This window comes from Strix uralensis, chromosome 3 (assembly GCF_047716275.1).
Source record: "Strix uralensis isolate ZFMK-TIS-50842 chromosome 3, bStrUra1, whole genome shotgun sequence".
NCBI lineage: Eukaryota > Metazoa > Chordata > Aves > Strigiformes > Strigidae > Strix > Strix uralensis.
This window is the reverse complement of record NC_133974.1, coordinates 45,205,564-45,493,921: the sequence shown is the minus strand read 5'-3', so window position 1 is coordinate 45,493,921 and position 288,358 is coordinate 45,205,564. Positions and strand designations below refer to the sequence as shown.

The following is a 288,358-nucleotide window of genomic DNA, read 5'->3' as shown; positions in this document are numbered from 1 at the left end:
ACACTTCCTTTCTATAGTGGAAAAAAAAAAAAAAGATTATCCAAGAGACTTGTTTGTTATATTTCTGTTGAAACTTCTATTAGAAAATTCCTTCAGAAATAGTCAATGTAATGCTGCTATCCTAGAGTAAGAGATACTTGCTTGACAGGGTGCCAATACAGCAAAGAGACTATAGACTTCTCTACATTGCCTTTTTCACCACTCTTTAGAAGTACATAATGCTACTACCTGACAGCATACACAGTCCATTCAATATTTTGAATGTGAGGAATAGAAAAGCTATGCAGCCCCAAAAGTGTGATTTAGTCATGCGATGCAGGGGTGTGTATTGAACTGGTAAGTGCTAATAAGAAGGTTTAAAGTCCTCCCTAGTCTCCCTTGTAATTTGTAAACACAGTAAGGATGTAGCAGAATTCTTTCCTTGACTGCTCATTTACAATTACAGCATTAATCACAGCACACCTAAAACTATAGGATTAGCTCTTTCATTTCCAAAAGTTTTGCATTTACAAATTTATTCTACGGCTAGGCTAAGAGGCCATATGAGAGATGCGTAAATCATCACTAAAAACATCTTGGTGCTCTTACTGGTTTGTATGTCAGCTGGGCACCAACAAAGAAGCCAACAATGAATTAAGTACTCACGCTTTTATTCATGGTAGAATATTTAATCATGGCGTGCTTAAAATATGTACAGCTGTATACCTCATTATTTAAATAGATTGCTTTTTCATAGGTATCACTGATTTTTTGAGACACTGAATATAAAGACAATAATGCAAAATTTTGGGTTCCCAAATATGTATTCCTTTTATCACATTAAAATATTATATATCTTAGACCATTTTTAAGATGAGGGAAAGCTATAGAAGTAACAATGATTTAACACGATCATGTGGTGACATCAGCTACACTGACTTATAGCAGTGGTTAAATATTCTTGTTGTTATGGAAAATATACATTGGAACTAAACTGCACACTTAATTTTTTCTAAAATAAATCTGACCAGAAGTATGAAGCATATTTACTGCTTCTACAAGAGTCTTTTCAAAGCAGATGTGAAGAACTCAATTCTCCTCTCAGCAATGCTCAGCTAAGATGGTAGGTAGAGAACAAACATACCTTAGAATACATTGCATCAAACTTTTGGTATGCATGACACTTGATCTAGTTTTCCTCTGCTTATTTACTCCAAAGGAAGTCATTAAAAGATATTTCTTCTATAACTTGAACAACATTACTTCGCTAGAAAAAACAAATTACAATGCCCTTTATTGCCAGTGCTGTTATCCAAAATTATTTAGAATATATAATCAGAAATAGTAAGTTTAGTGGGACATGTATTAAATTTAGCTGAATTTACAGGATCACAGAATGTTTGAGGTTGGAAGGCTCTCCTGGAGGTCATCTGGTCCAACCCACCAGCTCAAGCAGGGCCACCTAGAGCCAGTTACCCAGGACCATGTTCAGACAGCTTTTGAGTATCTCCAAGGATAAAGACTCCACAACTTCTCTGGGCAACCTGTGGCAGTGTTCAGTCACCCTCACAATGAAAAAAGTGTTTTCTGATGTTCAGGATGTTCAGAGGGACACTCCTGTGTTTCAGTTTGTGCCCACTGCCTCTGGTCCTGTCACTGGGCACCACTGAAAAGAGCCTGGCTCCCTCTTTTTCATTTCCTTACTTTGGATAATTGTACATGTTGATAAGATCCCGCTGAGCCTTCTCTTCTCCAGGCTAAGCAGTCCCAGCTCTCTCAGTCTTGCCTCGTAGGAGAAATGCTCCAGCCCTTTCATTATCTTAGTGATCCTTTACTGGACTTTCTCCAGTAGCTCCACATCTCTCTTGTACTGGGGAGTCCAGAACTGGACACAGCACTCCAGGTGTGGCCTCACCAGTGCTGAGTAGAGTGGAAAGATCACCTCCTTTGACCTGCTGGCAACACTCTCCTAATGCAGCCCAGGATACCACTAGATCTCTCTATGGCAAGGGCAGACTGCTAGCTCATGTTCAACTTGATTGCAGTCAGGACCCCCAGGTAACTTTCTGCAGACCTACTTCCCAGCCAATTGGCTCCCAGTATGTACTGGTGCATGGGGTTATTCAACCCCAGATGTAGGACATATCACTTTTCCTTGTTGAACTGCATGAGGTTTCTGTCAATCCATTTATCCAGCCTGTTGAGGTCCCTCTGGATGGCAGCACAGCCCTGTGGTATATCAGCCACTCCTCCCAGTTTTGTACCATTGGCAAACTTGCTAAGGAAATACTCTGCCCCATCATCCAGGTCATTAGTGAAGATGTTAAACAGGACTGGACCCAGTACTGACCCCTGAACTACACCACTAGTTACTGTCCTCCGACTAGACTTCACACTACCACTGATCAATCCCTCTGGGCCTGGTCATTCAGTTAGTTTTCAATCCACCTCACTGCTCAGCTAGCCCATACTTCAACAGCCTCTCTATGAGGATCTTATGGGAGACAATGTTAAAAGCCTTACTGAAGTCTAGGTAGACAATGTCCACTGCTCTCCCCTCATCTACCAAGCCTGTCATTTCATCATAAAAGGTTATCAGGTTGGTTAAGTATGACTTCCCCTTGGTGAAGCCATGCTGACCGCTCCTGATCACCTTCTGGTCCTTCATATGCCTGGAAATGATTTCCAGGATTAGCTTTTCCACCAGTTTACGAGAGGTTGAGGTCAGGCGGACTGATCTGTAGGCCCCTAGGCCCTCCTTGACCTTCTTGAAGATAGGAGTGGTGTTTGCTTTCCTCCAGTCCTTGAGCGCTTCTTCCAGCCACCATGATTGCTCAAAGACCATTAAGAGTGACCTCACAATGACATCTGCCAACTCCCTCAGTACTTGTGGATGTATCCCATCAGGGTCCATGGACTTGTGTATGTCCAATTTGTTTAAGTGATCCTGACCTGATCCTCTTCCATCAAGGGTAAGTCTTCCTTGCTCCAGACTTTCCCCCTGGTCTTTGGGGTCTGTCATTTCTGAAGGCCAGCCTTGCTAGTAAAAGACTGAGGCAAAGAAGGCATACAGTACCTATGCCCTTTGCATGTCCTGGGTCACAAGGGCCCCTGCCCCATTCAGCAGCAGGTCTGCATTTTTCTCAGTCTTACTTTTGCCATTTATGTACTTATAGAATCCCTTCTTGCTGCCTTGGTCTCCCTTGCCAGCTTCAGTTCCAGGTCAGCTTTAGCTTTCCTAACTGTGTCTCTGCATGATCAGACAGTGCCTCTTTATTCCTCGTAGGTTACCTGTTCCTCCTTCCACCTTCTGTATACTTCCTTTATAAGTCTGAATTTTGCCAGGAGCTCTTTGCTGCTCCATGCAGGCCTCCTGGCATTTTTGCTTGACTTCCTGCTCATTAGGATGGATTGCTCTTGAGTTTGGAGGATGTGTTCCTTGAATATTAACAAGTTTTCTTGGGCTCCTCTTCCCTCCAGAGCCTTATTTCACAGGACTCTTGCAAGAAGATCCTTGAAGAGGCTAAAGTCGACTCTCCTGAAGTCCAAGGTTGTGACCTTGCTTTTTGCCCCGCTCCCTCCTCTCAGGATCCTGAATTCCACCATCCCATGGTCACTGTAGCCAAGGATGTCCTCAGCCTTCACATCCCCAGTAAGCCTTTCCTTTTTTGCCAGTGTGAGGCCCAGCAGAGCACATCATCTTATTGGTTCCTCTATAGCACCTCTCCTCCTTGGCTCCTCTTTCACTTGGGTGAGGAAGTTGTCACTGATGCTCTGATGTCACTGAATCCAGGAACCTCCTGGATTGACTTATGTCCCACTGTGTTGTTCCTCCAGCAGATATCAGGGTAGTTGAAGTACCCCATGAGGACCAGGACCTGTGAATGTGAGGCTATTTCCAGCTGTTGTAGAAGGCCTCATCCACTTGTTCTTTCTGGTCAGGCAGCCTGTAGCAGACTTCCAGTACAGTGTCACCCATGCTGGTCTGCTCTTTAATCCTTACTGACAAGCTCTCAGTTGGCTCATCATTCATCCCTAGAAGAACTCCATTCATTTCAGCTGTTTTCTCACATAAAGCACACCTCCACCTCCTTATCTTCCCACCCTGCCTTTCCTAAAGAGCCTGTATCCTTCCATTGCAGTTATGCAAGCCATCCCACCACATCTCAATGATCCCAACAAGATCATAGCCCTGCAACTGTACAGAGATCTCTTACTTTCTCATGTTTATTCTCCACACTAGTGTACAGGCACATCAGAGAGGCACCCCAGCATGCTGATTTCTCAGAAAGGGCCTGGGTATTTTTTTTTCCATAACGGTGCCTTGTAAGCACTTCCTTGTTCACACACAAATGCTTGAGATGACTCCACTTAAGCCTTGTTTTTTTGATTTTGTGCTCCCTTTCATTCACATCACCCCAGGCTTTTTGCTGTCAACCCTGACCATCACTCTCTTACAGGGCTGCCAGTAACTTTTGCCCTCCCTGGCATGGCTAGTTGAAAGCCCTCCTTACCAGGTCAGACATCCTGATGGCAAAGATACTGTTGCCCTGCTTACTGGGGTGGATCCCCAGCTCTTCCAAGCAGATGCTAATCCTCAGGCAGGGTACCATGGCCATAGAAACCAAATCCGTGTTGCTGCCAGCAGCTCCACAACCAAGTGATGTGCAGTATCCTTACACCCCTTCCCCTTCCCTGCAAGATCTAGAACAACAGCTGGCCCCCCATATCTCTATCGCCTCCAGAGCTCTGTAGTCAGTTTTGATACTCATCAGGTTGCTCCTATCAGTATCACTGGTGCCCACATGGAAGAACAGCAGGATTTAAGAGTCATAGGTCTGGACAAGCTTTGGCAGTCTCTCCACAATGTCCTTGATCCAGATCCCAGGCAAGTAGAAAACTTCATTAGACAACAGGTCAGGTTGGCAGATGGTTACCTCCAACCCCCACTGCACGGAGTCACCTACTATTTTCACTCACCATTTCCTCCTGGTCGTCCTGCAAAGCTCAGGGTCAGCTGGCCCATACGCTTTGCTTGAAAGCACATCTGGCTCCTCCTCAGCTTTGAGGATTTATTTTTTTCTCCTGTCAATGTCCAAGTGTTTTCTGTTGCTGGGTATTCAGTGTGCAACCACATTCTTGACTCCAGAATTAATACATCTAACTTTCCAGATGCTAATTCATTAATCACATGGAATATATTTAATTTTTGAACATTATTGATTAACAAGGAGTTATTAGGACACTTCCTGTATTATACTGACACTTCAAGTTACATTTACGATGATTTATGATTTTTATGAAAGGGCTCAGACTACCAGACAAGCATTCATTATAAGGGTGTGAAAGTAACAGAAATAAACAAAATATTTTTTTAGACCCAGTATCACAAACTTTGTTTTGTACATTGAGTATTCTAAAGAATTAATGCTTGATATATGAGCCAATTAGACAAAAAGAACCATTCCATTCACTTTATAATAAATATATTTTACTCAAAAGTGCCCTTGAAAGCAACTATACACATCCTGAGTGTTCCTTCCTATGTATTCTCTAATCCTTGCCAATGAAATTAGTCTTTATTGATTTCATAGCTCACTAACAAAAATGTCAAAATAGAAGAGATAAATGAAAATAGTACTGACCTCAGTTTTGTACTTTCTGTTCCTCTTTACATATATGACAATTTTATTCATAAGGTAGTTTTTTCTGATTTTTTTTTTTCTTTTAAATGTTCCAGTCTGTCTAATGCAGTATTTAAAGCACATCAGGATCCCACTACAGTTTTTAGTATTACCTGCTGGTGTTTGTCTTTTCTTAATTTAATGCAAAGGTAGGTCACACAAAACTTTATCATACCCCACAGACCAGTGTGGAACCATGCTCAAAATTTTACGTTTCTTCATCACATGTACATTCCGCATCTCAAGCAGGCAATAGCAAATGTAATCTGTATGGTAGCCATCTCCCCACAAAGCCAGACAGAATAATTAATTATGATTTCAAGAAGTAGTATAGCTATAGAAATACTGAACTTTTTCCGATTTCCCTTGATAGAGGGATGTTAACAAAAGTTTTAAGTAGAGAAAGTCCTGGCATTGATTAAAATAATAAAGCTATAAGCAATAGAATCACACTGAATTCATTGTTCTTGTGTGAAAAGAGTATTTTGTGATGACCCAATTTTGGGACTCAAATTCTTCCACTTAGTGCCAACTCCATTTTTTAATTGCACAGCTGAAAAAAACAAACAATCAAACAGACCCCTCTTCATATTCTTATTTTCCTTAAGTTCTAAGAAAATCTGTCATTTGGTCCAGTTGCAGTGTTTTGTTTATGCACAATTTTGTGAATTTTAGAGATATACTTATAGATAAAATAGTGAAGTTTAGCAAATCTTTCAATTTAGCATCTTTGGAATACTCCCTCTTTTTTTTGTAATGTTTTAGCAAAAAGTAACAGGATTTGTTCTACACTTGTAGATCAGCTCTCTGATTTTTCTTTAATTAAGAAAATTCTCCATTGATCAAGAAACTCACGATATTATTTTAGATTTTACACACAAATGTTATTAAATATATGGGAAGAGGAAGTATCTATTAAAAAAAAAATCTTGAATTACTTCATTTTTATTAGAATTATTAATTCATGCCACAATTAGCTTAGAGTGCCTACCTTAAAACTTCCTAGAATTTCAGAATGTAGAAATATGTGCAGGTAACAACATGAAAAATATATGCGGTTATAATATGACTTATTATTCTGTCTTTGAAAATCCTTCTGATTTTTGGTCACCTGAACTCAGAAGTGACAAAGATAAAAGAATAGTAATTAACTGACGGGACATATGTGAAAAAAGTCTTAGTTACTCATCTATTATGCAACTGAAAAAGCTAGCATTACTTAGAATGAAACACCAGACACAAAAATAAGTAAAACAGTTATATACAATAATAGAATGAAAAACTAGATAATAAAAGGGACCTTGAAAGGTCTTTTAGTTCCTCTTCTTACCTGTCAAAACCAGAAATCAATCAGAAGTTAAACAGACTGATCACAATAATAAAATTAAAGAAAGCTGTAGTTTTCCTGGCTTAAACCAAGGCAAACTTTTAAGAAGTGAATCCAGAATAAGACCCATCAAATTTAATTATTCCGTGCTAACAAGAACCATATATTTATTATGATACCATTCTATTAAATATCTCCATATAATTTAAAGAACATTTATAAAGAAACTTTTATAAATGCACTTGCAAATGGAACACATTATTTGAGAAACCTGTTCCATTATTCCCAAGGATACAGGATGAAATCTACCGTTGCATAAGGAGATAATACTCTTCTGTAAATACATTTTCTGACTACTAAATGAAGCAAGTCTGACTGGTTGGTTGCAACAACTGACATATAAGGAGGGAGTTTCTAGCACAACAAACAAATTAATAAAAAAAAAGAATTTAAGGATACATACTGGAGCTATACCACCCAGTGTGTGATTATATATATATATAATACTTTCAGTCTGAATTTAAAATTAAATACTTTGCCAAAGAAAGTTGTAAGTTTTCATCTTTCAATTCCAGAACATCTATGGCACAGAGTATTTAGGAAAGAGAAAAGAAGATGCAACCTCACTGGCATCAAACCTGAAACTCAAAGACACTATTTTAACAGATCTGAAAACATGTGGAAAGGGACAGAGTGTGAACATCTACAAAACAGCTTCTAGGGGGAAAAAAAACCCTGTTGTGTATGTAAAATGGAAAGACAAAAAAAAGATAAAACTTGCAAATACTAAAACAAATGACAGTACCGAAACCTCCTAATGATATGCTAAAGAGAGACACCTGATGGATAAGGAAAAACCACCCAAACTCCTAAACTTGCTGGGAATTTTGACAAACTATTTAATATCAGAAAAGGGCATTTTAGATACGACAGATTTCTCAGCTCCTTAGAACTTCTGATCTGATAAAGGAAAGCCCCAAAACAGCCACCGAAGCAATCAATAAAAAATGCCCAGTACCCAGATTTTATACAGTAATTGTCTTGGGCACTACCCATCTTTCCCTCATGGATATATACATACCACTTTTACTTTTTAGTATTTGCACAGAAATTCTCATTCATGATCAGATAATAGACTACTACATCTGTTACATATACAGCAAGCAATATGCCTGAGAAATATTTAGTATGTAATTCATTTCTCCTAAAAGTTGAGGGCTTGAGAATGAACAGCAACATACGATCAACAAGTTTTTCTTGGTTCACAAGACCATAACTGGAGAATTTTATAAAGCATTGAAAATAATATAATCAAAGGGAAAAAATATAAACTTATTATGGCAGAAGTATTCTTATGACAAGGAAAGGGAATAAATACATAAGCACATATACAAAAAAATGTAAAGTTAACTTTAACTTAAGTATACAAGTATGTAAAAAGCTTCTGCATTTCCCTTTTGAAATAAAGGACTGAAAGACAATCTTATGGAAAAATGTTATCATTCAGACAAATGAATCAAGCAGAGGATGATACTGAAGGGAGGCAGCGCTCTCTAGAAAACAACAAGCCTAACCAACTATACAGAAACACACACACACACACACACACAAATATGTATACTTACCATATATTGCTGCATATACATACGCTTGGAAAAAATGAGGTCTTGCTACTTTTTTTCCAAGAACATAGTAATAACTCTGGGTCAGTCCCCAGAACTGCTACAACAAGCAACTTGCAAGTTTCTCTTTAAACAGTTTCTCCTTGTGCTCCAGTACTGGCTTTCTGCCAACACTGTACCAAATATAGAAACTTCGGTCTTAAGGTATCCATGTAAATTTCCCAGAAAAATAGCAAAGCACCTTCAAGAAGCAGCCCCAGGAACTCCTACATCAGGTCTCAAGTCTGTTCCAGCTGTTATGGTATTAAGACAACTGATAATTTAATAAGCTATGCTTCAATCAGAACCGTTTACTTTTCTGAAAAAGATTTCATTGTCTGGATTTACAGAACCATGTCACACATATGGGCTAATGATATTCAAGAATGAAAGCTCAAACTGGATTTAAATATTTTGCATTAGAACAAACTTTTTTTTTTTTTTACCCCCACTGTTCCTTCTGATTCAAAAAATACAGACTTTGATAGACTAAAGTGGTTATTTGTTTCTAAGTGTTGAAGCATCTGAAACAGGTAAAATCCCAATACAGATTAAAAGATTTATGGTTATCAGCTTCCAATAGATCTGAACTTCAAGCCCACAGCAAGAAGCCAGGCTGGAAAGGATAGGGAAAAATAAAAAAAACAAAACAAACACTCAAGAGAGTAAAAAGTGTAATTGTAGCAAGTATACAACCTTAAGATTTCTTAAGTCATAACATCAAAACTATTTCCAACAAACAACTGGGAAAGTTAAAAGACATAAGATGGAAAATAACAAACAGCTTAGATTTCATTAAGTAAAACAGACTCTCCATTAAAGTCTAAATGACACTTAGTTTTAAAAAAGTAGTGAAGTACTGTAAGTCCACTCAATGATTTCCAGAGAAGAAAACATTTATTAGTCAATCACTTTCACTGATAGAAGAGATGAGAAAGTGTCATTTTTCAAATGCACATTGGCCAAGAGCTTGAATCTAAATGATTTGGTTCTCCAACTAGAAAATTGACCTCCTTTTCTTCGTAGAATAAATGGAATTAGGGTAAAAGCTTCAGTCAAACACAACTGACAAGTCAGAAGAAAAGATATTGCACGAATAACCACAGAAAATGCACAAGTATGTAAGAGCGCTATTTTTTTCTTGGAAAATTAATTTCCATATATAACACATAAAATACTTCCCCAAAACAACTTATAACTGCTTGTGATACCATAAAAGAAACATTTGTTTAAGTGTTGGTTATATGAAAAATTCTAGAAAATGTGAAGTCTCTGGAATATGAAGAGGTCTTGCATGTAAAGTTTTATTGCACACTATGAAATTACACATGAACATATCAGTGAATCCAATTTTAAATAAACAAATTTTTCTGCCTATTTTTCTAGGGCTACAGGGTAGGCAGTGCCTGAATATTTACCTGTATAATCACAGTACTCTGCCTCTGAATCATTAACTTCTATGTAAAACATAACAGTAGATAATGCTCAACACTTAAAATCTGGTTCTGCATTTGGATCTACTGACATGTATTTCTGGATGTGTGGAGTCTCTGATGGATCAGGACTGGTATGGGAATTTCAGTTCTAGGTGACTGGTAAATTTCTCTGCAAGGTTATCAGACCGGGGTATTTAAATTCAGCCAAAGCAGCAGATGTTTTGTGTTAGTTCAGTGGCTATTCATGAGCACATATAACAGGTACCAAAGGAGTTGTTATCAAAGACGATTCTAATAAAATACTACTACCAACTGTCAACTTTTTGCTATTTATCACTTCATGTTCCTAGACATATTCCAATTTGTTTTCTTTTCCTAGATTAAGAAAATTGATGACACAGAGATAATGTGAAATGACATAATTTTAACTGAAAATTCTAATTATTTCTAAAGCAATAAGAAAGAAATCTGATGCTTTTGAAAAGCACACAAAATGTCTACCTGGCAATAATTTCTGATTTTTTTTGTCATTGATTATGAAATCATTGAGGGAAAGGAATGGATTTTTTGGAGCTAGAAAAGTGAATAATCCATTGTAAAACAGTCGTTTGAGAAAAGGATAAAACAGTGAATACTATAAACCATAAAATAATAGAGACATGAAGAGCAGAGGAGAGTAAGGAAATAGGAAGGCAGAGTGTGCGGTGCAGTTTTCTAGGGTAAGAGTAGAGAGAAGCAGCAGTAATAGCTTTCCATCAGAAGCTGTTACTCCTAGAAGCCTGGCACCTGACCTGGTTCTTCAGGATATGGATCAGATTTCTATGAATAAGAAATAATGAGTATATTTAAATGCGTTTAAATGAAAGAAACACCATATCTTTACTAAGACACCAAGCTTAGCAGCATTTTTTGTAGACTCTGAGAGAACAAAAAGCTCCTTGGACCAAAGACTATTGTTCCTTTTTACATGGTTTCCTGAAAAATGAGTACTGCTGCCTTGCTCAGCTCCTCTTGATCACTTCCAGTAACAAATTCCATCTAAGTCCAACACATGGGAAAAGGTCTCAAAGATTTAACATTCTGACAAACTTTGTGAAAGCAGGCAGCTGGATAGGGTGGCTGCTAGCTAAAAGAAAATGAAGTGAACACAACTTTTACTTAGCAGTGCAGAATCTACTTCTCGGTCAAGGCCTTTCTTTCAAATTGATTGTCTCTTGTCTAATAAAGGAGAGTTTAGACTGCAGCTTAAGTATTATTCAATTAAAATATCAATTCACAAATACAAACCCATAGGAAATAAGAATACATTTAGTCTTACAGAACTATTTCTTAAACCAGAACCCTCTAATTCAAAGTATACAAACAGACTAGCGTGCTGCTCCTTCTCCTTCCTCCATCTCTCCGGCATGCAGCCAGCCACTCTCTCATTCTCCCTTGCCCTGTGAATCTGGCATTCCTGCCTGCACAGTGGGTCAGTACCAAAAAGCCCAATATCCACCAGCTCCCCTTCCCCAATCATGCCCCCTCAGACTATTGAACAACCTGGTAGTTAAAACTGGCTGCAGGAAAACAGAGATGTGATCACACTTAGGGATTTATGCAGAACCTAGTGCTGCCCATCTTCACTGGGACTGTACTGAGTACCTCTCCCAAAATATAACAGACACCTCCAAAGATGAAGGCAGCATTTCAGTGCCACATTCTTTTATCTCTAGATTTTAACAGATATTAAGGAGAAGCAAGGATGCAGTGGTCACACCGGGTAACTACACGCAGGAATCTAAATTTAAGTGTACATAGAATTTAAGATCATAGCGACATATACGTGCTGAGTTTTAGGCACATGCAGATTTAGGCAGCTGTGAGAGCACCGATTTCCTGGGTTATTTTCTAGAATTTAGGCTCCAAACTTCCACAAGTCTCATTATAATCACTGAGACAGGCAATCTAGTTTTCACTGCTCTTGATTATCAGGAATCACGCACATAAGCAATATTCAAAAGACGGTATGGAATGGAAGTATTTTATCCATCTTCTATTCTTGCTAACATTCTGCCAAAAAGTGCTGCAATTAGCTAGAGAAATGTACAATGTGTAAGGAAATGTGCATTTTGCTACTATACCACACTGTTTTCTTTGTATTAGGAAGTTAATTATCCATCCTTTGGATCAGATTTTAGGTATAACAGACACTTGCTTTAAGAACATTTGAATTGGATCAGATCAGAAGTCCAACTGGTTCAATATCCTGCCTGTGACAGCATCTCTGAGAGCAGTCTAAGGGAAGGAAAAGAACATATCAAACATACCATAATTCTTTCCCTGGCATATTCTCCCAGCAGTCAGTATTTGTGTTTGTGCAAGACTGAGACTGTCTTCATCTCCTGAACTTGAAGTTGTCTTCATAATATTTTTCATAAGAGGGTTACACTGCTGATGGGTCCAGAAAGGTAGTAGACCTACACTTCTCCTTAAATAAGTGACCCCTCTGTACTATCCAAAGGAAAGAACAGATGAGCAGATGCACCAAAACGTGTTCATGAACAAAGCTTTGTTAAGATGGTAACCACCACAGCCTTGAAAGATGACACACAGAAATCCAAGCTCAGCTATTAGAAAAGAGGTCAGACATTTTTCAGTTCATTTCCCACTAAGTTACGGGGGGGGGGGGGGGGAGGTAAAAAAAGAAAATTCCTAGAATTAGACTTATCACTATCTACATTTTACTGGATCTCTCTGGAACACATTACAGAATCCTGTATATAGGTGGGAAGCTGCAGCTGGAGAACACTTATTAACAAGAGATGAATCATATCACTTCTGTTATTACTGCAACCTAATGATGTAAATTTAAATGGAAAAACTCTCCTATCAGACTATGGTATGATACTGAGCCTTGCATGACAATTTACTTAACTTTATTAACATTTGAGCTGGAATAACAGTGAGTTCATAAACAGTGTTAACTAGTGAAATAGAAGACTACTTTGCCTTCCCAATTAGTAATAGTTTGAGAAGCATTAACATTTTGAACCCTGAGTTTCCAAAATCTACTCTTCAAATCTAGTATGGTGAGAGACTGCAGTTCGTGTTTGCAGCAGACTGCTGGGAAGATATCCCACAAATTTGTTCAGATCATGGTACCTCCTGAAGCAGAAGTAGACAGCAGTATTGCATCAGCACAAAGCTGTGTCCAATTTAGCTGGTGTGTTAAGATGTACAATATATCAGCTTGGACAAAACAATATGCTAACTCAGTGATATTATTCTTTTAGACCATAGCCAGTGTCTTTGCACTTCAAATATGACATAATCAGCTTGATTGACCCTCGGTTTAGGGTCAGGAAAAATCTTGTGGGTTAATTATCATACTGTTTACTTATAAAGGATAGGTGGCTTTTGTGTAGCTATGATTATCTGGTATATCTAGCTGATTTCAGTGCTAATAATAGCTTGCTCTAAGAAGTATTAAGATACAGTATTGATTTAAAAAAGACTATCACTGCACTAATATACAAGAGATTCAATTAGGAAAGATAACTGGTAACATTGGTCTAAAGATGATCCCTGCTTTCCTGTGAATATCTAAAGTATGATTTAGCTAGATACTAAAAATCAAGATCAAAATACTCAAAATCAATCAGAAATGTGAATTCTAAAACTTTAGAAACAGGAAACAATTTCCTGAGAGTAGAGGTTTAGAAAGCCTAGTCACTTTAAGTATCTCAAACTGCATATTCATAACTTAAAGACAGACAAAAAAATAAATCAGCTATTATTTTTTAAAACCTCTAAAATAAATCTATTTTAAAATAATTTGCCAGGTTTTCAATATAAGTTCTCCTACTCACTCCATTCCATTAACCCAGCAAATTTTTGTACTGCAAGTCCTTTACTGAGCAGTATATTCTTAAATACCTAGGAAGTTGAATGACAGTTGAGCAGTGACATTTATTCTCTTTTCCAAGTCTCTCAATGAGTTTCCTGATAGCTTTTTTTTTTTAATTGTTTCTGTACACTTTATGATATCATACCTTCCATTAAAAAAATTAAAACTCAAATACGCTAACACCTCCTCCAGGTGAAGTCAAAACAATTTTCATCATTTCGACCAACAATATTGTCTCTGGTGTTCATTATGCTCAAACAAAAACAAGATCTCTTTTCTTTCCTTTAGTGTAGGAAGAATCTACTCTCAAATATCTGATTATTCAAATGTTTGCTCCAGTGAGCAGCTGTCCAGCACACCAGAATAATACTAAATTTTTGTCACGAATTTAAATGATAAGATCCCAGGGTTTGTTTGGGTTTTTTTGCTGAGAACCATATTTGTTCATACACCAGGACAAGGGACTATGCAAGAGCTTTTCCTATCGAAGTGCCAGGGTGAGCCCCACACACTCAGAGTTGCAAGGGCTACTTATAGTTTGTCCCTTGGTGAAACACAAATACCATTCATTCAATGCACCTTTGAAAATGCATTTTTTCCAAAAGGAATAGTGGTAAGAGAGGACCATTGCCTCAGTTCTTTCTCTAAGATGGGCTACCACAATCTCCTGGCACATTCGGTTTGTATTTGCACTCAGTATTGAACTGGGAGAGGTTATTTTTCTAATATAGTCCACAAAGGATAGCCATATACTGAGAACCACATCAATCTGAGCAGGGGATAGAGTATCTTTGGAGTGTTGTTTTACTGGATAAGGTTGACTAAAGGAGGTTAGCTCTAAACATAATTATAGAACAATGTTACAGCTTTTATCAACCTATTTGAAATTATTAGATCTAATCTGTTGTATAACACTGTTGTACAATTTTCATTTTTCAAAAATGGCAATTACCATATTTTGGTAAGTACTGTTAAATCTGTTAGAATATACAACATGCAATTAGGTATGATTCATTACTTATGGCCACTAGTTAATTTGAGACACATTTTTCAATACAGTTTTCATGATAATGTATTTTCATTTCTGTACATTAAGCTTGATGTGAGACAGCTGTCAGTTTATTCTCACTGCTCTCTACTTCCATTGTTCCAGGCTTAAACTTCACGTCAGACTGACAACAAGGAAAGTTTAATGTACTTCTAAGTCACATAAGCACACCTGGCAAATTACAGTACAAAATTCTCATCAGGAAACCTAAGAAATCTCTAAAACAAATTATAATTCCTTGCAGCTTCTGTGTGCGTGTGTTTACTAAAGATACTGTAGACAGAATGAAATATAAGGCATTTTACAAAGTGGAAAATTACTCCAGCAGCAGACAGACAAACTTCTTCTACTCTCTCGCCAGGAAGAAATTTGCCTCTGGAGACTTCAGATCTAGTCATCAGACACCATCATCACCCTCCTATGTCATAAAACCTTTCTCTGCAGAAAGGACAGTACAACCCATATTCAGGTGATAGTATGGACATCTAGAGATAGGATCATAACAGTAGCATTATTTTCAGATACCATACAGAACTATCCCTTTGAAGGTTAGATACCAGATAGCGGGGACAAAACTCTTCCTTTGTTCTCCATGATAGACACTTCAGAATAGGTCCTTTGTCAGTCATGTTAAAGTCTGCTATTACAAACTCTTCAGCCAGAATGTCTGTTCCAGCCATATTTATTTAAGTGGTTGCTGTCAAAACAAAGATTACATCATTTTACACCCATGTTTTACAAATTAGGTAGCCAGGGCATCTGGAAAATGAAGGTTAAGCTCATTTACTTTGGCAAAGGCTTTGAGATCAACTGATGAGAAGTGGTGTCTGTATACAGTTGTCTTAATGCGCTGGATAACAGCTCAACTTCAGACAACCTGTACTGATTTCTATATACATTTTTAAAAGAATTTGGTTTTACTGGTTTCTATTAGATTTTGGAATCCCTTTAAAGAGAAAGGTCTTCCTTTCTTCACTATTCACTTTTCCCTAGGGGAAAAAAACCCAAACAAAACAAACCCAACAAACCTAATAGGAAATAGCTTTATAAATATGTTTTTAGTATAGTTAGCTAAAAAGCAGCTCTATGACACACAGTTGGGACAATCTCATCCCACACATTAAAATAAGTATCATGGTTGATGAAAACTAAACGGATGAAGAAAAGCTTCAGGTCTATGTGACTGTGCTGTTACCAAGTTCTAAGAAACAGAGCAACGGGAAATCATAATAAAGGTGTGCAAAAGATGAACAGGGCAGTGATGACCTAAAATAAATAATAAATAAAAGGAAACTAAAGAACTCAATTCAAATTTGAAGATCTCCATGAAGAACTCCTTTTAAGAATGAGTATTTTGACAAATTTTCCTTGCAAATCTAGAAACACAATAGCTATAAAAAGTCATTTTGTGGAAAAGATGTTTCTTGGGCAGCATACTAAGTGACCCCTTCCACAGACTGTTCCTGTTTCATTTTAAAGATCAGCTCTTTCCCCACCTCCTTTCCTTGGGTCTTTTTGATGAAGTATTACACAGAAGAAGATAACAGAGAGCACTGAATGGAAATATTTTGAGGATAAGTTCTGCTTTTCTTGGATTCGGCCCCTCCCTTCCTCATTTTTCTACTGCCCTAACTTGTCAACTTCCTGGGATCCAGATGGAATTCTATCACAAAGAAGTTGTTAGGAGTTGAAAAGTCTGTCCGTGTTACTAGGAATTAAAAGGGTAGCAGTTAAAACTATTAACTGTACACATTGTTTGTATTACTACTGTTATGATTATACATTGAATTATGATAGAGCCTAAAAGCCCTCTGCTTTGCCCTCTCTACAAGCCCAGAATAAAATCCCCAGTGTTTTCACCAGAGATCTCGCAATCTAAACATAAAGAGACAAGAAATGGGATACTATGAGAAAACAGTGAAAAAAGATAGTGTGATAGGAGAGATTTCAAGGACATCAGCAGTCTAACTTGCCAACTCATGTAGCAATGTGACAAAAGAGTTTTAAGGAGGGATGCTTTGGGAATGCTAAAAGCCTCCTGAGTTTCAAACAAAGCATGGGGAAAAGTTTAAAAAGAATGGCTGAAAAATTAGCAAGTAAGCAATGAAAGCTGGAGTTTAATGAGGATACAGAGTAGCTCCTAGGATGAGAGTCATAGAAAGTATGTACAGATGATGAGATAGAAGAAAAGCCAGTTGGAAGCAGCGAGATGTTTTTGTGCGGCTTTAAGTATTCTTACTACTATTCTTTTCTGGTCTACTATGGATACAGATAAGAACTGCAAAATTTTATGGATTTACATTTTATAGAAGTTTGAGTATGTGAACTCATACAGTACATTATGCAGTTTCTAGTTTGACTTTGCAAAAAAGCCCAAACTGAGTTTATAGTATGAATATTTATCACTATTCTACTTTATATAATATATACATACATTTATATATAGGTTGGAATTCTTAATAGCAAGTCAGTTATATGGAATTTCACTGACTAGAATGCATATGATCTACTTGTGAAATATTTCCTGGAAAGCATTAGTGAATGCAAATTCATTTGATATTTCTATCAGATATTCTGATTACTGTCATTTCATTGGCATATATCTTTCAGAGAAGAAACTGAAGATAAATCTGGAATTCAGAACATTATCAGTAACTCTCTTTCCAGTCTCAATATTTGTTTCTTTTGGTTAACCTTATTCTTTGTCAATCAAGTTAAAACAATGACTCAAAAAGGAGACGTCTTGGCATATGTATCCATTATTCCTTCTACAATGTAGTACTCCTACTGGTTTTCATGGGAATTATGCATATGAAAGGACTGCATTATTAGGCTAGATTAAGAGAAGACATTTGAAAATACTTAACTCATCATACCACTTCAGAACCTAATATTTATAATAGTACTTGAGCCTGAAGTAATATAAATAAAAGCACAAAATACAACTCCTGGACATACATTATGGATGTTTTTTTCTTAACTTTTTATTAGAGATATGCTCAAAATTAGTTAAAACTATTTCCTTAGCTTTTTGATAGAAGAACAACTACAAAAATATGAATCAGATCACTCAAAAAACCTTGCAATATTCCTAAACATGGGATGTTACAAGCCAGCAAGAGGACTGTAAAGGTTTACATTCCAAATATATGAATTAGATGCTTGTCTAATCACATAAAGGTCCTTAACATTTTCTTTGGTAGCCACTATGTCTTCATGACCAGATTATATTAACCCCAATGCCCTGGAAACATCACAAGTCGTCTTTAATTCTTCGGACATGTGACTCTTCCATTTTGGCTTCAGAAGTGGTGTTCTCCTCCCATGCCATGACAACTCAAGGATAGTATGAACTGTCTTCCTCTGACCTAGGAATGATATTGGGCCCTTTCTTCGTCAAAGCTAAAAATGCATTGACCTCCACTTTAACATACTGGGTAGATAAAAATTTGCTCTTTCCCAGATATGTAGCTCAGATGTAGAATCAGTCTGCTAGGCTAGTTAGAATGGGCTAACTTTCTAATCTTTATTTTTTAAATTTAAAATATACTGTTCAACTTTGCTGCACAGTTAACCCTGGACCTTAATTTCTGGTTGCCACTAACACCTTTGCCACTTTCATAAAAAAGATTTCTTATCTGACTGTTGTAGTGCCTCAAACTTGGATTGTCCAATCTGGCTGGGTTTATGAGGAAAAATTCAGGTTTTAATTTATTCTGGCCACCCAAGATGCTTTACAACAGGAGCACAGGCTAAAATTTTGACTCTCCAATAGTGCTTCTACAGTCATCTGAGGACTGAACACTTCAGACATTCTTTTCAATATGATGGCTCACACCCAGACAGCACTAATCAGGTCAGTCACAAGTACTGTACCATAAGAGAAGAACACAGTGAAAACATGACTAAATCTCAAATACATAAAAGTCTGCTGCAAAGAGGAAAATAAATTCCCTGTAACCACTGTGCAAAAAGTGGTTCAAGTAATTTACTTTCAGCAAGTTTAAGATCAGAAAGCAGGAAAAACTTTCTAATGGGAAAACTAGTGAAATGCTGGGATAACTTGAGTAAGTAATCATAACAGATCTTTACAGGTAAGTGTGCATTTAAAAAGGCAGATTTTACTGATCCTGGCTTTCAAGGAAGAGTGAGGGGGTGGGCAGGATGCCTACTTTGACCAAAGAAATATAGCTATGTAGTGACAGTGATACCATGTTACAGTACCGCTTGATGTGGAATCTTGACTTGGAATGAAAGTCATATTCTGCAAGACTCAATCAATTTCTTCATGTAGACAATCACTTGGATTCTGATAGAATCTTCTAGCTATGGATCATCTATCTACATTGATCTAATCTGCATCTTCTTTATTCAATAGTTTAACAATAATTACTTTCAGGACTGGACTATACATAAACATAATGTCTAATCTGGTCACAGTATATGGCACTTCGTCTGCTAAGAGAAATGACTGTAAATTGCCCGACGGCCTTAAGGCCAGACAACACTAGCAACAGCTGCTAATAACACCAAATTCCAGATGTAGTCTTTGGTGAACTTTTTTTTTAAAGGGATTAGCTTTAAAATATTTTGCTTCAAAAATCTAGATGTACTCAAAATTCTTAATCCCATATCTGTACTTGATTATTAAGTTGGGAACTTTAGTGGGGTTTTTTTAAACTTAAGCCTAAAACTTTTCTTGGTATATCATCTTTAATAATTAGAATCACAATCCTGTAAACAGTGCACAAGACTATATTTATGTCAGAGTAGTCTTTGGAGAGTTAACACAAAATAAGTAAATAATCTTCTCTAGTCAGATATTTTGTTTCCAGTAGAAATTTATGATTGTTCTAATGTGAGAACACAGGACAAAGATACAGCTGCCAGTCTGACTAGCGACTAAGTATGGAAAAAGTAACATTTTCCAACTTAATTTCAATATTCTATACTAAGCAGCATATAGAAGAAGGAAAGTTACATAACCATGCACATTCCCTACAATTAAATCACTTGATGTAACACTAGGTAAATGATCCAAGAAGAAAAGAACAAACCTGCACTATGAGTCACCTTTTGGATGGTGAGAACTAAGCTGTTAGAAAAATAACATGTTTTCTAAAATGTGTATACAGTAAAGACCATGACAGCTGAAATAGATACAGCAATATAGCAAGCATCAGGTGTTCCCAAAGTTTCTACACACAACGAAGTAGATCCCATTTAAAACACCGTAATTTGACAGTGTTACAAATGCCTGTGTTTCAGATAAAATCTTTTAAAATGCATTTAATATCTCCTATAGGTGATTGCTCTTGGATGCTGTGACCATTATTGCCTTTTTCACAACCTTTAAAAAGAGGCACAACAGGCAACTCCACCTCCACCCTCCAATCAGCAAAGTCGTCAAAAACGCGGTTCCAAACTGAAATGAACCCCCCCTTTGCCCCCTTGGGCTGTCCGCAGCGTACTCACCATGGCGGGCTAGTTTTGAAGACTTTCTTCCCCTCCCCCTGCACCTACGCACAATGAGGGAGAATGGAGAGCAGTTTCAGCATTAAATTTGAACTTCCCTGCTTTTGTTAGCATGAGTCACCACCTCAACATTATCTCAACTGTAGACTTTTATCTGTGAATATCTAAGCCCTGTCTTGTGGAAAACTAATTACTGAGCCACTGAGAGGCTTCATAATGTCCTGCATTTAAGTCCTGAACATCATACATAATGCATAGGAAGCAGTCTCTGCACTCTGATTACAGAACACTGTCATTAAGAGAGCAAATTAAAGATGTGAATAATTCACTGGCTGAGCTTATTGTCAGTGCTGCATTGTGAAATTAGAATTTCTAATAAGTACTGCAATTTTTTTAACCCAATTAACACAGAGAACATCTTGAGTCTGATTAGTACAATAAAAATTATTACCTTATTCTTTTGCTTCACAACAGCCAAATTAAATACTGTACTTAATTATGCAGCATTCATCGCTTCTGTGCTAGAAATAATAATAATAAAAAAAATCTCACTATCGCTTTAATAAGACTTCCAATATTTAGAGTGTAACCGAAAAATAGAGCATATGAATCTCCAGCACAATTTCTTATCACAAAGTTACTGGCTTTTTTTTTTTTTTAAGACTTTGAAAATCGGTTTTAATATCAGCAGTCGACCATGATGTCACTGCTGAAGTCTTCTCTGGAAACAAAAACGTATTCAAAAAAAACCCCACAGAATGACCCTTACGAACAAGCTCTGAATATATATTGTGAATTAACTTTCTCTGCGTTGATGTGAAGGCAGGAAAAAAACCCCACATTACCACTTACTGACTTGAAACCGAATACACAAATATACAAACATAGAAATATATAAATATACATGTACATAGGTTGTTTCAGAAAAGATGCTTAGGAAATATACTATGAAAAAGCAGGAGCTGGATCAGCTCTCTTACCTCAGTTCCCTCTTGGCACGGGATAGATAACATCCTTCATCCTAGAAAGGAGAAAAGTCCAATTCAACATCCAGTGTGTTGATTTTCCCCCACACGGTGCCTGCTGCCATGTTAAATAAAGAAAATGATCACTGAGGATGCAGCTTTTGTCTCCAAATATTTTAATACTGCCTTTTAGTGTCAAGGACCCCAGGAACCTTAGCACATCTGGCAGCAGACACCACTGGCTGCAGCTGCAGCAGTGGGATTTTTCTTCAACCCTATTTCATCCCCAGCTTCGTTTTCTTCCCTATCCTGGGGAAGTTTAATCACCGAGCATGGGTGGGGAAAAAAAAAAAAAAAAGAAAAAAAAAAGGAAAGGTAGCATTGCAATCACGAGCTTTCTTGGTTTTGTCCTAGAGACAGGGACTGCAGCAACACCTTGCATCTTTGTCTCGTTATTTTAGCATGTGCGTGCAAGAGGGGAGGGAAAAAAAAAAAAAAAAAGCTGAAAATTATTCAGGCATAATGTACAATAGACATAAAGAGAGACAAAAAGACAGAGAGGAAGAGAAAGAGGGGAAGGGAAAGAGGGAGAGAGAGGGAGGGAGAGAGGAAACAGACTAAGAGAGGGAGAGGGGGCTGTCAGTGCAGATAAATCTGCATATGGAAATCAGGGTTATCCTGGGTACAGTTTTATTTAACCATGATGTACTGTTTTTTTAATTAGACGTGAATTTAAAGAAGGAAGTGAAGGATTCTTACAGTCACAGGAGCGAACGAAGCATTTTTAATCACAGGAGAGCTTTCACAGAAAGCTGTAGCAGCAAGAGCAAAAGTTTTTATAGCAACTTTCTTGTTAGAAACAAAAGTTTCATGCACTGCTGCTAATTTACACCCAAAACTCAGGCAAACCTGGAAGAGCATTCGTTCTGAAATGAAATCAAACCAAGGCAATCCAAAATAATACCATAATTTTTAAAAAGACCCAGAAGCCGCTAGGTGCAGAGTATGCATTTTAAACTATATTATGCCAAGCACAGGTTTTAGGACTTTCTCCCTGGTCCCTATTCTGTGGTGACTGCCATACCCAATGAAGGCGCTTCAGGAAATGAAAATAGTGACACCCAGCTTGAATTTCAAATGTACTGAACACCACTTGCCATGCTTGATGAGAACTGCTTGTGTCTCGACACAGGAGCAGTACCTGACAGACTTGGGAAGGTTGGATCAGGGTCTCTAAGGCATCCGAAAAGACCAGGACCTCTTGCCCATGGCTGTGAGGAAGCACAGGGTTGAGTGAACTGAGGATGCAGAAGAGAAGGAAAATGAGGTTCAGGCGAGAAGGAAACCAAAGGTAGGAAGTAGACCGTCGAAGTACAAGAAGATTAGGAAGCAGCAGTCTGGTCTGGGGCACTTATTAGCAGTGGCAAGATGGTGGCGTTCAGGTGAGAGGTGACCAGAAACCACTTCTGGTGGCTCCCCAGGCAAGGGACGCCTAGCAAAGCAGTGAAAGTGGGGGGCTTGGGGGCACTGAGTGGAGCTGCCAGAGTGCAAGGGGCTGGGGGCGGGAACAAGCGGCTGCCAGGAAATCCCACCTGAATTTCCAGAAGCGGGCAAGTAAGAAGCACGTTGGGAACTCACAGCGGCTGGGAAGCGTGGCCACAGCATAGGTGAGAGGCGGAAGGGGGTCGGGGAGCAAGGGACTGAGGCCGGGGGCGGGCAGGAGGGAAGGAGGCAGGAGTTCACGCCGGGGCGAGCGCGGCGGAGCCTGAGGGCGGGCGGGCCGCGCTGGGGATCGCGCCTGCCTGGAGAGGCCCTGCAGGCGGCGGGCAAAGGCCCGGCGGGGACACGCACTGGCAGGAGGGGGCCGGCAGCCGCCCCACAGCGGCGAGACCGACCGACCAACCGACCGACCGATCGCCGCGGGAAGCCGCCTCACGGGCGGCGGTTGGGGGCGCGCGCGGCGCTTCGCCCTGAGGCGGGCGGGCGGGGGATGGGGGAGGGGAGGAGCGGGGCGGAGCGGAGCGGGGCGGGTGGCGGCGTTGGAGGGAGAGAGCGAGCGAGAGGAAGGGGGCGGGCGGGCGCCGCCGCCCCGGCCGGCGGGGGGAGGCGGGGCGAGGCGGGGCGAGGCGGGGCGGGCGGCGGCGGCGGCCAATCGGCGCTGCGGCGTCTGCGCAGTGCGGGGCCGGCCGTGGCGCGCGGGACGTACGGAAAAGTGTCCGGGCGCGGAAGAGGAGCGGCGCCTCTGGCAGCGCGCAGGTATCCGTCCCCCTCCCCTCCCCTCCCCTCCCCTCCCCGGGCTACTCTGCCGCGGTCTATAGGGGTGTCGGCGCGTTCCCCCGGCCTGGCCTAGACCTAGCCCGGCGTGGGGGCGCCTGCGGGGAGTGGCGCTGGGCCGCAGGTGTTAGGGGTGGGGGTGCGCTGCACGGTGGCCGCTTCCCGGCGCCTCTGTCGCCGGTTTGCAGCTCCTGCCCGCGGACTGTAGCCGTCTGGGAAGTTCTCCAGCGTGGCTGGCCGAGGAGATGGCGGTGCTTGAAGTCAGTAGTTGGTTCCGTTGGATCAGGGATGGGGTAGAACAAGTACGGAACTGACGTGAGTCGCGACGATGAAGAGCTGCCCTTGTACTTTTTTCCTAGTGTTTTCTATCGTGTGGGGCGATTTTGATACCCTAAGTTGAACAGACTTTCCTTAGAAACTCCTCCGATTTAGGCATTCCCTTTAGCTACTTAATTCTGCTGTGCTAACACACCTGTACATAGTCTCCTGCTGTAAACTGAAACACTGAAGTAATTCTTTCACCGGAGAGTTGCACCGCTTCTGCACAGCCGACTGGACCGCGGGAATGTAAATGAATGGAATGTAGGACAGAAACTTTTCTCCTTGAGCTCATTTCTCAGTCAAGCCTCTGTATTACCAACCTCTAGCGACGGTGTAGCCTGGTTTTTGCAAGAACAGCATCAAAGACTGCCAGCAATGAAATTGAAAACTTAATTAGTTTTAATTATATTGTTTGCATATTACTGTAGAGCTCTGTGGCACCTGTTGCCTAGTTCTACTCTTTCAGTATGTTGTATAAAATATTAATTCACTAATGTTAAGTATACAGTGAACTTTTGGACATGATCTTCCTTCTTCTTTGCTTTTGTTTCTCTTTTTTCAGATTTCTGGGAAGTCAGACTTTTTTACTAGAAACTTCCAACTTCAGCTATGTCAGAATCAGCCATACAGTCATTTTCTGAGCTTTAAAACTTTAGCATTTCAGGGTTCCGTAGCTATCAGTTGGGGTGTATTTACTGCTTCTTAGAAGGAACTTGAGCTGTAATGTTGCCTTAAAGTCGTGGACAACTAGAAGCCTGTAATGCATGATGTATTTTTGTAGCATAGCTACTCTGGTTGCAAATTGAAGTGTTTGCTGAAAGTAGCTCACTCGTGCCTTGTAATGCATTCCTACCTCTTATTTTACCCTAGTGCTACTCTAACCTCATGACTAGACAATTTAGAAAGCTAAACCAGAAGGAAGTGAACCTATTTTTTGTAGTCACTGATGTGACTCCTTTAACAGGTTGTGATGGAGGAAGATGAAGTTGTACAAAACGACAGGGCATGAGACCATGATTGCCTTTTTTGGTGGTATCTCTCTGTTTGTTAGTTTGATGTTACAGTAAGTCAGAGCTGTGTTCTCACGTGAACTGAAGGATTATGGGGAGTTGTAACAAAGAAATTTATTTGAAGAAACATTGGCTTTTTTATCTATTTATTTTCTGGATCAGGTGGAAACAATGGACGATGACTTTGCGGCTTCTTCCCCACCCCCCTTTCTCACTGAAAGCTTGGAGATGGCAATGGAAGTGGAGAATGAGAACTCAAAGCCACCTTGTTTTTCCTGTGCTTTTGACAAACAAAATGGAGGGAGAAGTTTCTCTGCAGAGTCTTATTTAGCAAGTGGGTCTCTGAAGAGGTATGGGGGTTTTTTGAGTCACAAATATAATATACTTCTAAGATGTTCTTTCCACTGGTGTTTGGTGCCTCTAAATGCTGACAGGGTTTCCAAACCTGGAAGCCAAGGGCAGTTTGTTCTTCAGCCCTTATGATCCTGAGATCAACTTGGTGGTATACCAAATTGGAAAGGGCAATTGTGTTGATGCACTGCTTTGAACCATGTTCTAGGTCCAGTTCCGAGCTTTGTGAACTTACTTTCAGATACTGTAAAGGACCTGTTACAGGTCTGTTAGGATGCTTCAAAACTGGCCTGTTGGTCAACAGCATCCAAGACCCCTTAAATTTCTGAGGAGGCTGCAGCACTGCTTCTTCCAGTCATATGCTCTATTCAGTGCTGGCCCTTTCTCTCTTTTACACTTGATAGAAACAAACCTGTTCTGCCTAGCTTCCCCACATCACTGGGACTGTGCTTTGTAGCTTTAAGACCATCTTTCTCAAAGCTCTGCTTTTGCATGCATTCTGGATTTAAGGTTCAGAAGTCACACATATAACACGTAAGTATTTTCTGTGAGATTCTAAAATGTTATTTTGGTTTAGTTAGTATCTTCCTCACTGTCTGTGATCCAGCTTAGTTTTATGTGCCATTTACTGAACCTGCAGAGGTTGTCTTTGCGACAAAAGCATAATCTTTAAGTCTGTCCTCCTGCCAAGCCTCATATTTTGTTGTTACTTTGGGATATTTTAACCTTCATTTCCACAGCCTTTTCTGTAAAGCCTTAAAGGGGGTTCTGCTGCACCTCCCCCATTCCCTTATTTATCTTTTTCTGTTGTTGTTATTGGGTCACAGCACATTCATTCAAATTGCTTAAGTAGAGGATTAAGAGATCCTATATCTACATGAACATATCAGTAGTGGCTTCCAAGCTGTCAAAGAAGGATTTCATAACAGAAACGATTTCATGTGAAAACTCACTCAGGAGCTTGTATGTAAGCAGGTTTCCCAGATCACTACAGTCATACTGTTCTCCTGTCATTTATTCACCTTGTCTACTTGGATTGTAAATTCTTGGAAAAGCCTCTATGTGAAGGACTCCTCTGTCTTCATTATCTAGAACAAGAGTAACTGGATTTAATTGCTAAAGGCTTCAAAACACACCAATGTTTAGGCAGTTGCCAACTGAACTACAGGTGTTATGGGAGATTGAGCCGATTATTCAGCAGATGCTCTTTTTGCTTCTGAGAACTGAATTGTTAATAGTGCATAGTTCAAGAAGAATATGAAATTGGTGAGTAATATAATGAAAGCCAAGTGCTTGCCCAGTACATTTTTTTTTAAAATTTTTAAAAATAGAAATATTTCTTGGTGAATTCGGCTTCATCTACGGTGAAGCATTTTGACAGGCACTGGGAAAATTCTGAAATAATTTGCTTTGATACCTTTGTGGTGGTTGTTGTTATACAGCTTGCTGTGACTTTTTGGTTTTTTTGGAAGCACATTAACGAATAATTTTTATATTTGCACAGTTAGTGATGTTTTAACAATCGACACAGATGTCTGATTTTCTCTACTTTGAGTAAAATGGTAATTCTGATTCTATTTATTATTTAGCTGGAGTAAAGGGTAGTTACAGCCTAGTATTAAAGTTATAATAATGAAGTCACATTTTGTGACTCTCATCAGTTCACCTGCCTAAAAGTGTGCTTTTATGAATGTGCTTTTATCAGTGTTAATATATAAATATTATTAAATGGATATAAAGGAGCAAATGTATGTTCTAGCATTAGTTATTAGGTATGTAGTGTACATTGTGACAGATTCCAAACACACACTTACAGTGGAGCATGTTGTCTAATGGATCAGCCTCTTCTGTTAAGGGTAGTCTGTATGTTATGTCTCAGCCTCTTTTTAAGGATGAAGATGCTTCAAGGTGGTAGCTTGTTAATTTTTATTTGTTTCTAAAATATACTGTGCCCTGTGACTATATCATGTTTTTATGCTCTTGAAGCTAGGAGTTGTTATATTTTATGTGCTATATATTGCTATAGAAGGTATAACAGTCTGTCTTTTGAAAGCACTGCTACTCCTTTCTATCTACAGTACACATGTTGCTGATATATTGATATCAGTGGTACATAAGCCAGCTGTAGGTATTGTATTCTATAGGTTTATTACTGGGAAATGTGTGAATATTGTTGGCTCTGTTTTACAGGGTTTTGCTGACACTAGATCCTTCTCCAAATGACTATGATGAAGATGTAGTGGAAATGTTTGGCTTTCAGTGGGTTACTGAAATGGCATTAGTTGAATCCTGTGAACTTCTCTTTGGATTACTTAGGTATGATAATATTAGTGTATTTTATAATGAATCCACTTCTGTAATTATACCCACCTTAAGGATGTAGCAAACTTTTAAAGTTTTTGATGGTAAAATCATAAAAGACTGTGGGCTATGCAGTGCATCCAAAAAGATTATGCCATATACCTAACACTCCAGTAAGTGATAGATAAGACACAGGCGGAATTACAGGAAGAAGTAAATTTTGTCACAGACTTTTAATATTAAGTGACTTAATAATAACTTTCTAAGCAGTGTGGTGCATATTTTAGCCATCACCAGATAAAAATTGATAAGTATAGTTATTACAACAGTGTTGTGATTAATTTAGAAGGCTCTAGCTTCAGAATATATGAATAAACTATATAAGATTTCCTTGAATGAGATTGTGCTACCCATATAATTAAAGTTGTCTTTTGAAGATTATAAGTCCTTTTTTTTTGTGCATAAAGAAAAGTGGAGGTTAAAAATCAAATACTGTAAATGCTGGATGCAGCACTTTCTTCAATTGTTTGGATTAGGATAGCTTCAGCAATCTCTTCAGATACAGTTACTCAGTGTTTGACTAATTCAATGTAGATGTTTAATCTGGTCAATGCAAATACACAGATCACTGATAATCCTCTTTGCTACTGATAATCCTCAGGATGTACAGCACATACAGAGAGTAGATGGGAGAGGAGCTTTTGTATGATTCCACAAATATATGTGATATATTCCGTCATTCCTTTGATTGTAGTGGATTCTTCCATCCCTTTAGGGTATCACCAAGGGCGTGATATGAAACATTATTAATAGGGTCTGGCTTATTGAAACACAATGGCATAGATGACAGAAAGTATATTAAAACCAGTATTATTTAGGTTTGCTTGTTCGATGCAGACTTTGACTTCACTGTAATTAAAAAAAAAATTAAAAAACTGATAATGAAGGAGATGGGATGATAACTTAGGGATACAGTGTTTCTTTTAACTTTCAGCATTTAGTATGATCTGTTTAATAACTATTAACATAAAATCAGTGGGCAGTAAGAAAGCACTGTAGTTGTTCTGTTGAATTAAATTATTTTTTTCTTAAGTATAAAGTGCTCTGTAATTGTAATAGAGATGACCATAAGGCATAATATATTTTGTTGTAGTTTTTAAGTTATTCAAGCTATACATGTTTTAAAACCTGCAGAACTGGTAGGAATAATGGATTTCAGCTCTTGGCTATGAGAGGTTGGTTGCTAAACTGTCTTTTGGTGTGACAAGTCCCTCTGCAAAGATATTCTCTCTTTCAGTTCATTTGTTCAGTCATAAAATGGAACACTTTCATTTATAGACCAGTTGACAACTGAAAGTGGGAAAAGTCCTTTTTCCATTGTAGAAGTCATACATGTTAAGTACAAGTTGGCTGTAAATAGTTCAGTTTATGAAGTACAGATAATATCTATGTTTAAATATGTGCTTACAGAAACCTAGTCTTTTTTTAATGTGTCTGTAAATACTAAATATTGTTTAATATTTTAAAATATTGTAATCAATAATATACAGCAGAACTGGAAGTTAAAAACCTTAATTGCACGATAAAAAGAATTCTTACCCTTTTTTTATGTAATTGAAGATGTACGAGTCAGTGAGTAAGATGTAACCATTTAAGTGGGTATATTAAGCCAATATATCTTTGGCTGAATAATAAACAGAAGTACCAGTTTAACTGTCAGAATATTTATTTGCACATCAAATGATTTAATGATTAACAACCATGAGAATCAATCTTTGAGGTACAAATGCAAATTGAAATTAAAATTACTTATTTAACTGATATCTTTGTTATGCTTCTTATGACCAGTTTGTGCTTTTATTTTATCAGCCCACTGTATTCTGTGTTTTGTCAATTCACTAGAGAATGGTGTTTTGGTTTTGTTTTTTTTTTTTTTCCAGTGTGGCTCCCTTCTGACACTCTCTCTCTCTGTCAGCCTCAACCCTCTTTCATAAACTTCCCCTGCTTTAGGCTTCCTTCTTTTCTACATGGTTTAAATACTTAAAAAATTTACGCAGAAATTCAGCTTTGATTTAAAAATAAAACAAAAAAACCCCACAACCCACCTAAATGACTGAAGGTAATCTTGGGTAGCTGACACGATTTTATCCAAGGAAGGAAGAGCTAAGGGAGATAATTTTAATGTGTTCCTGCTCTTTAATATGCAGGTTACAACCTGGGTTTTTGGATTCTTGTGGGCACTTCTTAGTTTCCAGGTTTTTTTTTTTTTCCATAAGAACATTTGATCTGGGTCATTTCCAAGTATCCTGTTTTTGAATCCTTCAGTAGCTGCTGATCTCACTGTATAAGAAATCACGCAGAGAGCTCCTTACTCAACTTATGCAGCATTTTATTTCAAAATTCTTAGTTGCACTTTTAATGTATTCGATTTAGTACCATGTATCTGGATACTATTACTTGAAGACCACTTGAAAATAACAGTTGTTGCAGAATGCGGCTGAGTACTTACCTATGTTACAGCTTTTTAAAATTTTTGTTTGCAGTGGCAGTTAGCAGCTGCTTTAAAAATGTTCTCTCTCCCCTCCAAAACTGATCTAAGTTTTAACTTTTCTAGAGACACTTTCTCCTCTTACTCTACTATTTTGTTACTGTTTGTTTTTTGAGCTCAAGTTAAGCAGCAGACCACCCTAAGCAGGAAGTGGGAAAAGGTGCTGGCAGAATTCACTAGTGCTCGTTCACAAGTGAATTAGTGTATACTGATTGTATGCAATGAGGGTTAACTTTCATGTTTATTCTGTGGTCATATATAAAGTTGAGTTACACTTGTAGAAACATCACTTACAGGGAATGGCGCTTGGGATTTTTGTGTGTGTGGTGGGTTTTTTTCCTCCCCAGATATTTAGCTAATTTCGTATTTGTTATTGTGTTTAATGTTTTAAAAACAAGCAAAAATTCTGTCCATTGTCATCCTGTCACAGTTGGACGTGTCTGTTGTCTTCCGCTAATACTCTTTCCGAAGTTACATTTCTGTAAGCTTTTTCAGAAATACGAAGCGAGAAACACCTCTCACCTCTCTCTGTTCTGTTTAGACCTTACTAAAATGTAGTTAAACAACTTTTACCTATATAAATACGATAAACCTCTGTATTCCTTTAATTAGGCAACAGATACACAGACTGGAAGACCTAGTACAAATGAGCTCATCTGATTTTGGTAAGTTTAACACGTTTAATTTGACATTGGGATAGGTATCTGACTACCTTTTCATTATAGAAGTGTATTATCACAGATCACACTTGTGCTTTGACTCTTGACCCAAATGCTCATGGAGCAAGCAGCAAAACAGCGTATCACTGGCATAAACCTGCAGTAAGGTTACAAATATAGGCAACCAAGTGATGTATGGTAGTGTGAAAATAGAGAGTGGAAATGTGAGTCAGTTTGGAACGAGAGCTGTCTGTATAGTAGGTGCACAGGGCAATCCTGACTTTATAACCTTAGTGGTGAATTTCACATTAATTTGACTTGAGCTAAGATGTCACCCCTCAGGTAGAATTTGGCAAAACTATTAACTCCTTTAATTAAAAATGAAAAGTTGCATCAAAACTCCCAATAACTATTTTAGCTACAAAGATAGTGGGTTGGGACTTTTTTTGGCATTCTCTTGGCTTACATTTAAACAAGTTAGTTATATTTGCTTAGTTTAGAGTTATTTACAAACTTAATTTATCTTTGCAGCAGGATCAATAAAATGGGATCACCACAAAACACTTTGTTTCAATTAAATACTAAGGCATGAGAAGCAGTATGTATCTGAAGGATTATTACAGCCTTGGGCTTGTTGTAAGTTTGAAGGCTGAATCACTTAGCAAGTTGAGAAGTTCAGTAATTACTTAGAAATAAACTGTCTGTAGTATCTTCTCATTACAGATAAATTGCTAGTGTTCCAAGAGTATGAGTGAATATTTTTACACATTATTATTATTTTCATTTGGTATTGTCATGTTCTGCCATTTAAGTCACTGGTATGAATTTATCATCAAGCTTCTTTCATATGCTTTTGTTGATTGTATCTGAAAAGTCTAATTTTGCTGACATTTAATATGTAAGTAGAAATAGCCTTATTTTAAGTTGCATTTGAACATTTGTATGGTAGCTAGACACCAAGAAACTGTTCTGTAGTTCTTTTCCCTTCAATTTAAGCATCTGCTTTGCTCTCTTCTCTGTATCCTGTTCTTGTTGACAGGTCAGTTAATTAAGTAACTGTTGAATTTTATGCTTTGCACCAGACTCTTTGTGACTTAGACCAAGTCACCAATCCACCCGTGACTCAATTCCCCTTTTATACAAGCAGACTATTAGTAGAGGGGTGTCATGAGGATTAAAATATTTGAAATGATCAGGCAATGTGATGTTAGGTATTATTGATGGCTTAGCTAAATGTGCTGTTGACACTGTTTAAAACCCCAGTTTAGAGTTTTAGCTCAGTAAATCTTTGTTGTGCATATATGTTTATACAGATATCAATATTATACATTTAATTTAATTTCCTGTCAGTTTTAATGAGCTTTGGAGACTTGGTACTGAGAACTGTGTAATACAGAAGCCATATAAAATCTTTTCTTATGTTCTGTGTTGTTCTGAAAATACGTGGTCTGCTCTTAACACTCTACTGTTTTGTTCCACTTATTTCATTGCTCAATGATATATGACACTATGCAAAAGATTTTCTAGTGAAATACTGTAATATTAAAAATTTTGCTTAAACAGAACTTACAAGAACTTGGGATAAAATATTTGTTATTGCTACAAAGCAGCAGTAATAGCTAGAAATAATTCCTTTAGAACAAGTGATTTGAACCTCTAAGCCTACAGTTCATTACTGTGGCAGATCCTATGGCTTCTTATGTGGTGGGGGTGGGCTGTACACTGGAATATTGTGGTACTTGTTGATTTGCTTCATTCAGTGAGTGTTGTGGCTCAAAATATGTTGAGATAAATAAAACTATTTGTGGGGTCTGTAACAAGTGGCATGTGTGAACTTCAAGGTTGCCTGGAGGGGATGGGGGAAACAAAGCTGGGAGAGAGCAAGAAAAGGAAAGGGAAGACTCCCCAGTGGCCAGCTGGGAGAGGAGCAAAGGGGAGTGCCCTTCCCTGGGCATGCAGTCCAGTGCAGCAGGTGTCAAAGACTCTTTGCCATGCATCTCCTCTAGCACAATATACTTTCATTGGGGCTTGCTCGAACTCCTAATTTACTGTTCCCATTTATGATGCTCTTAACAACGATTGGCACGCGCTTAATCAGCTACAAGTGTTGCAAGCTGACTGGTTGCTAAGGATTTGTGCATATATATTATTGGGTAGTAGTTATTGGGTATTTAAATGACTATATCTGCTTTGTTATGCACTAAGTTTCAGATTTCAGCTTATATTAGAGAAAGATACAAGGCAAGGTGTGTGGGAATAAATAGGGAGTGATTCTCACATCAATGGCATGAGCTTCCAGTGAATCCCTGCTGTAATGATGGTGTTTGAGCTTTCAGATGCAAGATAAGGAGGGTAACACCACAAGAACAACAGCTTCAGGGAGCAAAGGAATGGAGACGGGTAGCTGCAATAAATGGCTGAAAGAATACAGAGCTGCAGGTGAAAGGCATGCTACTGGATTGTGAGTGGACGGCTCTTAGCATTACACATCTTAAGGCACTATGCAACGTGATGCTTCATAGAAAGAGAAGTTAATAAAGTGTGTTTCCAAATAAGTCCACCTGCTTAAGTCCCCCAAGAGAAAAGGATACTGAGAAATTGTTTCACACATGTCTTTTCTGAAGGTGTCTTGGAAGCAGACAGGGAGCAGGGCAGTAGGGCTGAATTTCTTCTAGCACTGATTGCTTGCCTCTGCCACCTTTCCTGAGGGACTGGCTGCCTTCTTTTCCCTCTGTATCTAGATATGCACCTGAGATAAGATAAAGAATGGATCCCTCTGGCAAGATGACATTTAGAAGTGGATGTTTGCTACCAGCCACCTCCCAAGTTGTCCTCAGAAAAGAGGGTGGCTTTCCAGTGGTCTGGTTTAATTACTGTGGAGAATGCATGTTACATGAATCATAGTGTGGGCACCTTTGCTTTCAGCTACTTATTTCTTCTACTGCAGGTCAAGCTGCAAGCTTGCACTCTGAAGCAGAGAGCATCAGGCATCAATGTATTGAGTTTTTGCATTATGTGAAAGTTTTCATCTTCAGGTGAGATTTGCACACAATTTACCGACTTATGTACTCAGCTTTGTGTAGCTGCTTCTTATCCGTTTTCTGATTGTGTGTCTGTGTATGTGTGCTCAGGTACCTGGAACCCCCTAAAGTGGAAAATGATGGAATGCTCCATACATATGAAGATTTAGAAGCACAGTTACCATCACTGTTGGTGGAAGAGCTTCATGCTTTGACCATGCACATTGGTCACCTTTGCGAACTCCCTAGTAGTGTCCTGGCAGCATTTACAATTCAACATCAGGCAAAGGTCTCTTATAATTTTTATTTTTTTTGTGTAACAGTACATATTCAACTTGATAAACTCTGTCTGAATAAGAATTAACTTTCTTCAGGATGAAATTGAAGTTACACTTTATATTTTGGGTTTTTTTCCCTTTCTTAACTAAGTGCCATCCCATGCTTGGCAAATGCAAATACCGAGCTCTGGATTTTCTGTTGTTGTTTCTATATTTTAATTTTTTATAGCTTTTAGAATTCTTCCTGCACTATAGAAATGATAATAACAATTACAGGTAGAGAAGTAGACTTGAATTACCATAGCATATTTTAAAAATTCCTTGGTGTTTGTCCTTATTAACGGTTAGAATTTCTGAGCTTCCCAGTAGGAGGGGCACTTTTTTAAAAATACATTCTGAAATCTGACTCAATAGAGGAGAAAAGGTCATGAATATAAAGAAGAAATGTGCAGACATGGAAGCAGGCACTACAACATTAAACCGTTGTGAAGTATACACTGTTAAAATTTGTGCATACTTATAATAATTAATGCTTTCAAATCTTTTAGAAAGAAAAAAGGAATTTCAGTCTTAGGTTGTATAAACTAGTATCTGGAGAGGAATGATCCACTGAGAAGCATTTTGAATCTTTCTGTTCATTTAGTTTGTCAGTAGGGCCACTGCTGAGCTGATGAAAGAAACGGTAATTTCAAGTAAACTTTAAGGAAGAGACTATTGAAATTTTGGAATTACTTTAAGAGCACACAGCAGTTTGCTGCCTAATACTTTTCTGGAAGGGAAAGGATAACTAAGGGTGTTGTAATTTGTCAATCTTGAATCAAGACATTGTGTTTAAATTGTAGTTTAGATCAGATTAAAGACTTCACAAAAATTCTCTACAGACAGAATTAATTGTCATGAAGGTTTTCTGCTTTTCTTTTTTACTTTAACTGAATGGCATGTCTGTATGTTACAGTGTATTTGATCATAGAGATCCGTAATATTCACTCCAGGCAAAATGTATGCCCATGTTCGTGTGGCTTAGTACAGCATCCAGAATTTGCTAAAGAAATGTCAAAAATAAAGAAATGTGTGTATTTCTAATCACAGGTGTTTCCCCCATCATGGCATTTACTACACCTCCACTTGGATATTAATTGGGTAGTGTTGGAAGTTCTTCATGTACTAGGTGAAAAAATGATGAGTAAGTATGCAGGTTTTTTCTTGAACTTATTCTTGTACATATGACTCACCTAGATTTCTTATCTTGATTTGTCCAGAATCATTTACTACCTTTGGTAGTTTTTAAACATAGTTATATTTAATGGGGTAAACTCAAATATGGTGAAGGCAGGTTCTTTGTGAATCTTCATGTAGCTCAAATTAAATGAAATAACATCAGGAATTTGTTCTGTCAAAACTTGACCAAGGTTACAAAGTTTGTTCTTAACTGATGCTTGCAACATACTAAATACTTAATAATAATACACTTTTTGACATTGCAAATAAAAATGCATTTGCAGAGATCCAGAATGCATAACAGTGAACAGCAATTTGATGAAAACCATGTAGAAAGAGGGTCCAAGGATGGACCAGAACAAAGAATCTCAGAACAGAGAATTTGTATTATTAACCGTATGTGACATGAAAATCCTGGACAAAAGAAGAAAGCCTCAGTCAGAGGAGCTTATAAAAGTACAGCAAGAAAAGGGCAAGGCAGTACCTTTTTTTTTTTTAAAGAAAGGCTTTAAAAGGGCAAAAAGTAGATTGATAAGAGTAAACTGTTTATAGAAGCTAGATAAAAAAGGTCATAGAATGCATTTGAAGAACCGAACTTCAGAGTAGTTCAGTTTGCTGAAGAATTGTTAAAATACAGAAGAGAACGTTATTTGCTTTGTGAGAATATCGTTCATGTCCATGCTAGCAAAATAAATCACAAAAATGTATTTTCTTCAATAATCATTGTCACTATAACCAAAACTCCCCCCCCCCCCCCATTATTATGTGGAACTTAGATTAATAATTTATAGGAATTACAACAGTTGGAGTAACATTGAGGTCTTGGATGAATGCACTGTATGTTTAGCCTGGGTAACTGGTACTGAATCTGAACTCTTGGATAAGCTTTCACCTGCTCTGTGTGCTGTCACAACACAGCCTTGCTTGGATTAATGCATCTTCACTGTTTCTGCATGTCAGTGTTACTGGATAATGTGTGGGTTGGCTGTTTGTTCTATAATTGTAACTTTCTTTTATGAACTGTTGTGATGTAACCTGTTTTCTTTTTTGGGGGCCTTTTGGAGAAATGATGAGGAAACTGTTGGAGGCAATTTATTGTCCAGAATCCTATATTTATTTCTAGATAAAGTTCTGAGTAATAATGCAGTAATCCATTTTCATAAGAGAAAGCTTGTGCTTTTTAGCAATGAAATTTACTAGTCAAGACAGTAGTATCTCTGCATATATTATCTTGTCTTTCATTCTTATGTGCCTTATAGAATTTCTTAGGTTCTCATCTCATTCTGTAAAGTGTGCTGAGTAGAAACTTCATGCTGCTGAGACCAGTGGCAGGATAGGGGGTTCAGGGCTTCACCCTGCATTTCCAGGAATAAAATACAGGCTCGTTCTACATAACTTCTTCTGTTCCACTGATGTCAAGGGATGTTGAAAAGCTTGTGGGATAAGATTTTGCAGCCTTGTAACTTTACCATTTTATCTGTGTTAATGTCTACAAATGCTCAAGTTGGAATATGATCATGCCAGCTTTTTACATCAACACATCCAAAGGAAAGTGTTAGACCTCTCCAGAATTGTTTGTCATCATCTTGCATATCTGCAAAACATGTCATGATTTCAGAACATGCGCACTGGCATGTGACAAAGAGGAACTTGCAGATAAATAAATCTTTATTCCACTGCAAAAACTGTGCCAAGAAAAGGCTGTAAAGTGCCAAACTATTTTACTGTCAACCAGAATAATACCAGACTTCAGTGTAATAACGAAAGGACTAGCTCGAACTTAGAATGGATGAACTTTCCCAAATGAGTTTGTAAATTAAAATTACTTGCAGCTCAACAAACCAATTCTAAAATATATAGAATAGAAAAAAAAATTCCTGTCTGTCTGGTATTCCTAAACCCAAACCCAGGACTAAATAGGTCTCATTTTCTTTTGTGTTTTAGGACAAGTTGTATATGCTAACCATTTCAGAAATCTAACTGGAGAGAATTTAACCAGTATCAGTTTATTTGAAACACACTGTGGAAATCTCATATCTGATTTAATAAGCTTGTCCATCAACAAGTACATAAAGGTAACTTTTTTCTTTATATAGATGGGCAGTTAGATGCTTGTATTGAGAGCCATATGAATTAGATACTGCACCAATGCATAGATGACTTCTTACTGCTAAGTTTTAAATGTTATGTATGGATTTATATCTCCATGTTTTAAAGAGTGTTATTTGTTAGGAGCTCAAATTGTGTTATATTTATTCATGACCATCTGGCAGTTGAATGAGAGAGTAATATTGAAATGCGCTGTGTACAGAGCAGAAGTGAGTGCCACATTTCCTAAGTTCAGTGTTCCAGGTTTAATGCCAAACATGGCACAGTCTAAAAGGTTTAGAGCTATAGATGGAAGAAAAAGATCTTTTCAAACTCTCTCAACAGGAACAAAAAGAGAATAACTGTAATCCTGGCAGTAAGCTAACTGGACAGTTAGAGAATGTCATATTAGAGTTTATTGTTGCACAGCTCCTGTTTCTACAACCTCATCTTTCTGTTACAGCACTTTTACGTTTGTCAAGAGATAACTTGTCCTTCTCTTTTCTTTTTCTCTCCTTCTATAGCTGCAGTGTTTTTCTCACTTGTTTTGAGCACTCCAAAGCTAGAAAGTCATAATAGCTCCGTATAGCAGCTAGCAAAAGAGCTCTGTAATCTTGACTGTGTCATTGTGAAACCTGCTTTAGATGGGCATGCGTGATCCATGAGCGCAGGACGGAACTTTGAGAATAAGTAGTAGTGACCACTGTATAATTTATGTTTTCCTGGTACAGAGACATGAAAAATGGAGTCCCCTTCTTTCATATTACTGTTTGGGGGGGGGGGGCGGGGCAGCTGTGCTAGCATTTGATAACTGTTCTTTTAAACTATCTTTCTATAGAGAACTCCCGTTACCTTTTAAAATTAGTTTTATCTATTATCAGATAATACTGCAACGTCCTCCCCCATGAAAAGGCAAATAGGTGAGAGTAATTTTTTTAAAGGAAGATTCAAATAGTATCTGTTGACCATTGTGCTTGTTGGTAGACTTTGAAATGTCAGATGTTAAAGTGACAATTCGTCCTACTTCTATAGAGCCACATTACAAAGAGAGAAGATGGGTTTGCCTCTGCTTTTTTCTTCAGCTCCCCCTAGGCTTGGGCTCCACAGCTTGAACTAGTTCTATCTGAGATTCATTTCTGAAGCGGAGCTTGCATTTGAGCTGGATAACATCTCTCTAGCTGGTGCTTCGTTGCTATTATCCAGTAAATAAGGCCCTTCAAAATTGTTGGAAACACAACTGATGCTCATTGTCAGCTCATCACTAAAACATGTCATTAAGCTTTTGGCTGAGAATATTTGAAATTGCAGCTCTTAACATTTGTGGGTGTCCTTGGAAGGAGGGACATAAACTAATCCTCCAGACTCATATTTTCAGATCTGTTTCTTGGGCAGCTCTGGTATCAAGACACTTGACTTGGATCATGTACTGAGCCCATTGTGCTCAGAGATACATTTGGCAGAGAAATACATATCCTTGGATATCTTCTTCCTGTTTTCAGCAGCACATCTCTGGCACCAGAGCTCTGTTGTCCCAACAGTACCACAATTTGAGGTTATAACCATTCTTACCAAGATACTGAACTCAGGATGTTGCAAGAGAAAATCCGGACTATCTCTAAAGAAAACAATGTCTTGGTTATCCTTAGTCCAACCATTATCTGTATGGTATCTTGTTTTGATACTACTAGCCAAACTCTATCCTGGACAGATACTGCACCTCTCCTGCGGAAGAGATCCTGCTGTCTTGTAGAAAAGCACAGTAGTAGGTGCAAGTAGATGAAGAAACTTAGTTGCTGCAACAACTGGTATTCCATGTAAAAGTCCTGAAAATCTCACTTTGTGAGAGTCTGTGTACCTAATACTTCCATAAAATCCACCAGTGTTATAGTGCATCTGTAATAAGTAAACTGTTCCTTTCTGAGGGACCTGTTTTGCTCTTTAATGATGAATCATAACCATAATTTTGAGATGCTTCAGTTTTGGGGAGTTAGTAGTTAAATAATAAATTTTTCAACAGACTTTAATGGTCACACTGATGTTTATTCTCAATATAATATTTACATAAGATTAAATCAGGTTGTTGAGAGATGACCATAGCAGGTCTTTAACTAAAAGCATGAGGAGGCATAGGCACATGAAAACCTCTAAACAGCATATGCGGAATGTGAATAATAGAATTATTTTAAATATTTCAGTCTTGATCTCTTGATGTTCTTAAATCAATTGTCAGGGTACACACTGGCAATTTCATAAGGTAAGCAGGGCTCTTTAAAGAGAGAAAAAAACAAGTTATGTGTCATATTTTAAAAAAATTAATATTTATAATTAAGTGTTCAGTATTTAAACCTGATATGGAGCTGTATGAGAACAGTAGTTGTAAATGTATTATTCTAAAGGCAGATGATAAATAAAAAGTCTGTATCCTTATAGAATATTATACAGATTTGAAACTATTGGTGATATACTTGTTCTTCTGATTGTGAGAGTGTGGATTTTAGTTATTCACTCACACTTCTGTAACGTCCCTTTCACACAGCTACTGCCATCACTGCCATTGCATATTTTGATTTAATTTTTAATTTACACCATTAGGTTTCCAAATGCAGAAATGATTTTAAGTACCAGTGTGATTTGAGAATAGTTGTGCATGAATGGATAAGCAAGAGTATGAGGATATAAAAATTCAGGATTCATCTCATCAGATCTAGGTGTCTAGGAGTTAGTAGGCTAAACTAGTCACCCTAAGTTCTTTATATTGTCAGGGAAGGATAGCAACAGTTCTTTTTCCTGCAGTGAGTTAGATGGATTAGTCCCTCTAAGTGCCCATTCCCCTCTACTTGCTTTAGAGGGGTATAGGTTAATTATTCAAACTTGGAACTACTCACTGTTTAGAGATAAACTGAGTATGAGCTGCTTTCTTGCCTCTTTTCTTTTTACGTTTCTGCCATAGTGTCCTTGCTGAAGGTGAAATGTGCTGAATTACGCTATTTAAGCAAAGCTTTTTTTCACTGTTTTTACCACCTCTGCATACAGTTCAGTGGATTCGTAGGTCCTAAGAGAGAGTGAGTAAAGTTTTGATATACTACGATTATTTCAAATACAGTGCTGGTAGGTCTTAAAAACACTAAAGTGTACAGAGAATTTTTATGTATTTAGCACTTCCTTTTGCTGTTTTGCTTATTTTGTTTCACAATTCAGGGAATGTAAAACTGAAAGATGAATCACAAGAAGACTACTTTGCATTTGAAATGCATCAGTCTGAGTGAATTTTGTTAAATATGGAATAGTAATCAAATAACGTACATGACTTGAAATATGCTGTTTTCTGCATATTAAAATAATGCCTTGCAGTAAATTTACCGAAAAGCAGATTTTGTGAAATGTTGTGGGAACATTAACATCCTCATGCCAACAAAAACATATTCTACTAGCATTATGCCTAGTCATTAAGGATTTTTCAGTTAAAAATAACAACAATAATAGCTATTAAATCATTTGAAATCTTTTTCTTATCTTCCCAAGAACATCAAGAAAATCTAATCAATCATTTTTTTCTTTTCCCTACTGTCAGACAATGAATCAGTATCTATTGCAATTCCTTTTCATTTAGGCCTCAGAATCCCATTTTCATTTGATTAAATAATGTTTGAAGTGGCTTAGAAGAAGCTAAGAAATAGCACAACCTGTAACTTACGTAGAATTAGGAAACAATCTTGTTGTACGAGAGCTATATTTTGGATGTTAATGAAATAATGCACTTTCCAATATGTAATTGTACCTATATTATTTAACTGAAGAAAACCCCAAACAACCAAAACCAGGGGAGATATTGGTACATAAAATTCCAAAACCAATACTTTTCTGAATAATTGTATTGTATATTCTCTTTCAGGTGAGACCTTCTGAGGCTCTTGCTAGTCACCATTATCCCTGTACCTGCATTAAAGAATTATGGATTCTACTTATTCAGCTGCTGGACCACAGAAATAAAGGGTCTCACACGGAGGTAATGGAAGAATACAGTTACACATGCATGCACGTTACATATGCAATGCAGTTGCCAAATATTCCCAAATTGCCATGAATGCACTAGTTCACATATTTGGTGATAGAACTGAACTTCATATTTGCTTTGGGAGGACTGCGTGCCAACTGTGATGCTTTAGGCTGCTGTCTTGAATGTATGTCAAGTCCTGACTCTAGGTTTGCACTGTACTGTTTGGTTATGACCTAGGGCACTGATAAGGAGTGCTCCTTGTGCTAAAGAATGCAAAGCAAAGGAAAAGACTGTGAAAGTTGGGTGGTAGAACAAAAGAAAAGAAACCATCTTTACCCATTTTTTTAAAAAAAATTTTTATTATTTGCAATTTATGTGTTATGTGATGCAATGATTTATCTCCAGGCATTAGAAACACAGGGACAGTCAGACCAATGATCCATCTAGTCCATGTTTCTTTGATACCCATACCTATACAAGAACAACCTGGGTTTTGTTTTTGAATCTTGTAGTTGCTGAATTCTTTTGTTGCTCCCTTATACTTTTATTGGAAGAGCCAATCACTACCTGTTCTTCTTCCTTATACCAATATGACTTTATATGTCTCTTCAGGGTTTTTTTTCTGGTATCTCCTCCCTTCTGCCTTTTCTAGGCTAAAGAGTCTTACTGTATTCAGTCATTCTTTTTATGGGCACCATTCTCTACCTGTGATCATCTTTGTCGCCCTTCTCTGAACCTTTTTCCCGTAGTACTACATCCTATTTCTAATGGCAAAGTACCATGATTGCATGCAGTATTCCAAGTATGGGTTAGGTGGCCATATGATTTTATACAGGGGTTCTCAACCTGTGGGCTGTGGACCCCTGGGGGGCCATGATATCATCACAGAGAGGCCATGAAGACTTAAAGCAGGTGTGGGGAACGTCCAGCCCAGAAACATTTGGTCTGACCCGTGGCAAGCACTGTGCCTCCTTTCCCCACAGCCCCCTCCCCTCAATGCTCCTCTCATGTTCAAGCCCCCCGCCCACCTCCACACACACCTGCCCTGATGTACTAGTATATTTGGTGCTGGTATGGTTGGTGGCACCCACTTTTAACTAGGCGGTTTTTCTCTTAAAGAGGTTTTCTTAACCCAATGGCCCTTGTTAGGGCCACAACCAGGCTGAAGTCTGTTCCTCCAAGTGGTGGCCCTGGACCCGTAAGCAAAAATATATGGTGACTGAACACAGACAAATAAGGGGGGAGGTGAGAAGAATTGTAAAAACTTTTCATTAAATTTTAATGTAAAAATTGGCATCAGATTTGGAATTAGAATGTTAAAATACCATAAAATGGGCCATTTGAGCAAAAAGAGTTGATGCTGTTATTTTAAATTCATATGGAATCATTGCAATAAAAATACTATAATAGGAATGTGTGTATTAACATGTATTTCCCCTTCTCTCCAAATTTGAAGACCCTTCATGAGAAAATTGAAATAAATGTTTGATGCAGTCTAGTGCTTTAAATCTTGAATTAAGTCTTGGTGGTCCGCAGCCACAAAAGGTATTTAAAGGGGGTCCATGGTGAGGGAAAGGTTAAGAACCCCTGATTTTTATGCATTGCATAATGATGTTTTCTATTTTGTTCTTTTCCTTTGCTAATATTTTCTAGTGTTTGATTTATTTTTTTTTCTTTCTTGACTGCTGGTTAGAATTGAGCTGATGTTTCTCTGAATTAATATTAAGTGTCAAAATCCTTTGAAAGTTTTCTGAAATAATCTTTATAAATACCAAAGCTGCCATCTGTGCAATGAGTACCATTCACTTAGTATAGAATGAAGTACCTCACAGTAGAGTGTTTGTACTGATAGCTATTTACTTGATAATGACAACAGTTATAAAGATGGACAACACAAGTGAAACTTCCTTAGTGTTAAGTGTTTGCAGTAGCACTCTGAAGCATAAGTTGGCATCAGGACCCACCTAAGGTGGATAAAATACAGATGCAAAGAAGTTCCACAGAGTTTCTGTATAACTAGGGAAGAGAAGCACAGACTGTCAGAAGAAGTAATATTGTGGTATAGACGGGTATCTGAGCCAAAAAGAAATAATCAGTTTGCCAGCACTGGGGTGGACTTGGAACAAAACAGGGAATTTGAACCTGTTTGCTGTCTTTCAGACTGATTCTCTACCATCTATTACATTCATCTTGGTTAGGTTAGTCTAGCACTAAAAGTTTTTCAAAATTCTGTTATAAAAAGCCTTCATTAAAGAACTCTAATCTCTCTCATCTGAGTATTGGTGCACCTTCCCATTTGCATATCGTCATTCCATCAGCTTGTAATTTTGCCTGTGAAGTATCACACCATATTCTTCCTTGTGACCAAAGCTTGTCCCTTCATGTTGCTTCCTACTGGCATTAGACAGAGGACATTCTAAAGTGGCTCCAGGTTTTCTCTGGTAACACTGTACACTGTTTTTTGTTATTTTCTTTAAATGACTGTTATCTTGCTTGTTCTCTGTAAAAGCAAATTAATCAATAGGACAGTATTGTAGAGAAAGTTGTTAACATAGGCTTTGTTATTCAACACAGTTCAATTTTACTTCTGCATTTTCTGCAGTGTTTCTGGAGCTTGGTGAACAAAACTCTAAAGAATATCTTTGAAAGGCCGAGTAGTTCTGAAAGGACATCTGTTTTTGAAACAATTCAGTGTAAAGACCCATTGAGTTTTAGCTGGTGGATTATTACTCATCTGGCATCACTCTACCAGTTTGACCGTAATGGAAATCTAGATGAAAAGGTGGGTATGCTTTTTTCTAAATACCTGTAAGTTATAATAATTTATTTATGTGTCTAACTTTGCCTGGTTATGTTTTTGTTGACAGAAAACAATTCATGTTGTAATACAGGAATTTTCACACTGCTTTAAAAAAGAGGTCCTTTAAGGTTGGTGGTGTTAAGGTGTGCTTTGTACAAGTCAGTAAACGTTCCGGGAGCCCCTGACATGTTCATGTTATACACCAGATATTGAGAAGATTACTGTATTAAGGAAACTTGAAATATCCCAACCAGTTAGTAGCACATATACTTAATGATGTAGCATATGTTTTAAGACTGTCTGCCTGTAGCATAAACGGTTCACTGGGTTTGTTGTTTTAGGAGCTGAACACAATAGATTGTACCTCAAACACTGACTGTATTTTTTAAAAAGTGGTAGCTCTTCTCTGGATAAATTCCAATCTGTCTAATTACATTCCCTTTGCATCACAGCAATGGCATAATGAGGTGCATATATATATTTGTGTACACAGCTTAATTTTCTGTGTTGGTGTGGTACCAATAGACACTAATAACTGTTGAATTCAAGCTTCAGTTTAGGAAGTTCTGGCAGTAAGTTGCAAGACATTAGCTTTTGGGAAATGGCCTTAAATTTTCGAGCTGGCTAGCCCCAGATTAATCAGGTTCTTGTCTGTGAATCTCATTGTGAGGGACCTGACGTTGCTGTGCATTCTGTAAGGGACCTAGATGAGTCCTGTACATGCTGTTCCTGTAAGACCTGTGTAGGGCTATACTTGGTACTGATACATCAGATTCCTTCATGGACTTCACAGCAGTTTTCTGCAGTTCTGGGGTCATGTAAACCCTGAACCTTCTTTCAGTCTCTTACTCTGAGATTCATCCTACCTAGTTTTAAGTTTCTAATCATTATTTGGGAAGGAAATATTCACTTGCAGAGGCAATTAATCCATTTTGAGAGGTATGAAAGCTGCCAGTTTTTCTTAATTGACTGTAGAGGGAGCTGACTAGAAGCTAAAGAGATAGCTGAAGACCCAGAAATCTAGATTTTTGTGGGGTTTGATGGTGGGTTTTTTTTTTGTATAATAGTGTTTTTGACACTAAGCAGAATCAGGTCATGCCATCTTCTGTCATCTGTCCTGTTCTTTAATCTTTTGCCTCATTGTAATTTTGTTTGGTGTTTTGGGTTTTTTTTAACTTTTCAGCTGAATTTCTTATATTCCTTAGTTTGCCAAACATCAAATATATATGGCTTCTTCCACAAATTGGGCTTAATTGGCCTTTCTTGTGAAGTGTCTTTTACTATTTGTAATTTAATAGTGTGTATTAAAACTGGCAAGGTCATACCCTTTTTCTATTAAAATCTTAACCATGATTTCCTGTCCTGACTTAAGACAAAAGGTTAAAACCTTGAAAGATGTTTGTGAACTGCAGATCTGTAAAGAGGGAACAGTCTGATCACATCAGGTGATCAGTTTGCTTTGATAACTTAAAATCCGCCCCCTCATCTTTAGATCTTTAAAAGCATTAGTATATAAACAGAGAAGGAATGAAAAATGTTGAACTTCTGTGAATGTTTTTAATCCTAAGTAAAATTAGACTTTCTAATAAAAATTAGTTTCATTAATTTCTGTCTTGCAAATTCCTTGGGGAAGAAAGGTAGGGGAAGTGTGGTAACTCAGTGCTTGAATACTTAGTTGAAAATCTCATGACCATTTGTGGTGACTAGAGGGCTTGATGAATGTGGGATGCTTATGCTTCTGCTGCTTGCGGGTTGATGGATACTTTAGGATCCCGTGGCAGGCTGCTCATTATCCTGTGGTTCAGTCTTTTCTAATAATACCATGACAAAATGAAGCAACTTCTTACACATTCATACAGTGTAAAATTGCAGACCACATGTGACTTTTACACTGGGTTGTCTCAAGCTCCTCTTGCTTTTGTCCCGTTACTACAGTAGTGGGGGAGGACCACAGTCCATAGTGTATTTCAGAGGGACATTGGGAAGATAGAATTACTATATTCCCTGCTTATTAGAGGAACTTAGATGGAGAGAAAAGGTTATTCCCAGGTTGAATACAGAAACCAGTGTGAAGCAGACATTTATCCTGGGTTTCTTATATTTTATGCCCTAATCAAAATGCAGTGATACTGTTTACTTTGATCATTGGATTTTTTTTCCCTGTTCCTTATACTGATACATACTATGTATTTAGCCTTGTGAGAGATTATTTTTTGCCCCAGGCACTATATTATTTAAATAAGCCAAACAGATGTAGAATGGAAAAAAGGACTCTTGTTGTTCTTATTTTAAACTAGGAATCTGAGACACAGTGACAGGAAGTGACTTGCCCAAGATTAAATAATACTTTTTCCTTAGAGCCCACCTGGGAGAAGAGAATTTCCAAGTCTTATTTGTAAATCATGAGACCATCCTGTGCACACTCCGCTTGATGTGTCCAGTAGTCTTTATGTTCAAACTGTTAGCTGTGCTTTGCATTTCTCTGAGTGCAGCTCTGAGTTTGTCCAGGGATCCCTGTTCTCTTAAGTGCCATGGGTGCTTACAAAAAAACCTATCAGTAACAAGAGTGCCTTTTCACACACCACAAGAGTATAATCTGTCATAGATAGTTGATGGTAACCATTTCTCTAAGTTCTGTCCCCCACCCCAGAATTACAGCTGAAAACATTCTTTGAACATTATAAGATAAAATAGTCCATGGTATAAATTTGTGAAGTCAGTGGAATTACATCAGGGCTCAATGTAGTCCTGTTTTGTTGGTTAAACATCTGATGAGATAGCTTCATGACACATGCTTTCTTTTAATTAACTGTGATCAGAGGTGGGAGGGTGATGTGTCATAATGATGGTTATTCATGTGCTCTGTAGCAAAAATTGCCTCTAAGCCTATGTTATCTGTGGAAGATTTTCAATTTTTTAATGTGGTCTGCATGGCCTTGAGGTTATTATGAAAGCTTTTAAAATTCTAAATAGGTTTCAGACTTGCTTCTTTTTATTTTTTCCCCCTTTAGCTCATATAACGTAATTTCACATATGCAATGATTCATATATATCGAATATATATTTCATACACATGAAACAATTTTTCTTAAACTAGAAAATTTTGGCCAGGTTTCTTAGAGACTGTGTTCTGAGGGATGTACAATACGTGTCTCTTTCCATAACGCCCCCATTGATGTCCCACTTCACCCTTCTGAAAAGCAGGATTTGTACGTTTAAAAACCAAATGGGACCTGATGAGAAAATTTTGCTACTTCTGAACATTGCAGGGGTCAATTTCAATATGCTGTGGGCTAGGGAAATATAGACAGAATTTCTTGGGGCTAAGAATTCTTGCCTTTTAATAGAATAATCTGAAATGAGTACGTAGCAAGATATGCAAACTTGGACTTCCAGCTAAGCCTAGTATGGGTCTTCCAGGTAGTCAGCGTTAGTCCTTGCAGAAGTTTTTTCCTGCAAACCCAGAGGGTCTCGGCTCAAATTTTTGATTTTAGCAGTACTTTTATGCACTGTAAGGTCTCCAGATTTTGTTGGTTTCAGGACTCTTTGGGGGTGAAGGAAGGATGTTATAAGCCAGTAGTTTTGGAGTAAGAGATGTAGATTCTACGTATACTCTGACAAGGATGGATTATAAACGGTTGCCATGCCGTATTGCCAGTGTAGCGGGGAATACTGTTAGGATATCAATTTAGCGGGATTTGAATGAAACAAGTCTGTTAAAAGATATAATCAATTGAGGCTAAAAAACAAGAGTGCAGCAGGTAGTTGGTGTCATTCTTTCCTGGGTTTGGGCTGAACCTGGGTGCACTCTTGTAATCAATTCCACTTGGTGTCAGGAGTTTGCCCTAGATTACTCCAGTATCTTGTTGGGTGATCTGCATACTGCAGATGAGCTGGAACTTTGGCAATAAACACCTTTTGTATAAATCGTGTGTCCTTGGACTACAGGAGTGCTAAAGCATGTTCTGAGCAGGCTAATCCAGACATTCAGAGGTCTCGTAGCATTTAGCATGATGCTGTAATATCTACTCATCTCAAATAAATCTGGCTTTTGAGCAGTGATTAGCTTTACTTTGAGTCTGCAGTAAGACCATGCCAGTGTCTAAATACTCGCATAACATCAGGCTCTAAAATATAGCAGTCAGAATAAAAATCTGATGTAAATACTAGGCAGAACTGTCTGGGAATGCTGATTTTGCACTTCCTAGGTTTTACTCATTATTGAAGTGCTGCCTTTACTCCTTGGCTACTTGTTTATGCAGTGGCCTCTCCTAACAGAATGCTAGTTCTGGTTCTGGTTTCATGATACAAAGGCTTTTGGTTTAAGAAGGCCTGTTTACCACCCTAGGCATGATGAACTCTCTGCTGTTCTGGCACAATTATTTATGTCCCTATTCTATGACCGAGGTCAGGCCTTCCTCCCTTTTTCGTTCTTCTTCTCTCCTAAAGCTCTGGGTTGGTTCACTGCTCTGGTTCACACTGTGTCCAACAAGCAGAAGTACCAGAACAACCGAGCAGCGGCATGCTACAGCTGTGAGGGCAGGAACAGCAGCTGGCAGGATGAGAAGGAAGCAGTGGGGACTCCTTAGTTGATACTGCTCAAGTTCCTGGATCATGAAATTGCAGCTTTAGTGTAACTTTCTGCAGATCTGTCCTCTTGTTCATATTTCTTCCATAAACAGTCTACCGACTGCATCTTGCTACCATCAGCAATCTTTCAGAACTTTTTCTTGTTGTGAAAAAATGTAAAGCCACCAAGTAGCCAACTTTAGTATTCAAAGTTACATAAGTCTTAGTGCATCTTTTTAAAGAGGTCATCTTTAAAATTCTCTTGGTACTCTCTGAGTTCTGTGTGGAATTGTCACCAAGTCACAGCATGAAGTAGTGTGGTCCATAGTAGAGGAGGGTGGGGCACGATGGTGTTGCTGCTGGAAAGTAGTTATATTTCAATTACCAGAGCATAAGATGGTCTTTATTGTAAGCCCTATACAGACATTTAAAGGACAGTTATCTGCAGAATAATTTTATAAGGCTTAACAGTTGTGATAGTGGAAAGAATGAGTGAGGCAGGACAATGATGAAAATACTACGTTCACACATCTAGTTATATACACAACTATATACACAGCTGAGTGTAAGAGATGATTTTTGGACCTCCTAAATTGTAAGTATGTTGGCTTTATTGCCTCTTATTTTTTCCCTGGGAAATAGCTTTAGTTGTGAAACCTTCTACCCTTTTCTTTCCCACTGCCTAAATATATTTTTCTCTCTTCCTTTTTAATATACTTTGCCATGCAACTCCTTTACTTTACTAGCATGGTCTAGTTGATTCAAGTGGATAGCCATCTGTCTTCCCAAGCTGAAGAATACGAATTATGGGCCATTTTTGACCTACCCTGTATTTTTTTTCTATCTATATAGGCCATTACTATCTGGCCAACTCCTTAGTGAATTGGTCAAAACAATCCTTAATGTTTGGGCTGGGAAAAATAGTTAGCTTTTTTTCATTGACAAGGAAAAATCAAGAAAAGGTGAGGTTTTACCTTTTCTTCCTTCTTATCCCTTATATTTTCCTTTGTACAGAATGTTAAAGAAAGAAATTGTAAGATGTACTTAGTGCTCATACTAATCAAAAATGCCTGAATGTTTTGCTGCTTTACTAAAAGTGAAGGCTGGGATTGTACATGAGTCACTTAAACCAGTTTTATTTGTGTACTTTTTATTTTCAGTCATCTATTTCGTTTTGAGACCATAATTTTTAAGACAGATATCAATTATATTCATAAAACAAAAAAGCTGTTTTCAGTGATCAGTACAATATGCTATCATGAAATGAAATATTTCTGGAAATTTCTTGCCTGCTTATTTTCATGTTATTACATAATGATTCCTGTGAGGAATACAAATGCTATTTCATGCTGATAATCATTGTTTTTCAGAAACAGAAGGAATCCAATTGGAAATTTGTCGAAGAACTCCTTAAAAAATCTACTGATGCTCAAGTAAGTGTGTAAAGGAAGAAATAATGAACAAGGACCGTGTCAGGGATGCTTTCAGGAAAAGACAGTGCATGAAACAAAATCCAGCTAACAAGTATATTTTTGGAATTCTAGTGTTTTTATCAGTGGTAAATGAACATCCTTGACATAGCTGAACTATGGCAGTATACAGTTCCCTCCTTGTTAGCAGTTGCACTTGCTTGAAAGTAGTTGTGCTTGATGCTAAATTGTCAGATAAAGGAAAAAGATAATTATCCTGGAAGGGTAGGTATATGGCTACTCAGACAAGATGTATTCAGAATAAGAACTGGATGCTTAGAAAATGTAAACCAGATACTGAATGTAAGGATATCAAGTTGAGGAGACATGATGAAGGAGATAGTCAGTTGCATTGAAAATTCAGCTATATCCTCATCACAGCGGGAAGGTGACTTGCCTTGCTGAGCAATTTGTCTTACAGGCTTGAATCAAACTCTTACTGATAAGGTTCTAGTTTCTGAGTACTCATTTCATACCTTATCATTTTTCTTTCTGCAGAACTGTTAATGCAATGCTTCATGGCCCAGAGGTCAGAACTGACCTCCTTTTAAAATGCTTTTAAATATGCTGTTCATCACATTTTTAAATATGTTACGTTGCAGCTATGTACATTTGTTCTGAAGTTGCATGGTAAAAATTGCAAATGCTGTATCAGCAACACCTATAAAAATAGTTTCTTTAATTTGTGTATGCTTAAGATGAGAATAAACATGTTTGGTTTTTTATTTGCTCTCAGATGAAATAAAGTCTTGCAAAGCTCTGTTGTTGGAAGCAGAAGAGCAATCAGTTGGGGTTTTTCATTATTGCTGCCTTGCTCATGTAGTAGCAACAGCTGTGGTTGAAGCTAGAGTATGGAACAATACTTGTTACAACTACAGTTTTTACAAAAAGATATTTTGTAGTTAGTATAGTTGAAACAATAGATAATTAAAAAGTTGAAAAATCAAGGTACAGAAGGTCTAACACTTGTTTATGTAGTCTTTCATATTAAAAGGTTAACTTTTTGAATGATTTCACTGTGTATAAATGAATACACACACTGCATATACATTAAAACTACACTGATGACATCATTTATGGGATACTTGCCATTCTGTGAGAGGAACTGGAGAGATAAGAGGCATAAGAGCCGAGTAGCTTATTAGCCACCTTCCTGTGCTGCATCTTCGGTATGTCAGCAACCTGTGAAGGAGTAAGAAGAAGCTTGTAGTTACGTTTTTCTTCAAAATATTCCTTTTTTCTTTTGAATGTTTATTATTTTGAATAAAGATTACTCTGATGTTGAACGTACATAAAATATACAGCTTTTTGATGCTTCTGTTAAGCAAGCATTGAATTGTAGACGGTTTAGAAAGGCGGCTAGGTGACCAAGTTCAGAAGGTTTGAATAATGAGTCAATCATGATGCAGTAATATAAGGCAAATAATCTGTTTTAATTTCCAAAGGCAAACACTATTGGTATTAAACCTACATTTTGCCAAGGATAGATTTGCAGCTATTGTCAACCAGCTAAGGAGCCATCTAGTTTATTTCCCTTTTTTTTGTTCATTATTTTTTCTTGCATTATGGGGTTAGCTGCCTGTAGGAAATACTCCTTGAAGAGCATTAGTCCCTATATGTGCCTGCACAAGTACATGCATATGCTTTTATTAAAAGATGCATCTTGCTTCCTATCCCTGCACACCAGCCTTCTTGACAGTGTCTAGGAAGGAGATTTTCTTTTACCAGTAGACATGTCCATTTCCTCTGTTGATCTGTCACCTTCCTGTGGCCACTCTTACCTTTTATCTTATCCTTTTGAATCTCCAAGTGAGTATTTTTGGGACCAGAAAATGCGGGAATGAGAAGCACAATGAGATATCAAGAAGTCCATAATGAAATGGAACATGGGGAAGCAGGAAAAAGGAAAAGGGAGAATAGTGCTCTTTGAATGAACAACAGGACAGAGTTGATGATACTGCCCACTAACACTTGGCCTGAGTTTGTTAGTAAATCCTACCTGAGCCATCTTTTTCAGCATATACCCTCTGTTATCTATACTAGAGATGCACAGTAATAGCTGTGCAAAATAAGTTAGAAGAAATGATAGTACTAAATCACTCATTTGGAAGAGAGGGCAAGAACTGGTGGTTAGAAACTTCATTTTTAAGTATATGAGAGCTTAAAAACTGATCATGCTTAGTACATAGTCTGTCCATCAGCCTCATAATCCACTTGTGCTTGTTCCCTAACTTCAAAAGCTTGTAGACTATACAAGTTCAGAAGGAGAATGTGAATATACAAAGGAGGGGGATGGGGTGGGGGTGGGGGGGAAATGGAGATGAAATCAAGTATGCATAAGTTTGCGTGTTCAAAAGTATCTGAAAAAGGTACAGATCATACATTTCTAATGTAAATCATACATCTGTAATGTAAATTGATAATTTCTCTCCTACCAGTAACTGTTAATTTCTCTTCATGTAATCTTCAATTTCTAGGTAGTGAAAAGATGATTTTAGGCACTGTTGCAGACATGGATTTTGAGGGCAAGGGAGCATCATGAAAGTAGAGAAAAGAATGTTCATCTCTGATGAATCAGCAGAAGTTGGAGTTAGCTTTAACATTGTTAGGACAGCTAAGTACCGGGATGCAAAAATGACATAAAAAGCATAACAAAATGCTGCAGTTCTTTGTAGTTTCGGTAGAACTGGTGAGTTTAATGATCCCCAGCAGAGAGGGCAACCCTCATGCAGGCAGCAGAGAGCCTGAGCCACCTTTATCCAGCATACGCCTGATTTTTTTGGGGGGATAAAAACTTCCTGATAAAGGTGTCCCATCTCCAGGTGAAGGTGGCAGAGGGGTGTTGCAATGCCCTGTCTCCAGGCAGGAACTCCTTCTTTATGAGGTTATACTTGGCCTGCTTCTGAGCAAGGAGATGATGTAAGGTGCTCTTCAGGTTAGGGGACAAATGGAGATGGGAAGCAAAAATACTGTATTTGTGAGCTGTAAATAAAAGTGGGAGCAGTAATGGCTGGGCAAGTGTAGAGTGCTGCTTCCTTGGATATATCCTTTCACCTTCAATCAGTTGACAGACTGGTGAATTTCTCAGCCAGAAACTGCTCTCTTTTTTTTTTTTTTTTAATATATAATTCATGATGGGTAGAGTTGAAGACAATTGCTTGTGTGAAAGATCTCCCATTTGTATCACAAAAAAGGACATTTATGGGGAAACTACTTACATGGGGTATTCCCTACTTCTGTTGTAATTTGGATTTCTGTTACTGGGCTAATGACAAAAGTAGAGCTGGCTTACAATTCTATTTCTACTACAAAATGAAAATTGTTGTACTAGGAATATTAACATAGCTGTATTTGTATACTAGGCAACATCAAACTGACTAAATTTATGGATTGTCGCTATAAGATGAATTTGTGTGTACAAAGTTTTATTGTAAGTGAGAATCAAAAGCTTTTTTGTTCATGAGAGCTAATAGCAATCTTATTAGTGTTCTCTTATTTCAGAAAATAAATTCTTCATGTTGTTTCATTTCTGCTTCAATTTTGTTATACCTTCACTATATTTTTTGTTTAATTCTACTATAAAAGAGATACAGAAGTATTTGTTGGAGTTCTAGGAAACCAATTTTGTTACTGCAGTAGGAGGTCATAAGAGAAAAATGTTGTGTTTAGATAGTACTATCATTTTGATAGTATCTGGTGTTCCTCCCTTCTGCGATAAATTAAAAGCTGACTACCTCAAGAGTTCTGATAGTATTTCCAGCAGTGCAAGAGACCATTTTAAGCAAAAGAGCAATGAGAAAATCCATTAATCCCAGGGATATTTGAAGTCTGGAGAACTCTTCATATTAAATTTGAGATAAAGCTTTCAGTACTATCTTGGTTTTGGAAACTGTTCTAAAACTATTGTTGGATAGATAAATAATGTTTGAAATTGAAGCTACTTACAATACCATGTATATTGTCGAATTAATTTAACTAATGCGGTCATTGTTTTTTGAATTAGATGCTAAATATAATCCTATGCACAAATTACAGTTTTAAGATTAAGCATTCCCTTTGTAAAGGGTGTGTGTTTTGGGTTACGTTTTTTTACATCTTTCATAACTGAGTAGATATCTCTAGAGAAACAGATATGCTCAGCTGCAGTTTCTTGTTTTATATCAAACCTCTTGCTTTTATTCATTAAAAAAATAGCAGCTGTTGAAAATGGCTGTGGTTCTGTCCTTTGGTTATTTGTATAAGATTGTTAATTTGGGAAGACTACTGATTTAATAGCCACAGTTATGTTGTATATAAAAACAATACCTGAGGATCACCTTTCATTTGTGGCCATTTTTGTTATATTTGAACTATTTTGTACATCTTTTAATGAGCCTTTCTTGAGTTTCCTTTCTATTTCAGTGTTTTTCATATATTGTTGTACATAATGTCTTGAATATATAATTTTCTATGACAACTGGAAATGCCTTTTCAATTTTCAAGTTGTTTTAGAAATATACCACTTCAGAAGCCATATGCGCTGCATTAATTGTTCACGAGAAGGCAGACATGATTAGAATTTATTGTAGATGATTGGTGTAATTGTTTACAGTGTTCTGATAAAGTTTAGCAAATAATGTTTTCCATGTGAATGTATAGCCAGGTAGAGATAAGTTCATGAGTTATAACTCCTTCGTGTAATGTTTAAAACACGAAAAAAAAGCAGCTCTAAGACATAGTAAGCCACAAGAAGTAGCATTGTGGGTAAGAGCAGAAGTCCTGCTCTTCCAGTAACAGGTACTTAATGAAAGACTATTTTAAAACAACAACAAGCAAGCCAGCCCCCAACAAACCCCAGTGCTATCTTTTTCTGTCACCTGGCATCAGTGATTTTTTTTTTTTTTTAGTTTGTGTTCAGAGCTGGATGAGCTTGGGACACCTGAATTCAGGACCTAGCACTGTAATTGGAACTGAATGGGATAACTTCCCAATATTTGAGGCATGACTTCCTTCATTCCCCTCCCTGGGGCTATGATTTTGGGTCATAGAACATCCTGTATGTTTTATTATTTTTCTTACCCATTTTATTCCTCTTTAGCTTACTTTATGCTGTTAGAAATTCCAGGCCTGTATAGTGTTTAGATGTATTTTGAAAGCTAAGAGTAGGTCAGGGGTTTCTCTTGTCGCGGAACAAGTTCGCTACTATCCCAGACATGGGTTAGACTTACATGTGTAAAAGTCTTCCCTTAAGACAACTACACACAAGCTGGTCCGCCAAACTACTTTTATAGTCAGTGGAGACAATAAAGCCTTTCCAGGGCTTATCATCCTGTACTTTACCATCCTAAAGTAGATATCTAAAATAGGCTGGGTTAGAACGTGATTTCAGTCTGATCATAGAGCTCCTGATATCCGAGCATCAATGCCAGTCTGGTTTTGCTGACATCAAAAGCTGGATGCGGGAAATCTCACTCTTGGTATCCCACAATTACAATCTGAATGCTTCACTGTGTTCAAATTGTTTGGAATTTCCTATTTTCTTTCCTATGACCCTTCTTCCTTTTGTGTGCAAAATTTGAAACTGATGAATAAAAAAAATGTGGTATGGGAAGGTTTTTTTTTGTGTGTCGTCCCCCATCCCCCCCCCAGTGTTCAGAGACTTATTTACCCTTGATTTAGAGTTGTCTGGGATGTTAGCAGTATAGCCAGGTTGCAGAGGTTGAGAAGGAACATGACTCAAAAAGAAAAGACCCTTCTGTTTGGAATATTATAAAGAGAAGCATGAGCTTTCAGATAGTTGCACCTTCTATCTGTATCAGTGGTGAATGAGTCAGCATTCAGCTGACTCATGCGTTCATCCCAGCTAATGTCCCATTTACCGGTTTGTGAGGTTCTGTACCATGCAGTCATGTATCAAGTTAGGCTCAATATTGGGTTGGCTGTTATCTTAATGTATCTACAACTCTGGAAACCTGAAGTGGTGCATGGTATTGGGTGGATTGCAGGATGCAATTGTCAGCTTTTATCTTACAGTTCATTGCTCACATTAGCAGAAGCATTTGCTCAACTTTATATAATTAAAAATAATGTTTATATTAGGAAATTATTCTTAATAGTCTGGTAGTATTGGGTTTATGGGTAGACAAGGTGATGCTCCCCTCCTACAATAAACTTCTTACTCCCTTTTCAAGACTGGTGTGTTAGAGGAACACTTACGAATGCATCTTCAGTGCTGTTTGACTTTGTGTAGTTTCTGGGACTTGAACCTATCTATTGTCACCATACTCTGGGATTATTACAGCAAGAACCTGGTAAGTAGATGAATATATAAAACTGTAGAATTACATGTGGACAGTCCTCGATTTTTAGCAATTAGTTCTGATTGTTCTTTAGCCAAGCTTGGTTGGTATACTTTTGCAAAACTGACTAGTCAATGGCAGTATCCCTAAACTTGCTATATTTATTTAAGAAATCATGTTTAAATATATGTTATGGTCCATTATATTATGTCACAATAGAATGAATTATATTTTACTTGTATTTTTCATCAGGGCTACTGATTTTAAGATCTTGTAGAAATGTTTTGCACATAGTTACAATGCATTTTTTTGAGTTGTGGTAGGAATGTATCCTTTTGTTTGTGTGAAGGATTGCATCTTATTGCCTTTGGAATATTAGCATTTGTTGTTACTTATAATGTTTTCTGTTTGCATTTATTCTTTTAGAACAGTTGCTTTACTGTTCCTTGGCTTGGTCTGAAGGGTCTGGCAAATGTTAGTAAAACTTCCTTGTCAATGCTTGAGCTGGTGAAAAGTTGCTGTTGTGAACAGCAGATCCCCACCCTGTACAAGTCCAGCAACAGTTACTTCATTTTTCTCAGCATTTTGGCACGGATGATGAAAGAAGCAGAGAACAGTGGTGTGCATCCTTGGAAACAAATTAAAGGACGGTATGGCTGCTACTTAGTTTGTCTCATGTTGCGAGAGGTCTAGTCAGTCAGACTGCGTGGCCCTTCCAGCCACATACCAAAGCAAGGCGGGGGTACTGTGCTCATGAGGATGAAAGATCCAGGGGGATTCATAATTTGAAGAAAGCAGTTGTTCCCTGAAGTTTCTGTTGCCAGCTGAGGCTGTGACAGGGTCCAAGAGCTGGGTCCAAGAATCACCTTGGCATCCATAGCCTGTGATGATTTACTTTGTCCCACAGGCCAGGAATTTGGTAGACTGGCAACCTATGCAGAGGTACAGCCCTATTGCCAGACAGCTAATGTAATTAAAGCACAGAAATTCTGTTTGAGCTGCATGTAAGCCGTGTGTTGTCCAAGAACATGCAGACTGCCTCTTGCTAGGCCTGCAATTTCATTTATATTTCCATTTTCTTTTTCATGGTTTCCAAAATTTTTCACAGTATTTTTTTTGTGAGGGTTTTAATTTTTCATTTAATTTTGAAACATACTAATTTAAGTATATGATCAGTCATAATATATTTTAAGGGCTTTTTATATATCCTGTAAATCAGAATCCTGATGTTTTATATACTTACTGAATCCTTAAAAGTTTTATTATAGTAATGAGATTGTACTGATTATTAAAAGTGTTAACTTTTTAGTTTGTCTCCGTTGGATATAGAAGACTTAGAATTAGTTTTGTTTTGAGTTTTTGTTTTGAGTTTTTAAAGATTTTAAGTATTATAAAATACTTTTGTATGCAAGTAATAAATATATAAAAATGCACATGTATGCACACCTTACAAAGTTATGTGGTATGTTTCTTCCAAGAAAGAAGGGTTATCTTGGCTATCAGAAAGGGAAAATATACCTAGTGTCTATGTACACTTCACAAGTAGTTACAGTCAGTAAAGTTGGGTTTAAGAGTTACTACAACTACATAGAAACAAATATATTGTTGGATGCTGAATCAGTGTCTTGCTTTAGTTAGTAATTTTAATTAGCCTGCTCCATTTTTACTGAAAACAAATTATACTTACATTTTTGTGCTATTATAGCTTGTTACTTTCCCTAATTTAAGAGGGGGAATAATGATACACAACACACACTGTGTCAGTCTGCTCAACCAGTATTCATCTTTTCTACCTTGAATAAATCAATTACACAAGTAGCAAAATTTAACAGCCTACAGCTATGATTTTGGGATGAACTCTGTTTTCAGCAGCTAACCAAGCATTAATTGATGCATGAAGAACGTAAATGCCTGTCAGTAGTAATTTACTACTAAACAACATTAATTGGATTTGCTGTAATTTTTGGTGGCTAGATTTGATAACCTCAGCACCATTTCCAACTATTTTTCCAGGTGACAGAATAGGAAAACAGCATTTATGAATGTTTAGCTACTGTATGTGGAACTTACTTTAATTTAAACCCAAGGTTTTAAACACACAAATCAAAAAGTTAAGCAAGCCATTTTCATCTTATTCTTCTGTCATGGGAATGGTGACATTTATTTAAAAGTCATGATCTGAGCAAAGGTCACAGAAAAGACACCTATGCAAAAGCCTTCTGCTTTTTGTCAACCACTTTAAAGTTGCAGAATAGCAGTGCTTCTCACCATCAGCTACGTATGACTTGAGCACTATATAAGCAATACAGCTTAAAGTTTCTTAACATCTTCCTGCTAGAGAGAGGTTTCTCTCCCAAACGCCTGTTTTCCTGTTTTCTCTCAAACTTGTAGTCTGCAGTCCATACAGTAGATGTGCAATACAGGTCAGTACAGACTTTGACAAAGCACTGTGGAGAAAAGGAGCTTTCCACCAGAAATCTTTCTCTCCCTTTTACTGCAGTGATGATTAGGGAGGTGAGCCTTTGATCACAGCAGCTGTGGTAGTATAACATAAGAACACAAATCAGTAGCTAAAGGAAGGTGTCCCTGGTCTTTTTTTTTTTTTTTTTGTTGGTCCTGATGGTGAAGGTCCTGATGAGTCCTTCAAGACAGTGATGAAACTGTCTAGCATTGCTCCTAGTTTCTTTGCAACATGTGCTCTGAACTCTGGTGTTGTCTGTAGCTCATTTCCATCCTCATCATGACTGTTCACCTCACGCCTTAGGCTAGGCTGAGTGAGCTGTAACCGTTCCTTGGTTGTCCCTGGTTGTCCCTGGTCTTTTTTTTTTTTTTTTTTATCTTTGTGCCACAAGGAAATAATGGAGTTTCTAGGGAAGAAGTTGGGGTACAGGAATTGTTTGCTGTGGTGAAGAAATGCCACTTGGCAGCGTCCTTTCCTAGCAGCCCTCATGGGTTAAATTTGATTGATGTGAAGGCATGGTATGGAGAACACCCATCACAGACAAAGCAGAGAGAGTCTGCTCATAACATTGTTCTCAACTTTGTACTAGAGGATAAGGACGAAGGGCTAGGCTGTGCCTGGGGTTGAAAGCTCTTAACGTGTACTTTGTATTACGAGCAGAAAATGAAATGGCATATTTGTTCCAGTAGCCAAAAGAGTAGAAGAGTGAAGGGAAAAGAGGATAATTAAAATTTAAAGGTTATTGGAAGAGGATTATTATAAACTAAAAGCATGAAAATACCATTTCATTCTATCAAGCAGATAGAAAATTGCATACTTTAAGAAACTTTCCTGGTTTTTTTGGTTTGTTTTATTAATGTAGAATTTATTCCAAGTTCCATCGGAGAAGAATGCAGGAGCTGACAGAAGTGGGAGTGCAGAACTTTTTTAACCTGTTCCTCATGCTGGCAATTGTTGCAGAGACAGAAGATATAGTGAGTCGAGTGTTGGATCTTTTGGATTTTCGGACTCCATCCTCCGTCAGTGTGTCTCAGAGAGCTCTCATCTGGAGAGGTCATTTTGCTTTCCTTTTGATTTATGTTGAGAAGAACATGGACATTAGCGTCCTAGCTGAGAAACTCTCAAATGCTTTCCGTGAGAAGGCAAAGGAGTTTCTAGTAACCAAAAATGACTACACACAGAAACAAAATCTCTGGACTCTACTTTCAACCTACATTGATGGTGTCCAAGAAGTATTTGAGACCAGCTGCTACTTGAGCCTTTCTGAGGAAAAGTTGCTGAACGATGGGTTTACTATGCTGCTGCCTGCTTGTCGAGGAGCTGAACTGAGTGTGGTCCTAAATTTTCTTCAGGTTGTTCTAGCCAGACTTCGGTAAGTTATTTTGTTACATTATAGATAATAGACTGGTACCTTGGTTTTGCGTTTAAGGTTAAACTGTAGCTCATATTAATTTCTTACTGGAAGAGTAAAAGGAAAGAGAAATCTCTGGAGGAATTACTTAAGTTGGGGGTTTTGGTGTTTGGTGGGTTTTTTTTCTTCAGTGAATCTGAAAAAATACAATTATTTTTTAGACTCTTCATTCTATTTTTTTCTCTTTCACCAAGGTTGCAATCAAATACAACGGTTATGGAGATTTAAATACTTGTCTGGGGTTCGATAAGAAAGAAGGAAAGCATATTTTACCACTTTCAAACAGTTTTGCTTTGATGTGTTAGTTCAGTTTTCAACATCCACAGTGCCCTTCAATAAGCATATTTTTGTCTACTGATGCCTTTGAGAAGTAGTCCTCCAGTTTGAAGCCCAAGCTGCTTTTTTTTTTTTTTTATAAGATATTAAGAGACAGCTATTGATCTGCCATTACTTCAAATGTGCAAGACTGAAATATGTGGAAAGAGCTGTGGAAGAGTGCATAATAGGAACAGTGAGGCCCATATGCAAGATCTCTCTTTAACTAGGTTCTTTGTTATTGTCTAGTAGTTTGACTGCAGCTGTCAATAGCTTATACATCCAAAGACAACTGTTTTTCAGGCAGTCTTTTGAAAAAAGATGAAGCACAAAACTAAGTTAGTTGATTTATTATTTATTATTTCAGTTCAACTGAATGTATTTACTGGAATAAATTGGAGACTTCAAAAATACTTTGACATTTTCTCCATTAGCTAATACACAGCATTTGTTGTGTTGTTTTTAAAGATGAAATAGGGAGAAATTTAGGGTGAAAAAGTTGCCTATTTTGTAACTTGGTATTATTTTAAAGCCTTTGAGATTGGGGGTTATGTGGGCCTCTTGTAACACAGAGAGGAGGGCATAGAAGTTCATTACAGACTTCTCGGGTCATCACAGACAAAGGTATAGGACAGTATTCCTACCTTTTCTTACAAAAAGCAGGTCTGCTGAAATATTTGAATCACCAACACACTCAAATATTAATTAGTATGAGGGAGCCTTGTTTTTAACAGCTCCTTATTTCAGCTTCTGTATTTATACATTTGATTACTTGATTACCTGCCTACTTATCCCATCTACGGAGAAGTTTAATTCCTCAACATTCACAAAATGCTTTGATCTTCAGATTGTATGGAACAGGAAAATGTTACTGGTTGTTTCTCTGGCTTTAACAGACTCACTGAAAACAGTCCTCTGTTACCATACAAGTAAAACAACATTAAAACCACTTTCTTGGTTCAGAAGATTTGGATGGCTTTGTGCCAACTAAATGTTAAACTGTTACTGGCTTAACCAGACTGATTAGGACTAGTCTGTCCACAAACTCAGAAAATGATGAAATGATTCAATGCCTTTCTCTCTCCTGTTTTTAAAATCCGGGCAGATGTAAGCTAGTAGGCCTTTCATAAATGTAATTTTTCTGTAGACTGCACTCTAATAATTTTATAACTGTATGACAGGGAATTTACAGGTAGGAAGGAAGTGAGATCACTGATTAAAGAGAGAAGCGGGTCCCTCTAGGCTGTTAGGAAATAATAACTTCATGTGCCACTTTCTGCTAACCCCAGATGATGGCTCACAGGAGCATTCTTTATTGCTGATTAAGTAGCATTATGAAAATACTGACTTGGTTACGTTAACTAAACACCTCAGTATTTAAAGCTTAAAATGTCAAATAGTTTTAGCACTCCCCTTTAACATATCTTGTTGGATTTCTAGAATCTCATTCCAGGTTTCCCAGTTGCTTTTATTTGAGGATACTGTAAAAATGGCAATCTTTCATTTGCAGAGTGAGGTGTAGCCAAAAGCTGCTCTTTAATTATAGCTATTCATGCTGCTATGGTTAAGGGTCTGTCAGCATTTCCATTATAAACCTTTATTTTCAAGGGTTTGTAACACAGCAGTGAAAACTTGCTCTGGGCTAAAACTTGGCATACAAAGTTTTGAAAGTGCGCTTGTTTTCTTCCTTTCTTTTTTCTTAAAAGGCATGTGAAAAGAGATCCCCACCTTCACCATTTTTACACTGCTCTGTTTTAAAATAACCCTTTCCACGTTTTTCTTGTATTTTTCTTGTCTGCTAGAAAAGTACTGGTAGCTTTTGATTGTTGTATTTACCTATGTTTAGACTATGTTTTAAACAACCTTTTTTAAGCCACTTTTTTGTTATTATGATTATTTTGGTGTTCATATATTTAAATACAACTATGACTTGGCAGGAGAACTCATTTTTATTAGTTTTTGATATGTGGTGAGTGGATAATTGGAAACAAGATACTACTTGCTGGCACTTCCAGCTATTTGATCTTCATAGTGAGATTCAGTGTGAAGTGTAAGATTGTATTTTAATGCAGTCTCCTTTTTAAAACATGTAAAATAAACAGTAAACAATCAAGAAACTCCCCAAAATGTAGAGTGCTTCCTAACCATGTTTACATTCAGCTTCTAGCTCAGACATAAGTTTTTCCTTTATTTCTTGTTTCTAAGCAGTGTTTTAGAATCCTGATTTTTTTTTTTTCTTCTTTAGTGAAAGGTAAATGCAGGATCGTTGCTCATGTGTGCTTTCATTTGTTCCAAATCTCTAACACTATGTGTCATCTGAGTGCCTCATGACACAAAAAGAAACCCTAGGTTAATAAAAATACAGGCATTTAATGGATTTGACAGAACTCCCTGTAAAAATGGACATAGACTTAGAGAAATCTGCTGAGTGCCTGGAAACAGTAGGTTCCAGCATTGCAATATGTTATTCTTAAAAGAATTGCTTGAAACATGTTAAAATATCTTTTATCATAATCAGGTATTGCTCTGACATGAGCTTTCTCTTATTATCATCATCCTGGCATTTGAGTTTTGTAGTGTATTAGCACTGAGTTACAGGATTATAAAATGCAAATACATGCCCAGGTGTAAAATCACTGCTGTACTCCAAACATCTTTGCCTAGTTTCAGGGAGACTTGCTACTGATTCCCATAGGAGAAATGACAAACCCAATAACATAATAAATGTTAATTTTATTTTGAAAACAATTTTTGAGTATTTGTGACTGTTTGTACTGTTCTACCAGCGTTGAAGGACATGAAAAGCTATTGAAAATTTCAGTGTGTAAATTCCATAAGCTATACAGGAATACTAATCAGGTAAACCTGTCTCTAATTAAAAGTTACATTAATAATTGGGCCATGGATAACAGCAGAACTGGATGTTTCTATCTGTTAGAGTGTGTCTAGCCTTGAGGTTGTGAGAGAAATCACGGTAAGAATGGATTATCCAGTATATCTTTGCTATGGAAATGTATAGTCATTTGTAATTTTTTTTTGTGCTATGCTTGCCATCAAAACAGCCTGTGGGAAGCTTTCCGAGACCAACAGAAGCCTCTCTCCCCCTCTCTGTTAGCATGTAAGTCAGCAGATAAGCTCAGGAGGAGAATAGAAAGGTCCTCCCTCCTTCTTTTCTTCCCCCTCAGGGGTTTTAGTGTTAGTCTTTGTAAAATGTATTTTCTGATGTTGAACTTCTGAAAACTGTATCCAAAAGAGTTTGGAAGAGCATGAGTCTTCCCTTACCCATCCCATCCCATGAGTATATTTAGAGCTGCCAGTTGTGATGAGGGCAACTCTTGACAAAACCACTGAACTGAGAGTCAGAAGATCATAGTTTGGCTCTAAGATCTCCCACACTTAATGAATGACCATTAGAAAGTCATTAAAAGTTGCTATGAACTTTGTTACCTGTGTGGAAAAAGGAAGTCAGTCCTTCCTTTTTGACTTCACAACATAAATCTTACACAAGGGGAGCAAGTGTGCCTTCCTGTCCTAACTTGACCTTTCGTTTAAAGTATTTTTAGGGGCTTTTTGAAGTTCAGTTATTTCGTTTAACAGAACTGAGGTTTGAATGAGTGTAAAAAAAATCTAGTCTCTAAATCCTTTAGAGCATCGAAAGCAAGCACTGCTTTAGAGTATAGCAGCATTTTGAGAGGTTTGCTGTGCCTAAATCCTTAAAAGTAATGTTACCATCTTCTGTGGGAATACTGGATGTGTTCTTAGCTACAGTTGTTTGCCTTAAGGTGTGGCTCTGGTAATTAAAACTGAATTTCTTTCTTCTTCCTCCTCCTTTAAGTGGCCTTTGAGATTAATTTTTTTTCAGGATTTTTTTTGGTCTAAATAATGTTTTATACCTTTAGCCCTTGTATTCTGATCTTCAAAGATAACTAGTGAAAACCAACACGTTTTCATTGCGTGTCCTCTGCTCTGAGAGTATTACTATAAAAAGGAATGAAATGAGATACAGTGTGCACTGGAGCTGTGTACCTAATACTTTGCTTGTAGAAAGTTCCAGTGTGTGTCTAGTATTAGTTCAGGTTTGCAAGAATCTTCACGTATACTTCTCACTGTCCATTTTCTTGAATCAGTAGGCGGCCATGTGAAAGCTGAGTAATTGATTAAAATCAATGTCACATTGGTGTTTAAGATGTAACAGAGAGCATCTGCCTTAGAAGGAGGACAACAAAGCTGGTGACGGGGCTGGAAGGAATGTTCTGTGAGAAGTGGCTGAGGACTTTCGGCTTGTCTCGTTTGGAGAACAGGAGGCTGAGGGGCAACCTTATTGCTCTCTACAGCTTCCTGAGGAGGGGAAGTGGAGAGGGAGGTGCTGAGCTCTTCTCCTCCCTGGTATCCAGTGCCAGAACACGTGGGAATGGTTCAAAGCTGCACCAAGAGAGGTTTAGACTGGACATTAGGAAGCATTTCATTAGAGAGGGTGGTCAAGCACTGGAACAGGCTTACTAGAGAGGTGGTCAATGCCCTAAGTCTGTCAGTGTTTGAGGCATTTGGACAGTGAACTTAATAATTTGCTTTAGCTTTTGGTCAGCCCTGAATTGGTCAGAAAGTTGAACTAGATGATCACTGTAGGTCCCTTCCAACTGAAATAGTCTATTCTATTCTAGAATTGCTTTAAGAACAAACGGGAACAGCAAAGCTGCCAAAGGACCTTCTGATTGTTGATGCCCAAAGCCAGTCTTGGTGTACACCTAAAGCTAAAGAAACTGAAGTCTAGTTCTCAGACATTAATCAAGAAGATATGCAGTTCTGTTCCCTGTGCTACAGATTGAAACACTTTTCTGTGTTTCATCGATTGTATCCACTTTATCATAAATTAATCCACATAAGCTTTCTGTGGCCTACCTGACAGCAGTACAAGACTTACTATTGTGAAACAATAAATCCACCAAAAAAAGAGTAAAATCATATCCAGGTGTACCGAGAACCTGCTGCTTGGGTCCCCGCAGTTGTTTAGAGAAATATGTGCTTCCTGAAGGACATAAAGTGCAGATCTGTTCTCTGATGGAAGTGTCTCACTTTTGAAACTATTTTCTCCAAATTAACTTTCCTCTCAGTTTTTCTTCTTTTATTCTTCACATGAGGTGTGAGAATGGCTTTTCGTATGTAATATTTTTTTGTTGTGGATGTTAAACAAAGAAATAGTTTTGCCAGTAAAACCATTATATGCAAGTAGCCTTCTAATCTCTTAATTTTGATTGTTTCTTCGTTACCTTACAAGATATATACTTCTTCTCTCTTTAGGATATCTCTTGTCAGATTTAAGGCTTATTTAAAATGAACAGAAAGCTGAAGCAATTTTCTTTATTCCATTTCAGTCTCCTAAGGCCTATTTCCCCCTGGTGAGCTCATAGCAACAGGGGGGTTTAAGGGAATTCAGCTTTCTGCAAATTAATGTCTCACATCATGAAAATTCAGGACTTTTTTTTTCTATATCTTGAAAAAGTAATACAGTGAGTGCGAGTATTATTTCTTGCCAGCGGGTGGAAGATGAATGATTTTGTCACAGTTTTACTGCTTGATGAGCAGTGTCCTGAGGGTCAGGCTTAAGTCTGTGTCACTATGCTGCTCATTACTCTTGAGCTAAATAAGGGCTGATTGGATCTAAATTGCCTAGCACATGGGCCGCAGATGAGCTCAGTGAGTAGGGGATGACCTGCTATTCAGGCTGGGAGTAACCCCGGTGTGCAAATGCTGCATTAGAACACCGTGGGAGAATGAGAGGCTACCGACCGCTGCCAGCAAAAGAAATCGAAATGTAAAAACTCTTTGATGCTGCAATGTTAGAATTTGAAATGTAGGAAGTGACAGGTTGATGGTACTTATCAGCTTTGGCTGGATTAGAGAACAGTGTCATCTTGCTTATATAATGACAGAAGAATGAAGCTCCCAACTACTTTGCGGTGCAGAGCTGCTGCTGTCAGAGTCAATGCTGCCTCCTACTGACAGCCTGTGCAGAAGGATGGACAAAGCGGGTGGATGGCCGGCTCGGGACGACGTTGTCAGGCTCTCTAGCCTACCAAAGTGCACTCTGTGCCTCTGCCCATCTATGCCTGTATGTTTCTGGTCTCTTCTCTTAGCAGGGAATCACAAACCTCATTGATAAAATAGCGAGTGTTCGTTTTGGGACAAGAACAAGCCACTGCTGTCTTCAGGAATGGTTAGATGAGTCGTCTGCATGCCCTGAACTATACATGTGTGTCTCTTTCACACAAAGTATTTCCCTTTGTACTCTTTTCTTCATTGCTAGCCCCTGTGAAAGGAGGTGATCTCTGGAGAGGAGAATTAATTTGTGCCTGCGTGTTTTAAAGAAAGTTGACCTTTAAAGAGGAGAAAAAAATCTGAACTAACTCAAAGGAGAATCCTTATGCTAACTGAACACATGAATATACTTGTCTTAATGAAGGAAAATCAAAAGCAAGCAAAGCACCTGCCAGGTGCTGAACACAACACAGATTATAGTGGTTTGTGCAGTTCTGAAAGATTCAGTTCAGTGGTTCAGTAGAATAAGCTTTTGGGTTTTCTTCTCCCTACCTCCGTCACTGGTGCTTTGGAAACTGAGTAATAGCTTCAATGATGATAAATAGTCACTTGCCTCATTTTTTCCAAATTTGTTTCAGATTCTGTTACTGACAGCTGTAACCTACCAGCATCGGCTTCTCCTACTACTAACTTATGGGACTACCTTGTCAGCAAAAGCAATTTGGTGCTCTCATGAAACCAGTGACTAGATGAAGAGAAGGGATGAATCTAAATACATTTTGTGTTTTCTCTTTACTGATTTCTATTTTTCTGTTTTCTGGGTATATACGGTTTGATCCTTCTTCCCCTGGGATGCTTTTGCTCATGATGAAATTTCTTCTGGGACATAAAACAACTTCCAATTTACTTGTTTCTGTGTATCGTAACAAAAGAGTAAGAGAAAAGCAAGCAGCAGCCTTACAAGTACAAACAGTTTTTCTGGAAAAATGGTGTGAGTCTATGGGAATGAGAGAGAAAATTTTCATAATTAATGTGAGGCTTCAGTGTTACTTGTATTATCTTATTATCAATGTTTAATGGTATCACTTCGGATCACTGAAAATAAGGAACTGTTTAGCACAACTTGCTGTAGTAGATGAAAATGAGTTAAAGTTTGAATTTGTATGTGGACAAAAATTATAGGGTATCTCTTTATGTTCAAAGGGAAAGCAGAACCAGAATTTAAAATTAATTTGATATTTTGAAGGAAAAGACCATCAGCAAGAGGAAATAGTGAAGGCCAAGTAGTGAAATTAGGAAGGAGAAATGCTAATACAACACATGGAATGCTTGGCGTGGCAACCGTACTGTCAAAGTATGGGGAGGTAGTATGCACCACGAGGTGAGAGAAACAAAGGAGATCTCTGCATCTGGGGCTGGTTAAAGTGAGGTAGCTACATAGCGTTACTCCATCTATCTGTCCTGCCCTTGCTTGTAGACTTTGCTGCCTGCTCAGCACAGATGGCTGCAAGGTCCAGTATTTTGTCCCTGCACTAGCACAGTTTCTGCCTAGTGCTGAGAGGAGAACCAAAATTGTTTATGAATGGTAGTTCAGATGGATTCCCCTATATCTTAAAAAGGGAGTGGCAGGTGGGCATTGTCCTTATGTTTTTACCTCTATTTACATGAATTTGTAAGACTATGAGCTGTAAGAAAAATTGATATTTGATTGAAATCTGTCTGTTTGCTATCTTTTAACAGTGACTTTCTTTCATGCAGACTACCTGCATTGATATTAGGAAGCAGGACTTAATATGACTGTTCAAGAAAAAATAAGTAAATTTAAATATCATTGTGGGGTGTGTTAACTTCTCCAGGACACAGGAGCTGCTTATTCTGTCTTTAGCTGTAGTTTTTTATGCAGTTCTGGACATGTCAGTGTACTAAATATTTATGAATAAATTGAAAATTGGAGAGAGTCACAGAAGTGAACGATGAGAGTAGGAAGTTTGTAGAAGTTTGATGGAACTGATTTTAGCTAGGAAGGGTTGAGGGGAGACATACTAGAAGTTATCCAGTATGGAGAAGGACATTGCAAAGACAACAAGTTGTTGTTCCCCATGCCAGTGAAGAAGGAATTGGCTTAATTTGGGACAGAAGTTTAGTGTTTTTATTTAGAATAGGCTGCAAATGTCAATACTCTGGCAGGCTGCAAGAGTTGTGGAATCGAATTTTATTTTTTTACTTTTTAGACAATGCATTAGACAAACATTTGCCAGAGGGTAGTCTTTGTAAGCTTACCAGACTGCTGACATGAACTCCCTAAATGACTCTTGATATGCTACCCAGCCCTTCACTTATGTTTCTGTGATTTGATATTAAGGAGCATTCGATGTGGCTGGTGATTGATTAGTAAGGATGCTTCCTAAACAGTAGTCTGTGCTTTTCCCTACAGAAAAAAACCTTAGTGAAATTGGAAGGTAAAGAAGTTGTATCTGAAACTGTAATCTGCCATAAAATTTAATTTTGGAAATCTGTCATTCATTTTAAGTTGTAGTATTCGCACTCTTTTTAATTTCTGCTTTCTATTGGGGCAAAAAAAGTTGAACCTGTTTAGTGCTTCTGTGTCCTACTAGTTCTTGGAACTGTTGGAGTGGGAATGTGAGGGTGGCTTGTACAGTGTGCACAGCACAGTCGCTCTGCTGAAGTTTTCGGTGGTTTTGTGTTCAAGTCTTGAAATCTGTCTAGAAAACTACTTTGAAAAGGCTTTTTTAGACATTTTCTAAAGAAAGCTAATTGATACAGGGCATGTATCTGTGCATTGTCATGTTTTATTTGGCTTGGAGCAAGTCCAAGTGCCATTAATCACCAATGCCTAAATGCTCCAGCTTTCTTTGCAGTGGTACTGAACTCTGCCTAATGTGAAATGAGCCTGAAATAGTAGGCCACCCTATCCTCCCTAAAAGCAAAATCAGAAGAATAGAGCATACTCTGCAACATTTACACTGTACATCATCTCATGTTCTTGTGGGGGTCCCTTCCTGACATTATTGCTGGGAGGAGCAAGCAGAGAAAGGTAAAAGCAGTTTGTGGTTTACTTGGTTCTCTCATAAAACTGAAGGTACTCTCTATTCTTTCCTCCTTTTCACAACCCAAAGGCCCTGTTTATCTCTAATCGGGGTTAATTAAAGCCTTAGGGCAATGCTGAGACCCTGCCAATGGCTGGAAGGTACAGACGTAATCAAGGCTGCAGCCCCTCACCATAGGGAATGGAGAGGTAACCATGGGCTTGTCACAGGCTCTGATAATACAGCTGTGCTAATTCTTTCTGAAAATACGTGAGTGAACTCTTTTTTTGGTCAAACAGTTCTGCTCACTTACTAATTTCTGACTGTTATCAAAGTGCGGTATGAAGTCCCTGGTTTAACGCATGTGCTTGCAAATCCATGTTAAGCAATGGAAACCTTCTGGTTTTCTAGATGGTAATACAGGGACTACACAGGCAGCCACAGCAGCCATTATGCACGCAGCAGGAGCGTTCGCTGCAGCCGGGGATGTGTGTCATCTTTTATTGAGGGGCAGCAGAAGGGAGGAACAGGCAAGTACCTATGTGCTTGCCAGGACAATGAGGTTTTCTTTTACTGCTTTTTACAGTCTTGTTTTCCTTACAAAAAGTCAACCATGAGAATAAAAGCCAATATTTTCATTGGCATTCTTTGTTTTCCTGGACAGGAATATATTGCTTATCTACTGGTGATGTGCATTTGAAAGTACTTCAGTAAGCGTTCCAGGTATCTACCTAAATATTTTAAGGCTGTGAAGATCTGCTGCTAGGGAATTCCTCTAATTCGTACCAGACCTATATATTCAAGGGTATTCTACAACGACTTGATTTGGGGAGGAAATGCTATGTCTGTAGTTGTTCAGTGTGTTACGTTTACATGGAGTTTTGTATTAGGTGCAAAGATGACATCAGAAAGCACTGTGATCATCCCTTAAACAATAATTAACTATAGCACAACCATGATTATCCAAATGTCATAGGGAGAGTGAATATATTCAGGCAATCAAGGGATTTTACAATGTAATTATTAGACATTGGGGAGACGTGACCCTGTTTAGGGTAGCAGGGAGCTATGGTTAATTGATGTTAGGATAATCAAACTTTTACTGTTTTATTATTCTGGGACCCTAGGCTTTGCAAGAAAATGTGTGCATGTGCTTAGAAAAAAGAAACCCCAAATATATGAAAATATAAGCCTAAAAGTGAATCTTGAGGTTATGCTTGCATTACCTTGCTGTACTGAATTAGTGCTATGATTATAAGTGTTGAGAAATCATTTATATTGTCTACAAATCATCCCCATTTTACATCACAGTGAAAATTCAATACATCTTGATTCTGAGTATTTTGTAAAGGTATCTATTTTTCTAAGACATCAAAAATGACTAGTTTTTTACAAGTCAAACTCAAAAATTGAAGGTGTTTTTTCCTGCAGCCAAGAAATTTTTGTTATTTTCTTTCTCAAAAGAAAACCTTTGATACCTGTACAGTCAGCATTACAACAGAACATACAGTTGATGCAGTCCCCCTTGAGCTTCATTGTCTTCTCCAAGTTTAGAACATGAGTACATAAAACAGAATTTCATTTCATTAGAGTTCATTATGAAAGGGTTTCCACTGTACTGCTGTGATACTAAACCTCTGGAATTTCTAATAACTCAACCTGCCCTCTGGAAGATTTGAAGATTAAGTATAGCATTGATACTGTCTCTTACTGAAAGTTTTTATCTCACTCTTTTTTTTCCCCCTTCTCTCTCTCTCTTTCTCTCTCCCTCCCTCCCGCTCTCGTTTTTTCTCTGTTTCTTGAAACAGAGTAATTTCTGAAAACTCTTCAGCAATCCTATCTCCATGTAAATTAATACCGTAAATTGTGCTGCTAGTGAGGGTGGAGGGAGTAGTAAGAGTGGGTGGGGGGAGAGAAGAATTAAAATCATTCCAATAAATGGTTTAATTTATGCCTCAGCAGTTAAGCATGCTCCTGGTTAACAGAAATACCCTTCAGCTACACAGGATTTGGGAGGGTTGGAGGGCACTCATTTGCACATAAATAGCCATTAACTGATAAATTCCCAGAGGTCTCCTGTTGCATGCTAGTGGTTCTGACCTACTTAGCTAGCTTAAATTTGTTTTACAGAATTATTATAATTCCATCCTTGGTACTTAAACTTTGTGATTAATGCATGCCTCACAATACAATTAAAGTATAATTACACAGTTTTACAGTTTGCTATCATGGTGTTATTATTATTACAAAGAGCTGGATTTTGCAAATATTAGAAGAATTAGGGTTCTGATACCCATCACTTTGCTGTTATTAAGTGATTATGTTAAATGGGACCCCTTTATGTCTGAAGAATGAAGTGGAGAGAGGGGAATCATTAACTAACACATCAGATGGTTTCTAAGTGATTGAGGAAGAGATGTGTGGCGGGGTGTTTTACACATCTGTAGATGATAGGTGCAAATACCTTTTGTTCATCTTTGCCAGCTGCCTATGACATGCTTTAGCACATCTGTGCTTTAGTGCTTAAAAAAAGTTTCATACTAAACATCTCACTTCTGTAATCTGTTAAAAATCATTTGTATGTGTTAAACATCTGATTTTATTGTACTTCATTGAAGCTTTTTATTACAGGGATAGGGTTTTTTCCATACTCTTATAAAAACATTAACAGCCAGATACAGAGGTCCAATAGATCTGTGTAGTTAGAATGTGCATGCAAAGATGATACAGATCTTTCTCTTGCACTCTGTAAACTCAGAGCGGTTATCTGAGGAATCCTCCGTCTTTTCAGTTTGTGTGCGTGAATGTATTGTATATTGATACTGACTGCAAATAACAGTTAAGTCACAAACACTGCTATTTTTACCTTAATTGTAAGGGTTACCTGACCTCCCCTACTTTTCTGGCCAAACTTAGTTCTGTGGCTACTGTTTATTCTTCAAGGAGTGATCCAAGAATCACCGACGTTGCTTGTACGTGACCCAAAAATCACTGTTGTACTGCATAATTCTTCCTACATCCTTTTTTTTTTTCTGTCGATGCAACTGCATCAGAAAACTTAAGTCTTGACATTAACAATTAATACAATTAGTAAATCAAAGGACTGAAAAAAATTATTTTTAATAGTATTTCCCTATTCCAGTGTAACTTACAAATCTAATTTTACTTTCTTTACCTGTGAATGTGTGTTATAGTGCAGACTGCAATGGTGGTCTGCAATGGAGCGGTTGACACGTTTTTCTGAATTACACTTTCTGTTCTTCTAAAGCTCTTAAGGTTACATTATAACATTTTTAGCTATAATTGCACTGTGGAAACTCCAAATGGCATACAGAAATCGAATGTTGCACCCTCAAGTCTTATTTGATCCAGTGTCTTGGATTTAATTTTTGCTTAGTTTACAAAGACCTGTTGCTTTTGTACTTTTCTGGTTTTTTAAGTTGTGCTATTCATTTCTTTAACAATGAAAATATTTCTTCTTTTTAATTCCAGAGAACACAAAGAGTAAAAGGCAAATAGAAATCTTTTTCTTAGAATTACTCCTTTCACATCTGTAACTTCGGTCTGTATTTATGCTACTACAATGATATAATCTCTGCCTTTGCTATTATCATTTGCTGTCACTGAGCTCAGAAAACATTGGTCATTATTACTGATGCATGGAAGCATGCGAGCAGGTAGCCAGTAATTATGCTTGGAAGAATTTACTATATTTCAGGGCTTCCTACTTGAATATTCGTGAATTGGTTTTATTTTTAGTCTTTTAAAAAAATACTGCACTGAAGTGATTTAAATCATTTTCATGTGGCACAGCAAAAATGCAAAGGCACATTACCAGAAAGAAATGGTCAGCAATAAGAGCTGTTTTGCAAAGTTGGCTTGCAACAACTACCACACTATGTGGAGAAAACAGTTATCCTGTAATAATAAGACTAATGAATTCAGAAATCCATTGATTGAACTGGCTCTGGGTAGATTATGTGCAGGCTTGCTTCAAGGAGAGGAATTTATGAAATGTTTGCCGCATCCAGCAAGCACTGCTGCTATAATACAGCTGCCTCCTCAGTGGTTTGCTTTGATCCTGTGGAATGAAAGGACAGGAGGATCAGCTCAGGTCTAAATGAGATTACAGCTGGTTCGGCAGCTTATCTGGTCTAATGCCAACTAGTGTGGCTTTGCACGTCCTAAGGGGTTTACAACAGAAACTGTTTATTGAGTATCATCGGTTTACTCAACACAAGCAGGCTAATCCTTCCCAGCCTCAGCATGTTGTAGGATTGTGCGTGAGCCAAACCAAAAGCTGGTGTAGCCAGGGCCTCCAGAGCCCTTTGTCTCGCTTCATATTGATTTTTTTTACCTGTGTTAAAGACAGTAAAAAATAAAACCAATAACCAGACCTATTGTGAGCAAAAGGTTAATCTGACCTAAAAATCTTACAAAAGCATCTTTTAACCCTAGAAGGGATGGTAGCCTTTCTCTGACTTTTCACTCAAGGGATTTTCTAGTTTAAGGTTTTGAAGAACAAAATAGGAAAAACAACTTAAACGTTTAACTCTGTGTGTCTTGCAAGGTCTCTGAATTCTTTCAGCAGCTGCATAGAAAACTTTGAACAGTTACTGCTGACATTATTAACAATGTGTCACCTATTTGTGGTAGGAGACGCTGTGTAGCAAGGACATGACATGCTGAATGTAGGCAGAGTAGTAGGAGCTGGTAGGTGTCCCAGGGCTCGTGCTGGTTTTTCAGTGTAGTGGTTTCTATGTAAAAAACATTAGAAAATGCCTTTTATCAGCTGCTATCTCAAAAAAAAAAAAAAATTCATGAACTGGGTGAGTGCATCTTAAAGGAGTTCAAAGTACCAAACAGGCCCATAGAAGCAGAATGTTTTAAAGAATTGTGTGTTGTAAGTTTTTAAACAACATTTGTTTCTGTTTTGATATGAAATACAATGGAATATTAAGTATAATAATATTTTATTGAGCATGTTTCCTGTCTGAGGTGAGTCTTTTTCAGAAGACATTGCAGCATGTGTCAGATTATTATAAATCAAATGGTTTATACAGTATAGAGAAAGAATAGATTAAGCTCTAGGAAGCCTTGCAGAGTAGTAGCAATACATTTTCACTGAAAAGAAACACAGTAAGTTATTGGATTTATGTTGTTGAAATTATGTAGAAATTGATTAGATACCTGTATTTGTATACTGTGCATATTATGGGGAGTAATTAAATCAGTTCTACTGTGATGCAGGGGAAGAGAATTTGGTGACACAGCTATCTGTCATCAGCTGCATGTGGCAGACTTAAACTGGGAACTATTTTGGACATTATTGAAAGCTATCTAAAAGAAAAGATGGCAGTAACTTGAGGAATTATGAATGGCTGTTTTCTGTTTACTTCACCTAATTGCTTACATACAGCTTAAAATAGACATTCATTCCAAAGAGGTTACCATGGATGCCATGGAGGCATTATGAGTGTTGTGTGGGGAAATTGCTAAAAATGATGTTATGATAAATGTGAACTTCACTAATACTTAAGCTTAATAGACAAGATGTGTACAAATTTAAAATGTAGTCTTTATTCAGTCACTTGTATTTATCAAATCTGGTCTTAAAGCAATAGGTTGCTTTCATGTAGTATTACACTTTTAGCACATTTGGAGATAAAAGCTATTGTTTGTGATTGCTTAAAGTCTCTTTGTTCAATCATCTGAACAGTGCAAATCAAAGCATTTTGTCAGACTGTGAGAAGTTTTGCCTGGATAATGCTTCCCACACACGCAGGTCACCAAATAAATTATGTGCATGGTTTTGCAGCGTAGCTAGTGCTGGAAGTTAAATGGATGCCCAGTGGTAGAACTCGTAAAACATTTTTCTGTTAACACAACCAGGCAGAATTGACATTGTTGATGGTAGCTTTGATCTAATAAACTATCAGTTCTAGCAGTGATTTTTACTGTGTTTCAGAGGGGATGATGATAAAAGTTTAGCAAGCCTATCGTTCTTCCTGGATGGCAGAAAATTAGCTCTACTGTCTGTATTACCAAACGTTGGGAACAATGTTAGTAGGGGATGTTTTGTACCCAAAGAAGTCTCCTTCACTAAAAAGATGTATTACACGAACAGCATCCTTTAACACAGCAGATACTCTATAAAGAACAAAATTGGTTTTTCAGGAAGGAGATAAAATAGTTTGTTTTGGAATTTGGAAACAAGTTAGTTCATTATCTTGAGTACAAGTTTGCCTGCCTTCCAAAATCTGTTTTCTCTCTTGGAGAGAAAGATTTTCCTAAACCACTTACAGTATATGACTCCCAGCAGGTTGCTAGAGAGTATCCATATGCATATAGGGTTTGATTTTCTGCAGAGGCAGCTAGAGGAGCTGGAGCAAGAGAGTAATTTTAGGAAAAAAAAAAAAAAAAAATCCAAAAAAACAACTACTTGAACTACAGTTCCTCTCTTTGTTACAGTCTTGTTTTAAATTAAGAGAAATGCAGAAATCTTGAAGTATTTTTGCAGGCTTCCTACCTGAAAAATGAGAGTGGCATGATAGTAGCAAAGTGTTACATGTGTAATGGTAAGACAGGTGTGTTACTGGAAATTATATTCAGAATGTCTGAAGAGATGACTGTGGGTAGTAGTACTTCTAGTTTGTTTTCAGTATTTGAGGTTTATATTTTGATACTGTTTCTTTACCTCCACTCAGAACTTTGTGTAGTTATCCTCAGAGTTAATTTCACAGATAGGAAAATTCTAACTGAAATGACACCAACTCAACATATGAATTTCTGCAGCCAGAATGGCTATCTTACCAGTTTCTCTGTCTTCTTGGTACTTGAGTCACAGAATCATCAAGGTTGGAAAAGACTGGGTTGAGGATATGCTTAATGAGAGAAACTGCATTTTTAAAGCTGTGCTAGATAAAGGAAAACATTTGAGAGATGTGTTGAAGTTGACCTCAGTGAATTTGTCTCAAGCAATTTGCCAAACTGATTTTTTTCATAGTGTGGCCAAGAAGAATTTTAATCATCTTTACATGGCCATAAATTTACCAACACATCTCTCAAATTGTAAGCTTTTTCAAAGTGATCTGTACGCTTTTGATCCGTTTGAATGAAACACTGTGAGCTTAATCAGAGATCCATTTTAGTACAGTATGTGGGTGTCTGTTCCCCAGTGTGGTGAGTCCATTAAACTGCTGGGCTGTGAATTGTAAGAAATCCTCTGTTTAAGGTCAGCCCATGAAGCTTTCAGGTTTTTTAGGTATCTTTACTGTGTGAAAAATTGCCTTTTAAAAAGTGTAAATAATAGCTTACAGAAAATATGAACCTGTCCCATCATTATAATTCTCTGTCAACTGGTGTTATCCTGATCTCAGAGTCCCACAGAAGAGCTAAAAGCAGGATTTTGGAAATGTTTGTACTTAAAAATGGGTTTCAGTACTGGCCTTTCAGAACCGGTTGATTTGCATTCCAGTCACACTGCATAGTTATCATTTCTCATGGAATTTTTTTTTGAACTAAAGACAGTAAGGAATTGGTAAAAAAGGCTTAGCTTGTAAAAATTCAGAAAATTTGTTATATCTGAGTCTGGGCTATTTTGTAGCTATAGACAGCTACATTTCATTGCCCTCCTGGTGCTCTAGAAGAATATGTTTCAAGTAAATTATGTTGTATAAGTAAGCAGCATATTCGTTTCCCAATACAAGAAAAAACATTGAAATACTGATTTAAGTTCAGCAGAGGACCACCAAGATGATTAGGGGTCTGGAGCAAATGTCCTGTGAGGAAAGACAGAGAAAACAGTTTGTTCATCCTTAGGAAAAGAAAGCTTGGATGGGTGGTCATGGGGGGAAGGAAGGCATTTTATTGTTTTGTACAAGTCTAATGGAGGGGGAGTTATAGATAAGATGGACTCAGACTCTTCACAGAGGTGTATAGTGGTAGGAAGCAATGGACTGAGATTGTGATGAAGGAGGTTTTTATAAGACATAAGGATTAAATTTTCACAGGATAGTCAAACATTGGAACGAGTTTCTAAGGTTGTAAGATTTCCCTCCTCAGGATTATTCAAGACTGGCGTTGCTTTGAGCAGGGGTTGGACCAGATGACCTCTAGAGCTCCCTTCCAATTTAGATTTTTCTATGGCTCTAGCTCTTAATAAAAAATCCACAAAACAAACACCCCCACCCCCCCAAAAAAAACCAAACCAAAAACCAAATACACAAAAACCAGTCAAACAAAAATCCTATTTAACACACAGTTTCTAGATGATGACCAATTTTAGAAGTTTGCTCTAACAGAAGAGTTCTCTGAAAGATACCCATTTGCAATCTGCAGTTTATCTATATATTAGTAACATGACTGAAGTCAGAAGCACTCGTTTTTGCACTCGTTTTTTCACTTCAGCATTTCTACTTTGTTTCAGTTTCTCAGATAAACTGGCACTCTGATTCTCACTATTCACATAGGATTCATTTCATAATGATGTGGAAGGTTTCTGTATACCTTCATCAGGGATTTGAGCCAGCAGTGTGCCCTTGCCACAAAGGCAGCTGATCATATCCTGGGCTGCAGTGGGCAGAGCACTGCCAGCAGGTGGAGGGACATGATCCTTCCCCTCTGCTTGTCACTGATGAGGCTACACCTGAAGTACTGTGTCTAATTCTGGGCTGCCCAGTACAGGAGAGACATGGACATACAAGAGAGAGTCCAGCAAAAGATGATGAAGCGACTGGAGCATCTCTTCTATGAGGAAAGGCTGAGAGAGCTGGGACTGCTTAGCCTGGAGAAGAGAAGGCTCGGGGGATCTTACCAGTGTGTACAATTATCTGAAGTAAAGGAATGAAAAAGAGGGAGCCAGGCTCTTTTTAGTGGTGCCCAGTGACAGGACCAGAGGCAATGGGCACAAACTGAAACTCAGGAGGGGTCCCTCTGAACATCGGCAAACACTTTTCCACTGTGCGGGTGACCGAGCACTGGCACAGGTTGTCCAGAGAGGTTGTGGAGTCTCCATCCTTGAAGATATTCAAAAGCTGTCTGAACGTGGTCCTGGGCAACCGGCTCTAGGTGATAGGGGGATTGGACCAGATGACCTCCAGGGGTACCTTCCAACCTCGACCATTCTGTGATTCTCTGATTTCTCAGTAAGAATGGAGTACGTGGGTTTTGTACTCAACAGTATATATTCAAGGCGGGAGTGTTGCATGTAATAACAGGGTATTGTTTGACGTGTGACATCTTTTTAGAAATTTGCAAGCAAAGAGCTCACTCAGCCTTGATGGGGTTGAGTGGATCTTTTTTTGAATATTTTGAGGAAAGGTGGTCTTTAACAGGGAGCAAATGGTGCTAAGTCAGCTTATTTGCTGTGACCCTCAAGTATCTAGTTGTAACTCCATCCTGCTTTGATGGCAAGAAGGAAGAACTGCCATGGAAGGTTGTTAAAAATGATCGTGTGTACCAGCAGTGATTTGCTGTTCCCAGCTAAATACATAACAGCTAATACTGATTAGCATTTATGTTCCTAATAAGCTATGGACTTGAATAGAGATCATCTGAAATGATCTAGGGTTCCTGTTCTTTCAAACATAGAATACTTTGGAAACCCAATTTAGTCTCACATTGGGGGGAAGAAAAAAAAAAAAGTTACGTCCCTATACTTTAAAGTTACAGAAATGTAATTACAATTTCTCAGTAGTTTTCTAAGAAATCTTTTATATAAAAGATGACCTCTGTTTAAAACAAACAAATGAACAAAACCCTCAAAACCAAAGGGTGAAGTGTCTCACAGTCCGGGTGGATCACAGAGCCTCCAGTGACTTCTGCAAGCCCCGCCCCCCACCCCCTGCCCCCCATCAATGGTGGATAAGTGTGTTTGTGGTTTTCTTTAAAACTCTTATCATGTGAGGTGATGTGCCTGCAGATCCTGCCCTCTTGACTGTCTGCCTCTGGTAAAGAACAGTTTTCAATTGTGTGATGAACTTACTGTGAATCCTACAGTGGGGAAGACTTAGCATTTATGGGTCAGACTGTGTGGCTCACAGCTCACTAGCTGCTCTGAGGGGACTCCTGCAAAACAGTGCGGTATAGGCTGAGGCACGTTTACTGTTCTGAAACTTTGCATGTGGTACAGGAATTTATTGGGGAATTTTGTCTTATTTTGCTCAAAACTAATTGTAATGTCTGTTACAAAGATTGCTATTCAAAATAAGGCTTTTAAGAATTGAAATGGACCTATTGTGAGTTCTGTGAAATGGCAATGCTTTAGAAATATTAAATTTGACTTACGTGGGGTTTTTTGTATGTATGTGAACTAAAAAAAGGGGAATGTAACAGCTTAGGATAGTATCAATTTCAATGCAGCCTGTCTATCTTTTCTTTTATTTTTCTCTATTTGTTCTTTCAAAGGATTAAAAATTTCTGAATCTGACCTATGCTGAAACTCTTCTTAGGCAAACTAAATGTCTTTTTAACTGTTTACTTTTTCTGTGTTGTTTCCTGAAAGAGCTGAGCTCTGACTTACTTATTCAAAGCAACAAGATGACTCCCAGTGCCTTGAACAGTGCAGAACCTAGCACAGAGTGAGTGCTCGGCTGACCCCTGTGAACGGCTGAGCCCTGCTGCTGAAATGAGTACCTGGACTGCCTCTCCTGGGGCTTCAGATTTTGGGACAGCGGAGGGTCACTTTGTGTGTTTGTGTGTTCCAGTTTATACTTTGCATTAAAGACACAAAGAAAACTGTCATCTTAGCATATGCCTGAGTAGTACAGGGGAGAAGCTAACCTGGCTGAATACCAGTGAAGGTAATGAAGGAAAATTGCACTTGGACTCAAATTACCTGTCTGTTTTTCACAAGACTATTCCACAAGCTGAAATGTGAACTAGTTGCAATGAATTAATGCAGGTTGTGTTGTCTTCACTGCTCTTGCAACCTTATCTTAGTTAAATGTGGTTAAGAAAAGACAACAGCTCTCTGGCATGAATTTGCCTGGGTGGCTGAAATGGATGTAATGTTCCCTCCCAAGAGACATAGCCAAAGCAGGCCAGAGCTCTGTTTCTTGCATTTAAATTATGGTCATAACAACTCGTCTTTTTGGTGATGTAGTTAAACTGTTTGAGAAGGGTTAAGGAGAAAGTGCTAATATTCTGCAGCTCTGAATGTTTGGCTTTTCTGTACCTCTGTGTTTTAGGGTTGTGTGTCTGCTTTTGTTAATATCTTTACTTTGTCTTTGAGCATAGTAAAGATGTTGGGGATTTCTTGTTCTCCCTGTATATTTTAAAAGTATTACCAAGCACACACAACATGCTGTCACAGTGAACACAGGGTTCTCTATTACTGTGCTTAGCTATAGAGAGGATTATATTAAACTCGGTAACCTTGCTGAAGCCCCTTTGTACATTGCTGCTATATTGATAATCTTCACATGATTCAACTGCAGTTCAAAACCTTTTATTCACAGCATTAACACTTGCCATCCCAGTGAAAATTAGAATCTTTGATATCAGGCGATGAGCGTCTTGTGCAGATAATTTTTTTTTTTTACATTAGTGTGGTCCTGCGGATGTTGCCTTGGACATTTCTTCACCTGGCTACATACAGGGAATACTCATCAAGCCTAACCATTCAAAAATGGGTAAAACAATTTATTGATGAATGAATTAGTGGTTAACTAAGGGACTGTTATGCTGTTTGCTTACAAAATAGTGAATGATTTAGGAAAATATTTGCATTCTAAAAGAAATCCACAATAACATTTTGGAGTAACTAAGAAAAACATTTCCTAGTATTCCGCATCCAACAATAAAGAAACAGTATTACCTACGAATCAGTAGGTTGAAGGAGCAGTGTGAGATATGTTGTCATTTTGTGTCTGTGATGAGTGCAGACCTATTAATGAACTACTTTCCTCTAAAATTTAGAGTTAAATGCATAGAAAATCATTGGAACTTATTTGCCCTATCTTCAACATTGCATGTTGTAGACTCACAACTTTGGTGACACTTGCTTTGCCTCTCTCTTTAAAGTAAAAGGAATCCAGCCAGGAAAAAAGAATTTCAAGCTTGATTTCCTTTTCTTTGTCCGTGATTTTATTTTATGCTAGTTCTTTTCTGAATACTTGCCCTTTCCTGTAATTTAATAAGAAGTGTTTCAGGTAGACTGCTGGCCCATTTCTCTGTATGTTTAAGACCTTCATCAAGCAACCTGTTGAAAATTCTTGAAAGTGTTTTTTTGACAGCTTTCACTTGCAATTCATGATTGTGGCATCTCTTTGGCCTGGATCATTGCAAGTCTCACTGCATCCACAGTCGTCTGGGAGAGTCAGAAGGACAGGACAGGCTGATCATAACACATTCCAGGTCTCTCTTCTGCCATATAATGCATAGGGGAAAGGTCGCTGCAGGAAGAATGTGATGAAAGAAGAAGCGGTATAATAGAGGAGGGAGAGCTGGCTGTGCTTGGAGGTCACTTCATTTCTGGGATTTTTTCTTTTTCCTGAGTTAAACTTTTCAGCAGTTGCTGTCTGTCCGCTTTCCTTTTTGAAGGATTTTCGCACTTCTTCCTGCAACTCCATGAGTTTTAAAATAGCCTTTTTTATCCTCTTGTCTCTGCCAAGTCTGTTGGTGGTATCCTGGGAACTTTTACTGCTCTCCAGTAAAGGGTGGAATGTTCAGGCTAGTACTGCTTTGGCCTTTGTGCAACTTTTGCCTTCCAGTAGAAAAAAAGTAAAGTAGTATATGTGTATTACACCTAGATTTTGAGTCATCTTTGTCACTCCTATATGCTACTTCCTTCTAAAAGTCCAGAACATGAACTCCCAAAGAATGAATGTGTTCAATGATTCGAGGGATGGCCATGTTTAGAGATGCTGCAGCTTGACAAACTAACCTTTCTTACTTTGAATGCTTGGTTTGAAAACTTTGAAGTGGATTAGGTCATGGTCACTTGCCAATTTTAGTGATTCCTTGATTGGGAAAATGGATCAAGCAATGAGAGGTAACTTTGATTATGTATCCTAACATAATATTATTGTTTCCATATTGCTGTGGAAAAGAAGACTGTCTTAAAATATGAGACTTTCAGTTCACCTTTTTCTGTGCTACATGCTGTTTGTATTGTTACTTTTAAATCTAAAGAATTTAGTGAAGAACATGGATCTACCTAATTCCTCTGTATTAGTTTCAGACAAAGAGCCATATTTCTGGAATCGTATTTCTCTAATGAAGTAGTTACCAAGCTATGTATTACAGCATTTGTTCTCAAAAAGAAAAACATTTAGAAACATTGACTTAAAATTTGCATAGTGTATGTCTTCCACTTTTGCTTCTTATGGTGTCAGTTGCAATGGCTATGTTTTGGGTTTTTTGTTTTCTTAATATAACCTTAAACTTGGAAAGCTTTATATAAGGAATGCTGCTTTTGATTTACTTTTTATTTTATGTCAAAATGTAATGTAATCAAGTGCTTTTCATTGTGCAGTTGATAGACTTACTTGCAGAAGATATATAAAACAAACAAAAAAACCTCAGAAATAGTAAAAAAATATAATTGCTTCTGAGAATATTAAAAAATCATAAGAACTGTATTCCCTAGCTGTTGATAGTATAATTATTTAATTACTGCCAACCTGCGTTGTCTGTACCAATGCACTCTCAGGTAATGTGAGAAAATATTGCTGCTGCTGTACTCGCCTTATAACATTTAAAAGGATCTGTCACGCTTTTCCCCTCTCTTTCCTATATTTTAGTGAATATCTCAAGTAATGTCTGAGAAATGAAACGTGGCTTTAGTCTTCAAATCACAAAGGAAAAAAGTAGTTGTTTAAAGTGGTTAACTGTTCTTAAAATATTTGTGTCTCGAAAGAGCTTTCCTGAATAGGTTTAGTAGTGAGTAAGGCTCATTTAGTTTAAGGTATTTTCTGTTGATATTATTTAACTTGGGAAGGTGACCCTGAGATAAATTGAAATGTGTGATTTGAATGCCCATGGGCTGCCCTTCATTGGTTTGATTGGGGGAGATTATCTGGATTTCTAATATATTTTAATTACTCTGCTTATATAAATTGTCACATTAGAAGCCTCTTAACTGTTGAGTCTATGCTGTCAATGATCCACTAACAATAGGAATATACTAGGCTCTTCCACTGAGATTTGAAGATTTATACCATCAATGAAAGAATTGGAATGACTCCCTTTAAACCTACTGTATCTTCAATAGAAAGAGTATGTGATCTGCTTCTATTCAGGCAGTGACTGATGTGTGGTAAATTGAAAGGATCTGTAGCCTTTTTTATTTTGTTAACAGGCATTTTTTTCAATTAAGGGAACATAATGCAGAATATGTTTTAGAATGTTTACGGGCGATGTTTACCTGATGTGCATGTGGAAAAAGCAGAAAACAGTATGATTAGGGCTTTTGGTTGGAGGAAGGCGGAGTATCTTTTAGCAATGATTAGCTAAGGTTTTACAGAGAAGCTGTCATAATTGAAATGCTGCCCTAATGTCTGTGTGTGTCTCTTACAGCCTAAGCTAAATGCCCTGACATTTTTATTTATTTCTCTCTATATATCTACTAACACACATATATAAACAAATCCTTTAAATTATGGTCTGAAGCACCTCAGTCCTAGAGTGTTATGGTGATTTAGGCCTTTTGACCTTTTATTCCTGAGCACTAGGGCATCTGCCTGCCTGACAGCTCTGTTCAGATGAGCTAGGAGGGTACTGGAACTTGGAAGACTCCTGCTCTCAAATGGTGTATGGGTCTTCCAAGATACAGTGGTCTGATGGCCTACAGTAACAGGTCCAGCTGAGCAGCAACTTCTTTGGCATGTACAACATGCACATCTTATACAACAAACCGCTCTTGCCTCTTATGTGGGACTTTGTCTACTGCTAGCCTACAGAAAATGCAAAGTGAGGGACTGAATCCTGTGTGTGTCTGGTGGGCCCAGAGACGTCTGATTCAGTGTCATGAAGGACAGAAGTCTGTGTGCTTGGAACCACTGTTGTAGATGTGTACTTAAATATGATCAGGGTTTTTTGGTTTGGTTTTGTGGTTTGTTTTAAATAACAGACAACAGTTTGAACAATTAAATATCTTGTTACCTAGTGGTTAGGATGTAATATAGGGAAGGAAGAGTGTCATGGGCTCCATTCCTTGTTCTGGGATTTCACGTTTTTATCCACTGACTGACTTAATGTAAAACTATCAATCAAGAGCAGAGCCTGATCCCAAAAACAGTCTATCAGAACTGGACCCTGGTGCCCTCCATCCTGAGGCTGTGACTCATTGGTTGTTATATAAAAAATGTGTATTAAAATGAAGGAAGCTACTGCTGCACCTTATGCAGCCTGCTTTTTTTGGTGTGGGTTAGTCATGATCAGATTTCTTGGCCCCAGTAGACAGAGATTGTGGGTTAGATGCTCAGCTCAAGGCTTTTGTGTAGCTGAATTGCAAGCACCTAGGGAACTTCCTGGTCAAAAGAGGGTGATCTGACTAAGTGAGCAGTTTGGGAATTATGATTCAGAAGTCTGAGATCTGTTTGTGCCCTGCTTTTTAACCATTGCATCCTTTTATCCCTTTGTATCTCATCCAACGTCTAAGACATGTCACTTTGTGGATGCTTCACATTGTTGTGCCTGATGAAGGCATGTTGTAACATGACATGTATGACGTTGTGCAAGTCTGTGCTATAAAAAACTTAAGCACAAATGTGTGAAGTAAAGCATTTGATAAAAATCCTGGATGCTAGAGTTCTGAAAAGCATCCTTCTTCGCTTGTTAGCCTTCCCTACCTCATCACACCAATCAGTGATCATCATATGCATACATAAATAACCGGGCATATTATCTGGACATAGTTTTTGCAGTAAACATTTAAACATGCAGTTTATTGTGAATTATTGAAGCAAATTAAACTGAAAGAAGAACACTGAAACACAATTTAATAAATACTGATCTGATGGGGACATGTTAATGTTTGATAATATTCTATCATGCTTTGTTCTGTTTGTACAGTCAGCAGTACAACTCTGTGGTGGTTGTTGTGATGCTATCATTATGGCTTGCACAGTACTGACACTTTCATTATAAACTCTGGGATTTTTCTCAAATGTTTCTTTTAATGGATGGGAAAATTTATTTTTGGCTTTAAGTTTCTCATATTGCTTATCTTTCTGAAATCTATTTTTTAAATCCATAAAGGGTGAAAATTCTGTGCTCTTTTGAGGTTTTTTTCTTGAATTATCTAAGAGTGAAAAGGCTGTTGCTCAAATATGAAGAGACTTTATAGTTACTTTGTATGTATATTGCAGATATGGAAACAACTTGAGAGATTCTGATTTGAGGTGGAATTGCTTCTTCTGTCTGGTTCCTAACTGTAGTCGTACCAGTCTCAATATACTGGGTGCTATGTAAAGGTATATAAAAAAGAAATTGTATCTCAAAGAGCTAAACAGATTTAAAAGAGAACTTGTATGTTTGAATCAGACTCGGGTGACTTTAGTCACCTTCCTTCATTCATGTTTCACTGAAACGGCCTGAATGTGGAAGTGTCTGATGAAAGCATGTAGGTGACTGTTTTAACCACTAAAGTTCCCTAGGTACCTAAACTTGTGCGCCCAGAGACACTAAGGCTGTTTTCACAGGCCTTATCTGTTTAGCATCCAGTTTAGGCACTTTGAGGACATAAACTAGATAGTTTAGCACTTAAAATTCCCATAAGCATGCTGTCAGTGCACTTACTAAGCATACTGATAACCAGGAGTTCAGTGCAGAGCTCTGCAAGCCAGCATAGCTGCATTCATAACTATGGCCAAGAGAAGGAAGGTTCACCTTTTTAGGTGACATGCTAGGTCAACTGGTCACATCATTCACTGGTGATGTCTGAAACCCGTACCTATGACTTGCCACCAATCTCTAAACTTGGTTAGATTGGGGCACTTTCTTCTTGGAGGAGCTGGGCCATTGTGGAACCACTGTACAGTTAGGGTGCCACTTCTGTGAATCAAGATCCATTTCATTTTCATGAATCTGGATGTAGAAGAGAGATAGGATCATACAGTTTGTTACTTGTACCTTGGCACAGCTCTGTGATACTGCATTGAAAGCAAACTTGAACCTAGATGCAACCATTTTGTCCTTGCCTTTGTGAATGCCAGTATTATTGTCCATATTTAAACTAGCTTTTCTTTTTTTAATGTTTTGAAAAATTCTGTATAAAAGTAATTAACTCACTCTGAAAATGTATTCCCCTTCATGCTTTGTATTATATTTTATGGTAGTATAACAGGTTATGATTTCAGAAATGTACATGTATTTGGTGTAAACTGCATATTTGAAGCGTAGAGATAAAAATAAGTAAATGCTTATGAACAAATTACTACGTAGAAGTTGAACAGTGAGTCTGTCAACATGGGAGTTTGTATCCATATGGATCAATGAAATAAGTTGCAATTTTCTATAACTATCATGTAATTAAATGACATAATAGTCATAGTGGATTATTTTCAAAGGTATATGAAGGGCACACAAGGATGATCTTCAGCTTAATCTTGGATAGGACTAGTTACTGGAAATATGTGTGACTTCTGCTGAAACCTCGCTTCCAGTTCTGGTCACCATAAGAAGCAACAATTCTGGTGGACTGAAAGGAAGAAATGAGTAGATGTATTAAAGAAGTATTGATGTTTTATGCCATTTGAGGAAAGTGAAATTAGATGAGTAATTTTGAACTAAATCCTGAAATGCTGCTTGGAAAATATTGTTTGGTCACTGAAGCTAAGTGGACTGCTGTCTAGCAGAGATCTTGGGAGTTTTGCACCTGTAGCAGTAGCAGAAAATTTGAGTGTATCACTGCAGTGAGACTTATACAACCACAGAAAATATGACTGGATAGATTTCTACAGGAAAGCCCAATCTTTTGCCATACAATAGTGCTGGATAATTTCTTTGTATTGGCAAGTAAGAGGGGAAGGGAAACAGAAACACCTTTCTGTATGAAATGGAGTAGCATCAACACTGGCATTTCTATTTTGAATTTTATTTTAATGCCATGTTTATTGTGTAACATGTTACTAATCTTTTCAGCAGAAACAAATACACTTTTCATTGTATTAATGTGGCTTTTGATTTTTTGGGAGACCTTAAGCTGATAATTTTATTGTTGTGCACATTTCCAAGTAGCTGACATCATGTCTGCGTCTGGGGTTTGTTGAGAGAATGTAAAGCTCTTCTGTCTTCTTCACTGAAATCAAAACTCTCACTTTTTTCTCTGCATCAGCTAACCTCCATATCTCTTCAGTTCTTTATGCCGAAATCTTCATAGCTACCCCATAGCTGAAGAAGCCTCAAATTCCCCCAATCACTTCTGTTGCTGTTACCTCCTCTATGGCAACACTAAAATCAGACCAAGGCACAAAGCATTTGCTGCCAAAATATCAAAATGAGAAACTGTGTTGATAATCTTACAGTGATACAGAAAGTGGGAGAATGTTTGGAAGGGAAATCTCAAAATTCAAGTATTATTCAAGTTCCATTGATCTGCAGAGAGCACAAAGCCCCTATTACCTGCTTTGAATCTGAGTGTGATGATGCTTTGTTTCATTTTACTTTGCCTGAGTTTTTCTTGAAAGAACTGATCTTAGTAGTTGAGATGCTAAGCATCAAAGTCATTTATCACTTTAGAAATACTCATATATCTCTACCCAATCTCCCTAGATTTATCCAAGGGTGTTGGTCCTGCAGGTGGTGTTTGTTAATTATTTATTTTGTTCAACATTGAAAGGTCATTCAGGTCCTTTAAAAAGACTTTCCTGAGCTTAATCGTGGCTCTACTGGGCTGGGCAGCTGAGTTCTCTGGATGCTGTGGCTGGCCTGGCATGGTCTTGGAGCAGAGGAACTGGAAGTACTGTCTGTGGAGAAACCAGTGCCTATTTATAGTCTGAGAGCTCCTGAGGGTGGTAGTATGCATTCCTGCCAATGCTGGTAGGAGGAGAGAGTTCTCTCGTGTTGGTGAGTTCTGAACCCTTATAGATTAAATTAAATTACATTGTACTAAATCGGGATGCCAATATGCAGCCAGTGCAGATTATGGACTAGTAGTGACCTGACTTTTCATTATATAGGCAGGCTTCTGCATTTATGTGTGTTACTTTTCCAACTTGACCTAAAGTTTCACTCCATTTTAGTAATCTAGGCTTGCAAAGGCATGGTTTATGATTGTAAAAGATTACAATACCTGCATCCAGATAAATGGCTGTAATTCCTTACTCAGCTGTAGGATGCAGAAAATAATCCCACATCCTACTGCTGTACCTATACATCCAGCACAGTCCTTATTCAGGTAGCACAAACATTCCCTTTTATAAACCCAGGGTTTATTTGATCTGATGGCAAAATGAAAAACACACCTCTTTTTGCAGAAATAGAAAATCCATGATTTAAAACAAGTAAAAACCACACCAAGTTATTATCATTGTAGTGAGGCAAACGGTGGTTCCAGAGCTTGCAAAACTAGATGTATATAGTTTCAGAAATGGAATGATGTTTGATGGTACTCTTGTATAGTGTTAGAAAAATGTGGAAGCCTGAATAAAAAGTAAAATAGTATTTATCCATATTTTTATGGAATTAAAAAATTTGTTTGTTGGTAGAAGTAGCTGGCTGCATCAGCTGCAGCATATATTGATGCCCCATCGATTCTAAGTATTTACCTTATTGCAAGCATTTGTGTAGGTTACTATGAATAAACATAAATACTGATTTGTACGTGTTGCCCTTCCACTGACACAGAGATATATTACCTTACTTTGGAAGTCTGTACACCCTTCTACTTTGCATAGATGGCTAAAGGAGATGCAAGGCACCCTTCTTTGGAGAAGCAATTTAGAGGAGAGAAAAAGGACTTTGTGCAATTTTACAGTGTAGTCTGGGTGTAAGTAGGGCAGAATTTGGTCCCAGAAGTTTTATTCTCTGCACTATGAGGCATCATGATTTCCTTTCTTAACAAAATAAACCAGAAAAGCCCTTTGTTTTTACTGTTAAACTTTCCTTTTTTTTTTTTTTTTTTTTGTAATAGGCAAAAATATATTTTTAACTTGTTTCTTTAGCCCTGCTTTTACTTTTTCATTGTTCGTCCTCTAGACCTCACTACTTCTACACCCTCTTTTTTGTCCTTTTTTTAATAAGGAATACTCCCAAAGAAGTATTGCTCGACTTTTTATGCTAATCTTGCTTCTATTTCAGTTCATGTTGACTTGGAGAATATGCCTTGTAAATAGGAATACCAACTGATATACTGAATATAATCCTCAGTTTCTAAGCATTGATTGTTTTCACAGCATCCGTAAAGGGTAAGCTGGTTTACTGTCCAAATATCAGGGCTGGGAAACTGAGGCTAACAAAGACAGTATGATTTATGTGAAGCCACAGAGGGAATAAATGTTGGGTTTAGAATTCCTGGCTTCTGTTTCCGTGTTTGGACTCACACTGTCTCTCAAAGAAATACCTGATTCCTCTTAATATTGCGTACCTTTCCTTGTCTGTTAAATGTAGCTATTCAAAAAGTAGCTGGTACTCAATTCTCTCTCTGTCTGTCCTATTGAAACTAATGGATGCCTGCAGGCAGGCATAAGGTATCGTTACCTTTGACAGCCAGTATGTTTTATGTTTTAAATTATGTGTTAGGCAGAATTTTTGGATACTAATTTGATATAATGAGATGCGCTTCTAATATCAGCCCTAGTATGGAAAGGCCTTGCAGCCAGCCTACTCTTTATTTAAAATTATTCCATTTCAGATGTCCTAATGAGTGCTGTGAGTTGTGTAATTCTTTCATAATTTTCCCACGTTCCCAGATGAGAACTAGGGGCTGGAGTTTTTTCTATTTTTGTTTTGGTTTATTTCAAATTAGGGTGAGCACAGAATAAAGATCTAGGGGAAGAGTTTTGTGAAGCAGTTGCTATTGTGAGAATGGCAATTAAGGAAAAAAATATTACAGTTTACAAATGTTAGTGTTAAGGCAAGTCTTGATGCCTCTGCTGTTTGCCATTATCTTATAAATATCTTGACTCTGACTTTACAGTGCTGTTTATAGAATTTAATAAAGCAAATGTAATAATGCTGCCTGTGCTTTAATGCACAATCTCAATTGAGTTGACCAGAAGATAAATAGGAACAGGAATGATAGTGCGTTCCTACAGATTGTTTTTAATAAGCATGTTATTTAGTTGATCAGCCTAGTTCAGTAATGCCTCCTATCCTGCTCTACCAGACAAATTTATTAATGTTCCCCCCCCGCCCCCCATTTCTCTGAGAACATTGATTCCCTGCAGACATATCTCTATTAAACCTCTAGAAAGTCACAACTTCCAAATTAGATTAAGTAGCAGGAATGGTACTAGAAGAATCAAAGAAAATTGAGTGTGTTATTGAATTCATGCCACAATGTCTCAGGAAGAGATGGGAGTTATGTGTAGTGGTAACTTTTGTCCTTACTGTACTAACAAAGCTGTGGGCATTGCTGTCAAACCTAATTGTTTGCAGCGCATCAGGATAAAATGAATCTTTTCTCTTATCTAAACTCGCACCTAGTGAGATTTTACAGATGAGAAATAGATTTCAGATGGAAGCTTTACGATTGATCAAAATCATTTGTCATTATTTGCTGTACACAACCCTCTCCTAAAAACCCTACTGACAAAAATTTTAAAGCATCTGGCTTTGAATTGTAAGCAGACTTGCTTGTCATGCTAGCAGTTGCAAAATGCAGATATTCATTTTAAAGCTGCCTATTTCTCATTTTGATCTGACATATTAAAAAGCATATAATTAATGGTTGACATTAGTAATTAACATTAACTTTATGGTGCTTAATATGCCATCATTCATCCATCAAATAACTGGTATGCATAATGTCTTTGCATAAAGGCTTTAATTGCACAAAATGATCCTTCAGTTCTCAGGCTCTACGGTTTAAAGTAGTTGTAAATACGTTTTTAAAAGATGTGAATTTTTCATTTATTGAACGTAAACATTGTTTTTGTTTCTCCCTAGGAGTGTGCACAAACGTGTAAGCCAGGGACTTCAACTGGGGAACACGGCCCCAGACGCACAGCTTCCATTAGTGGCTAAAGAGCACCACCTTGCTGTCGCCAGTGCTCTCTGGAGAAATTTCTTTCCCTACTTGAAGAGCCAGAGAATGTCACAGATGCCACCTTCCCCACAGCTTGCTGATACAGCGGCAGGTTAGCATTGGCCCACCCTGTGACTTACTGGATTTGGTGCTATTTTCTGGGTCACAAACTTTCAAGGATTTTGCATTTTGTGATATTTCTACTTCCATGTAGTGACTTAAATATGCATAAATGCAGAAAAGTAGATTCTATGCTAAATATCAAGAAGAAATATTGTAGTGTTGAATTACTTAATAGAACGCAAACAGATTGAGAACTTCAAGGGGTCTGAAGCTATACAAGCCTGACTTCTTTTTCCCTACTAGTCAGATTATAATCAACGTTGCAAATGTTATACAATATAAATAAGAGTTAACTTCTTTCACTATATCTAGAATTTACATCTTTTTGTAAAAGTTTATTGCAATTTTGTGTTTAACTATTCATTATGGTTGTGATGCAAACTAAGTTTTTTAAAATAATGTTTTATGTTTGGAGTCAATTTTTAAAAGGTTGATTGCATGACTTGTTTTTTGCTGAACCCTTATGGTCATAAAACTATTTCATAATTCATTTTAATTATTTATCTTGCTTTACACTGAAGGGTTTTAATCTTGAAGTCAACGTTCCATATGTATGTGAACTCCACGTGCAACCAGTCAGCATGGCAGTGAATAGAAAGAAATCTCAGTTTGATCTTTAACATCAGTAGCTAGCATTGTATTCTGCTGTTACAGTGAAATCTTGCATCCATTTACCTAAAATTTAGAGAGGTGTGAAACATAAAATATTTTTTTTTCCATCATGATATGAAGTTACAAGCTCAGAAGTACCGAGTTAGTAACAGAAAAGTTAAAAGGCCCTTCATGTGAAGCAGCTCTGCAGCAGTTAGTAGGTAACGTTAATGAAGGAGGCAGCGTGCAACGTAGTGGTCTCACACTGCTGAAGCATGTGTGGGAAACAGAAATACAAATCAAAGGAAGAGGTTGCTCATGTCAAAACTTTCATTCATTTCCTGCAGTGTCATATCTTTTTATTTTACATTAACACAGTGAAATAGCAAGACGAACAACCTATTATAAACTCCACTTAGAATCAGGGGAGTGCAGTTGTGACCTGCTTTATAGAGATGTGGTAGGCAGTACTACAGAGGAAGGCAAACCCTTCCCATGCTGTATGAGCTTCTTGCCTTAGAGGTTGCTGCCCGGAGGATAGATCAGCAGTCACAGCTCTCCTGCTCCCCCTGCCAGGCAATAGCCTGGCACTCACATTAGCGTTTCTGTCTCCCATTTCTCCTCCACCCGTGTTATGGCTGATGCTGTAGAAATGATGTGATAATCTGGAAGAAGTCTGGCACAAATTGCATCCTCAGTGAAGGCAGAGTGGTGACTCTGTACGACCTCCTTTTTTTATTCCAAGGCATGTAAGGAAATGTGAAGTCCTTCATAGCTTAAGGCAGTCTGTCCCTACACCATTAATTAAAATAGCTTCATCGTTGTTTCTGAAAACTAGCCTCTTCTGTCTAATTCAAAGTTACCTTCTCAATGCATACAGTTCTATAAATCATTATTTTAATAAATTAGTATTACATTTATATTTGGCTTGAATTGGAGACTTTGGGAACCAGTGAGCCCCTTTATTTCATTGCCCTCCAAAGTCAGTTTTCCTGACTCATTTGATGCCTCTCATTTCCTATAACCTAATAACTGCTCAGCATTTCAGATTACATTTTCTTCTGGAGTTTAAGTGCATTTGTTATTTGCAGCATAAAGAATGTGCTATATTTTTTTTTATTCTGGTAGTGTTAGATATAGATTCCACAGTAGACCTAACAGAAACAGCAAAAGGTTATGCTTCATTAACAAAAACTCTTCACAAAGTACTGTCCCAGTTTCTAGATCTGCTACTGTTATATGAAGATCCATTTTTCAAGAATAAGCTTGTCCATAGTGCTTTATTTACGCAGTAACTTCTGATACATGAAAGTCTATTCTAAAAATAGAAATGTACCAGCTTTTGCTGAGTGAATTCCTTCCAGATACAGTTCCTCACTGCGAGAAGTGTGTAAAAATAACAAATAAATAAAACTCAACCCTGTAAAGCCCAGTAATCGTTATGTGGGCAAGGGAAGAAGTGGTGGATGGAGGCAAGAAAGGGAGGCCAAGAAGGCAAACCAGCAAGTTTTTAAGACATGTTTTTTATTGTATAGGTGGTAAAACTATGCCTTCAGGATTTATAATCTGTGTTTTTGTGAATATATTTAAAATTGCATATGTTTGGATCCATTTTCCCTTCTTTACATTCAGTGTGTCGTGTTGATTTACAGACTCATTGGGACAGAGACTTCATTTTAACATGTGTACAAATGCTATCTGTTGGAATAGTTGCCTAGTTTTAACTGAGAGTTCTGGTACTCCCAGACTGCATGTTATTAATTGTAATTAATTTTCAGTGCTTTTTAGTGAAACAGGGATATACTGAGAAACCATTAACACGGTGCCATGTTTTTCTCTCTTTTTAAAATCAGGTTTTACTCTCTTAGCTTTGGATATACCCAGCAAAGCCCTATCAGAACTCCAGCCACAGCCTGTTCTATCAATGATGCAGCTGTTTGGATGGGATGACATGGTGTGGCCTCAGCTGGTGTCAAGATATCTAAGTCACCTAATTCAAAACAGGTGAAAAACTGTGACTACTTGTTCTTCCAGTACCTTGCCATTCCTTCATTAGACTTGTGGAAAATGTTGCTTCAAACAATAATGTTTCATGAAGATGGTCCAGGTTCTTTGCATCTGCTAAAGTTCTAGGTTTCTTGAAATCATCTGGGACATTTCCCAGGGGATAGCGGGTGTAATTTGGGTTGGCTTATTTGTTTTTAATGTGTAAATAGCTTAAGATACACAAAATTTGTCAGGAAGATAGGTAAGTATTTTGAAAAATTATTTGTCTTTTATATAGCAAACCACTTCTTCCCAGTGGAAACAGTGTTGTTACTAACAGATTTTGGGCAATGGGGACCTGGATAATATCTTCAGAGAGGTATTTCTGTGAAGAGTGATACTGCATCAGAGTGAAGTGCCTGAACCCATAACCTATTTTTAATTTGCATAGTTATAGTTATTCCACCCCCTTCTATGGTTGTTACAATCGGGCAAAGTTGTTACAGTTTGGCAAGGCAGTAGCCTGCTGCCCTGGATGCACTTGAATAATGTAACTTGGTAAATTTTAAAATTTCTAGTTAAAAGTACTGGTCTTCTTTTTCCTACCTGTTACACTTAACACAAAAACTTTATATCTTATAAAAAGTCAAGATAAACATTATCACAGAAATCTGAAGATAGCTATATAGTAAGTATTCAATGTTTGAATAGCTTGACTTCTTCAGAACAAAGAACTTGTGCAGGAAGCTGAGGAGGATGGATTGGTCAGTGTTGAAAGTATAAGGAAAAGGATTGTAAGGAAACGCATGCATTAAAACTTTCTTTTTGACAAGCTTGGAACACTTTCTGAGTGCATATTAATGTTCATGTAGCTCAGGTTTCTGAGACCTGCTAAAAGGAATCTTTAAATTAAATAATAGATTTAGAAAATCACATTCCTATGTTTTACATACCAATGTTGGATTTTCACAGAATCACTGTATTTTTTTAGGTTGGAAGGGACTCTTGAGGTCAGGTAGTCTTAACTTGTCCAGTGCTTCTGTTCAAGCAGGGTCTGGTAGAGCAGATTGCCCAGGACTATTCACTCAGAATTTTGTATACCTAAGAAATTTTATTTGCTTTAATTAGGCCTCTATGAACCTTAGAGAGGTGGGTGGTGGTGGTGGTGGTTGTTGTGGTGTGTTTTTTTTTTTTTTTTTTCCCCCCTCGCCCCGCTTCTGAATCAGGCTTTGGAAGCAGGGGAGGTGAGAGATGAGAAAGAAAGAGGGAGTGTTTCTATGTCAGACTGTATTCGAAAGTGAAAAATGTTGCGCATTTTTAGGGTACATGGTGTACTAAGGAGCATAGCTGTAAAACAGGATATGGTAAAGACTATTTCAGTGTGATCAGCAAAGATGAGGCTATGGCCTTCTTGCAGGGAGATGTTGAGAGGTTGAATTTAGTTCCTCGTGTGTCAGTTTAGAACTCAGGAGAGGAGCATTCAGTCCTCTAACTTACTGCATTTCTCTTGTGTGATCCTCATAGGGTGAGTTTCATGCAAAGTTGCAGATACCTAGCATGTGCTGAATGAAATAGGAGTTAAGCACATAAATATGCATTTATAATTTGAATTTTGTTGCTCTTCAGGTGAGATCAAGAAAATAGTTTGATGCCTAAACTGGAATTTTGGTATAATTTAGGTGCTTAAGGCTAATTACTTGTTCCCCCAGTAAACACTTAAGTGATTGAAAGCAGTTAAGTATTCATTAGCAATATTCATTAAGCACCTGCCATATTGTTATATATGTATCCATAGATACATTGATGTGTTTGGTGAGGTGACATTTACTGTATTTGGAACCATGGCCCAAAGCGTTCCTGTTCCACAGTGTTTGGAAGAATGATTGCATTAGCAAGCGCAGAGCATGCACATGTGGCTAGTACTGAGTTCCCCATACAGCCCTGCTGCCATAATTTCATCTAAAAATGCAGTTAGTTTTGATGACAGTTACCTGGTGTACATTAGCTGAGAGGCTAGAGCACTTGTGCAAGAATTTGGAAAGTCCAAGTTAAGCGGATCTTGTACTCTGAGGGAATTCAAACCTTTATTTTTCAAATACCACCTTAGAAAGGAATGAGAGGACCTTGCCCTCCTCTGGCAGGCTGTGCCATGGACTAACTGCAAATGTCAGGTTCATGGATCCATATTGAGAGAAACTGGCAGGAGAAAGCATGACTCCATAGCTTAGTGGTGATGGATATTTGTCTTTTGCTTACGTGTGTGTATGTTCTCACTCTTTCTGGTCCTCTCTCATACGTATTCACTCTCTCTCACTCTCTGCTTTTCTGAATCTTCACCTTGCTGGAAGTATGGGACAGAAAGCACTCACACAGAGGCAAATATTTTTGCCCAAGCTGTTGGGGTTGCGATTGCCCAGCCTCAAGGAGAATTGTCTGTTTCCCCTATCCTCAAGGCCAACAAGGTAAAAACTGAAGTATCTGAGACTAGGAGAAGGTATGTCACTACCTCATCAACAGAGCTGTAAGGTGCTCAGATTTCCTTGTGAAAGGACAATAGGTACCTAAGATAAGACTTTTTTGGTAGAATTATACAAAAGTATTGTACTATAAATACTGTCATTTTATTATAGGCTAATGAGATGGCAATTTTTTGTAGCATGATTCCCGTACTTATTTACCTTAAGCAGTTGTAGAGCAAAACATACCGAAGTATCTAAGTGCTGGGATCTTAAGACTTCATGGTTACTGCGCTCTGATAATTTTCACATCAAACATTCTCAGTTAAAAAGTAAAAAGATTATTTTGTTGCTGATGCAAGCTCTGCCTGGTCTCTTTATATTGAAGCTTGTTCTGCATATGAGCTGTTTCAGTATCGATAATAAAGGTTCTGATGGACAAGCTGTGCCCTTGGGAACATGTACACAAGCTTTGACATTTCTTTTGCAGTAGTGCCTAAAAGTTCTTCTCCAGATCTGTGATGTGTAGTGTGCGATAGTATTATAACCTGTTTAAGCTAACTTTGAGCATGTGTATAAGTTCTCTGGTTTAAAAGGACCACTTGACATGCTTCTAAGAGGTAGTTACTGTTCTTTCCTTTTTTAACGTTTAGGAGCGTATTCCTCTCCAATTTTAGAAAGATGCCTAAGTGGCCTACCTACCAGCAAGCAAGAGAAACAAGAGTGAGACTACAGGAGAAAGTGTTTTCGTGAGCCTTTGGGGCCAAGTAGACTGGCTGTGTACATCAAAATTACATAAGGCTGGAATTGTTTATACGTTACTGCAAAGAGCATTAAGTCCATAGGCATACTGTTTTTTTTCTCTTTTGGTACTGGAATTTAATGTTCATTTTTTTATATTTTATTTGTTTGCATTTGGTCTCATTAATTTTGTCAATAGTACTTCAGCAGGCATGTTCAGACAAAACATACAGCTGTCATTGGTTTTAACTAACTGAAACAGAAAAAACCCTTTATTAATGTTGTTCAGTGAGAAACAGAATCCATCTGGACCTGTGTTGACTTTCTGTTGCAAGCATGAGTAAAAATTCAGTAGAAAATAAGTAGATTTATATGTACATATATCAAGAAAAGAGTGCAAGCATTTTCCATTAAAGTCGAAGCACCTAGGACTGACCAGGGAGGAAATCTCTCAAATAAAAAGGTGTAACTATTTTCAAGAAATTTCACTGACCTGAAGCACACACGGAGCTCATCTGATAGGAATTGGAAACAGGGTGCAGAACAGACCTGCTGTCTGTTAGCAAGGAGTTTCTGCAGAATTAATGATGTGGGGCAGATATGCTTGGGAGAAAGAGGCTACAGCAGCTACTCACAGTGGTAAGGCAAGAAAAACTTTGGGAATACTGAACAGTAGAGTACAGGGATTGTGCTTTGAGTACTGATGGTGCCATTGACTCCGGCCTGACGCTGCCTGGTAGAACAGTAGCGAGTGTTTGATTGAAAGTATATGCAACGAACTTGCTGTATATATGTGGGAATGTGTATACTCGTGTGTGTATACATACATAAATGCATACATCTGTAAGTGTACATCAAGTATAGCGGTTTCTTTTCTCATCTCCAAGGTGCCTTTTTATGTTTCCCTTTTTGATCTGTTTCTAAGATGATATGTCTTTAATTGCTAAAGCAGACCTTCTCTTCTCCATCTTTTGTGTAGTTAGAACTAAGCAGACTTCAGAGTAGCGTGGGGCACCTGACCTAACTTTATATGAAAGGCTGGAGTGTTGATATGAAGTTCCAGCTTGATTCAGATAAACTATTTCCAGCATTGTTCACTGTCAATTTAGATAATACTATCAAATTATCCATTGTTAGAACAAGACATTTCCCATTGTGTGAATTTTTCCCCCTCTGTTTTGTTTTATGTAGCAAAAGTCCATGTATATATGCTTTTATATTACCATGTGTGGCATTACTAGATTTATAATGTTCTCTGTATTTAGGCATTACAATATTGTGAGCAAAGTCTGTAGAGTACACAGAAGGAATGCCAGTTGGCCTTTGTGTTACTTTATTTCTAATTGTTTCTGTGCACTGTTTCTATATGTGTACAGCCAAATGAGACACGCTACTACCTTTTTGCATACTTCTATTAGATCTCTTTACCTTTTTCTTCCTCTTCTACCTATGCAGTGCACTGTGTGAAGCTTTTTCTAGTACGGGATATACATCCTATGAAGCTTTGACAGTACGTTCTTGGTTTCGATGCGTTTTGCAAATGTTCATAGATCAACCAAGTGGTATGCTGGCCAAGACAGATGCTGAGCGAACAGTTGGTAAGTGTTCACATTTCCCTAATGTTTGCAGTAACGATTCTATATTGCAAAACTGGCAAACATTTTCAGCTAATTACAAAATGTATTTTTGTTTGTATTCCTTTACTTTTACCTAATTACAAAATGTGTTTCTTTATGCTGCTTGTGCTATTTATTGATAGTTTGCCTGCTCTGCATATGACAAATTTATCACAAACAAAGATAAAAGAGCTTGTTTCCTTGGAAGCAAAGAACAAAAACTTGCTCCCAAGGAGACAAGCTATTTTTCCCCCATGGAGAAACTGCTCTGAAGAAAGTGAAAATCTGAAGTAAATAGTCAGAAATCATGCTGTGAATGCCCTAAAATAAAAAAAAAAAAAAAAAAAAGGGAAAAAAAGAATCCAGTTGCTAAGTAATTCTTCCCTTTTCTCTATTGGATATTTTGCTTTCTTATAGCAATACTTAATGACTTCTATAAAGCACTGCAGTCCTAATTATTTGTAGAACACATTTTCTAGTGACTACTTTTCATACACATTTTGTAGATTCTGAAGAAAACCATCAGTAAAATGAAAGACTTGGTTATACATACTTAATACTCTTCATTCTCGTGTATGTGTATTAGAAACGTAACTAGTTTAGAAACATTCTTTGTCTAGAGAGATGCAGTCAGTTGCAGAATCTTTGTATTTTTGACATTTTAAAATCATGTTTCATTTTATGATTTTGGGACTAAAGTAAATTGAAAAGCATAACTGTATGCTATATTTACTGCTGTGTTCTCTTGTAACAACAGGGAAAGCCTATATGGAGCAGCTGACTGAAATGACAAGACTGATTTTTAAACTCTCAGAAGTAGAAAACATTCTTTCAAAGACTCATGTTGAAGAGTCAGTTTTCAAGCAAGACCCTAAAAATGCTCTAGTTCAATTCATTAAGGTACTGTACATCTGTGTTAGCTTCATCCAACAATTTTAGGGAAAAGGAATTATGTATCAGATTTTGTTTGGTGTACGAAAATAAATGACCTGCAGAAACCTGGTAAGAAACTTAGTAAGTTTATTTCTATTTATTTCAATGTTTCTGTTTTCTCAGGCTGTTGGTAGAACTTACAGTGGCCTTCAGACCCTTCCTGAGAAATCTGCCATGGTAGCAAAGACTCTGGAGTATTTAGGTGATGTATTAAAGTATGTAAAACCTTATCTGAAGGTAAAAGGACCTCCAGAAGGTCTGCAGCTTACATATTGGATCATAGGTAATTATTTTGCAACCTCTTTTCTTTTAGGAAATAGTTTTAAAGAATCAATAAAATGTGACTTTTAATACTTGTTTTTAATTTGTACTGCTTATCTTAATGGTTTACAAAAGCAAAGTCACCAAGATACAGTCAGATATTTAATTTTCTTTTGCTGTTTTTCTTTGGTTTTTATCCTGATGCCTAACCTCCGTATGTTTTTTTAATTACCCTGCAAATCAGTGTTTTCAAAAGTAAGATGTTTTCATGTCTTTTACCACTGAAAACCACCTGTTTTATCTAAACAAAACCAGAAACAGTGACAAGCCAGAGAAGCAGTGTTATGACATGCTACATTGTATTTGTTGGAGTTAGGACAGTGAACAGGTTGGTTTAGGAATGTAATTTGCTTCCTTTTAAAACTTTTTTAAGGGTCAAATTCTAGTATTTGTTAATTAAAACGTGGAACCACTGATAAGATGGAAAAATGAGTGCTGTTTATTATGAATGAATGTGCCAGTCTGACTCACCTTTAAAAATAGGGTAAACCTTATGTATCTTAAAGACTGAGTTAATGATTTGCATGTACACACAGTATACTCATGATGATAAGGACTACAGTGAAAAGCATAACCACGATGCACAAGGTGCAACAAATGTAATGGAATATGAATGTTATAAAATACTTTTCTATTGCAAGATCTTCATATTTTGTTATACAAGATGTATGTCACATTAAATGTTTTTAGATACCCACACGTTGGGCTGGAGCCATGTAAAGTAATTTTAGGCTGGTATTTTCCTTTCTGATCTTTACAGTAGGAAATGATTAAGCTTCAGTCATGTTGTGTGCAAGAAATTGTTCTTTCTTTTTAGTTAAGAGACCATAAATAACGTTTAAAAGAAAAAAAATATTTAAGTGTATTTCAATCACTTCTTCACATTCGGTGGACTTGTTATAATGTAAGGAAAAAGCAAGAAATTTAACAAATCTAAACACCTCCTGTCTGTGGTCAGATTGTGTTTTCTACTGTCCCATACATCACAGCAGCGATAATAGAAGGAGTACTTCTAGCTAGAATGAGCATGTTTCTTTCAAAGCAGGAAGCTTAGAAAACATTATTAGAAGTATTGTTAAGTGCTCGTTCTCTTTCTCTATGATTGATCACTGTGTTTTCTTTCACTCCACAAGATTAATGTTGTTTTGCAGTGTTTTTAGAGATGGTAATGAATGACTTTTATAGATTAATAATATCTTGTAACAGCCTACTTTTGATCTTTTATTTTCAGTGTTTTAAACCTTTTTTCTTGGGATATTCCTGTATTTCAACCCAGCAAACTTTTTCTTGCTTTCCATTATATATAAAGTTAAGAATGTCTGTAGGAACTGTTACATAGAAATCTTGGTTTTATTTGATCTGTATTTTGAGTATTAACACTCACAAGCATAGAGTTATTTTCTCAAGAAAAATTGCACCTCACCTGCAATAAAGATGTTTCTCAAAGTTAGGGTATTTACACATCAACACCTTTTTTTTTTTTGCAACTCAAAAAGTAGATCTTAAAACTGTCTCAAAGCTGCACAAGTGATACATTAATGTGTTGAAAACAAGAAAGATGTTCTCTGAGGCTCTCATTCTGTGAACTGAGAGCCCACAAAGATCTGGAGAGACAATGATGGTTTAATGGAGTTGGCTGCCCCTCATTCTTTTTAATCTGCTGAATTAGATGCCTTAAATACAATTGGAAAGATATTTAATGTTTTCCTAACACTGAATTGCTGTGTGAGTAGTTGCTGATGTGGCCACGGTGGGGTTAGATAAACGTGAAGGGAAGGCAAAGGCAGTGTCTCTCTTTAAAATGTGATGAATGCACACAGTAAGGTAAATGCGTGTGTGCTGATTGCAGTAGTATTATGTATCAAGTTCAATTAATTTTTCTGCATGAATGTGAGAGACTGTCCTTTCTTTAGCATTACTGTACTTTTCCTAAAGCAGCCTCACTTGCCTAAAAACTTGTAATGTATTGAATCAATTTAGTACTTTCATTTTGCTGAACTGTAAATAGACTTTGAGTCATCTTGACTGGGCTTTTTCTAAGGGGATACCATGGAATAAGTATATGAGAGTGAGACATTTCAGTTGCTGTTGCTACTCTTGGATTATCTAATTTAACATAATTGCCTCTTTAGGCTTTCTTAACTTATTTTTTTTCCTGACTGTAAATTCCTTTGGGATTTCTTGATTTTCAACAGGATGTCTGGTAAAGTTCTGGGCACCGATACTGGCTACTTCCAAATCGCAGCAACTCTTGTTCCGCATCGTGGATTGCTTACTGCTGCCACACTCTGTGCTCCAGCAGGACAAAGAGCTGCCTGTGGCTTTGCTGTCTGCCATTCAGGAAAGCCTACCTCTTTATCTTCAGGTAAATATCTGCACTCTATTATCAGCAGACAAACATATCTTCAGGAAAAGATTCATATTGCAGAGGATGTTTTCTTTTTCCCTAATCAAGACAAGTGTTGACTGAATTTAAAGAAGTATCAAGAGGAGATTTTTCTTCTTGTAGAAGTGGAAGGAAAAATGCCACCCCATTGGCTTTCCTGTCATTGCATGCAGCTATGCTGTGGTACACTTCAGAGCTGCTAGTCTAATCGCTGTATGTAGAAAGCTTTTAGCCAACCTGCTGTTTACACTGGTCTCTGATGTGAGACATTTCTGAAACAGTGGATCAAATAATCGTAATATGTAGCAAGGCACTTGTTGAGATGACAGAGCAAACACGTTTTAAGTCATCCCTGACTTGGCTAACTGTAGATACTTAATGATGAGTTACTCTTTTTTTTTTTTTTTTTTTTGTTTGCTCTTAGGAACGAAAGACAGTCCTCTGCATATCATGGCACTGTTTTATCTTAATAGTTTGAGAATATGTTTTGCTGAATCGAGTTCCTGCTGCTTATGCTTACATGACTGAAGCCTTCTTGCCTGTTATTCCTCCTATTCTTCCCTCAGTTTGCCTATCAATCTTGAAACTCTGTAAGGCTTGTTGATGCTGTAGAAAGAGACTAATTCCTGCTGGTGAGGAAGAGAAAATAATATATTTTTTAAATAAATAAGTTGGCATGCTTTTCCTTGTAAATCCTTGGGTCTTTTTTTTTTTGCTTCCTATGTTCTCTTTCCTTTTAGTGTTCGTTTTGATTGCCATCTTAACTGATTACTTTACAGGATTGTATTGTGAAACAGTGCAGTGGTGACATTGTAAACATCCTTATTCCTTTCAAAAGTTACATGGTGATCGATGGCATGTCATATGGAAGTGAATATGATTATATAATGATGTGCAGAATATGACTTGCCTTACTGCTCAGTAGGTATTTTCAGTAGCTATATACATGTAGGACCATCTGGACACTGATATTACCACAGAGTGTGACTGTCTGCTTGCTAATTTGGTATTTTAGTCGGAGAGCACTGTTTCTCTGTAGTCTGCACATACGGATGTAGTTTTGAGATGAAGCCACTCCAGTTGGTTTTGAAGTCCAAGTGTTGTGGACCCTTGTTTCCCATTTTCTCTGTCAGTCTTTGACTTCCTGACCTCACTGTCATACTCTTCAGCAGTCTGCTGCATAGTCTGTGTGCTTTCCGGCCAAGCTAGATGATCTTATTGACCAGATAGTTTATTTTAGACAAATGCTGGTTCTAGAAAACAAGTAATTCTTTAATTTGCAAACACTTCTGGGGAGAGAAGACAAAGAGAAGAAAAATTATTTTTCCTGTTTCAATATGCAACCTCTACATTTTATTAACTGTTTGTATTTACAAAGTTACAACATTAAGTGCTTCAAAATGCTTTATTCATTCCAAAATACTTCCTTCCCCATTATTTGGGAAACTGGAAAAGTTCCTATTTAGAATCAACTCGAAATGAAAATATTTCAGTATCAGTTTAAAAACAAAAATTCTCTTAGGACTGCTTCTGAGCTCCTTTGAGATAGAATGGATTCTAGGCACTCTCTGACTTCTCAGGTTATTTTTTCACCAAGTTGGCTTAAGGCTAAATTCATTCTTTCACCCCCATGTACATTACCATTTAATTTTCTTTAATAATTCTGTGAATAGCAATTTGTGAGCTGATTCAACTAGTAACTAGCCTCACAAAACAAACAAACAAACAGGCATATCAGAAAAGTGATTAAAAAGCGTATATGGGAGATAAAGCATGTAAATGTGGTGGGAGGAAAGACAGAGAAACAGAGTCCTCTGGGAATAACCCCACTGTCCTGGTTTTGGCTGTGACAGAGTTAGTTTTCTCCTTATTAGCTGGTACAGTGCTGTGTTTTGGATTTAGTGTGAGAATAATGTCGATAACACACTGATGTTTTAGTTGTTGCTAAGTAGTACTATCCTAGGGCAAGGATTTTTCAGTTTCCCATGCTCTGCCAGCAAGGAGGTGCACAAGAAGCTGGGAAGGAGCATGGCCAGGACACCTGACCCAAACTAGCCAAAGGGATGTTCCATACCATAGGATGTCATGCTCAGTATATAAACTTGGGGCAGTTGGCTAGGAGGGGCAGATCGCTGCTTGGGCATCGGTCAGCAGGTGGTGAGCAATGGCATTGTGCATCACTTGTCTTTTCCTGGGGTTTTTAGTTGTTGGGTTTTTTTTATTCTCTTCCTTATTATTATAATTATTATTATTACTATTATTACTACTACTACTACTATATTTTATTTTCGCTATTAATCTGTTAACCCATGAGTTTAACCTTTTTTTTTTCCCCAATTCTCCACCCCATCCCACCAGGAGGTGGTGCAGAGGAGCAAGCGAGCGGCTGCATGGTGCATAGTTGCTGGCTGGGGTTAAACCAGGACACCTACCTCGGCTAAGTTAAACTGCTGGTGACATGTGTGATCAGACTCTCCTTAGGTGGCTGCCCTATGTCTGGTGCCCATTCGTGGATGTGGAGCAGTGGTATTTTGGTGCAGGAACCTTAATTCACCTAATGTTAGACACACATTGTTCTATAGATCTGTCCCAATTAACATTCTAGCTTACAACTTAATCCTTTAGCAGTTACATGAAAATAAAGAAACAGGAATTTGGAGACCATACAAAATATCTTCTTATACATGCAAATTCTTTATTCATAGTCAAAGCATAAAAGCCCTTTGTGACAGATGCACTCAACACCTTTGAGTAGCATTTCTACTCAGAGGTCTTTTCAATTCTTTTTTTTTTTGCTTTTTTTCCAGTCTTCTGAAAAGTTCCAGGCTCCATCTCAATCTCCTCTTCTTTTCTTGTCCTGAATTCTTCTTCAGCTCCTTCAGTGTGGGCTGCTGCTTCTTTGTCCCAAACAACCTCCTTAGATCTCAGAAAACGTCTTAGTTTGCAAGCAATGGTTTGCAAAACTTCCCTATTTCCAGAGCTTTTAACAGTTAATCTTAATGTGGTTTATTTGATCCTTTTATGGGGGTTTTGAAAGGATTTGAAATCAGTCTTAGTAGCAGGTAATTAATTTCACACGTTCATTGATGCAGCGATCTTATGAAATCCTACAGAATTCCTGAATTGTATACAAAAAGATTCCCCAAATGGTCACATACGCTGTGTAATGGCAATGCAACTGGCCACACAACTCAGGCAGCATGCTTAAAAACAAGGACAATGTTGTTGTCACTGTGCTGTACTAAGAGAGGGCATTGCTTTTGTTCATCACCCTATAATGGTGGAGGCCAATTTTTCATCTTTTAGGACAACATATGAAGCTCCTTCTCTCCCCACAGCATAGTTCATTACCACCTTCACAATTCACCAGAACTGACGACTGTATCTCACCCTCCTTCACCACCCCAGACGCACAGGTTTATTTTTAATAGATCAAAATTACAGACTTTGTTTCATTTTACACAAGCATAAATAACTGTCAAGTGTGCTAAATAATACTAGACATTGCATCTCTCCTCAATTCAGACTGACTATATTTACTTGTTATGTTTGTGTTTACTGTATATATAAATTTGGATTATACAGTTGTGCCTTTTGACGTTATTGGGCAACTGGTCAATTCTCTACTATACATTGAATTTATCTAGAAGTTTCCTTTAATCTCAGTCACTGATGCTGCCTTGTCAAAATAGCTTAGCTCTAGCAACTTTTAAACTTTTTTTTTTTTCTTGCCTAAAGGGCTACTGTGTGGATATTATTTCTTTCACTGTGCATCATCTGTTTTGATAATATTTGATGACCTAAGAAAGATTTTGTTGGGATATAATATCAAAATTGTCCTCAGAGTTGTTTGAATGATGGACTTCAGAAAGTAAAGCAGGAAGAACATGAATGAAAAGCTATCTTATAATTTTATGGGACTGTTCTTAATTACAAGATAGTAAGGCATGTGAAATCTAACTTGAGATATTTTGTCACTGTAAAGAGAAGTTGAGTTGATTTGTGTGATAGTGGATCGCTGAAGCTTACCAGAGGAAATATGAGAGCAGTTGAGATTGATTTTGAATGGATTTCTTGGAGAATGATTTGGAGGAATTTTGGTATGCATTTACCAGTAATATGCGAAAGAACTGAAGCGGTGTTCAGAACTTATTTTAGAGAAGAGATACTAGTTTAAATATATCTTGCAGAATACAGTGTAGGGGCATGAAAAAAGCATAATATACATAATGATGGCAAAGCAACTTACCCTGCTTGATTTATCAGTGTTAAACCTGTCTAAACACAGAAGATGGTTGATTTCTGTCTAAATACAGGAGAGTGGTGAAAGAGCTTAATTCTAAGTAGTACTTGGCACATACATTTTCCAGTGATTTTAATGGGCCTGTGCAGGCTCAGCATTAGTCAGAGATCAGACCTTAAAAGCCCTCCTGTGAGTCACATCTGTGGTCTGATATTTGAGCAAGCTTATTAATATGTTTTGTGAATTATAGTATGTGTTTAATAGGAATTGTACAACATTAATTGGTGAACAGCAGATTTATTCCAACAGCAGGACTGATATTATAAGTCATCATTAGGTAGCTTGGCATTTCTGCAGTGAATAGTTCCAGTAATCCATACTAATCGGTTCTTCGCTCTCCACAGGTGATTTACAGATATATGGATAAATCAGAAGAAAGAGGCAGCTCTGTCCACAAAAGGTTCCTGCAGTGAACACGCACAGGAATCGGTTGCCTTTCTGCTAAAATGGGGAGCAGATGTTGTCATGCCCCTCTGCTCCCCTTAAAATGTCTTTGTTTTTTGGGTTATTTTAACCTCAGAAGATGGCTAAAGAACATAGTTAAGAAAGCGAGAGCAGCTCTATCAACCCTTTAATGTCCATCTGCTTTGTAGGGATTGTCCTAGGGGTCTGATGTGATTGATTTCAGATCTCTGGTCCTGAATTGAAGTCCAGTAGCATGTGTTTCTTTTCTCTCTCATATGAACAGTAGCTTCCTTCATCTCTGTTAATTACTGGTAGGATTTAAAAGAAGAAAGTTCTATGTGATTTCCTTGTAATCACATCCTTGGCCAGCGCTGCCTAGGATATTTTGCCATTGTACTGCGAGATTTGCAGCTACTGTGCAGTGTTGGTAATTTATCCCTTGTGCCACATGGGATATGGCATTGTCAGACCTTGTGCAGGTCTGTTGCTCTCTGCACTTATGTAAGAAAAAAAGAGTCCAAAATAAAGAACACAATGTTGAGCTAAAGTCAATGAGCCTTCAAAAGAGAAATCCAAGTTGTTCTCTGGAAACTTTTAAGGAACAGTAGAAGCGTCAGGGTCAAAGGTGTGATGATTCTTCCCTGAAGAGCTTTGATGCTGTAGATGTGCCCTTCATGTGTGAGGACTGATTCATGGATTTTACTACTATGTAGAAGAGAAGGATTTTTTTTGTTTGGGGGTGTTTTTCTGGCTCCTGATAAGATGGAAGGTGATTTTTCTCGCTGTTGTTTCACTCGAAAAAAAATATTGTATCTTGGAAGCCATTGGTGCTAATCTTGTAACTTTCATTAGGAAAAAAGATGAGGATCCTCCTATTGAAGATAGAATTTTGGTTTACATGGTTTTAAAAATTACACCTTTTTTGAGAGGCAGCATCTCTGCCTGACCCACCAAAAAGGAACCTAGAATACTTTCTAAAGAAAACACTTGGTTACAGAAAAAAAGCATTTTCCATGTTTTTAAACACTTCTTACCAGCTCTCCTCACAGGGTTTCAAGAGCACACTCTATCCTTATCAGAGAACTAAAGAAAAAAATCACTAGTTAACGTACATCCTTTTTTTCCTCTCTAGTCAAGAAGCGTATCTTTCAGTTATGCACTTGACAGTGTTGTGGGTTTTTTTCTTTAATCCTTTCCTTCTTTTTCAGATTACATCTCTCCCCATCCCACACCCCAAAAAATTAGAATTGGTTTACTTCGACTCAAAAAATGAAAAGGATCAGACTAGGCTTGTTGAGCCATCTTCAAGTGAAACTGTTAGAAGATGTGCAAAAATTCATGTTCCTTCAAATATGTAAATTCTAAAACTTTTTGCTTTTTCTTGCACCTATGAAGTATCTTTAGGTTCATTTATTAAAAACTCTTATCGTTTAGTAATAACTGATTTCTTCTTTTCTTGATACTATGTAGCCTTTGTTGATCCTGAATTTGTAGAACTGTCTCATTTTAGTAATTGTCATTGTTAGTTCTTCAGAGGTGTTACGTTCTTCATGTATTCCTTTAGGTGTCCTCTGTAAGGTTGTGATGTTCTGTGTGTCCCTTTTATCAAATAGTTTAATACACTTTCTCATAGATTTTTTTGTAGTGTTAAAACAGTCTAGAGTCTTAAGAGTGCCAGCTCTGATTTTGGGATTATGGAATATTTTCTGTCTTTTTTGTGAGAGCTGTAGTACCGAAAGCACAGACGAGACTTCTTTATGCCTGCTGCAACATCTTATTGAAAACACCAAACACTCAAGTTTACATACTAAATAATCTGTCACCTGTAATAGTTTCTCTGTGTCTGCTACTTGCCAAGCAGTGTTTTTAAGACTTCTGATATAGCAGCAGCTGCCTTTTCCCACAAAATTTTGCTGTATGTACACAAAAGGAGGGGAGAATCTGAACTTTATCAAAGCCCCAGTTCAGGAAGTGTGGTTTTTATCATGGGGACTTACCAAAATTACCAAGGAGCTCTAGAAGTATGTGAAGTTAAACCCTAACCAAACATGCCTGTGTACAAGAGGGCCACCTACAGCAAGTCTTCAGGCAGGTCCTGAAGCACCTCATTTCTTAAAACCTCATGTTTCCTGTGTTTGTTTACTGTGGAACCAAAAGTGAGAACTCTCCATTTCAAGAAAATCCCAAGAAAACCCTCAGCTATGTCTCAGCCTGCTTTTTTCCTGTAAGGTTGTTCTGTCATGTTCACACAGACAGGTACAGATGAAAATCTTTTTGGGGAGGAACTCCTACGCAAAAAGCAATGGAAATACTCTTGGCCAGTAGCTGTCTTGAACTATTCATTCATGTATTAGGGGCATTAGCTTACCTCAGCAGCCATCAATATTCAGGCAGATACTCCTCCTACCAAAACTGGAGCCTGGATTACAGTGCTTGTGGAAGTTTGAAGTACTGTTGAAGTTGCTGTCTAGGGAACTCTGTGCTTGACCTTCTTTTACACCATTATTCTTGTTGGACAAAACTATTGTGACAACTGAATTCTCAAGAGGATTCTGGTTGTGCTAGTGACTGTGTTCCTTGTGATAGGAGACAATTTTTTTTTTCTTAGTGATTTGTTGTTCTTCCTTTCTGTAATCAAAGGAAGGGGAAGGAAACTCTTAACTTTCTCTCACAGCAACTTGTACCAGTAAGAATAACACTCATTTTGTCAGAGATGTACTGCATATATGTTGTATAACTATGGGTAGTGTTCAGATAGGCATTTCCTGGGCAAGTACTTTCGTTATAGATTTTTCTGTGGATCAATATAGCTTATATTGGATAAATCACAGCAGTTTTAGCCTTATCTTAAACAGATTTAAAAAACCCCTGTAAATCCCTTATAAATGGTGCCTAATTTACCCTAATTTGTTCACACTATAAGGAAAATTTTTCTTGTCAGACCATGATTCTAAAGTGCTCATTTTTCTATGTTGTTCGTACAAAAATTTCACATGGTGCTTTACAGATGAGGTATAATCTCTCTCCCTTCATAAATCTTACCTGACTTTGTTAGACCATATACAGAGTTGAAAAAGAAAGGAGGAGCTCTTGGGCACAGAAACACTTCTCAAGTCTGAAATGCCAAGGTTTGAATTCAAATTTGAAGGGGAGCTTGCGTGTCCTAAAGGTTATCTTCCAATATATTAATTAGTCTAGTAAAAGAATCTTCTCTTGTTTGCAAGCCTTGCCCTGGTGAGGTCTTCATTTGTAGACCATCATATCTGCAGCAAATTACTGATGCTTATTTGTCATGCAGTAGTCACTATGTGTGCAGCAGTTTACAAAGTGTGTAGCAAGTATCTAGCCTATGGTTGTTAAAGATTTATTCAAGAGTACTGTTAAAAATATATTCAATTTCTCACTTTTTAAAATTTTCTTCTACAGGGCTTGTCCTTTATATGTTGTCAGTCCCAAACACAGTGTGCCTATTTAAATCAACTGCTTGGGAGCATTATTCAACAGTATTTTGGACGATTTCTCCCTTCTTCTCCGACTGCACCTGGAGTTGGACAGCATCCTATGCTGACTGCTTTATGCAGTTCCATTACAGCCCCCCAGATGCTCCGTCTACGGAAGACCACTCTGCATGTTGTAAAGTAAGGACCAGTGAAGTAAAAAAATATCACTTGTTCAGATTTCAGAAACAGCTAACGAGAAAGGGAATGCCACTGTTTTTTTCTCAGTAACTGGTGGATTGACTGTGGGAAGAGCCTGTAGGTTGCTGGGCAGGGAGCAAAGGAAGGACAATGTGTATAGAGCAGGAGAGTAAAATTGGGAAGATCAGGAGACTACTGAAAGAGTCATTGAGGGTGGAACTCCTAGACTACAGGGAAAAAAATCACATGGGGCCACATCAAAAGCAAGTATTTTTCTAGAAAAATTGCACTGCAACATACATCATCATATGTTTGTGTCTCAGTCTGTATTTAGGGTCACAGAGTCGTAGTGCATGGGAGGCCTCATTGCTCTATAAGTGTCAGGGTATACGTAGGTGTGCCAGCTACCCAGGGAAATGGAAAATTTGGGGTGTGGGAAGAGGGGAGATGTAGAGGCAAGGAGAAAGTACTTGTTCACTGTGCTGACACTACTTGCACGATGTCAACAGCAGCTATAAATGCTGGGTCTCTGCTGCTGAAAAGCCGAAGCTTTGTTTTACGTACTGCAGAACAGGGAACAATCTGTACTTTTTGTCTATGTTGGGAGAGGAATTCAACACCCTGAAATATAATGTGATTGCTTATACCCAAGGTAATTGTATTTTTCTGCGTTAAAGAGTGTATGTACATGTTGATCAAGAGAATTTTAGTGTTGATCTTGGGTAAATATTATAGGCAGTCCTGTAAGTTAAGCCTGTATTATCGCATATTGAAGGAATGAATTAAGATTTTGTAGTCTTATTTCTGACATGTTTTTAACTTATGAATACTCAGACTTTATCATCTTATGTTCTTTGTGAATGTGTGCATGCATGTGTGAATTTTAAAGTTGATAGTGGAAAGTAAGTTCTGAAAGTGTAGTGGCACTTGGTGACTTGTAAGACATGAAACATTCCTTAGTGATCTGGGAAGAATATCTTAGAACTGAGCAGCAGTCAGATTTACAAACCGTTGGGTGGTCAGGAGGCAGTCAGTAGCTCTATACATAAATACGTACAGAGTTCGCTAGCTGTTTTGACATATGAAAGCAGTGAATGTCTTGCTGCTGCAAAGAGGAAATTGAACCATGGGATCAGGAGTGTATTATCCAGGCCAGAGAACATTTTAGTGGAAGAGCACCCAAAAATAAAATCAGTGTGAAATTTTCATTGTAAATTAACAGGATAGAAGATTTCAGAGTTGCTAATACTAAAGTGAGCAAGACCACATGATACAAGGAATATACAAGGAAAGCATTACAACCTTCATTTGCCAAGTTATACCAGTGCTCTGAAGCTGTGCAATGAAATACTCAGATCTCTGAAAGTCAGGTTTCATTTGAAAGTTGTAGAACCGTGCCTTAGTAAGTTTTTAACAAGGATGGTGATTTTTAATTGATACATTGCTCAGTAAACACACATGCCTTTTTTGGGTAGCTACTGCTACCCAATATTAAATATCTAAAAAGTTATTTTGCAGCGTTTGAGAGTGCTCTTGCTAACTGATGAATAAATGCTGTGTTCTTTTTACCTGCACTTTTCTGTCCTGAATGCTTCAATTTAAGCGCACTGTCTTCAGATTTCAGTAATTTGTAATTACTGAATTAACAGTAGTTCAGATTTTTTGTATCCTTTTGTGGAAGAATAACAAATCAAGCCATTCAAATTGGGACATTCAGTGTGCGTGATGTCAAAATTTGCTCTTGTTGCAGATTGACAGGTCACTTCTTACCTTTGTGACAAATTTTATACCGGCCATGACTGTGTTAATTGTGACGGAGCAAAAGCAGACATTGGCTGTCCTGTTACAACATACTGTTGACAAAAATAAAATAACAGTACCAGTATAACAGCAGAGCTGTTATAACAAGTTGGATTGTGAGTTGACAAAAGCACATAAAGCTAAATAAAGTAATTGAACAGCAGTTGTATTTTGGACGTTGGTTTAGGGTCTTAAAAACTTGATTTCTCCTTTTTTTTTTTTCAGTTATTTTATGAAGCTGCCTTTATATTTTAACTTTTGTAGTCACATGGCTTTTTAACTTTGATTATCATAGCTGCTATTTCTCACTTCCCTCAACAGAAGAGTCAGATGGCATCACTTGTCCGATGAATAAACTGGGAGCCTTTTCTAAGGCTAAGACAAATAGAAGTCATTAGTTGAGCCTAGATAAAGATAGAAATCAATGTAATAGGCCTCCTGCTGAAATACCACAAAGTTATTTTAAGTTGTATGGTGCTCGCATTGAATGGAAAAAAAACCAAATTATAGACTCTGTTTTGGTTTGCTTTGTCTTCCCAGTGAAAACTACATGCAGTTCAAAGGTAACGCTCCACCACCTCGCTTGGCCTCAGTTCTTGCTTTCATTCTTGAAGTACTTCAGAGAACTCAAAGCACTGAACTATGTGACATTGAATTGGTTCTCCCGGCCGTGTTGAAATGCATGGTGTTGGTTAATGAGCTACAAGGTGAGCTGCTTGTTTGCTTTAAATACCTCTCTGCACACCTCTAAGCTTTTTGTACTGTGGAGCATCTTTCACCCTGATATTTAAGACTCTTAAATGAGGTGAATGAGATACTTTGGCCAGATAAACTGGACAAGCTTTCTTTTTTCCCTACCTGGTCTGTGACTTCTGTCTCCAAGAGGCAAAAAAGTCCTGCCTTGTTTCGCTCTCTAATGAACTAATGATCAACTTCTCAGGAATCTGAAGAGCATTTCCTTTCTCCCCATCCTTCCCATCTCATTTATCCCAGACTTGATAACTGTGGAAGCTTTCTTGCACCAAAAGGTTTGACACCAAATAAGACTAGCGTATGTGCTCTCTATAGAGGCATGATAAATGGATTAAAAGTAGCATGTTGCTCTCTAAAGGCATCTTTGAGTCTTCTTCCTTCTTTTAGCATGCTTTGTTTGGTAGTGAGAACTTCTTTATTTTTAGCTTCTTAAAAAATGAAGCACTCTGTTCACCCCACAGTTGTATAATGAATGTGCATGTGTGCATAAGCTCAAAATTTCCACTTCTTGCTGCCAGTGGAGGCATTAAGCAAAATGGGGATTCACCTCTGACTTCTCCTGGAAATTTTGTCTAATAAAGTACTTTTTGATTCTGGTCTATAAAAGTTTCAAAGACAAGATATGCAAGCATACCTGCTTTGCAACACGCTGTGGAGTAGAATAAGCTGAATGCCTTGTGCTGCTGTAGCCACCAGCTTGCTGCCTGCCTAGACAGGGCTCCACCACCCCCTTGTAGAAAAGTCCTTGCAGCCCAGTTCCACCTTTATAAAGGAAGAGCTGCAACTTGAATATTTATTTGGAAACAATTAAGGAGAAGAGAATAGTGAGGTTTTGGGGTGGGGAGTTCCCCTTATAAAAAGATAGAAGGGTGGAATTCAGAACAATATCCACTGTTGAAACTAAGGAGTATCTGTAATAAAGTATCTGTATAGCTTTGGGCAGGATATAATGCCATGACTGCTTTTCTTTAATTCAAATGGGAATGATTAAAGAATACAAACAAAACTTGAATTTAAATAAAATCTCTATTTCCACTAAGTGTGTATCTCTTTGCTTTGTCTTAAAGAGACTATAGTGTACTTAAAAATCTGTATGTTTAAAGGATAATGGTGGTGAAAATAAGACTTTTGCATAAATTTGTGATTCATTCTGTTCTTTATAGCCAATCTAACTAACTGCTCTCACAGTCATTTGCCTTGCATCAAAGTAAGATAAAAGCATTTTTTTCTCATTTAAAAATTGTAGTCTTCATGAAAGACATTCTCCAGATGGTCAGTTCAAGAGCTCAGTGTGAATCTTGTGATTTTTCTTTTGCAGTTAAAAAAATATCTACAGACCTTTTACAGTACATGGTAGAATGCTGCCAAGCAGGGTCAGGAGGAGAACGTGCCACCCAGCTGACTTCTGTATTTAGGTAACCAGAAAATATGCCAATTGGCAGGGAAGCTACTGCAAGCCAATTGACAGCAAACATGTTTTTTCTAAATAACTAATTATCCTTAACATACTGCATTGTCACTTGTTTATGGTATTTAAATAGTGATGCTTTTGGCACTGGTTTTAAACATGGCTTGGCCAAAAAGCCAGAGAGAAAAAAAAGTAGAAGAGAGAAATATACCTGCTTTCTGATGGATTAGATACTGTTTTGAAAGGTATATGAGAGGTATGTTGCTGCTGCAATGGGAAAAACCCCTCATGAATGGGGCTGGTCACTGTTAGGTGCTGTGAAAGACGTGTGCACCTAATTTGAAGTGTATATAATGGAGATCAAATTCTCATACAACAAGCTTAGCTTTTTTTTTTGATTGATGTGATTTTGTGACAAATAATAGAGTATTATAATGTAAATTATACTGATTCCATGCCTCTGCAAAATGAATCCTATTTCTCACATGGATACAGTAGAAGAGCTGCATGACCTGAAGACATTTTGCAAACCTAAGCACTGGTGCTGTACTGGGTCATGTCTAGATGAAAGCTCCAGAGGGACTCACTGAAATAAGAATGGATGTTTGTGGGCATGCCAGTCTCCCTGTACATGATATATCACTTTCATGGGATGTTTCATCCCTAGGGTGTTACTTCTGATTCGAATGTAATCTGTGATCTTTAAAGGCCTCAAACTCTCAGGAAGACAAATGGGTGTGCTTCCAGGTCTGCCCTGCTTAAGGTCCAGTGGAGCTTATAAGAAATGCCAACATTATTTCTGCAGACTTGAATCTAGATTTCTTGTTTTGCTGGAGTTTTTATTATTATTATTTTAATTATTATTTTTTATTAAATAATAAATACATGGTTTAATGTATCTGAATGGAAAACCACAAAGTGCAGTGCTCTGGAACAAGTAAGCCCTGGTGAAACAGAAGCAGAATCTGATAAATTGCTTGAAAATAAATGTGTGGGATTTTTAGCATTAGCCTTTAAAAGCATGGCTTCGTTTGGAAGAAGTATTCCATGTAGAGTATTTCAAGTGAAACAATATGAAAATTGCCATGCAGCCAGATTGCTTGTTCTGATTAGACTCTTCAGTTGTTCTTGGCATGTTCTCTGCATCTAGTTCCGACCTTGCATTAAATGCCTCTGTGTCCCCCTCAGGCAGTTTATCCAGGACTACACCGCCGTGTATGATCACCGGGTTTTCAGCATACTAGAAACAGTGGCAGTCTTGGATCAGACGTTAGTTACCAGCCTGATTCCCACAATCACACAGTCTCTGAAGGATTCAGAGCACAAACAAGGTCTTGGAAGAAATGCAGCACAGAGGTTTGATTTTTAATACTGTTTTTTGACAATGAGCAGTAGAGGTTTATTCTCTTGAAAGAAAGCAATGTTAGACAGCAGCACACATAATAAAAAATGAGTGATTTTTAAGTGTGTTCATCCAGAAATGTCCCTTTGCTCAGGCCTTTCATGGTTTTAAGACATCTGTATTTGCTAAATATTTTCAGAGCTGTTTTGACACTAGGGCTACAGACCCCAGTAGAATTTATGTGAAGCCAGGTTGCCTCTGCTCACTACACTCTATGTTGCAAAACAGAATAAAGAAGAATTCCTGCCCCAAAGAATTTTCCTGTCAGTCCCTGCTTTAGAGGACTTTATGGGTCATATCTAAAATCACTGTATAATCAGGTATGATCTTAGATGCCTGGAAAAGAAATGCCCATGGCTTAATTTCGAGAGTTGTCTTGTAATAAACATACAAGAGTTGTGGGTGTCCTGAAAAGGCTGGCCTCCTCTCTCCCATGGGCACAGCAGACTCACACTTGCTCCCTTTGCCCACAAGAACGCAGGACAGAAACGTTTGACTTGTGAATCCATCTAGCATTAAGAAGAAATGGCACGTGAGGTGAGCAGCTCCGCACAGACGGTGGCGTCCCTGGGAGCAGATGCAGCAGTGAACTTCCAGCACCTATAGAAATGCTGTTACAGAGCTCCAGGAAGCTCTGCCCAGTGTGGCACCTGAGTCAAAAGGGCTGCTCCTGTTAGTTCTGCTCACTGGAGGGCTGGCCCTTGACCCTCGTGTGGTCAGGGCACGTAACAGGCCTCAGCGTTTGCATTAATGCCCATACTGGGACTACTCCAAGGGTAGGATCCCAGTCACACCTCTGGCTGGAGAAGTTTTGAGGTGCACTTCAGCAGGGCCTGGGCTATAAGAAACCCAGAAGACAGAGTTGTGCAAGAATGTAACTCATGAGACAGTAAAGGGTAGTCAAAGGGTATTAATTTTCCATTTAATGAAAAATAATTTAAATTATTTGTAATTATATTATTCACTTTTTATTATCTTCTACCAACAAATACATTTGCTTTTATTTAAGGCAATTCACCCAAGGTCAGACTGAAGTACCATTATATGCAGGATTTTCATACTATTTTCTTTTGGTCTTTTAATAATGTATAGCCAATTTTCATTTTTTAAATACTGTTAATAAGGTAAAATTCATCCCTTTTACCTACAAAATATGAAAAAAAAAAAAAAAAAGGCAGGTGGTTTGAGCTTCCTGAAATGTATGCTTGGAGATTTCTGAAGAGCTAAGTTTGTTTTAGCTTCATAATTTAACATATATATTATCTAATCTGTTGTTGATGTTTTGTGTTAATAATTTGTATTTACAATTTGCTCCATTACCCAGCAGTCTAAGGTGATCCATGAACAGTTTATTGTAAGAACACTAATAACTGATTTTTTTTTCTTCAGTCCTGGCCACTAAATAATATTATGTTAACATATTCTGTGCAATTATTGGAGACATTAAACTGCAAACCCATGTATATATAAAAGAAACAAACTTCAGAAGTTGCATTAGATGCTTATAGTGGTGATGTCTGGTATTATTATTGAAGGGAACTAGTATGAAAACTGCAGTTTTGTTTGCTCAAATTAATATTTCATTAAAAAGATATATAATTAGAATAGATCTAAACGTCAGAGACAGTATAATTATATTGTCCAGGTTGGAGAGTATTAGAATGAACTTCAGGTGAGAAGTCTTGCCAATGCATACACACTCTTCTGGCAAATCCACTTGAGTGACAGTCCCCTTCTGAATTCCAGGTTTATTTTAGAACGGTCATTGCCCTTTTTTGAGGATGATGGTCTAAATCTTTGTCAGTGCCAGCCTGCACCCTAGTGCCCATGGCTCACGTCACTGTGCTGTGGCATAAGGCACAGAGAGATTTCTTATGCAGAAATCAGATAGAAAGCATGATGACATTTGAATGCCACTCTCATCTAAGCCTTGGAAACTCCATGTTTTAAAATTCTTTTAAAAATCTATTTCACAGCATTTTATTAAACAAGTAGACTTCTAAGAATCTTCACTACACTTGTAGCCATAAACAAGGCAATCCTTATTCTTTTTCCAGCCTTGCCATGCTGAAAATTCACAGCAAACAAAGCAGCTGAATAGATGAGGCGTGGGGGGAGAGGGGAAGAAAGTTACTGTGTTCTGCTATCCCAATATGTAAACAATATGTTTGGGAATTATGTGCTTGTACTCCTAGGATGTGTGAGATTAAGTAACATGTTACTTTCTTTTATTTTTTCAACAGAGAAGCCTATAAAAGACTCTTATCTTACCTCACAGAGGCTGGACAAAATGAGATACAAAAACTGGAAAGTGAGACAGGTTAGCAGTGTGCTGGTGTTTAATCATTTCCTCTTGAACATTCTGACACTGTCGGTACCTAAACCTGCATTCTACGACACACTAGCCAAGTTCTTTTTCTTTACAATGGCAATACCTTTATCAGTTTTGTGCTTCCCCACCCCTCCCAAGTTATGTATTAATTTTAATAATTTCTGTGATATTTGAATATTGTCATGCATCTGAAGAGTAACAGTCAATATACTGTTGAATGGCAATTGAAAGATACAGTGAACTTATTACATGTTAAATTGTCTATATGAGCAGAGCCTGTATTGCAACGTAGGAGGTAGGATTTCAAAGAATCAAAGTAATTTCACAACTCAGCTCACATTGAGTGAGACCTGACCCTCTTAACACTGTACTTCTGCAATTCTTATTCAGTATGTTCTTAGGAAAATCATAACTTTGTAATTTCTAATTTATTATTTTAGTAGAATGAAAAAAAGCTGTGATCTTGTTGAATGCAATGCATTCACCAGGAGTTGCACCAGTATGATAGAGCTATTGTTTGTTGAGAGGGCTTGTATATATGTTGCACAAAATGTATGTAACTGTCTTAACCTTCCACCCATATTAAAATATTACAGTCTTTCAAATTCCAGTGTAAAATCTCTTCTGTTGTCATTTTGGTTAATATAAGAAAAGGTAGGTTCAGATTTCCTGTCCTCTTCCTTCTCAATACTATTTTCTTAAAATTAACCCATATTTACAGTGATCCCACAATCTTTTTGTTAGTCACGACACTGTTAATTATCCATTTAACTTAGACTAGATGTAAACAGTGTGAGAAAAATGAAGAGGACAGACTTAGAACATATTAATTTAGGGAATTTATTCCATTTGATCATAGACTAGTAATTATTTCTGTTTGCCTGGGAAGTTGGATCTTTCAAATATTTTGCCGTGTTATGGATTATCTTTTAGGTCTTTCCAGGACAGGTCTAGCTCTGTAACTTTCTCTACTTTTTTTTTTTTTTTCCTGAAGTTCTCAGGAAAGTTCCATTAATGCCTGTGATATTCACACTTCTCACTTCCCTCAGTAACCTGTATTTCTGAAACTACTTACTGGACTTTGGGAGTGGTAAGTTTGCCCCTAATGGCAACACTGGTGAACAGGCTGCTTACTTTTAAAATTATCCAAATTTTAACTTTACGATATTAATGGGAAGCTGTCTAACAGCTCCACAAAAATCCCTAAAATCTTGTTCAGAGCAGCTTTTCTTTCGTTGCAGTAATCTTATCAAGTCGAACTAGATAATCTTTTTGCCTCAATCGGCTATCGTTACTTCAGATAATGCAGTAACTAAAAGCCTCTTTAGGCTACTTAATAGTGCAGAACATGGAGGTTCTTTTCATTATGGAAGTGACTTACTGAACTTGCATTGTCGCTTCTTGTAAGCTTCTGTACCTGGGAGGAGTTTTATTCATCTCAAGAGGATTGTGCCTCTAAAAAGCTTTTTAAATAAATAAATAAAAACCTCTCCAAGAGAGATTAATAGAGATGTCTTTGAAATTTGAGTCCTATCACACAGTAGATTATGGAACAGATGTCTGACTGTAGCATTACTTCCTGAACGTAAAACCTTTGACTTTTAAAGGATGGAGCAGATATTATAACAAAACATTTAAGGATGAGTTTAGAGATTGTTAAAGACTACTATCTGTAGGGCTTGGAAGTTTCTGAAAAAGCAACATAGCTTTATGTAAATCTGTAATAACTCCTGGTGCATGAGAAACTAATTTAAACAGTTTCGAAATTATCATTATTCTCTGTCAAAAAGTTAATGTGAACAGAAATAAAGCATTTTGCATCATATTCATCAACCACTGCCAAATGGGCAATCTGGTTTGGTCTAATTATTTGGTATGGACATTTGCAGATGTGACTGACAGTTCTGATAATATTAATGAGATGAAGGCTTGCAGACTTGTTAGTCTATACTGACTTACCAAGTATACACCAAAACAACAGTCCAAAATCAGTTAGAAAATAAGAAAGTGCTGAATTTAAGTATAATATAGAAAAAGTAAAGACTGAAAACCATGAACTGAAATTATGTATTATGTTTTATTAGATGCTGTCTGTATAGAGGCTGCTTAGGACAGTGAACATTATTTAAATTAAATCTTTCTATATTACTTTACATATGAAGAGTTTGGTTTAAAAATAGTCCAAATGTCTAGCTTCCTTATACAATGCATGGAGAACTGCTGAAGCTAAGAGCAGGAGATCCTGGAAAGCTTTTACACTGGTTGCTACCACTGGCAGGAGCAATTCATCTGCATGTAGATGCAAAGTCTGCCTCTTCACTGTGCTTAATAAACAATAGAATAGAGCCTTGCTGTAAATCAGGTTAAGAGGGGAGCTGAAAATAAGACTTCCACTTATGGGTGAGTGGTATCCTTAACCTCTGGCAGAGGAAGGGAAGCTTGCTTTCCTCTTCTCCCTCCACCGGGGACTCATCCCCGTGGTTGTTTGTGCAAGGTTGAAATTCGTGGGTGTGTGCTGAGGTGTCTGTATTGGACCCTGTACCCAGAGTAGGAAAAGTGAAAGCAGCAGCAAGTCCACTGTGAGTTCTGCCGGGGATCAGTAGCCTGGTAGCATGGAGCTTGGCTCTGTGGCACCTGAAAACATCATCGTAGGGTTTAGCCAGCAGATACTTAAGTGTGCAGTGACTTTGGACAGCAGCTAATAATTTTAATAATAATTTTAATATATATGAATAATTTTAAGCACCTCAGCCAACTCCCTAATGTTAAACTTACGTATATCTCTTGCTTCTGACCATTTGGGCCCCTCACTACAAAAAGGACATTGAATTACTCGAGCGTGTCCAGAGAAGGGCAGTGAAGCTGGTGAAGGGTCTGGAGCACATGTTGTACGAGGAGCGGCTGAGGGAACTGGGGTTGTTTAGTCTGGAGAAGAGGAGGCTGAGGGGAGAACTCATCACCCTCTACCTGAAAGGAGGTTGCAGAGAGCTGGGGATGAGTCTCTTTAACCAAGTAACAAGCGATAGGACAAGAGGGGATGGCCTCAAGTTGCACCAGGGAAGGTTTAGACTAGATATTAGGAAGCATTTTTTTACAGAACGGGTAGTTAGGCATTGGAATGGGCTGCCCAGGGAGGTGGTGGAGTCCCCATCCCTGGAGGTGTTTAAGAGTTGGGTTGACATAGCGCTGAGGGATATGGTGTAGTTGGGAACTGTCAATGTTAGGTTAATGGTTGGACTGGATGATCTTCAAGGTCTTTTCCAACCTAGACAATTCTGTGATTCATTTTCCTGCCAGTGTGTATGGATGCTTTGTAAGCATTTGAAATCTGAACTGGATGGAACCAGCAGACACTTCTGGTATTACTAGTCAGTCATACACCAACCCCAGAGGCTCCATGAGAGATGGTAGTCTCTTTGCGTTGGGACAGGCAATTTCAGACATCCATTTTCAAGACTCTATAGGGAGCACCAGGACAGAAATCCTCTCCGGCCTGCAGGGTGAAGATGTGTCACTGCCTTGCCCTGCCTTATGGCTTTTGAAGGCTTTGTTTCTTAGGAGTAACGGGTAACAAATTAGCAGCAGCTTCCACCAGCTCTGGGCAGATGTCTTTCTCTGCTGATCCAGTGGCAGGATGATCTGCTTTCCACTAAGCAATATAGGTCAGATGCCCATTTTCCACTCTCCCAAGTGAGTATCACAGGGATAGATTGTTGATTACAGGAAAAGGGTTGTGCCTCAAATCCAAGGTGATTTCCAGCAGATGAAAAGTATGTCCCAAGATCACTTTCCTAGAGATATTTACCAAGCCTAACTCTGTATCTAAAGACTGGTAATTAATACAAGTGCTGTCATTGCCTGTGGAGAAAACAACAGAAACTGCCACTTGGATGTTGCCAGCCCCTGACAGCAGCAGCTGTGTGGATCAGTTTGCTAGTGGGGGCTGTGGTTCCAGGCACAGGCCAGACCTTAAAGTAGGTGCTTGCCATAGATGAGCTGAGGATTGTGGATTTGGTAGGAGTCAGTGACTCTTGCAAGCAACTCACTGCTACCACTACCACCGGTATTTGGACAGACAGACACCAGTGCAGTTCCTTCACCCAGCTCATTCAGGCTTTTGCGTCCTCTCACAGGCTTGCAGCAACATCAGGGCAAAGACCCCCACCCATGTCCTTCCTTCCTTCCCTTCTCGTCAGCCAGCGCCTGCCCACACGTGCTGTGGTGGAAGGCGATGCCCGCTGTCAGCCTGTTGTCTCACAGCAGCACTTGGTATTACCAGAGGGCTGAAAGGCAAATCGCTGTTGGGTGCAAGACGATACGCTATGGAGACACAGCAGTGGTCTGAGTTAAGAGTCAGGTCAGACCTGATGTGCCAAAGCCACGCTGCAGCTGTGAGTGTGTTGACTGCACTAACGTGTCTCTGCTCCAGACAGCTTTGTTTTGCCCCCGCTTGGGTCTGAACATCACCATAAAGTAATAGCCTGATTTTGCCTTTTATAGGATCCTCCTTTGGCCAGCATTTTTGTAGCAGTAGGACACTATTGTACTTCTTGGAACAGAAATGTCTCTCACTGTATGTTTAAAAATAACATTGTCTGCAAAAATGGACATTTACTGCACTTATAACTAACTTCCATAACTGAAAGTGAAAAGATCCTGAAAAAGGGGTATAGTTAAAAGTTCCTAATGAAACTCAGAGGAACTTCAACATATACACCTGGGCTTAGTCCTCCTCCCTTTCTACATATGAAAAGTTGGTGGTATTAAGCTATTTTTAACATTAATTAATTACTCTTACTACAGGATCATCATATGTCAATGGAATTATAACAAACTATTAAATCTCAGTAAGCTTATTCTTCCCCCAGGCCTCTTACTCCTTGACCATGTAATGGTTTTAAACTGAAAGAGAGTAGATTTAGGTTAGCTATAAGGAATAAATTCTTTACTGTGAGGGTGGTGAGACACAGGAACAGGTTGCCCAGAGAAGCTGTGTATACCCCCTCCCTGGCAGTGTTCAAGGCCAGGTTGGACGGGGCTTTGAGTGACCTGGTCTAGTGGAAGGTGTCCCTGCCCATGGCAGGGGGGCTGGAACTAGATGGTCTTTAAGGTCCCTTCCACCTCAAACCATTCAATGATTCCCTATATCTCTTTTTGTTTAGAAACACTAATAATGTTGACAGGAGACCTGTTTACAGCAGGTGTGAGCCTTGTGAGCATTTACTATGCTGATCTCATTGGCCAGAGGACTGTTCCAGGATATAAGGGGGTAGAGGACTGCTATGCCATTTTCTTTTTGCAATATATATATATATATATATAAAAAATTCAGAGCTGAATAGGAAGTATTTCATTTTTATATTTTCCCTATTCCAGAATACTGATCACCTCTGACCCATTATCATCCCTGTGACATGAAACAGATGTCCAGCACATCATGAACAATGGCAGGGAGAGGGAAGTCTGGTTTATCTTTCCTTTAGTAACCTTAAAATGATAACTGAGAAAAAAAAAAAATATATATACCTTCTGTTCGAAATTCACATTCAACTTCCATTAGTCCCACAAAGCTGTCCCTCTATTTTATAAGAATTTTCCATTTGTTATTGTTATTAAAGAGCAGGAACATGGTAATTTAAATTACTCCTTGCTTTCATTTTCAATGACAAAAAAAAATAGAGGGGGGAAGGCACTTGTTTCAATAAAAGAGCTTCTGAAATAGAAAAATTTATGCCTTTTATGCTGGAATAGAGCAGCAGACCTATGGAAAGAATAAGGTTCTGCATATCTGTTGTAATTGCACAGAAGAGGAGCTGCCAATAGCATACACTACTTACAGAGTCATTTAAGGAACTTTGATAACTGTCCACCTAAATGCAATGTATTTCCCTTAGGAAACAGAAAAGAGGTTTTATTACACTCTGTTTTTCCCCCTTTCAGTAGCTTTTGAAAATTATGTATGCATGGGTATTTTCAGTTTAATCATATTTTATAATTTTTAACTATTATTTAAAACTCAAATTCAGTGTAATCAGCCCATCTGTTAGCAATGGTTATAAAATTATGTTGAAGATTAAAAATCTGATGCAGTGTCAATATGTCCTAGCATAATTAAGCTTGTTTTATGATGAACGACTAGGATATGGCTTTTGTTTACTTGAGTAGCTTTAAAATGGTAAACCTTCGGTAGACTTAATGTACAAAATGTGAAGGTATGTATAGAACAAAAAAAAATTAAAAACTCAGTTCTTCTATTTGTAGATGTGGTGTCTTTGCAGGCCTTGGGAAATGCCAGCAGAGTAATGCCACATCAAACCCAACTTCACTGCATTTTTCAGTCCATCAAACACTATCTTGGATCTACTCTCCTCCCTGCAGAATGTCACCCAAACAGGCACTGAAAACGCAAGTTTGCTAAATTCATTATTTGTTTTAGAAAGGGCCAACATGACCTTGTATAGGCACCAGTGGGAAAATGAGCACAGCATTCACTTACATGAATTGAGGGTATTGCTAAAAATATTTACTCTCTTCTTTGGTACTTGAAGCATTGCAACACAGCCTAACCTACCCACACTAAGAGTTAACATTTTAAGCATTTTAATTCTGGCATTACTGTGAAACAGCTATATATAATCATCTCTATTGGAAAACCATTCTTTATGTGGACACTTTTTATACCTTTAAAATGTGTCCTTGGGGAGGGAAAAAAAAAAAAAAAAAAAAGCCTGTTTTGCAAAAATAAAACTGTATAAGCCCTTTATATAGTCTATGTGCTAAACTTCCTGCAAAGTCTTCCTCCCCTACAAACTGCCTGCAGATGAAGTGTTTTAACCTTGCCCTCTTAATTTATTCTACATTCTAATTTTCAATAAACAGATGCCGCCTCTTTTCGCGCTTGTTTCCACATTGTTCCACATTCTGCCTGTGTTGTTTCTGCATGTGTGAATATTCAATTATCTATTTCTCCATGATTCTGCAACTGATGCACTAAATGTCTGTACAGGTTTGGGGGAGGGTAACTGGGGAAGGCAAAACTTAGAGGAAAAAGAGTTACAAAAGTTTGAACTATTCCAAGAGTCAGGTACTTTCCCTGAAAGCTGCTAAGTTAAGAAGAAAATCATAAGCCACAACTATAAATGCAAGGATTACAAAATCACTAGTGCACAGAAGCAGAATTGCAGCACACCAGCTCTTAACGTGTATTTCTTTGGTCAGCACTCGTGTGTGAAATGCTCAATAGAGACCACAGGGGCAGAAAAGGCTGGTGGTGGTGCTGCTGCTTCTGGAAACTGTCTTTTTTTGGATAAAAAGCACAAAGCAGCTGATTGCTGTTGTGGTTATTTATAGCTAAGAAGAGCTGCTAACACATCTTAGGACTTAGAGGTGAAGTATGCTATATAAAGGATGAAATATTACTCTTTACAGGAATGGGCCAAAAAAGGAGATCACAGGACAGGCATAAAAGTGCGAAGGTTCTTCAGCACAGCTCTCAAGACCTTGTGGCCCAAAAGCCTAGTTGCAGATATAAGTAGCTTTAATCTGTAAATCTAAGGAATTTAGGGCACGGAACTGCACTGGTTTCCAAACTCCAGTTAGTAAGGGCTGCTGCGTTATTCACTTGTAAGGAAGCACAAGTGAGAGTTCTCACCGATTGCAACCCGCGCCATTACCATCCACGTTCCCAGCTGGGAACCCCAGTGACTTGTGTCGGCAGCTGCTCTCACACTGTGCTGATCTGACACTACTAATGGAACCATCAAGCATGGAAATAGTCTTATTACGGACAGCTTTAAGGCTCTGTGGAAAAACTGAGCTAAACTGCGTTTCAGAGGTAAATACCAAAACTGGTAGGCTGGATAGGGACAAAGGTTGGGTTCAGAGGTTTATGTTTGCCAAAAATGGTATAAAAATTTAGAACAGCAGAGGCAGATCTGGATCTGGCACACAGGAGCCTGCAACTGGTGCAGTTTCAGAAGCCAGGGACACTAAATGGAAAATGGCAGAGCAAGGACTTCCAAACAATTCTTCAGAAGCTTCAGCTCACGGTCGCCTTTGCCCATGATTCCTGCAGAGCTGCAGCCGGCCCCCGAAGGCATGCTTGCTCTCCCACCACTGGTTCCTCCCTAGCAGAGACCCCCTCAGACAGAGCAAAGCCACTGCTAGCACCAGAGTGCTGTCTGCTCTGGCATCAACACCCTTTTCTTTTCTTACCTGGCAATAAATAACTGTTTTTTGCTCACCTGGCAAGAGCTACATTGTATTTTCTGACTTCAGGTGCAGCAAAGCACCCCCACCTGTCCTGTAGGTCCTGCAACAAAAGCAAAAAACCCAGATAGGAAAGTGTGGCACAAAAACTTAGGGGATGAGAGGTTGCCCTGAAAGACTTCTCTGTAATCAGTGGAGCCTGATGATTAAGAGCCAGAGCAGAATTCTGACACTAATATGAGCATATGTGTTGTCCTGAGGCTCTGTGGCTGTGGTACCCCTAACTAATTTAATGCAATTGCACAGCTGTTTAAAACTGCTATTCACCAGAACAGACAATTGGTGATAACAGCCGGAACAGTAAAAGCATCTAAAGGGCAGAACAAACATGATAAATAACTTTCTTGCCATACACTCCTCCCTCTCAGTCCTTGAACCACAAGGCACATGCTGCTTTGCATAAGGAAGCTGCCTGCTCCACTCCTTAAACCCGGGCCTCCGTCGCAACTTGCTGCCGCCGCCCAGCAGGCCACCAGATCCATCGCAACCCCTCCCTGTGCTCTCCAGAAGGAGCAGTTTAGAAATTATTTCATAGCTACTGCTGTGGTAAGCTATGAGGCCTAGGAAGAAAAGCCTCAAGACTAAGTTGAGACATACAAAATACGCTTTGCGCTATTGTCTGGAAGCGCACTGGGCTTTACATAGGCTGAGAAATTGTTGTCCCACCACCTGCAAAATAGGAAGTAGATGTCAGTTCTGCACCCAGAGCAAAAGCTGGTCATTCAGCTGCTGTGGTACCTCCAGGGTGGGGCTCAAAGCCCCAAGGATATCTACACACATGTTTTGATTATTTTAGCTACCTCCTCTTGAAAATGAGACATGTAGTATGTTTGTGTCCCTGCAAGTCATGCATAAATAGAACTTCGAATACTTGCCAGGCTTGGGCCCTGCAGCCCATGCAGGGCACCAGTCAGATTTCTAAAGTGTAAATGGCCTGTTAGGAGAGCTGGCCCTTGCATGCCGATTTCCAGGAGACAAAAGGATTTAAAACAAAAAAAATCCTGAGGTACAGCTCCCATGCAGCTAAAGGAAAGTGCTGCTGGGATGTAGGCTTGCTTTGTGTGCAGAGGGGGACACTGTTAGCACTCAAGTTGGTGTGCTTGGCAAAGGCACTGCAGCTGCAGCTTTGCTCTATGCAACAAGAATGCGAAAGCTCAGCAAAAAGCCCCACAAAACTTTCTAACCTGAGAATTACTGAAGACGAAAGGTGATGTGCCGTGAGTACGCTGCCCCAGCTGGAGACAGAAATGGTGACAAAGTTCACATCCCTGTATCATTAACCAGACCCTTAAAATTTAAAAGCAGCATTTGATTTGGAAACATTGCTCACTGGACAAAGTCAAACCTGTTCCTGTCCAGCAAGCGCAGGCTAGTGCTGCAGCATATTCTGCGCGCGGCATTTGCATGAGCAGCAGTAGGAATTTCATAGGTCTGCTCAGATAGCACAGTGGCAGGGAACAGATCAGTAGGTAAAGCAGAGAAGTGCGTAATACCCGTAAATCATAAATAGAGAAAGATTTAATTACATGCTTGGTTAATATTTACAAACATTGAAGTTGTTGTTAGATATGTAAATAAACCATGGAAATAAGAGACAGGGGCTGCAGTAGCCAAGCAAAGCCAAAAATATAACAGGTTAGAGTATTTATTGTGAACTGGCATATGCCTGGAGTACGGAATGGAGACACACTATATAAACTGAAAGAATAAATAAATAAATATTGACATTGTTCTACACCTGTTTAGCCTCTGGAGACCAGTGATTTGTGGGACCATATGTTGGACAAAATGAGACTTCATTGATAATTGTAAATGTGGTGACCCCTTGCAAACTGGATATTAAAAATATTAAGTAAATGGCACATTTTAATTATACAGTAAAGAGGCTGTTCTCCACCATTAAAAGACTGCAGCTGTCAGGAGGAATTGATCATATGACAGAAGGTAACATTTATTTGATAGTAGACCTTGGTAAATGACATCCCAAATGATCTTTAGATTCTCAAACACATTCAGTTCAGACTTGGGTTTACCCATGAGGCTTCAGTGTCTTTGTCTTTCAGCTGAGACAATTTTTATCTGTTCCTCATATACTATAGGGCTTGTTTGTTTTTTATTTTTGTTTTAATCTGCTTTGCAGTATTTAAATTTCAAATGAAGTATTATTAAATGAGAATCTGTAAACGATGGAGTGTGGAATTGGAAGTCAACACATTTGTTATTCTTTTTGCCAAAGGTATTGAGTAAGTTGCATAATTACCACAGTATTATATCATCTTTGTCAACATAAACAGAGCTTCCTATTGGCTTTGAAAGTGCCACTGGTGAACAACTGAACGTGCAGACTCCAAAGAAGAGCAGCCCAGGAGGAGCTGAGAGCATCCACAATGCCTTACGAAGTTGCATAAGGAAGTGAAGTAGAAACAGGTACCAGGTAGTCACCAGCAGAAATGCCAAACGTTCTCATGTATATGCGTCTGCATCTGAGGCAGAGGAGAGGAACTGCAGACAGTTTTTGTAGCTTCCTTCCTGCCTATTGTGATCCGACTTTAAGACAAATGTGTGAAGGTAAAGCAGCAGCCCATGTGAATTGATTCTTCTCACTGATCCAGAGAAACCCTTCTACAGACAGGGTTTGATTTTTCCCCCCCTCTACTTCTGATTTTATGAAGTGCACGTTCCTTGTCTCACATTGTGCCGATCCTGTGGTGAGGCACTTGCAGAGTCTGAAGGTTGGGGCACGTGAAATAAGGAGCTGGAAGAAAGCATGCTGCTATTCCATTGGAAGCGAAGGGGAGCGTAGGCCCGTAGAATACCTCTTCCTTCCCTTCCTTGCTAACATCCAGCACCTGTGAGTCAAAGCGTACAAAATATTTCAGGGGTCAGAGAAGAAAGTTCAAACACGTTTGCTGGCACATACCACATATGTGCTATTAATCCCAACAGAAAGTTAGTTTCAGATCATTTACTGCGTTTGTGGATCTGGTGAGCTATTGCTGTCCTCATTGCCCAAGTCTTCTGCCAGCTCAGGCACTCAGCAGCAGACGGGGACATTGGATCCTGCTTCCGGGCAGCAGAACGCGCAACCATGCAAGTAGGGTGCTCTGCACACAAGTGCTACTGGTACCACAGAGCACAAATCATTTGTCAGCTTGGTGGGATGTAGGGAGCAAGGGAGCTCTATGGAAGCTGGAAAGGCTAAATAAAGGAATGACTTAAAGAAAAGTAAGATATATGGAAAAAGTGGATTTTTTTCTTACAAAGGAGAGAGCAACCTCAAATTTGCTGAAATTGAAGATAAAAGGGCTAGTTTTGCTGGTTAAAGACAGGCACACTGCCAACAACTGAGAAGGGGCAGAACACACAGCTCTGCCAAAACACTCATTATACTACTTTCCCCTTTAATGTGGGGACTGTCTCGGGCAGGCTGCCAGCTCACGACCAGTTTGGGGATGTGAACAAATGTCCACTTAAGAAAGCAAGATCCCAGGATCATTTTCACTTGGCACTAAGCAGTATTTAAACCCAGGTGCAATACTGCAAAGTACCTGCTGATTGTAAATGAGCATGTCGGTGGAGTGCAGCCACCGCCTTGATACTGTGCTATTACTCCATCTGAAGCACTGTATGTCAGTTAGAGTTACCCAAGCCAGTCTGAAGGACTTTTTCCAAAAACAATTGTTACGTACGGTATCCAACACCTTACTAAAACACAAGTATACTATGACTAGAATGTGGTGTTAACTGCTTATCTTGCATTATCTGTTCTTTACAAACTCATACTAATAAGCATTCATTCTAAGACCAGCAGCTCAACATCTAATACATTCCCTTCTTATGCTAAGTCTAACTTCTAGTCTTATGGGACAGTTTGGAGGTGAAATCCTAAAATCCACAAACTTGGAAGCTAATGAAAATGTTGTTTATCAGCAAAAGTGCAGAAACTGAGATGTAAACAAGAGTTTCCATCTGTAACTGCCCAGCTGGTCACAAAGTGATGACTGATGCAGATTTGCTTCGCTCAGAAACATGCAGAAAGATAAGAATTCCTAATTTCTATACAGGAATACCTGAAAGCCATGGATCTGCAGGCAAGCTGCTCTTATACAAGACGAGAGAGCAGAAGAGTTTGTTGGACAACCTTTTGCCTACAGCAGGGATCAAAAAACTTCCATTCAAGCTTTGAAGCAGCAAGCACTAGGGCAGGTTGCAGGCTGACTGAACTCTGTCAAAGAACAACTCGTTAACTCTGGCTGCTCTTCAGAAAGACAACTTGGAGAGGAAAGAAAAAAAAAAAGTCACAAGACGGGCTGAAAAACTGTTAGCCCGTGCTCCGTCATCCATTTCTGCAACCCTTTTACTTTTGAACTTGACTGTGTAACCTGAGAATACATAGCCATCATTCTGCCCAAACCTTGCCAAAGGACAGACTCCTCAACCCTGTTTTACTAGAATATCTTAGAAGAATTGCATCTACTGGCTCATCTGGAAATACTTTTAATGTCCACAGGATTTCCTCTCTGTGTTTATGCAGGTTCAGTGGCTGCATAAGAAACATCCTTAATCTCTCCACTTCACATGCATTTTCCTTTTTGAATAACCTCTGTGCAAAATGTATCCTTGCAAAATTATTGGAAAAGACTTTAAAAGAAACCTAAATCACTCACCTGGATACATGCCAAAGGCTCATTTGTCCAAATCGAATAGCCGCCAACTAAATATATTCTACTATTGTGGACAGCGACTCCAGACTCATTTTGACCTAAAGCAAAAAAGGAAATAGAAACCACTTTCAGTGTTTAATTAACCCTTTTAGCACGGAATGTTGGAGTTCTGTAATAGGATGCAAATGCACCTGGCAGTAACTTGACTGTTTCAGAATTCACAACATGTAAGAGTGAAGGTGAAACACGAGGGCTGTTCTTTGCTCTCCACAGGAGCCCCGTACGGTGCTGTCCAGAGATATATCCCAGATGAGCAATAAACTGTGGCTGTGCAGGGGACCATCTGTTGTCTCCTCGATGGCACAGGTTTTTGTACGTGTGTATTTCATAGGTGATAGGCAAGCTCCCCACCTGCCTCTCAGCTACTGTCGCACATGAACATCCAGACAGACACGCAGGCCGAGAGAGCTGAACGCCCCTCACGTTCTGCCCACACCTGTTTGCCCCCCCCTGTCCCTCCAGGTACAAGTATGGTGAAAACTGCAGAAGCTGCTGTGCAAACTCATTCCCATTGCAATGGTTTCCTGAACAAGTTTGGAAGTTTTGAAGGATAAATACAGCCTTTAAAAAAATCTGCACTACACAGTGCAACAGGCACATTTACCATTGGTTGCAGAGATGCAAAGAAAAGGTTAGATGCCTTCTTAAGGTGCAGGTTGTGGAAACAACCCCCCAGGTTGTATCTGAGGAGAGGCTGCTATCTCACAGCATTGAATGAGGGTGCCTGCAGTGCCTGAGCTTTTGCAGTTGCAAATCAGATGATGTCCTTCTAAAGGCTGTCAATGCCTCCAGATAATAAAATAATTAACCGAAGAGCAAAAGAGATATGAAAAACTTGTTCTGTTTGACAATGTGCAACTACTTTTTAATCTATGTCTCTCTCCCCAATGTCTGTGAAGTACTCCTATGACCTGACTCAGAAACCAAGCAACCCCTTCTCCAGATCCCAGAGATTAAGAAGCCCAATGCAATATCTCCGAGAGACAAAGTTGCCACTAGAGCAGCTTTAAACCTACCAGGAGGAAAATGACATAAGGTGGCTATCTTACTTGTCAGACATTCATTTCTATGACATGGTGTTTCTAGCTATCCTGAGCTTCTAGTTAAGCTCCTACATCCTTTGCATCCTTTTCAGTGATAGATCTCAGAAATCAGTGCAATGCCAAATGGAAAAGGATGAAAAGTGAGGTAGGCCCAGTTCTAGGACTCCTATAGCAGTCTGTGCTGAAACTCTTTGGCAGCCAGTACTGTTACTAATTGAGCTCCAAGTCTGCTGCACAAGAGAATGGTCACAACATTAACACTGTCCTATCCTGGAAATCCATCCTTTTCTGCAAAGCTAAAGTCAGCACTACTCTGAGAATGTGTCACGGTCTGTCTCTCCCAGGGATTTGAAGGGGTAGGACATCTGGGAATTGTAGCAGGTGGTGGTGAAATTTGGTGGACTGTGAGGCAGGGACAGAGAGTTGCGAGTTGCTACTGTGGCAGTTCTTCCTAATAATGGTCAAGAAGAATGTTACAGAACCTGTAGCTGAGCTGCTCAACTCATCCCTGACTTGACAGAATCCTAACAAAGACACCTCCTTTCAGGTAATTTATTAAGAAGATACTGTTTAGAAAGAAGCAACAGTTAATGGATTTCAATGAAAGCTTTGCCCTATAATGCCAGCTGAAAGCACTACAAAACAACGTTATCGTGGTAGAGACACATCTGCCTGTTGTACACTCAAACAGGGAGCTGAATCTATCACTGCGGGCAAGCTTTTGGAGAATCAAAAATAAGTACTGGTAATACTATGATAAATTATTTTTGATTACTTAATTAATGTGCTCCCTCTTAAAAATTTAGTCTACAACGTCCTAAAATGAATGTTTTGTAGAACGCTGATTGCCAGAGCAGTAACCAAAAGTGTCTTGTTGGCCAACGATGGTCCCTAAAAGGGAAGCTACTGCAGCAAAGTCGTGGAGTTCCACATACTAAAGACATCTAAAGGGAAAAGAATTGGTGTACAATACTTGCCTGTCAACATGTTGAAGCTGCAACGTGTCCATTGGTCAGCGTCTATGCTGTAGGAGTCTATGTGCCGAACCAGGATTCGATCATTGTTGTAGTCAAGATCATTCCCACCTAACACGTAAAGTTTCCTTTGGACAGCAGCCATGGAGTGATACACTCTCCTCTGCAACATCGGGCTACGGCTTAACCACTTATTCTGGAAAGAGAGAACTTGTCTCAGCACTGCTCAAAGACATACCTATATTAGTAGTACAATAATAGTAGCATGTTACTGGTGCCATCCAGAAGGACCTTGACAGGCTTGAAAGGTGGCCCCATGCAAACCTCATGAAGTTCAACAGGGCGAAGTGCAAGGTCCTGCACATGGGTCGGGGCAATCCCAAGCACAAATACAGGCTGGGCAATGAGTGGATTGAGAGCAGCTCTGCCGAGAAGGACTTGGGAGTAGTAGTGGATGGAAAACTGACTATGAGCCAGCAATGTGCACTCGCAGTCCAGAAAGCCAACTGTATCCTGGGCTGCATCAAGAGAAGTGAGGCCAGCAGATTGAGGGAGATGATTCTCTCCCTCTACTCCACTCTCTTGAGAACCCCCCACCTGGAGTTCTGTGTCCAGCTCTGGGGCCCCCCAACATAAGGAGGACATGGACATGTTGGAGCAGGTCCAGAGAAGGCCACAGAGATGATCAGGGGGCTGGAGCACCTCCCTTGTGAGGACAGGCTGAGAGAGTTGGGGTTGTTCAGCCTGGAGAAGGCTCCGGGGAGACCATATTGTGGCCTTCCAGTACTTAAAGGGCATCTACAGGAAAGATGGGGAGGGACTCATTCTCAGGGAGTGTGGTGATAGGATGAGGGGTAATGGTTTTAAACTGAAAGAGGGTAGATTCAGACTAGATATAAGGAAGAAATCTTTCATCATGAGGGTGGTGAGGCACTGGAACAGGTTGCCCAGAGAAGCTGTGGCTGCCCCCTCCCTGGAAGTGTTCAAGGCCAGGTTGGATGAGGCTTTGAGAAACCTGGTCTGGTGGAAGGTGTCCTTGGGGGCTTGGAACTAGGTGATCTTTAAGGTCCCTTCCAACCCAAACCATTCTATGATTCTCCTTACCCTTGGCCAGAAACCATGAGTGTATATACTTGTGTTGTTCGTATGTTAAACACACGTGTTGGGTATAACCCTGACTAGACGTACTGGACTTTGAACACGTGGTTTACAGTTCTCACATTTAAATTCATTAATTTAATAGTATTTCTTGCTCCGTATTTTTCTGTTTAGCTCATCAGGTTTCAAAGCTTTTTTTCTTCTTTATAATTCAGTAGCAAATCCTCCTTAAGCAAGGCTATTAGATATCTCCTTTGTATACAGTGTTAAAGTTATCTGTATCAGCTAGCTCTCTTATGAGAGAAGAGAGATTCTTCTACCTTTCGTTATTCAGAAGCTTATTTGATCTTATCCTTGGGGAGTGAATAAACAGGGGAAAATAATTTCCTAAAGAATCTTTTCAAATGATTCATGTATTTGGTTTAATGCTAACCCTTTATTTGTGGGCACTTACAAAGTAACAGCCTTTTGCATATTTTTCTTCCTGGTTAACAATATTCAAGAATTCTACCTGTTCAGGGGAGGGACAAGAGGACATGGAAGAAGAGGGACTAAAGGACAGTATTTTAAGCCTAAGAAAACAACTGCTCCTGCTACGCTTACCAAATCAAACAACCTGGCAATGGATGAGATTAATTTATTTAAGTGGAGGAAGTTAAAATCTGCCAGGAAATTCTTCGCGTTACATGTGCTACCGCTTGTGGTAACTCAAGAGCCTCTAATACTACTGCCTTTTAACCTCTGCAATATATAGCTATACATTTCAATGTGTAATAGTTGAATATTAGGCATTAATGTTTGCATTAGTAGTCCAGTCTCTTAACACCAGACTATAGACACCATCTGCTTTGCAAAGCCTGCCTGCATCCCCTGATTATATCTTTAGCTTCCTCCACTGCAGTGCCTGCCAGGTGAGCCGCAAAGCACTGCAAAGGCAAAGAAACAGAGGGGCCTGGTGGGGTCATTTCTAATAAGCCGGCGTGTGAATACTAATCAGTGGTGGGGAAGCAGAGGTCACCCCAGCCAGCTTGTTGGCAGGTAGCTGTGTGCTCTGTGGCAGATGGCAGGCATTATCGACTCGCCACAAAGGCCTCGCGCAGAAGCAAGCGCTGGTGCTGAATGATAGAGTTATTGAGATTCTGTGCGAGATGCAAGCAGATGTGATGGTTTCCAGTACCCACCGTAAACAATATGCCAGCAGAATTTTTAAAAAGAGCTTGTGTGTACAAACACGAAGCGGACCTCATTTGAAGAATGCGAGCGCACAATTCCTCTGTAACTGTTTACGCGCCAGGCCAGGTTTCTTGCCATCGGCATGGCACGCTGAAGTAGCCCTGCCGCTGGTGTTTTGGGGTGCAACTTTCATGTCAGCAAGTAAAGAATCAAAGCAAAAGATACACAGTAGAGGCACAGTATCTACATACGTGCCCACCTTATAAACAAAATAAGGTTGCTGCTTGTAATTACTACTTGGATTTAGGACAGAATCAGCATTTGCACAATCAGTGCATAAAACCGCACCTCAAAAAGAAAGAGGCAGGTGTGTCATTGCCAGTGTTCTGCTTCAGGACCCGTATGTGCTACACTTTAAAAAGTCAGTGGGAACCACATCCAAGTATCTCCTGGCACAATTCGGTTCCAAATACAGCAATCAAAGACCCTATCCTACAATCAGAAAAGTCAATACTGTTCCACGTGGGTGTAAATCAGGCTATGCATCTCTGATTGCAAGCTTAGGACTTCTAATTCTTAATACAAGCAAGAGGGCATAACCATGCCCTAACCCTCTGAAATGGTTACTGAGCCAAGCTAACCTAATCAAAACACATACATAATGTATGAAATAATCCCTAAAAGATATTTTAGGTGCTTGGGTAATGAAATGATAGGCACCCTTGCAGTCAGCAGAATAAGTCACGGCCAGGTAGCATAGTTCTGAAAGTACACAGAAAACAAAAAGCCCATATGTGCAATTCAAAGCAGAAATGCCAATGACAAGGAGCAGTTTTGTGACACTGATTTTGAGTATATGTTGCCCAGGGCTGCTGGATTACAAAAAAATGAACAAGCAAAATAAATACTGATAAATACAGGGGATTTAAAACACATTTCTGTATTTAATCTAAGATGTTTCTAATGCCTACAGGCTTAAAAAAACATAATAAAAAGGCAGGGTCTCCATTACTCTGTTAAACTCACACATCAGTACACAGTGAATTTAAAACACCACTAATTCAAATGGTCAGCATTTTTAGCCTTACAAAATCATTGTATGTATTTGCTAAGAGACCTGTTTGAAGCAAAACATATGAGAAAAAAACCATATACAATACAGATACCCACCTGCTTAGGATCGTAGACCATGAGCCTGTTTTGATACTGTGCAGTATTTGTTACTCCTCCTGTGAAAGGGTTTATACAGGTTATATTTTTTTCATATAAGCAAAACCAGGACTGAGATCAGGTACAGCAAAATAACCAATTCTAGGGTTCATTTGCTGACATAATTACATGGCATACCACCACTTATGCTTCCATTCCACTGCGCTTTTTAATCTGGTTACAAGGTAATAAGTAGCACATTTGTCAAACATCCAGAAACACAAAATAGTAATAACAAACACCCCACACACACTTCCTTTGTGAAGCTAATTCTATGGGCTAAAAATGAGATAAAAATTGATCTGTTTACAAATGACTGTGCATTCAGCCATCATTAAGTTGTGAAGATAAAACTCATCCCTGTTCCAAGGAGCGTGCAGTGTGTGACATGTTTTAAAGGAGGAGGAGGTGGGCTTGCATCAGAGAGAAGGAAAAGGTGGGAGAGGAGCTCTGCCTAACCAGGAGCATGAGGTGGGACACCACTGTCAGCTGGAAATCATAGTACAAACCTGTGCAACTGTGATCACCTATATATTTGAAGGAAATCCTGTACTTAGTCTGCATTATAGAGAGAACATCATCTGGCTTAGTTGTAGACTTATGTTGGGAGGTTGCTCCATAGTGACCAGGAACAACACTACCATTTACTTTTCAATAAGGTTTAGAAAACAAGGTAAAAAGCACCTCGGAAAAGCCTGGAATAGAGTAGATACTGTAAACCAGCTATTTGCCTCAACACAGTATATGTTTAATGCCTGATCATCCTGTTTTCTATCGGTTTTAACTGGCAAATGTGACTGAGCAAACTGGTGGAAAAAGTTGTCCATCTCAAGTCTGTAAACCTACCTGTGTAAACAGGTTCTCCAGTGTGCTCAAGCCTCCTGGGGACACGGTGTCACTGAAGCACTGCCACAGGTCCCAGTCCCCCCTCTGTCACCACCCTGGGCCCATGGGAAGGTGGGACCAGAAATAAACGCCTGCAAACTGCATCTCACCTTTCATCCTACCAGAAGACCTGGATGTAACTAGGGCATGCCAGTGAAACTCATAGTGACAAACTTTTTATATTACAGTTTTAACAGCATGTGCCAATGACGGACAAAATCCACAGCAATGAGAAGAAGGAATTTCATCTGTCATTACATTTGCTGATGCTTTCCTTTTTGAGAGGGCATCCCCTGTTTCAGAGAGAGCAGCAGCAAACCTGCTTTCATTCCTGATGGTTGAGCTACGGCCCATTCCTAAGGCCACTGAGTTTTTTCTTTTATCCCCAACCAATATTAACATGCCTTTATGCTGGGGAATCCTATTTTTGCCAGTCTCTGACTGCACCTATCACAGCAGTTTGGTTCAGAGCCATACTCTGATTTTGAAGCAACTCCTCACCTCTCACATGTCATTTTAGGCTGTGTGCATTAGGGACTGGTGTGCATTAAAGTTAAACCAGCAGCTCTGCTCCAGATGTACATCAGCCGTGCTCCAGTTACTAACAGGGTATAAGGCTGTAAAATAGTAACTGGTCTTTCAGATGGCTTTGTACCAGCTGAGTACTAGGAACATTTGGTCCAGAGGTCCAGAATAAATATAGCCCAAAGCAAAAAATATGAACTATACATGGAGTAGATATAGAGAATTCAGCACCAAAGTTTTATCTGCTGATCTGCTCCTACTGGGTTGAGCTACCAGCTAACATAGATTTACCCTCTGATCACTCCAAATAACTTGAGTGAGGCCCAGAATCTGATCAACAGATAGCAGAAACTACAGACAAATCTATTCAAGAGTCTTGCCATCAACCACACTAGCAGGGAGGAATAACGCTGTTATTTGGGTGCATCTCTGCAAACACCCCCCTGTACTGGGGCTCCTCCACACAGATGGAAGCACAAGCTACCAGCTCAGAGACGCTCACAGGCTAAGAGACAGCCAAGATGAGATGTAGTCTTTCCAAACTGTTTCCATCACACTATGCCACACACTGCCCGTCACAGCACCTGTGAAGTACACACACAAGAACACGCATTGGAAAGCAATGCCTGTTCCCGTGTCTAATCTCACAATCTGTTATTTGTCTCTACGTTGTTGTGCAGCCTTCACAGTGTTAGTGGCCGTCAGCCACATGCACAAAACAATCTTTTCTAATATCGGTTTTATAATTTGATTTTCTTTTACATAGTTATTTTCACTCTTAGTGTAATGTTTAAAAATGAGATGTCAGATTAGTATTTTGAAAAATAAAAATCATAGTTATTTGGATGATTACCTCCAGAATGTTAAACTACAGGAGATGCATTGGAAACAGGACGTTGGGTCGTGTATTTCCAATTCAGAAAGGACACGTTAATTTGGGGGGAAAGATGTGGAGGAAGAAAAGAAAGAAGGGGATTGCTTCCTCGTAAAATAGTGAAATAATCAAATAACCAAAATTATTTTCCTCTCTTCACAAAAGAGCCCCTCATATCAAGTACACAGCTTACATGTTTTCCCCTGCAATATTGCTCATCTGTGGTGTTTTATCTTTACATTCCCTTCACATACCGCTCTTCACTTTTAGATTAATCTGCCAAAATGAGATGCTAAGGATTTGCATACAGATTTGACTACACAAAAATAGATCTGGAATTAATAACAGTCTCTATATGTTTTAATTTCTTCTAGACTGGAGTACCCTTGCCTCCAGCAGTATTCTTGGCTTTGAAAGTCATCAAGCTGATTTGTCTGCTCTTAGGTTATGATGCCACATGCTGCTACACTGTCCCCTGCAATCAAAGTGCTCGCAGAGATAGATTCCATGCCTTCCCCTAACAAGTATATTTTATAGATTGGCAGTTTTGATCTCCCCTCCCCAGGGGGATAATCTGCATCTTAACAGGTTTCTATAGATACATCTGTCATTAAATATGCCATCTTATATCTGCATCAATTTTCAAACTCAAGTTCCTCCTAACTTTGAAGTGCTATAGCAAAAGTTTAAAATTTTCTGCCAAAATTCAAATTTAACAAGTCTGCAATGTCCTCTTGAACTATTTTTTTTTTTTTTTAAATACTCCAGGCAGCTGGGAAAGGGCAAAAGAAGAGCAATATGTCTTTTAAAAAATAGGAACAGGGGGAAAAAAAGTTTAAATGGTACTAAAAATAATACATACTTTCTCAGAAAAAAATGGGGTCATTCTGAGATAATTTCTTAAACTTCTCTGCAGTGCTTTCTATGAGGAAGGGAGGGGAAAGGCAGGGAAGCATCATAACAACACTTGAGAAGAAGTATTGGAAAATACAAACCATGCTATTAAATTTGATGTCAAGCAATAGCAGCTAATGTGGTAGTAACCCATCAGTTAAAGAAAGAAAAAAATGTCTGGCTGGGTAAATGACAGAAAATTTACAGTTTGGTCAGTGCTGACTGGATTTTATAAACAGAGTGATGATTGTACCACTTTACCATGAGCAGCTTGCTTTAAGGACTGGAGTTTCTGGGAGGCAAGGAGCACTCTCAGGACAAGCCTGTGTCTTTCTTGCTCTTACAGACATGAGAACACCCTCATGGAAAGCCCAGCATCCAACCCGTGGGCTTACAATGTTTTTACACTGCCACAGTCACTGTTGCTCACTCCCTTACAGGCCGTAACCCTGCTTTTTAAGTCCTCCAAGATCCCAACTCATGCAACAATGCCCCTCTACAGGGGCAAGTTGCTGGAGGATTCCAAGACCCACCTTGTCCAGCCCTTCCCCACACATGGGAAATATTTTGGGTTGTTATAGCCCCCCAAATAGGCCACAAACTGCACTGAAGAACACCTTTAATAAAGACACTTCTAAAAAGTTAAGGGTGGGAGGCAGTAGATTCAACACCATTTTCCCAATCAAAAATTTATAATCCATATTTATAACATGTCCTAGTAAGACCCCCATATGACTTGAGAAATCCAATCCAATCCAAGTCCCCTAGAAAATCTCACAACTCTCTCCGAAGTCCCCAAGTGCTAGGCTGCGTGCGTGAATCCGAGTTCACTGGGAGATGTGTAAAACTACATGTTGGCAAAGAGCTCCCACGTGTGTTCTTTCCAGCAAATTCAGGGAAAATATAGAAACTCATGACATGCGCCCCAAGGTGCTCTGCTATTTTAAAATAGAAATCTCTACTCTCTTACATGTCTGTGTGTTAAACACAAGATAATCCTTCCTCAACGTGCAAGCCCACTGCCTTTTACTTCAGCAAGCCCAGGTGCAGTCAGGACAGCTGAGCTGGAGCATATTCTCCCACCCTAATGAGATCCCTGGAAGATGCCAACAGAAGCTCCAGTTGACACTGTTCCTCCCCAGATGCAATCCAGCTGCAAACAAGAGGGGCACAAGCCCTAATTTGTTTGTGGGTTAGCTTTGGGGTTTTTTTTAATCACTGAAGTCTGATATTTACATTCAATCTAAGAAGAATCAATGGCATGAAACCTATAATGCCAATGCTTGAAAGGTGTGAGATCCATTACCTCTATTCAAATATAATAATAATAATGAAGAAACACTGTTCCATATACAAACTAAGACTGGGTCACTGAGGCAATTTTTACGTACTTGTTAATCTCCCACTCCTGGTAATTTCTGTACCAGCCGTATCACAAAAATTGATTTGGTTAGATACTGTCAATTCCCATTTATTCCAGATCTATTTTTCATAAAAGAATTTTACAGGCATTTACTGAGAAAAAATTTTCTTCTCCTCACAACAAACAGTATACTTACAGTAAGGTAATTCTTTTCACCCCAAACCACTTGCTAACTCAGAATAATTTTCCAAGATATGTTATCTCCATCATTTCCTTGGTCAAAATCTCCACCGTTAGGGAAAAAATAATAATAATTAAAAAATCTTGAATTTTGAGGGAAAAGCTCTTAAATATGAAGCAACTGTACAGGGTTGGCTTGTTTATCACCACCCACCCCCCTCCCCAAGTTGAGTTTCCATGTGCATGTCAAGATGTGGTTTTAGCTGATAGACTTAAGGTCAGGCAACTCAGACCTCTGCAAAACAACAGCATAATACTTTGCTTTACAGAAGACTTCTCATGGGCTCATCTCCTGAGCACTTAAGGCAGAGGGGAAGCCTCATTATCCCCAGCTGCAGGTGCAGGAATGGCCCAAAGCTGAACTGCCTGGCAGAGGTTCCCTGCCCCTCTCTGTCCACAGCAGCACTACACCTATACAGGAGAAGGAAGGTTAACGTGTATAGAAAAGCAGATATTCAGATTTGCATGAGTGCCACGGAGGATGCAGGGAAATGGGCATAGTTCAAGTTCTCACTCTTATGGAAAATATTTCCTTGCTTTTATAGGGAATGATTGTTAGTAATGTTGAACTCCAAAGGGTTTGGTGCATTTTGTTTCTCTTTCACTCAAATACTTCACTCCTCAAGCATGTGGTATGCAATTCGTTTGTGAAATGGGTCACGGTGTCAGATGTTAACTGGAGCCTTTAAGATTCATCTTTCTATAAAATTTCAAAACCATCTGCCCAATGCTGTACTGTCAGTACAGAAAACTTACTTTAATGAATTCTCATCTACTTTTTAAAATAAGAAAATAAAATAAAATGCAGGCTGTGAAAAATTTAAAAAAAAAAAAAAAAGACGAGAAAAAACGATGACACAAATATAAAAATATGTTCTGCAATATATGGAGCTCAGAAAACCTCGAGAACTGAACCCACTTCTGCTGACCAGTGGGTCCGACTAGTTCCAGAGTGCAGAAGGCTCCCTCTGAGCCTTCTGGCAAGTTAAAAAACCCAAAGAGATGGTGGCAGCTTAGGAGTCCTCCTGTCACCTGAAACACTGGCCACCCATCTCCTACTGCCAGCGTGTGGTTATACTTGTACAGTGTTTTGCTGAGCACATTACCCTTCCCTGCTGCCTTTGCCATCATTTTATGCTCTATTATTTTTGATTCCTTCTCGTATTTGTCCCAAAGGAGCAGCAAAGTAAAGCTGAAAATGAATCCCAATAATAATAATAGAAATCCCTTAAGTCTAGTCAGCTTTTGATTAGCAAAGCCTTTACAAGACAAGGGGCTGTAGCAGAGGCACTGAGGCTTTGGCTATAGTGCAAGTAAATGGTCTGTGTGCAGGTCATGTTTTGACGACTCTCTCCTCAAACAGAAGGGCTAGAAATTCATCACAATTTCATTTATTCACTTGCTAAAAAACTGGGCACATTTTCATGGTTACCTTGCCAGCTGGTAGTGGCAGAGTGACTTTGAGAGCTCTTGCTGATGACCCGTATTTCCCAGAAAAAGCAGCAGGGATACAGCTCAGAAACATCCCTAACTCAGCCTAATTTTTGAATTACTTAATTTTAGGCCACATACTTCAAAATTAGGTTCCTTTCTGCATTACTGACTACTCTTATGCTAACACCTTATATCTGATGACTAACAGTGGATTGTTTCAGCAGTGACTACTGATATTTTTGGAACAATAAAACACCTCTCTGTACTGTTCCTCTGCCTCTGAATATACACATACAATTAATTAATAATAGAAAGCTAGCTACAGTTATCACATCTCCATCTACTTTTATTTTTACAATAACTATTCAATACACAGAAACCTGTTTTCAATCTGTGAGTACATAATTCAGATCAATACCCTACTGAAGTATTGCATAATATGCTCTCATACTTCATAACTACTTGTCAGAATCTAGCAACTCAAAGCTGCTAAGCATTTTCCCCCAAAATATACAAAATACAACTGAAAAGTCCTACCTATCTTATTCCACTGACAAAACATTGCTCCTTACCATGACTTTACAACAGAAGTTATGTTGGTAGCATTTTCAAATATAAATGGAACAATACTAATAAAATATTTTTTGCGGTTTTGCCTAGTTTTAAAGAGTTCATCTAATAGGCTTCCACTTACCTCTTCCCCTGATTCTACAGCTGTATTAGAGGCATATCCTTGAACACGATATCGCACTACCTCATTATATAAGTGAAGATAGTATTTAAACACACAGGCAGGCATGCATTTCACTTACGTAACTAAGAACATTAGTTAATCCTCAGCATAATTTTCCCTTTCCTGGCAGATCTGGAAAAATTAAGAGTAATTTTCAACCAGTCCCACATTTAGCTTAAAAATCCCTATCAAATACTTTCTTTTATTGTGTTGGTTTGGTTGGGTTGTGGGTTGGTTTTGTGGTGTTTTTGGGGGGGGGGATGGGGTGGGGGGGATGGGGGTGTGTATTTTTTACAGAAAAAAATGAAATTAAGAAAAAAATATTATTTTTACCACACTCTGATGGATGTTTCCAGTGCTTGCTCAATGATTTTATATGAATATGCTTAACACAATTTCCTAAAAAGCCCTGTTTTTCATAGAGACTGACAAATACAAACCACAAGAAATAAAAAAAAAAAAAAATTAAATCAAGACACAGTAGTAGTAGCATCCATGTATTTGAATTGCACATCACAGACACACATCCCTCTTCACTGATAAAACAGGAAAGGTAGTGAATAAATAGGGTAATGCTCCAAACACACCCAACTGGTATCCTAAAGCAGAAACCCTGCTTCTGTACCGAACCTGGGTCTCAAAACCCACTGTGTAGAATCCACACTTCTGCATTAACACACAGCACAAACACTACAAGACTCCTTCAATGCCAATTGCTAATGCAAGTGACCCAGACACCTGCCAGGGACCTTGGTGATTTTCTGCGTTCTGTCATGATTTAGTTCTGAAGTCATCATTCACGATTTTAGTGTATATGTATAAAAATAGATACCTGCTACCTGTCCCCCCGATGCTTGGGAATCCATTCTCACAAGGCACTTAATCCGTATGGGTAGAAAGGTACAGCTGGAAGTTGCTCTGCTAACCCAAATGACATACTTTGAGAAGCACAGTGAAGGCCTAAGTAGCTAACTTAATCTTCCATTCATATACCATCTTTTCACCAGAGGCATCCCAGGCCACATTAAAATCCCCAGGGGGTATCTACAGTGAAGATGGCAATTGCTGAATATTTTCCTCAAGGGCTGGCCCCATTTACTCATTAACTTCCTTGATAAATATTACAACTTTATAACCTTCCATGACACACTTCTTACTAAAAGGTGGATATTTTTCCATCAAACCTTCTGCAAACAGCATCAATCTTATTCCAAAGTAACTAATACCAGAAAAGTCCCTACAAAGACTGATGGCAATGTCCTCAACTCCCATCGTTGTGCACATGCAAGGCCTATGCTTTCAACTACCTGTGCCATAAAGCTATGATTACCTCTAGGCAGTCCTGTGCACTTGTTATGGACAGTCAGAGCTGTGCATGATTTCTAGCTAAGGTCATCTTGGACTGTTACAATATCCTGAAGAGCAAGTGGGAGCAATTTATGTATCTGCCTTCAAGCCCTGGATCAACACAAGCCAACAAGCACTTAATTCCCCATTTCATTATCAGGAATAAATGCAGTGGTACCAGATAATACTACAGAAACTGGATCTTGGTTTTGGTTTTAGGAAGCACACAGAATTTGTCATCTGAAATCTGTTCAAAAGTGCATTAACATTCCAATTCACTGTGATTTATGAATGGCAACTGGAGGTAGCACATACCATATATGCAGCTTTGAAACACAGAGGAATATTTAGCAGACAAAAAATATTGTATTAGGTACATTATGCTCCTATACTTGTAATCAGGCTTGATTGTATGCTTCCAGGCTTAAACTCTCTGAAATACCCGTCTCCTAAGACAAAAGTTACCAGGACATATAAACTAAAGAAGATTTATTAGTTTCATTTGAAACAGTACTTTGGTATTTTGTTAGTACCTCAAACTGTGTGAAACGTTTTCTACCTGATATCCAAAGAAGACCATCCACCACATATCCTGCATGGCATGAGAGCGACCGATCAAAGGACTGTACAAAGGTCCACTTGTTCTTCTTGGGGCAATAGCGTTCCACCGTAGGTAACACTTGACGCAATTCGTTTCTGCCCCCTGCTGCATAGAGGTACTCATCCACTGCTCCCAGCACAAAGTGTTCCCGACAGTTCTTCATTGGAGCTATCTCAGCCCAAGAGTTAGTGCGGGGGTCGTATCGACAGGCAGTTCTCACCGCACAAGTGCGCCCTGTGGAATGCTCTGCCTCTCCACCAGCCACAAAAAGAAAGTCTCCCATGACAGCAACACAGTGGTGGCTTCTCCCTACAGGCATAGGCGCTAGCTCGCTCCAGTTTGCAATCCCTGCGATATGAACGTTCTCTTGATCTACTGGATTGAAGTATCGCAATTCCTTCACTTTACAGATTTCACGTTTTTTCCCACCAATAATGTAAAGAGTATCTGACTGGAAACGAGGTTTTGTCCTTCTGGTTTGCCAAACTGGCTGTGCATAGATGCTCTGGTGGTAAGCCAAGGCCTCCTTAATAAGTGCTGTCGCAGTTTCACTAGCTTGGACAAGAGGATGACAAAGAGCTACGGTATGCAGTGTATCCACATTCATAAGGCCAAAGCGGACATACTGGAGAAGTTCATCCATGTACTGGTAGCGGCAGTTGTGTTCCAACCACCTCACAGCCAGCTAGAAGTGGAGGGAAAGAAGGGGAAAAACAAGACACCAATTATTTGTGTACAATTCTGTCAAAATTTGGTCTTTTGAAAACTGCTTGCATTCCAAGAACAGCTATATACTTGCCTCAGTAGTGATATCAATCAATCTAAAAATCATGCGAGTCAACATAGAAGATACCTACTAAAACTCCACCTATAATATACATACAAGCATTGTATTGCACCAGTCCCCTAAATAATTTCCACAGCATTATCAGATTGTAACACTCCTATGCAATACTCTTGCTGTGCAAACTGTTAGTGATGCTGTAGGAGACCACAATATCCCAGAATCAAGCTGCTGAAGGAATAATATAAATGTAAGGACTACGTGATCACTGGAGACCATGCATACACTAGAAAGAAAAGCTTATGGTTAGGTGATTAGAAAAAAAAAAAGCCCTTTCTCCTCTCCATCTTTCATTCTAGTTATGATAAAATATTGAAAGAATATAACAAAATACATACTGAATCCTTCATTTCTTTTTTTCTTCTTCATTTATTTTATTCATAAGGTGGAGAGAGATGTAAAGGGACCAGAAATTAAGCCAGAGAAGAAAGATGCAGAGAAAATGCTTTGCTGGTTTGGGACTGACAGAAAGCAGCAAAGACAATTCTAAAAGTGTTCAGCAACTGCAGCTAGAATCAGCAGCCAAAATTAAACATAGCCTTTAAATTACATAAAGCATATTGAATCCAATCAGGTCTAAAAAGAGGCTAGGAAGGACCTAAACCATTTCAAGAACTGTCGTATAAGTTATTCTTGAAAACCTCCAGTGATGAAGACACCCGAACTTCCTCAGGAAAACCACTCCCATGCTCAGCTATCCTCTCAGACAAATTTTCCTTTTACCTATGCAGGATCTCTAAACCCTTCAAACTCATTGTTCCATTTTCCACCTTTGGATTTATATTCCAGAACTCAGGAACCCCCAGGCCAACTCTGGAAACTAATCCATCCATACAGGATGAAAAGCAGTTTGCTACCCTCCTTTTCTCCCCCACCTCTGATGCATTATAATATGTGTGTTGCAGTTTCCTCTTCTCTGAATGAAAAAGTCTCTCAATCCATCTTGGGTCACATTTTCTAAACCTCTGTTGCTTGGCTCACGGTTCTCTGTTACTGAAAGGAAATGCCCCTCTTTCTTTATGTTTGCTGCTGAAAACAGTATATAAATCTTCCTCTTAAGGCTGTAGTAGTAGTGAATAGATTGGAAGGATCTCTTGGATTGTAACAATCTATGCCATTCTTGTTTGTGCATCACCACACAAGACTGTCAGTATGATATTGCTAATTCATGTTTAAGCTCATGATGCATACTATTCCCACCTCTTTCTGCAGAACTTCCACAAAGTGGTATGCTTTCTCTGTCATTACTGAACTCTACTATTTACTTCAGGCCATTGCTCCAAATCTGTCAAGATCATTCTCAATCCTAGTTATATTTTTGAAAGTGCTTGAAAGACCATTCCACATTCTGATTGTCTGAAAACATAAAACCCATATTATTCTTTCACCCAAGTCATTAACAAAGACATTGACTAGTGTTGGATGAGGATAGACTCTTCTACTTGATACTTCATTTCATCCTGAGAAAGAACTTGTGGAGCAGCAGTTTCTAACCAGCTGTGTGATAACAACAGTTTCAGCTAAAGTTTACTGCCCTGTACTGCTCATGGGAATGCCACATGAAGGAGCTGAAACAAAAGGCTTCTGTTACTCATGGCTTTCATATACATATGGAATATCAAATTTATTGCTGCTTCCGTATTCTGTCAGAGGGGGAAGACGACAAAACAAAACCACCTTTTTAAGATTAATTTGAAACACTTTTTGTCCACTGTGCTATTCAACCTGTGAAACAAAGAATCAGTGAAGGGCATCAAAAATTGCAACAGTAGTTCAGTCAGTTAAAGGCTGTATTGAGTTTCAAAATGTGCAATAAACTATATGTATTTAGATTTGTTAGTAAAAAAAGGTGTTAGTTAAATAAATTTGAAAGTATTTATGGACTTGAAATCACTGAGCATTACATTCACATGTTCTAAATCTACCAGATCCATGTGTCAGGTGTCTCCTACTGAGTGGTTTTAGGCAACTCCATGTCTTAGGCCATGTGAATCAAAACTCTTCAGAGGCCTCAGAGTCTTCAGAGGCACTTAGCTCTCATTATTGACTAGACACTTGAAACTGAAGTGCAATTCAGGCTATCTTCATCACTATGAAGACACCAACTGATTTCATACCAACTGAATGATGTGTGTGTTGCTATATTAAAATAGAAGAATTTACAAAAACGGAGTTCTTATCTGTCATCACTTGCATCCAACTGATTGCTTATAGCTCATGCCTTCACTCACATCTAAAATGGCATTGTGGAGGTATCACCTGTGCTATAATGACAGACATTACAGACTTTTAAGACATTCACTAATGTATACCACGTCTTGGTAACCACAAGGCTTTTAAAGGAAGTTTAACATTAATGCCTGCTAATATCTTAGAACTTCACCTCTCCTCTTCCCTTTATTGTCCTCCCTCCCACCCCCCAATAAATACAACAGAAACACACAAGAAACATCCATTCATACCTGTCAAAGACACAGTATCTGCATTCATTTCTGCATATAGGATGTGTGATGAGCTGCAGCAGAAGGGATGGACATCTCCATTACAATACATTTTCTCTGCTGCATGAAGTTTGGCAAAAGCAACTTGGTTCACACTGAGTTTGGTCTGTACTGAGAATATTCCTGGAGTTGTAAAAAATGTTTCACTGAAACCAATAATGCTTAACGTTTCTCTAAAATCACAGAATTTCTAAACCACCACAGTGATGGTGCAAAGTGATATAAAGATTCTGTTGGCATTCATAGGAGATGTAGAATCTATTGCCGATCTTGAACCAAAACTTTCTCCATTCTTTCCTACGTTATTTCATCCCCATTTATCTGTCCTGCATCTTTATTTATGAAAACTTATGAACCTTTCCAAATTAAATTTATGGCAACCTCCTTGGGATCCTCTACATGCTGCATCTAAAGGTATCTTTGGGCTACACTACTTCCACCTTTACCTTCTGAGAAGCAACTGCAACAGGGAGAATAATGTGAATCCCAGGCTGTCTTTTGTGTAGGTGGCTACTGGCTCTTACCAGACTCTTATGTCTGAGGTCAGTTTGCAGTGGAGTGCTACATTTTATCATATTAATTTAGAAAGCAGGGCTAAGAACCCTGCATATCACTGTATCACCTGGATAGTCTGTAGGCATGTACAGCAGAGAAGTTCTACTGGGTCTTAGGGAGGCAACTGAGGTCTGGGAATCACGATCTGTTTAGAAGCTCCTGTCCACATCAACTCATGCTATTGTTTGAACACAATTTGACTACAGTATCCCATGACCCACACCTAATCTGTGGCACTCCAAGGCAGAGAAAAGGCCATAAGAGCTAAAAGCTATAATGTTTTTATCTCCTTCTCTTGCTATTGATAACAATGACTGTTACTCGATTTTAAATGCCATAAATTAATTTTGGGACACTCCTTAAAAAATAGCTGCTAGGAATTTAAGCTACAAATGTTGGTATTGATATGTATATTCATAAAATACAAGATCAACAAAAAAAAATACAACACACAAGGCTATGGAACAGGTCATGTGGTTCTAGGGGCACTCACAAACTGTGCCTTAGACTTCTACATCTGTTATGCAGCACAGATTGTTACGGTGCTCTCTAACAGAACACAGTGTCTCTTGCTATAGATGCATGGAAGAAAATTGAGTTATCTGGGTGGGTGAATAGATGTTCTAGTCACTGGATGGTCTGGCACCTATTGGAAGGCTGGATTAGTTCAAAACAAAGAAAATTAAGTTCCCAAACAAGTTTTTTGCTTGTAGCAGAAATAGTCACTGATGGACTGTAATACAGTTCTAAATACCCTTCAGTGTAAAGGAGGCAAGTATAACTCTCATGAACATATGGCAGAAGCACAAACTTCCATGTAACATATCAGCAAAATCTGTATAATTATCAATACAAGTTCTACCACCTTTACTCAGTTTTTGTTTAATCCTGATTTAGAAACTTGGTGCCTACATAAAAACTCCAAAATTCACCCCATCTATATACTAATTATAGCACCTCTTTTATAGCCTCTCTGGCAGCAGTGATTAGCAACTACAATCAGTATTAGCAAAATAAACTCAAAGCCATTATACACTTTATGACACTGCAAGGAAAGACATTAAGGCTTCTCTAAGGAGATACCAATAGCACTTGAAATTACAACTGTGTTTAAAACGCAAACAAGCAAGCAAAAAAAAAGAAACCATCCACAATTTTGAGGTTTAAAATATTTGTATCGCCGCTAAATAATTTACAAAAATAAGGAAAGACTCCTACTCCTAGTGCCATATAGGCAAATTCTATTTAAACTGTTAGAAGCTTCTTTTCTATTAATTTTAATGTAGGAGTGTGTGAGAAAAGGAAGCTACAGCCTAGTGCCTATATCAACTTTAATAAATAATATATTTTGCCATATTCATCTTCTAAACTAAGTAAATGACAAAAGTAGGCCCTCAGAAGGACAGGATTTTCAAACCAGATTAATTCTCTTATTCTAAAGCCTTAACCCAAAGGATTTTTCGTCTCCAAGGTTATATTACTTGATTTAACAGTCGAATACATTCTCAAAACAGTAGAAAACAGATGGAAAAATATATTGTGGCACAGTTGGAACATACATCTAAGCACACCTGCATGTTGGATTGTGATTTCATTGCATTTCCAACAGCTGCTTCTGCTTCCAGCATGGTGCTTTGACAGTCCAATTCACACAGCCTCAGAGTGCGGTCCTTCCCTCCCTGCTGTTAAAGCTGAATTAAGAGTTTCACTCCTGTTGAAGATAACCCTGCAATAGTTACCTGGTCTTTTGGGCTGCCAGCTATCCCAGGAAGCAAGAAAGCCCGGGATGCCTGTGCCTTGTCCCTTCAGCATCCTCCTGCAATCCTTCTCACGTCACTCTGCTGGGAAACGTCCCAGACCTTCACTTGACATCACAGAAAGTTTTCTAACCAGAAAAGCCAAGCTACTTTATGAGTGCAAAAAGCTTGACATAATCATTAGACCCAGGTTTACTTGGAAACTACTTTAAGTCATGAAGTCAGTGTCAGGGAAAGTTTAAGTTCACAGTGCTCTGAGAGAGAAAAAAACTGCTAGCCTGGGCTCTGTGAGAGGCAGAGGCCATGCAAACTCCATTAAAGTCATCTTGGTCTGCTCTTTAGTTGATGTATTCATGTTGTAGCCCCATGAACTGTAAAGGAATTATGCTAGTTTATACCATTTAAGGTCTCTAACAACTGAGATGAAGCCAAAAAGTGACAGTAGCAGAAAAAAAATTAGGTTTTTGGAGGGCTTTTTTAGCAACAACAAATGAAAGGAAACATCAAATTTCATAAGGTTCTGTAACAATGAATTCACACTGTCTCATTAAAACAAATTGAAATATTAAATATAACAACATAGTGAACATTCTCATTTTAGGAGAAAGGACAATTTTAAATATGGAAACAAAAGTGGAGAGAAGTATTTTCCTGGACTAAGATCAGATATATTCAATACAAATTATTTGATTTCTGCTTGACATACTGATGATGATATAAACCAGGGAAAGAGAAAGAGCCACAAATCTCTCTTTTCAACAGAAATCTAACCTGAGCAGTCCTTCTGTTGCTTAACATAAGCAAAAATTTTCTGCCAGGAAAAAAATCAAATTAGGAGTTTGTATCATTAGCATATTGGACAGTGCTATAGATCTGCTCCCATTAATCGATAAGCCAGAAAGAGTCATGAAAGCAACACAGATATGGCAGCAATCACTTTAAGGCACTGAGGGAACTTCAAAAAGCAAAACTTGGACTTTATGAGTTCAGTGTTTGAGAACACTAGAAATATTTATTTTGGCTCGGAACTTGGAGATGATTTGACCTTTTGTCAGATTTTATCTAACTCGGCAAGCCTCAGGTGTTCCAGACTGGAACGTCCTGCCTCAAAACCACTGTCTGTCTCAGCTGGCTATTGTCAGCACCACCCTGGCTCTTCAAATCTCAAGTCCAGGAACAGAATCTATGGATAAACCAGGACATATAGTAAAGCTCTGAAACAAAGTCCACTGAAGACTAGGAAGGAACTTCCACCTTTTTAAAATGAACAGGGATTTCCAAAGGGCCTGAATATGGATCCCTGAAGGGTCTCAGTCCTCCTGTCTCTCTCTCCAGAGACTACAAAGGGCAAACCCCAGAGGGTTTAGGAAATTCATTTAAGCACTTTATTTAAGTAAGGTGAACTAAATTGGTCTGTATCACCATTTAAGAATAAAAACATATGGGTGAAGAATTGCTGCTGGGAAAACAAAACACACACAATTTTTTCAAAGCCATGAGTTACACGTGAATATTCTTAGAAGTTAGTAAGTAACCACGCAGCAACAGCCCCAGACTCTCTTTGCAAGTGTATCAATCAGGTATTACCTCAAAGTGGTGGGCAGCATAGTAAATGAGCGGCTCAAGACTAGATGCAGGAGAGCCTTAAAGATAGAAATCTTTTTCTTCTTTATATTTTGAATTAAAAATGTGCATAAAAATAAGACTGTAATGAGCTGCATGTAGAACAATCAAAATTATGAGGTATTTGCATTTCTTTTGCACCTTGAGCCAAACAACTACAAAATTATGCATAGGATTCTCTCAATCTGAACACAGTAAATATTAATAATCTCTGAATCAGCAATGAAATGCCTTTTGCCCCTGAACCCTGAAGAGAGACTTTCCAACTCGAAAAGTTGTAGTACAGTGACTGAGACCATATTTACAAGGCACCAATCTGAGGCATATGCGTGTAGCCTGTGAAAATAAAGCTGTGCCACCCCCCCTTTACACACAGACATTTTAAAATTACCTGTTTGTCAGTTTTACAAATGTGTGTCTACGCAAGCAGTCCCCTGTGTGGCGCTGCGTTAACAAGCAGGCACGCTTTCATTTGCACATTCTGATTTTACAATCAGAATTAAAACATTTGCTCTGTTCGGGGTGAGTTGATAAACAGGGAGTTTAAAATTTCCCTTTTTTTTTAATGTGAAAAATGAAAGAAAAATGTTCCTCTAGATGTATTATGCCTTTGGGCTCCATTTGAGGGAAGGGAAAAAAGACAGAGAAAGCTACTGTGAAGGTCACAGAGTGAAAGAACTTCCTCAGGGCACAGAATAAATTAAATCCCAAGGAAAAAATAAAATGTGATTTCCAGAGTGTGAGGCACAAACTCAAAATGACAATGATTGACAGCCAAACTATATCCGTGCAATATCGAAGACTGCACGTTCTCATTTACCTCAGTGTAGCCAGCAAGCGCCCATTAAACATCCGTCTGATGCCCAAATTAACCTTCTTGGCAAACTGAAAGAGGCACAAACTATCATAATCAACCTTTCATTATCACAGCAGCCTCTAGTTAAAGGGTCAGAATAATTGTGCCATCAGAGCCCTGATTGTTTTCAATCAACAGACGACTGGAGTGACAGCTCAGTGATGGAGTAGTTTGATGAAACCGCACCAGGCCTAATCAGAGCAGATGAAAGGAAGGCATGATTGGTGCAAATGAACAGTCGTGCCTCTCTTTTTCATTTACAATCTGAAATTACTCTTAAATTTACAGGGTTTTTTGTCCCTTATGAGTACCTCTGAAAGAATGTTTGACTTATTATGAGTTCTGACAGTGCAGAGTTATAAAACACAGGTAGGGTTTTCAGCCCAGGCTTTAAGTGGGTATTCAGCATAATTTTAACAAATTCACTCTTGAAAAGCACAAAATGACTAAAGACATCCAATGACCTGACCTTTCAGTGCTGTTTGATTAGCAGAACAATTTATCACAGCTCACATTCTTCATGATAAGAGAAGATTAAAAAAATGGGCATGGATCTCTTGCAAATGTTTTCTCTTAGCCAATATATTTATTGCGTTATTGCTCTCTTGTTCTCTCTCACACACAGACAAGGAAAAAAAAATTAAAGAACACTGCATTAATAACCCTCTTCCTCTTAGAATGAATAATGGAATCCAAGCAATGGATTGTTTGGAGATGAAAGCAGAGACCAATTATCATGCCACTGACAGCATCAATATTTAGTTTTCTTGTGGGTTGGGTTGTTCATTCCACATTCTAAAGGATGGGAAATTAATTGATCCCACTAGGTGTTTCTTACCTTACTCATTGGCACAGAATCAGAGTGCTTCACAAATGAATAGGGGGGAAAAAAAATAAATGGGGGCTGCTTAGGCAAAATTTGGAAAGAATGGAAGATTCAAGTTCCCTGCACCTCCTCTGCTCCAGTTCACTTCCCCTCCCAGCCTCACCTAGCTCCAGCCACACGGCTTTCTATCCAGTGCTGTAAGAAAGGTGCGGTAAATCAAAAGAACCTCTTTGTAGAAGAAAGCAAGTATTTGAAATGATGAGTGGCAAATCTTTTGTTCTGTGATCTTGGTCATCATCAGATGTTCTCTAGTCTGTCAAGCATCACAAAATGCATACCAATGTTCAGGTCAGCATACCAAAACAAAAAAGCAGCTTACACGCAAAGATTAATATTTGCCTGAAGGGGGATGCAATAGAGAAGACTGATCCAAACACCAAAGTCTTAGGAAATTTTGTTTTCTGGACCTTTTCCTCACACTATAGAATGGAAGTTTTAATTCCTTACAAGTTTGGAGCTGTAAGCAGAACATTCATCTAAGTGGAAGAAACACAGGTGCCCTCAGCTGAAGAAGTTGTGAGCAGACTTGCACATTCTTGGTGACACAGAGGATGCCATTTTCACTTGTTCCTGGTTAATTTATTGAAGTCCACTGTTGATGTAAGTAGGTTGAAAGGACCAGGCTCTCTGGTGCTTTTTCTTTGTACAGTGAGGAAAGTTTTACTATCCTCAAATAGCATGAAGGCTCCAACCCAACCCAATTAAGGAAGATCTATTAGCTCCAAGTCCTAGATAAAAGAAGCTTGACAAAAGATGCCCAGTCTGCCAGCGATTTGGCAAGTACTTCCCCCAGTGCTTCCATTCACTTGATAGCTGAGTTTCACTTTTCCTCCTGTGTCAAATATTAAAACACCCAACCTTTTCCAAGTATAAATTACAAGTTTACAATATACACATGGATCAGTGAACCCTTGGAAATGACCCCAAAACATTCGTAACACACCAGTGAAGAAGGAAAGTAACAGTTTGGGAAGCTTCCACCATGTGCTTTGTTGAATGGAGCAGAGAGAAGGCTAAGAAGCAAACATGCTTCTCTCTACACAAATAGCAAAGACTCACATTCACATTTTCCCACCACATATTCAAAGATGCTATCATTGTATTTGTCCCCAACGCCTACCCAGCCATCCCCACACTAGTACTAGACCCCAGCTTCACCAGTGACACTGGCTTTGTGTACAAGGGGTCCCCTGCAGTGCATTCCCAAACTGGCATCTGAGAGCACAGCTGGCAGGAAAACATGCATCCTTCCAGACCCTACCGTAATCACTGCCATCCAGTCACAGACCCACAGCTTCACAGACGGACAGGGTCTGGAGAACTGAGCAATCAAGCAGTAGGCTCAGGCAACTGAGAGGGAGGCTGAATATAAATGAGTTATGACTTCAGGAAATATGTGGCCCAAAAGGAAGATTAGAGAACCTCAAGGTTCATTAGATCTGGAGAGTGAAAGCACTTGCTAGTGTATGTCGCCCTGACCTCTTATCAGTCTCTGCAAAAGCTGCTGTGGATTTGTCCACAGTACTATTTTAGGAAGCTCTTGGTCTGCTAAATAAGAAGTGCCATACCTCTTGGCTGGAGTTTTGCTAGTTTGGGATCTATGTGATGTCAAGACTACAACCTGCAACTTCCAGAACTCCAGCCCTGCAGTCTGTAAGCCACTTTCCAAGAGGGAGAAATTTGATTTTGATCTTTCAGCACTGAATAACATGCAGCAAGCAGAGTTGTTGGCCAAAGTCTGTCTGGCAGCACGAATGATACATTTCATGATAATATACTGTGATTAAAGTAGAGGTACATAATGCAGCTGTATTAATAGCAAACATTTATCAAAATTAATAGCATTAAAGTGAATCACAATGTATTAAAACTACTTCTTAATTTTTCTCAAGTGCTGTTAAGATCTATCTTCTTAAAGCTGTAAAGCATCAATCAGCAGCTGTCTGATTTCCTCACAGGGCTGCTAGACAAAAATATTGTCCTGCACAGTCTTCAAGAAGTACAAGGGGGATACATAATGTATGTGTCTGGCAGATTTCTTAGTCATAATTAAACAGCTCCATTACCAGCAATTTTAACAGCTGTATTTCCGTTTCAGAAATTTTTAATAAAGGTTTCCACACAACATCTTTGTGAGGAAGAGAGGAATTCTTCATCCCAAAGACAAGCTCTCCACCAACCAAATACAGTCCCTTGCATTCTCAGTCCAGTGCTTTACCACTAGCTTCCTTCCTCCCTGGTGCAACATAATGATACTGGACTTCCCAAAAGAGACATTATTTTATCAAAAAGGTTGTAAGAGAAACAGTGTTAGTTTCATTTTTTATGTGTGTTTCCTATGAAACAGATAGAAAAAACTGTCAGTTTTATAATAACAGTTAAGAATAGAATGCACACTTTTCAAAATTGTATTCACTTCTTTTATACACTTAATCCAATGCATTTATTTTACCCTTTCTTATATTTACTGGAAATGAGACTTGACAGAAGCCTATCTAGAAGACATTGACTAACCTCAATAAAAATATTTCAGCTTTTTAGACTTGTAATAAAATAACTATGACCAAAAATCAGCTTTACAAAAGGCTAGCTGAACTACCTTAATATATAACATTATATATGGTAATGAATCATATTATATTAAAGCAAAGAGTTACTATAATGGAAAAACTAAACTTTTTATCTACTCAAGCTCAAAGTGAAGGTAGGGACAGAAGGTAAACTCTCAGCTGTTGTAAATTATCACAGCTCATGGAAGTTTGCCATTTTACACCTTCTGGGGAATCTGAACTTCAAAATTATATAGCACTTTCCTTCCAAGTATCTCAAAGCAATTCATAAGCAGTAAAACTCGAGCTTCTCAGAGAAGTGTACATTTCAACCATTTTCCCAGCATGGGAACTAAGAGAGAGAAAAATTAAGTGATATGACAGAAGACAGCAATGGTACAGCTGACACCCAATCAAAATCTTCTGTCCCCTCAAACTGCCCACACTGAGCCTCTTTACTCCACTACCAAAATTCTGTGGAGATTTTTGTGCTCCGTGCCATGGAATGAAGCCTGAGAAGATGTAGGTATCTGAAACTGAGGACAAAACGGATTCCTAAATATCATCTGACATAAGCATTTGAGATTTTTGCAGCTGAAAAGTACATCTCCATGCAGTCAATAACACACTGCATTTTTTCTTAACATTCTTGGAGCAGCAAAGGGAAAACTATCCTGTAGTGTGCTTCAAGAGAAGTGCTTTCCTGTGTGATCAAATCCTCAAACCATGGAGTAGTTTCCTTCACGGTCATCTGGAGCTTCTCTACAAAGGCAGACTTTAAAATGTGCTTCTTGCACCTAACTCATTCTTCTGCTATGAAGGAAGGAATAAGCAAGGCCCAGTGCAACCCCTAGCAATGACATACTGTATGTACAATTGTGTTAAAAAACCTGTATGAGCTACTGTGTAGTCCCTATTATAACAGCCTTTACAGCTAGTCCGCTACTGACAACCACTCTATTTCCCTGTGCACTGCAATGACTATCACACCTGGAAGTGCACACAAATAAAATAAATGAGCTGGGATTGATCACACTGGAAGGACTGACTTACTCCTGCAATCAAAGTAAATTTTGTTTTAACAAGATCATCAGAAAGGAGCATCGAGTGTGACAATCTATCCAGATCAAAGCAATAAAACCAAACCCAAAATACAGCATCTGGAGACAGAACCTTGCTTTTTCCTTTCAAACAGGTCCAACCATAGACAGTTAGGAACGACAAGCAAGCCCCTCCATCATAAACATTCCCAAAATGTAGCTTCATAGATTCCTAAAGCTTATGGACCCTAATAGATCTGCCTCTTACTAATAACCGGATCAATGGCAAGAAGCTCTGAGGTAACAACTTCCTGCCATCCATTTTCTAACACATCAAGAAATGCTCAAATTTGGACCTTCCATCATTTGTTGTGATGGTAAACCCAACATTGCTACATGCTTTATCTCTGATAAGTTCTTCTGAAGTTGCAATGAACAGAAGCTTATCTCTTCAGAAACACAGCTCTACTAGGGCTCTTAACTGTGATTTGATTTCAGTTTTAAGGAGATCAAAGTTTACCAGAGCATTTCTCTTTTCTCAAACAGGGTGAGGACAGAGCACATGGGAGGTAGAAGAAGAGGACTTTCCTCCCTCCACCCCCCCCCCCCCCCCCCCCCGCAGCTATCATTTCAAAAATCTAGAATTACTCACTTTTAGAGGAAACATAAAATGAGGATGACGTAAAATGCACTGAACTTTACACAACCACATTTAGCATTAAAATAAGTTGTCAGTACATAATTATAAGTGGAAATTACAATCTTTCACCATCTGATATACATTGTTTTTATTGCTATTCCCCTCTTGTTATTTTTCCCCCAGAAATACATTTTAGAAGTATAGTGGCTCTCTATGGAGACAGGAATCTACAAGCTTCCATCAGTAAAAATTGTTATACAATGAAATAGGCACAAAATCGACAAAATTCTATAAAAATGCAATTCAGCTCTGAAAATTAGTCTAAATGGTTCTTGAATGTAGAAAAATTCCTATTTCCTTTCTACCCTATTGTTAGGGTATAGTTTTCTACGGATTTAATAGGCAAATCCAACAAATCATATAAAAACGTATAATTTTCTATAATAATCTTGACAACAGCTATACAGGACTTGTATGTCATTAATATCTTAGGTCACACACAAAAACGTACATCAGAGTACTTACACTCCTTAGTTGGTTTTTATATATGTATGCTCTCAACATGCCATGTTACCACAAAATCACTAAGGTCAGTTTTTCCAAGTGAAATCACCAGGTGTTTGTTTTGTTTTTTTTTTTTTTTTAAATGAGTGACATCACCAGCACCTTCACAAGAACTTTATTTGTTTTGTTCTGCTTTACTATTTTAATCAACCAACTATGTCCTCTGACAAGGACAGTGTCAGCTTACTCTCCTGGGTCTCACAGACAAAAGCTGCCTGAGTGTCCCCTGCTCTCTCCCAGCCACTTCATTCCCACAGTTAACAAATATTAGCCACTGAAGTCCACGTTATGCATTAGTAAACCTGATTCTTCAACTCTGAAGTGCTGCTGAAACCTCATTTTAACATGGATGGGCCCAGTAATACGAACTGTGGGAACATTTAGGCCTTTTCTTGTCAGCAGGCAATTTACTTCTGCTTTCTCAAATCCCGTGAAGAATGTGCTTCCGAGGACAGCACAACAACAACAAAGTTACATAACTATTTTAGGAGTCAGTATTTCTTTTGACTGATTTTCACAAAGGGGTAGTTTTTCCCCATTGCTTTTTTTAAATACAAAAAACCCAAGCAAGTACACTAGCAGAAGCTCACTCAGCTTTTTGATAATAGAACAGTTTCCCTTTTAATCAAATCACATCTTCTTAATGATGTCAATTTTATTGACTTTGATTTAATCCCTACTTGATGGCCTTCAGATTAATGCAGGACTCATTTTAAGTGATGAGTTATTTTTTTAAAATCCACTAATTGTCCTAACAATATAAGTTCTTTTAAAGAGTGACTTAAACACTTAGAGCCACATTTGTAAATGCATTTAAGATCCCAAACATATCTCATGAAATGGGTATGTCAGAGCTTCCCTACTACAAAATTAAAACCATCATAAATTTATTATTTAAACTAAATCACATCTGAAACAAACTGAGACAACTGCAACTGCTAAAAGGTGAACCTCATAAAATTCAGACCTACACAATTTCAAATGAACTGGCTCCACCCTAAAGGAGCAGTTTGAAAGCTTTTCAGCACAGATTCTCACTTCAGAGACTGTGATCTTTCCATCTGTCATTACTATCCCACATAGACCTCTAGCTTGGAAGCCACTTCACAGTGAGGCTTCTTAAGATCTTTTTGACAAATGTATTTTTCGTAATTTCTTCCATTTCTCCCTGGCAGAAGGGAATCCAAGGTGATCAAAGGAGTATAAAGACCCCTTTGTCATAAGGCAACAAACCTCCCAGCTCAGCAGCTCACTCACACATCCGGAAGCTGCCAAGGGTCTCCGTGTTGGAGTAAGCAAGGACATGCAGAAGTGCTACTGCTTTTCCATCTCCTTGCCTCCTCACCCTCCTGGAGCCACTAGTGTCCTGGTCCTGGGGTAGGGAGTGATAGCAAGGGACAACAGCTAGTCAGATCTCAGCAGTTATGCAGAACTAACCCACTTAAATAGCAGGTCTAGACAGATGAGTGCAAATTTACTTCATCTAACTTTACACATTTAGTTTAGGTACTTAACCCCAAAACTGGATTCTAGCTATCTTAACATATTGATGACAATTTGTATGGTTTTAGACAACCTGGAATTCAATTTTCTTTCTCCATCTTCTTTGGCTCCGTAGATACAAACAGAAGTAATGCTTCTACCAGCTCCCAAAGGAAAACTTGGTGAAATACGAAGCTGGGAATTCTCGAAAGAGCTTCTAATTTTCTATCATCCTCCACAAACTTAAATCCATCAGAAACAGTGTTAAACAGCTTTACCAGGACTTTGAAAGAGCTGAGATTACTAACATTGGTATCCCTGAACGGAAGACATTAACAAAGATAGTAACAACAGACTGTCTCATTTGATTGTCCATGGTATCTGTGGGTTTTAGAGTTTTATTTATGTTGTTCTTTTCTTTAACTTAAAAATGAAACTAATGTATATTTCCAACCATGCCTGGCTTTCACAACAGCCTGAGCAATTTTCTTTTATGTAACCATATACCTGTGCATTGATACAATTATACTTCAGTTAATCTCCAATAGATCAGTGCCGCAATCAGCATAACAGTCAACACAAGCCCCACCGTAACAGACTAATTCAAATGCAGAATGCAGTATCACAGAAGTGGTCTTGCTGTGTGCACACCTTGGTGTCCTTTTTTGGCTTTCTAAATCAAAACCCATATCCATTTCTTAGCTGAAGTAGTGACCTAAATTCCAGTGCTGTGGGCACAGCAGCCTTCCTCAATATTGGTGTGATGCTCTGTGAGTTCTGAAGTTAATCTGGGATAAATAAGGTGAGGTAATACTACTGTAGGACACTGAGGCAAAAGTAATGCCCTACAGTAAATATCTATTGCTCACAGCAATAGCAGCAAAATAATCAAGTTTTCTGATTGGAATTGACATGTATCAAAAAGAAAATTAGAAGAACACACAGTTGCTACTAACATAAATCTAGTTTTAATATAGAAATTCCCTTTCTATACCGCTATACTTGATAACTAACTAACAAGATTAGCTAACATTCAAGAAATAACAGGCAGAAACTTTCAAAAATTCAAAACAAAAGCATATATGGAGTTCACAAAACTTTACTGTAAAGGACAAGATTAAGAGCCCATTAGGTTTAAGCTTAGACAGACAAAGGGGGAAGGTGTTTCATAAAGTACAGGGACAGTGCCAACAGGGGCAGCATTCATTTTCACTGTAAGCCAAAATGCCATTACTATTACAAATGATGCAGAAAGTATATCAGGAAAAATGTGCGTGACCTGAGCACATCAGCTGAGTGTGAGATTCAGCTGTCCACATCCACTGCAGCCTGCATGAACCCTGTCTAGCCTGCAGCTCCAGTGGACCCTGATCTTCCTGCAGATCCTGTGCCACAACTGCCGGCTTGGCCTATATATAATGGATAACCTACTGAAAATGCTGCACATGCCTATGTTTATAAAAATGAATCCCACGCAGATAGTCTGGAGAGCCTGTGAAGAATATTATTATTGCACACAGGCAATTCAGGTGAAATACCTGTGATTATGAGTATTAGTTTTAGGAAAAGGAAACCTACATCCTACCATAGGTTATGTTTTCACACTATTTTTATTTGAGGGTAACAGTAATCTTGCTTGCAGCTAGTCATGATACACAGTGCATCCACCATAGGTCCAGCACAGTGGACACTGGGATTCAAGGGTGGCTCTTTGGCACTTTATGTAGACTACTTATGAAAAGGGTACTTAAAAATGGGTGAAAACACAGCCAAACACGCACGGGCAATGTGTTAATTTTCCCATATAGCCTCACCAATTTACCTCGGCCTTGATATGCATGAAACTTGTTTTTTCTCTCCTATGCCTCTCTTGATGAGAGGCTGACAGACACATTTTAGTGCAGTGGCTTTCTACTTAGGGTAAATACTCACTAGGGACAAGCATTAGACCACCAGACATGATTTCACTTATTGCCCAAAAGAGCATTTAAGCTTATTTCTTGAACAGTGAAAGGCTAATATACTGTTTAAACACAACGTTGATTACCAAGATGCTTTCCTTTGTTTACTATTTTATATCATTACTTGTTTTTCAGTAAAATGTAAGTTCACGTTTAGCAAGGCGTTTAGTCCACATTTCATCAAAACATATATATACACACACACACACCCCTGAGAAACATGAATTTTGCTCTCTCCATATTAAAAATTGCTCTGTAGAATCAAAAGATTGACAGAAAAAAAAAATCAAGTACTGCACTGATGGAATGGCAAGCTCATACTAGAACATGACAACCCAATTTAGAAACTGCTGTTCTGCATAGGAAAATGTGGGCATCACTGGAGATGTATGGAAGATGTCTATGGCCCTGTCTTCAGCAGAGAACTGTTCCATCGTAACAGCCTACTATAATGAACACTCTGCAAAATTTCCTACAGTGCTGAACTCTGGGGGGTTTCTGCTGGAGAATACTTCTGGCCCTCCAAAAATTCCACCAGGAGATTCAAAGTGGAGCTCAAGTATAAGAAAAGACAGTTGAAAAGAGGGCACTTTACTCTCCCTTAGAAAAGGATAAACAGGACTGTAATAAGAAAATTAGACATGCATTTATTATTTTTATAAAATAGATGTGTAACAACTCATATTGACCTGTAGCACTGCAGTCTTCCTGACTTTTATTTTTTTATTTATTCAAGCAAAGAAACTTTTCTACCACAGAGACCAAAGACTGATTTTGCACATCACATCGACAGTAACAAAAGGAATAACTAGTGCTACACTTTCATATGTAGAACATCTACTTTATGAATACAAGTTCACAAGTTGCACACAAGGAAGTTAACAGGGCTGGAATGTCTTGGGAGCCTAGTCCTGGAAAAGACACAACATAACTGCACGCTTTCTAGCTGAATAAAATACTCATGCAGTTTTATCTACTAATTTTTTCTAGATTGCTTGCTTATCAGTTGATTACCAAGAAACTAAGGTGCATGGTAAAGTAAGAAAAACAAGAAAAAAAACTCCTAACCATAACTTCAGAAGAAGTATTGGCAAATACTAAAATTGACATGGTTTTAATGTTAGTCGTTTAAAAAATATATATCCTTTAACAAGCGACTTAACCGGTAGCAGAGAATGAAGTAACTAACTATACTGATCTCACGTTAAGATTTTTTGCCAAATGGACTCAAGAGTTCACCTTGGATGAAGTGCAGTACTTAATACAGTATCATTTGACCAATGTACTGCTGGGAGACAGAATGATCCAGTAGATATTTCTATCTGTAACTATTAGTATGATCCTTGAAAGAGAAACATTTAAGCCTCATGACACTGAAGTTTTTAATAATGAACACGATAAGGCATAACTATATTAAAACTAAGGCTAACATCAGTTTTTTTACTTAAAACTTTGGCTTCCAACAAGAAGCCCTCTACTGCTAGATTTCTCTGAGAACACATTCTGTCATACAGGGTTGGTTACCTTTTCAATTATCAAGGTAAAGAATTCATCTGCTTCCTTAAAGCAGAGCCAATGAGCCTTTCTAGTAATGGCCAATTATGAAAAGATTCACTTTTCACTTCATGATAAACTAGACATTTATGTCCTCGTCATGACCATTTTCTGTGGGGAAAAAAAAGCATGCTGCACAGCTCACGATGCAGAGGAAAAACACCAAAGAAATTGCTTTTTTCCTCCAACTTTTTCAGGATTCTTCCTTGGTTTTCTTCATTTTTTAATTTAATTCTTTCTTCCATGTCACTGCTTTAAGTTTACTCACGTTTTAATGCAGCTAATAAATTAGAAATTTCATATATACAAAACAATATTTCATAATCTCACATGCTAGTAAAATGTAAAAACTCAATATGAAACCAAATCCTGTGACAACTAATAGTTATTGTTACTGGCTTAGCCTAGCTAAAAAAACCTTAATGATGGCGGCTAGTAAATCGCTCCTATTTCACAGCCTACAGGTGTTTTCTGGTGGGCCTTCTTTTTGTTGTTTATTTGTTTTAAGAAGTAGAACATTATATTCCTTGTCTATTGTCTCCACTAAGCCAAAGACACCTACCTCAAGCCAAAGAGTTTCATAAGATTTTAAGAGGTAGAAAAATGAACGAACTACTTAGTTTCTCCACTTTACCCTGGTTTGGAAGTCACATTTTTCTTTCTGAAAGAATCAACTGGAATTACTGTAGTACTCTACATTAATCCACATCCTAATATACTAACATTCATATTACTGTTCAACTTTCTCAAACTTGTTTTTTTCAAGGTTATATTTCACCATACTCACTAAAATTGGGCAACTGTGAGTAGTCTAACAAAAATCCAAAACGTGCCAGATATGAGCTGCAGTCACTTCAGTTTAAATCACATTCAAGCATCACTCTGTGTACACATTTTGATTCATTAAAATAACTCCCTTAATCTTTATGTGCATTAGGATCAAATCGCCCAGTGGACACTGGGAATTTAAACTAGTGAAAATAACTGTGCTCTGCAGACAGTGGCACCCTTTCCAGAGATTCTCTGAGGGAAGCTTTAATTTGTGCTTAGGGCTTCATGGGAACCCTGCTAGTAAAGGTGCCTCGAGGACACGCTGAATTGATATTGCCATAACACGCATGCATGTGTGTGAGCAGGAGGCCACACTAGTCACAGGTAAAACAGACAAATCAAACAGTAGCATCCCCCCCATCAGCTTTTCTATTATCTGCCCCACTTTGTGCCAATTTCCTCCAGCTTCCCCAACACCTCTTGCTTTGCTGTTCTTCCATAAGACATGGGATGGGGATTTGTCAAAGTCAATGAGCACTTTATTACAGTGAGAGTGCTCAGTAATGAACAATTCAGCAATTTAATGAGATTCTGTAGATCTGTCTCCAGCCTGTCCATCAAGTTTCACTTCTATAAAGCACCCTGACACTAATCCTCTGGCATACCCAATCTTCACCCTGGGCTGAATATTAGATTCTTCCATGGTATATTGCATTACCACTATAACCTTAGCAAAAATGATGAACTTAACTACACTTGAGGCAATATAGCTGGTCTGATTTGATTTTCTTCTATTGGGTTGAGTATGAGGGAATTACTTATTTACTAAGATAAAGCAAAAAACAGTTTCTTATTGCCTTCTGAATGTCTAAATTGGTAAATATTTATGTGTGTCTTTTAATTCATTCTGGGGACCTGGAATATTTATAAATATATATTTATTCCTGGTTGTACAGACTGAATTAAAAAGACACATGCACGTTTTGCCTGCAGCAGAAAACTAGTTTAAAAAAAATTCTTCGGAACAGGATTAGTAACCTTTAGAGAGGCAATTATGATAACACTTAAATGGACAGTGTGGAGTTTGTTGTCACTCAGAAAGCAGCATATTACCTATAAGTATCTCTCCCCAGTATGACCCTGCAACAGAAACAGAAGCTTTGTCATATTTGCCACATGAAGTGTTCATTGACTGGAGTGCATGCAATTAAGAAAATTATTTCCGAGTTCTTCCTGCAGGACAGGACAATGACACAAGATTTAAAAACTCCCACTTCCCAAACTTTGTTTCAGCAGGTTGCAGAGGGCATATGACTCTGGATACGCTTGCTCATTAGTGAGCTGGCATTAAGTTATACTTGTATGGCTTTCTGTAACAACTTTTCTAGCAAAAATATACCCAAGCACATAGCTAGGAGATTCACTGACCCTGCAGAAAGATGATGATAAAACCCAATTGGCCAACCAGCTATGCCCCATATATGAACTTGTACATCAAAATGTCTTCTGATAAAGGGAATATGGGCTAGGACTCCAGAGTATCGTGCCTAAAAAAATCAAACCAAACCCACCATCATGGGTAGTGTGCTACCGGTTGTGTTGTACAGACATCTGCCAGAGACTAGGACAGGAAAGAGTCTAACTTTATATTAGTATTTGCATAAAATATCATCTTTGTAAAATACTCCATAATCTAAAGCCTCAAAGTTTTGGAAACAAATACGCCAGTTATTTGACTGAAGGGTTAAGTTACATCTGCATACTGTCATTGTGGTTTGAAGAGCTTAACTAGACATTTTTTAGAAATACTTTGTTCCCACATGACACTATCCATCCACAGAACATGAAATGCCCCACAGATGAACACACATTTTATACTTTGAAAAAACAATGGCATATAAATGAAATTATTTGCTTAGAATAATCCAATAGATAAGTAGATAAATATCAGGGATTGAAATATATATCAGTCTTCTGACTCTCAGTCTGCTCTGTTGGACCAATATAACCCACTTCCTAAAAAGCAAGCACAGGTTTCTTTCAAGCAAGTTACATTCTACCTTGAAATACCCTGAAATACTTTCCTCTATAAAACATGCCACAAAAAGGCAACTGAAAGAAGTGTTTGGGTAAACAACATGATAGAGATTTCCTTCCACTATATCATGAATTGCAATTTTTACAGTCATATGATGGGAATATTTCCAAGGATAGATTCTGGTTTAGTTTTTGTATTTCTCTTTAAAGGCTACATGGCTTTTCCATATCAGGTTTCACACACATACACACTACTAAAGGTCGCAACATAATGCTTTCATTTTGTTAATATTCTATGGCTAGCAACCTGACCCTCTTCTATATCCAGCTTCTTTAAAGGAAATGATCACCATCTCCAGCTTCTTGCCACAAACCTTCCACTGAAGCCTCCACTCATCTCTGAGCAGAGCAGCCTGTGTGATGATTCTCTAATTTGCTTGTGGCTAGACTTGTGGCACTAGCCTCACCTGAGGCAACGATAATTGAGTTGCATGAATCGGCCATTTCTTCCCACCAACAAAGTTGGATCTGGAATAAAATCTCTGGCTGTATCTGAGTAACACAAGTTAAGCAGTAAGACAAATTTTTCTTTCAAACAAACTAATTGCATTAACACAACACAACACTTTTTGCATTTCATTTAAAAGTTTTCCTCAGTTGTTATTCACAGTTTTTGCTCAAGTGCTTATTCGCCCTTGAGATTGCTCCAGGGTTTCAAAACAACAGATTACTGCAATGGTTTACAGAGTATCACACATTCTGCTTGTTCACCAATCTCCTTACCTGCCAGATTTGTTCTTCACTGAGTGAAGTGAGTCTATCACTTTTCAAAACCTCTCGAAGAAGACAGTAGGGGAGTGCCAGAACTTCTTCAGGATGACTCTTCAATAGCTCAGAGAGATGTTTTACTAAGAAGTCAACCACTGCATTCTCCAACAAAGTGAGGTTGAAGAGGTCCGCGAGCTTATATAGGTCCAAGTAATTAAAACTATTTAATTCCTAAATGGTGAAGCAAACAAAATACATCTCAGAAGAAAAAAAAACACAAAGCAGAGAACAAAAACCCCCACAGGTCTCAGATAATGAAAAAAGAATGTTTGTTTGGAGCTGTGTAGAAGGAAGGAAATATAACTTGAAATTAATTAACACAGCCTCATTCAAAATGTATGTGTAAATGTTACCAGTGTGTATGCAAATATATATGATAAGTACTAATTTATATTGCAACTGCTGAGGTTATATATGCATAAAGCATCTGTAAGAAATATTGATTAGTACATAATATAATAAACCAGTACGATTTACACTGTGTGACAAGAGCTCGCAGGAGTTAACAAGTGGATTAAAAAAATGTATTTGTTAACTACAATGGTTTGTTACAAAGCAATTGTTTATTCATTATTTACTGTTTTGATTGAGCTAGAGCACCTGTGTGGTACAACTTTCAGTTCCATGAAACCTCACAAAATACAAGATGCTGAGCTACATTTTATTATGTATAAATTTATCCTCAATGAACAAACAGACCCTTTTTCTCCAACCACTGACATCAACCTATAGTGGATGTTGGCCTCCTTTCTTTCCCTCTTTCTAGCAGCAGAAAATCTGCAGAGACAAAAGCTACAGGAACTCAGGGCAGCAAATTTTTTCCATCCTGGTAACTGATAACCTGTATTTATGGGCTAAGGTTTTCAGCTTGGCATCCCTTGTAAATTAGTGTCTCGACAGCTAATTACTGCTATTCTAGACCATACTGCACCCTTTCAGAGGACAGGCCAAGAATTCATCCGTATTAGAGAAAAACACCCAGGACGTCTGGGAAATAGAAGCATGTTTACCCGTTTTCTCTGTTCTTGCTGTATGCTCACACCTCTCTTCCTCTCCCCTCCGCAATCCTGGTTTTCATCTTCCAATTTACCGCATTGCTCCCTATCAGCTTGCCTTCTCCTTGACCAGCTCCATGTGTGAAAATGACAAGAAGTCTTGTCAGTTTCACTTTGCTGGTTAGTTAACATAGGGACTAGAGCAGGAAAGAGAAACAGACTAAATTAAGTCAATTTCACTTTCACTGCTCTGCTGGATGGAATGGCAGCACCAAATGAAACTGACAAGAAATCTTGTAAATGTCAAATGAGCTGCACGGCTGGCAGATAGAGCAGAGCAACAGGGAAGATGGGAAAGTGCGAAGAGGGGTTTTTTTGGAATGTTTTATGGACTACATCTTGAACGTGTGAATTGGGTGGCTGTCCCAATGACTGTGGAGCTGTTTATGCATATGCAATGGAGAGTGGAGAAAGAATTTTTTTCACCTGCTTAGAGGAGTCAGTACTGGAGGAAACTGAAGCAAATTCCTGTGGAGGCTCCTGCTTGCTATGTAATCTCCCCGTTTGAACGACGCACCTTCCCTGGCAGCGTTATACATTAGAGATAAACCCTATTCATTATCTACTAAAACTGCTGCATAGGAGTTTCACATTGTTTTCTTGGAAGAACAAAGAAAAGTTCTTTACATTGTCAGAACAAGCACTAACAGCCATCATCCCAAAAGCCACATATATTCTAGTGTCAGTTCCTCTTCACACTAACATAGAGGAGGGTAAGGATAAATCCTCCCCAATTGCAGAAAGAAAGAGAAAGGAATGAATTTTACATGAGAAGTATCTGGTCTGTGTGCTTGCTCAGTGATTTAGTATCTGCAGATCACAGATGGTACCTCACACCACCACTTCTGTGATGGCCATGCAATGGTGGCAACAACACATAGGAGTATAATCAAAGTAAACATCACAGCATTTGACAAGCAACAACCATGGTTTATTGTCCCCTAGTTTGGAAGACTCTTTTCAAAGAACTCCCTGATTGAATGAATGCCAAACATCCAGAAAGAAATTTAGAAGAGCTCAGTATATATTTATTGAGCTCCCTTGTAGTCAACAGCTATATCTGGGGAGGATTAAAATAAACAAATAAATAATCAAGCATTGTGATCTGAGGATCAATAGCCCAGCTAAAATACAGACCTGATCAAACCCCCCTAAGTGTCAGTGGAGAAGGACAGATGGCTTTCGGTGGACTTCAGAAGAGGACAATACTGAAGATAACACAGTAAAATCTTTCCTCATTAGAGAGAAGCAGTAATATGACACACAAATGTAGTTTTCCCCTGAAAAATCTTCAGTGAAATCTGAAACACACTGGTAAGCCTTCATTTTTGGTTTGGGTATATTTGATGATCACCCAAACTTCCCTATCTCCTCAAATCAACACCAATTGGACGTTTTTTATGAAAGCTGTCATACAGTTGAAGAGGCCAAATATACTTATGGATGGATAAACTCTCAGGAGTCATTTATGCACAATATTATTTATTTTTATTTATATGTGTTTGCTTATTTCACATTCTTATTTATCTGTCTCTATTTATTTATTATAGGGGTTTATTTGTTTACGTATTTTCATTGGTAAGCTTCAGAGGAGGTTTGATGCTTCGCCTAACATAACGTGTTCGTGACCTGCTGGACTTACGATTTACTGCTTGATGAATATTGCAAATATATTTTGTTAAAACTGGTCTTTGCTGGTAATAAGAAACATTTGTTTCTGGTTTTGTAAGGTTAGAGTTGATCTACAGGTTTGTATTTCACAGCCAAAGCAGCAAATACTGCATGAGCTTTTAAAAATCAAAATTATCAGCTGTCATACCAATATTCAAATTAAAGTTATACAGTACTATACATTAATGTCTCTGTGATGATACTAGAGAGCAAAAACATCACACTGAGACTGCAAGACGTATACCACAGATCAGGTAACCTGGCTCTTCATATGTGGTAAGACTTTCAGAAACATCAAACCAAAATGAAATATGTCAGTTTTTTACAGAAAAAAAAAAATGCAACTTACCTTCTAGCTTTAAAAAAATTCAACAGGAAGTAACAAAGCAATCACTGCCAACTCAGTCTGATTTGCAGAGATTTTCAAACTATACTCTTAATTGAATTAAAAACTTTGTTAAAAAATGAAATAGGTAACTATTAAATTAATTTAGGCGTGGTCATGAATAAGAGTTCTGGCAGTCTCTGTTTTCCATAAATTTTATTATACTGTATTGAAAAAGCAGCTACAAAATTTAAGTCGCATGCTGTACTGTATTGCGGTATTTAAGTCACATTCCAGTACTGTATTGCAGTATACATCCTTTAAAAACATGCAATACAAAACAGGCTTATGTAAATTATTGAAACTTTTAATCTTGTTTTTATAAACTTTTAAATATATGCCACTTATCTTTTTTGAACTGAAGGATGAAATATGAACACAAGCAGAACTGTCACTAAGAGCTGAAGAGAATTAGGGAAAGGTAGCGATCCTATCTCTTCTAATATGATGTATGTTACACTGCTGAAACACATTCAGACTAAGAAAATATGTATAAGATTATATATACAGATCTTACACTTAACAGTTGAAAGAGTACTAAAATCTCACAGTAAACTCAAAGCAATTTAATAAATTGGCCAAATTATTTATCAGTGTCTACTTCTAAATGAGAAACTATCTTTGATCCTACGCATGCTACTTACTATACATTCCCCACCACTTCCCCTCTCTCTGAAGAGAATCCATTGTTATACACTACTGGTCTTCTGATTCAGTAGTATCAACCTTCAGATGCCAAACCAATTTAACAATGAGCTGACATTTAAAAGCCTCATAAAAGAAAATCAGTTTTCTGAACAAACATAATCTGAAAGATGACAATATTAAATATTCAAAATAAATGATGTGACATTGTCCATATTTTAATACAGAGGTGCATTTTAATATAGAAATATGATAAATTGTCAAACAGGAAAAATAGATATAAACATTGTATTTAAATTACTTCCAAATCCATCTTTATTCGTTTGTACTTTAAAGAATAATTGCCTTGCACAAGCCACAGAAAAGGATGTAACAGATTGATAAATTAGAGTTAATCATAACCAAATACACAGCAGACTACAATATACCTCTATTCCTCTGCTCTGTGTTATAAATAGCAGAAAAAGCACAAGGAGAACTAAGGGGAAAGAATGCATTTCTTTATGACCTTATTTGAAAGATAAACTCCTTGGGGAAATACAATTTATTCAGATTATCAAGACCCTGCTGTGCAAATCTACAGTCTGGGAGCACACTACAGAGATCAAACAATATTTACTTTATTCTGTTGGGTATAAAAGCTTTTAATGAATGCATAATTAAGACAGAAAAAGTATATACAGCTTTAGAATTCCACTGCCAAGCCAAGCCATTAATATCCAAAGTATCATACCCAGTTGTAACTCCACCTGCTTCCTATTTAGATTACAACACTGTTATAAATCAAGGTATTAAATGACTAGCCCTGCTGCTATAACAGAGAAGAGTTGCATGGTGACACTATTTCCCCTGTTCCTAAAAGGGTTTCAGCCTCTTTAAAGCAAAAAAAAAGGAAGTGTGAGGTCTCTGGGACAGGGACACGTTTATTCAAAAATCCTTAAGCAGCACGCAGCACAACAGGGTCTTGACCCTACGTCCTCTAGGTTCTCTGCTATGTTAAATACTGTGAACCAGCTACACCATTCAGAAAACAACCTTGACATAAATCATAGCAAAGACAGAGTCTAAATAGATAAGGGATAGAAACAGAATGAAAAATTGTAGTGACAAAAACACCACACTTATCTGACAACAAAAGGGATCAACACAACTTTAAGAGAAAAAAAAAATCTGGTTCTGTTGGTTCTAGATCTTCCTTTCTATATCAAAGGTTCTAGTTTCTGCAAAACCTCATACATTTACCCAAGAACTAACAGATCCTGCACATACTCAACAGCACAGTGACATACATATTTCATACTAAGCACTAAACACCAAAGCCATCCATGCTGAAGCCTGGTCACAGCAGAACAGCTGGGTCAGAATTTTATAATGTATAAAATGGTGTTTACATTTCTTACAAGATCAGTGCAGATTGTAGATGTATTTATAGGCACAGCAAAGGATGACTTTTTAAATGACTCACTTTATAAAATTAATTTTTCTAGTAGATCACTGCTTTCTCAACATTTTCTGTAATTCTTGCTTTTGTTTCCTCTTTTAAACATGAAAAGTTATTTTGCATCCTTGTTGTTATTTCAAAGTAGGTCTGGGGCTAAGTACAAAAGCAACAATATCAAAACATTTCAGCCCTATTATTTTCTCTCTACCCTATGAGAATTAATTTCCCTTCTCACAGTGTTCCCCTATATCTACTTAGTTTTCACAGTTTCAATCCCACTGGCTGGTGCTAGCAAGCACCCTTGTTGAAGGCATGGAGGAGGCCTGTGACCTTCACAAACACAGTGGAAAGACATGACATTCTCAGATTGCTCATATGATGAAACATATGAGTAGCCTTCAAAAAAGAAAGCGAAACATGCCATGTGCAGGTACTCAAAAGTACCTCTGGAAAAGTAAACATTTTCTAGAATCTCAGATCAATCTAAGTTATTAAATAATACAAATATTTTCAAATGGCAATCCAGTTAAATCTTTTAAGTGACCCTCGTTATACATACGTATTATATATCACATACATGATTAAGTGTATCATGGAAAGAAATATAATAATGAAACATTAAGACTTCACAGTTAAAGCTTCATGGTACCATTGCAACAACCACAGGTAAGGTTCTGTTTACAATAGCTGCTTTCCCTTGCTAAACAGATGCTGATGTGGGAATTTTTATTTTTTTTTTTAACTGCACCTGGCACAGAATCTCCCCAAATGAAAAGCTTCACATCTCACCTGGTTTCATATATTTCCAGGTATTCCTGGCAAGATAACTGTAGCAATCATTATTATTTAACAAATAAAAATGCAGGGATGAACTGGAACATAGAGATCATCTAACCCTTCACCTAGCTCCTCTTATCCCATTTCAGACAGTAGAAAGCCAAAGAGAGGATTTAGTCAGATTTATCAATGTTTACAGTTTTTGCCAATTATGGGAGCCTGTCTTTTCTTCAAATATGTTATGAGGAATGACATAATCCTGAATTCTTTCCTCCAGCAGAAACCACAGAATATTGGTACATAGTCTTTGCAGATGTTTTACTACTTCATATTTTTGCTAACTCCTCAGGGTTACTACAGTGCTTGAGGAAAGCTGAAAACTACTTGGCTAATCCATCAACCATCAGCAATCTTTTATGGTAAATGTTCACTCCGTTGTTGTTAATATTGTCAAATCCAGGAAGAGTGAGTTTTGTCCTTTAGAAACCCAAAGTTCCCAGGAGTAGCAGTTAAAACAATAATTACCATCAACAAGAAAAATAAAGAAAAATAGGACTGTACAATACTATTGCTTCTAATTCTTTTGCAGACTCTAATAACAGTTTAAGGCCATGAGAATACTGGAGTGGAAGCCTATTCCTCTACTATACTGGACAAGCTCATCAAATCATCATCATAAATTAAGAAAGATCCATCTCAAAACTTGCTGTGTTCTTGCTCGCAATTACTATTCTGAGAAGGTTCAACTGATTTTGAAACTCCATCTCCTAATTTCCAGCTTGATTTACTCAGACCGTTTATATGCGTTTGTTCCTGTGCCAACATTATCTTTTAGTTTTAGCAGCACTCTGTCTCTCTCCCCACTCCCCCCTCCCCCGGTATTTATTCCCTTCATATATTTACAGAAAGCAATCCTATTCCACCTCAGTCCTCATTTTGCTAGACTAAAAAAGCCAAGCTCTTTTAATCTCCTCACGTAAAACAGGTCTTCCTGATCATTTTAGCTGCCCTTTTCTACACCTCTCCCAGTTTGACTGCATTTATTCTTCTGCATGGGCAAACTCTTCACAGTACTCATGATTTTTCAGCAGTATCTTGCACACCAGCATTAATACTTCCTTATAGTTTTATAAATTACCTTACATGAAATATCCTAGATTCAAACTGCCTTTTTCTTGATGGCATCACATTAGTAGCTCAAAGCCATCGTATGATTTAATACATGAAAATTCTCTGTAAACTTGGTCCTCAGGTGAGACACAGTAACAGCCCTTCCATCTGCCAGGCAGGACAGGAATAATATGACATGCTACAAACGGGAATTGAGTAGGATGCAGTAGATTCTACTGAGGATGCTCAGAAATTATTTTTCAATTGCTTATTTAATTTCCTTCTATATTTGAGTAACGAATCTTGTAACCGTCCTGGTACATACCAGTTACTTATTGGGGGAAAAATTATTTCAATAATTTTCTTAAGATTTGTTTCAAAAGTAGGCAAGGAAATCCCCTTAATATTCTGAAAAACAATGAAAGTTTTAAATAAACTTTCAAACACAGTGAAAAGACAAATAGAAAATATGTTTCTAATACACAGTACTTTAAAGTGTCTTTTTTATTCTTAATTGCCATCTCCATTACCAGCACAGAGGAGAGGGGGAAGAAAAAAAAAAGTCAACATTACCTCTATATCTACTATAGATCTGTTCGTAGAGACACCTGACAGTTTTCCTTTCCAATGCCTTTTTTTAATAACTTACTATTTTGCCAACATTTAACACTTGAAAGCTGAAGTTTTCCAACCTCAAGATGAATCTCTTTAAAATCTCCTGAAGACATCTCAAAAATCATATTACACATTACTAAGAATGAGACTGACAGGAAAAGACCATTGCTCTTCCACATTAAAAATATTCAGAACGGAAATAGCTCAGAGGAGTTGCCTTCACTCTGAAAAACTTCTGTTGACCTCCCCTCATCAGCCTCTAGAAAAATAAATAGTTTGGATATGCTCAGTAATGACTTCTTTGAACTTCGCAGCTAAAAATCTCATCCCATTCTAGCTGCACTGTCCATAATCTATTCCACAGCTAAGCAAGATCCTGTCTGCATCATTGTCCACTATGGGCCAAATCACAACGGCAAAACCTGAAGGCTGGAAGTCCATTTCTATTGCACTGCTTAGGATCCATTTCGGAGCACCAGCAGGTCTGAGAAAGACACTATCACTTTCAAATGCAGAAGCATGAAAAAACCTCAGACCAAAGAACAGGAGAGCAGATCCAGACAAGAAGCCCAGAGACAACAAGGGGCAAACAGTACTGGACTCTAGCAGGAGAGTTAGAATCACAATCCAGAAGACGTGGCTTCTGAAGGAGGCTGGGTGATAGTTCCTCCAACTGCTCTACATAAATATAAATGAGTAACAAAGATGGATAATAGCATGAAAGTCACTAACTAAAAAAGGAAGTCAACACTCATGAGGTTGTGCTAAAAAACAAACAGCATATTCCAAAATTATCAATACACCAAAGTTAACACTCTAGGTATAAATAAGAACAGGGGAGGTGTTCATGTGCAAAGAATATATAATATGATTCAAACAACTCTGTTTCAGAATCTTTTTATGACATTTTATTTCTGGAACATTTCAATGATGTATACGTGTGCTCTGTAATAAACCCAGCGAGGGACCACTTTTCTTAAAAACCTGTCTCTGCTTCAGAATCCCAGGCAACAGCCTGTCACCAGGCTGTTAAGGATTACAAAGCTAATAAACACACCTAAAAAGGGAGACTTAGAAAAGGGTAACTGTAGTGTACTGGACATCTAATATCACTAGAGAATGAAACAGACTGTCTAAAATGTGTGGAATGACAGGTTAATTAACACAAATTCAAATCTCAAATATTTGCTAAACAACACAAAGCAACAAAACTTTCTCAGAATTTTAAGAGTGTGACACTATCTACACAAAGGCTGAATCTGGTGCAGGATAACTCAATACTGAGTATCATTTTGATAGACAAAGCAGAATTGGTCAGCAATTATAAATCAATAGTTCCTAATGTATTGTAAGAATCACATCACCCCAGCTATCTACTAACATTTGACTTGTATGAAAGGAATAAGGCACCAGTATGGGAACTTATTTTTGGAAATGTCAAAAGAGCTCATTTTCCCAAGTTAACAAGAAATATCGGCACAATAAAATGGAACAAAATTTAACACAAGGAGTATTAGAGAAAGTTGAGCATTATAATGTTTCATAAATTTCATATATTACATACTTGCAGTGGGACGCATCTTAGATCAAAGATTTGTTCAATGACAATCTCAAAATAGAAGTTATTAATGGTAAGTTATAAAGCAGTGTAACTTTTTCCAGCAAAGTCCTCAAGGAATTGATCCTTGGTCCAATACTGTTAACAGTTTATTGAACTAGAGAATGACAAGTGTTGCCCACAGAGTTTGCAAAAGCATGCAAAAGCAGGGTGTAACAAATTATGAGAATGACAGAATATGTCTGGCTTTCCTGGCAAAGTGATCACATCAAAAAAAAAAATTTTAAAAAGTATCTGAGAACCAGTAACATAGCTAATATAGAAAAATATACCAGGCTCTTCTTGGAACAACACTTACAGGCTATCAGGAGGCACTACGAAGCAGTCATAAATAGCAACATCAGTTCTCAGAACTGGCAAAAAAAAGGAGGCTCATGTCATAAAATGCACACCGAGTACTGTCCAATAAAAGAAACAAATCCTCTTGCTGCTTCAACATTGCATTTTTAAGGCTACTGCTCAAATATTGGTCCCAGTTCTGAAGTCCACACTTTAAGGATATGAAAATACTATAGGCTGGAAAACCAACCTTGCAAGATTTAAGGTGCTCTACTTCGTTTTTTAAAGAAAGACTCCTGGAGGATTTGATCTGGAGCAAAGATATTTATAAAATGGAGAGAATACATGAAAGAAAAAAAGTTCTGAATAAATTTTCAGAAAATAGTCTCTGGCTCATGAATGCAGGATCAAAGTTACCCTGGCCCCTGGACTAGGAAGTACAGGACTGTTTGCACTGCCTTGGTGTGATTATGAACATTCTGCAACTCTGCATTAAGAAAATGACTGCAATAAAACAAGATTTTTGCCAATCATTTGTACAGGTAAAGAAGGAAATATTTGCACAATTTGACCTCTAAGGGTTTATGGTTTCACATTCCTCTGAAGAGCAAGAGACTTGTTGCAGTTGCAGGAAGATATAAGGGTACTCAGCAGTTAAAAGAACCTGATTATAAGTATGTCAATGATAAAAAGGCAACATTTCCATTTTATTTGGAAAACTGTTATTTGTTCAGGTATGTCTGTGCTCCTGCAATATCAGACCTCAGCTCAAAAAATCACTGAGAAATTTTTTGCTCACAGCACTAAACCAAGGCAAATTCTCACTTCACAGAGAAAAAAGGAGAAGCAGAATAATAATTTAAAATATTTCCCATGATGCAGAAGATACAAAAAACCAGAACCTCAAATGCCTGGAACCCACTCCAGTGGTCTAGCAATTAGATAATTCTTTTCTTGCCCACTCCACCTGCAACTTTTAACACAATTTAAAGTTATTTAGACAGCTCAATATATCAGCAAAATGTCTGTAACATGTTTTGTATAAGCATTATGTCTCAGTAAAATAAAACCCTCCACAACACTCTGTCCCAAAATTTATGCAGTGAAAAGAACATCTCTCTCCTATGACTAGGAGCTGTGCTGATCATTCAGAACTGATTTCAGGAGGCAAACAGGATAAAAAGAGATAGTAGTAGTCCACATAGAGGAAGAAAAGTAAAAGAATGAAAAAAATTCTGGAAGCACCACTGAATTAAAAAAAAAAATTAGCATGTGTGAGGATCGAGGAGGATTTGCTTGTATTTTAAGCATTATTGACTAGGGATTCACTTATCACTCTCTTTGTCAGAAATTATTATAAATCTGACTCTCAAAACCAGAACACCTAGGAAGGGCAAAGCATAAATGTAAAAAAAGGACCTTGACTCAATGTCCAGTTTGACATCTCCTACATCTGACCTTCAGTAGTGCCAAACAAGTCACAAGTCCTCCCAAAACTACCACATGTGAATGTTCACACTGCTGAAGGTGCTAAGCATCAGGAAGGCATGAGCCTTCAAAGACCATGCTGACTTTTGTTCATTTAGTTTCTAGCAGTTCTTACCAAGAATAAAAAACAATTCCCCCCCACCCCAAATCTCAAACAGCTAATAGTCAGAAGACCATGCTTCACCACCAAGGCTTTTTTCCATAGAAATACAAAAGAGGAAAAAAATTTAACCAACGCATCATATATTTAAGACATGCAACCAAATGACTAAATTCTCACTGGCCTCAAGACTTCTACTTGAAAACACCATCTTTAAAATCAGAATAGATCACTGTAGGCCAAATTTCTAAGGTTTCACAGCTAGAGATGCTTGTCAGTATCTCAAAATCCTTAAGTATGTGAAGGGCCCCTCTTCTGTATCTCCCTTTAAACACAGTCAGAATGAAGTGAAGCCAGACACCCTTTAAAGAAAATTAGAATGACATTTAGAGGAGGGAATTAGCTCAGTTACTTCAAAAACAATGTATTTCTGCAGCTAATTGAACAACAGTCACTGTTTTTAAAATTGAACTACAGCTTACTGAAAAAGTTTTTAGTCAATGATTATTCCATGCAATGTTATAAAAATTAGTCCTTTTCAAATACAAATTTGAATAAGAAATGTTGCTAAAACTTCAAAATTTCAAAGATTTCAACCACACCTAAAAGCAAAACGCTAACAACAGCTTATCAAAGGTTACGTATACCTAATGTTGTTTGTTTCTGCCCCACTCCCCCCAAAAATATTCACCACACACTCTGATAATCTTAGCTACTTGCTTTATTCTTTTTCAAAAAGTTCCGTTAATCTGTTCAATTTTTGGTCCGGGGCTGAATGGTGATATACGAGTCCAGAATTTGATTAGAACTTTTTACCGATGGTGTATAATACACATGTAAGTTAAGACTCACAACAGTATCTAAGTAGTCAAATACTTTCAAGTATTTAGTTAAAGTTTGATATCAGTCTCTGGGGGTCCTTGACATCACCACTGTATACATATACTCCCTGCATAGTTCAGTTCCCCATCAAGACGGTAATGCTGCAAATATGAGTAAAAATATTGAGAGGCAGGCAAAACCAAAATACAAGCACATATAAACACTGATTTTGGACCCGGCATACCACATTGGGCCTGTCCCCCTAGCTTTCTCCATGTCCACAACGTGTCATTTCAAGTCAGTGGGAATTCCAATCCGTTTTAGGGGCTGAACATACCTGAGGTTGCTACAATACTTTCCCCATGATAAACAGGTGTGCTTAGATACTATGGAAATTCAAGGTCTTTTGCATATATAATTAGAACAGATGTGGCTTATGGTAAACAAGGAGAAAACACTGAAACAGAATTTAGACAAAACCTCCTTCGAATGGCTTTGCAGACTTTCACAACAAAGGTCAAAGTGGTGTTTATGAGGCAAGTCCAGTCAATACATTACCACCCCTCTAATCCAGAGGACACAACAGTTCCTACAAAAAATTACTGTAGAAACAATTCCACGTGTTACCAGCTCAGTTCCCGCTGAACAGCAGATAAAAGTTCTCATTTAAGTCATTCAAGATCCAATGCCACCTATACAGCTAGACACACTCTGTGGTAGAAATCACAAATTCTGTAAGACTCTGTTGAAACAGATGGGAAATTTAGCAGCAACTTCCTCCAAATTAATAAACAGATGTTCAGAATAGATTACACGGGAAAGCAAGTGAATGAAGTTACAAACATTTTTCAGTTTGGAGTAACACACTTGCAGGACGTTATTAATAGTCAATAAAGTTGTTGATACCACTAATCTTTAGGTTTGTATCTTTAATTTTTAGAATTAGTAAGATGAATGAGGACAATTTATAACTTTCAAAGCCCTGATTACATATCGGCTGAAGATTCAGTAAGACAATATGTATACATACACTCATATTCATTCTGGGTTCAAGGCCTACTCAATACCCTGGACAGAAATGGAGTTTTTGTTTTAAATAGAATTAGTCTAAATCACAATTCTCAAGCAAGATGCTGGTTTCCTGGCAAATTCTGCTCTGATGCAGTTGTGCAAACAAAACATATAAATGATGGAATGTGCTAAAATGCTGTTTGATTTACCGCTGCTAAGAGATCTACTGGAAAACATCAACAGCCTTACACGGAACTTGTTTCCTACTTTGTGCTTCCCTACAAACTGAAATGGTTCAGTGAAAAATTTTTCTCTATTAAGTACTGAAATAGTATTTAACAGTAGTTAAACTAGATGATAATTTGGGGTACTTCCATTTCTGAAACTACTTATGTATACTTCGGGCTTAAGTAATTTTCATTCCAAATCTTCTTAACTAGCACAACACACTAGTTGAGTGTGTTGTGAATGGTTCAGAGCTCAGATAGATGGATCACACAGTAATGATTAAGTCATCAGAAAAACATATTATATAATGGGGTGGGAGGAGAAATCAACTACATAGATTCATATCAAGTTCAGACTTTTTACCTTTAATAAGAGATGGTCTGAAAAAAAGTCTAAAATGCAAATACTGCCAAATTGGGGGATGTATCAGCTTGGATCCTTATAACTTCAGTCCATCTCCACCATTAAGTAAACAAGGTTTTGAAAAGCCAGTCTCTTATATTAAACTGACTGTAAAATAAAATTTACAAGGTCTTTTTAATATCTTTTAAAGATGGAACAGTCATTCACAAGTGTCAAGTTGCCTCTCAAATTTCATCAAATAATATATTTTCTCAAGAAACATTCTGCTCCTGCTTAACATTTCAAACTTGAAATTGATCCCTGTGAAAATAATAATAGTCTGTTTAAAAATACGAAGTATAGAGGAGGTAAAAGATACTTACTTCATAATTAAGAAGGGAAAAAAAAAAAAAATCAGTTCTATTTTGGCTAAGCCAGTACAGAGGAAAGAGAAGATGGACAATTAACTCTCTACCACAGTGATATTTCTGAGATAAAATCAGATTGTAACTCACTTCAGGCCCAATGTTGTCTTCAGGTTCATAGGTTACAAATGATTTATAGTCACCAGTTTGTACTTAGCATTCTGGCTTTTCCCATATTGGTAAATACTTTATAACCAAAGCATTTCCATGTATCAGAAATACCTTTGTTAGAATGGCTTAACACAGCTCAAATTGCTTTAGATCAAAGCAAATTTAAATAAAATGTCCCTCTGCTTCTTTACAGGAGGTAAAAAAAGCTCTGTATATCTGGTGCCTGTATTCCTGTTCCTTCACATTAGAGCTGTAAGTCTCCTCTTTCAGGTCACGTCTTCCACATAAAAGTGCTAAACTAATGCCGCTTAATGACAAATTAATGTCCATGAATAAAAAATACACCTCTAATAGCATAGAGTAATTTGCCATTACAATATCATCATTGGACATGCCCCTGGTTTAATACGATGTATTTAATTCATAACTTAATGAGTGATATATAAAAAGAGAGAGATGAACCCTGCAATTACATTTATGTGAGTCTGTCACCTTATTTGTAAAACCTTAGAGTCATTTACATTCAAATTAGAACAAATGAGTGATTTCACAAAGTGCAGTGATAAATGACCATTGCTGCACAAGACAGAACTGTATTTCCTGTGAAAACATTAACAGTTTCCTATTATTTGTTAAAAATTACAATGCATATTGCCCAGTGTTGTGTGAATAATGACTTTTTTACTGATTGGGTCAGAAGACTAATATGGAGTAAAAATAAATTTTTCTTTTCATTTTTTCTGATTTTAGCTTGAATTTATCTGCTCAAACTGTTACGGACTCACACTGCCACCTGCTGCCCACACCTGGGGTGGAAGGGCCCTGATTGCCTTATTTCAAGTCCAGTACAGCCATTCGGCCTTTTGGGTTTCATATCTTGCACTCAAACAAATTTTCGTGCCAGACTGCTAACTGGGCATGTCGCCGAGGTCACCAGCAGGTAAGCGTAGCTGCACTGCCCAATTACAAATACTGCCATTTTGGGGGTTCATGCATCTGAACTGCCTCAATTAGTAATAAGAATTAAAAGCTAAAGACATTGGGGGGCAGGAGGGATGAGAAGGACATAAAATTGTAATAAAACCAAAGAAGAATTTTGAACACTAAGCATTCTGGGATTCATCAGCCCCTGTTTACAGCTTTATAAAAATACTAGAAAGTTTTGAGAAGGAGGAATCTTTCAGGGGCTGAGGGACAGGTAAGGAGGCCACATTGGCTAGAAAGACAACGTGAGAAGGGCAGGGAAGGAAACAGTGAAGTAATACAGCTTCTTTGCTCCTATTTAAAACACACACCAAAGCTGCTCTCCCTTTCTGACAGGAATTGCAAAGAGAAGGAAGACGTAGCAGTACCTGCCGCTTCCCAGCTTGTGACCTCTCCCGCGACTCTGATGCAGAACGTGGCAACGTGTATCCACACAACTAGCTAGACAGCTCAGGAGCTTTAATCTTGCCAGCACTAGTAAACCTAGACACTCCAGCATATTTTTCGACACATCCATCAGCAGTTCCAGTTCAGCTTTGCCAGCTATTACTTCATTAGGAAAAGCAGAACACACACACAAAGACAGCAGGTTCCTGACCACAGCTGTACCACTTTAACAGTTAACACCCCAGGAGCAGAATATCCACTACCACATCGCAGCTAAATAGCAGCAGTTGGATTGCAGTAAGAATGGGATTCAAAGTGACTGGGTATATCTCATTTTTACTTTCCCCACTGACACCAGCTAAAAAAAAATGGAGAAAACCACCATCACTTTTTTCCCCAAGTTCCATTTGAAGTAGAAATGCTTAGTAATGCATTTACATTTCATATATATAAATCTGTATCTAATGTATCTGTATGCTAAAGAGAGGAGATACATTCCCAAAGTTATTTTTGACCTTTGTACAAGAACTATCCTAATGACTGTCAATAGCAAAATGACTCAAGAGCTGACAAAACATGATCCTTCAAAAAATAGCAGGCTAGCACAGCAACAACTGGTTGCATACCACTGAAAACCAGTGAAATGCAAGATGACATTATTTCTGTGTACTTTGTATTCTTGGGATGGGAAGGTCATTCTTTCCACCACAGGTTGGTTGACTCAAATTTGAAGGTGGTGGCTTTATAAAACAACACACTAATTCTGCGGGAGTGGCGGCTGGACAGTGTGCATGCATGTACTCAGATTAAAAATTCAGTATTAGTTAAAAAAAGGCAAGTCTTAGTTGCTAGATGACCTTTAGATTTTTTTTCAATAGTTTAATTTGCTCTATATGAAAAACCCAGGAGCTAAAATTCCAACTGAGCTGGGGCTTCTCGCAATACAAAGGTGATGCTCTCAATCTCTGGTGTAAGAATTAATTCATCTCTGAAGGAGTGTATCTTAGTGAAAGTTGGGATTGTGTTGTTGGCACTGTTCCAAATGGAGAAGTTGAGTTTAAGAAAAATAAATAGCATTGAAGCTCTGGCTGCACCATGTATGTAAACCATGCACACTCTTTTTAATTCCACAAGCAGATTCATTTGTAGCTTCTTTCTTTTAAAAACAGTAACCTATTTCAATCTAGAAACACATTCAAATAGTTTAACATTAGTAGAAGAAAAGATCCAGACAATTAGGTGTTCGTACACCATGAAAAAAATTTTCTTTTATAAGCCTAGATTGACCATTACAGCAGAGGGTTAAAAATCAAATGCCTCTACCCAAGAAAAATTGCCTGCTTCAATCATTACCAAGAATTACTCCAGGAGGTCTTATTTTATCATTTGTGAGTTGATTCATTTAATTTTTGCATTCCAGGCCTGACCCTGCTCTGTGTCTGCTTTTGTATACAAGAATCCAGAGCATACAGTACAGAGGCGTCTCCAAGAAAATCCCAATTGACTGCTGCTGTACAGTGCTGTGTTTTTTTCAGGCTCATTTTAATCACTTAAAATGTTCTTTTCAGCTTAAATTAGCCCTCTTTAAAGATACTACAGCTGACATGAGTAGCAAGTGGGCAGGTATACCTGTGGCAGAGTTCTATCTGTTGTAAGGAAGTTTCTAAAAGGTAATCTAGTACACTTATCATTTATCAGGGAACTTAATGCAGTTAAAACTAACAGGAAAGTTGGCATCAGACTTTTAACTTCCGTTGACACAAAAACATTTATGATCCCAAGAACAATTTTTAACAGTCAGGGGAACTCTACTGGCAATCAGGATCACTGGTCATGTCTACTATACTTGCTGCTCCTAGCTACTGTGAGAATAGGAAATGATTTCCAGCATTGAGTACAGGGAGAGTCAGCTAACATCACTTCTAATAAGGCTATATTGAAAATATGCAATTGTACAACCAATAAACACAACGTAAATTATATCCCAGGCTCTGTCCAGTACGCAAACTTAATTTGTTCTTCACAAAATGTGCCTGATCTGGCAGCAGAAAGTTAAAGGGGTAAATGCCATGTCCTGTCTCTCAGAAACAAGAGCTTTGGACAGTTCTGCAGCTTCTAAAGCTCTCACACCTATCACCCTATAACTGTGAATGTAATTCAGGAATATATAGAACTCCACTGAAAACAATAATACTGGACTTTAGTAAATACAAAAAAAATCACTTAGCTTTAAGATTTCAAATATGGACAGTCTTATGTCTCAGGTCCCTGAATGCCAGTAGAAATCAACCTTTGGTTTAAAAGCTGATTATTAAATCTATATCCACACAATATTAAGCTGATGTTGATCAGTAGAAGGAAATTCCATTAAAAACTTGTATTCTCAATAGCATTCCTTCCTCAAGACTCTGATTACTGAAATAATTTCCAGTTTGTAGCTCTCTTTGGTACTTAATATACAAACAGTTGAGGAAAAAGACAAAACTTCTTATATCTACAGTCAGTTATATAACTCAGACATTTATGAAACAAACATTTCTAAGTTCTGAATAAATCTTTTAACACATTTGTTCTGTTGCATAAGAATAAAGTCATCATGTACCCTTCAGAAAAACATTTACAAGCTTTAAAGTGCAAAATAGGTCATCACAAACACACTACCTAATACCACGTTCTCTACAGCTCAAGTCCATTCTCAGATTTCCATCCCATTCAACGCCTTCAACTAGCTTTCTCTTGCCTTCTCCAATGTCCTAGTAGGAGAGTTATGGTCCACTGGAACTCTAAAAGCTAAAACTTTTAAAAGGGAAACAAGACAATCAGACAAGCCATTCCCTTTATATTTCAAAGTCTACCTGCTGGTTGCAGCTCTCTGCCTCCTTTGAAAAATCTCAGCGAAAACTGAAAATCAATCAGAGCTGGAAGAGAAACTCAGGAAACATGAATCTTAGAGAATTAGATGTGCACTCTGCAGGCAAATGAAGTGTGTGTGAACACAGACCTTAGTGCAATTCAAGATGCACAAAGCTGAAGTCTTTGGCTTAGCTTTCCCATACCTATGTGGCAGCAATACAGGTAAGAATAATCACATTGCCTTACCGTTTGTTTATGTTGAGATGGATGTATGAGATTTCAAGCATTGTTTCAATGTTTAAAGTACCTGAGAATTATGCAGACGACATGATCGGAGAGGTTCATGAATATGTATGTATCTTAAATAAAATACATCAGCATGCTTCCAAAAAGTCCTCCTCTACGAATGAAGCTAAAAACAAAACCCCCGAACAGCAAAGGCTGGGGAGTAATCATAAGTCAAGATATGACACTCTTAAGGTGGGGGGAGAAGAGTGCACAACACAAAGCTGGAATTAAGACCAAAAGTAAGGAAATGCTTGGGCATTTCTCTTGTTTGCAAGTAGAGAAAATATGATCTACAATTCTTTTAAAAATAAAAATTAGTAAATTATCAATTGAAAATGAGAATGAGCTTTCCAAAGAGAAAATGGAATTAATTAGATGCTACAGAACATTTGATAATGTTAAGTTTTTAGATGATAAAACACATTTAGCAAACTAGCAGCGTTGTTAGAAACCTCCATTGCATCATGCTACCATAAATGTCTTAAGAGATGGATATTACCTAATTGGGGGTGGGGGGAAAGAATGTTTCTTTCCTTTTTTTTTTTCTGTCTTTCCTTTGATCAAAAACTCTTTATAAAAATGTCAAAATCATGATACAAACAATTTGTTACAGAAATCTTTTCTAGATTTATCAACAAATTGAAGTGCTCTAAGCTGGCTGGTCTATAAGAAAGAAGATCTGTCACAGTCAAAATAACATCTTCTTTATTCTGACACCACTGAGAATAAATTCCTTAAAGATCAGTGAATATAAAAGTAAGTGTTGGCTGGAAATGAATCTGCCCTAGTGCACTGCAAATGATCTTCGACAATTAGACCCTTCTTCAGTGAAGTAGATCAGTACAGTCGTCTTTGGAACCCACAGACTACAAATGTGCCTTGGAACAGGTATGTCTATGGGACACGCCATTTGCATTTGTAGCAAAAAAAATTCTTATTAAAATACATGAAATAATTACAGGCTCCAGATAAAAGTAACAAGAAGAGATTAAACCCTCTTGAGCTCCAAAAAAAACCTGCAAGCTGGAACATCGAAAGAAAGAGAAGAGCGGGAACAAGCTCTAACAATAAGAACAGCACTCTTATACAGGAAAAGCCTGGTCCAATCCAAACAATTAAAGACAACCCTAACAAGTTAAAACTCTGTCATCTTTACACAACAATAATAAATGACAGCTAGATCCCACATATGATATTCCCTGAATTTATGCAAACTAAGCTAAGTTCATGATGTCTGAACAACTCAAAACAGCAAGAAAGAAATTCACTAGTACAGTAAATGAAGAACTCTGCAGCACTCAGACTCATCAGAAAGAAGAGAAATGGCAAGCATTATTCTCTTCCCAGCATCTGTACCATTGCATGTGGGGTGACAAGACACCCCAGTTACCAACTGCAGCAAGGATAAGTGGCTTTAAGGAAGCCTTCAACTACTTCGATTTTATTTTTAGATGGTACTAAAATAAAGCAATAGATATTTTTTAAAGTGACCCAATAATACGTAGAACATAAACAGATACTTGATATAATTAATTTGGACCCTGAAAGATATCGCAGTCTTTATGCACAGCACCTTGTTGACCCCTGCTAAAAAGGCTTATACAACTACTCAAGGTTGACTACTTGCATGGACTGCAACAGCAGAACAAACAAGACTGATAAATTCCTACTGTGATCTATTCAGACTGCAAATCTGTCTACACGATTGCCTTGATGGGGTGAACCTGGTAAAAAACATACTGTAAAAAGAGTAAAATATAGTCTAGAGACTGACATGATATAAGCTACAATCATCCCACAGATGTCCATGTAGACTCAAAACCTTACAATGAGACCCTGATTAAAAAATACAGACCTACCACTGCTCTGTGTCTCCCAACACATATTCTCCCCTCCTTATTTTCTACCCTTCATCCCCTGCCTTATTCCCTACCTCCATCACTGTAAATCTGGACACTGGGTCCCACTTCCTCTTCATTTTTACACCAGTGTAGCTCCAGTTACCCTACCTTGGCACACTACTCAGAGTAACAGAGCTCTTTCACATTATCTGAGTAACTGCATATTGCCTGTCACCTCCAGAGAATTTTTATTGGTCCGTTAATTACAGAGTAATTTGACAGCGATGTTTGTTCACTCTAGGGTTGTGGGGTTGGTTTTTTTGGGGGGGCTGGGGGGGTATGGTTTTGGGTTTTTTGTTTGTTTGGTTTGTTTTTTTAATTCATTAGCAGTCTGTTCCTAAATATGTGACTATGGTTTGCACATCAAGGATGAGATCCAAAACACTGTTAGTTCTACAGCTGTCTTTCCACTGCAGTGACCTCAGGATTAAAAGTATGAAGATGGTGCCAAGGGAAGAGCTACAAATAACAGAGACTGCTCAACACAGCTCACAGAAGAAGTTAGCATAAGGACTTACACTGAGCATGTACCTAGTCCTTTCCTACAGCTCTCTCATGTCCCTACCTCACTAGCACTACAATACTCAGCTTCTTCCCTACTCTTTAATATTTCCCCTACCTTCTTTGCTGCAATGGTCTCTTTGGTTCAATTTCTGACAAAGACAGAGCACGTAAGCAGCAGAGACATGCTTGCACTGACTGATTTGTTAGGGTGACATTAAGTACACTGTATGGCTATCAATGTTAGACTTGTATCTTCTTTCTCATTACAAGTAACCCCTTCCCATGCCTGCCTGACAACTGGTAGGTCAAAGGGTTTTGTGGCTTATTTGGCATCTCACGTTTCTTATTTCTCAAACCAACCATCTTTCCCATTACATTCCATGTCTATTTTCTCAGAAAAATTAAATCCCTCCTTACATTCCTAAAATCAAACTGATACAAATTGCAGTACTCTACCAGCTCCTTTAACTTTTCAATCAATTTATAATGCACTAATTAATACCACCTCATTGTCTGAACATACATTTTAAAGGCTTCCCTAAGGCTAACACTCAAGGAACAGATTCTTTCTCCATAAGACACAGACCCTTCAAGTATGTCCTGAAGCTTTTATCATGAGATCCTTCATGCCTATGGTACTCAGTAGCTCAGTGTGCTGCCAGGCACACTCAGACTGTTCAAGGGCAGTTATGCTGTTAGAAGGCAAGTGCATACGGAGAGGACTGTGCCAACAAGCATTTCCATGCCCAACTGTTGCTCAGATACAGCCAATGCACCCTACTTCAGAAACAATACTGAAAAATTACAGCAAAAAGGAAACAGTTCTGTAGAATTGCTATTGTCATTTATTTTTAATAAGGCTTTTCAGAGATACACATCAAAGCTATGTTCTTGCTACCATCATGAGCCATCTCCTATACAAGCCAAGCACAAAAAAATATTTTACTGGATTCAGATTTTTTGCTTCATAATGACGGTCCTACTGTTGATAATATTATCAACATTACAGGCACGACGCCAGTTGAGAATAAGGTGCTATTGTAAGTGTCCATAACAGCATAATGATGCATATTCCAGGGTACTACTACCTCTCACTGAAGCATCGATATTCTGTTATGAACACTTATGCACCTGAATGCTTCACAATACTCATGATCACAACAGGGAAATATTTAGCATTTGGTAAAGTGATGCAGAAGAAAGCAAATTCTCTGGTAAGAGAGGGAATCAAACTCCCAATACTAATCAGTGGACCATCCTTGTTTTCAGGACTGAAATGGACAAAATGGATGGGAGGAGAAAGCACCTATCACAAACTGATACCCAAATTACACACAGAAGTCAGGTCTCATGAAATCCAGTTTGTTGCCACATAGGTTACACCAGGTATTGTACTAATACTCTCCTACTGAAATTAGTCTTGAAACAATAGTTTTTCAAACAGAAATGGCTGATAATCAGGCAGAGAAGCCTCACCTGAATGAGATAGTGAGAACACAAACTGAGAAGCTCCAGCAGCTGCAAATGACTCCCAGCTGCTAGGACATCTTGTATCACCCCTGGTTCCAAGAGGATCTGTAAAGAAGCAAATGGAAAGTTTGTCATGTAGAACTCACGAGTACTTGTAGAAAACACTACAGGCCTTTGTTGTTTCAGACATTTAAGTCAACATAAAGAACAGAAAAAGTACAATTAAGCACATAGAGAAGTCTTTGCAGGATGGGGACAGAGTTTTTAAAGTTCACCTGAATTGCCCGAAGGATTTTTAAGCAGATTTTCCTGTGAGAGTCCAAAAGCCACATTACCCCCTAAATCCTTTAAAACTAAATGCATGTTATTCATTTAAAAAGGAGACTTTTCAAAATAACAGAACCTTCTTTTGTTATCCATATATCTGGATGCTTCCATATACACTGATGAATCAAGCCAACAGAATTGACTCGGAAGTCTTCACTATTACTATTATTCATGGTTGTAAAATATATACAGGCTAGGAACACCCTTCCCATTCTGCATGGTACCACTTCATAATTTTCCTAACCACTGTCTTCATTTTACAGAGCAAGGCTGTGAAGGCACGGAGTGAGCATGCTGCTGGGGAAGTGCCAGAAAGGGCTTAGAAACCAAGACTGATTATTCTGTCAGTTGCTCACATAAAACTCCTACTCATTTCAATTAAAATCACGCACAGGCAGCAGCCAGGATAATTGGGCCTGAGCTCCTAGCCTGATGTCTTGGGGTCAGCTTGTTAGAGCATCCCTTTCAGGACACAAAAAAATCTTTAGGAATACAGACACTGGTCAACTTCTTATCAGCAATCACATCACAAAATATCCACACTAGTATTATTTAAATATAAGTGATGCGACATCCAACAAAAATCAGAAATGCATGAGAAAAATTAATGTTTCAAAGATACTCAGTTTATTCAGAGTTTTATCCTTGTTGTATTTCCCTGGCAACTTTGGTTTCACACCACATGAGGTCAGTCTCTCACTACTCCACAGGGAAGTAAAGCTTTTTTCAGATCCTTTTTCTTCTGCCCACACAATTTAGTTTTATCTCACAGCACCCTTTATATGTCTCAAATGCAGTGGAATAAGGAGAATGGCAAACAAAAGGAAAGACACTCGTCTGCATCTTTTGCAGTTAAACTAGTTTTGAGGGAAATGAAAAAAACATGTATGCATTTCTTCAAGCAAAACCACAAATCATCTTCAACATAATGGATGTATTAAGAGCAGTAGAGAAGGGGATTGATCCTTGTCATATCAAGAACTCATTTATATTGAGATCTGTCACCATATGACATGCTTAAAGCTTGTGCAAATCACTATATATATTCATACTAGGTTTTAAGTGAACATATATGTAATTTACATACAGTATAAAAGTTCTTTATCTAGCCAGAAAGACATGTAAGGATCTTAACATAAATCAGTCAGGCTCAGCACAATCCAGGTATTTGGCTGGTGTTGATGACATTGCTGTGCATGAGAGGTAGTTCAATGTAAAACTAGAAAGTATTTCAGTTATAAAAATATCTCCAATAGGTTGTGTTTTTTTTTTTTTTAAAAAAAAAGAGCAGTACTGTCAAGTATTTTCAAGTGAAAACTCAAGGTCAGACTGACAAAACAAGCTGGTTTAGACCTTGCAGTGTTTGTTATTCAGACATCATTCACACTGAGGAAGTTGTTGTCTGATGTCATATTACTTACTAAGTGCCAGCCACCAGCTTAGCATTGTTAAAGACACAATATGAAGAGAACCAGAACCCTAAGCAGATTACTACCTTGTAGGCATAGACAAGCTATATTTAACTATGATAATATTAATGTATTTTAAAGCTACAGCAATCCATTTATGAATAATACTAGTAGCATTACGAGATGAGAAGTAGGACAAGAGGCAATGAGGGTGACTGGCCACTACCTAGAGGTGATTTGCACAAAATCAGCAACAAAAGTTCATTTCAAAGTGGCAGACATATTTTACATGTTTTTACATTTCTTACAGCTTTCCCATATCATGCAAGATTTATTCAGCTCAGATAACACATTCACCATTGTGTTTCCCAAGATAACTGAGAGAAGTTTATTTTGTCTCTTCCCAAGACTGTGTCTTAAATGGAACTATCTGAATTTTTATTCAATACTCATTTGGATATAGGCAAAAATACTAATTCATCCATGCTAAATGCTCACCATCCGCAAACTGCACGCTGGGGAAACCCAGAAGAAAAAGAAAATAAGGAGGAAGAAAATATTGCAAGTCTTCCTTCTCCTAAAACTGGCATAATTTACAATTATTCCACACCTCCTAGATTCTATACATTAATAGAATTACTTGATTTTCATTAATTACCAGCATAGCTGTTTATATGCTATATAGGCCATCCAGCTGAATCTTAACAGTAAATGCACATAAATACCAGCATATGCACACCACAATCACACACAGTGGCTGACTCTCCTCTGTTTATCTAACCCTCAAAACAATAGCTCAGAGGTCTTCGTGATTACTCTTATTGAAAATTAAGGAGAGGGAAACAAAGATCTACTTTCGATTCACACCTTCAAAATTCATCACAATTTATTAGTGTGAAAACTAAAGAGATAAACTTAATCATTTTCCCTTCTCCATCCTCAACCCAAGGGTTATGAGGCATAATTATCAGGGCAGAAAAGGGAGTAATTTGGAACCATCAATGTCAGACAAACTTTGCAATCTTCATCAGTGAAGGATGTGCCTTTGTACGGCACATGCCATCTTAAGACTGGTTTCTGTGCTATTTTTATATTAAGATTAATTAGCTGCAATTCAGGTATTGCACCTGGCTGCATCTTATTTATGAGGGTTAAATTTCCATTATGCTCTCAACTTTTCTCTGGCCCGTGATGCTACCCAAGAAAATCAGCTTAACCACCTTCTCCCTGTATACAATGGGCAGATCTTGCAGATAGCCTGAGTAACTTACTTTCCCAAGCCGCTAGGTCTGATGTACTGCTTGCTTTCACGAACTATATTTCTCCTTCAACACACAATGACTGTGTTTTCAAAAAGGAATCTTGTTCTTCAGGATACCATTCTACCCTCCATCATTCCACAAACCCTTCAGATAGCACACAATAAATCCACTTCACTCCCTCTTGTGGGCAGATCCGTAAGCCAAGGGATAGAAAAGATGCAAAAATCTGGTGTTTCTTTGCAACAGAGTGCTGAGTTCACAAAATTCAGAAAGGCAGATTACAAAATTTCTTAGATTCACATTTCTTAGACATACAGTTTAAATCTATATGGAAATGCATCCATTTATGCTTCATTGATATATTGAGGAAAGCTGCTCTGCAAATGCAAGAATTAGAAACTTCTGTAAATTAAACTTGAGCTTCTGAAGCCCAATTCTGAGGTAGAAAAGGGAATCCTATAATCAGCCACACATGGCCCTGAACACTGCGCCCTCCAGGCAGCAGTTTAAAACTGGAATTCATTCCCCCTTTTCCCAAGATTTTCCTCTTCCTTTTCCAACTCATCCTGCATACCTGCAACACAGTACATCTTAGGGCTCTGGGTAAGCATGGAAAAGATTAACTGGGATCACACATCTTGCCTCTCTTTTCAGTCATTTTTCTTTGGTAGCCTTCTTGGCATCACAGACAAACTAGCTGCTATGACTTCCTGGGCTAAGAGCAGTATGTGAACCACCATCCTTTCTCCAGAACTACTCATGCTTCACGTCCACACTGTCCAGACTGAGAACATCCTCCTACTCTTCTAATGCCTCTCACCCCCCTAACAACCAACAAACCAGTACAGGCCAACAAAAAAACTTGTATGGTTGTAGCAAAGAGGGTAAGAACAGACAAAAGAAAGTGAGAAGAAAACTCCTTAAACTGTCCTTCCCAAGAAACTTACACCCTGAGGGAGAAGGTAAGGTCCAGATTAACTATCACCTCTATGGAGTCTCATGAGGTTTTTATCTGGAAAGTACGATTAGATCATTTAATCTATTCCCTGTATACTGCAGGGCATGATATTTCATCCAGACACTTTTAGAGACACTAAACTAAAGCTACTTTATGCTCAAGAAGGCTAAACCATGTGTACAAAGATGGAGAGATTAAGGATACAGTTCTATCACCTTCATTCCAGCTACTCATTTATACCCCTGTATTTCCTTCTCATTTCCATACAGCTGTTTGTGGAGTCATGGAATAAGTGAGGTGGTGGGATGATTCACATAAAAAATAAACTAGCATTATGCTATAACAGTAAGGAAATATGTAATGTCATGTCAGAAAATTCTAGAAAGCAAACCATATGGAATTTAACACAGAAAACAAACAAAAAAAATAATAAGATTACTGCCAGTCTGATACAAAAGAAAATTCCTTCTTGGCTCCACTTGCAGTGATCAGCATTTCAAACGAGACAGGCATCTAACGAAAGTACCACTTGTTTTTCCCCTCTGGAGACCATTCTGTGTGCTTCAGCGTAGTCAAAAAACCTAACTTTTCTTTCAGAGTAATTTAGACTGCATTTCACTTGCAACCAGTTAGCACTTCTGCCTGTCTCCCTGTTCATTTGTGCTTCAGTCGAATCCTGAGCTCCTTACACATTGAGAAGTGCTGCTTCAAAAAAGTGTGAGTGGGAAAAGAATGCTCTAGTCTCCTGCAGGGAACTGCCCAAAGCACTTGCACTTCATGTTCAATAGCGCTTGTTACAAAATCCATATGTCTCATTAGCCAATACTAGAAGGAATCACGACCAGCATTTCTCTGACATACGTCATAATATTTTTCCAGAAAATTGAATGAAAATCTGTATTAAATGCACAGCACATAAATCTAGAATCATAAAATATCTTGAGTTGGAAGGCACCCATAAGGATCGTTGAGTACAACTCCTGGCTCCTTGCAGGACAACCTAAAATTAAACCATGTGACTAAAAGCATCATTCAGACACTTCTTGAACTCTGACAGGCTTGGTGCCATGACCACTTCCCTGAAGAGCCTGTTCCAGTGATCAACCACCCTCTCAGTGAAGAACCTTTTCCTAAAGTCCAGCCTGAACTTCCCCTGATGCAGCTTCATACCATTATTATAAGTAATGGTAAGAAATAAGTAATTATAAGAAATAAGTACCACTATTACAAATAAATATCATTATTATAGGTAAGACGCCGAGCAAATTCACTATCTTTTGGGAAGACATTTCATTACTTGGATTAATTTCAGCTCTAGAAAAGCTGTCTTGTCCATAGCTTGATACCTTGTGTTGGGTTTGTGTGTGTGGCAGGGTTTAGGTAGCAGGGGAGAGGGCTACAGTGATGGCCCCCTGTGAGAAGCTTCTGGAAGTTCCCTGCCTTCATGTCAGACCCGCCTCTGGCCAAGCATGAGTCAATTAGCCATGGTGGCTGCACCTCTGTGATAACATATTTAAGAAGGGGAACCTGCAGAGGAGAAAGAGGAGTGAGGGAAAGACCTATGGAAACACCAAGGTCAGCTGAAGAAAGAAGAAGGAGGAGGGGAAGGTGTGCTGGAGCAGAGACTCCCCTGCAGCCCATGGTGAGAGGGCAGGCTGTCCCCCTGCAGACCATGAAGGTCCATGGTGGAGCAGATGCCCACAATCAGCCTGTGGAGGACCCCAAGCTAGAGCAGGTGGCTGCACCCAAAGAAGGCTGTGATGCTGAGGGGAGATCGTGCTGGAGCAGTCTGTTGCTGGAACGACTGCAGCCTGCCTCAGGGACCCATGCTGAAGCAGTTCATGAAGAGCTGATGCCCTGTGGGAAGGACTCATGTGGGAGAAGTCCATGGAGGACTGGCTCCTGTGAGAGGCAGCCCACGATAAAGCAGGGGAAGAGTGTGAGGAGTCCTCCCCCTGAGGGGAAGGAGTGAGTGACTGGCTTTGTGGTGCTCAGTTGCCCTCTGGGCTTAAACCACAACACACCTATCCAGAGCAAATAACATGAAACATTTAACTTTCTCTGCAGTAAACTTCACAAACTGAGTTATGTATTATTCTAAACCTTGTGGGCCATTGTAAGGAACTGAAGGAAGAAATGCCTCAAACATTCATCAACACAGAAAACCTCAAGGACAAGCTGTCGCCTTTGGATTTGTCTAAGGAATGTCACCCAAGGAAGCAGAAGTGTGTTGAAGGATGCACCCCCCCACTCCCCTGCAGTTGCATTCCTTAGATAAATCTCAGAGGGGGAGACATGGACTGAGTGAAACCAGGTGTTTCCCCTCAAGCACAAGTACCACTAAGCCCGCTACTTTGTGGCTCAATTGTGCAAGCCAGACACCATGCTTGCCTTGCCAATGACTTTGCACCTTTGCCATCGAAGTGGTAACAAGAACTGATAAGAGGTGATCATCTCTGGGACGACTGATAAGATCTCTGGGAACAGAAGAAAAACCAAAACTGGGCAACAACCACGGACTCAAACTGGAACCCATGTTCCACCTTTTTCCTCATCTCTCATGGAAATGAGTTTGTGGAATACCTGCCCCTCCTCATTTAGTATGCTAATCAGCTAATAAGATGAACTTAAAAGGCGACAGAAACTTTGCTGTGTGTGCACCCACCACCCAAGATTACCGGACTTGAGACAACGCTGGATCCAGGGGTGGTGATTCGGATTTCTTTGACTCTCTCTCCTTTCTTTTTCTTTCCTTTCCTTTCTTATAGATCTATAAGAGACCACATCGCTTATTATCCTTTTCCAAGTTTAAATTGTTCTCTACCACAAGTAAAAGATTTTAACCGGTCATTTGATGTCATTTCACCTTAATTTAACCCGAGTGGATCACAGAAGCGTTGCGATTCTCATGCTTCCAGTCTGGGTTGTGACAGCCATCTGTAGCTGAATTCTGAACCTAACACCTAGTAGCTCTAACCTACTGCTAGGCAGAAACAAGATTATTCTCCTGATAGGAGGATGTCCAAAACAAAGTAGCAAATTTGTATTTTTGGCTTTGAAATTGCATTGAAAAATTATAAGTATTTCCAGTAAGACATAGTCCTGCTGTAATCAGTTTTCTATGACCTTGGCATGTTGTCCCTGGTAGAAAAGAACAAGAATAGTTGGAAGTCACTTTTGCTGGGGACACCAGGCAGTTTAACTGAACCCTATGATTCATTTTAATCAAAAGGCAACCAGCAGAACTGCTACTCACAGGGCACAAGAGGTCACTTACCCAAGAAAATCAACCATCATAATACAGCTTTGCAGTACACTTCACCTACAAGTAAGCTAGAAAGGATTAACAAAATAAGTGATGCTAAAATATCGATAGCTGCCTCCCCCCAGTCTTAATTGAAAATGGCAGGTAAAATACTGGTTGATCACTAGGCAAAGCTGTCACCATCAAATGAGGGAAGGATTTGATGGGAGATGAAAGCCAAGATTCTTAAAGGAATCAAAACAATTATCAGGAGAAATAGTTGTACTTAAAAGTTATTTCTACTGTTCTTTACTATTGGAGAAGACCTTTCACACTTTCATATTTTTTGTCAAAGAAATAACCAAGCTGAAAGAACAATTTCACAAAGGAGCTGTAAAATAATACTTTAGCTAACCATAGGTTTGTGTGCATGAATTTGAAAAATTGCCAGGTGGTATTCCTACCAATTCCTGAAACCTGTTTGGTAAAGTGATAATAGCTGTCACAGGATGAGAGTTTTTAAACTAACTGAGTACAAGGTAAAGTTAGTAAATAAAGGCAGTAGTTAAACAGGACTCACACTGATAATGCATTAAAGTAATACTGAGAGCAATCCAAACACACCAAATAAAAATATATATCTGAAAATACCATGAAGTTCTAGATTTGTAACTGGAATATTATACTGATATTAACTGCTATGTTAGCTTTTGTGAGTAAAAGAAAATCTGTTAAATATGCTAAGAAACAGAAAAATTTTAAAGCCTATTATCAAATCATTATAAATGCAACTTCATATATGGCTTTCAAAAAAAGGAAACATTTCAACATTCCATAGGCAGGGTGTAAAGTTGTGTTAATCTTGGGCTAAGAAGATACCACAGGACAAGTTACCCCAAAATCCCCTTTTGGAGAAAGAGCTGAGGATAAAACATCTCTTTATAACTTTAAGAAGACAATTTCTATTAATACAGAAACAAAATATTTGGTTTAGAAAAAAAAAACAGAGAGATCAGCCAGTTAGGAAAACAGGACTTGGCCAGGAGAACTTGGTATTAAGCCCTAATAAAGTTGCTGGTTTGATGTGTTGTCTTTGGAAAGTTATTTTCTCCCCAAATCATTTCCTGTCTATGATGCAACAAAGTACATACAGCAATTACTTGCTTTTGTACTGTGTACTGAGGTCCTCAAATAAAATTCTATCTAAATGCAAAATATTTCTATCATATATCTTTAGTCTATGGTAATAGAACAGAATTACAATTCTGTTGTAGAAAGATCCAAGTCAGCGAAGCACTTCATTATACATTGGACTCCAACTGTGTATTTGTATTTTTGTTGAATCAGGATCATAATCATCTACTGCAAATTAAATCCAGTGCTCTTGCACAATTCTTCTTTCTTGAAACTATACCACAGTGCCTGTCAGCCGATTCAAAAAATGGTATCACTTTGATTTTACATATATATATATGTTTGCTGGACCTAAACTTGAGGAGGAATACAAGAGCCTCAAAATTTCAGTTCAAACCATTTACTCTGTCCCACAGCACTTAGCGTTTAGAAGAGCCTGTTTTCAGCAGTGAAACTTTTCAGATGCTCAAAGGTTCTCTTTTGTTCAAAAGCACCTTTTCTTGTAATGACGAGTGACTCACCACCTAACTATACTGGCCTTCCCAGTGGGGACTGGGGCTATCCCATTCCTCCGAATGAGATTATGTCTCTTGGTAACAGAAGAGTTACAAACAAAAAAATTGTCAAAAAGAGCTGGCAACAGCGCCCATGGACAATCTAGCCCAGCAGTTAAGTCTCCCACTTTGACAGAAGGAACTGTGAGCTCCAAACCCTGCACCAAGAACTGTTTCTCTGTATTAATAATCTAATCCTGTATTAACTGTACTTCATCCATCTCCCTTCCAATGCACATATGACACTTGCAAAATTCCCCTGTGAGGAGGAAGGGTAATCTAGCCACCGAGACTCTAGCTTGGTCTTATTGCTGCCAGCTGTGAAGTAAAAGACAGAATGACCTTAAAGACCTTTTATGAAGAATGGATATGTCAGCTACAACAGGAAGAGTCAGCTACAACACAAAAAGAGTTATATATCTGAATTCTGACTATGCGTCTTACATGGTAAAATGCCTACAGCCAAGAGGGAACAGTGTTTAAGACATTTTTTGCCAGAGATTTCATTCTTAGAGGATTACTGAGAGACTACATGCATAGAATAAAACCAAATTCTGCTGTTACTCTTTCTGTTAGTTTTTATTTATTTCTATACTAACATTTCTTTCTTTGTGATGATTAGGGACCATAGTAATGGATTAATTCAGTTGGAACTATGATATTATTTATATTTAACTTGGGCTTTACAACAATCTTTTCTTCTGTTGAACAATCAATTTTCCCTTAAAAGCAAAATATTTCCACCAGTAATTACAATAAGGCACTGCCTGCCTAAGTAGACAGGAAGATGAAGCTTGCATTTTAAGTCTGCAGGCATATTTCAAATTTAAAAAAAAGAGGCAATGATGACAGAACTTCATTTCAGATTGCAATGTCATGCTAAAAGTTAAATTTCTTAATTTTCATAACTTTCAAAAAAATACAGGCATCAAATATTGCCATCATGCAATATTAAATATTTCCACCAGATGTCTCCAATATATTATTTTATACAGAAAGTTACATTTGAGTTAATACACTTCAAATTGAATGCAAGCTTAGCAAAATATTAAAGCAATAAAGACAAGAAAGCTGGAACTAAGTATTTATCTGTTTAGACAATGATACCTTCGGACTGTCCCTAAACTGTTGTCAGTTCCACAGTGTTACCTAAAGAAATAGCAATATTTTGGACTAACATTTTGACCAAACGTGTTAAAAAAAAAAGACTTCATGGTTTTGACTTTTAAGAGGCACATCAGATCATGGCTTGATACCTATGTTTTCAGAGCAATATAAGGTTGTAATTGGCATGAGTGAGTTTTGGGTTACTAAGAAATATTTTGTTTACTTGTTTTTTTTAAATCAGAAAGAGTTCACAGACCCAAACTAAAGACCACTCTGTTTTCAGAACTCTCTCTGATGTAAGCATGCAGTAATCCAGTTATTTATTGAAAGCCTTTGCGGATTACTCCCACTCACTACCTTGGAACATTCACCCAGATTCTGTCAGCTCAATACATATAAACCATCGCCAGAAGAGAATTTCAAGGACAAAAGGGAAAATTCTAAGCTGCTAATTCTCAGACCCACATACCACTGAGTTATGCTTCAAAGGCGTTTTTGTAAGAGAACTCCTACAGAATCCTTCTCATTTCACTGTGCTTCAAAGTAGCACTTGGTGTATCTGATAGACACTACAGAGCATTGCCTTATAATCACTTATTTATATATGAGCAAGTGTACATATATGCACATCTATATTTAACTCAAGAAGCCCACTCATTTATTCGAAGTAGATTATACCTGAAAATGAAAGACTCAAAAGTCTGTAAAGGATCAAGGATAGAAAGCACATGTTATTTACTAGGGAGCTGAGGATACTATCCTGGAGTCAATGTGGGGTGGATCGTTGGCTTACATAAAAGCCAAATCCATCCTTCCAAAGCTTTCAACGTATTTTACACAGGTTTATTAGACTCTGAATTTCGCTGAAAGATAGGGGAGCATATCTCTACTCACAGCAGACAGGATGGGTCAGATAGAAATCAATTACAACTGGTCTTCTCAAAAGATACTTCCATTTAGCAACAAGAGTTCTCTCTTCAGAATAATTGATCTATACTTTCAAATGGCTAAGATGACAGGTGCTCAACAGCACAGAAGACATTCAATTTTATCTACCAAAACTTTCAACTGAAAGAATAAAAAGCATACCAATGAGAAGTCATGTACTGAGATCTTCAGACAATTCAGTAATATAGCATGGCATCTTTGTTTCTCATTTACATCAAAGAAATTATTGAATAAGTAACATTTTCCATAACAACAGAAACATAGAAGTTTCAAGTGCTAATCTCTAAGGCCAATGCTAACGTATAACTGTTGGCTGGTGACAAAAATAGCTCCTCTAAAACAGGGCAAATTTTTCTTTCCATATTTCTGTTTAATTCCATTTGAAAAAAATGAAGGCCACGTACTCAGTCCAAAGTATGGAAGCAGATGCCTTAAATCTGTACAACCCAATGACTCTTCCAGGATAACGTAATATGTATTTAAGCTTTCTGTTTCAAAATTAACTAATAAAAAAATACGCATCAATGGATTCAACTGTTGTAGCAATATTTCCAGAAATAGTTTGGTTATCTAGAACTTTAGAGTCCAAAGCAAAAATAGCTGGATGGCCTGAGCTCACTATCCATGAACTCTGAACTGAGATGAAGTCATACAGCAACACTGTCCAAGAATGCAGTACAGAGATATGGCAAGTCATATATACTTTGTGGGCTTTTTGGGGGGCAGACAGAGGGAAGAGGAGCATCACTCTGCATTTTCTGAAGTAACATAATGTGATACATAACCTGCTATCATACAGTAAAGATGTATAGTACCTATAAGCATTTACAAAGATGTTTGGACTCCATCTGTCCAGAGAATAAGAGACTACTTTTCCCCTCAATTATATAATTTGTCCAACCAGCGTTTATAAATATTTATCATTAGGGAAACACCTAGGGTATTTTTCCTTTCTTTACATTTAATTTAGCATGCAGAATCACTCACATTAAGTTTTTACGAACAGCCAGGCCACCATAAAAGGTGCATACAAGTCCTACATAGTTCACTACCTGGCAACAATGCACGTAAACAATGTTTTTATTAGACAATCCCTCTAAAAAAAAAAAGTGACAGTATATAAAAAAAGTAAGATCTGTTAAATCAAAAGACCTTGTACTGGATAGTGCACAAGAAAAATAATTTCTAGTACCTCTGTAAAGGTCATCTTCAGCTTTTATTGCAGTTTGCTTTCGTTTGTGTCTCTTAATTTGAAGAACTGTACAATACCTGTCCAGTATATGCAAAGTCCAGGGCTTGTTTTAAACCAAGGCTTGTGACACCATGCAAATTCACCTCATCAGCTTCGCTTTCAACCATGCAGAGACTGAACATTGCCTACAAAAAGAAAAGAAATGTTATTAACTACTAAAAACAATGCCCAGTGAAGGTCCGGGAAGAGGAGGATTGATTTTTCCACCTTCACTAACCTTTGTTTCTCCTTGGATAAGAATTCCAAATAGCAACAGACTTGCAAGTTAGAATGAGATCTATACCAAATTTTCAATACTAACCCCATAGTAACCAATCTTGCAACTGAGTCCTTTTATTAATACAGAAATACAAAATCTCATTCTGGAAAAACTGAAACAAATCTCTTTGTCCCATGTATATATAATTCTTAACTAAGTAATTCAGAGGAAATCAGTGGGAAGAGTCACACAATACAGTATCATTCAATAAAAAAGATAAATAATTGGACTCTGGAAAAATCATCTACACAAGCACCTCTAGAAATAGTACTTATACATAGTATCATTATATATAGGTAGGAACAATAAGCCATACACAATTACTTGCCTGAGAAGAAGGGGCAGTTAACCCAGCATCTTTCATAAACAATCCTTTCCAAATAAGCATCTCAGACCAGAATGTGAACAATATAATACGCAAATTATTGAATGAGTAGGAAGGATGGAGGTGCAGTCACCTAAACTTACAACCTCCCCTTACTTGTTATTGCCCCAGTTTCTCAGATCATAAAATCTAAACTGAAGACTGGCAAGGTGCTACGGAACTTCCTGGAAAATAACACTGAGGAGAGCAACTGTCCCTTTCATCCAGTCTTGCTTTCCACATCATGAGTATTCAGTGCCTCCCTGGATTGAAGCAACCATACTCAATCTCTGGATCCTTGTAGGAATCTTTTTATTCCCATCTCTGTTAAACTTAGACTCCTGTCTTCACCCCTCACTCTTCCCTCCCAGCCCACACTCCTGCAGTACCCCTAACTTACCATCCTTCCCTCCTCTTATCAGTCCCGTTCTTCATTCTTTGTCACTCGCCCACACATTTTTTAACAAAATATACCACTCATTCTTTAGACAGTAAACTGAGAACAAATAAACTGAACAGTTCTACATCTGTCATTGCTAAAGAGAGTCTAAACTTATCCTCAGTTGGTTTTGAGCCAAACTTCACATCTCTATGGAGGCTACCAAGCTTCAACTTGAAGAACTCCAGCAAAGAAGCACTTCTTATGAACATACCCTCTGCTAATTTTGTCTCTACTCTGGCTAATATCTGCAGAAGCTGAGGCAGTCAATAAGCACACTGGATTTCACATGTGCAACCTGTCCACTGAGCTGAATTTAAAGGAAAAAAATAAGTCCTACCCCTTCTAACAGTTCAGCACATAGCATTCACCGAGACCCGGGTGGCTTCTTTCAAGAACTGAGTGTTTCCTGCAAATAAGTAATTTATTCTGAAAATGTTAGTATTTTCATCATTAAAATGCCATAGTTTGACATAAATCTGTTGCCTGGAAATCATCCAGTAAGCAAGAGTGACATTTATCACAACACGGTCAGTCCTTGTATTTTTGCAGTTTCTATTTCGATCAAGTGATATCAGGGCTTCTTCCAAACTGGCAACAGAAAAGCAGCATCAAATAGTTTAAAAGCTTTATCAAACAAAAGTAGTAAGACACAACCATGAAATATACCTCGATAGAAAAAAAAAAAATTTCTAACAAGTTCAGACACTTTTCTAATTCCATTAAAAATGTAATCAGAGTTAGACCTTTCATTATGATTTAGATGTATCAAATGAGCTCAAATAGCTACTGTGAGGCTTCAGGGTTTGCCAGGAACTGCAAGGTATCTACCAGCCACCTGCTCCTTGCAAAAGCAGACCTGCTGTTTGTGTCTGGAAGAGCCAAGCTTCTCTTTCCAGAAATTCACTACTAAATAAACTTTCTGGATAATATTCCTTTCACACACCAATTCCTGAATAAAGAGAGTAAAGTCTCAAAGCAACACCTGTCTACATCAGGGTAGATTTGCACACCTTCTGTACACCCAGTTGCACAGCAGACTGCCTGCAGGAAGGCTGGAAATGCTCAGCAATACAAGATCCCGCATGCTCTGCATTCTGTGACTGTGCTACAGCAACTGTTTGTACACTACCTACCTGTACACAGGAACTGTTAAAAGACAGTGTGGTTACTAACTAAGTTTCTGTTCTGCTCAAGGGATGAGTCCCACACCATGGGTTAAGCTTACAGATACAAAGAAACAACTGAATCTCATCTGTAGACCATGAATCACTTCCATGAAGAACTGGTAGAGTATCTTTGTAGACTTACTAACTTTACCTTTAGGAGACCATTTGATTCTACCAAGGATTCCGATGTGGTCCTTACACAGGGTTTATTACTATACCCAATTTAGTAAACTCAGCAGGATCAGGCTGCTAACTCAGTCACTGTCCATAATCATCCACAGCGTTTAATGAACACAGCCTCCAGCAGAGCACTGATGCCCTGCCAACTAGCACCCTCCCAGGCAATGTCCAGGCTCTGGTTCGGGGGGTAACTCAAGCCATGGCTGTTCCAAATAGACAGAATGGATAAAGCCAACCTGTCTATAGAGGAGAGATGGTTTAGCCATATGGCCATGAGCCATGCTGTGCCAGTCACTTTTAGGGACAGAAAACAAGCCCTTATCCATCTTATTTACTAGTACAGGCATAGTCTAGTAGTGCAATGGGCTATCAGAACTGTAGCTGCCAGTAAGCCATAGCACTATGACTTTGCATGCCATCTGCTATATGGAGTTCATTTTCTCTCATACTATCCTCTGAGCATTCTGTGGAACTTTTTGATACTGAGTATGAACCACATTTGTTTTTCAGATGGTAAAGCCAGAGAATTTGATCAAAAGATAAGGTCTGCAATGGTCCTCAGACAGTTCACATTCAGTTGAACTGGATTAGCCTCCAGGAAAGTAGTCTCCCACACAGATGAACCTAGTACTGCTCAGTGATCCACACTGTCTTCACCAGCAGGCAAATTTCCTTCTCAGTCTGATAGTTTAAAGGTTTAATCCAGCATGAAAAAAATCTCTTCAATCATAGGCAGAAATTGAGCTCAAACTGAGCCTTTAATTTGCACTGCTGTACTTGAGTATTGTAGTTTTAACTGTAGAAATATATGAATCATCTAATTCTGGCTTGAGACTTCACCAATACCTGGAGAATGAGTTACAGGTAGGCTGTCGAACTCTGATTTCAGATGCATCTCTGAAAATGCTCTGACGTTTTGTGATCTTAAACACATCTATCAGTCATGCTTTTAACACCAGGCTAGTAGCTTACTTTATTTTTCCCTTGGGTACATTAAAAACAAGGTAATAAGATAAACATCTCAAGTGGATGTACAAGTGACAGACAAGAAAAACAATAAAATATAAAATATTTGGACAAGTGCACAATTCAAACTTACCAGAAAAGTTATCAAATTTGGCTAAACATGAAATGTTAACAATTTTAGTTATTAATGTCATTCAACAATGCTAATCTATCATACTTTATTTTAAAATACTTCTGCTTGGACAAAATAAAATCTCTTTGAAAATGCCTCATTTCTCCTCCAAGACCTTCATGACATTTGGCAGTACAACTTGTTAATATATTAACTAAAGATCCCTTTTATAATAAAACCCACTGGTGAGAGGACCTATGTTTTCTTCCAGTTCCTTTAAATATCCTGGTTTTGTTCTGCTATCCAATCATCCAATGAGCCAACACTGTGGGAAATAAAGTGATTGTTTAAATTCCGCTGGTTTAGTCAAGATTTTAATTAAGTAAACCAATTCCCTGAAAGAAAAGTAAACACAATCCACATGCCATTCTGCGGCAAGTGTTCCAAAATTCAGGTTTCAACATCCTGTCACAAATGGATATATTCCATCTGTGGAATTCCACCTGAGCTCACACTTGTTTATGAAGCTACAAATTAGGATGGCTTCATTCTTGGGGGGCAGGCAGACACTTTATTAGCTGTAAAAAGAAGAGAAAAGGAGGAATCGACCCTCCATTCTTCTAATCTTGGCCTGAAACAGAAACAGAGCTAGAGAACTATTCCCAAGGGAAAAGGAAAACATAGCACACAATCTATGGATAAAAATAATTAAACCATAAAAAAAACCTCTCAGACTCTTGAAAATTTGACTTCAAAGTAACATGACAAGTTGGTGGGTGTTTAATACACACCACACTTGCATGCAGTTTTGCTACTTTGCCCTCAGCAGCCCAAGGCACCTTTACAAAATGTTTTCTTCTGCAAACATCGAACACAAAAGACAAGAGCTCAAAACTGAATGGCACACAACAACAGGGTGACTAGGCTCATATGTGATCAGATCTGATACAATCAGGCAGGACAGGCTAAGTAAAAGATGCTTAGCACAGACATTGGGTCTAACTTTCCGTGCTCAGCTTTTGCTGCTGCTTAGCTTTCAAAAGCAAAGTGCAAGATGGGTGTAAAATACCACCAAATCAAAATAATGTATTACAGTTAAAATAAGCATAAATGAGACAAAAAAATGTCTAGACACATTGATTTTATCACTCAGGCAGCATTGCAGCAACTTATACAAACTCCTTCACAACATACAACCAAAAGAATCGACACCAGATCACAGAAACACAAGATGATATTCAGAATCCCCAAAATACAAATTTCTCACTGTCATAATGGTGAGGCACAAAATTGCTTCTTGCCTTTGAGTCATTTTCTTGCTTACTCAGGTGTTCCATATCCATGAGAGTAATGAGCTTGATGTCATTTGTACACATCAATCTTACAGCCATATCAGGCATAGCAAGCAGTAAGTCATCACGAAACAACTTAACCAAGTTGTACAATATTTTACACAAGTAAATGCTTTCAGCGAATTTCACACAACTTAGCGGCCTTTTAAAGGCAAGAAACAGAATCAAAACATATGCAGCCTCAGGAGACAGGTAAATTAATATAAAAGGAACAAATGGTTATGCTGTTAAAAAAAATACAGTGACCAAAATTGTAAGTAACTTACTGCCACAACCTAGGGAAACAAACTGGAATTCTTATTATTAAGCTTTTATAAGCTTTATGCTGGGAGTTAAAAAAAAAATTGAACATGGAGGTAACCACTGGATTCTAATTTAAATCTGCATAAAACCTGTTTAACATATAAGAGATGTTTACAGAAAATTAATAAAGTCATTAAATGAACAATAATATGATACATCAGGTAAATACTGGATAGAAGGGAAATTGGTAATATACCTGAAAACTTGAGAGAAAAGGAGAGAAAATTGTCATCAGGGCCTGTAATAATATCTGAAGTTAGGTAGCTGTATAACAAAAGTAAGTAAAAGTGTTTTCTGGGGAATCAATAGATAGAAATAGGCATGTTTAGAGACCAATTTACAAAACTTAGTAGGATGAAGTATCTGTTCTACTCTAACTGCAGAGGAGGCCTAAACACTTATCTTAGCCTAGATGCCTAAAATAGGTGAAAAATTCAATCTTAAAAGTAAAGGGTTGAATGAACTGAAGAACGATTGAAGAGATAAGAGTGAATTGTATCTTTTTAGTGTATTCATTTTAGGAGAACAGAAGAACTTCTGAAGATGAGTATTTCTGGAATGAATCCTACAATGACATCAATAGTAAACTAAGAAAAGTTTGCACCTGTAAGTTTGCTTCCTGTTGCAAATTACTATATATAAGAACCAGAGTTTTCTTTCACTTCTCTGAAGTCATGTAAAGTCATTTCTAGTTTAAAAGCATGAGTGAGTAGGTCTTTAAAAAAAAGTTACAGATCACCAATTATCAGAGGCTGAATCCACACAAAATGCGTTCAGTTTGCCTATCTCGACTCTTATGCTCATCCCTTACTTCAGCTACATCTACTTTTCTGTTACATTCCAAATGGGAGATGAGCTAATGACCATTTAAATTACTTGTTTTCAAGAAATACCCTCGCTCTTCTAGGAGTAAAATACATGGTTCCAGTGCACAGCAATTACTTCTAAAATATCTCAAAGTTCCCCCAGCAAGACTGTGAAGACACATTCATCATTATCCATTTTTCTTTGATTCAACTCTAAATGCAACTTTCAAAAGAAATCTAAGCTTCCAAAAACCTGAAAGTAAACTAAGCTTACCACAGCAATCTACAGTAACCCAAAGAGCAACATTTACAAATTTCCTTCCGCTGTTTTCTCAAACATTGTTTTGATAACTACCAGCAGTCCTAGTTCCAAGTCCACCAAAACGCAAAACAAATATTCGGACCTCCCCACCAATGCATAGCTCTGACCTACAGAAATTCTTGTTCTACCACAGACTTAGCAGTAGATAGCAAGCACAGAAATAAAATCCTGGGATACTTTTGAATCATCTCCATTAAAAGCTGCATTCACATGATCTTCATAGGGTTTCAGCAAGGCCAAGCTCGTTTTGCGCAACACTATGCAAGTATCTCGACTGAGTCCATCTCCCACTTGGCTTACCCTGTCACCTTTCATCCTTGACTCTAACAGTGCAAGAGCCTGCCTTTACCTTCAGCTGTTGTTCTTGTGTGGCTGTCCAGAAATCTGAAATATTCTCTACTGTAAAGTGCATAAGCATTTGCTGCACTTCCTCACAACCACCAGATAAGGAGAGTGGAAAGTTGGCACAGAGTGAACTAGCATTCTTGTAGTTCCTTTCATTGCACCACACTCAAAAAGATGAACACCCAGGAAGTCAGGATGAACTAACAGCAAGTTAAGCTCAAGGCACATGAGCTTTCTCATCTCTAAGTCAGTGCAGAGCTCTGTGTTAAAAACTCACTCCTACTTTTCCTATTAATTATCAACTATATTGTAAGCACTTTGGCCAAATGTTATGGCAAAAAAATTTCTTATCCATCTTACCATAAATTAAACCTTATGTATACTATGCTACCCAGACTCTTATTACTGAGGCTGAGCTCTGTACGTAAAAATTAAAATACTCCAAACTTGTTTGGTAGTCACATTAACTATTGAACTAACTTTTTTCCACCCAGTTCAGAAACACGTCTGAAGAAAAGAGAATAACTTAATATATATTTATAGCTGGAAAAAACCCACTATAACAATTTTGAAAGTGAGTGAACATCCATCTATCCAGCAAAATAAGTGGTAAAGAACTGATCAATGAAATCACCAAAGTTTTCCTTGACTATTTATCTTCTTCCACTGAATTTTTAAAGTAACTAACATTATCTAGCATTGTTTTACTGTTTTAGAAGAGCAGAATTGTCATCTGAAATTTCTGTCTCCACAATTCCCCAACGACATTGCTTGAGTTCTTTTTAAAATTATTTTAAAATAGGCATCTTCATTAAGAGCAGTGTTTTATTCAAATTCACTTCCCACAGTATATGCACTTACTTCTATATTCACCTGTTTCACATCTTTTTCTTTACAGAAAATTGATCGTACTTCTCATCTCATGCATCAGAGAAGCTATGAAGAAAGTAAACTAACACTTCAGAGATCTTGGATCAATTTCCTACACTGCTCAGGGAACTCAGTTATGATGTAGTAACTCAAGATTTTTTTATTGCACATGTAATTTTAAGTCTGTGAGAAATCTTACTAGCATCAATGGAACAGCTTGGTCATGTATTCTTTCTGATTTCTATCTGTATATAGGTTACTCAAACTCGTAAGTATCCAGCCCTGAGACTCTTACCTACTTGGACTATAAACTCTTCCAGGACAAAACATTCTCCTTTGCAGTTTGTACTAAAAAAAGCAACTCACTGTTTGTGAAACAGTAATATTAAATTAATAAATCATAACCTATTTAATCCCCTTTCTTGAACTACTCCTGAATTAACCTGTAGGTGTTCTTAACTTCCATGTTCCAATCCTTCAGTACATAAGCAATATAATGTCGTCTTTGCTGTTTTCACCTGTCACAACAACAAAAAAATATTCAGAATGTATTAGCGGCAGTCAAAATACTACTTTGACAGATGACAATGTCCATATCAAATACCAACTATGTTTTAGATATGTAATGTATACTTATCCAAATAACCAATTGAATATGTGAATTCTTCCTTACTGCATGTAAAAATGTGGCTTGTTCTTCTCATAACTAGCATGATATATTTTGCTTTGTTTTCCTCCCAATTTAAGCCTATTATAAGTCAATCATCAGCCATGTCCTCTGGAGTCTCTTGCGCACTGAAAAACACATCCATCAATACCAACTGCATGAAATATGATTAAGAGGCTCATTACATGATTCTTCTGAAAAAGTTCTATATAAATTACCAGGGAAAATGTCACATAACGTCAATCACTGATAACTGATCCTGCAGTAATTCATCTGTTCAGTGAAATCTACCTAAATATTGTTTTTTAAGCATTTGCCAGGCAACTAAAATAAATCCTGTAAAATGAAAAGGTCAGCTATCATTCATAGTTTAAGGGAATATATAGTTAAAGAAATGAAAAGAAATAAAAGAAAAACTGAGCAACAAAATATACAACGTTATGCACAGTACTGAAATCTCACATATTACTGTTAGCAAAGCAAATTCCACCAAACCTTTGGTGTTTCTTTTAGTAGATCACAGTGCCAGACAACGATACATGATTACACAACCCCTAAGAGCTTACCAAATCAATGATATATGCAATGCACTTCTTGCATTGTACTGTTAGTACAAAAAGGTATCACTTTCTTAGAATAATTACAAATAAGTTATGAAAATTGAAGCAAAGAGCTACTGTAATGTTTAGAGGCCCTAAGTATGTGATTTTTCTTTTTTTCCTGTTTGTATAGTGCACATTTTTGTGGGGAGTAACCCAGCAAGAACAAAGTAATTTTCTTGATTGTAACAAGGTACAGGGTCTTCACTCCCAGTCAAAATAAAAAAACAATATAAGCATCGGTTGCTAACAAGTTACATTCTTTGCTGAACCTGCATCAAACCTAATTTATGTTTTGATAGAGTTTAACAGTCAGTGTAAGGTGTCTTCCCCAAACTTCTACTTAGATACACAAACATAATTTAAGACAAAAGGGAAAAAGACAAACTGTAGCATACTACTCCTAATGTGCTGTATCACTAAAAAGACCTATATTCAAAAGTAGTCTAAAGTTGTGCTGTAGAAACAATTCTACAATTTTCATGTGCAACCCCATATCAGAATAATAAAAAAATATTAACAGTGAATTACTACAGCTACAGTAACCTTATTAGTTCCAATATTTCAAAATAAATGAGTCATCACAGGTGGTGCCGAATACCAAAATTATTGTTTTCTTTGTGGCAGAAGCAAGAAAACTGAATTGTAAGGACAGTGACACAAAAAGCATTGCATTAATCTGCAGTAATGTACAGTCTGTCCTAACAACAGTTACTCTTAAGCAGGCCTGCCTTTGGAATATAAAGGGAGAAGCATAACTAAAAACAGATTTTTTTTCCAGCATCTCCAGTCAAGCACAGAAAAGTATGACTCACATTTGCAAATTTTGGCTTAAATTGGTTTAATGCTTCCCAGTGAATGCATAAGCCTATTGTTCATGTCCTTTGATGATTTTAGCAAGTGATATCAAAAGCAAGCCCAAAATAAAACTGGAATAGAAGTCAGTTAGCTCTTGAACTAGCACTTTAACTACCACAATACATTCCATTCAGGGAGGCAAAGCTTCTTGCAATATCTTTTTGCAGGAAAAACCACGATCAAAACTTGACACCTTTAAGGGGCTTATTTTTAAAAGCATACTTCATAGAGTACCATCAAGACAACTTTCCCCAGTGCAAACGGGCTATAACTAAACAATTGTACAGCAAGGCTTAATCTAACAGGACTCGAGTAATATAATATTAGTTATTATTATAATTAACTTATTGGGAAGCTATTTCTAATGTGATGTAAATGTCATTAGACACTGACATCCAAATGTTCCAACCAATAGAAAACTATAACAATTATCTTCTGTCCTGCAGCATAACTGCAAAAGCATACTTGTTATGTGAGAAGCCTAATGCTGAAATTTGAAATGGTTTGAAATCATTCATTTTATAAAGGTTTCTGCTAGATAACTTTCACATCTGGCCCATTTTATGAGGGTTTGAACTAGGTACCCTTCATATATTTTAGAACAACCCTATTTTCCATTCTTTATTTATAAATCCTGCTTTCCATTAAGATTATAGCATATTTTTGCTGAAGTACCCTTAATTCCCACCAAAAGATTTATTAAATTATTTTATACATAGGCCAAAGAATAAAACCAGCTCACTGACCATTTTTCTTTGGTTTTCCACATCCTTTTACTGATAAAATCTACAAATGTAACTAAACACTAACAATTTGCTAAATAAAAGAAGAATGACTTGACTAACCAAGCTTGTGTTAATATTGCAGTCATTTATCACAGTAACTTTCAGCATCAGCTGAGCTCTGCCTTCCATCAGCTATCTCCTATGGAACAAATGCCTCTATAAAATCATCTCTTCATTTCATTTTTAATAGTCTACATTTGACTGTGCTCATTTATCCTGTGGCTCTTCATGTCCAACAGACCAACCCCCTCCAAACTAACAGACCATGATGACATCAGTTTAATTATTCCCATAAATTCTATAGGCTTGACACCTACTCCTCCTTGGTTGAAATCTAACTCTGGCAAGGTAGATCCTTAATTGCCAGGTATGAATGCTTCTGAAAATGCAGATGGACATGTCGTAAGGTGTCCTAATATTCAGTACTTTTGATTTTAAATGGGCTTTGTGTACATTTGTTGCCTATTTGTATAGTTGGTGCTCTATGAGCTTGGAAGGCCAGGTTATTTTGTCAGTAGCTCAGAATGCTCCACATGTCTAAGGCGATGGTAACTGATAATTCTATTTTTGCACACATACACACACAAACATAAAATTGTTTTTATACATATAAAAGTAATAGCTGCAGCCTACTGGTGAAGAGTATGTTATGCTGGGCTCTAACCACTGCTTTTCAACAAAGTAGATTAACAATAAGCTTTTGACAAAGGCTGTCAAAGGTCTTGAAGGTAAACTAGGCAAGAGAAAAAAAAAAGCATATCTTTGCCTGGATAAATAAGTGACTGAATACATAAAACATTGAACAAGAGCAGGCCAGCTTTCACAGGCAGTGGTGATTCCAGTGGAGCACCTCAGAATCACAGAATCACAGAATCATCTAGGTTGGAAAGGACCTTGAAGATCATCCAGTCCAACCGTTAACCCAGCACTGACAGATCCCAACTACACCAGATCCCTCAGCGCTATGTCAGCCCGCCTCTTGAACACCTCCAGGGATGGGGACTCCACCACCTCCCTGGGCAGCCCATTCCAACGCCTAACTACCCGTTCTGTAAAGAAATACTTCCTAATATCTAGTCTAAACCTTCCCTGGTGCAACTTGAGGCCATTCCCTCTTGTCCTATCACTTGTTACTTGGTTAAAGAGACTCATCCCCAGCTTTCTGCAACCTCCTTTCAGGTAGTTGTAGGGGGCGATGAGGTCTCCCCTCAGCCTCCTCTTCTCCAGACTAAACAACCCCAGTTCCCTCAGCCGCTCCTCGTACAACATGTGCTCCAGACCCTTCACCAGCTTCGTTGCCCTTCTCTGGACACGCTCGAGTAATTCAATGTCCTTTTTGTAGTGAGGGGCCCAAAACTGAACACAGTAATCGAGGTGCAGCCTCACCAGTGCCAAGTACAGGGGTAAGATCCCTTCCCTGTCCCTGCTGGCCACGCTATTTCTGATACAAGCCAGGATGCCATTGGCCTTCTTGGCCACCTGGGCACACTGCTGGCTCATGTTTAGCTGGCTGTCAATCAACACCCCCAGGTCCCTCTCTGACTGGCAGCTCTCCAGCCACTCCTCCCCAAGCCTCAGTCTGGGCTGTTTAACATCCTCATAGAAGATCTGGAAAAGGGCAAGAGCAGTGCAGCTAGAAATTCCAGTGAGGCAAAGCTATTCAAGGTAGTAAGGACATGGACAAAATGTGATAAACTGTAAAAGGATTGTATGAGATGAGTGGTTGGTTTCTAAAATGGCAGCTATAAAATCAGCATATGAAAGTTTCATGAAAAAGTCATCCCTGTGCTCCGCAATAGTAAAAAAAAAAGTAATCAAACCTTAGAAATAGACAAGAGAGAACAAACCAGAAATTAACCCTATGCCCATGCAGAAATCTATGCTTTGCCTACTGTTGCATGCAATTCTCTTACACCCTCATCTCACAGAAGATATACCAGAGCTGTAAAAGCTTCAGAGAAGGGCAAAAGGCATCATCAAGCATATGGAACTGCTTCCATTTGAGTAGCATCTGAATAAGTCAGATGAATAAGACTTAGGTTTTAGATGTCTAAATTTGAAAACTGGTTGACTTAGGCAGGTTAACTCCTGCCAAAGATAAGCAACCAGCAGCATTTTACAAAGTTGTTCAGGACAGTCAAATGAAAAGGTTACACTGCTTAAATCCAACCTTTTACTAGATGAAGGCCTACAGTGACATGAATTCAACTAGCCAATATCACATTTCAGTCTACTAAAATGAAGTTGTTAACAGGGTGTAAAAAAAATGGCACTGTTGACAATGAAGCAATTAAATAATTTGTTTAAAGAAAGGTATTTTCTCTCAAATTTCCAACAAGGATGATGTGCAACACAGAAGTATGTGCACTGTGATGGGCTTCTCCTTATACAAATGAGGGGGAATAGAAGAAACCCTGAGGGAGCATCCAAAAGAAAAAGTTATTTCAATAGTGTTAAAACACCCTAACACCAGCTAGATGTAAAAGTGTAACATATGGCTTGTGCTTTTAGCTCTTCAGCAGTCTTGACTCTTTCTTTGGATACTTCTCATGTTATTAAAATGGTATGCAGGTCCTAGTCACTGAACCCAGAAATGACACACTGCCCAAATAATTCACTCGGGTGTTTTCAGCTTCACTACACCCATAGAATAAGAGCTTTAATTTCTCCTGAGGTTGTGTAGGAAGATACTGATGGAGACTGCAAAATACAGAAGAGCATCTACTGCATCCAACAACATTCTAAAATATAAGACTTCTTCACCAGACTACAGGGACTGAGAAGAAAACAGGTATGAAACACAGGCCTGCCCCAATAAATTGGCTTTCCACAGGCAGACACTTAGCAACACAGATATTGCAGCTGAGCCCAGCCCAGCTTCAGAACACTTGCTATAGCAGCACTGCAAAATTGAACTGAGGTAGCCTGGAGCAAGCAAGGAAGATGGTAAAGAAAATTGGCAATTACAGCAACACAGCTGCAATGACTCCTTTCTGTCCTGCTTTTAAACTGAGAAAATGCATTAACTGAACAGTAACCAAACACTACATGTTGTTATAACACTAATTTAATTTGAGACAATGAGCCACAGTCTCCTACGGCCTATCTCACTAACTGCAGAGTTGAATCTGCCATACATACTTGTGGTCCTCTTACTTAAATATATAAGGACTTCCAACAAAAAAAAAAAAGGTCAAGAGGACAATTCAGGGGAAAAATATACCATATTGTCTACCACCTATCAGTAATAATTATTTACATACTATGAGAATTGCAACAGAAACTTATTTACTCTGACAGCATAACAACTGACAGGAATTTGAAAATAGAACTCAGAAAAGATTCTTGTAAATGTTTTTGATTTCACAATGCTGAGTTGTGGGAATTCTGTCTGCAGCAAAGGAAAATTGCTTCAGAGTCTCACAGAAAAAAACTCATTAACTGCAAAGATAAGGACAAACAAAGTAAAATAACCCAGATACACTCCCTCATTTTGTCTACTTTAAAGAATATTTAAATATTTATTTAGAAAGCTTTAAAACATTTGCAAACCATTTTTGTGCATACTTCAGAAGTAAAAAATTTTGTTCAGATACATATTGCACAACAAGCCACCTCACACCTGTCCATGCTACATTTCTTCCAGTGATTTGATTAAACTCAGTAAAACTATTAACAATGCCTATATCAAACAATATTTTAAGAAGTGAAGGAATGTGCTGCCCTCTTGACATTCAAGTGTAACTGGATTAGTGAATTATTAGTAACAAAACTCTAATTTGTATTTAAACCTTTATATTATGTTAGGAGTACAATTTTTCAAATAGTTTTTTTCCAGGCCTCCTCTTATTTTCAGCAAGGTTGGTTTTTTTTTTTCCCTCTAATGAGAAGCAAACAGCACTGAGTTCTCATTTCTTAACAGGCAGTGTGTAAGTAACGTGTTTACAACACTAGACACTACTATGAATCTTCAAATATCTTCTGCATTGTTGGTGTCACTCAGAACCATGTGTATTGTGACACATTTGTCTGATTTAATGTGTAGAATTAAAATATAGTGCTAAACAGTTAGACAGCAGGCTTAAGTAGTCCTTAGATTTCTTACAGCATCACTGTATGGTAGTGAACATTACAAGGTCAGTAATTGCAGGCCTGGAACCACTACTAAGACTATATTCCTTCACAAGTTTACAGTTAGTATTGTTACATGGGAAGAATGTATAAAAAAACCCCAAGAGATTAAAAAGAGGGTTAAGGGGGCAAAATAGCTTCATCTCAATATTAAGCACATTTAAAAGAGACATCTTTACCAAAGTTCCTAGACAAGAAAACTGCTGGTGTGGCAGTAAATAAGAATACTCTATATCCTGTACTGAAGTTTTGTAGGGTGACTGGGAACTGCTTCTAAGTTAGGGCATTGATAACAGAGAATGGCACAGGACAATATGAATTAATACAGCAAAGACAAGAAATTAATTGGTCAAAAGTCTTGAGATTTCTCAGACTGTGGGGAAGAATGTTAAGAGTATGAAGATGGCAAGGACATATACATAAATGAGAGATACCACACAGCTGTGATATTACTAGTTATGCATAAATCATAATGGCAGCAGAAAGACAGCTTGGTGTTTCACAGAAAATGTTTCAATTTTCATATAAATTATCATCAGTGAGAACAAAGATAAGAAGGAAAGGATGCAAGGAATCATGACAGGGTGCATGGTTTGCCACCTCTGGGATGTTCATGTGACTTGTCTACAATTGTACATCTGCACCTTGTAGTTTATCTGTTAGAGTATCATGGATGTATCCGATTTCCAAATGAACAGTAGTTCCAGCTGTGGTCCTTCTCTAGGCCCTAGCCATATATGGGTAGGTATGACTGCTTCTGAACAACTAACAGACTAGCTTTTCTAGCTTGAGCACTAGAGAAGGATTTTTGTACTAAGAGTCAGGTCCATAAATAGTCTTGCTTTTCTTGGCCCTCTTTCTTGAATCCTTACAAGCAGTACAGATTTTACCAAACCCATTATGATAGTCTGCATAGTCTGGATGCAACACATACTATTCCTATAGTATTATCCTACTACACTTAAAAGAATGTTGGATTTCAGCCTGTACTGTCCCAACCAAGTCTGTAATAGATATGTACTCAGGAGTTGGTGAAAAATAGCGTTGGCTCAGAATCTACTGGATTTTTACACTTCCTGAGTCCTCGTCTGTCCTAAAATGGTAGGTTTCACAAAAAGAGTATGGATGGGGAAAGGGGAGACAGTCATTTCAGCTACAGGTCACATCCATACCACATCAGTTACACCTACCTTTTTAGTTCCTTTAAAAAAGGGGAAAACTTCACTTTAACTAAAAAGTTCTAAGAATACTGTCTTTATTGTTTTAGTTCCAGCATGAATCATAGAACAGTTGAAGTTGGAAGGGACACCGGGAGGTTATCCTGTCCGATCCCCTGCTCAAGCAGAGCCCAGGACTGTGCTAGATAGTTTCTGAATATATCTGTGGATGGAGACTCTACAACCTCCCTGGGCAACCTGTGCCAGTGGTCAGTTATCTCACACTGGAAAAGTGTTTCCTGACATTCAGAGGAAACCTCCAGTGTTTCCATTCATGCCCATTTCCTCTTGTCCTGTCACTGGGCAACACTGAAGAGAGCCTGGCCCTGTCCTCTTTGCACCCACCCTTCAGCTATTTATATACAGGGATAAGATCCCCCTGAGCCTCCTCTTCTTCAGGCTGAACAGTCCCAGCTCACTCAGCCTTTCCTCACAGGAGAGATGCTCCAGTCCCTTCATCATTTTCATGGCCCTTTGCTGGACTGTCTCTAGTATGTCCCATGTCTCTCTTGTACAGAGAAGTCCAATAAAGGACAACTGTGGATTATTAACATATTCTAGTGGAGATCAACTATATGTATTACATAATGAAAAGATATAAACAAATGTTTCAGTAGTATTAATTAGGATAATATTGTTTGATTTACCATATTTATTTTCTTTTGTAGGCTTTTCCTCCATGGTAGACTTCCATTGTCTTTATATTTACAAACTGTTTAAAAATACAGTTGGCACTGCCTTACTTGCCTGAGTTGCTCAACAAAACCAAAATCCATTCCAAACACTGATCTCCATTTGTGAATTCTACTTACAGTAGCTTATGTACAAGAAGAACATGCAATTGAACAGAGTCAACCAGTTCCATTGATTGAAGCAGAATCTGTTGTTACTTGCATTTCCTTACTTTTGTTATCTTGTTCACAAAGATTCTTTTAACTTGGAACCGCAGGTTTCAAATTCATTAAAACACTGCTTTTGGGTGCAAGTTGTGGGTCGACAACAAGCATATGGGAATTCATCTCAACTTACCTGCTAGGTAATTATTACAAGCTGGTAATATCCTTATGAAGGATATACTTTGAATGATTTGAAGAACCTGCAGTAATTATTTTTAAAAAAGAAAGGCATATTCAACACTTAACAAAAGCAATGATTCTATATGCTAAGGGAAAATGAAGAAAAGCATTAGTTTAGAAACAGTGTTAGATGATACAGTGAATCTATGTGACTGAAATCTACCAAAGCTGTGTTAGGCAACTAATACAGATGAAGTAGTTTAGTTTCTCAAATATATCATAATTTCTGAGAAAATGAAATTAAAATGATCCCAGGAAACATTTAGACATACAAGAAAAGGAAATATTTCTCAACCTATACAGGAAACTAAAAGTGAGAGTAAAAGTCATAGTAATGACTAGATATTACTAGAAGAATAGAAGTGATTTGGTCCAATGGAAAGCGCTAACATTTATAAACGTTATCTGGAAAGACAACTTCTAAGTAGCATCACTTTCAGGGTACAATAGCAAGGAAAATGGTGTTCATTTGGTCCACACACATCAATGGTAAAACACTGAAAAACAAAATTCCATTATACTGCAAAAGCAGCAGGTAATTCTGATTTCTCAGAACTAGGTCCTTAGATCTATCTCTAAGACATGTTAGGGAGAGCCTTTTCCTCTTTTGGATTCATGTAACAAGACCTTGAAAGCTATTTGCATCATACAGCCTCTCATGCCTCAGGGATTTGTTTGTAAAAATTAATTTTCTAACTTTATCAAGAAACAATGCAGTATGTTGCAAAATACAAACAATCAGCAATGTTGTGTACACAGGAAGAAACTATCTGTTGACAGGGAGGAAAGATGTCACAGAAAGACCCTGAAAAGAAACTGCTTAAGAATCAACTGTGACAGTTATAAGTACAGAGTCTCTATGCAAAATTAGTATTTAGTAGTTCATTTCAGAGTAGAAAGATTCTTCTAAGAATTTAACATGCTCATTGTGGGAAAAAAAAATAGAATATTATTGACATTTTAAAATCTATTGTAGTTAATAGATATAACTGTGTTCATCCAGATTGCATGCAAAATATGCATCTTTTTGAGAAAGATCAAAGTCCTGTGACTATAAACCCACTCAAATGAAAAATAAGGAAGAAAGGAATTGTTCTGACTGGAAAACCAATGCATTTTGTACAAGAAAATCTTGAGGTTATATAATAACCTGCCAACACTGTAAATGCCTACTAATGAAGTCATGCAGTAACGTTTCATTTTGCTCCCAGAGGGGAAAAAAAGAAAAAGAATCTTTTAATTGGAAATGACTTAGCCTGCTAGAGTTATCACAACGCACACATACTCACTAACTCAACCACCTTGACTCACTGAAATAGACTTGAGACAAATAGCAAATTACACCATTTCATATGGAAAAGTTTGCCTAAAATGCTGTTTGTTGCTTAAAAAGAATTTATAAAAATACATGTTTACTATTCTTTATATGAGTCTTTTAGGGTATGGAGCTAACTACTGTATTCCTTAGCTCATTTTGAAAGAAGAGGTACTGCAGGAGATCCTGAACAGAAACCAAACCGAAAACACTAATTTTCAAGTGTCTAATCTTGCAGTTTAACTCTGTATTTTTAATGCAGTCTTTCTATGCAATTTCCTAAGGGTTTGTTTTCTTAAAGAAAAAGCCACAATATTTTAACATACAAATATAACAAACTCCCAAATCAGGTGCTATGCTTAGGATTTAGATTCTACTGTTTCTGCACAGCTGGAACTACAAGACTAGTTATACCAACTGGAAGAAAGGATGGCAGGCTGTTACCCTAGAAGGCTGGCCCTTAGTATTTTGCTGAAGCTCGTGTCTCCGGCTTGTCTTAGAAAAGCAAATGAGGATTTTACTCCAGACTATAACATCAAAGAAAAATTGGTAAGGCAACATCTGTTTAACCTTCTCCACTCTTCCACATACAATGGCTCTGATTCCCTGTCTGTAACATGACACATTTAGCTATCCTTCTAAAGTGCTAATAAACTTTTCTTTGCAGTAAAAGAAAGAAATAAGTGGCAATTTGAAAAAAAAAATTATGCTGCTCAGATGACTTGTTATTCTCATTAAGAAAACACCACAATTTCATATTTATCTCCATCTAAATCAAAGTAGACACAGAATATGTAGAAAACCATAAAACAGCTCTGTAGAAACCAAATATATAGTCTATTATACAGCTGTTTTACAAGAGTGGCAAAAAAGAGAGAACAAACAAACAAAAAAACCATGCTGATTCATTCTGATAGACCCCTGTGTAGAATTGAACACATTTCTGGAGTAATCTGTGAGATCATAAGAACTGGATGACAGCCTCTCCACATAGAGCTGAAGGTAGGGCTGGTATATTAATCAAATCTATGAGCCATAGAAACCAGAAGCTACAGTAGGCAAGTTCTTTATGTCATATTGATGTATAGTGTTGTCACCTCAGTTTTATTCAAGGCAACTCCAACACCTGATGTTCCCAGAATCCCATCCACTGCAGTACTGTGCTTACATCTCCCCAAAATTAGTGAAAGGTAAGTTTCACATGGCAATGAGTTCTTCATAAATTACTTCAGGGTTAGAAAATCCACAAGCTTCATGCAAGAATTCCTCCAAGTCCAGGAAAAATTAAGGGTAGAAATCATCTTATGTAATCTTAACAGCTAAGTCTGAAGCATGTGAGTCTAGTCTTTATGACCAGTGGAGAGAGATCTGGCACTTCCAGATGGTCACTCATTTCATTTTAAATAAATCTTCTATCCTCTTTTATCACCCTCTGGAAATGCTCATTTGTCTTCACTGACTCTGAATGAAACTGGGCATCATTCTCCTAAATCTTAGAAGATGAATACTCAGGTAGCTCAAATTAGGCAAAATCCCCCTAGATATAAAAACATTAATAATCTCAGTTTAAATACAAAACATTATTTTTTAATCAACTCTTGCTTCTTCTACATTATTAGAATCAGCAACATAGTGTATAGTAACATTTTTGCCATCTTCCTACAGAACATAAATCTCATTTCACAATTTCCTAACAAAGCTTTTTGTCCATTAATAATAAAAACCTGTTTGGCTGCTTTCAGAAAGTATGAGTTCCATATTTATAGCTGATACCTAATGTCTGAAGAATATGTCCTGACCAATTATAACAATTTTGAGTCAGACCAAATCACTAAAAGCTGCATACATCATTCTTGTAGTTTTGGGTTTTTTTAACAGATAATATTTATGTAGCAATTAGCTATTTGATTTATTGCAAAACTGTTTTGTTGTTGGTTTTTTTTTTTTTTTCCGTTCCGTAGGGCATTAAGATTTTAATTTGCTGTAACTGTCCAGCAAATACCAAGTGACTCAATTAGAACTAAGAGAGTGAGTCACAGTGCCCCAATCTCAATGTCAATTAGTAAGTGACCCAGGTAGAAGCTGTGCCTACCACACTGCTTGGTACAGCTGCTCACTCTATGATGTTTCTATGAACAGGGTACAATGAGCTCTGTAAGGAATGTGTGTCACAGGTGCAGAGGAATGATATGGTACCCTTATTAAAATATTTCAATCAAAACAGAACAGTAGGCCTGTAGTATATCTATCATCAACAAGTATATATAGCACTTGCTAGAGATAGCTCCAAAATCCTTCTCTGCGCACTGGGGTAAAAGGAAAAAAGTGGTAAGCAGTATTACAGCAGGCCAGGGCAACATGACAAAGCTATGGCAGTACAAAGTCTGCAGCAGCAGAACACATAAGCATGCAGACAAGCTCAAAGAATGAGCAATCAATTGGCTCAGCATCACCACAGTGAAAGTAACATCAAGTTAACAATATTTCTTAAATACACAGAATAAATTAAGTCTCAGTTCTAATCAAAAGAGAGACAGAGTTGACAGGAAGATAAAAATTCTGCTCAGGTAATTAAGGATATAGAGCAGTTGTCATACACTGTATTACTGTTGTAACATAACAAAAAGGTCACCATACAAAAGTTCATAGCACTGCAATTACACTGTAGGCAAAAATATTAAATAAACTTACTTTGTTAGAGAAAACAGACCTTAATTAATTTCTGCTTTAGTCTCTGAGCAACAACAGGATGACTCACACTCAGAAACACCAGTCAACTAAAGACCTATAGACAGTCCAACATTTTGAACAGGTACATTATAATGAAGGTCAGTAGAACTGCTTCATATGAAGAATGCTCTTCCTATTAGAAAACTCAATTTTCCAGTTACTCTGATTTTAGCACCTGAGTTCAATTTTCCATGTTGAGCGTCTGAATTAGATTTCCCAGACAATATTTTAATATTTGCATTTCAGAAACATTTGTTTCTGAAAATAAGTTTTATTACACGAAAAAATTTACTATGGCCACCTCTTTGAGAATAACCATCTACATCCCTACTAAACTCCCTCCAAGCTGACTTAAGTTGCATTTATTAATATTTAAATTCCCTTTCCCCATCTTTCCATGCTCTAATCACAACTGTCTCAAATGTCTGTGTTCTACAAATATCTTCCACTTTCTGACTTCACTGGGGCATAAGATTCATAGAAAGACGTGTTCTGCCTGTCTCAGGCTGAGGGGGGAGACTAATCATAAATAATGATAAAAAACTTAATTATGGTCTTAACATTTCTTTCTTATGGCATGTATGTGGATATTTAAAGTTGTATACTCTACTGAATGTGCAACAATCCTGAATTTTCTATAGGCTCAAACTTAAAGCTTGGTCAGTATGATATCTATAACCATCACTGTCTCCCCCCACTGTATTTTTAATATTATTATAAGAAAACAAAAAAATCTTTGGACTTACTCGGAAATAGTCACTGCAGGCTGCCAGGACTGCTTTATGTGCATGGAATTTCTGCTCTTCAGCAATAAGGGTGATATCACAAAGTATGCCATCTCTTCTTTGTTGGTTCAGGGCTGCCAGGACAGCATCATTATGGGAGCTAGACTGACACAGCCTCTGACCTGTCAGCATTTCCTGAACACTGAGAGGGGACAGAGGAAAGATTTTGTAAAAAAAAAAAAAAAAACAAAAAAAACCACACACACAAAATGTACAAAACAAACAGATTCAGTCAGAAATATTGAAGAACTTTTTCTAAGACAGGATTTGATAATTCTTGGAAAGAAAGGTCATGAACCCTGTCAGTCAAAAATCTTTATATGGTATGGACATTACAGGAAAAGCTCAGTATAACAGAGTATTATGAATCCTGATTATATACTTGAATTTAAAAACCTCAACTGTTCTGATTTTCATTTGCTGCAATGGAAGTCAGCTGGACTCACTGGATTAATTCAGAATCGTTTTAGAATTGAGAAGAATAACGGGCTTAGGTCAATGGAGCAACCGAAAACTAAATGGCTCAAACTGATGCATTAGTGGAAAGGAGCACGTCTGTATGTTTATAAGTAGTCCTACTAAAAAGAATGAAGACTCATGGTCTCAGGTGGCCTGTTTAAGTCTGATACTGCATTACTGATTGTTTTCAGGTATTTCAGGTCATTCACATTTATGAAGCATCATAGGGTTTTTTGTTTGTTTTGTATGGGGGTGGAGGATGCTTGCTTGTTTTTAAAATGCTGAGGCCTTCCACCACCTCTGAATATCTCCTTGTATGAATACAAGATTTCCGTGTCATCCAGCTTAAGATTGTCTGATTGCAGCTTCCTTTTCTACAGCAGAAGGATGAGCCAATGTAACTGCTGATGCAAACAGAAACAAATCAAATCTGCAAATCCTCTTTGGCACAAACCAATGCAGTATATTTGAAATCTGTGAGACTCTACAAATTTATATTGCCTAGGTCTTTATAGAAGGTGAGTTTACAGTCATTCCCGAGTAAATCAAAGTGAAGGTATAACTTTTTTTTTTGATTAAGAGGTAAATAAGCTATCATTTTTCCACTACAGTCATGTAATTCACTCCGTATATATGCTATGTAGCAGCTGTATAGCTGCTATATTCTCCTTTCCCAATCAACACACACTCTGTACTGCCTATCCCACTCCTGCAACTTGGGCATCTGTAAGCTAATGCAGACCTTGCAGACTGTTTGCTCTAATTTAACCTAACCTTTTAAAAAGACAAGAACAAAGAAATTACTTCAAGAAGGATGGCCAAAGTGGAGTTACACAGGAATAACCTGTATCTGGATTCCACTCCCCTCTCTAACAGTTTAGGTTTCACACATGGACATACCCTACATACAATTCAAAATGATTCATACAAATGATTTTTTTTCCTTCAGCTGTTCTGTTTGTGGAACCTCACTGATACTCTACGTGACCATTATCAAGAAATGTAACTTGTTAAAATACAAGGAAATTATTTCTAACAATTATTTCCCTTCTGTAATTTCTATAGCAAATTGACTAAATCAAACCAAGATGTATTATTTTGGGCAGGCAATGCTACAGATTAAACTTGCTGTATTAAAAAATTAACTAATAAAACTGTATTTTTTTTCTCCAGTCTTCATCAACAGCAATAAAGAGTCTGAAATCAAAGGTTAACCATCAGTTATGTAACTGATTCTTGGACAACTCCAGGATACAGTCTGTTCACCCTGGTTTACCCCTGAAAATCCTGGAAGAAGATTGGGGTTTCAGGGGCAGAGTGTTGGGTTGTCTTTTTTCTAAGGGAACATTAAAAAATTGGACGATAACCTGTGGAAGTATAATAAGCTAATTAGACCTAGAGATGGTTTCTCTGTATTTCTGTTTTTATTAGCCTCCCTCCCAATGTTGTGATCGAAGCCCTTCATGTCTCTTGCTTTTCTCACAATCATCCAGAGGTAATTTAGCACAAGAAAAGGACTATTTCACTCAATAGAAAACAGATCGGAGGAAAAAGGCACAAGGGTAATTTTTGTGGGGAATTTTTTTATTTTTATATATACAAATATATATACATAAAATCATGCATCTGTGGTTTTGACTTGAGCTCTATCATAATCTTTTTTTCAATTCAATGACCAAAGTGAAAAATCAATTGCCTGTAACCCTTGTATTAACAACATATAAAGAATGTATACACCTGCAAGGCAATATAACTGCCATTTATGAATGAAAAAGCACTGATTCATTAAATATAACATGGCCACTTTGTAGTGATATTGTCAGTTGATGTACTCAACAGCTGTAAAATGCAAGGAATTCCTGATTCTCTTCTGGCAGGGCATGGGAAGCATGGCAGGGAAGGAAGAACAGAACTGGAATGACACAATGTCCCAGTACTATCAAGTAGATCTCTGAGCTCCCACATCAGCCCATGGGTGTTAACTACTCTGCATAACAGAACTACCACCAGTGTATCAGACTAGTGCAAGGTTCTGCAGAAAAGTAACTAGATTAATAAATTCTGAGTGTTCTGCCTTAAAGTGCTCCCAGAAACTATTTAAATTATAAATATCAAATCTCTGATGAGACAATAGGCAATACAAATAAATGAGAAAGGATAGACTGGCAAGTACATATAGATTATTAAGACCCTATAAAAGGGAGACAGAATGGGAGATTCTGGAAGGCAGGAAGACGAGTTTAGAGAAGTCATTTCAAAGAACTGGAAGAGTAATAGATGTCCTGAAGAGTGGAACACTACAAACACCAAAATTGATCACCAGCCAGCAATTCAAACGCATGAATGTAAAAGGCCAGTTGCTTCCACAATCAAAAATTCCAAGTATAGACAAAGGCATAAAGAAGATAACATATGAAGAGATTGTGGGATCCAAACGAATCCCAGGCATACTTCTCTTTGCTAGAGATAAGTGGCAACAAGAAAGAAATATTTTGCAGATTATAGCACGGATTTATATTAAATAATATGAATTACTAATGAACAAAAATATTAATTTCTCTTTTCTACTATCTGTTGACTGATGCTTTGGTAAACATCATCCTAAATGTGAATGACTTTATACAAACTACCAAGTACTATACCTCAGGCACCTCTCGGATGGCATCTTTCAGTTTCGCTCTTCTGAATACCAAAGCTTATAGTCCTGTAGAGAAAACAGCATACATTGCAGCTAGAAAGAGAGAAAGGAGAGGAACATTAAAATTCAAAGCATACACAGACAGCCTTAAAGATCAATACTTTCAGAATGTGTAATTCAAAAGCAACCTTCTTCAATTCTTCTACTGCAGAAAGACATACCATGTAGATTAAGCAAATGTGAAATTTTTTTGGCTAGATTGAGTATAGCCTGAAAGTGGCCTTTCCTCTAGTCTTTCCTAGAAATTCACACCCTACCATCTGAATTTCCTGCATCTACTGCCCTTAAGGCACATCTCCTTTCTGCAAACTCAGGAACACACATTATTTCAACAAGGTGGAAGAGTGGCGAGGGACATGCACTGATGTTTGCTTACTTCCCTGAAAAACATACAGCTGTAAAAATCTTGCATCTCAGTGTAATCTCACAGGATTGTCTAGCGTCTAAGAGGTTTGCCATACACCTAAACTCATTCTTTGACTATATTAATTTTTCCTAAAGACACAGTTTGGTGGGGAAGAGGTTTACTGTATACTCCAAAAGGCAGCTCCCACTTTCCCCAGAGCAACATTCTTGATTGACTAATCAGTGCTATGACCAAGTATCCCTAACAACCTGGATATAAAAAAACCTCTGGTAAATACAAACAATACAGTAAAAGAAGTATGATCACATTTATAAACTCTACAGCTTTTTTAAAAAGGTAAAATATTAAAGTGACCATATAAATTAACCTATGCTGCTTGATGATTACTGAAAGTTACTTCTGTAACTTCAACACAAGGGTTTTTTTTCCACATTCCAATTAAAACAATGCCCTATTCCAGGTGCTATGCAGAGGCTTCTACTGAGATCAACACTGAAGCTTCACAAAAACCGTTTTGTAGTGTCACTAATTAAACAAACAAAAGTACAAATAATCCAGTTCTTTGTTTATATTAATTTGTTCTTAATTTTGTCCCTTAATCTTACATTGGCTGGTAGTTTTACTTTGAAAGCCACTACACTAACTTCAGGGAGACTCCGCAATGGATATGTGAAGGCAGAATTAAGCCCTTAAGTCAGTTCTCAGATAACAAAGAAACAACCTACAAGAAAGGACCATTAATCCTTTTCCTATTCTCCTGAACTACAATTCTTCATTCTACAGACAAAACTACAGTTCCTACATGCCAGAGAGGCACAGTGACATCTACCTTTCTGCAAGTGCTGTCACCTGCACCACAGTAGTGGAAGGACCAAGTAGAACCATACAAGAGTTTTGAATTTTGGAGGCTGATTACTTTTTTTTAGCTGCATTTTCTTTAAGACAACAGAATTCCTTGTAGATCTCAAGTCCATACTCCAAACCACAAAAGAAGTAGCAGCCACTCAGTTCAGATACAATTATGTGTTTAGCTAGCTAAATGCAGTTTTCCTCTATCTCATTCTCAAAACCAGCAACTTCTAAAACTTCAGCCTGGGACAGGCACCTGGCATAGAAAACTGTATCCTGAACAGCTGAGGCATCCAGTGAAATAAGGTATTGAAAGCAGGGTTGTATGGCAAATTGTTAACTGGTGTAACAGCCAGCACATATATCAGCTATAAAACAAAAATTAAGAGTTTAATAGAACAGTCAAAACAGAGGTGCATGACTTTGGCCACTTATTTAAATGCTGTGTGGATCATTTAACATAACTCAGTGACGATGAAGTATTACAATTCAGTAAAATTTGAAGAATGGAAGTGTTTTCATAATTTTTCTCCCTTTTCGCAAAAGGCTATCATGATGACTAAGGGGGTGAGGTCATTCAGAACTTATGCTGATGATTCAGCTGGATGCTCAGCAAACTGTTACGCAGTGCTTGCCAATGATGGTTTCAGAACACTTCCCTCTCACCATCAACTTGGTTTCTAGTTATATTAAGACAATTTACTTTATCCTTCAAGAAACAGAAAAACACAGCATATTAAGTTAGTGGTCCAGGTGCTGGCAACTAAAAAATATTTCCTGATTAGTGTACCTGCTATTATATACACCCATGTCACCTATGCAACATCTCAGTGGTTGGAACAGGCTTCTAAGTTCAAACTTTGCATTCATCAGTACCAAAAGGAGACACTCAACAGTTAACTTGACTGGTATACACAGAAGTTTTAACTAGGTCCTTAAATGGCCTAAGTCCTATGCCAGAACTGCTAATACAGAACTAATATCTGTAACTATTACACCACCACAATATCCATATAAAATCCAGCATTACCCGTACTGGCACAAATAATTCTGCAGCAAAACTTCCTTACTCCACCACAGCTGTGAATACAAACATCTAAATCAAAGGTTTGAACTCTGCTGTTTGGACAGACAGTGGCCAGAAGGAAATCACCTCAGACATGCAGAATTCCTTGTACCATAAACCAGTCTATTACAAACAGAAAACAGGAATATTATCTTAAGGAGGTGCCTGAACATTCAGCTAAAACAAATGAGAACTTTAACAATAATCAAGTCTATACAGATATACTTATCAGACCTTCTGATGGAATATGTAGTATATATATATGTATACAAAACACCTCCATAAGAATAAAGAACATAGCTTACTGGTTTTCTAGCCACTGTCCAAGTCTAAAGCAACTCGCTTTGATGTCACGTCTCAACAAAATTACTTCTTCCACTCTCAGGTGATCAGAACTTAACACTTTCTGAAGAATTAAGGTAAAAAAAGCCATTCTTCTCCTAGGAACTGAAGTTTCAGGAAGGAAAAATCTTTCAGATGCCTTCAAACAGCTTGACACCATTTTCAAGGAGGCTTTCATCAAGGTTTGCAAAGGATGTCTAGGATACACTGCCTTGTTTGTTCCACACTGCTGGACTTGTTTTCATGCCACTCTGCAATCAGATCCAGAGGCACCTCAAAACATGGGCCTAACTGGGCCCTTGAGTGCATGCCGGCTACTAAGGACTTTGTCTCTATTTCTGTCCCTCTCATGATCCAGTCAGCACTACCAGAAATACAGCTCAATAAACTGTTAAGCTTCTTGATCAAAGCACTCCGAATTTCGGCAGGCAGGCCGTCCTCCTTCCTACTTATCACAACACTGTAGAAACAAGCATTCTTGTAATGATAAACTCCCCCAAAAACAGTAGAGTCCAATTCACATTTTTATAAATACAAGTAGGAAATTTTCTTCCTTGTCTTCTCCAATCTGTCAATTTGTTAAGTCAGGAAATGTCCAACAGTCCTGATATTGCTGGCTGCAGCTAGGAAATCTTACAACAGCCAGAGACTGGTATGGAAAAATTCAAGCCTTCTCTGACCTTTTCAAGAGGTCCAAACTCTCTGGCCCACAAAAAAACCCAAGCAGCAGTGAAAGCAAACAGAAGAAAGGCCAAGACCTGGAAGGAAAAGTGTTCCTTCTAAAATAACTGAAGCATGTGCTTCAAAGAATTAACAAAACATCCAAATAGTCCCATACGGAGTTCAATGTTTTGCCCAGACAAATCTTTCCTAAATTTTGTCTTATGTCCTTTCTCCTCCCAAGTGCCAGCGCAGCATGCCTCACTTTCTATTTTTAAATCTACATCACATACACAAGAATACTATAAAAGTGTGTAAATAATTTAATCAATACTGCAGTGGTTTTGTTTAGCAATACAGAATTACTTAATGCAGCTCAAAATGTTTAAGACATAGAAATTTTGATGTAGATATATATTATATTGAAAAAAAAAAAAAAGAAAAAAAGAGGCATTTCCACCTCTTGCACGGATGTGCTGTGCCAGGACAGTTCCAAAATCCTTTGTGCCAAGAGCTTTTTCTCCTGTTTCAGATAGCTGGGTCCATCTTCTTCATGTAAGCTAACTGTCATTGGTATATAAGGAAACTCTTTGTGTTAGAATGTTTAAGACATACTATTGTCTTTCTATTTAACTACTTCAAGTAATTAAATTGGTTTAAAAGATTAGTTTATAAATTTAAGGGTAAGACTTTTGGTTTAAATGGAAAATTCTAATTCCACCTAAATCCTTCTGTTCTAGTGAAATACTCCATTATGCTGGAGATTAACAGGAAAAATATAGGCCAAACAGAAAATACTCACTAGATCTTAGGTTTGAGATACATGTAAATTTGCTATAAAACTTTTTTTGCATATTATTGCTTTGAGACATTCACTTCTTACAAGTTTATGATGAAGATCACTAACCACTCATCCTATTATATTTTACAACTAACATTTTCTTATTGCATTAGTTTGTTCACATCCTAGAAAAGTGTAAAAATTAAAAATTTACAAAAACCCCCTAGTAATGATCCAATTAGTGCTGAAAGAATATAACAATAATTTGGTGAGGAATAGGGGGAGATCAGTTGTTTTCCATGAAAACACAGTATATCCAGGGATTTCAAAGATAAGCAATATCACATTATCCATGCAAGTGATTATGTCCAACTAATATAGGAAAACAGCATTTCTTCTGTAGCAGCCTCAATAAATGTCAGTCTTTCTATATATTTTTTTTCTTAGTCTTATGATGCAGCAGAGTAAAAAGAAGTTTTTTTCACTCTCTCAGGAGATCTTGAAACAGTGTGCCACTCTGGTGCATCCATCACATATTGCCAGGCTATGGTTCTTCTCTAATCTAAATTAGCAGTGCAGTTCAAGAATTATTTGTTCAAAGTTTATTAAAAAAATAGTATTTTAAGCAAACAGTATTTCTTCCCTTAATTTAGTTGATTATAATATTGGTTTTGAAGGTACTCGACAAAGCAATTTGAGATATCGAGGTGCTGGAGCGAGTGCAGAGGAGGGCAACGAAGCTGGTGAAGGACCTGGAGAATAAATCCTATGAGGAGCGACTGCAGGAGCTGGGACTGTTTAGTTTGAGGAGGAGAAGGCTGAGGGGAGACCTCATCACTCTCTACACCTACCTGAAAGGACATTGTAGAGAGGTTGGTGCTGGTCTCTTCTCACAGGTGATTAGTGACAGAACAAGGGGGAATGGCTTTAAACTGCAACAGGGGAGGTTCAGACTGGACATTAGGAAAAAATTTTTCCCAGAAAGAGTGGTCAGACAGTGGAATAGGCTGCCCAGGGAGGTGGTGGAGTCACCATCCCTGGATGTGTTTAAGGGTCGTTTAGATGAGATGTTGGGGGATATGGTGTAGGGGAGAACTTTGTAGAGTAGGGCTGATGGTTGGACTCAAAGATCCCAAGGGTCTTTTCCAACGTGAATAATTCTGTGACTTCCAAAACCTATTTAGTGGCAGAACGTATGTGTCCTTTTTCAGAAAAAGCTCTCATTCACTTAAATTAGTTTAATCTTGAGGAAGAAATACCATATTCAAGGTTTGCACAGAATGCATCTGAGGCATTGAGAGAATTTCAGTCAAACCTTCTCTTAATAGTTTCGGGAGTTTTTTCCTTGTATTATGTAGAAATGAATTGCAGGAAAAAGTTTTTCTGATTAATTCTTGAAACTACATGCCAACAAAATATGGATTAGAATAAGGGGGTGGGAAATAAAAAAAAAAACAACACACCTCACATTTAGTCCAGTTTACCACTGAAAATAATTTGAATGCCACAAAATTCACTATTTTTGCCCCTCAAGAAATATTGGGATTTTTTCCAGCTCACATATCCAATTTTACAGAGGAACTTAAGCCACAGTCCAGATCATCACAGAACTAATTCTGTGCATAAACAGGTTCTGTATTTTAGATTTAGTGCCTAAGAAACATTTTTTCCCCCTCTCATCATGATTGCTTTGTCTTGCAAACTAGTAAAAATATATATTCATAATGGAAACTACAGTCTCTTAATAATGCCTGAAAACATACAGCTTTTCTGCATCATTCAAGCTTATATAAAATAAATATCACTATGGAAGTTTCATCAATAAGTTTCACATTTGCTTTATGTAAATAAGAAGTGAGTTACAATCAACCTCAATGTGAACTCACTTATAGAACATAACAAGCGTTATTTTTATTAGTCAGAAATGAAGCGATTTGAAAATCCTGATTTTAAATGTGTTATTATTGCAAAAATAAAATAGTGTTTGACAAGAAATGAGTTGTCTCTTCTTTACGCAGGCAATTACATCTTAGGCAGCAGTTACTAAATTATCCCCCTTCCCACAAGATACTAATTCCTCTCCCAACCCCTGAGTCCCAGCCTAAGTTTAGGGGAAAGTGAGGGATCTGTTGCCTGTCTAGCAGTCAGAAAACTCTACTTCAGGGGAGCTGTACAATTACTTAATCATTGGTCATTGGCTTTAGCATTTTACAGAGCAGGATCCTCTTCCACCTGGACTGGGCTGCTCTTTTCACCCATCTGATGACCTCTTGGCTGCCTCCACTGTTCTAGGTAACATACTGTGCTGCTGTGGGAGAAGTGAGACTGCCCTTCCCAGAAATTTGGCAAGACTGACAAATTGTAATTTGAGAAAAACCAAAGTGAAACACAGGCAGCTACCACTTCACAGATTCAGCTTAATACCATATTCAAGAGATACAGAAAGATGGTTTTGCAGACAGAAGAGATCCTCATGGCTAGTATCAGAACTCCTTTAAAAGACAGGTCAGAAAATTACACAGCGACTGATGCCTTCCACCCCCTAAAGAAACGAGTATAACTGTGAAAGGCTGCAACACAAAATTTGAGCCAATTATCTTTCAAATAACTGAGACCCACACAGCTATCATACATAAAGCTTCACTGCAACCAAATGCGACATCCCTGCTGTTCTGATGATCCACATCTGGAGTGAGGTAGGAGAGCAGGCTGCCTAGAACCCTTGGGGATGTCTTGACATGGAATGAAGCAGCTACTGGTTTGCTCCCCACAACAGCCCCTGCTGCTTCAGACCCACTCACAGGGTGACAGAAAGACTGGCTTGCCTTTCTAGGAAGACCTGTGTTATTCATCTCAATGAAGGATGCAGGGAGAAAGTTTGGGAACTGTGGAGTCCTTTACACTACTACCACTTAAGAAGGCTTTCACTCAGTTAATTACAAATAAGGCTGCTGATTTAATGGTTGGACTGGATGATCTTCAAGGTCTTTTCCAACCGAGATGATTCTGTGATCTATTTACCACTAAACTTCACAGAATGACACTGCAGCAGTTCAGTATTACTCTGCCTATAAACTCCTCCAGTGTGCGAAAAGCCCTCTAATTTCTCCTCCTTTAGTTTTTTTACTTTGAATTGGGAAAGCCACTCATTTATCTACTTCCATATTATCTAACACAATACTACCTATCAAAAATCTATTTTAAATAATCGATTTTTACATTCAAACCAACTAGCCAAACCCTGAGGATTTAAATAAAGATTTTAATCTCATTTCACATATGTAGGTTTTAGTTAGCTTCCTAAACTGAGGTTGTCTCACTTGTCAGTAACCATTAAAACATGTTGATTTGTAAGACTTCTGATTAAATGTGATTTTTTTTATTTCTATGAGTATTAATAACATTTTTCCAATTAGCAATATTTAATTTAGATATATTAATATTCTTAATTCTGATTCTGAAATTATGTTGGAAAATGGTGAATCAACATTACTTTCAATAAATTTGCAGTGTGCCAAACTAGATTGGACAGAAACTTCTGAAATTCTGTTAAGCAGAACAGAAGTATTCAATTTATAAATCAAAAGATTTTGCATCTTCAAGTAGTTATCTTCAATTACTTATCTTCCTTCTGTCAAGTCACTCCTTTTCAAAATGTGTATTTTAAGTTAGAAAAAATAACAACATATACTAGGTGCAAAAATGAACGAAAGAGATCATAAGCATCACAACTCTTTACTGCTGAAAAGCAAAATTTTGAAGATCAAGTGTTTGGACTCTGTGAAATGTTATTTTCCCTTTGACTGCAATATATCTGGTTTAAATTTGGTCTTTATTTAAAAAGAAATTTTAATATTTAAAAACTATCAGAAGTACACTACATCCATTTCTTTCGAGAATGACTTCATAGCACATCCTGAAGGAGGCAGTCACAGACGCAGAATAAAACCATTAAGATTTACCCACGGCAATTTTCTGTCCTAGTTTACATGCTTTTTTGTACAAGTTTCTGGTTTTGTCTTTAAAGTACTCTGGTTTTAGTTAAGTCAGAATAAATCATCCTTTCAAGCTGCACTTCACCTTCTCTCAGAGTAAGAGTCTTTTCAGAAACAAGACTACATGAGTTTACTAGTCACAGGAAAAAAAAAAAAAAAGGACAGCATTATCTTCTATTTTTTAACAGAGTTCTGCCAAATTAATTTGTCAAAAGGGAAACACTTGGAAACAGCTAAAAAGAGCTTGATTGCAAACTCGCTCTTTTGAGTATATTAACACACTTCTACTTGCCTGGGAGACACTACTTTTCCCCTTTTCCATTAAGATCTTTGAGAACTGAAAGATTTCTCTCATTCCATACAAAAATGTTCAAGAACATCACAACTGAGAGGAAAACTCTGCCACTGCCCAATGTTGTCAGTGAAACCATAACCCAGCTCAACCACAAGTCTCTCATCTAATTTAGTGCCTCAATATAGTGACTTTCAAGAGAAAGCATTCATAGTACTGGGGAAAGAAAAAAAAAAAAAATCTTAGATTTAATTAAAATTACAATACCAAAGGAGTAAAAAATTGAAAACCTGGATTTGTTTGAAAAAATAGGAGTCATTCAAAACAATGCACAAAAACATTCAGGAAAATCAATAATAAAGTAAAAACACAGTAAGAAAAAACAAACTGTTATATTCTTCTGATTAGTTACAAACTATTTTCTTGTGAGACTGGAAAGGTCACTACTATCTTCAGGCCATCAGTTACAGTCAATCAGAATCATGAAGTTTATTGTCTATCACTACCAAATTACCATCCGACTTCACAAATCATTAAGATCTTAAACCACAGAAATATAAAACGAAACCATACAGGTAAAGAACGTACAAGCAGAACCACATCTTTGTGGCTTTATATCATCTATGTATCTGAATATATCAGTATTCAGAACATACTTTCTGAAGAGGCATTCAGATAAACAAATAGCCAGGTTTATGGTCGTCTGTGTAACTGAAGGCATATTTTAACTACACTACCACTTGAGCAAGAGTTTGTTGCATTCTACTGATAAAGCCACATGCAATCATATAACTCAATGCAGTAGCATACTACCTACGAAAGGAAATAAGTCTGCAGTTCTACAAGACAGGGTGACTTAAGTAGTTTGTAATTGAACTTTCTTTTGAAATTTCATTTGCATTTTCTATGGATAAAAACAAACAAAACCAACCAACCCTGTTCTTTAAACCTAAGCATTTTTCTTCTGTGAAATTCAATATATTTGTGGCAAAATGTGGAAGGCTTATCTAAATGAGGTCAGAATGCTTTATAGTGGAGAGCAACCGAAATTTAACTAGAGATATCATAATTATTTCTCCTGATAACTCTAGAAACGAACACTGAAGTGGACACAGAAGAGTGAGCTGTGCTGTCAACTTCATCAGGGCCTCACTCAGATAAGCCTTGGATTTTTAACTGTCACAACCATCAAGGTGCTTTTATTGAACACAACAATCATTCTTTACTAGAGCAGTAAGAGTCAAAAATACATGGGTATGTTTTTGAAACCACTTCAAATCTGCATATGGAGTACTCATGCCAGACAGGAGTATACAGAACTGTAGATAGTCTACAATACTGGCAATTAGTCTGCATGAACTTACACATTTTATAACTATGACTGAAACAAACAATCACATTTTCTGCTTAAACCCACATAAAAAAAAATAAGAGCATAAGTGATTGCTGGATAGTGGACAGCCTTGCATAACTGAGGTGACCAGTTATGTGTCTACATACTATACCATCATGAGATTTATTAACTAATGGCATTTCCAGTGAATGAGTATTTATGTCTTTCAATAAAAGCATGGAGAGTTTATACATCTCTATGGGACCTACAATAGTCAGTCCTTCAACTTTCTCCACAAAACAGCATTCATGAAGTTCAAAAGAAAAAGGCTGTGAGTACCAGTAGCTAAGGAAACGTGAACCTTCTAAGAATGACCCTTCAGTAGCCACAGGGTGGCAGAACTATACTTCAAGATAATCTATACCTCCAGGACTGTGACCAGACTATTTCAAGGAGGCTTCCCTCCCCCTCCCCCCCCAGCATAAAATACTTGCTGTGTGTTCAGTGGGTGCTTTCAACGTCAGGAATCAGGAAAAAAGAAAAGTAAAAAGTCTGTACATAACAGTACTACCAACTGGCAGTTCTCCAAACATCAGAGCATTGCAACAGGTTACTGACCTCCATGTTTCTATTTTGACAATTCATTCAAGTCATACAGTAACTGGTCACGAGAATCACTATCAATTTTACCTCATATCATTAAATTAGCATGACGTTTTTCAAGCCAAAAGAAACCCTAGACACTTCTTCATTGGAAGTTCTTCATTTCACCCACATGCATCCTTAGAAGGCAGGGAAAGTTTCCTCCATATTAGCAAATTTAATAATGCCAGTGCTGGTTCCATTGCCTATACAGTTAGCTAGCCCATATTTGGTCTCTTGTGGCCTCCAAAATAACATGGCCACATCCAAACAACTAATTGGGAAAAGTCACTAACTCCTAAGCCATGACTGGAAATGTCAAGACCTTGCCAGAGGTTGTTGTAATGGCCTTCTCATAAGGATGTTTGAGTTTCAAGCTCTGGCCTGGAATGGGCCATGCAATGTTACTAACACAAACAAGGCTTTGGAATCCCTGCACCAAACACTAGTGTTTGTGCAAGAACATTTGAAGTTCTAGCAAACTCCTAACATAGGAGGCATGTTAGGCAGTTTTATAAATGTGTTCTCTATTTATTGGGGGGGGGGGGGGGGGGGTGTAGACCAGTTATTAATTAGTAAACAAAAAACAAACCCCACAGAGATCCTTTGTTAACATATACACTGCTAATTTAAAACATGCTTTATACAAACTTAAGATTTCCAGTCAAGTCAAGGACAGAACAGGGCATTCAGAATCTTCCTTTGTTACAGAGTCTCTGGGTTCTCAACTCTTTTTTTGGACAGAAAAAATAATCTGCCATTTAAATCAAACACTGAAGTACAGAATTCTGCTCTGGAGGAACAGGAGTTGCCTTCTAGCCTGTTGCAACGTAACTGGTTTACCAACTACTTCTCCACTCCTCAATTTAAGAAAACAAAGATATTTGTGAACACCTTTCTGAGAAGAGAAGGCGGCATCAAAAGATTTCTAGCAGCTTTAAGCAAATTGGGCAGGGAGTCATTCATCTTCATAACGAAACAGATTTGGACAAGGCCAAGAGGAAGACCAGGTAAGACAGCGACAGTTGTTTCTTGGTCTTTCTCTTTTGCAAAGGGGGAGGGGAAAGAGTGAAATAGTGCACAACACTAAAATCAGATTGGTATCTGGGTAAAATAGAGGAGAAAGGATGGATTCTTCTACAGCACAATCAGAGGAAGAGAAACCAGAGGTCAGCTGGGAATAATTCTAATTGCTAGGCAAGAAAGCTGAATGCTCAGTTCCAGAGTGAAGACTGGGAAGGTACAAAGACAAAGAGCCAAGGGCAGGGAAGATCCTGGACTAAACCTGCACATGACACAAAAACATCAGATTTGGAAGAAAGCAACCAAAAGAATCAATGTCTGTTGAAGCACATTCCATGTTTCACATGTTTTTGTGGAGAATTATCTGCAGAACACCTGCCTTCACTTTCTGCTGACAGTGCTGGATTATAATGAATAATACCTGACAGTTTACTCAGGCAGCAGAGATCAGTGTTAATGGTTCCAATTACGATGCTGTTCCACACAGTCAGTACAGCTCTTCCAGATCTTTTCTGTACTTTACCTTTTAAAAAGTTACATGCCCGTGAAGCTAAGAACGCTAGAAAAAGCACAAAGCTAAGCGGTCCAATGCCCAAATGGTGGTCGCCTATGATCATCTTACTACAAGAAAAGGCATAGGTATTTCTAACTCCAACGCTTCCTAACATGTGAATGTTTGATTTTAAAGAAGTGAAATTTTCATATGACTTATGCTTGTATGAAAAATAAAGTCAGTGAGGGATAACAATATTAGGAAGACATACATACTCCCCTAGGGTCCTTTTTCCACACTGAGATTATATCAAAACTTCTATAAGCCTGGTTAATGCCATTCCAGCATAAACTCCTGTATTAGTGATGCCTGTGTTATTGTTGAGCTGCAAGCTGCTTTAAGTATAAAAGGAATTTTCACATGTAGATTTTCATACTACTCACTTCTGATTGACTTACAAATTTAAGTAGGAGTGACAGGACCTGAAGTTAGCTAGACCTCTGAAGTAGATCCATCTAATGTAGATCTTTTCCTTACAACAAACTCAGAGTGATTAAAACACTTCTATACTGAAAAGTCAGATTTGATTTAAACATTAAAGAGTTCTAGTTTGAAAGAGAAAATCCAAACTAATTAAATGACCACAATAAATAAGACTCTACGGACAAATGTATTTCTGGCCATTGCTTGTGGGTGAGAAGTAGGGGGAGAGAATGGAGAGTGCTGCCCATCTCCAAGTTTTATTAAATACTGCAACCACAAAAGCCATAAGCAGTAAAGTCTGCACAGTCATCTCTGCTTTTTGGGAATATCCTCTTTCAGTCAAAGACCCTGATGGGCATCAGCTCCCTGCTCCTCTCAGTAGTCTCTTACAGTATTTTTCCTTGCACTGAAAGTTCACAGCTCCTCACTGCACTTCTCTTGTCCTGTCAGACTCATCTCCCAGGTGGAAGTTCTTCCAGGATGATCAGCTACCCCAAGGAAGGGATGATCACTTCTGCCACCTTCCATCCACACCACACACTAATTGCATACTGTCTCTTCTGTGATGGGAAGTTATTTAATTACCCTCCAACAGTAAGTGGCAGACAGTTTTCCTCCAAAAGTTTCTCTCCTCCACCTTGTAGTAGACTATCCCGATTATTACTACTTACTACTGCATTTTTGAAATATGATATTATTTCAGAAAGACATAATCTGACAGCACATACAGGACAGACCGACACCTCTTTGTTCCTTTCTAGGAAAAAGAGACAGCTGGGAGATTTTGTAGAAGACTCTTCCAGCAGGAGTTATACATACATGACCATACTGACACTGTCACAGTTAAACATGCAGCAGTAACTGTAAAGGTGCTCCTTTATATTATAATTCTATGCTTGTCTTTAAGAAGAAACCTGTAAGGTCTAATCAGAGGGAAGACAGATTGAAAAGGTGTAAGTCATCTTCAATACTGCTTGCTGCTGAAAGGGCTCAAACAAATGAATTTCTGACAATCATTGATTAAGACTAAACTGTGATGCATGAAAGCTTTGCTTGTGCTTTACTTCATTTGTTTCAAAGTTTTGCTTGTGTTTTTTGTTTCCCAAGGACTCCTTAACTGTTTCCCTAGACCTCTTTGTCTGTTTAGATCTCCCTATGTAAATCATTGATAGCAGACTCAAAGCCTTCAATGGACACTTGGGCAAGTCCTAGAATGGGCAAACTAAGATAAGGGGGACTTAAACAAAAGGACACAGAGATCTTATCTAGGAAGGATGATCTTGCTGATTTAGGAAGAAGGCACCTGGACTTTTCTTCACAGCACATGCTCTGAAAAGAAGGTCAACTAGTGAACACCATGAAGAAGACTACTTACTTTTTTCCTTGACCACTGAAGACCCTCACTCTATTTTCACTACTCATGCTCGGACTATGTTAATGAATTCCAGGAACTCATTATCATAAGACACCCCTTTCCAGGAAATCTAATGAATATGTATGATTTGTGTGTATGTAAACTGATGTCCCTTGCCAGTTCTTGGAAGCCCTTATTGTGGAGAATCCCCAGGGTGACCCCAGCGCTGCTAATAAAGAATACCTGCTTAACAGTTATATTGGATTCTGAGTGTTGAGTCAATTTCTTTGTTTCACTGCATAGCAGTTACTGTCTCACAAAACTGTGATCTGGGGCATGCAAAATCTGAACTTTAGAACTTGCACCACTACATCTGCAGCAGTAACTTTTTTTGACCCCCTTTCTTTAGGGCTCTTAGCATACCTGAACTGTATTCTTTTTATTCCAGGCTTTCATGAAACCATCCAAAAGTTTCATTCAGAAGCACTGTAAGCACCATGGTTACAGATTAACAAAGCATTAAGCCTATGTCATTCTGGAAGGACACTGGTTTCCCTGGCTACAATCCCTCACTTGATATCCCCATGACAGAGGGTTTCTTCCAGTCCTTCACACTGCTTTACACTGCCTTCTGCAGACCAAAAAAGCATCTACTTAGAAAAAAAAGAATTTCCATTATGTACACTATAATTACTGTAGACCACTATTTCTTACATTCACTGCCCGTAACATGTTTATGCAGTCCCTTCTACTTCTATAACCTTAACTAGCTAAGCTAGAAAAGAACACAGATAAGCCTGATCTGGGATGGGGAAAATAGCATGGAAGCAGTCAGAGGGATTTTTCGCACCCAGAAATCTGCAGAAGCTTAGCTATATACACATGGCTGTACAAAGTTGTAACTGGACAAAGGAAACAAAATCAATTTAACTAAGACGAAAAACTCTTCCCATACCAACAGAAGGAAAATTGCTCTCAACTCAGGAAGGGTATCAAGGGACAGATTTACTAGGGCAACTAACTGTGGTGTTCTCCCTACTCCCTGTGAGTACAACCTGCTATATGGCATGAACTTCTGAAGCATTAAGATGGTTGGGAATGGTACAGTTCCCACCCAGTGCCAGGGGAAGCTGTGGTTCACAGGTCTGCTGGGAACAAAGGAAAACATCAGGACACCTGACCTCTTATGTAGGAAAACAGCTGATTGCTCTGTCCAACTCAATGGTAGAATCAGTGGATTCTTTTCCTCCAAGGATTCATCCAGAGCTTTTATTTAGGCTTTGCACAAGACATCTAGACTTCATACTAGCATATTTTATTGAAACAGGAGATTTCTTGTTTTCTCTCATCCTCTGCACAACATACATACCATTTCTAACACAGACTTTATTCTGTATTCCAGACCAGCTACCTAGAAAATGTTCAGATACAGACCACTGTCATTAACACCCAGTGTCAATCCAGCAAATAAAAAATTCCTCTCGGAGCAGAAGGGACATACCAGCTAGGGAAGGGAGGTGACAGGAAATATAGTCTAAAAAGACTCATTTTGAGGATGCATATGATGCATAGTGTGAGTCATGTTTTTGACAACATGCTTTAAGATAATACCTTGTACTAAAGTAAAAGATCACTCTAATTAAACTATCAATTAGGTGACTAGAGAGACATTTGAGTTCTTGTTTGCAAACACCAGATTTCAGTGTGCTCTACTCTTTTTCAGAGACAATCTGAGAATTAATACTTAAAATCCTTTGGTTACATACAGATTTCAACAGACTGGGTGGTTCAACGGATTTTTTGTTAAACCCTGTATAAATTCACAAGTCAGATCTGACTAGCATTAGCTGTTGACACATTTGGCAGTCAGAAGACAGACCAGAAACTGCATCATCTGATGTCACTTCTACACATTTCCATTACTGAGATGAGGTTATTGCTGAGAAGTACTCAGTGAGTACAGAGATAACCGGAGAACCCTGAACAGCTGCATTTTGTATCAGCTCTGCTTTTAACCTGACCAAAAAAGTACACTCAAATCTCCCATTTCTATAATACTGTGCACCAGCCTGTACGTGAAACTTGTATTGCAGCCCTGTTTTCAAAACATCAACTCAACATTCTGGTCCCAGCTCCCAGGACAGAACCAGGTATCCCTATCCCCAGGACACCACCTTCATCCCTGGGTTATGGATACCTATTCTTACTCACTCTCCTGACCCAAAGAGAGGTGCACATTCTTAGTGGGACAATAAACTACAACAGCAGGAGGGAATTGAGAATAATCCCATGCATACCTAGCCTGCCTTTAGTCTGATAGTTATTTTACTCTTCATAGGAGGTGAGAGGAACAGCTGTGAATACCCATCACAGCAAGAACAACTGAACTCAGATCCGTTATTAGGCAAGTGCTGCATCAGCAGTTCTTAGATTTAAAAAAAACCCACCCCCCCCACCCCCAAAAAAAAAATCATGAGAAGCTAAATTTCAAAAGAAACAAGCAAAACTTAATTTTGTGAAACAACTTGCTGCTAAAATTCATAAAGGCACTGTGAATGTAGGTGCCTGTGAAAGACTTTCTAAGGCTACAGTTAAGTGCTTACTTCCAGAAGAGTGAGGAATTTTAAACACATGTACCTTTGATTTTTTTCTATCAGCTAAATTGCCATCCTATTCTTCCTTCCATATACGTGCAAACAACTTGCAGCTTGTTGAGAATCATTGTTCTTAAGCATCTATCACTACCCAGACACTAAACTGGGAAGCCCAGCAAGTCTCTAGGGTGTGTGAACACTGCTCCTAGAACCAAACATAAGATGATTTGTGGAGACAGTCCTAAATGCCTAACTGAAGTTTGTGAATTGCACGCCAAACACTAGAAGCCCACTACAGTGCCAAGCATAATTCCTTGCACACAACTGGAGCTCAGCTTTTGCCAAGACAACATCTGTATACATGATAATATTAAAAAAATAATTTAAAAGACTCTAAGGGCACTTGTTTCTAAAATAACACATTTTTACAAATTATAAGGGCAATCATTACCTTGTTAAAAAAAATTCACTAAATGCTAGAAATAGCTACTCGTAATTCAAGTTAAAACACTGCTTTTTCTATAACTTAATGGGCACAAATTAACACACATGAAATTCCATCTGAACACAAGAAAATATTTTTTGCTGTGAGGATGGTTAAACACCAGAAGAGATTGCCCAGAGAAGTTGTGGAATCTCTGTTTTTGGAGATACTCAAAACACCTCTGGACACAGTCCTGAACAACCTGCTCTAGCTGACCCTGTTTGAATAGGGGGTCTGACCAAATGATTTCATGAGGTCCCTTCCAACCTAGACAATTCTGTGCTTTGTGCGATTCTCTACGGTATAGCTGAGAAGACTGAATATACTGTATGCATTCAAGAGCATATTACCCCCATATGTCCTATTTATTCCACATTCCAATCTTTTTTAAGAGATTCTCTCTCTCTTAAAAGAAAACAGAAGAGGCAAAAAGGGAAAATTCTATCAAAACCATAGCAAATGCACATGCCTCCACATCTCTAAGTGTCCTGATGCAGCACATTTATTGGAGCACATTTATTGGAACAGCCTAAGAATCCTTCGAACCCCTAGCTAGAATTAATACCAATCCAAAGCAAGCGTGCTCTAACACTAAAAGACTTATTGAGTCATAAGTACTCTTTTTTTCAAGGATAGGAAAACTCAATAGCAATTCTCATGCAACTGCCATTTATAGGAAGTTTGATGATTATTTCACTTAATAAACAAAATAATGCTTTGTAAGCAATACACGCATGCACTGGTTTTGTTTTTGTTTGGGTTTTTTTTTTTCCAATTAAGACTTAAATTCAGTTGACAATATACAGAAATTTACTGTCATTTCAGAGACCCTACAGTAACTAAGACATCTCTCTAGGGAGATGAGAGATGTAACACAGGACACACAAGATATCCAGTCTCTTCTGGTTCAGTATCTCAAACGGCACTAGACATCCATGTTTCAGTGAGTAAAATGAGCCCTGAATGACTCCTGACAAAAGCAAAGGAATTTATTTTATGTAACTTAAGTTTCGGTGAGGGTTTTTTCAATACGTTTTCTGATAGATGTTCATCACTCAAAAGAACATCAAACCAATAAAAGCACCTTGCTTTTACAAAAAAATTTGCTTTTAAATACGATGCTTCCAAGAGTCGAAAGTAAATGGAACAAATTAGAATATTTCAGAATTAAGCCACACTAAGAAGCTTTCTCAAAAGAGAATTCTGCTAAGTATGATGTCTGGGAAAGCCACAGCAAATACTGAGTATTCTGAATTAAAAAAAAAAATCTGAGTATCCATTAACTTACATAAAATATATCATATTCTACTATTTATTTCAGGTCAAACCTTGCTATTTTTAAATTCGTCAATAATTTGGTCAAGGTCTTCAATGACAATTAGACTAAATTCATAGTTTAACAGCTTACATTTCTGTGAATCTTTTTATTGCAATGTTTCATAGCTTACTAGTAGAAATGCTGATGCATGTTTGAAAAAAATCAGTGAAATATTAATGCTAGATCACTCCTACAGATGCAGCTAGGCAAATTATGAAATGCCTAGCTATTGGTAAGCAGTTCTCCAAGGGTACATAAGTGTAAAGCATTTCCACTAGTGACGAAAGAAGAAATTAAATCTTTAAATAATCAACCACTCATATTTTAATGATCTTCTTGCAATAAAAGGAAGGGATCTCCTTACACAGTGGAAGGTAACTTATTAAACTTCTCCCGGATACTTAGGATTTCAGCATGGAACATGTCTAGTTTTGGATGTGAGGAACTGGAAAAGGCATTCAGGCAACAAGCCGCAGCTGGGCAAAGTGAGAATAGGTGCAGTCCCTGGAGAAGATGTGCTTCACTCAGCACCAAATCAGTGGTGTTGAACGTAAAGCCAACTTAGCCTGCAGTTGCATCTTCCTGTGGGTATGCTTCAAGACAGGATTCCTAGAGGCCATGGTGGACATCTCTGTCAAAACCACACTGTCAAGCAGAGAAGGAATTCAAAAAGAAAGGAAACCATGAATTACAAACAGGACAACAGTGGCCTATTATTGTTATTATCATATCCCAGAAAAAAGTGAAGGTTTTCCTGGATAGGGTACCACCAAAACACTACAAGAGAGCCCTGAAGAGATTTCTTCCCCCAGATCTTTTCTCCATGGACATATTTAAGGACAAAGCAGTTCCTTCACCCCTAAAAATGTTATTGAAGTCCTTGGAGAAGTCAAAGGTCTGGCTAAATTTGTAAGACCCACAATCTTTTTAGCAGTTCAGAGCACAGACATGCATTTACACAGTTTTTTTCATTTAGATGTTGGCTGATTTGGGGTTTTTTTTTGGTAGTGGAAAAGAATTTACATCAAACAACTTATTTGACTACATCTTATGCTGTTAATTGCCTTAACTGTGCACTTTATCTACAAGATCTCACATTAGCATTTTTAATTATTTAAAACACATTAAATATTTCTGGTGTCAGCAGGATCTGAGATTACCTTCTTAATAATCATTCTTGTTTGAGAGTAAAGCATTTGATTCCAGCTGCTATGAACTTTTCAACAAGCAAAAGCAATGTTTGCTGACATGAAAGGGACAATCCACTTCACAAAGGAATGATGACCAAACTAAACTGCATATGTCCAACAAACCAGTACTATTTTACGCTAGACTCTTCATATGCTTTAATAAAGTTATCTCTCTTGGGAGGAGTCTGAATTACTGTATTTTACTATATTACTCTGACTTCTACACTGTATCACAACACTTTTAAGTCTTTCTTTTACTGCAACTATTTTTTCATTAGTTTAGATTCCCAGCCTCTAACCCACATGGAAGCTATGTTGCCTCTCCATTTGGTTAAATGTATCAGTGCTAGTACATCTCTAGAAGAATCAATAGGACAGCATCACCACTAAAAAGAATCAATGGGACATCACCTTCTAAATTTAAATTTTGACACAGACTGATTTAGAAAGGAAAATGCTAACTCGTTCTCAACAACTAGAGAAAAGTTTTATTGCAAAAGTAAGCAGGGATGAGAAAATAAACACATTTTAAGGTAAGGAAAAGCCAAAATAAAGCAGCCACAGTGGTTTCCTTCCCTGTCACCAAATGTATCTCCTGGAATCAAACTGCACCTGAAGCTTTAATTTCAAACAAAGAATAAAGTTTACAGGTGTGAAGGTTGCTGAGAGAAGCCTAATCTAACACCAGACTTATGACTTTATGGAAAGTGTCTGAATTTATTTAATTACTGATGTCTGGAAACTGACTTCTAGTGTTTGAATGCTTGAGGCTGACAATGCTAAAATTAAAAGCCACTGAAGGATATAACAAAGTCTTGATCTGGAAACTGAGACACACTGGCCCAAAAGGTGCTGAATGGCATAAAAAATGGCCTGACATGCCCACTCATCCCCTCCAATAACTAAGCCTAAGGATACTGCAGATAGATCCAAGGACTAAGAGGATAATTAAATGATATTTGATTTCTCTCTTTACCAAATGGCACACACAAAAACCTGGACTTGAGTCAGAGGATTTGCGGGGGACAGACTGCTCCTCACCTTGCCAATGAACTGAACAGTTGTATTGTACATGATCCAGCACTCTAAGCACAGACTCACTGCTTCTTTTCCATCTTTGGACAGTAACATACTGAATGCAGCCAAGAAGTGCAGGACTGCATCCAGATGACCTTAGTCACTATAACCAAACAAAGGGTTGACTTCTAGCTTTGGCCAGGTTAATTCATTTACCTGGCAACACTACAGTCACCCCGAACTAATCAGAAGACACTTGTTCTCTAATAAATAAATAAAGCAAAAATAGGTTTGAAAGATTTCTCTCTACCTTGCAGCACTTTAACTCTTAGATCTGACAATGTTGCCAGTCAGTGACCACATAGAAGCTGTTGCATCACCACTGACTAGTTTTGCAGCATGCTTTCATGCAACTCTTGATTATATTTGAAAAAAAAAATGCAAGCTTCTACCTCTGGATTTATACTGATTCTGACAACCAAACAAAGGTTCTTCCCACCCTCTTCCAGGAGAGAAAGAGCACAAACTACAGACTAATTAGAACTAAAAGCTATTTGATCTTAAGTATTTTCAAAATTCCTTCAGTCAGCACTACTGGCAATGCAAACCTTCTCAGAGATGACTTGAAATCTGATGCAGCAATACTGCTGAGACACGAGTATTTGCCCAATTTACAGTTATGTAAGCTGTGGTCTTTGAACTCCATTTCTCACAGAGAGTAAAACTTCTGAATCTGAATTGGAACTTACCAATCTGCAATTCCTAAAGGATCACCACCTCACTTGCATTCAAAGCCCAATGCAGAGGCTTGCAGAGACATCCAGATAGTTTCTCAACATGTTACCCACACAAAAAACTGTACCAACAACACTGCTCCTGTAGGCTTTGCTACTTTGTTCAGAGCTAAGTGGATACCTCTACACAGCAGAGTCAACTTGTATGTCCTAATGATATGTTTATATGGAAGGTTTCATCCCTTCTGTAAAACATTATATTTCTTTTTCCTACCATCACAGTCACAAAAACATTTGATCTATGGTTACAGTTTTCCAGTCCACTTGATTCCAGTGGAACCTTACAACCAAAAGATTCTCTGTGAAGACCCCAAGATTACTTAAAACAGGTTTCTGCTCCACATAGGGAATAACTAAGAAAAAGATGCAGCTTTAAGCATGATTTTTATCAACACTTCATCAGATTCACTTCTAGTCTGAGTCTACCCTTATCTTTTAAGGCTAGAGACTTTCTTTGGGGCACAGATGTGGTTGCATGAAAAACACAAAATGTTGCAAAAAAGTCAATGGGAGTTATCAGCTATTAAGATACTCGGACATTACTCAGTCACAAAAACTAAGTATCAGTACAAAGTAAAAATGGAATATTGATTTTGGTATTTGGTGCCATTTGACAACTCCTGCTTAAAAAAAAACAACCTCCACCAATACATCCATCCATCCTTCAGCTGCACAACTGGAAATACTCTGCTCATCCAAGTATTGCCTACCTTTCACTTTGTACAGTAATGTTAGACTGAAAAATGCCAAGAACACAAAATAATAACGAAAATTACTACTACATTGAAGTTTTAATTTAAGTACTAAAATAAGAGCTTTCCTTGTATGAAGTTTTGTTAGGAGAAAGGATTCTTTGCTTTAGCTAACTGCAACATTGTGACTGCAAGATTGTAACACTCAGAAACAGGTAGGAAATGTTCTTGGAAATACCTTGGGGAGATTCAAAAAATTTCTAGCAGTACTGAGTGCGGTAGCTGGAGATGATTTTCACCCTTCTCTGAGGCCGGAGTTGGTTAAAATCATTGCCTTTGGTTTCCTGAGATCTTCTAAAGACTGAAAACAGGAAAACATGAAACGTTACTGAAAATTGTCCAGGTTTGCAAACAATGGTTTTCAGTATTTGAAAATAATTTGCTTGTTTTGTGCACAATCACTTCTGCTTTTGTAAACCATGAATAACAGCTCATCTTTTATTTGTTTTCAGTTTCTCACAGAACCAGTTTGTTATGATTGCTCTCTCCTACACAAAAGCTGGTCAGGATTTCCAAACACCCTTCTGTTTGTTTATGGCAAGCTGCAATAAAAACATTTGCTTACTCCCAATTCAGTGCAAGAATCTGGTAAATAAAAACACTAATTTAACACCTTTTACACCCTAATATATGAAAGAAAAACTAAGTACTTGCAGTCAACATGCCTTTCTCTAGTCTGCATTTATTCATTACAGGGCAAAGCAACTGGTTGCTCTTCTTTCGAGATAGAATGGGTACAAGTTCAACAGCAACACTGGCTTCTGTACTTCCTTCTCTTCCCTCACCTGGCTTAAGAGTGTATAGACTTCTGTGGGATTGCTTTTTAGTTTTTACGGGGTTTTGTTTTTTTTATTTTTGGCTTTTTTTTTTTTCTTAAAGCTTTAAGAGGCATGCTGGTCACCCAATCTACAGTACACCTCCACAAACTGCGATGCCAGCAAAACACAAGAGCAGTAAGGTGCAGCAGGAGAACAGAGGGATCATGAGTACGTCAAGCCAATATTGCTGCAGAATCTTGTATCAAACTATGATAGAAAAGCAAGGAGAGTGATCCACAGCTTTTACCCAGTTGTTATCCATTTATCCAGACAAGGTGCATAAGGGATCATAAATCCATTAGATTGATGTTCTAATAAACTCTGTTTCTTCTGACAGTTTTGAAATGTGTGTATCATACAGATAAACAGATGGAAAATAATTTTAACTGAGAAAAGAGGGGCTTTTTTTTTTTTTCTTCAAACAGAAGGTTCTGAATTTACAGCTCAAGATTTTCTTCAACCTTTCCCCAGCCTCCTTAGTGTGAGACACAACTTTTCCTTATTTGGAGAAAAGGCTCTGTTTCAGGGAAAAAAAGCCTAAAAAGAAGATCTTAAATAATTTTTAATCTTTAATCTCTAAATAGGATCAGAAATAGAATTACAAAAGAAACAGACAAGTGTTTAAACTTCTGTGCCCTCTTCAGGTCTAAGCAAAAGAAACACTTCTGGTTGGAATCCTTGTCCTTTCTTCCTCCTTCCCACAGACTGTATCAACTGGCTCAGAAAACAAAAAACAACCAAAACCTACAACAAAACCCCACAAACAAACAGCAAAATCCCACCCTTCACCTCTCTCATATCTTTAGATCACCACAGCTATACTGCCACTTCCTCCACCCCCCCCCCCCCCCCCTTCTTCTTTTAAGTATTCGGGGCTTGCTTGGGCTACTTGGTGATCATGTAGTAATCTCTCTCACTACCTGGGACAAAAAATAAATAAGTCAGAAACTAAAGATACAGCCTATGAAAATTCATTCCTTGGGTTTCCAACAATTTTCAGTACTCACAGTACACTGACCAGTGACAGGACAAAACATAGAAACATACAATGTGTAATTCACTGAAACATAATGTGTAATGTCACTGAAGATGATTCCACTCCCCTTCCCCTATATACCCTGTGCTCTGCCATAAATGACCATCCCAGAGCACAGGCAACACTTGCGTTGCCACCATATCATTGGCATGATGGTACAAATCCAAACTGACATCCCATGACAGTGCCTACAACCAGACACATGGTCTACTTCACCAGTTCTGCTACATGACCAAAAGGAGGTGGAAAGCTGGAGGTATTTAGGTCTTAAACTACCAGAAATTACAATTGACAAGGCTTAGTTATTAAAGCCTTAATTTGCTTTGCTTATCCAGCAACACCACTAAAAATCAATGCAAGTCCATAGTACAAGGGTTACTTCTAATTAGTAAAGACAGCCAATTCAAATGGCCTAACAGCTTTCCCCCCTTTAAGCTAGTTTAGAGTTGCACTATGCCAGATTCGGAATCCTGTGGAAACATGAACAGCTGCAATAAGTATAAACTACACTAGTTTTGTGCATGACTTGCTCTCATCTTCACTGTCTCTTCTGTCATTTGCATCTAAAGACCTTAAGTATGGAATCTGACTCCAGAAAGCATCTAACATGATGGACCTGATTAAAAGGTCTTAAAGAAACTGAACAATCCTAATAAAATGAAAAAAAAAAAAATTAAAAAATATCAGATAGCATGCTTCAAACTGAGTATATATTCGAGGGTCCAGTCACATTGGTACAAGAGAACTTCATGCATTAGGCAGCCAGCCCTGGCTACAGAAACATTTTGGAGCTTGACTTGCTCTCTGTAAAGCTGAATTCCTACTTCTGTTCCACCTCCATTCATAGTTATCCTCCCTAAGAAAGCAAGCAAAGCACATCCAGTCCTCTTATTTACATTTCAGCAACTCCTATGTTTTTGCACTTCTGTGATTCTATTTAGAGGATGGAGAACACACACGAAAAGTAAACACATGAGATTTCATAGTTGTACAGCACCATTCAATTTCCTATGCACTTTCCCAACAAGCAAATACAGCAGCTGCATCTGTATGCAGAAGTCACCACAGACTACAAGAGATGCAGAGTGTATTTTAATGTAACCTCACTGAGGATAAGTTCAGCACAGCAGGGTTATGGCACACTCTCCAGCGCACTCTGCAGTCCTGATGCACTAAGACCCTGCCAAAGAGGAGTTCTGTTCCCCTGCTGTTTGTTTGCCTGGGTTTTCTACTAAAGGAGAAAAAGAAAAAAAGGAAGAAACAAAAAAAAGGGAAAAAAAAAAAGTTCAGCTAAGAAATATACCAAACCCACAAAACAGCTGCTGTTATCCCCACGAAAGAAGTTCCACACTTCAGCCTTTAGCTCTTGAGATGTTTATTTTGATCTCCACAGTTTGCTGAAGTCAAAGTCCTAGTTCTGTTCTGAAAACATCTCCTCAGTTCTTTTTGTTTTATGCAACTAAAATAAAGGTCACTGACTGAAAGGGGGCTTTCAAAACTAAGTATAACACAGACACAAAAGATGTATCCTCTCGAAGGGAGAAGAACCTTTTGGTAGTCTATTATTGCTTTAATGACATAATTTAAAAATCTGTATTAGATCAAGAAAAAATATTAGACACTCTCTTCTTATAAATGTAGCTGTTGGAAAAAATGTTAATACCAGTTTTAGAGAATTCCAGAAATAAACCTGGAAAGAGTACATTCCACATATCCTGGTGACATTTCTTCAACCACAGGTTTTTAACTGTTCTGTCTTGATAAGCCAGGTAGAGTCCCAGTTTAGGTTATAAAGGGCAGTAGCCCTTTTACTCTATTTAACCTGAAGTGAAACCTGATGGAAAATGTTTCAGACATAATAAGGCCATAAGCTTGCTCGTGTCCACTCAAAATTTTTTATTAACCTAAGCAATGCTGTTTTCACTTAACCAATCATTAAAAAACCCACCCAACCAACCACATACAGGACAGAAATCAGGTCTTATCAACACTGCAGAAATAGATCTCAATCACACTTAGATATAATACCTTCAAAACAAAAGCCCCGTTATCCAAACTAGTAATGTTGAGAATTTTTTTCAAGTGTATTCTTACTGAAGAGTTGAATGAAAGACTATTCTGGAGGCACAAGGGGTTAGAAAAATTGAAGACGTTAAAGTTTAGACAATCAGGGGAAAAAATACACATACACATTTTTAAGATACATCCTAAATAATCACATCATTCAGGAAAAACAACAGTAAATTAGGCTGCAGCACCACATCTTCTATACTGTCAAAACCCACCACTATACATATCAATCCTGTCAGGAAAAATAAAGACAGATGGCTGCAGAAAAAGACTCTTCAGAACAACCATAACCTTTAAGTACTGATGAATCAAAATATTTACAATATTTATCCCCCTATAAAGCTCATTCTCTACAATTAAAGTTCTTCTAAATTGTTGCAGCATATTGCTACAGAAATTTTGGCAGAACATATTCTCAATTTACATAATTGCTCAGAGTAGTCACCTAACTCAGAAAAATCATACATTTTCAAGCATTATTGATGTTCTGAAGCCTCTGATTTATTTTACTCATAACTGTTTACATATCTTGTTGCTTTCTCATCACAGAGAAATCTCTGCTGGTATCAAAGTCAGTAACTTCAAACTGGCATGAGTGTGAATGGAATCTGCACAGCATTCACTCCTGGATGTCATTTTTTGCAATAACACCTTTTGTTTCTGAAGCCAAGAGAGACACATATTTTGAAGAGTTAGCAATGTATGTAGGTGTATAAAGACCCATCAGTACTATCCCAGTTCCCACAGGGTATATGCCCTTTGATTGATTTAGCTGTCCACTGGCAGCATGGAGCACAAAAGGTATCCTAATTCAGCTACCTCATGCGTGCAAAACTTCTTCCCAAGAAAGGAAGCCAAACACTGCTGGTCCACAGAAAGCCTGGTAAGGGACTTCAGTGTCAAATCTTAGCTATGTCCAAGCTTGTCCCTAGTTAAAAGTGCAACTAAAATAGAAATCCAGTAAAATCTTGACAAACCATTTTTCCAGTCCCGCTCTTGGTCAGGTTACGCAGCAATCAATAGCACAAAGTTCCTCCGTACACACTGGAAATCGCAAAGACTGTGGCCTAGCACACAGGCTAGCACCTGCACCTCCTTTCTGGCCTACATTAGATATTTCCCTTCCTATAAAGGTCAGGCAGATTCAGATTCAGGGGGGCTGGTCCACTTGGGGACACCCAGAACCAGGAGTTTCAAAGCTCCCAGTTTAAACTGCCAAACTCCAACACCATTGCTTCATTTTCCTCTCTTGAAACTACCTCCCAGAGTTGCCTCTGGACCCTGGAATTTCTTCTCAGACTCAGCAGGAATGTCCCTCAAAAAATTCTCTCCTAATTATGCTGCTTTTCAAATTGAAGGTTCTAACTGTTTAAAGCCCAAATTTCAATCAGAGGTAAATCCCACCCATGAGCCAACATTTAAAAAAATAAATAATTTTTAAAATTGTTTAAAAACCACTGTGAAAAGTATCTGCTCTTTATTCATCTTCAGTAATCAGAATTTGATAGTAAAATTTCAAAAATCCCTCTGAAATCAAGTTAGTAAGCGCCTCATCTTTAAAATAAAAGCATCCCATCTACAAGCACATACTCTTGCAAATTGGTAAGCATATAGAATGCCAGAAGCAACATCAGACCTCATTTCATCTCAGAAGCGGTCAAAAGACCATCTAAGACAGAACACAAAAAAGTGAAGATTTAGAAATTGCTATGTCAAGCATCCTATGTCTTTCACTACTAAATATAACTGTTGGATAATTCAAGAAATTGGGGGGGATATGCCGCCACAACCAGTTAGTAATTTCTGTGAGGAATAAATAAATAAAAAATTAAAAATGCAGTTTCTAAAAATTTAATAATTTATTAGGAAAAAACCTCTGTAATTTTCAGCATTTTAGCACTGTTCTATCTCCAAAGAAGCGAGATACAAAAATTCCAACACGATATTCCCCTCCCCGATGCAGTCATTTCTGGAGTAACTGAAGTCCTCAGAGCAGACAACACACTGGCAAGTGTGCTCATATAGCAGGTGGCCATATGAAAGTCCTAGATGGATGAGAAATAGGAAGGATAATTTCTTTACACTAAAAGGAATTAAAATGAGACAACAGTTACTGCAGGTGAACATAATTATAGTGGATTATATTTATGTTTGGGTAGTTTCTCCTGATAACATTCAACTGTTCTCACCCGAGTGTTTAAATTAATTTTATCTTTCACTTAATCCAATTCCCATTTCTGATCCAATTTATGATCATCGCTTCCCCATACTAGCATGGCATTAAATTACTGTCATCCTTGACCATTAAAGCAATCATATTCCAGTCAGCAGACTTGATCAAAAACACAGCAGTGCCATGAATTTCATATTGCTGCATTGTAGAAGCTGATCAGTGTCAGAAGCTACGTTATAACAATTTCTGATTTTTCAGGCAGAAGCAACACATTCTGAATCAAAAATGTAGATAACAAAAAACATTTTTTGTTTTTGTTTTTAAATGAACACTTCATTTTCTCTGGTCAAGTCCCACTCACTTTACTTTGCAAGTACCCACTGAAGAAAAGGCCTAAACTTCCATCTGCTACTGATGTTTCAGCCATACTTCTTACTGTAAACTGAAAATTTATTGCTCCCCTTAATACAAAGAGAATCATCAGGAGGGAAAAAAAAAAATCAACCAACCAAAACCAAAAACCATCTTCCCTGACGTTACTCGAAATTCTTTGGATGCTCAAATATCCAGAATCAAATTCATTTATACATTTAGCAATACACAGACTTTTTAACAGGAGTTGCCATCTCAAACACAGCTGTTCATGTCCTTCTTATGGAGAAGACAGACTCAAATAAGATTACAGCTCAACTAGAAGATCCCAGGGAATCTTGAGTTCGTTGTCTGAGGCGAGGTTCTGAATTGTCTGTTGAGGGCAAATTTGAAGTTCAGTCACTTCCAAGCTTGCTTTCAAAAAAATATCTCCAGAAATCCAATTTCTGTATAGTCGTCTTTACTTTTAGATTATCACATCGTTTTCTAACAGTAAAGACAATGCTTAATCTCGTATTCTGTGTGGTTCATATAACATGCTGATCTATAAAGCGTTAAACAAAGAACACCTCAATTTCCATATTAAAATTCCCTTCCCTAAAAGCACTTGGTCTCGCTTGGAATTGAATACAAGATATACCTGGACATCTAACTAGATGATTTTTGAAGAAACACTGAGGCAACTTCTTCCTCCCTTTAAATATTAGAAGCACTATTTTCCCCACATCTGCCAACTCAATAGCTGCCCAAACAAGTATTTTCTCCAAGTATGCTTATACAGGAAGGAACAGGGACTTTTGTTGCTCATATGCACAATAAAACATAATGTTATTTTTTATAAACACTGCAAGCACCTAAAAAAAGATCTTATGCTTAAGAGGCATTAGTTGGTATGAGTGTATTATTTTTAGTGTCCTATTAAAGCAAGATCTTATTATTCCCTAACAGTTTCTCACAGTACCCATACCTAGCTTAGTACTTCATACATAATACAAGTACTTTACAGATACTGTCAAATTATTCACAATCTGAAAAGCAGAAAAGCAGAAAAAAGATGAAAGGAGATTTTCTGGAATACTTTCAAAGTTAAGTAAAAATTTCTCTCTTAATCATTTATAAACGAACAAAACAGTCGATTTTTAAGCATCTGTGGCAACTATATTACTTGTTCAGCGCATCACTGGATTTCTGTAGGATCGAGTTAAACAGTGAACTTGGTTATCAGACAAAAACTCTAAACAATTGTTGAACACCCCTCAGAGGCCTTGCCCCTGCCGACTGCTTCATGCAGGCACATCCCAGAATCAACAGGAATTGGCAAGGCTACAGTAATTCTCTACCCTATGCACTACAGTTAATAGGACTGTGGTCTCTGGGTCTACCCCTGATCTTTTCATGACTGAATGAAAGCTGCCAATAAGACGCAAATAAAACTAACTCCAACTTGCTTCTGAAACATTTGCAATATATCCTCCTACCCCTACAAAACCAGACAAATTTATAACAAGCTTAAAAAAATGCATTCACGCTATTTGCAAAGATCAACGTCTGCAGTTTATCTCACTGTTCTATGTTTTAAACTGTAGCTCCGTTTCCTTTACATTTTACTGTGGTGTATGGTGCCAAGTATACTGCTTCTTAGTGCCTGTGTGTAACAGTTATGTATATCAACTGTCAGTCGGACTCTGCCAGAGACTGTACAGACAAGCCGACTTCGCTCTGCAGGCTGAATTCACCCTCCATCGATGCTCTGGAGAGTCGCTGCAACGAGTCAACTGCAACCTGTAGCATGGCAGGAAGCCGTGATTTTTTGGTAGAATTGCTCCAGATTGACCACGCTGGAGATTTAGCGCTGGGAACCAAATATTTCCCCACTCTGAGCTAGGTATTTAACCACTGGAGCAGTACCTTTTAAAGTCCACGGGCTGCAGATTTAACCTTCCAGCAATCAAGGTGCCTAGCTCCTTTCCAGCGGGGAGCCCGGGCATATTTAAGCACTGGAGAGCAGCAAAAGCTTTGTTTTTGTCCCTCCAACGAGTAGCTTCGAGTCTGGATGGAGGGAAAGAACCGCTCCTCCTAAGTAAGGAGACGCATTTCAGCGCCCGTTTCGAGGCGGCAGAGCCAGGTCCTAAGAAACCGCCACCAACCCAACACGTCCCCGCACAACCCCAGAGGGAGCGGGACTCACCGCGTCCCGGGGCCACCCCCGGGACTCCGGTTCGTCCTTCCCCCCCGGTTCCCTCCCCAGCCCCCGTCGCCTCCTACCCCGGAGTTACGGCGAGCCGAGGGCCGGCGGGACCGCTGAGGCGGGCGCCGGCCGTTACCCGGGGACGCCCCAACGGTCGGAGCTGCCGTTTGAACCGTCTCCCTGGCAACGGGGACACTCACACACACACCCCCCTCGTCCCTCAGCCCCCCTCAGGCAGCGGTGCTGAGGGACCGGCGGGGCCAGGCGGGGGGCGGCCGGCGGCGGCCAGCCACCGCCGGCCGCCCCCCCGGCCTCGCCCCGCCGCCCCGGTTAGATAACGGCGGCGGCAAAGCACCGCCTCAGGCCCGGCCGCTCGCTCACCTCGCGGCAGGTGCCGGCGCACGGCGGTGGCCCCGCTCCGACGGCAGCGGGCTACGGAGCCGCGGGGAAGAAGCTCCCACGCCGCAGCCCCGCCGTCCCAGCTGTGCAGCTCCGGTGGCTGAGCAGGAGGAGCTTCCCCGCCCCGCCCAGTGCGCAGCGGCGGCCCCGGCGCGGCAGGGCCGCACCTGCCGGAGGAGGGGCCGGGCCTGGGTCGGGTTGGGCCGCGGGATCGTTCCCGCCGTGCTTTCGGTCGCTCCCGAGGCGTTGCAGGGCCACCAGCGTCCACAGTGGGTCCCCTCCGCCCCGCCCCGGGAGGCGGCGGCCGCCGGCAGCGCCACAGGCTTCCCGCCCGCCGGGGCTGCGGCCCTGCGGGAGGGCTGGAGGGAGGGAAGGCCTGGCCAAGCCCCTGGATAAGTTTGTGGGCAGAGCACCTGCGAGGCGGGATCGCCACGGGAGGGTTGTCGGCCGGGGCAAGTTGAGAAGGAGGGATTTTAAGACAAGAAATATGGCTGGAACGGGAGAGGTCTTCAGAAGGGCAGGCCCACTGCAGGGTCGGGGCCTGAGCGCTACATCCGAGGATATTAAAGCATCAGTGGTTTATTATCCGATTAAGGATTTTGATGTGGCTTTTTAAAAACCTCATTGCGAGAGTGATGAGGGACACCTCTCTGAGGTAAACCTGGTGCACACAGGCATGCTGCAGTCGTGTATTTTTCCAGATGCCATCTTTGCAGGGACAGAGTACCTGGCTTTGCAGGGAGGCTTGTAACTGCTTTTCTTTCAGTCTCACCTCACGGAACTATGAGGTGGTGGGAGTTTTTCTAACCCCCACCCTCTGACTGATCCCATGACTGTGAAGAACGTTCAGGAGAGCAATCTGATGATCAGTGAGTCACTCATATAATTTAGCAAGACTGGGCAGTGCTTTAATATATTAAATATATAATTTTGAGAATTGCATGGAGCAGCTCTGGTTTTGAGCAGAGACCACATCTTGCTACTGGATTTTCTTAGGAGTCCTTGTTTTCTGAGCTGTACAGTTAAAAACAGTAGGTCCCAAAATTCTCTGCCTCCATCTCCAACATACCTCCGTATTAAATTTTACATACAGGTCATATCAGAGGAGTTGAAGCCTTTTGCAGATGACAATTCCCTAAAACACTTTTCAGAGTGAGGGTCTTTAGTTCAGGCTACTGACAGGTGAATTGTTCTGCTGTAAGGTGTCCATGAAAGGCATCTAGAAAAAACACAATTCCTCATATGCAGAGCAGACAGTAAAAACTGGAAAGTCAGTGCAGACAGTGAACAGCACCAGATGCTCTATATGGTGCCTTCTCCAAGTGAAGCTTCAAGCAGGTTGGTGCTGATGCAGTACAACACTAGTCAGAGGCCCATTGCTGTTTCAAAACAGGCATAAAGACGGGGCCAGTTAACTCACGTGCAACACAAAACTGTCATGGCTACATTACCTTTTATTCCAGGGCTATTTTGATCAGTGTTAGCTTAAACATGTCCGCACCTTGCTGCACGGCACAGTGTGGACATGACAAAGTAAGTGATGAGCAGAATCTCCCTATACTCACACACTTCTGAGCCACTGTAACTAGAAACATGGCAGGAACTGGAGTGTGGAGTTGCAGGAGACGCAGTGCTGGTGTCAGAGGTGAGCAGAATGTGAGCAGCAGGCAGTTGGCTGGAGCTCAAGGGGCTGCAAAAGCATTACGGGACAGTCCATGCTTTGCCTCTTTCCCTGGCAGATTGGCCCTGAGACCCAGCATGGCTTCCTTGCACTTCCAGGGAAGTGCTACTCGAACGTGAAGGGCATGAACATCTAGGTGGTGGTGTGGTCCAGGCCTTTTAGTGCCTCAGGAGGCAAAGCAAGTGCCTACGCTTTTGTAGACCGTAATCAAGCAAGAAAAGAAGTTAGAGCCTGCACTGGAGGAGTCACGGACAGCTGATATGTACAGGAGTGTTGTCACATTTTGGATGAAGTTATTATGGGTACCGTGATCATTGATGGCAAAACTGGTATTGGAAAGACCTTCACAATTTAAGGGGAGCCCCAATGAAGAACGTGCTTGGGAAGAGGATTTGCTACCAGGTACAATACATCGAATATTAGAAAAACTCACAGAGATTGATATTGATTTTTTTTTGTCAGATTTTCTCTTCTGGAAATCTATAATGAAGAGCTTTTTGATCTTCTGAATCCTATTCCCAGTGCTAGAGAAAGACTGCAGATGTTTGATGATCCCATAAACAAGACAGGTGTGAATGTGAAAAGCTTGGAAGGAATACCTGTACACAACAAAAATAAAGCCTACCAAACCTTGGAAAGAGGTGCAGCAAAAAGAACTACTGCAGCTATTTACATAAATGCATGTTCCAGTTGATCCTACTCTGTGTTTTCAGTTACCATCCATATGAGAGAAACCAGAGCAAATGGACAAGAGCTTGTTAAAACTAGGAAGATAAACTTGGTTGGTCTTGCAGGATGTGAAAACATTTCAGTTTGGGGCAGTTGATAAAAGAGCTAGTGAAGCTGGAAATACCAGCTAGTTTGTTCTGACTGGTGAAAATTATTACTGCTCTTGCGGAAGGAGACACAGAGAATCTTAACAGAATCCTTCAAGACCCTCTTGGAGAACCACAAAAAAAATCAGTAATTGCCACAGTTTCTCCCACATCTATAAATCCTGAGGAAACATTGAGTACACTAGAGTATACTGACAGAGCAAAGAACGTAATGAAACCTGAAGTTAACCAGCAGCAGCCAAAAGGAGCTATTATTAAGGTAGATACTGAAGAGATTTAGCATCTAAAAGGGGACCTCACTGCTGCACAAGAGTGAAATGGAATCTATATTTTCATTATAAATTCATGAAGCCCTTAAGGAAAGCTGATAGTTCAGGAAGAGTAAGTTGCCTGGTATATTGACATAATCAGTGCCATGGAAGAAGAAGTTAAAACAATCACTAAACCATTCACAATTAATAAAAGCGAACTTTAACAATGAAAACAGATCTGCAAATCAAGGGGAAGGAACTGACAGAAGCACAGACATATCTGCAAGAAACCGAGGTTCCTCTGGCTGAGAAAGAATATATGGTTTCAGTTTTGGAAGACACCAAAGAAAAACTTCATGGCACAGCTGGCCATTTGGTTAGTACTGTTAATACAAAGGATGTATCTATGCAAAACTGGTTCATAAGAAGGCTGTTGATCAAAACAATGCTACTGTCCAAATACACTTACAGGAGAAATTAATGTTCTGTTCAATAAAATACAAGATTCAGTTAGTGAGAACAGTTTGAAGCAGCAACAGATGTTAACATCTTATGCATATTTTACAGGTAGCCTATCTACCAGTTGTTTAGCAGCTAATGTATTTGCGTAAGTTGTATCAGTGTCTTTTGCCTCTGTTAAAAATTGCTGACCATTGAACTTTCTTATATGTCTGAAAAAATACTATAAAGTAGGACTCTGCCATTTGCTAGTAAAGCTGAGCTGTTGAGGCTGACTGAGGAGCATATATGTGGATTAGGAAGAGCATTAAATATCTTGACACCAATGGTGGAAATTGTCCTGGAACTAAGCTGTCAGTTTCAGAATAACAAGAAGAAATTTTCTGCTGTGGCTGATGAGATGGAGGGCCATAATAAAGAAAATAATATCTTCGTAGGAGATCTCTGTCTCACTCTGAAAAAACTACAGGAAGAAACAGTGTTTTTTCTCAGCTTCAAAATACTGTGAGAATTTAAGAGAATAAGTGGAAATGGAAAAGTTTTTATATACAAAGAGTGCAGATGAATTAGTGTCCTTGCTGCAAAGCCAGCTGGACCTGTTGTCACAGGAGATACAGAAGAACATGGCTGGTATACTGTCAAAAACCAGAAGTTTGAAGACTACCATCACTGCTGGGCAACAAAATGTTTACCTGGAAACTATGGACCTAGTCAGCAGTAAATCTGCTTCAAAACAAATTTATTGCATCTCTGGATAATTTCTTTCAAGAGGTCAAGGACATAAATGGTGAAAACAAGAAGATGCTGGTGGAATCCATTGTCTGTTCTCAGCAACTTCTCAGCAATCTCACAAATGTGTCTCAGGGCACTGGTAAATGGAGATAATTTAAAACTGCTCAGACAGTCGTCTTTATGGATCGGTAGCAGTCCTTTTTCAGCAATGAGAAACAGCAGCTTCAGTGTATACAATAGAAAACAGAAGGTTTATGATTGAGATCAGTATTTTCTATTGGATATTTTGTTCTGCATTAAGTTGCAGTAGATGTGGTTTGGAACTACCACATTGCATGAAGAGATCCTACAATAGATTTTATTATATGCATATCAAAAATACAAATAGTCTTTTGTGTTCAATGATCCTTGACATAATGCTGGCACTGAAACAAACCAATTGATGATTTTAAAAGCATTGGAAGTCACCCATGAGAGCTACAAACCAACAGCCTATACTGACCTTAAAAGAAGAAAGATTATGTCATGTTGCTGCCAGCCACGTTCAGGGTCTCCATATCCGTGCTCTCATTTAGAGGCCTGACTGAATGACTGATAAAAAAAGAATCTTCTTATCGATTTCCAGTATGTGCTTACTAAAAGCCAGTCAATAAGTAAGAACTTATTCAAAGAATGGAATTGTCCTACAGCTGTTGGAAGATGGGAGCTAGACAGCAAGCAATTCTGTTGAACAGGGAAATGCAATGGATTTGTGTATTATATACAACTTCTCTCAAGAACAATAGTGAATTGTGGCTTGCAGCATTTACAAAGTGTGTGACTGTTAGAGACAGAAAAATTATCCTTAAATACAGACTTATCAGGGTCCTTTATTATATATACATATATATATTAAAAAGCTTATATTGCTACAAATATACTCCCTTAGGTATTTTTTATAAGCCTGACTTTAGAGATTGGCATCAGTGTAATTCCTTTATCACTGCAACATATGGCAGTCTTCCCTGCTGCCAAAACATGGTCATGTTTCAGCCTCAGGGTACAGCTGGGTTGAACTTAAAACTGAGACTGTTTTCAAACATAGATACAGAATTTTATGTTACTCCTTCTGACACCATAAAGGAACAGTAAACTCAAAATTCCTGTCACCAGAACCTCTATGAACACTATGGTGCCTAGTGGTTCCAGCTACGCTAGGAAGTGTTTTTTCCTTCTAGGTTTTGGATAACATCTGAAATTATAACCAGTCACTACTGTGCCAGGATCATGTATCACTCAGCTATCCACACCAAAAACTTCTTCAGTTCAGGTCCTAGCGTGGATTTGCAAGATTCTGAATCTTATGGTGATTTATGGTGAATTTCCCGCATAAACACAAGTTATACCAATCTCTGTTTGTGTGCAGTCAATGATTCTGTAAACCTTCTGTTCTCAGAGGCTCTTTACAACTCATCCATACTTAACCCATCACTTCCTCTTACAGTGCTCTTTCCTGATTTGCAAAGCTGAATGTAAATCTGCTGTACTGGTGCACGTTATCTCAACATTCTGAAAATTAGCCAGATAAACACATAAAAATCATAGTTACATTTGAAAGTATACCAAGCACCACTATTTTGATTAAAACCATAAAAATTTCAAACACCACACTAAGTTCTGAGCAGCTTGCTCAGCTGAGCATTTTCCAGACTACATGGCAGTACCACAAGCATCTAAAGCAAATAAACAGAAGAAAGGTCCAACATTTAAAAAAGGAAGAAAAAATAATACCTGCAATCCCATTCTCTAACCTTGCAAGTGGACCTAGAGGAAAACTCATAAGTGCCTCAGGTTTTCTGCTTATTGGTGGAGCTTACAAACACCAATTGCATGACAGCACCTGCTTAAAAGAAGCCCAATGGGCAAAACAAAATTGAAAAAGGTAAGGGAGTAATTATTCCCTTCTCAGTAGTAGATATATAAATAGCAGTGTTAGCTGTACCATTGGAGTTGTCTAGGTTACTGCTGTGACCTGGTTCTTTCATTTGGACCAGGTTTAGTCAGATGAGGTGACTTTCCCTGCGGGAGGAAGGAAGCTTCCTGATGGGTAGCAGGGTGCGTAAGGTCCTGTTTCGAAACTTGCAATGCGTCCTCTGCTATGCGTGTTGTTCTGAATGCAGCTCTGGATGTGGCCCTTAACATTTATAGAAAGGAAAAAAGGAAGTGGGGCTTAGACAAGAAGCTAAGAAAAAAAATTCTCTAAGCAATCCGTATAGTACGCTCAGCAGGTAAATTGCAGGCCACTGAAAGTTAATTTTTGTACTACTCTATCTCCCTTTTCTAGATCCCCTCTACTCCCAAAGAACAGTTGAGCATGGCTCAGCATGAGGCTGCTTTAAACAAAATCATTCTCCACTTCTGACTGTTGAAATCAAAATAGTCTGGCACGTTAGATGCGACAATCCACAGCTTTTATTTCTGTGAAGTAGGAGGTGTATTTCTAACATCAAGCAAGCATATTTTACTGCCAGTACGCTGAAAATGTAGTTGCTCCATTTAGCATGTGGCTGCTGCAAGAGGGGCTGGAGGCTTCGATGTATGAGAAGTTCCACAACAAAGTGAAAGAGATCATGGTATGTCTGGCAAAGGAAGAGCAGGGGTAGAGCCATGGGGGAAATGGTCAGGAAGAGGGAGAGAGACATGCACTCCCGCAGTGCTTTTTCCGCTGTGATAGATGAGCTTGTATATATAATGTTTTATTGATCCTGGTGCAAGCCTTGGCACTGTCACTCTGCTAACAAAAGCATAGGCCTCAGTGTAGAGCACTTTGCATGCCTTTGTTTTCAAAACCAGTGTTCCTAAGGAACCACAGCCTCTTCAAATTACTCTTCCTTCACCTTTTTCTTACATTCAGATATTTCCTATAATAGAAAGTAGCATGGAGATAGCAAAGATCTGAAAGTATGACTGAATGTTTGCTGCACTTTTAATTCTGGGATAATTAGACAACCAATCTTCTCCCTGATAAGAATAAGAGGGAGGATGCAGGTGTCAGAAACAGAGGGAGAGCTCATATAAGTAACTTACTGAGCTTAGCCTGTCTGCAGAACCAAAGGACTTTCTGATATCCCCTCCACGATTAAAGCTGGCAGCACTGACCTCACTGTGCTGCCTTCAAAAGCCTGAATGATGAGTAACATAGACTTTTGTTTGAGCCACTTGCTGCTGGTCCCCTCTCATGAGGAAAGAAGCAGTAACTACACAAAGGACCTTACTGCAGGCAAGCTCTGGAGCCTGAAATGGCATCCAACCTGAAGCTGAATATCTAATTCAGCAGAAAATTTGCCACACTCTGGAATGCTCATTAAGAACAAAATTACTCTGCACACCAGCAATTCCTTCCTTGCAGAGTTTTAAAAAAATGATTTTTAATTCTATAATCATAAAGCCCTATAAGTTAGAACAACATCTGAAGACAAGCAGAATAAGAAGAGCTAGCAGGTACGCATTAGAAACACAGCATGTGACAGAAATATGAGCATGTGTAGCACATTGTCCTTAGTCTTCCTCAGCCTGGGACTATTCACTTTCCAGTCACCACCTTGAGAATAGTTGATTCCATAACTGATCAAGGAGTTCCACTCTTCTGCCATGCAAAAGCACTTACAGACATCAGTTATTGTAGGCTGCTGCACTCTGCACTTACAGTTTTGGGTTTACTAAGTTTTAAGTTGTTTCTGCAAATGCTACCAGCCTCTGAGCCTTCTCAGTGTGTGTTCTAACAGTTCTCTTTGTTTTTTAGAGCATTTTATTGAAGGCCCTGTATGGCTTCATGTTGTCAGAGCATGAATTCATAAACTGTGGCAGGAAGAGCTAGGTAGATTCCCAAAATAATGATGTTCTGTAGAGACCAGTGATACAAGGTCTCAGCTTATTCCAGCACTTCAGTGTCTGAACTGAGACCCCTGCACCTTGACAGTTTTTGTGTATGGGAAACAGAAGACACTCTGTTTAACACAGTCAATGAATAGATGAGTATGAATCCACTCACAGTGGTACTTGTGCAATATGGAAACCTTAGATTCTGAAAGCCTGCTATTTTCATGTGTATGACTGGTGCTGTTAAATCAGTGGAGGAAGAGCTTTCATAGTCATACTGGTGGCAGAAAGATGGCTGTACTAGGTCAGATGAAAGATTCACCTAACACAGTGTGACTGAACCCCCACGGGTGGACTTTCCAACACTTAACTCTAGTTAAGGAACAGTAGAAATCTGGATTATCTAGTTTGCTAGCAAAAATCTGTTCTAAGAGGATGTAATCTTTAATCAGTCAACTAACCGGTGATAGGTGAATGCAAGTTCCACATGTATGTGAATTTGCTTATTTTGGATGTCATGAAAATGCTAGTAGGGATAAGGAGCATACTGGGTGTAAGATATATCCTTTTGTCGAAGTTTGCCAGTACATATATTTTGTCATTTTCCATTCTTGACATTACCTAGCCATGGAAGTATCTGAATACTGCAAAAGCCACATCTCTGCATAGTTGCCCCACAAATGAGTGATTCAGGCACAGTTCTCTGAAGGGTCCATGATTGCTTCCTCAACAATTTGTTGGACTGGTTAGGCTGCATGTATGGTGGTCTGTAATACCTTCTGCTATCTGGATCATGATGAAAGACAAGAAACAGTGCTCTGTTCACCAAATACTACACAGACTGCTTACTCCATGTGGCACAAGATTTGCCTTATCTTGAGATGAGATTTAGGTATACTAAATGTTAGTCCATCCAGTATGTGTGGGAATAGTTATGTATTTGGAGTTGAACTTCTGTAATACAAGAATTTTTAACAGGTACACTAGTCCAGAACACAATATATCTCTTTTCATCACTACAAAAAAATCAAAGAGATGCTATAAGAAAAAAAAAAAACCACAAAACCCAACAAACCAAACACTGAATGGAATATTTGATGAATTCACAGATTAACAGTTAACGTTTATATGGAGTTCACATTAAGTCTGTTGAGCTCATTTTGGACAAAGACACCTGTACGCATGGCACTTAAACCTCAGAATTAGAGCAGTCCTAATGAATATCCTGAATAATGACATATGGAAAAGTAGTATTTTGTATCAGCTAGTCTAACATAGTCAAGAAGAGCGGGCAAGTTTTTGGAGAAATAGTCCTTCCACTACTCATCTAGGTTGCATAAGATCAGCCTAGAGTTTTGCAAAAGAAAACACTGACTGCAAGAGCTTATAGGAAATATTTTCCTTTTTTGGAGCTAGCACACTTCCTTTACTTAAGATCCCCAGTTCAGGACCTGCCCTTCAGGAGAGGGAATAAATAAATTTTTTAGGATTCAGGCTCTAGATATGCCCTCTAAGACCATATCTGAAAGACCTAAACAGGACTTATTTTAGAGGGATCAGAGAATGTGGAAATCCCAGTAAGTTGGTACATAAAAGATGAATGACAAGGGCATGATGAAGAACAATCACCTAGATGTAAGAAAGAGGAATATGGCATTTCTGATGCATGCTGCACACTAGAGCAAGGCAGTTTCAGACCCTGAAGCTAGGATATAAGAGATTGTTCAGTCTGTTTAATGTGGACACTTCATATAGTCAGTAAGAGGAAGACCCTCTGTACATCAGTTAGAAGTTCCCCTCTCTTTATTGACAGATTAGGAGATATAATATCCCTACCCTATATACTAAAGTCTTGAAAGCCCTCAGCCACTTTCTGGATTATGATTGTACTTGAGGCTGACATATGTGCTATGCTGCTTACCCTCTTAAACAAGCGGTATCTGAAAAAAAAAGAGAAATATTAAGCAACAGTTGAGTGGTGGCTTTCAGAGTTACCATTCTGGACTTCTAGGACATTCCCCCTAAGTCCCATTTAGGCCCCTAAACCCTTTGTTATAGATGGTTCTTGGTCTTTAACAGCTGTGTCTGCATTTGTCACCATGTAAAAAATGTATAAAAGTACCCTCATACCTCTAGGGTTCTGTAAAACTGAATAGACAGAAATTGCAAAGACTGTACTAACAGAGCCACCTAAGTGTCTAAGAAGTAGAACACCAGTATGGCTTTTGAGTAACCCAAAGTGGAAAATATAGCTTGTACTCTTGTGATTCTGCTTTTTAAGGCTCATGCCTTTATGTTATTAAATAAGAATTGAAAATGTGACCTGACTAGGATGCAGACATCCTCATTTAAATTCAAAATCTTTTGCTGACATGGATATCTTGGTTGGGATTGCAAAAGAAACCAATTATAATCATTTAGCATAGCTGTTACAAAAAAAATGGTACTGAAATTGCAATTATACCTGAGGCAAAAAAAAACCTACTTTATCGGCACACTTCATTTTGCTGAGTACTGATAAATGGCAAGGATAGTATCACAGCATATAGCTACGCTGTTACATCTGCAGCAGTTTTTAGGCTAACCAGGCCAAACTTGTACTGAAACAGAGGAGTGCTTACACAGGTTACTAATATCATCTGAATGTGACTGCAGTAACTGTCAGCTATGGGACAGTATAAAACACTATGGACAAAAACAGATAATAAAGATTTATACATATTGATGTGGACTTCATGTTCTAACTGACCTGAGGGCCAAAGAATGCTCCTTGACTAATTTTATTTGGTAGTATATATAACTAATTTTTAAGATGCTTTGTATTTTTAGATAGAAAACTTTGATTAAAAAATAAATAGTGAATGGTTTTCTACGCAGGCAGTGAGCTGCCTTACCAGGCAGTCAGAGGAGCCCTTCTTGCAAGGGGGGTGAGGGATGGCTACTGGCAGAAAAAAGACTCTCCTTTAGAGACAATGCACTATTAGATTGCAGCCTTAAATCGCTCCTGTTAAGCACACAAAGATACTTGAAGGTAATTTCAGGATGATGGATTCCACTCTGGGAACCAGGCACCTTGTGCACATTGTCTGCTCAGATAAATAGCAAGTCATAACAGCGTAAGAGACACTAAAAGGCAGACTGCATCTGACTTTCAGGAGATGTACCTCTGATTTATGAAAAAGTCTAAATCCTATTTAAGGTTGGTAGGAGTGATAACCTACTTGCATTCCAGCTACACTCAGATACCCTTTTTTTGTTGTTTTTAATCTGAAACCACAGAAGTCATTGCTCAAATCATTCACCAGAATGACAAGCCTGGAGTGGAAGCTAACAATCTGGTCTGAAGCCAGGAGGGTTGGGAGTTGTCTGGGGGGTAGCTCTGTACGTCTGAGAGGAAGAGACAAAAAAGCAGCAGGGAGGGAGACAGATTATGGAAGTTATTAAATGAAACATTTGGCTTGTGACAGCAGGGGCTATAGATGGCAACAGACCCTCCTGTCCATAAAAGCAACAAAAGCATACGATTGTGTGTCTGTATGTGTGCGTGTACATGAATGTTGTCTGTTGGGGGCCTGAAATTCTGAGCATGGAAACTATCTCCTGCTTCCTGCTGTGTTTAGAAAAAAAAGAGGTTTTATGCATATTGCTTGAAAGGAACAGGACTCAAATGAGCAAGATTCCTTCTGAAAAGTCGCTGAAGCCATCATCTGGTTCTCTCAGTGGAAACAACCTGTAAAATCAGAAACACTGGCTAAAACTCTAGCATTAAAACAAATATTGTCGCCATTCAACTGCCAGTCTACGGGAGCCATAAAGAAAACATAAGTATGATCCTCTCTGGCAAACACAAGTAATTTATTGATAAAATGCTAAATTGTAAAAAGTATTCACTTTTAAATCATTCAGAGTTTAACTATTATTAGGAAACATGAAACACACTTTCATAGTTTGTCATAATAGCTTTTAATTATACATTTGCTTACTATAGTCTTTTACTCTCTATTTTCAATTTATACACTGCACTACAAAAAAAGCACCTCATTCATTTATGCCTCAGAAAGACAAAACACATCTGAAGAAAAAGATTTAGTTTTAGCAAAAGTTGTTACTACTGTTTTAAAAATTGCAGTGTTACTTTCCACTCCATTTTCTAACCTGTATTAGAAAATGATGGAAGAGCCCGAAACACACGTGAATCAATAGGAAAAAAAAAAGGCAATGGTCAACATCATCCATTCATTATAAAGAAAAGTATATTTTCCTTTCTTACTGGTATCTGCAACAGTCTGAAATGTAAAAAGTTAATTTTATGAGAATACCCATGCAGAGTATGCTGCAGTCTGCTAGTGGAGATTGCTGATATGCCACATTTCAGCACTGGAAGAGAGAGAGAGAACAGATTCTAAGATTGATGTTCTTCTGTCTCCTGTGTGAACAGGCTGTAGTTTTGTTTCTCTGCCCCTTGCTCAAAGACGGAGTATGGTACATCCACAGAGGTGTATGAAAAAGAAGAAATCACCACATCATCATAGCAATTAACCATTACAAGATTGCCCACATTTTCCAAACAGATTAAGGTATTAAAGAACAACAAATAACTTCTCATGCTCCCTCTGACAACTGAGCAAAGGGTAAAACAGTGCAGGAGCAGCTTGCAGAAATCTAAAAATCTCAGTTCTTGGTGGGGTGAGAGGTGAATTTCCCCATGCTGCAAAGAGAGATCCCCTGCGGGGATCCTTTCTACAGTCTTGTAAGAGATTTTACACCAGGGTGAAGCTGGCCCATGTCACAAACTGTTGAAGACAGTCTGGCAGTACTTCTGGCAAGAGAAGCTCGGCAGTCATAATTCAGACAGGCCATCAACAGACATTTCCTCTGCAGTAACTCAGTGTATGGAGTTATTTAAAGTGTCCGTCATCCAAAGGCTGAGAATACTGCTACTTATGAGTACAGCAGAGAACCTCATCTCAGGTAGCTGTTGTATGCTGAGGCCTGGTCCCACAGAAAAGTGCTCAGAGGGGGTTTTGGCAGTAACTTACTGGAAACAGGTTCTAGCAGTTTTGTGCATGTGAAATTTATCATTTGTTATCACTCATCATTATAGACTTCTTTGGAGAATTAATTTCCTTAATCCATATTAGAAAAACATGTTTATTAACTAAAGAAATCTTGACCATTTTCAACATTAATTTTCAAGCAAAAAAGTGTGTTAATCCCTATAGAGTTCTTGAACTGATGCTTGAGAACACTGTTTTTGCATTATGTTACATATATAGGAAAGTGTGGTAGCTTCATCTTGATCCCAAAGACATCTTACATAAAGCAAGATATCTGTCTTCAAGGAGTCTCAGTAAATCTGCGCTATAACACTGGAGCTTTGAAGATTCATCATGCCCTTATTATACAATCCAAAAATGAACTTTTAGTACATAGAGATAGTACTTCTTTAAATATTTTGAGACCTCTTTAATGGTCTATTTTAGTAGCCCCCAGAGAAACCTGACACTTTCATATTTAGACACTGGTTCTCTATATATAATTAGTAAATGTGATTGTTCAAAATTCATCTGTGTCCCACATGCTGCCCCCAGATTTCTGATGCTGTGGAAAGAAGAGACACACAAAAGGGCTCTCTAACTTCAGTAATGATTTCCAGTTGAACTTTAATACTGGTAGTCACATGTCAGTATCATTGAAACCTCTTCTTGTTTCTCTAATGCAACACAATTTGTATATATGAGCTCTCAGGTAAATGGTGACACATACAAATGAAAATGAAAAGACTCAGAAGACCTGTGTTAAGCATGTACCTAATTTCTGTATTACTGTACATAAAGTATACAATTTAGGAATAATGCAAAATTAACTAAACCAATACAGGATTATTTGTCTTAACTATATCCTCCTCTGTGAACTAATCTAACCCGAGACATTCTTTACATACATTAATGGGAACTACTGCATTAGGTGTAGACCAAATCCTTTGTAGTGGACATTACTCCTGTTACAACAGGCATTTTTCTGCAATGTGTTTCAATAAACCATACTGTTTTATTCTTAAATCAAATTTTAAAAAATCATCTTTTACTATAAATGAAGCAAGTAGAAAATAAGTCTGCTTTCCCCTGATCAGCAATATGAATACATGTTGTCTAAAACAGTGTCTCTAATAATGGCTTCCACAAAATATTTCAGAGTAAGATGTAGAATAAACAAACAAACCCCATGTAGTAGATAGTTATGAAAATCTTCCCTCAGGAATTTCCTTCCTGACCCTCACTGGACCACATCCTAAGCCTGAGAATTTTTGATCCATTTCAAATGTAGATTTTTGCCTAGAGCCTTGGATTCTTTCCTATTATTTTCACTCCTATTTATCCTGTTCTGTATAAATGTTACTGAAGTCAATGGGACTTTATATGTTTTATATATTGTAAGGTCAATCTCTAAACAGTTACTATTTAAAATATGGAAAAAAAAATGAATGCAATCACAAGTTTAAGAAAACTTTGTGTTTGAACCAGCAAGACTTGACTATTGTAGCTCTACTGGTGACTGAATATCTTAGAAAAGTCAGATGATGGTTTGTCATTTGTTTCTTGGACTAAATGCTAAATTAATATGATGTATTTCTGAAATCATGCTCTGTAGTTTATCTTTTGGTAATACAATGTTATATGTTCTGCTCTACTTCAAGGCTTTTACTTAAAGATTGTAGGTTGTAATCCAACGGTCACATTTTATTTGCTCTTCAGTCCGGTAGCTTCCCCTAATAGAAGCCTCTTCTACCATTAGTGTAGATGCATTTGCTTCTTGGAAGGGAGAGGACTCAAAATTGGTAGAAATGGCTTGTGGACTCATCCAGGAAAGATGTGTAATCTCAGTATGGTATTCCTTGAAGCTTTGCAAAACATCCTTTGTGTGTGCCAGGCAGATTTTTAGCTACTGTAGATCTGGAAAAATACAGATATAGGACAGGGACTCAAATGCTACTTACCCAGCATAACACTGATTAAGCCACTGAGCTATTAAACTGCTCTGTAAATTCTCCAGCTTCTTAAGACTCATCTAACTGATAGATATATATAATGGTTTTAAAAGTGTTCACTGACGTTATTTTGGCTTTCCTGTTCTGCACACATTTGGCTTCCTGTAGGTAAATAAAACAGACTTTTTCCATGGTTTGAGAGAAGGTCAGTGACATAGCTGGGAATAGACCCTTCTCTGCCTAGACCATGTTGTTACTAAGCCTTCAGTGATATGCCAGATTCTAAAATAATTGCTGGCTTTCCACAAAAAGAACACGTAAGTAACTTTCACTGAAGATAAATAAGTTGGTGATTTTAAACAGCAATCTTTCAGCAAAAACTAAGAGGCATTTGTCTCAACAGGTTATCACTCTGGTTTGTGTTGACTTTTTTTTCTTTTAATCTGCTTATAGTTTAAGACTGTTACATATCCTTGGTTTTCACATGTTACTTTCACAGTAGATCTTTATACGTATAAAACAAACTTAGAAAAAAATATTGATTGATACAGAGTAAATGCAGCAAAGAAACATGTTAACATAGTATAAAAAAAAAAATTAGAGGAAGAAAAGGATGCTCACAAACTTTTATCTATGGTCTAATTTCAAGTTAATAATTGGTAGGCTATTTGGGTTTGGGGAAGGGTGGGGAATTCAGAAAGAAAAATATGGTAGCACATGCAGCCTTATGTCACAAAACCAGTGTGTCTTATATTTGCTGTGTAAGAATGAAACTTCCTCAAAGAGTTGAAGTGAGATTATTATGTTGACTCTTGCTCACATACAGATGCATTAAGCTAATTTCCTATTTGCCACCAATGTTTCCAAATTTGAAGATTAAAGCAGAGCTTTAGTGAAGACTAGATTACTTTTACGGAAGCTCTCAAATAAACAACCAACCACCAAAAATTAAAAATTTATTGTCAACACAATTAACTAGCCATCTACAAATTACAGGTTCAAATGTCTGTGAGAGGAGAACAGAACAACTCCCTAGGGTTTAACAACAATCCAAAACGCATAATAAAGCATAGCTCCTTAGGGTTTAAAAACAACCCAAAACGCTCTATCACTCAACTAAAAAGTGAGGACTTTCAACCTCGAGGACCTGCTCAGGGCAGCATCCCGACCCAAGGCACCTCGAGGAGTTTCCCTGGGCGGTGTCCCGACCCAAGGGGAGAGTCCTTGACCACAGCGTGCTGCTCCAGGGGACGAGCTCAAAATGGCTCCCCAGGGGACTCCATTTATACCCAGACAGAATCTGGCCTGTAGTCAGTAGCAGCTCCCATTGGGCAAAGGCCCCAACTACCATGAAGCCCTGAGAGCAAGGCAATCAGGAGCTGCTACACTTCAGCAGCCAGGAAGCTCTATTTTCATTGGGCGGGTGAACCTGCCGTAATTACACATCATACTGAGAATTGTCTTCAAAGATTTGTTTGATAAATCCCTGTTAGGAGCAATAAATAGAGGGATTCCATTTTTGTATGTTGCTTTTAGCATTATGGATGATGGTGTTGGAATAAATAGGAAATAGTATGCTTAAATATGCAGGTGGAAGTGGGTCACTATCTTAAATTGAGGCTCCCAGTACAGAAGAATTGATTGGATTCCTTCTTCCCTGTTTTAGGGAAGCATTCAGTCAGACATGAAAGAGATTTCAGCATGACATGATCTAAACTGGAAAATTTCAAAATAACTGATAAAGGTAAAAAAACTTCCCAAACAAACTGAAATGGAACTCTTGTCACTTAAAGCAGCTTCTTTAGAGAAACCTTTTAATGGGTAAGGAAGCATAGGCCTTCTTAGGGCAAAATCAGCCCAGATCTAATCAGACCTGAGTTGAACAACTTAGTTCCTTCACATCCTGCTTTGGTCTATAGTTTGTCCAGCTCTCTGGTATAATCATAGGTTAAAAATAAAAGTTCTTCTTTCCCTCCTTGTGTCTTTAATACACACTGTGCCCACATAAGACCTCAGGATCACTCATTTTTTTTGTGATAAAAAATATTAGATATAATTTAAGAACAAATCATACAAATCAGACTAAGAATACATATTTCCAAGCTACACTCAGAAATCCTGTTATTTGACATGCAGAATGTAACTAAAATTTCAGATCATCAAATAACAAACACTATAGAAAGCAGGGATTTCCAATGTGCATCCCTTTTTTGCTACACTGGAAAGAAGATGTCTTAGTCATCTTGGATAGATAGGTCACCCGGCGTACTTCAGTCATCTTGGTCAGGCTTACTGGTCATTCAGTCACATAATTTACCTCAGCCCCATCAGTGCACCCTTTGGTCACCTCCCCAGATGATAGTAAAGTGCAGGGTAAACTCCATGGAACTGGTGGAAGTTGTACTAAACCTGCTGTTTACAAAGAAATGCTTTGGTCTTTGGACATCTTTATTTGTATTTGTGATAGTAAATTAATGCTTTAAATTCAATCAACACTTTTAAAACCAGAATCGGTATTCACTGAAATTGTTTTGTAGGTACTGATTTACAACAGACACAAATGCAAACAGGACAGTATTGCTTGATATACTATAAAGCCAAATCTACTCACCACATGGATGGGATGCCTCAAGAAAAAAAAAAAAAAAAACAACAAAACTAGATAGAGTAAGTTTTATGATATCACAGCACCTAAAAAAATGACTGTTCTCTCTGAGGGCAACTCTTCATGGGAGGTCTCTGCTGAGTATGGAAAACCTTACTGGGGAACAGGGAATTATCTGGACTTGCTCAGCAAGTTGAATAACAAAGTCCTCGATGAACAGGTACAAAGGTCTAATGTTACATCAATTTATATGTAGTTAATCCAGCAAAATTATTGTGGTCACTGCATTTATCAATACACAACTTGTATTTGTACAATTCTCTCTGTGACAATTTATCATAATACAGACCCTATAATACAGCTAACATAATTCTTACCTTTCAAGTGGAGGAACATTCACTCACATTTTTTTCAGGCCCAAAGGGATGGTGTTTGTCTTGGGTGATTCTGGTGCATCAGCATAGTCAGCACGAGGTGAGCCACCTCTCCATTTCACCCAGTTTCTTCTGACTGCTGCTTCACCTCCTCCTCACTGGAGCCAGTACTGTTGTTTCTGTAACTGTTGGAGTGAAACGATCTGGGTGTAAAGTGCAACCTCTCACAAACAAACAAACAAGCCAACCAACCTGGCAGTAATACCACTTGAAGGTATTCATATTCCTCCTATCATATGCCTTTTGTTTCTCCTCCTGTGCTTCTGGTACCTTTATGTGGGACCAGTCAAACCAGCAGTAACTGATATGGCTTAGAAATGTTACAGGACTTCTTTTCTTTATTAAATCAGACCAGCTATCTAATGTTGTTAGTTCTTAAGGGTTCCTACATTCTTGCTCTGTCAAGAGGGATGAACTGAGGCCACGATTACAGTTGAGAATGAGGGTGCCAGTTCTCTCAACTAGTATTGCCACTGAGAAAAGAGCATGAATAACTGAACCCTATGAGTAAAAATGAAGTAAAAATGCAGATGTAATCACTATAATTAATTAATTCCAGTACCAGGCTGCCTCCTTCTCAAATATGCTGGCTCCTACTGTGCATTTCCAAGTCAGAGTAACATGCTAATTGAGATATAACAATCAGGGTGGAAAACTATGGAAGATGAAGTCAGGTATACCAAGCCACAGTCAATCAGGAAAATTTAAATGTAATGTCTTTGAAATTAATGTTATCTGACAAGGAGCTAGTGACCTGCCTGGGCTGGTGTGTGAGCCTGTAAATGTGAGCTTGCTGCATTCTCCATAAACTTCATCCTTGTAAGGACTTGACAAAAACTCCTTTAAATAAAGCACTGCAGCCACCTAGCCTTGAAAAGATGCAAGTGTTCAGTAACATTGATCACAGCCTGGAATTAAGCAAAAGCCTTCCATGTATTTGTAGATACTTCAAGAGCCAGTAAAAGACGTATCAGTTGAAGCAAATAACACAGAAACAAACTGACTTAAGAAACAGAACAACAAGAAATCACTGAAAGGCATCAGTGATCTAAATGTCCATCTTTCATGAGTTTGTCTTTACAACGTTGCAGGACAGTCATTTTGCTTGGCTCATAATCAATTCTTGCTAATGCTATGTTCTCTGGTTCTGCCTAACGCTGATGAGATAAGGAACAAATGGATCAATGCTCTCATTGTATTTACTGGGAAACCAGTAATCAGGACAGAGGACTCAATTCCCTGAATCCTAATTATATATGAATTTGCTAGAGTGTCCCTTTAGACTGCCATAAATTATGAACAAATAGCAACAAAAATATGAGAAGAGGAAAACAGTGTCAGTGGTAGAAAATGTGGACAGAATCAAACATAAACCCATGCTGCTGCAGTATAAGGGCACTTATAATTTTCCTCTGTTGTCAACCCTTGGGTAGTTCCCAGACCATAAATCACACAGCAAACCTGCCCTTCCTCCTCTCAAATATTTTCAAGTTGGGCACCCGTTACTAAAACAAGACTCATATTCACTGAGATTACCTGCCTATCTGGACTAATACTCCGATTCCTGCTCTTCTGATTAGTAAAGACAACAGAGATACCTTAGTAGTACCCCACAGCAAAACAAGTTAACTCCAGACATTCCTATTCTCCCTTCTTTAAAAGGAATTTTCAATAGATCGGTCAGACTTCTGATGCTAGTTAACTACCAAAATTAATTTTTGATTTTCCATTCAGCTACAGAACTAGCTGAGAATGAAAAATGAAGAACACATAAAATCAAAACTGGGATGAAAGACTGAAACAAAAGATTCAAAGAATGGTCACAAATGTACTTTTTATTTTCCAGGTGCACAGTAGTTTTAGAAATCTCGCTCCTAGAGCTGTAAAAGGATTAAAAGGAGATCTAGTGTGGCAGCCTATGGCACACTTATATTGTGTGAATTACAGTATTTTTCTCTGGTGTGTTTGATGCTGTTCTCTGTTGAGAACAGGCTGATGGTATACACGAACTCAGTTGGATAGCCAGTATTCTCCTCATGGGTTGTTTTGTTAGAGCTACTTGAGAACTGATTTATTTCTTTTGTTATTTTTAAATTACCTGGAAAAATTCAGGCTCCTGGTTCAAGAAAAATGCATCCCATTTGTAACACTGAATAAGCTGAGTACGCACAGTTTTTATGCTTTGAGTAACTACAAAATAATTTTTTAATAACCACACTTGCCAATACTTTATGTGGGAAAAAAAAATCCAAGCTCTTGATTACTGGTATTTAATATCAACATGATCACATTGATAAAATATCAAATTATCAAAAAAACCAAAAGGTTTTTAATCTCAGTTCTTCTGCTTGCTACAGTCTAAGATTCCTCAGAATATAAATCTTGTACTTCTGATGCTTCCTTATACATAAAAAGAACAGCCTTGTACCATCCTCAGTGATAGGAAGTGACAGGCAGAGCATGACATCACTCTTTATTTTTAACTGACTGCCTTCTGGTGAATTTATTTTGCTGTCAGTAAATATTACAGCAGTGTTAGTCACATTCAGGCTTTACGGAGACAGAAGCCCTGTGCTGAGTTTGATCCCAGAAGCCCGCAGTACTTAGCATTTGAAGGGGGAATCTTTATTTCCAAATTCAGCACAATGGCTTGCATCCACAGACAGATTAATAAGAATACGTCTCAGAGACATGCTAAAGTACACATCAAAGGTCTACAACCACCAGAGGCATCCATGTGAATTTTACCATTACAGCTGCACCAGATGATAGGCTAATCACTTACAAAAATATCAAATTCCATACTCAAGAACATAGGTTTAGTCAGCAAGTAACTGACTACTGATATTTAATTAAACTTGCCACCAGTCTGAGTCCAGCAGCTTTTAACAGTGTCCATGTTCCTATTATCACTAATCTCACTTATCTTGTTAGTATGACTACACATGCAGTGTCTAAAATAAGATAGGGTAAGGAAGTTTCTTACCAGAGAACATAATTTAAAGACATGTTTCTATCCTTCTCCTGCAGACAGCGAGAGTCTTTAAAATGAAGAAGTGGAGAAACTGCACCTTCAGGATTCCCTAAGAGAGCAGAGATCCAGCATGGACTATGCATATGCTACCTTGTCTCCATTGCCTTTGTAAATCTATTTGGCTTTGCTCATCCACCAGCTTGTCTTCATGCAATATTCAAGCACAGTGTAGCCTTCATAACTATCACATCATCATTGTTATTATTAAATAAACATACTATTATGTTATTACCAAATAATGCTACCTGGGGCCTGGGTTAAAGATGTGAAGAGAAAGCTTCCTACCCTGGTACAGCCCTCGGATTATTATCCATTATTGATTTTTCAGCTAGGCAGCGATGAAGTTGCAACAAGAAGTCCGAGGACAATCAAGAGAGGCTTCAGGGCCTTGGGAAGACTGATTAAGGGATCAGGAGCAGAAGTAGTGCTCTCCTCTATCCTTCCAGTTGCAGGGAATGATGAGGGAAGAAAGAAGAAGATCCAGCAGATCAATACCTGGCTCTGAGCCTGGTGTCACTGGCAGAATTTTGGGGTTTTTGATCATGGGTCAGTTGACAGGACACCAGGCCTGCTGGCAACAGATGGGGTACACTTGTCCCAAAGGGGGAAAAGGATCTTTGCACAGGAGTTAGCAGGGCTCATCGAAAGAGCTTTAAACTAGATTTGAAGGGGGAAAGGGATAAAACCAGGCTCGCTAGAGATAAGCCTGGGGGCAGCATGCCAATGTTTGAGGGACAGTGTGCTAGCAAGGTCCTTTAGTCTGCCTTCTCCGTGAAGGTGGGGGTTGGAGATCCATGCAGCAGCAAAGACACAAGGGTTATTGATCTGTTAGAAACCACTGAAGTGCCTGAGAATGGTCACATAGGAATTAGGGCTTCTCCCCCCAAAAAGGTGGCTGGATCAGTAGCCCAACTGAAGTGCAACTACACCAATGCACGCAGCGTGGGCAACAAACAGGAGGAGCTGGAATCCATTGTGCAGCAGGAAAACTATGACATAGTTGCCATTATGGAAACATAGTGGGATGACTTGCACAGCTGAAGTGCTGCAATGGATGGCTATATATGCTTTAGAAGGGATAGGCAAGGAAGGAGAGGCAGTGGAGTAGCCCTGTATGTTAGGGAGTGTTTTGACTGTCTAGAGCTTAATGATGGTGATGATAGGGTTGAGTGTTTATGGGCAAGAATCAGGGGGAAAGCCAACAAGGCAGATATCATGGTGGGAGTCTGTTATAGAACACCCAGCCAGCATGAAGAAGTAGATTAAATATAAGCAGCTGGGGAAGTCTCACAATTGCTAGCCCTTGCTCTCATGTGGGACTTCCAACTTACCAGATGTCAGCTGGAAATACAATACAGTGGGGAGGAAACAGTTCAGGAGGTTCCTGCATTGTGTGGAAGACAACTTCTGACACAGCTGGTGAGGAAGCCAACTAGGGAAGGCACCCCACTGGACCTTCTGTTGAAGGACTTGTGGCTGATGTGATGGTTGGAGGAAGTCTTGGGCATAGTGATCACGAAATGATAGAGTTTTCGATTCTTGGAGAAGTAAGGATGGGTGGTCAGCAGAACTTCCACCTTGGACTGATGGAGGGCTGACTTTGGCCTGTTTAGGAGCCTGGTTGTCAAGAGTCCCTTGGGAGTCAGTCCTGAAGGGCAGAGGAGTCCAAGAAGGCTGGACATTCTTCAACAAGGAAATCTTAAAGGAGCAGGAGCAGGACGTTCCCATGTGCCTAAAGACAAGCCAGCAGGGAAGAAGACCGGCCTGGCCAAACAGAGAGCTTTGGCTGGAACTCAGGAAAAAAAGGAGAGTTTATGACCTTTGGAAGAAAGGGAAGGCAACTCAGGAGGACTACAAGGATGTCATGAGGTTATTCAGGGAGAAAATTAGAAGGGCCAAAGCCCAACTAGAACTTAATCTGGCTACTGCTGTAAAAGACAATAAAAAATGTTTCTATAAATACATTAGCAACAAAAGGAGGGCTAAGGAGAATCTCCATCCTTTATTGGATGCAGGGGGAAACACAGTGGCAAAGGCTGGTGAAAAGGCTGAGGTACTTAATGCCTTCTTTGCCTCAGTCTTTAAGAGTAAGACCAGTTGTTCTTTGGGTACCCAGCTCCCTGAGCTGGAAGACAGCGACAGGGAGCAGAACAAAGCCCCCATAATCCAAGGGGGAATGGTTGGTGACCTGCTACACCACTTATACACACACAAGTCTATGGGGTTGGATAGGATCCACCCCAGGGTACTGAGGGAGCTGGTGAAGTGCTCACCAAGCCACTTCCCATCATCTATCAGCAGCCCTGGCTAACCAGGGAGGTCCCAGTTGACTGGAGGTTAGCAAATGTGACACCCACCTACAAGAAGGGCTGTAAGGAGGATCTGGGGAACTACAGGCCTGCCAGTTTGGCCTTGGTGCCAGGGAAGGTTATGGAGCAGATCGTCTTGAGCGCCACCACACAGCATGTACAAGGTCATCAGGCCCAGTCAGCATGGGTTTATGAAAGGCAGGTCCTGCTTGGGTAATCTGATCTCCTTCTATGACAAGGTCATCTGCTTAGTGGATGAGGGAAAGGCTGTGTCTGCCTAGAATTTAGTAAAGCCTTTGACTCTGTTTCCCACAGCATTCTCCTGGAGAAACTGGCTGCTCATGGTTTGGTTGGGTGTACTCTTCACTGCGTAAAAAACTGGCTGGATGGCTGGCCCAAAGAGTTGTGGTGAATGGCGTTAAATCCAGTTGGAGGCCGGTCACAAGTGATGTTCCCCAGGGCTCAGTACTGGGGCCAGTTCTGGTTAATATCTTTATCAATGATCTGGATGAGAATATCGAGTGCACCCTCAGTAAGTTTGCAGATGACACCAAGTTGGGTGGGAGTGTTGATCTGCTCGAGGGTAGGGAGGCTCTGCAGAGAGATCTGGACAGGCTGGAGCGATGGGCTAAGGCCAACTGGATGAGGTTCAACAAGGCTCACTGCTGGGTCCGGCACTTGGGTCACAACAACCCCATGCAACGCTACAGGCTTGGGGAAGAGTGGCTGGAGAGCTGTCTAGCAGAAAAGGACCTGGGGGTGTTGGTCAACAGCTGGCTGAATATGAGCTGGCAGTGTGCCCAAGTGGCCAGAAGGCCAATGGCATCCTGGCTGGTATCAGAAATAGTGTGGGCAGCAGAACTAGGGAAGAGATTGTCTCCCTGTACTTGGCACTAGTGAGGCTGCACCTCAAATACTCTGTTCAGTTTTGGGCTGAAAGAGCCTTGGTGCTGTGTAAGCACTACTCAGCAGTAGCCACAACACCAGTGTGCTATCAACACCCTGCCAGCTCCCAACATAAAACACAGCACCATGAGGGCTGCTATAGGGGAAAACCAATTCTGGCCCAGCCAGACCCAGTACAGGGCCCCTCAGTACAAGAAAGACATTGAAGTGCTGGAGTGCATCCAAAGAAAGTTAATGAAGCTGGTAAAGGGTCTAGAGCACAAGTCTTAGGAGGAGCAGCTGAGGGAACTGGGGTTGTTTAGCCTGGAGAAAAGGAGGCTCAGGGGAGACCCTATTGCTCTCTGCAACTACCTGAAAAGAGGTTGTAGCGAGGCAGGTGTCGGTATCTTCTCCCAAGGAACAAGCAATAGAACAAGAGGAAATGGCCTCAGGTTGTGCCAAGGGAGGTTTAGACTGGATATTGGGAAAAATTTCTTCACCAAAAGGGCTGTCGAGCATTGGAACAGGCTGCCCAGGGAAGTGGCGGAGTCATCATCCCTGGAGGTATTTAAAAGCCATGTAGATGCACTTAGGGACATGGTTTAGTGGTGGACATGGCAGTGCTAGGTTAATGGTTGGACTCGAAGATTTGAAAGGTCTTTTCCAACCTAAACAATTCTATGATTCTAGTAGAAGACCAAGTTCTGAAAATCAAAGTTTTGCATGCCCACAGTAATAAGCACAACTAGATGGATGCAAGGGCAGAAAATACGTGTTTTCCTCCAAAAGAAGAACACAGCAAGAAGTTGGGTCTTGTCTCTGTCCTTCGTTAACACTCCTGCTCTAAGTCACTTCATTCACGTAGTGAATGCATTAAAAGTCTGCCAACAGCATATACACAATTTAAAAACATAAAGCTATGAGTCTTAGTGGACCCTTCAATTGCTTGGAGGACCATCAGGCTCTATTGCTTCTTGCAATGGGCTAATAGTCCTTAGTATTGCTCTTTCTGCCTTCTTTTCTCTCAGAGGATTTTGTATCTTTTAATGTTTATGTTTTTCTTCCTGAATCTTTGAACTGCTGATTCCAGCACAGTAATTTTACCTCTGTCTACAATTTTACCTTTCTTATCTTGCATGGCTCAAAACTACATACTTTCTCACAACTCTTATCTCGCAGTTTAGCAATTTTTGCACAAGTCAGAAGGTTATTCGGTTCGGCTGAGAGGGGCAGCACACTGACATTATGTAGCCCACAGATTCTGAACAGTACTGGGGAACTGTTCAGATTTCCACGTGGACTCTGTCTTCTAGATATGTGGTTATAAATTTAACTTTTTTCACTGAATAAACCAGTGAAGTCCCTATAAGGAAATGCTATACGTGTTAACGAGTAAGAGGCACAACATCCCTACATACTTCCATGTTATCACTACCCAAGTAAAAACTTGAAAAGATTTAAAAAGAGGGTGAGGCCCGTTACACACTGCGAGAGGCCGTCTGGGTGCAGTTACGCGCCGAGCAGCAGCACCGCGGGGCAGCCCCTGCCCGACCCCCCCTCTCGCCGCCCGGGCTCCCCTCCGTTGCCCCGCCGCCTCCCGCGGCTGACGGGGAAGGCCGGGGCCAGCCGAGGGCGTTCCCCGACGGGACTCGCCCGCCCCTGGCTCCCACCGGCGCGGGAGGACGCTCCCCGGGCGCTCCGGTCACCCCCGCGTTTAGAAAAGCCCCGGCGAGCGAAGGGGCCTCGGGACGGGCCGATGTCCGAGGCAGCGCCGAGGCCGAGAACGCCGCCGGGGCGCTGGACAGTGAAAAAGGGAATCGTCTAGTCCGTGGGTTTTGTTTGTTTGGGGTTTCTGGTGGGTTGGTGTTTGCCGCCTCTAGCGCGCAGCACCGCAGGCCCGTTCCCTGCGGCCAGGCCCGATGCGCATGCGCCGCCGGTCCGCGCAGGCGCGGGGGGTTGGCGGGTGGCGGCGGCGATGGGCGGGCGGCTGGCACGCGTGTTCCGGACATTCAACGTGGAGAGTCGGGCCCGCCGCGAGATCAGCAAGGAGAAGCCCACGCCCGCGCCGCGGCACCCCAGCTCTCGGCTGGGCGAGCTGGCCGGTGGGTGCCGGCCTCGCCAGGCCGCGGGGCGAGGCCGGAGGGGCTGCCGGCGGGGGGCGGTGTCTGCGGGGCCGAGCCGCGGAGGGGGCAAAGCGGGTGCTGGGGACGGGCTGCGTGGGGGAAGCGCTGGGGGCGCGGGGCGGCGGCCACCCCCGGAGGGGCGCGGGGCCGGTGACATTGAGAGCGGGGCGGCTGGGCGCGCGGGGCATGCTGGGAGCCGTGGCCGGCGGCGGTTGCTAGGGGCGGTTGCTAGGGGCGGTTGCTAGGGGCGGTTGCTAGGGGCGGTTGCTAGGGGCGGCCATGGCGCAGCGGCTGCCGGGCCTGCGGCGGGTCGGCTCCACGGGCCGGTACGTAGCAGCGAGGAGCGTGCCGCCAGCGGGTGCGCCGCTCTGCGCCGCGCCGTGCGGCCCTGGCGGGTGGCGCGGCCCTGAGGGTGGCGCGGCGGCGCCGTGTGAAGCGGCGTTGTCAGCTCCTGAGCTGGTGGGAAACCGAAACTTTGCCGGGAAGCACCGTGCGCCTTGGGAGTCGCGCCGTTCCTCTGGGGAAGCGATTGAGCTGGCAGAACTACAGAAAGGAAGCAGTTTGACTCAGATCTGTCTTTTCTCTCTCCTTCTGTTTTTTCTTCCCTTCTCCCCACTGCCTTCAGGCCACTCAGAGATACAAGAAGAAATTTTCAGAAAGGACGACAGGCTCCTCACCTTGTTAAAAGGTGTTTATGTTGAGTCCAGAGATCCACCCGTGCGGGTGAGTATGTCTCTCTGTAGGAGGCATACCAGCATCAGCCTTGTGGTTTTCAAACTCAGCACAAATTCTGTATAAAGAAAAATGCTCTGTTAGTGCCTAAAAGCTACCTTTTTTATAGGTAAAACTGATGTTTCATTACTCTTTTATATATCGATAGCACTGACTGTGTTTGATCCTGGGTCTTGAACATGTGACAGATTATGATTGTACAACCTTTTAAATGCTTACGCAGTCTTCCTTTTTAAATTCACGTTGATCTTACTTTGTTTTTCACTTAAATTCCCACTTCTGTTTCCTCTAAGGCAGAAGGACAGTTGGCCAGCTTTTTGCAAAGGTGCAGGAGTTTGCCAGAGATCTCTTGTAAAGTTGTTAGAAGAAAAGAGATTAGGACTACTATGGGAGCATGGATGTCAAAGACATTCATTTTAGTGGTGTCTTTAACTACTGATGTTAATGTCATACTGTGCAGAGGCTTCCTTATGCAGCTGAGGAAGTGACTTAGGTTTTTTTCTGCATAACCTTTGGACTGTTTGGTGATAGGTTTCCTCATTGCCAAGGACTGCAGTCTTTGACTTGGAAGGCAAAGCATACCCCTTGCAGTAAAATGCAGACTGGGGTTCAGTCTTCTCTTTTCCACCATGTTATATTACAACTTGTGCATTTTACCTGTTGCATTATTGGACCTCTTTAGCTGCTTTATTCAGTAATAGAAGTTTTATCATCATGTAGCAATAAAATTACTAAGTCTAATTTGCCACTTTCATAGTAGCTTGTACTCAAGACTAGAAGTATTTAAAAATGCAAGCAGATTTCTGCAGTCTCTCCCTGAATTTTCCAAGTAATCTCCATCCTTAATTCTAATTATAGAGGTTAGGACTCTAATCTTGAAGTGCTGAAGGTCTAATTTCAGTATCTTTCAATATTCATTTATAAGCCTGTCAAGAGAGATTAGAGAAAAAGCCAAAAGTGGAACAAATCTTAGCACTTGATTCCGTGCTTACTCTGAGGTTACTGCCACATAAGACTTGCTCTTGTGGTGTGTCTACTTGCAGATGTTACAAAGAGCATGATTAACGTGTTAGCGTGGAGCCTTGTGGGCAAAACTTGACCCAAAAGCTTCCTTCCTTTCCTGATGTTATTCTGAATATATACTTGGTATGTCTGTCTGTGGTAAGTGGAAAAGCACCAGCTCTAAGTCCTGAAGTGGCAGATACCCAGAGACAGATATTTTATTAAGACTTGAAAAATTGCTCGTTATCTGAGCACAGTTTTAGCACACAGTAAAAGGAGGAAATGGAGAACTGGTAGCATCATTAGACATTCTCTGTAGTTTAGAAACAGACAGGCAGTTACCGATGCTGCAGCATCCACATTGGTTTTCTCAGCTTGTGAGTTAATACAGAATGTCTGTAGGCTAATCAGTGCCTGTGGACTCTGATAACTTTAAAAGTAGTTTTTCTTAAACTTAAGGCGGCTTTCCATTGTGCCTTTTTTGCAGTGTGTCATTCACTGGTTAAATCTTAATAAAAGGCGACATGGGGAAGGCAGAGCTGGTTTAGAAATGACTTGGAAATATGAAGGGACTTGGGAGAAGAAACTTCACATGTCTGAGCACTGCAGTAGTCACGGGAATTAAACTCCATATGATGCTGCAAAATAGTTTCTTTTTGTCCAGCAAGGCTGGTTTGTAGTATGATTTTTTTTTTTCTCCTTGCCATGAATTAGTACCAAATATTAGGTTAACTACATTGACGTTTGGCTACCAAAATCTGTGGTTTTCCGAGTCTGTACAACACTTGGAGTTCAATGATGGTAGCTTTTCAAAATTTGGGTGGGGGCTGACATCATATGTAGAATGGCTGTGGAAGAAAGGACAACTTTTGTGATACCAAGAAGCAAGGCTGGCTAAGCTTTTTTTTTTTAATGCTGTGAAAATGGGGAAAGCTAACAGGAAATGCCATATTTAGGA

The 288,358-nt window shown here is 38.5% G+C and overlaps 3 protein-coding genes and 1 pseudogene across 6 annotated transcripts in view; 3 read left to right on the top strand and 1 right to left on the bottom strand.

Moving 5' to 3' along the window:
• The first annotated feature begins 25,237 nt into the window (after positions 1-25,237).
• MMS22L (MMS22 like, DNA repair protein) lies at positions 25,238-119,844 on the top strand. Its single transcript, XM_074862124.1, has 24 exons — positions 25,238-25,419; positions 27,611-27,736; positions 30,882-30,934; positions 33,876-33,963; positions 34,060-34,237; positions 35,316-35,409; positions 37,389-37,519; positions 41,425-41,538; positions 44,132-44,311; positions 50,269-50,331; positions 56,538-56,657; positions 57,072-57,295; positions 59,969-60,478; positions 91,969-92,159; positions 94,615-94,765; positions 99,400-99,542; positions 100,318-100,460; positions 100,617-100,776; positions 103,010-103,179; positions 111,335-111,546; positions 113,887-114,053; positions 115,418-115,514; positions 116,696-116,863; positions 119,153-119,844. Exons 1-24 carry the CDS (start codon positions 25,241-25,243, stop codon positions 119,232-119,234), a joined length of 3,744 nt encoding a protein of 1,247 aa, XP_074718225.1. The 5' UTR covers positions 25,238-25,240; the 3' UTR covers positions 119,235-119,844.
• A 9,591-nt stretch (positions 119,845-129,435) lies between these two features.
• On the bottom strand, positions 129,436-259,810 carry KLHL32 (kelch like family member 32). Of its 4 annotated transcripts, XM_074862121.1 has the most exons (13): positions 259,454-259,810; positions 250,594-250,716; positions 247,027-247,307; positions 228,531-228,619; positions 225,391-225,571; positions 203,797-203,904; positions 191,591-191,689; positions 169,030-169,245; positions 146,585-147,311; positions 137,692-137,750; positions 134,254-134,446; positions 132,177-132,271; positions 129,436-130,358 (listed from the first exon to the last, which is right to left on the bottom strand). In XM_074862121.1, the coding sequence occupies exons 4-13, from the start codon at positions 228,551-228,553 to the stop codon at positions 130,197-130,199; spliced, it is 1,863 nt and encodes a 620-aa protein (XP_074718222.1). In that variant the 5' UTR covers positions 228,554-228,619; positions 247,027-247,307; positions 250,594-250,716; positions 259,454-259,810; the 3' UTR covers positions 129,436-130,196. The 4 variants fall into 4 exon arrangements, with proteins under 4 accessions (XP_074718222.1, XP_074718221.1, XP_074718224.1 ...); XM_074862120.1 differs by lacking the exon at positions 247,027-247,307; XM_074862123.1 differs by lacking the exons at positions 169,030-169,245; positions 247,027-247,307.
• A 1,186-nt stretch (positions 259,811-260,996) lies between these two features.
• On the top strand, positions 260,997-262,927 carry LOC141941612 (kinesin-like protein KIF11; annotated as a pseudogene).
• Positions 262,928-285,497: 22,570 nt separating this feature from the next.
• The window catches only part of NDUFAF4 (NADH:ubiquinone oxidoreductase complex assembly factor 4), a 5,132-nt gene continuing 2,271 nt past the window's right edge, over positions 285,498-288,358 (top strand). The window contains exons 1-2 of the mRNA XM_074862119.1: positions 285,498-285,645; positions 286,292-286,389. Coding sequence (XP_074718220.1) covers positions 285,519-285,645; positions 286,292-286,389 — 225 coding nt within the window. The 5' untranslated portion in view covers positions 285,498-285,518. The remainder of the gene's footprint in view (positions 285,646-286,291; positions 286,390-288,358) is intronic.

Excerpts from the sequence above, each read along its gene's own strand:
- KLHL32 (XM_074862121.1), bottom strand. The coding sequence starts at position 228,553 with ATGCCATCCGAGAGGTGCCTGAG. Across the intron at positions 169,246-191,590 it reads GTTCTCACTATCTCATTCAG|GAATTAAATAGTTTTAATTA; the intron begins GTGAGGCTTCTC and ends TTCACCATTTAG. Across the intron at positions 130,359-132,176 it reads AGCCTTTGGCATGTATCCAG|GTGCTGGATGTTAGCAAGGA; the intron begins GTGAGTGATTTA and ends TTTGACTCACAG.
- MMS22L (XM_074862124.1), top strand. The coding sequence starts at position 25,241 with ATGGACGATGACTTTGCGGCTTCTTCCCCACCCCCCTTTCTCACTGAA. Across the intron at positions 25,420-27,610 it reads GCAAGTGGGTCTCTGAAGAG|GGTTTTGCTGACACTAGATC; the intron begins GTATGGGGGTTT and ends TCTGTTTTACAG. Across the intron at positions 99,543-100,317 it reads AGATGCTGAGCGAACAGTTG|GGAAAGCCTATATGGAGCAG; the intron begins GTAAGTGTTCAC and ends TTGTAACAACAG.